The sequence below is a fragment of the Lontra canadensis genome, unplaced genomic scaffold, assembly GCF_010015895.1.
Source record: "Lontra canadensis isolate GAN:19392208 unplaced genomic scaffold, GSC_riverotter_1.0 scaffold31, whole genome shotgun sequence".
Classification (NCBI taxonomy): Eukaryota; Metazoa; Chordata; class Mammalia; order Carnivora; family Mustelidae; genus Lontra; species Lontra canadensis.
Genome location: NW_022631025.1, coordinates 18,818,024 through 19,024,473, shown reverse-complemented (window position 1 = coordinate 19,024,473; position 206,450 = coordinate 18,818,024). Strand labels below are relative to the sequence as shown.

Sequence of the window (206,450 nt, the reverse complement as noted above, 5' to 3'; positions counted from 1 at the left end):
TGTATACACACACACACACACACACACACAATGGAATACTATGCAGCCATCAAAACCCCCAAAATCTTGCCATTTGCAATGATGTGGATGGAACTAGAGGGTATTGTGCTAAGTGAAATAAGTGAATCAGAGAAAGGCAATTACATGATCTTTCTGATGTGTGTGTGTGTGTGTGTGTTTTAAGATTTTATTTATTTATTTGACAGACAGAGATCACAAGTAGGCAGAGAGGCAGGCAGAGAGAGAGGAAGGGAAGCAGGCTCCCTGCCAAGCAGGGAGCCTGATGCGGGGCACGATCCCAGGACCCTGGGATCATGACCTGAGCCCAAGGCAGAGGCTTTAACCCACTGAGCCACCCAGGTGCTCCTGATAGGATGATTCTGAGAGGCAGGGTCATTTGGAAAATTAAACAACATGGGCTTTTTCATTTTCTGAAAAAGTTGGCCGACTGAAGTAAATCATGATGCCATAAAATCATTCACAGCAAAAAATGGGAAAATTCTTAAAAAGACAAAACTTGGTAGAGCAATGTCAGTGAGGTGGCAGGAAAAGAAGTCTCTCACTTGTATTCCACCCTCAAAAACAATGGGTAGGCATCTATCCACAGATGGAAGTGCCTATGTGGGGGGTTTTGGGGTCCAGGCAGGAGTGTGGGAAGTAAGGTAAATCTATATAAGCTCAAACACCAACTTGCCTTATCTTCTCCATCCCTGCGGTCAGGTTACAAGCTCACACGACTTTTGCAAACCTAATAGCAATCAGTATGAAAAGACTCCATAACGCTGTTCTCTGGAACTCATATGAAAACAGATCTTCAGCAAGGAAAGTACATATTCAAGTAAATGCTGTCTGCCAAAAGTCTGAAGCAGTTGAACGCAATTTCATTTGGTACTCCTGGCTCAAAGCCACCCAACATGGCCTGGAGTTGGGGTAATGGGGGGGGGGAGGGTGTCAGCATAGCCAGGTAGGCCCAGACCAACCACCTCAGCCAAGCCCCTTAACATGAAAGTAACCATGCCCTTGAGGGATTCACACCTCGTCCTTCACTTTTAAGCAACTTGAGCCACCACTATGATTCTCATTAGGGGTGCTTTATTTATTATGCTTTATTTTTAAGACCACAGCTCAGGAATAAGTGTCTATAAACCACGGCTTTTGTCCTCAGAGTAACCTTCACAACCAGTTTGTGCCCAGAAGGCTGTTCTTGTTCCACAAAAATGCTGAGGCCTAAAGATGTAGGTGCGGTGGGGTTGACTGATCGTCAGTGTTTTAACTCAACGTTGAATTTCCTGACTCAGCCATAAACCCTGAAATCACATTTCATTAACAGTGATTGTCTACTTGGAGGAAAAACAAAAGGGGCTATTAATATCTGAAGGAGACTTGAGAACGAAGTTTAACTGATGATTTCTTCAATCACTCCAGACACTTGTTTTCATTCCCCTGGAAAAGGCTAACAGGCTTTTGGGGGAACGTGCTTTGTTCTCAGTCACACCAGAGTTCTCTACATTAGAATCACGATGCTGAAAGCGGACTTCATAGATGTTGAGATGGATAGTGTTTAAGCTCTCAACTCTTTAGGCGATGAGGTGTCCGACTGCAGTGCTTCAAATAACAGCAAGTTGTCCTCAGGAAAACTCTTCTGCTTGATGCATGGCGGTCCAGGGGTCTCACTCCATCTCTGATGATGGCTCCTGCTGGTGCCTCTTTCTGTCTTTATAAAGAGGAAGGGGACATGCTCCGCCTTACTCTTCTCTGCTGGAGCCTTCATGAGCCCAAGAGCAGCAGCAGGATCTTTGACTAAGATCTTACCATGACTCATTCTCCTGCTTCCTCCCAGCCTCCTGGTAGAACAAAATGTCCAGCTCAACTCATACTTTCTGCCACATGACACAAGGTATGGCCAGGATACTACCTCTGGTTGTATTTTTTTGGAAACAGCTATGGAGATACCTACTAGGTTTGGAAATGGCCAACTAGCCCCTCTTATGAGGTCTCTGTAGGAAAATGCTAGGCCCCTAAAAACCCCTTGGGTATTAGTTTGAACACCTAGAGTCCAAACACTTACTGCCTAAATTCTCAAAATCCTAATAGCTCACAAATACCTTCTGGTGTGTGTTAGTTTTGTTGGGCTCAAGTCAATTAAAGTATGACATTTAAGTGAATTTAAGTCTTCTTCCAAAATAACATAAAGCTTGTTAGTTATGAATGTTCTCATTAAGCCACGATGTCACTTGAATTGGGGAGGCAGTAAGATGCCCAGGGTCCCGCTTGGGTAAGTCTACGTGGCCACAAGTGGGCTTTTGCCTTGTATGTACCACAGTCCACAGTAGACACATTATAGGAACTCAAAAGATGATACGTGATTAACTTCTCAAAAGTTTCTGTGATGCTGAATTCCCAAGTCGGGTAGCTTGTAGGAAACTGAGGAGCAGAGAGCAGCAAGGTGGGTATCCGTAACACTCCCAAATCTGCCACGCTGGGCAGATGGCACAGAATTCCAACCCCCAAGTCTGGAACCTTGGGGTTCAGGTCAGCTTGTCCCCCTTGGGAGATAAGGGATTTGGGTAATTGATTTTCTTCTCTGATCCCACGTGCGCTTTTGTGTAAATTCAGTATTCTGGCACTCAGCCTGTCTATACTGCTGTGAGACCAAACAGGGCGATTTTTTGTGAAAACACTTCTATTTTTTATTTTCTTCCAGACTAAAGGCAGCCCCGCAGGAATTCTCCTTCCCTACAGGCCAAACACCTAAGATCCCAGCAGGGAATTTCCTTCCCTGGGGAGAGGTGAACCAGAGACCAATCCCCCCGCTAATTCCTATCGGAGACCCAAAAGATTCTGTCACTGCTGCCAAAAACCCAAACCAAACTAAAATAAGATGTTGATAGTGGCTTATAATGAACGAGAGTTCCTACCATTATGGTGGCACTGTTGTTAAAAAGTGTGATACATGAGAGGTTTCCTGATGTGCTCAGGTTACCAAAACGGAGCGAAAACATTTCCATTGTCAGCTCTGAGTCAAAGCTGGAATTGACAGGCAAATAAACACAATTAGCTCAGAAAAACAGGCTGGTTGTGAGGCGCTGCTTCTACTGGTGAGGGTCGGCAGGACCCAGAGGTCACTGTTAAACGCCACTCTATAGGTTGCCCAGGAGCTAGATAGCTATGCAAATGAGCCTCCAAGAACATGAAGGCTTATTTATTTTTTTTGGTACCTACATCTTTATAATTTCTTGATGCTGGGCAAGGAATTCCAGTACAAATTTCCTTACAACTGCCAAAAATACCACATGACAAATATTCAAGTTGGACGTTTCCAGGTGATACAGCTCTGCTGAGATCGTCTGGACTGAGGAAGCAAACAGCCCAGTTGGTAGTTGAGGGATGGTCTAGCTGTTTATGTGTGTACTACATCTCTCTCCAGAATGCTGCCTTCTAACTTCTAACAATCTCCCCTGCTTTTGGCTGTAAGGTCACAGAATTTCATGGCTACAAGATGGTTCTGTATCTCATGGCTGCATAATTCCCACCCATGGTAGGTGTTAAAGGGTTACGGTTGTTTTAGCATACACCCGCCAAGACAAGGCTGGACCTCTCTCAGCTAGTAAGACAGGAAACCACCCTGCTATATCCTGGCCCCAGGGAGGTGTGTATCTGTCAACACTTGAAAGGCCTTGGAGTTGGTCACTCTACATTTTATCTGCTTCTCTTAGGAAAGTCTTGATGGCTTCCTCAATCTGAGTTTGTACTTCTTGGTAGTTCTATGTGAGTCATTCTTCCAGTCATATGCCACTGTTCTTTGACTGGAACCAAGTCAACTCTGGCTCCGGTTGATTCCTATCTTTGTTGTTCTTGACTCTGAGAGACCATACTTGGAGCAAAAACTACCGTAAACCGAGTTATAATTACAACATCAAGATTTTTGTGTAGATCAATCTAGGTCTGGGATTTATATCAAAGACATAAAAATCTAATCTGATAAAACCTTGGCAATGAGAGGAAATTGATGCCCATTAATTTTAAAAGGCTAGGTCTATATACGCATTCATCTCAACAGCCAATGTTGGATCTTCCTAAAGAGACCTGACCACCAGACACCAATGGGGAATTCCATCTCCCTAAGGCAGGCACATTCTCCCTCTGGAGATATAAACATGGTGCCAGTGTCATATTCTTTATACCAAACGATTGTTTTAAACTCAAATCCCTATACCTTTAAAGACATTTTAGTAAGGATGCACAGATACTGAGTTAAGAATCCTTTAAAATGTTATCATCTGAAGTAGTAGCGTTCACAGTACTCACACATGAAGTGCAGCTTCCAACCCCACTGGTGCACACCGCTGAAAAGTCAATGCTAAAGAGTTAGTTTGTCTTATAGCTGAGCACTGAGCACACTCCAGACCACAGCCCCCACCCCCAGCCTTCTTTCTACTGGGTGGATCCTTCAAAATGACAGATTTTCAAGTCTTGGGTATTTAGAATTCTTTAAGCACCTTCTTAGACTCAATCTTCACACACCCCACCAGCAGCAGCCCAATGGGCTTCTTGCTTTCAACAACTCCAGGGTATTCCACTTGACATGTTTCCCAAACCCAAATCGCGAGAAACGGTGTGTAGAAGCTAATTCTAAGGCAGCACTGCTCCCATGGAACTTTCTGTGATGCTGGATGTGTTCTATAAATTTGAGTCATCCAATATGGTAGCCATTAGCCATAGGCAGCTACTGAATACTTGAAATGCAGTGAGTGTGACTAATAAACCTATTTTTTTAAAACTAATTTTAGTAGAGTTAAATTTAAATAGCCACAAACAGCTAGTGCAACCACACTGAACAGTGCAGCCCTAAAGCACTTGAGTAACGTGACGACTTTCTGACAGACAGTCGTTTTACAAACCGAAGAGGCACTTGGTCAATGTTTGGTACAACCTGTCCTTGCTAACCTCCATCTGCTCTCCCTTCTAGTTCCTGTCAAATGAAAATAAAAACAAAACTAAAAACACAATAATAACGAAGCCCATGTGACTTTAACACCAGTCTCCCTTGAATGAAGCTAGTAATTTTTAGTATATGGGAGTGGCACAGTCGGACAAAAATGAAAGCCAGCCAAACAAAGAATTAGAAATAAGCATACTAGAAGTTATTTATGTTTAATGCTTAAAAGTCTGAATGCACAAACAATCTACCATTATAGAAGTACTGGTGGTCAATACGATGCATTAGAACTATGTACAATGCACAGTTTAGTATCAAAATCTTTCTACACCGTAGTTTTACGAAACTGTTAATGACATCAAACACTAAGCACTTAAGACACCATTTTTTTTTTTCTGCTACCACATTAGGAACGTCAATGGACAGTCCATTTCAACTTGCAGCATCCATCCGTTTCTAGTATGAAATTAAGTAATTTTCTACTTACACAATAAAGTTTATCTACACAGTTCTCTTGATTTTGATCCATAGCAGCAAAGGCACTGTACATCAGCAGATCCACAGACTTAAAAAGATTTTTAAAGCATTCAAACAAAAAAATAATAAAAAAAAAAAGAGTCACATATCATAGTTGAACAGCAACAACAACAACATAAAAGATAACACAATGTTTCCGGCACAATGGCACAGCCTGTGTCCATTTCGGGGACATCCAACTAAGACAGGGAAAGAACCGGAGGTAAAGAAAGCAAGTCCTCATCCCAGGTGAGAGTCCATTCTTTCTGGTTTACAGAGGGAGGTCCTTGCAAGTCTCCTCTGCTGTCCTCATTTTGTCAAAGACTTGACTTGCACAGCAGGAGGACTCCTCCCCTGAATCCGTGCAGTTCCCAAAGAACATGCCAAAAAATAGCCTGTAATTTCTCGTAATGACAAAACTGCCCAAAGGTATACATCTCCCTTTGCAAAGAAACGTGGCAAAAATATCCAGAAGGGATTAAGTTCTCTCTTTAGGCCAAATTTAATTTGTTCATCTGTCTATAATACATTAAAAAAAGGAATTAAAAACTTAGTACAAAGACACTTGTCAACAAGTCAAAAAAGGAAAAAAAAGTCCAATTACTTTTATCAAATAGAATCTAAAGCTATAGATATATTGGTTAAAGTTGTCCAGATAGACTCAAATGAATACGACGTGGCCTGTCATGTTCTAATTGTTCAAATTTCCAAACATTTAAAATAAGTAGAAAACAAACAAAAAAACCTAACAACACAGCAACATATTGCTTCCATATGTAATTATACATTTCACATCTCTATACAGTCCTTAGTCTACATTTAGTGACATTTTTCAGCAATTATGTTAAACCTTCCTATCCCCTCCTTTGCCAAAAAAAGGGGGGAGAGGGGTATCAAATACAATGCATCTTCATTATCAATGCAGGAGCAGACAGCTTTATTCAGTCAAAGTTAGAAAGCCTTCTTTAAACAAAATAAATATATTACAGATATAATACATAATTAAAGATTCCGTCACTGTTAAGTATGGTAATTCCATGTTCTTCCAAGTAGAGAGCTGAAGATTTGGTATCACAGGTTCTTAATGAGTATTCACAATTCAATAGCAAGGGAGGAAGTGGGGTAAGAGATGGGATTAAACTCCACAACTGCAATGAGTATCTGAAATCCTTGGTTTTAGATGCGGGGGGAAGAGGATGATAGAACAAAGTGCTACAAGGAGAAGGGGTCCAGTTCGCATGAAGATTTGTCCTTAATAAATAACTTCATAAACCGTGGCCTTCTTATCCCCAGAGCCAGTGACAATGTATTTGTCATCCACAGAGATGTCACAGCTAAGCACCGATGAGGATTCTTTGGACTAGGAAAAAAACAAATACAAATGTTACCTACTGAAAGAAAAACCCATGAGGTGGGACTGGAAGACAGAGTAAAAACAAGCGTGAAGGTGTCCCGTTGTCCAAACAGGAGCAGCCCGCCAGGCAAGGCAGTCCCGACCCTCCCTCAAAATGGCGGGGCCCAGGACACTCTAGGGACACCTCACCACGCTAGTCTACAGGCTCCTGCAATGGGGACATCAGGTGGCAGGCAAGCCAGCTGTACAAGCACGTGTTTTGGAGAAGTAAGGCCTGGTTTTGAACCCTCTTCTCCGGACAGGTAAGAGCAGAGTGTTCTCAGTATCCCCCACTTCAGTCAGATGGCTTGGAGGTCGGGCTGCAGAACACCAGACCGGTCACTTAACCCCGGTGAAACTCCTACCTTACAAACAGGTCAGGACCTCTTACCTGCCTGCCACCTCAAGAGAGTTGCCTCAGAGTTCAAGTGGAAAATGTCATGGAAAACACTACATTTTTTGAAATTGGGAATGTAAAAATATTTCTAATAGAAAGCCCAATTCTCCTGTGTGACAAAAGAATGCATAGCTCCAAGTGGGGAGGAGTTCAACAGTTAGAAGGAGAAATGTTCCATACTTAAGAATCCTGGATACCATGCTCAACTCACCAACCACAAGGAGGTCAAGGTCAACTTTGAACTGAACTGTGCTAAATGAATGAATGCTGCAGGATTTTAACCAGAACTCTGAAGATTTAAAAAATTAACACCTGACGTGCAGAAGCTAACCTACTGCCAGTGTTTCTCAAACTTTTATCATTGTAACCTGTATTTTTTAAATGATTTTATTTATTTATTTATTTATTTGTCAGGGAGAGCGGGCGAGCGGGAGAGCGAGCGCACGCACAAGCAGGCGGAGAGGCAGGCAGAGATGGAGAGAGAAGCAGGCTCCCTGCTGAGCAAGGAGCCCGATGCGGGACTCAATCCCAGGACTCTGGGATCATGACCTGAGCCGAAGGCAGCAGCTGAACCAACTGAGCCACCCAGGCGCCCCAATTGATTGTAACCTGTAATTAATCTATTTTACTTCACAATCCAGTATACACAAAAGATACAACACTTATACTTACTATAAAAGATCCACTAAGATTATAGATTTCCTTTTTGTTATTCCCAGTCCTTTTTGGGACCACCAGAAAGGCTGTGACCCATAATATTAACAATATATACTATATTCAGTTATAAATTTCATGATAGCAATAATCAGCTATTTTTGTCCTATCGATTACCTGGAACAGTATTTTCACTCAATATATGTATTTTTGTATTATGTGCTGATCTACTCTATGATGACATAATACTACGCTCAAGAAAACTGCAAATCTGTTGTTATCCCTTAAAAAAAAAAAAAAAGCACACCTAAAAAAATAACATCCCAAGTATAGGTTAAAAAAGAGGTGTTCTTTAATCTGCCTGTGAAATTTCCACTAACAGCCAGTGAGAGCACAGAGACGGTGAGTGTGCCCATGTTGATCATATCTACCATTTGGTCCTCCTACTAATAATTTCACACACTACACATTAAGTACCACTAAGTCAATAAGAATAAACATTTCTGAAATTAATTAAGATTTACTAAACTTTTCCACAATACTTCTTTGGGGAAAAAATAATCAAAGAAATAACAATACTAATAGGAATATTCAGGCAAAATGCTCAAAGTTTTTAAATAGAAGCACTTTAAAGACGCAAGGCACACACACAAATCATAGAGGATGCAAAAACTCTAATGTATACATGGGACTGACGCACGGAAAGCTGGTTAGTGCAATGGGCAGTGTCTCGGCCCTGGGCTCGAAGAGAACTGGAGACCACCCCCCAGCTCCACACCATGGGGCTGTGACACCAGCCTCCCTCAGGCAAGGTAGTCTTCTCTTGCCCTACCTCCGAGGACACTCAGGAGCCATATTAATCTGACAGAATGCACAGAGAGACTCTGGGTAAACCATCGCCATGCAGGGAGCGCGCACTAAGTGGGAGCTGGACAAGTGTTACCTGGAATATACTGGCCCCATAAGGTGTTCTCCAGGCATTCAGAAGGTTGTCCTTTCCAGTGCTTACAAACCATTTGCCTACAGAAAGAGTTTGGAAAAAGGTCTTGTTTGTGTTACTGTGTCAGATACCAGCGATTTGCTTTATGGCGCACAAACTATTCACGGAAAACTCTTCTAATTTGCAACAAAAGTTTCTTTTCACTGGAAACATAAAGCTCAATGTCCTAGATTTAGTGAGTCATTTATCCTTTCAACAATGGTAAGTGGATCGGCACACGGCATTAGAGACGCAGGCACATATGTACTTTGGAAGAGGGACAAGTTACTAAACCAAAGGAGTGGAGTGAGGACACATCCGCGGGAGGGCAGAGGGGGTGGACGGTCATGGACAGGAAATGGACGGGAGGGGGCTGCTTACCACAATGGGCAAACTTGAGTGACAGGACGCAGCTCTCGTGGAGATGCAGCTGGTATTTGTCCGGTTTGGTGACGTGCAGCACTTCTACGTTACTGTTCTCCATCCCCACAGCCAGCCACTCTCCGGTTGGGCAGTAGCCCAGAGAAAAGATCTACGAGTGAAACAGCTCAGAGTGACGGTGCCTACAGAAGACACGCTGCCTCTCGCGGGAGGTACTGCTTCTTCTGGGGATACTATTTAAATCGTGAAGGAAGTCTAGATGATTCCAATTATATAAGAAGAAATCACAGCCAAATGGGTGATGCCCAAGTAATGCAACACATCTGCACAATATCATTTAATGAATCAATTAGGCAAAATTCAAAGAATACAAAGTAATGGTCTTTGGAGGAAAAACCTGCTAAAAGCTTATAAATGAGATTTTTTTCTAATCCTTTAATACATATTACTGTGTTTTGACAGAACTGAGTTATCTAACCCAGAGTCAAAAGGGACTTTGTCACATGGTATAGTCTGTCATGTATATCACAAAACTGTGTCTTCCGGAGTGTCCCGGGCCCACGCCTGTACCTGTGAGGTGAAGTCGTGTTGCTGCAGCTGCCGCCCCTCGCGCAGGTCCCAGGACCTGACCGTGTTGTCCAGGCCGCCCGTCCAGAGCTTGGTGCCGTCGTTAGAAATGTCAATACAGCTGGCCCCGTCTGTGTGGCCCTGGAATTGCCTGAAAATGTCAAAACGGAGGGAAAACCTTTGAAAAGTTAGTTTTTATGTGAACTCAATTCCGAGCTCGTCAGCGCAGCCACTGTGGAAAACAGTGTGGAGTTCTATAAAAAATTAAAAGGTGAATTACCATAAAATCCAGTGACTCCATGACCAGTATCTACCCAAAGAAAAGGAAAACACTAATTTGAAAAGATGTACGCACCCCCTATGTTTAACTGCAGCATTATTTACAATAGCCAAGATACGGAAGCAGCCCAAGTGTCCACTGACAGATGGGTAAAGATGTGATATACATATACCATGGAATATTTTTCAGCCATAAAAAAGAGTAAGTCCTTGTCGTTTGCAATAACATGGATGGATACAGAGTATAACGCTAATTGAAATAAGTCAAAGAAAGATAAATACTATATGACTTCACTCATCTGTAAGAATTGAAGAAATAAAACAAACGAATAAATGAAGAAAAAAAGAGACAGACAGACTCATACAAAGAACAAACTGATGGTTACCAGAGGGGAAGTGGTGGGGGAATGGGTGAATGAGATGAAGGGGATTAAAAGTACATTTGTGGTGATGAGCACTGAGTCATGCACAGAATTACTGAATCATGATTTTGCACACTTGAAACTACAATAACACTCAATGTTAATTATACTTCAGTAAAAAAAAAATTGAGAACTCCTCAGGGATCAGTTTCATTGTAGGTCTTACAGATTGGGTTTACTGTGTTTTCTAATTATTCAACTAACAAAGCATATACATAGATTCAGTTTAACTGAGAGGTTCAATTTCTTACACTTTATTTTTGAACACTTAGGGGGTCTTTGACTGTCATACCAAAAAACAACTGATATAAACAAAAGAAAACACAAAGCTATATGTATATGAACTAATCAAAAATACATCTAAGACTGATTTTATCATTGTAATATGAAGGAAAGGATTTAAGAGGATGTAAGGCATATCATATGTTCCTTTCTACAAAAGCTATGGGGATGCACACAGAAGCCGCAGAGCAAATTTTGCCAGTGCGCAGTTATGCAACTGTAGCAGGCTGTGCAAGACAATGAAAAGGCTATGCTCTCAAGTAAGGCACATGGAAAGAAACTCAGTGTGGCTCAGCTGTTACAGGAGCTGGTAGAATGTACAAAAGACACTGGGAAAAGAAGAGATTAGAAGCAGTTCCTCGTAAGAGCCTTACCCAAGATGAAACAAATGATGACCACTTTATTTTTGGAATCATGCACAGAGCTCAGTCCTGCAAAAATTATCTGACAGATGGCCAGTAAAGGCCTCTTCTCCTTACATACTCCCCTTGACTTGCGGCTAGGCCTGATTACAACCTTCTCACACCCTTCAGCAAATCATACCTCATACTTCCTGCTCTCTCGGGTACTGACATCTGGAGACTCATTTCAGGGCATTATCTACCAACACCAATCCCATATAATTTCACTTCTAAACAGACAACTCAGTGCATCGACCCATCCTTAATGGTGGGATTACAGATAATCTAGACCATTTCAGAGTGAAGCACTATGCTGGGACCCGTAGCAGGGGTTCGGTGATAATCTACTGACAGAAGGCACATGTGGGATACATGTGGAATGGAGGACAGTGCCCTGTGCTGTGAATCTTCTTGGTGAGTGTCTAGCCACAGTGACGGTTGGTTAGCAAGTGCAGATGGCAAATTTACAGACGTCTAATGAACTCATGAGGTCATGGGAACATGATGTACATTAATTATGTAAAAGTGACCTCATTTTTTAAAAACCCAAATCAGTGATGCGTAGGATAATGTCCAAAAAAAAAAAAAAAAAGAAAGAGAACAATCCCTCATTTGGTAAGTTCAAAAGTTCAAAGGCAGAAAATAAGATTTTACATCAGTAAATTGTTTCTAGCCTTTTTTTAAAGATTTTATTTGTTTATTGAAGAGAGTGAGACAGAGATCGTGAGAGAGGGCAGGAACAGGGAGGAGAGGGAGAAACAGGCCACCTGCTGAGCAGGCAGCTGGATACAGGACTCAATCCCAGGACTCTGGGATCATAACCTAAGCCGCAGGCAGTCGCTTAACCAACTGAGCCACCCAGGCGCCCTCTAGCCATCTTTCAAATGAGCCTGTTCCTAACACATTTTAGTAGAATTCTATTTCATTGTTTTAGACACACACAGCTCTTTGGCACAGAGCGGTAAAATCGGCTCCCTCGCGTGCTCTCTCTTGCTGACCCACCTCACCAGCGTCTGGTTGTGCAGGTCCCAGACGGCGATGTTACCGTCACTGCAGCACGAGAAGCAGACTTTGGAGTCGGGGCTGATGGCCAGAGCGTAGCACGCAGGGGCCGAGGACGTCAGCTCTGCCTTGATGCGTGGGGTTGGAGCTGCCAGGTCCCAGATGGACAGAGTACTGGCCTCCCCTCCCACGATGAGGGTGCGACCGTCAGGGAGCAATCGGCAGGAACGGATGTAGTTATCCCTGTTCTGCAGAGACAAAAACCATCAAGAGATCACTCACGAGGAAAGGAAAACAGCATTAACATGAGAGCAGAAATCCATAAAAGTATTGTGTTCCCTCCTGGTTTTAATGAGCCATTTTTACTTATGACAATGATAAAGTGGATTAATGCTAGAAAATTACATGAAATTAGGGAAGTACTTAAACTTGATCTACAAATTTAGTGCTGAGATATTTAATCTTAATTAGCATGAAAATGCAAAGATCTAGACCCAACTCCCACCACCACCAAGCTGCCTGACTCATTTGTGCACATACACACACACAGACACACCCCAACGGAGGAGCACCGGAGTCCTGGACAGCAGTGGTTGATCAAGCAGCATCAACTGGAGGCAAAATTTGATCAAGGAATGTTAAGAGAGGGGGAGTGAGAAAAAAGGTCCTCCCAACTCATGAGGGTCTGGGAATGTTGTGTACAACAAATATGTTAAACCAACCAAACATTGGGGAGCAGCAGAAATTCCACTGCTGGTTTAAGGAAGAATGTCCAGCAGAAGTTTTATAAATGATGGAAGGACAAACGCCCAAGACACAGGCAAGGGAACAGTCTACTGTCTATGCAGAAAGCATGACGTTACTCTGGTAATGTCACCATGTGACAGACCGAGAGGTGCGCTCTCACAGAAGCCCTCCTGGGCTTTTAACTTTTCTTATACTCCTTTATTGGACAGGAAAACGGGTAGTGAGCCTGTGCCCATGAATCGGGCAGGATTCGTGAAAGTTGCACTCTCCACATAAAGGGCCAAAAACCACCGAAGACAACTACCCACTTGGAATCAATTCCCTGTGTTGCCCGTCCAACCAAGTCTCCCCCTATTCCATCCCATTTTCTGAATGAGGGTGTAAGCCCCGTTCCTCCATGTTTGCTCACCAGACAGTCGAGCTGAGAGACGGGGCTCTTGTTGCCGGGGTGGCTGATGTCCCAGACCTTGACGCAGCCCTTGCCGCCCGTGTACACGTGTCTCGTGGGGTTGCTGATGGTCACCGCGCACACCACCTCCCCGTGGTTCAGGGTGTTGATCTGGCGCGCGTGCCGGGGGATTCCGGGTCCGATGAGGGCGTCAGGGGGGAAAGGGACAGGCTGCATCTGGCCGTCTGCGGTGACATGGAAGGAGTACGCTCTACAGTAGTGTAGTGGGGAGAAGAAAAAATAGGAGGGGAAGGTGAAAAACATTAGTTAACTGATCAGCGTGAGGAGATGAAAAAGAAAACATTTTCAGTGTTACTTATAATTTGCAAGTAAGTCAAATTTACCTGGTACAAAAGAGAAAACCTAATTTTCAGAGCTAGATCTACGATCAAACGTCAGGTCGACTCTACACTAACTGGTGTGTGGCATTAAGTAGTCACTGAGCCTCTCCGAACCTTAGTTCTCATCTTTAAAAGGGAGAGAATGCTACCTACACTTCACAGAGAATTAAGTAAGAAAGCCAACATCTAGTATATTCAGGACACTCTGCAAACTTGCTCTGTTTTCTACTTCGGGTGACCCAGAAGCCTGTGATACTATTTCTGCCTGTATATGAATTCACGCCAATCAAGTGATTTGCTAATGGAGATCAATGAGTCAAAATGATCAAGCTCTAAGGAGTTGAGTCTCTAGGCCCACAGTGAAACGATAGCTGTGACCCCAGCACACGCACCAGAATAAGTCCTATCGGACTTGACAATCACTAATGCAAGTAATTCCTGATGAAATCAGGACCTGTGAAGGCGTCCCGTGTGACTACCCCAAAGGCCCACCTATAAGTGCCTATCCTCAGCTCCAACTCCAGTTCGTCTCCAAGGAAAGCTCTACACTTATGAAAACATTTGGTTCTAAATGCAACTTCCGTTCGAACATCTCCCTCAAGAGATCTCTATTCTTAGGGTGCTGAAGTCAGGGTGGACACATCAGTGAGGCTGTGTGATGCACGGGGCGGGGAGAGGGAGCTGGGCCTGTCTTCTATCATGGGCAATAGCCCATTTTGGAAATTATGTCATTCCGCTTTGGCATGAAGCTTTGGAATGTGCTCTGTTTATAGGACAAAGTTTGGGAAAGACATACCAAGGGAAAGCATCTGTGGGTGCACAAAAGGACTGGAGCTTGGACCTATCGGGGAAGTTTTAGAATCAAAACACTTTATGGCTCCTTAATGAAAAAAGCTACAGGCTAGCCACATTCATCAAAACTCGTCCCATTACTAAGGCCCTCATCACCCTCCCGACTGTCCCCAGGAGGGATGACGCAGTATGTGGCCATGGAAGACGTGGTGCCAGATAGTGGAGGGCTTTTTCCTTCTCAGTAACAACAGAGAAGCAGAGGCCCAGCCTGTAGCAGAACATGGTATGCGGGACTGCTGACAGGGAAGGAGGCGGAAGCTCGGGAGACAAGAGACAGAAGACATTTCCTCGGTCAAATCAACAGGACTTGGGAGACACACTGAACCTGAGACCTGGGAGAGAGGTGTGAAGGAGGGCTCTAAGGCTCAGAACCCACGTGATTCAGGAAGACCACATGTTAATGAAGCGACAGGGAAGCATGACCGAAAGCTACACACTCAAAGAGCTAACTGGTTTGGTTTTCTTTAATTTGAGGGCAGCTGGGAATCCAAAGAGTTCAACAGTAAGCAGAGTACTGTGACTCAGGTGAGAGGTTAGTTTAGAATGACAACGTGTGCTTATTGACTAAGAAGTGACAGCGGAAGCTAAGGGAGCAGAACAATAATGCCGTAGCAGATCATACAGTGAGCGGACAAATGCAGATCTAGGGGGCTGCTTACATCTAAGGACCCTCCAGCAAGAGCAGTCAGAGACACAGATGATTGAGAGAGACGATCAAGTCCAGAGATAGGAGAAGGTGGTCAATCACTTGACAACATATTAAGAGATTCAACCATTGAACACATATTTCTTGGGTATCCCCATGTGCCAAGCACCATACTTGCAGGACTGAAGAAAAACAAACAAAACCCCCGCATCCCTCGTTCTCCTGAGTTTACAGCCTGTGGGAGTAGGCGGCAGGTAGGGCGAGGGGCAGATTTATTAGTGAGATAGTCACATAAATAAATATAACAATGTCAGAAGGTCAATGCGATGAACAGTGGACATGCCTGGTACTGTGGGATTTGACAGAGTGAGGCAATGGGGCTTCGATATAAAGACAAGATGGTGTGAAGGGGAGGGGTATGGCAAATATGAAGGCCAGAGTGAGACGGAACGCTTTATCCATTTAGTCAGAAACTATTTATTGAATGCCTACTATGAACCTGGTACTATCAAAGATGCTGGGAAATCAGGGGTGAACAAAGTCTCTATCCTCCAGGGTCAACATCTAGAAGGGAAAGCAAATACCATATATAAGCAGAAAAATAAGTAACCTCAGATCCCCATCAGATGGCAAGACACACACATACACACGCACGCGGCACAGGTCTGGGGTACCATATGAGAGGAGACAAGAAGAAAGGACGCAGGCCCTGTACACATTGGTGGTGGTGGGGGCGGGGGGAGGAATGTGGAATGTGCCAGGTCCCTAAAGCAGAAGCAAGTGAGAACACTAGCGTGCACTCAGTGGCGAGGGGCAGGCTGGAGAGACAGAGGGAGGGCAGCGGGAAAAAGCCCTGGTGGGCCATCATGAGGAATGCACATTATCCTGGGTGGAATGGGAAGTTACTGGGACATCTCGGCAGAGAATGACAGGGTTCAGTTAATGTTTTAAAGTCCCATTCTGGCCGCTGGGTGAAGAATGGATTAGAGGTGACAGAACGGGAGGAGGAACATAGACAGGAGGTCTGTGCCTTGGAGACAGTCCGACAGCTGGGAATGGATGTGCAATTCTAAAGATCATTCTGGCTGGGTGGAAGCAGAGAAGGCTGTGCTGGATGGGTCACCTGGATTCTGGAAGTGACACAGTGAGGGGCGGGGGTGAGATCTTCCTTGTGAGCCCTTTAAATAAGTCACTGAAATCAAGGACAGCTACAGTTGACGTGGTCCAAGCCCCATGACAGGGTTACTGGGCACCGACCTTGTGAACACCAGAGTCCTGTGGAATGAGGGTGGCTCCAAGGAGGAAGACCCTAAGCCAGTGAGTGCCAAGTCTTTAATAAAAAGGAAATCCCCCAACAAGGTGTAAGGGTAGGTAGAATCCAATGACACAAGCCTGAAAGAGCCAGAGTTTTCACAAAAAGATAAAGGAGCTCAGTTCTAGAAAAGACTGGTGGTGGGGGCGGCAGAGGGGTGGGGAGGATGACACAGCCTTTATCACCCCATCACTGGCTCTGAAGATTTAAGGATATGAAACAAATGAAGGGGCACCCCCTCAGAGAGCTGCAGGTGGAGGGGGTCCCTTGGGGAGAAAACCAAGTGCCAATCAGGCAAGGAGGGGAAGGCAGCAATGGTCTCAGAGAAAGGCTGAGATTCTGAAGGATGACGATGGAGAAAAAGGCTAATTGATTATGCAATTAAAGAGGTCATGAGACTAAATCTTAAAGGAAAGGAGAGGAAGGTTATTCCACGTTTAGATGGTGTTACACATTCTTAATGATAATTTACTTGAAAAGCCATCCCTTCTCTTCTCCCTAGTATCACTAAGTGGTTTTTAAAGAGCTTTGAGAATTAAATAGTTAAGAAACCAGACACAAGATTTCTTTCGAGGTTTTTGATTGGACATTCTTCAACTCAACCACAACCACTCTGTGAGCACCTACTATGTTCCTGGAACCCCCTTTAACAAGAACGTCAAGAGCCTACTTGCATTAAGGATGTAATGCAGCTATTTTTAGTTTGCTATTAGTACATGTAAGATACGCAAGACTGGAAAAAATAAAACTCTAGTAAGAATCTTATCAGATTTCAACTAACTCTGACGTGTAGCTGGCAAAGTGTACTGGTACGTGTAACGAAAGCCAGACTTTCTAGAAATCAGAAACCCAGGCTTGAAGAACTACTCTTTTTCTACCCGATTAAATGGATCGATAAGGCCTCTTAGCCACATGGATACAGACATCATGCTAAGAACACAAAACAAGGTAAGGCACTGGCCTTGCCCACTAGTGGCTTCTAATCTAGGAAGTGTGATGAGAAAAGCAAAGAAGTGGCCACAATACCAGATGAAATATGAGAAGTGGGAAGTTCTGTGGTGGTTCAAGACAAAGCTTATGTCTCAATAGTGACATGGTACTAGAGATGGGTTTTGCAGAATGGAGGGATTCTCACAGAGGATGGAGGAAGACGGAAAAACAATTTGGGGGGAAGATGGGCAGAAACAGCAGAGAGCAAGGGCTCTAAAAGGATGGGGAGCAATGATGGAAATTCCTGGGCTGGTTTTAATACAAAGAATTCATTTATTCAATAACAACCCCAGGGTTAAGTGGTTGGAGGAGCTGGCCTGAGCACAGTCTGATCAAATGCATTAGGAATATATACATTTATACTACACACACACACACACACACACACACACACACACACACACATACACACTGCTGTCTATCTGCTAGAAAAGGGAGGTCTGTAAAAAGGGAGGGCCTGCAAGGCCAGCCTAAGAACTCCACAAACAGAATTCACTAAAGGGTTTTTTGGAGGGGGAACTGGGACAACTGACAGAATAAATTTGATCGCAAGGAAGACAGTGGGCTAGGAGGACTAAGAGACAATTATTCCAATCATCTAGATGCAAGGTATTGGGGGACCTGAACTAGGCTAGGTCAAGGAAGACAGTAAAAGTAACACTGAATATAAAATTCTGCAGGACTTAACGAGTAAGATGTGAGGAAGGAGCCAATAATAATTGAGTTTCTGAGCATAGGAAACAAGGATCAGAATACCAATACTCCTGATGGGCAATGCGGGACGAAGATCTAGTCTGGAGAAGAAGCATCATGGTATGCTGACTTTGACGTGCAGGTAACACACACTCAAGATGTCTGAGATGTCCAGCACATAACTACAGATGTGGGGCTAGAGGAATAGGGTGCAGGGAACCGGGAATACAACGGACTCTTCCACCAAAACACACACACCCAGACATACAGACACAGAAGCATGTGTGTGCACAGCAGGTGAAAGCACTAAAAGCTAAGAATGGCTAAGAAAGACGGTAAAGAGAACAGAAGCAGCTTGGACTTTCTGACAGAACTACACCTCGATCAAGGCATCTGCAAATCGCTCTTTTTAAAAACATGTGCATTGAAGATGCTATTTTATCTGAATCATCATCTTTCGATGAAAACCCAGCATATTTAAAGAAGGTCCTTGGCCTTCCCACCCCCAACCTCATTTACCCTCCCTAAAAGGTCCAGTTCTGTAATGCTGCACTCATCTGTCTCATACTTTGCAACACCTTCTCCAAAGTTTTCAATGTCTCACGAGATGGGAGTAGACCTTACATTCACGATAAAAGATCTGGCCATTGTACTTTATAAAGTATGCTAGAAAATCAGGCTCGAAGTGGCATATGAACCCACTAGTACATCAGCCAGCCAACAAATACTGCTAAGGGCTTACTGTGTCTTAAGCATTTTTCCTATTTTGAAAAATCCCGCTTTATAAAAACAAATAGAACACCATGGTAAATTTTCTGAATTATGAGCAGCTGAAAACCAACAAACCTGTGCTCTTCTCTCATGGCTGCATCCATATGCCATGTCCCACGATGTAATTAGTACTATGGTTTTAATTGAATAGTTTTACCCTATTTATAAATGTCTCTTATGTAATAGGTGAGGAGGAAAAGTCCATTTCGGGCTTACGTCAAAATTAAACTATGTTGTCATTCCAATTACAAACTGAGTGCAACTTTTGCTAATTCACCAGAACAGACAAGAGGACCCAATGTGAATTATCAAATAAATGCTACTTTATAAATTAGTTGGTGACATGCATTTAATTATAACTTTTGATAACATCTAACAATTCATTCTGTAAAAATAATTAGGACAGAGATGCACAACTGCTTTGAGTCTTTCTGGAGAAAGGCAGTTTACTTTGTGTGTGCGGTAGGGAAAGCCTTTAGGTGACTCATTACGTTTTATATTATAGCACAAAAATAGTTGTTTCTCTCGAAACACACACAGAAGACAAAGTTTCACAATTCTGTATCTTAAGATCTGAAGAGCCACCTGTTATCATTACCTCCTCTGAGAAATCGGTAATACAAATATATTATCTCTTTATGCATAAATGAATGTGAATTTACATGTCTTGACGTCCTCTTAATAAAGACACACCAATGACAGGAACGTGGAGTCTATTTACTCCAATCTAATTTTCTTGGGTCATTTCTGCCCACTACAGATATGCAGTTCAGTCCAACTGCATAAGCACCTGAAAAGCTGATAATGACCTGGGGCAAAGCTAAACTGGAAATGAGGCTGCAGTTGACTGAGGAGTCCCATATACCAAACACAGTCCCGAACACGTAACATATTATCTTACATTACCCTTACGCCCTGTCTGTCAAGGCGGGTGCCATCCTCGGTTTATAGATGAGCCAACTGAAGCTCCCCAAGTTAAGAAACTGTCCTCTACTTCTCAACTGGCAGAGTAAAAATTCAAATTTTGATCTGTCACATCCCAGAACTCAACTTTGTTGACCCCACCATGCTCTCTTTGGGATTCCTAATGTCATCTGCCAACTGCATGACATGTGGCTCTATCACTCCCAGGAATGAAAATTTGCAACCATCCTCAAAACCATCAACCTTCCCAAAAGGATCTCAACAATCTGATAATTCTGGGGGAAGAAAGGGAGTCCCACTCAAGGCTCAGAGAAATGTCTCCCGAATCAGACCAGCTCTAACTTAACAGTGGTTCAGATGGACCAAAGTGAAATCAAGACCGTCTTTCTTCTTTATAGGCACCTAAGCTCCCTTCCCCTTCTCTTCACCCTTCAGGGGCCTGGGCAGTACTGCACTAGTGGTTATACCACAGCGCTGGTGCCACAGCTAGTCAACCACGTGGTAACTACACAGTACCTGAACATGGAATGATACCCTTCCTCTAAAGAAACCTCTCCTTCCCCACAGGTTCATGTGGAACTCACAGGGATTTGAGTTATTTGATTAATCCTATGACCTTGTTATTTAATCACTGCCTGAAAGAGACCAAACTTTCACCTTCAAATACATCAGAGCTCTTAGTCAACAAGACTTCTAAGTCAGTCAACAACTATTTGCAGAACACACACAAATACACAGAACTTTATGGTAATGGGTATTTATACCTTCGATTCTCAGGGAACTCAAAGTCTAATTTGCCTTGCCTCCCTTATTAATCAGTCAAATATTTACGGAGCAACTTGGCTATTGAGCCAGCACTGTGTTTGATGCAACAGGGAAGTTTAGCACAGAACTGTACAGAAGTAAGTTACACCAAGAAGTCACATACAGGAAATAGTACAGTGACAACTAAGTGCCTGAGTGTACAGCAGCAAATAAATAAGCATTCAGAGATCAGAGAAGAAAGAGACTGGCTGGCTCACCTGTGAGCACTCTCTCCCCCTCTCCCCCTCAGTTAAAAAGTATGTACTGTGAGCACCAGGTACCAGGTACCACTCTAGGCACCGGAGCTACTCCTATAACCGAACAGCAAAGAGTTCTGTTCTGCTCTCACGAACTTACTTCAAGCAGGGAGAAGCAGATCACGGCTACAGGCAGGTACAAAAAAGGCAGGCAGTAGAAAAGAACAACGATGGGGAGAGGAAGGGAGAGAAGGATGCTCTTTTAGATAGGACTGGAAGGGCAGAATGCTCTAATAAGTGACACTTTAGCAGACACTTTTGAAGTAAGACAAGAAGCCACAGAAAAAGACCAAATGCCCCGAGGCAGCCAAGCCACCAAGGAAGCCTCGGGAAGAAGGGACTTATTGGCTACTGAGGGTCAAGTGTGGGTAGCACAGGCTGGGGAGAAAGCACCAGCTCGGGGAAGCAGCACATGGATGGCATGCGTGGTGACAGACAGGATGCCAGCGGAAAGAGCCAGGAGCATACACACACGCGGGGAACTAGTAAGGCAGGGAGGGTCTGTGGGGATGCTTCCCAAAAGAGAGGACAGAGGAAGCAAGCTAGGATTTTAAGGGAAGAGCGGTGTTATTTTATAGTCAAGTCTTTGTATCTGGGAAGATGAAGCCAGAGAGCAGGAGAACCGTGCGTAGGTAGTCATAAAAAGGTGTGCTGGACTGAAATGGAAGGTTGTGGAACGAGGTATGGTGAGAGATTAGAATGTACAAGAAGAGGCTGGAAAAGCTGATGCGTGCGTTTTGCCTTCATAACTCAAGGGGGCTGTGAACACAGATGCTCCAAATATCCAGCTCCTGGGACAAGAAGACAAATAAGCAAAGCCACCTTTTCTACGAACACAACTGAGCATAAGACCACACTTTTTCCTTTTCACAGCCTTTGAAGTTTGGCACGTCTTTTCCCAACACGCTCAAATTTTGAGCATCCAGGTTTGCACATAGGACGTTTTTTCTTCAAGGCAACAAAAGAATTCAGTAACAGACGTAGAGAAGACCTGACTGCTGGAGATGTCTCAGTAATTTGCATTTCCATATTAGAAGCTCAAGATTTTAAATTGAAAATACAAAACCCCACCTCATTACTTCTTTTCTTGTGTGAGAGAAAATGGAAATTCTTTGCAAGGGAAAAAAACCAAACCAGAACAAAAAAAAACCACATCGAGCTCCAGGAGCTCCCCTACACTACCTAGCAGTGATCAGCCGGAAAGGCCGGCAAGAGCCTGGGGTCTGGCGCACGGTGGGGAGCATGAGGCTCAGAGGTACTCACGGTTTTCCTCCTGGAATGCCTGTCAGGTTCGGCGGTATGGCTGGTACGCGCATGTGATGGTGTGGATCAAATCCAACCTAGAATTTTCCCAAGCAAAACAACAAAAACATACATAATTACATTAACTCATTTCCGCCTACTCAATACCTCTCTAGATCTTGGGAGAACACAGACTTTAAATACGATTTTTAGAGATACACATACAGAAGCATCTACTGATGAAAAGATAGGATGTTTATGATTTTAGGGGTAACATACCTGGGGATGGAACATACATGAAAAAAAATTACTTGTATAATTTTTGAAGCTTATGATGGAAACACAGGGTTCACTACAGTCACAATCATTCGCTCTGCTCTTGTAGGTTTAAAATTTAAAGGAAACCTAAAATAACAAGGACATTTCCTCTCCTTAGAAAAGGAAATGGATCTCACAGTACAACTGCGTGTAGTTTAATTTACAGATGTGACGGGTTCCTCTACAAATACCTCAAATTATATAAACTACGTTCAAAAGTAACGTCTGGCGATCCTGTGAGCTGTGGAATGGCTTGATTTTTGTGAAGGCCCAGGAACGTACCACTGGTGATCTCCCGTAGGCGGCGGCAGCGGCGGCAGCAGCAGCGGCTGCGCTCATCTGCGGAGAAATGTTGTGTAGCCCCGCGTAGGCGGCGCCGGGGCTGGTCAGCTCTCCGTTCATCCCGGCGTGGGGCACGATCCCGAACGGGGTTGGGTATGGACAAGGGACTGCCATCGGGGTCCTGAGGCTTGAGGCTACACACCAAAATGAAAGGACAGAAGAGAAAAACCAAGAACACAGGAAACAATAAGGAAGTGGGGCGTTAACATATACCTTAAAAAAATTAGGATCCAGGGCTCAATTTCGCTTAACGTAATATTCTCAAAAATCATTAAGGCGCTTGGTTCAGGTTAAAAAAACAGCTCTATCACTTTTCAATATGGTTATTACTACTCTTAAGGTATTGCACTGTTTAAATTGCTTGACTTTCTTTAAAAACATGAAGCATAAATACACAGAAAGCCCTTCTTATTACTAACCCAAGGGGTCGACTCCTGGTGGTTTTCCAGGCACAGGCCTCAGTCCAGGAGTGGAATTACTGCCTGGGGTGGGTGCATCGGTTCGTGGAGTAGGGGTATTGGACTTTGAAACAGGAGTAGTAGATTTTTCATTCTAACAAGAGATGGAAGAGAATATGGTGGCAGTCAGAACACAGTTTTTTTTTCCCCCCCCCTTAAGATTTTATTTATTTATTTGACAAAGAGATCACAAGTAGGGAGAGACTCAGGCAGAGAGAAGGGAGGCTCCCTGCTGAGCAGAGAGCCCGATGCAGGGCTCGATCCCAGGACCCCGGGATCACCACCTGAGCCGAAGGCAGAGGCTTTAACCCACTGAGCCACCCGGGTGCCCCAGACACAGTTTTAACAATGCTGTTAAAGGTTTAAAAAGACAAGTCAAAAAGAAAAGAGTAAAGAATGGAAAAAGTTCTTCAGGTTGGGCCTTTATTTTCATAATTAAAAAAGAACAAACCAACAAACAGAAAGATCTCCCTGAGACCACAAAACCAACGTTCAAGAAGATATAAACTAAAGCAGAATTTAGGGCAGTCAATGATTTCCAGGAAACTGGGTCTGAGTCAGACAGAGGCTGACAAATCATGACGTCCTGTGACCAAACACTTGTTGGCTGCTTTAAGGATGCTTGAGCTGTGTTTCTGGTGGACTGTTCATGTCACAAGAGGCTTCCTGGTTAATGGGTCCACTTAGAACAGATCCACGCCCTGATGGTCACAGAGACCAGCACAGAGGAGGTGGCAATACAAGAAGGCCAGAAGGCCAAGAGAGAACCACAGAAAAAAACTTAATGTAGCCCCGTGTCAGACACATCCCCTTAACTTGCAGACAAACTGAGGAACTTTCTTTCCTTCAGCTGTGAATTTGTGAATTCAGAAGGTTATATGAGAACTGAGTCTTTTTTCTTTTTTAATGTTATGGTACAAGGAAATAATTGGCAAGGAAAAAGGAAGACACGCACAAAAATGCAATTAACTACAGAGCCAAAGAAGAAGAGGGTATGGGGAGATTATCCTGAGTTGCAAGCAGTTTCATTTTTGCTTTAGTGATTTGTGGTGTGAGTCAAGGTAGACTTTTGTAAATGACAGATTATTTCTTAGATAGGAAGGGAAAATTATTGCAGTCATATATAGCTTGGTAATTCAAACAAAGCTAGCAACAAAATCACATTCCAGCCGAAAACTAAATTTACCATAAACCATAGGTGATAAAACCATCTCTGTAAGCCCAGTGTCTATTTCTTCATCTTTGCTGAGACACGTTTCACTCAATTTCCCCATATCCCACCCCTGTCCTTGTAAAAACACTCATAAAACAAACATCTATCACCGCTAAGTCCGTAAACCCACTCTGTTCCCAAAGTACTTTTGTCAATTAAACTTGAATACTGAACGTACACATATATTTGGAAACAAGAGTCCTCTAGAAAAATGTGAAAAATACCGAATTTACAAAATATTCAAAGCCAATCATCTTGAAACAGGCGAGGCTAAGAAAGATGATGAAGGACCGCTTACAAGGCTAAGTTCTTTGGATTTGGAGGAAGGAGTGCTGCTGGAGGACGCAATAGAGGCTGGACTGATGGGGGCATCTTTCTTGAGCAGGCGCGTCTTGTCCAGGCCATTCTCTCTCGGGGAGTGTGCTGGGCTCCCTCGAGGGGAAGACGGATCCTATGAAGGAACATCAAGGGTACTAACGCAGCACAGCACATTCACAATGCTAGAGTACTTGAGTGTGGATGTTTCTAGCGCAAAGCATGGAGAAGTGCAAAATGTCCCATAATCGATAACAAAAGACGTACCAAGCTGCTAAAGAAAATATTTGGTATTGAGGTCAAAGAAAATACTAAATATTTATAGCACAGTTGACCCTTGAACAATGGGTTGGATCTGCATGGGTCCACTTATATGTAGAGTTTTTGGGTGAATACACTATAGTACTAAAAATTGTATTTTCTCTTCCTAATAACATTTTCTTAGTAACATTGTCTTTCCTCTAGCTGTCTTTATCATAAGAACACAGTATGTAACATGTAACAAGCAAAATACGTGTTCATCGAGTACTGATGCTATCGTAGGCTATTAATAGGTAAGTTGTGGGGGAGTCAAAAGTTGTATGTGGCAGCAACGTGTGCAGATCTGCCCAATCACTCTGTTGCACACCTGAAACCAATGTAACATTGTGTGTCAGCTACACTTATTTTAAAAAGGGAGGGGGAAGTTACATGTGTATTTTCAACTTCATGGGAGGTTGGTGCCCCTAAAAGACCACTCCCCCACCTGCATTATTCAAGGGTCAGCTGTACTTACTCAAAACAAAAATCAGAACCCAACAGATCCATAGGTCATCTGTCAATGAGATCTGCAGGCTGACCCCATGTCTGCTGTGCATTTAAGGTGATAGCAAAACACACTTCTACTTTTATAGAAAAGAATAACAATGAAAAGGATCAATAATACATAAAATCAGTATTACATAAATTTTTCAGGTAAATAAAAAGTGGGTCCCCTTTGGAAACGAAGCACACATTTTGAATACTGACTGCCCAGACTCCAGCTAGTCATTGTTACAGTGGGTAAGAGCAGGAAGCTGAACAAGCCAGAAAACGTACCTCGTTGGAAACGTCAACCACCAAATTGTCGTCACTCTTCTCACCATCGCTGTCCTGCATTGACAATTGACAAGCATTACCTCCTCCCCCAGCACACACACACAGCGCCAAACAATTTACAATGTACTGTGTTCTCTAATCCTCATAATGATGTTACAAGGTAGGTATATGAGGATTCTGCTTCACCATTTAAAAAACTGAAGCTTATGGCTTGCTCAGTACTCCAGAGCACCTCATGGAAGCTGGCCTGTCTGCGCTAAATCCTGCCTATGGCTGGGTGTGATTTGTTCTCTCAGTTTAAAAAACTGGGTTATGTAGTCACCATTTTAAAATTGGGAGGTTTCGCGTGAAAGTCCAAACTTTCTGATTTTTTTGAGGCCTTGCAGTCCCCGCAGGGCCTCACCACAGCAAGGGGGAGCAGGGGCTTGCCTGCAGCCATCCCGGTGCCATCCAGCTTGCTCCCTTCACACTAAGTGACCCGAAGGGTTAGTCACTGAAGGAAAATGGGCTTCAACTCATGTAAGGGACACATCTGGATGCTTCTGCAAGTTATACTCCACAAAACTCGCTTTATTCCTCAGCATGAATTCATTTTAGACATTTTAACGGGGTTTCTATGATTTTACGTTTTTCCTTAACATTTCCAGTTGACCACAGAAAATTCAACCACCTTGAAATACACAGAGGGAAGCAAATACATCTCTAGGAATGGTATTATGGGACACCCATGACATCTTCTATTAGCTGCCAGATAAAGCACTCTGTTCCGACTCACATCGACACGTGCGCAGACCTGCACACACACAGGACTTGAGCTAGCCAACTGAGACGCAGCTATAAAGGCAAGCACTATTTTTTTCCTCCGAGTAGATGTTTTTTCCTCCTATGTTCTCATTTTGGTTGGTAATAGTCAAAGGGTAAAACGGCTGCTGGAGTAAACTGGCTTCCCCCAAAGCAAAGGCAGAGGAACCTACATAGCGAGCTGCAATTTCCTTTTCTTCAGTTTTCTGCTTTTTGCTATCAGAGGAGTAGTCTGTGGAGTTTCTGTGCTTCTCGGCACCTCGGAAACTGGCGGACGGGGATACCGAAGAGCTCTGGAATTAAAAAGAAAGCAGGGTTGAGAAATGACCATTCACTGAAGTGAGTTTTTCAGGCGCACTGTCCTTTTTGTTTGTTAACACGCACCTGCAAAACTGTTAGGAGGAGACAGGAGAGAAGGGAGGAGGTAAAAGGAAGAGGGCAACAGAGGTGGAGACAGAAAACCAAGAAAAAACAGGGAAGAGGGAATGAGGGGGAAAAAGGAACAAACAGGAAAGAAGAAATGGAGACAGGCCCAGAGAGGGAGGCAAGGAGGCAAGAACAGCAAATTCAGAAGACAGAATGGGTCTGGTCCCAAGGAGATAGAGAGGACACTGGTGCAGCAGCTTCAAAGACGTGAGAAAGGAAGCAGATAGAAAAGAAAATGGAAGGAAGAGTCAGGCCCCACGCCGCTCCGGCCCCAAGTTTGCTGGCTGATGGGAAGCCAGTAACTTAAGCCTGTCCAGAGACACAGAGTATTTTATGTATCTCAAGAAAAAGTAGTAATTCTTCAAAGAAAAAAGGAAGACAGGTACTCTTTGGGAATTTAAGCAACCAAAAAATGGTGATCCTGTGACACAAAGGTTCCATTTACGGAATTTTGCTAAATAAGTCCCTTGTTTTAAGGGCATGGAAGATTGAATGGCAAATAATCATAACAAAAACAAAACACCTGCAAAAATTCACTTTATTCCTTTTTGACTCCTATAGTTTTCATGAACCTGCTCCTTTATAGCCCTGGAAACCCTGGAATCCCCAATTAGGACCAGGTAATTGGTAAAGACAGTCCCTCCTTTGTGGGATCACAATCGGGAGCGAGCAGTGTCTGTCATTTCTGCTCTTCCAAAGAGCTCCCAACTGGAGGAGGCCGACACACTGAAAATCAACACCAAAGCACAGACAGTGAGTCTGTCTGCCATTCAGACCACAGTGATTATTACCGGGCACATGGAGACAGTATGAGGCTTAACATCATTTATGAGGAAGTGAGAAAAGCATCAATGAAAACTGGAAGCAACCTTATGAACTAGGTAGTGACTCAGTTCAGAACAGACCACACAGGTGAGGTGTGAGAGACAAGCAGGGTTGACCTGTGCAGGGCAGGCCTAGAAGGCCAGAAAAACCAAGCCCCTCAGCAGGGCACCAGCGCCCAGCTCTGAGTGCTAAATTAACACAGGCTGGGCAGTGGAAAGAACACCTGGAGATGAGAAAACAAGTTCTAGGAAGAACAAAGAATCACCACCAGACTATCTCTGCTTTGCATCTAAACCAATTCAGGAAACTGTTCCATAAAGCTCTTCCTCATTGATAACTTCATTCTTCTCACATAAAACTAACTCCTTGTTCATTTTTTTTCTTTTATCTTAAGTCTGATGGTAATAATTAACATTTATGAAGATACATAACATTTACAAGGGCTTTTAAATTAACTATGGGAGGCAGTGCTATATCCAGAACTTTTGGCTCTATATCCCATTTCACTTCCACTGAACCTTAATGCCCCATTTTCTTTTGTGGCTAAACTCTCGAAGCCCATTAGAGGAAAACCAATGAACCTCCCCGTCTACCCTGCCGGCCAATGCCTGGGTCAGTTTCTCTACCAAGACATCACCCCCTAGTGGTCAGCTGTGGTGACAGCAACTCCACCGCTAGCTCCAAAAGCAGGAAGGAGGTAAGGGTTTGGTGTCAGGGGAAGATGGGAAGAACGAGTAGGTTCCCAATGATAGGGCTGGGTACCTCTAAACCCTTCCTTCCTGTACCATTCTCTATTAGAGTCCTCAATGAATTTTCTATATCGGAGGCACCAAATCCTGAAACCATCCCTACTCATTCACCCTTAAACTTAATAGCAGAAAAGATGGCAGACATCATTAAGTAAGGCCAAAGACCAAAGCAAAACATTAGAAGCCAAATAATTCTTTAAATCAGACAGCTTCTTCTTGTATCTCTGTTGAGTTCCAATCCTCATTCCCAAGCCATAAGACTTGGTTCAATGCATCTGCTTTGTTTTTATGCCATGGTCAGATTTTTGTGACCATTATTCCATCGAAATCATGCTTGCAAACATCATCTGTGAGCCGCGACCTGCAACATTTGATGTCAGAACCCCATTATCTAGTCTGCCCCGACTCCAATCTATCCTCCACATTTCTAGGGTTCATGTTTCCCAAAGAGACATTCGACCACTTCTCATGATTCCTTAAAAACAACAACAACAAAATCGTTTTCCCACTGTCGTTAGGGGAGGAAAAGTCCACACATTTCTGTGTGTGGCCATTTCCAAAGCCCTTCTCTCCACGCCCTAACCAGGGCCCTGGCCTTAGAGCTCAGCACTATGAGCCTGTTGTTTTTCCAGTGCTCCGTGCATTTTCATTGTATCTGTAGCCTTTTTTCCCCTGGCTTATGAGAATGCCCATTTCCCCTCAGTATCTTTTTGCTGAAATCCTTATTCTTAAGGACCAGCTCTAATGTCACCTTTTAAAGCTCGCTCAGATGCTGTCAGGCAGAATTAATCACTCAATTCTTCTTTGTTCCCTTAACACTTTGTTCACCCCATGAGTAGAGCACTGGCAATCAATATGTGACTATTTGTTTACAAGGCCACTTCCCACTACAGGCTGTGTTGTTACTCGGGGTGGGGGTGGGGGGAGGCCGGGCACAGTGAGCAGCAGAGAACTGCCCAGAAATGTTTCTGAACATAAATGAGCAAACATTCCTTTTGCACTCCTCAATCTTAACCTAAAATTCATACAATTCCCTTTCAGAAGACCACTCGGCTGAACAGTTACACAAGAAACCATCCACTACGGTAAGATCGGAGTAGTGCCGCCCCTGGGAATTAGGTGCACAGTCATGTCTCTTCTTCCCCTCCACTCCTCTACCTATTTCCATGTGACTTCATCCTACTCATTTGCTATTTTACAAAAAGAAGAAAAGAACTGAGTGTGTGGTGATGAACAACAACCTGAGCCTTCGATTCTGAGATACTCTACTGAAAGTTATTTCCAATTTGTCCAAAAGGAAAAACTGATTTTTTAAACAATTATAAGATACTTTCTCAAAAATTAACACTAAATGGCAACACTTATTTACTTAGATCTTTATGCCTATTTATTGACACATACGTACAAACAGCTTTACTTTCCTTAACTGGTTGTTTCTGGCTCTGTGGGCAGTATTTTATTTGTGAAATTTTACTGCAGAACAAAGTCATATGTTGGAGTTTCCCGGTAGAAGGATAAAGTAGTTAATTATCACTAGCATTTAAAGGTTAAGCTACACAATGGGTGCTGGGGCAATCAGCAATGTTCTGATAACATAACTGCTCTGGAATCAAATTGGACTTGGCACAGGCTCTCGTCATGAATCTTACAAGTCCACCATTCTGCCACTGGAAGGCCACTTAGATTCTTGCTGAGCATGTGAAGAGGAGAAATTAGGTAAATACTTTTAAAGACAAAGTCTGGTTTTACTAGAAAATACTTTTGTTTCTCTATCATTATGTTAAAAGTTTACCTAGGTTAGGTATTTCCTTAGCTCACTACACAGGAAATGTAGTTGGAGTTGCATCATGACTCTGGATCAATCTACAAACTTAGAAACATTTTCTCATTACAGTTGGATCAGGTGACGATATCAGCGAATGTGTTAAGAATGGAGGGCCATTAACAGTCAGACGCAGCCGCCAATCAAGACAAGGCCAAAGACCTTACATCTGAATGCTTACTACAGAGCTCTGCATTTTTAAAAATGAAACACTTTTATTACTGGGATAGTAAAAAGAAGTTTAATGAAAGAAAAGAAAGGGGGCAAACAAGGACAAATGAGGGGAAAAATACTAAAAATTTGTTAAGTCTTATTATATGGAAATCCCAGTTGCTTTGAAAGCAAAAGATAAGCTTTAACAGAGTTACTCCTAAAATTATAAATCACATTTCATCTCCAAATGAGAAATTCTAGGTCCTAGTTTGAAACCCAACTAAGATTTTACAAAAGGTTACTGACCAAGTCAGACAGAAAATGGACACCACCAGCAGCTGAAATGGATAGCCCCGCCCTTTCACCTTTCCTCTTCTGCCACCCCAAGATCAAAGATGACCATGTATGACAGAGAGTTCTATAAAGTACACACTCCTCCCCCCAAAGAAAACAAGAGGTAGTGTTGTTACAATTAGCTAGTTTTAATAACAGGTAGCACAGATTTTTACTAGCAGGCAACAGCATCTGTCTGGAGTCAGACTGCCTGTCTGGATTCGAGTCTAGAGTTTTCCACTTAATAGCTGTGTAGCCTTGGGGATACTGCTCAGTCTCCGTAGTCTGAGACAAGAATACTCCACCCACTCCCTCCCGGGGCTGCTTTGAGGACCAGTTGAAAGAACCTCCATAGATCAGTACAAGGCGCAGCCCCGGACGGATAACCGAGCCGCTCCGCAACAGCAACTCAGCACTGGGGCTGCGCCGCACGCCACTTACTACAGAGCTAGTGTGGCTCTTCTATTTTAAGCCTCACATAAGGACTATTCTCGGCATCTGCGTAGCCCCTGCCCCTCAGCACAGATACACAGATGGTCCATAATGATAGGGCTTCAATAGGCTGCTATTAACCAAAACACAACTCCTTTCAACACAATAAGGTTTTGGTTCAATACGGCAGGCAGGACTATAAATACCGCCTCCACATCGGACTTTCTAATTCGATTTCAAATGCACATCAAGCTAATTCGACTCGCCATTCGCATAAGTTCATATGCCCCTGCCCACTTGCAAGATTCCAACCAGAAGGAATGGTTGGACAACCATGATCAGAAACTCTAAAACTCACTTGTTATGTTGTGTCTGTTCATCAGCTACAGCCTCCCAACACCCCATCTACTTGGTACCAAAGGGTAAATCCATTTTCAAACAGATAAAGGGAATAATGACAGGGCAAGAGGTACCACGAAAATCTGGCTAGGGTTTTGCCCTCCCCTTACAACTGTTGTCCAGGCCTCCTTTACTCAAAACCAGCCCAGTTTAGAAGATAAATTACACTGCTAGTCAAACTGCAGTTCATTCAGTACAGGAATTAGTTTGGGTCAGGGACAATTCAGAGGGAGCTGGTTAATGGCAGCGGGGGAGAGCAGGACGGAGAAGACAGGCTCAAGAGGCCTGTTGACCCTTCAATGATGCCATAACTAAAGTCCTCAAACATCATTTCCTCTGTAACAACAACAACAACAGCAGCAACAAAACATAGGACTAAAACAGAAATGAATATGGTTGACACTCTCAAATTCCGAAAGGCCAATATAATGCCTGAAATCAGCAGGGACTCAGCCCACTCCCCTTGCCAAGCAGAAGGGCCTTCAGTAGGAGCCCGACAATCATGAGTCACGCTGGGTCAATTTGTTTACTAATCCTCAAAGCATTTCAGAGTTACAAAATACTTTCAACAAGTTCTGAAATAAAAGTAATATCCTCAATAAACCTATATATACCAAACAAACATAGCACAATACCCCAGTGCACTTTTCGTTTTTTTTTTAAGATTTTATTTATTTGACAGAGAGAGATCACAAGTAGGCACAGAGGCAGGCGGGGGGCGGCGGGGAGGCAGGCTCCCTGCTGAGCAGAAAGCCCAATGCAGGGCTTGATCCCAGGACCCTGGGATCATGACCTGAGCCAAGGCAGAGCCTTTAACCCACTGAGCCACCCAGGAGCACCCCCTGCCTCCACCCAGTGCATTTCTGATTGAGGTTTTATTATACAGTGTTACACTGAATGTTTTCATTTCTATTCATTTAGTTCTTTATTAACTAATAAAACATTTTAATATTTACTATCCTACCTATTAAAAAAATAACCAGCAGAGATAGAGAAAATAATCCTCAGTTGGGAAAAATTAAAAAATAAAAATCATTTGGCTAAAATATACACATCTTACATCCTGACTCATAACACATGCAAATTTATGTAAATTAACTTAAAATTTATAGCATGCTCGTGGTGAAAAACCTGAATATGGTAGGGCTCTAAGCTAGTCACTGGTGTCAGTTTACTGCTCACGACAGTAAGACTTTAAAAATAACCTGCTTGATTAAGGAAGTCATTAAAAACACAATCTGTATATAACCCTCACAGAACTTGCTTTTTCCAAATTAACATAAATCAAAATTCACCTTCAAAAATGACCGGGACTTTCTGAAGACCTGCCCTTGTTAAAATATAATCTCCATCTAAAATAATGAATCTGTTCTTAATAAATGTTTCACCTTCTACAACGTATCATGAACAACACACTCCAAAGTGTTCTCATGTTGTCTTTGTCTTTCTGCTTCTCTCCTGGTAAGAGGCACTTGGGGCAAAATAAATTTCTTTGGCAGATAATCAAAACAAGAGGAACTGAGAGAGGAATGATTAAGAAGAGAGGCAGTATCCACAATGGTTATGGTATGGGTACGAGGGTCAGACAGCCCTGGGTTCCAGACTAGGTTGTACCACCAGCTGTGTGACCTTGGACAAGCTAAAGAACTTCTCTTAAGCTTCCAGTTCCCCAATGGGCAAAACGAGTATCTGCTTAGAATGATACCCCCGAGATGGAGCACACATGTTGGGAACACAGTAGCTAGCATCATGGAGAGCTCCAATTCCTATGTTAATGCGAGATCCCTACACGGTCTCAGTCTACTTACGGGCTCTTTCAACAAGTATCTACTGAATACCCACTAAAGTACAGAAATACAAAGATGAATGAAATCTACACCTTGCTGTCCGGAAGGCTCCATGAGTTAAAAATACTTGAGTACAAAAGTCCTACATATTTTGTGCTTCATGCAGTAAAATATACAGCACTTCAATAGTCAGTCATTCATGTTTTGTTTCCATGGCCTCAGCATTATGTATTACTTGGTCAGGATAAAATGCTATAATAATTTATAAGGTATCAATAAAATTGATTTTAAATTAGAACATTATCTTAATGTTCTCCTGGGGTTTCCTGACTGTTATTTCCTCTTCCTGGAATAAAGCTGTTGGCTCCACCCCAGAAATTTCATTAAATACGGTTACTTTAGCTGGCGAGCTGAGCTGCTGGAACATGATGCTTTGACACCAAAAATACAGGTTTGATCCTTGTGCAGGCACCTTAGCTTCCCTCTGTTAACAGCCAACTGTCTGCTCTTGGGCTGAACTGCTTGGTCACACGAGCAAGCAACTGGGAGAATGAGAAGGGACAAGTATATCCCCTTACCACTGATGGAGAAGTGAGCCCACAGATGGTACATAAAAGTCCCATCTTTTAACCCAGCTAATCACCCCCAAAGCCACTGCATGCCCTTGAATCCAATGGACCTCCTTAAAGTTCACAAGACCTAATGTTCCTACATGCATTTGATCTCCACCAAGAATTCCCTTCTGTCATTAATAGAGACTATAAATCTTGTATGTACTTTGTAAAGTACAGACACATGTACCTGTCACTTCTTTCTGGGATTTTTTTTTTTTTTTTTGTATAGCACCCATAAAATTTATCCTAGATCATTCATTCACCTACCACCTTATAATCAATGTTACTATGTCTCACTGACAAGTATGACCTGGTACCTGAGGTTAACTGAAATAAAACAAAAAGGGGGGGACTGGCAAAAATTTCCTTCCTTAATTTTCTGGGAAGGGGAATTGACTTTAGACCTGTAGTTGCACTGTGTTCTGTTCCTGAATTGAAATATCAACATATTTCTAACAGCTGCTTTGAAAGAAACTGGAGTAGAGTAGCTGCTCCGAGAAAATAAGTGACTCAGCTTGAAGACTTGGCAAGCTCTATCTTAATGGACCAGAATCCTCATTTTAGTAACTATTAAAATTTATTGGAAAAGAAAGTCTTTTCATGTTGCTATTTTTTCCAGTAAACTGTTTTAATCTATTTGAAAGGCTAAACATTTTTTTCTTCCAGAGAGTGTTAACTCCAAGAGCCTCATATATACTCTTATGTATTATGTATGCAAATATACTCAGCAACATCGAGGGTAATTCAGCAAGAACACAGATAGGCAACAATAGTATATCAATTTAAAGGGAGGCTGCCTAACAGTTTTCAGATGGCTAATAAGAAACTTTAGGTCTTCTTCATACCATCTCAATATGGCAAAAAACAGTTGGACAATTTGGTCTTGAGATCCTTCATTAAAACACTAAGGTTTGTGCTCTAGAACAGAACTGACAAATATAACAGGAGCCACGGATATATTTAAATTTTTCTAGTAGCCAGATTTTAAAAAACTGAAAAGAAACAGTAAAATTAATTTTAGTCATATATTTATTTATTTAAGCCGCTGTACCTAAAAACACCACATCAACATATAATCAATATCAAAATTATTAGTGACACATTTTACATGATTTTTTTTTAGTACTAGGTCTTTGAAGTCTGGCCTGTATTTCACATTTACTGGACATCTCGATTTGGCCTGGCCACATTTCCAGGGCTTAACAGCCACATGTGGCTTGTGGCTACTATACTGGATGCCACAGGCCTCAAGGATACTAAAGGTACAATAGGAATCATGCCCCTTCACACAAGCATCTGGCACTTTATAGAAGAACAGGCCTGACCTGGCTGCTGCCTACTTTCTCCAATCTGAGTTCAAAGTCTCTTTGTCGGATGCTGGATACCCCATACTGTCTTTCATCCCTCAATGTGGGCTTCCGCCAAGAACTCTTCCCCAACCTCTGAGTGGCTAGCATTTTTCACCTATGTCTCAGCTTAAATGCCACTTTCTCAGAAAGGTGTCATGTCGGTGGCATTACCCAAGGAGCTCTCTCCTAGAAATCTCTATCATAACCTCTTACTTCCTTCCTTTCTAGCATTTGTATCACGCCCATCATTTTGATTATTTTCTTGTCTCCTCTACTTGACTAGAAGTCCCACAAAGGCAGAGACCAGCCACTTGGTTTGGTGTCTCAGTTAATGGCTGCTGAACAAAGGAGTGACTACAAAACTTGATCTGCTCAGGCAACAACACTCATGCATATGTCTTACTTGCTCCCATATTATTTTCATTGTGTTGAGAGTAGAGGTTGTGCATTCCTGAAGGGCATAAGCTACTGTGCCTTATTTCTTTGTATTCTCAGCACTCAGTATTAATGACTGCCATAGTCAGAAGAACAGCTGCATGGGGCGGGGCGGGGGGGGGGGGTCGCAAGTGCAGGTGTGTGCAGGCACACCAAAGAAAGGAGGCACCCTTCAAAAGTCGAAAGTGGTAATTTTGAAAGTGATACAGTGACAAGACAATTTTTAGGGCTATGCTGAAAAGACACTGAGAGGAAGTGGTGCACAAATTAAAACTGAACCAAGGTTGAAGAGATGCCAGGTGGAAGAGAGGGTCAAAGGTGGTACCTTTTCCCTGTTTGTTCCCCATCAGCAAGGGCACAACCACCCCCCTCCAAGGTCAGCACCACGATCTGACCTCTGAGTGGACACACAAGAAATATTTGTTGTTGCATAAACGTATCAAGGCCACCAATTTTTCTTATTCTAAGAGAGATAAATCTTCCACATAAGGGAGACATTTTTCAACTGGCTCTCCTTTGTCTTTCATCATGTACTCATCACCTGTCTGTGACCAGGGAGAAACAAATCTTACTCAGGTCTGACCACCAAAAAGGCAGGATTTAAATGAATCCTGCCTGACAGACCAACCACATGAAGAATGCAGGCATCAGCAGTTTTTCTGTGGCTGCTCATTTAGAGAATAGTGATCCCTGGGGATCTCCTAGAATGTTTATCTCCCAAGGAGGTATGTGGTAAAAGGAAAAAAAATAAATCCCTCACTACTCACTTTTTTTTTTCCTGGATAGTAAGTCACCACACACAGGTAATGAAAGAAAAAGCCAAATATAGAGCAGACAGAGATAATACTTGTTTTTTTTTTTTTTAAAGGAGCTTTAAAATGGCTGATTGTTAAGTCACATAGGACTATCTAGAGTTTTATGTAAATTTTAGTATGTAAAGCATTAATATCAGTTTAACAAGTGACTTCAGTATATTGAGGGATGAAAACAAACCAGACACAGATACCTAGAGACGTGATTTCAAATCCTTCCAAAGAAATGATTCCAAGCAGCAGTTTTCATCTGACAAGTAGGTGTAAAGATGCAGGGTTGACAAAATACTGAAAACACTGGAAGAACAGGTTGATTCACCAAGTGTGTGCCAAGAAAGCTTAGCCTGGTCTAACCAGGAAACAGCCCTAATCAGGGCTGAGATGCTGAAAGTGAAGTCAGTTCATGGTCTAATACCAACCCCCCCCCTACCACCAACCACCATTCGATCATAGGTCAAAGAGCAAAATTATAAGGGAACTACAGGTCACGTCTCAGAGCTGTCTACTTGCCACCCCAAACAACCGTGAGTGCTGGTCTGTTGCTCCAGCTTCTCTGACCTTTCCTTTTTCCTTCCCTCCCACCCCTCACCTGGCCCCTGCCCTGCCGGCGACACCTCTGTCAATACTTAGTCTTGCTGGGGGCACGGTGGGCTAAAGAGGTTGTTGACCCTTATTCTAACACGTCCTTTTAGGTTAATTACTTTTGTATACTCGGTGTCCCCAGTGACATTTAATCACTGCGGCGTTGCTCAGGTAAACAGAAGTGACCGGGGCTGACTGCAATTTGGCACCGAGCTAAATGGGGCGGTAATAGCAGCATGCTGAAAATGGGCTGGAAGAAAATCCTCTCACTCACCACAGTGAGAAAGGAGGGAATGCCACCTGATCAATCACTCTTTTGTTAAAAAGCAAGAGCACTAGCCCGGTGGTATGCTTTTGCTATTTACTACTAATTACGGCTTGAAGGAATCCTGCACTTCATCATGTATGGACAGTCCGGTAAATGCTCGCTGACTGAAGGGATGAAGACGAAAGTAACTCCAAGTGCAGGTATAACCCTCTCTCCCCCCATCTGCACGCACGTGCGTGCGCACACACGCACATATGCATCGTGTCGCGGGATAGCCCTCCGCTAACACAGCCAACGGTCCAACCTCTTGCTAATCTTTTTTGTTTGTAAGCAGCCAAGGCATAGGAATTAGATGCAGAAGGTCCTACAACTTTGTATGTGCACCAAGGCATCCAGTACTGGATTCACCAAATGGCACGTCACAGACCTTGAGCCACTAAAAGTCAGCTAAAGCGCAGAGGCAAGGCCTTCCTCTGGGAACGGAGAGTGGGTCAGAGAGGCCATTAGCAGCCCTGCAAGAGCCAGCCACACTGGAGGGACAGAGGGTGATTTTGTAGAAGTGCTTTCAATACTAGCTGGTGGATGAAAAAATGAGGCTATACTCCTCTTTCGAAAGAACAACAAAAGACTTTGCAAGCACAGTCTCATGCAGTGATGCCAGCAAAACTACAGCCTGAGCGGAGCGCCACTCCGTACTGGCAGGGTGTGAGACGCCGGGGACACAATGTGAGAGAGGCCCCGGGTTTAAGGCACTGTGGCGTCTGGACGGAAGGGGGTAGAAACGATCAGTCACAAGCGCTAGAGTGAGAGTGCTCTGGTTTCAAATCTCCGGCCAGCACTTATCAGCCATGCGATTCTGGCAAGTTAGCCCCTGAAGCCTCAGTGTTCACACCTGTAAAATAAAGATCTCTGTCCTAGGAGATCATCATGAAGATTAAATGAGACAGCTACACGAAGTGGCAGGCACACTGCCCCCTTTCTTTCATGCAGACTTCTGGAATCGACCCGAGAAGTCAAAGTCCAAGGCTTTGCCAGACCCAACCAGGCAAGAAGATGCCCCGAGAGCTGCTACAGTGTCTCCTCCTGGCTTTCCTTTGAAAGAGGGTGATGGGCAGTTCCTCCGGGTTCCGGGCAAAGGCCACTACATAGTGTGTGTAGATTCAAATGTTTCAGACAGCAGATTCCCTAGTTTGGGCATCAACCCGCCTTGTTGGCTTAGCACCCTCTTCCGAAGATCTGCTCTTCCTCCTTCGCAGAATTCCCGTCAAGCACACCTTCTGACACAACACCGAGCTAGGGTAAGAGTGAAGTCTAAACCTGCAACCCCAACTTCACTGGAGCTTGACAAATGACTCTACAGTTAGTGAGGTGTGAGGACTAATGGGGTTGTGGGGACGCAGCATGTGTTTCCCTTGCAGAAAACTGAATACCGTCAGTTGCTGACCTGAGGACCAGGCACTCCGCTGGGCTGTAAGGCACTGACTCAGCACACAGTAAAAAGGGCAGATGGAGACCCTACCCTCAGAGAGCTTGCTGTAGTAAGGGGGCATAAAAATACGCTCTTATTAATGTATTAATAAAAAATTAATAAGCAAAATGGCAATGTGTTACAAAGGACACGAACAGAATGCTAAAATCCAGCCTACTGACAGGGTGGCCAGGGATGGCCTCTTCAAAGAGATGACATTCAGGCTGACAGTGGGAGAGAAAGCTGGAGCCAACTGTGTGACAGCCAGGAGAAGAACGCTGGAGACAGAGGGAACAGCACCTGTGCAGGCCCTGGAGGGGAAGGAAGTCTGCAGTGACACTGTAGGGCCAGGAGGGCTGGGGGCCTGCTGTGGAGGGGGGGTTAGGTGGGGCGAGGGGGTGGTGTTGGGCAGAGGGAGGGGTCAGGCTGTGCAGGGCTCGGCAGGCCATGGTGAAGTCTGCTTTATACGAAATGCCACTGAAGGGATGAGGAGATGACACACGCTCTAAACATCATTAAGATCATCTTTGGAAAGTTCTATGTTAGACAGGGGCCGGAGTCAGAGTTAAGACTTTAAAAAGTACTTAAAAAAAAGTACTTAAGATAGACTACTTTACCTACCCTCCACTCTCAGTAATTAAAAATAAAAACAACACTAAGTGTACAATATAAACCTTGCACTGTGCTAAAATTAAAAATTTTGATTCAGATCGTCGAAGCTGAGCTTTCACCAGTTTTGGTGTTTCTGCTTACGCTCATACAGTTAGCAGGTCTCCGCTGGGCCTGCAGCTAACAGAGCTGTGGAAGGGAAGCAGTGGTCCAGGGAGACAACGGCAGCTCAGACTGGAGGGGGTGCTGGAGAAGGGGAGAACAGCATGGATTTCAGAAAGATGGGGAGACGTAACCTGGTGACTTACTTCATACAATCACGCGTGTGTGGTGTGTGTCAGTATGCGTATATTCCAGGGCGTGTGCATATATCTATATATATGTATTTATATGTATATATTTGTACAAATCTATGTGTGTGGATATATGTATGTTTGTATGCATATAATTAGAATGAAATCAAGTTTGTAAACACTTCATTCATCTTCATTGTGACACAGGTTTCTACGGGAAAAAGAAAGGGTTCCTGTCCTTTCCTAGGTATCCCACAAGAAAGCTCTTAACCTTAAGGTGGTCATGGGCCCACATGGCACATGTGAATAGCATCCTCCCTGCTCATCACAGAAGGCGGGGAGCGGGGGGGCGCACATGACTGATCTCATCAGCCAGAATTACACTTCCATGAAGTGGTTTACTAGGCACTGGAGATAAATGCTAAAGAATAAAGTCGATCCCAACTCAAGAAAACTCAGAAAGCAGGGGGGCAAGACATCTCTCGGTGGTGACCAGAAAACGTGGAGAGAAGAGCAAGGCGAGACGTTTCAAAAGGGGCAGGTGCTGGCCCCTGAGACCGCTGTGGGATCAGGAGGCCGGGCACGGCATGGGAAGGAGGAGCAAGCGCTGTCAGGGTCCAAACTGGACTGAAGGGACGGCAGGCAAGGGGGAAGGCTAGGCTAAGTCTGGCAGGAAGAAGAGAAGAGTAAAACACAGAGCAGCAAGGACCGAAAGGTGTCCATTCTCTGGGAATGGGTCACAGATGAGACAAACTGGTGGGGAGGAATTCAATGGGCAGTGATTCTCCACCCTGACTTCACAACAGACTCACCCCGTGGAGCTTTAAACAACAACTACAACAAAATGCCACCTGTGCCCTGCCCTACAGCAATGGAGTCAGACTGAGGAGGGGGTCGCAGCAATTTTACAAGCCCCCACGTAACTCTAAAGTTAAGAACCTCTGACCTAGGGTGTATTCAGATAACCAGCAGCCGCTGGGACTGCTGTCAGTTAGAATGCCTGATCAACTTGAACCACCTACCTGTTAGAACCAAGTCACCTCCAGCCCTTTCAGAGGGCACAATTAGCTCAGAGGCAGTGATAGCATCCCAGACTTTATCTCCCTGTGGCTGTTCTCACCAGAAGGACCCACATTTAAGTGGTAAGAAATAACGTATTTCCAAATCATAGTTTGGAGTTGAGAGTGAGAAAAAAATCACAACCATGTCATAAGATGAGAATACACGCTCTTTACACATTTCTGAACGCCTGAATGTGGTGTTCCCAAGCAAGACTCCACAATGCTGACAAAGTGATGTATTTTGAGTGCCATAATTAAAACAATAATCTCAATAAAGTGGGTATTATGAGATAATTGGCCATCCTCGGGTATTAAGTAAACTGTGGTAAAAGCCAAGGATACTCATCGCCAAGGTCAATTACAATAATTGCTTATCTGAATTGCATTATGCTATTGCAAACCCCGCTTGATTAAAAAAAAAAAAAACCACACACACAAAAAAACAAAAAACAGTAAAAACTGATCTAACATACACACCACACGGAAATGACCTGAGAAGGAATTCTTGTTCTTGTTGCCGGACTACTAGTCTCACGGAAGAAGTCATACAATCAACTTTGTGGGCCCCCCATCCTTGCAATGTATCCCCTTCTTCAACTTTGCAGTCTTGAGTTCATTAAAGAAATATGCCTATCAGATGTTAGGTGGTTCAAAAGGGTAACATATAGGAAAATGGAGTGGTTCTACATTAATCATAAAATTAGTACATGAGAAAAATACCCATTATTCCTTGAGAGTAATCTCCCCCCGCCATCAGCATGTTACAAGAAATCTTCACCACCTTTTGCAGAAACCGAGTCTCTCAGATATGCTGGTTTATAGCTTGTGGGAAGAGCTTTCACCCTCCACATGCCACTGTCAAGTTGCCTAGAGGATTAACACTCAGGCTCAAGTAACCAATGGTCAACCAGAAGAACAGGAAAAGCTTGGAAGACCAGAAGAGGGAAAACAAAATGTTTGACCTTCCTTTGGCTAATTGGAATGTGTTTGGCAATTGAAGAGTATAAAACTTCTTTTTTAAGCTGTGATTAAACATCAAGACTTTGATGTTTTATACGGTATTCTTCCCCAGTAATTAACTGCACTAATGAAGTTAATTAGTGGGGAAGAATGCCGCATAAAACATCAAAGTCTTGATGTTTAGTGTCACCATCAGTTCAACTAAATAGTAATAAAGAAATAATTTCTTAAGGCGCATTTATGCATGCTCAGCACTTCTGTTTACAAGCTCAAATTGTATGATAGGAACATTTTTCAAAATATCCAAAGACTCTATCCACAATGCAATCCAAGTGCACTGACAGCAACAACATACCATTTAATGTAGTGTAATTAAGTGGCCAAGAACGCCACATAAAGCAAAAGAATTGAGACATTTAATCATAGTTATGAGGACAGTTATAAATCTATCATTACTATAAGATGAAGGAATGGGGAAACCCAAGGCAAACAGCCACACCAAGAACTATGTAACCTGAAGGCTGAGGCTAATTATACATTAGAAAGTGGGTTTAGCTTCAGTCTAAGAAAATGGATCAAGCTATCAAACGTGAAGTGCAGATGGCAGGTCCTTTCAAGCACTACTGGAGGGCACCGAGTGTACCTTGCCCCCTTCCGGTGGGATGCAGCGAGCAGGGCTGGTAAGAACACTGGAATGCCAAGCTCAGAGTGGGCCTTCTCAAGGGGAAGCTCACGGCTATCAGCAGGTTCTACTGAATAAGACTGGATGTGCTCATCTTTATCTGAGAGGGACCGGGGAAATCTAGTCCCCTGCTTACTCCTGAGGACGGCCCACTCACTGTCCAGCAGCATGCAGATCTCCTCCGAGAGCTTGCTGGAAAGGCACTGCTGCAGGCCCCACCCCACACCCTCTGAATCAGAATCTGCAGTTAACCCACGTGTGCCTTTCATGCTCACTAAATGTTTGACAAGCACCTGTGTACTTCAACCTCCTCCCTTTATATAGGAAGAAACCTGAATCCCGAGGATGAAGTAACTCAAACCAACAGGGCAGACACTTGGAAGATTGTCCTCTGATTTTAATAAGAGGCACAGGAAATGATGCCTGTGCGCTGTCAAAAGAAACCAACCTGTATACAGAGCAACGAGGCATCATCAGTAAAAGAGGACACAAAAGGAGTCAAGAGAACAACAAAGAGCTTGCTTCATTAATCTGACAGACCTGAGTTCAAATACACTCTACCTAGGCCGAGAAGCCTGAAACACGTAGGAAATGAAAACTTAAAATTCTGTAAATAGGTAAGATGAAAAGAACATTAAAACATGTATTAAAAAAGAAAACCTCCAGAAAAGGAAAAGTTGTGAAGCTGTGTAGTCTCGACTTTATATTTCTGAAGGAAGATGGCAACACGAGAGAAAATGTGGCCTCGGTGGGGCCACCACACAGGACCACAGAGGATGTGGGCTGAAGACCGTGGGCGCTACAAATCTCTGCGGCCAGCTAACTCCCAAGGGAATGACAAGCACGGGCACCTTGTCCCATCAACTGAGGCCGCATCCAAAGGTCGATTAGGATTCTAGACAATGACAAAAAAAGGAACAAGAATGCAGGCTCCATAAAAGCCACTGAGGCAATTTTATCAGAATTCTTAATTTTATAGTGAATGCTTCTCTTCCCAATGAACTGTGAGCTCCATGAGGACATCTTTTCACCACTGTGTCCCCACAGCCTAAGTACAGTGCCTGTACTTGGCTCCTGACCAAAGAGCAATATTTTAAGAGCATTTAACAAAGAACAGTTTTGTAGCTTATCGTACGGAGATGCTCACTGTATTTACCATCACACAGCAATTGCTACACTGAGTGATGGAACAAAACTGACAGATAAACTTAACTCTTGGGAGCTAGATTAGTTTCCCAGGGCGGCGGTACAAATTCTCACAAACCGGGTGGTTTAAAACAACAGAAATGTGTTCTCTCACAGCCTGGGAGGCTAGAAGTTGTGCCCAAGGTATCAGGAGGACCATGCTTCCGCTCAAGTCTCTACGGAAGAATCCTTCCTTGCATCTCCAGCTTCTGGTAGTTGCTGGCAACCCTTGGCGCGTGCTCCAATCTCTGCCTGTCTTCACGTGGCCCTCTCCTCTCCCACTTCATTATACTTCCCTGTCCCCATCCCCCGCAACAGTGACACGGTCACTGAAGTATCTCGGGAACTATTCTGTCTAGAATATCTAGAACATCTAGAATATCTAGAACATCTGTCTAGAGGACTTTCTCACATATCCAGGTGGTCTCAGTGTCAAGGCAGAGGCACTGGCTTTTAAAATAAATGTTTCCCCACCCCCTTCTTATTTCAGAGTCCTGCCTCATCTCCATCACTGAAAGTACTAAGGAATTCAACCTGCAGCACTTCTCCAAAGGAACAATATTTATGCTACAAAATGATGAACTTGACTCTCCAAAACATTCTCTTACTCAAGATCTTGAATGGGAGAGGGCAGCAGCAGACAAGATGCCACAGACCCACAAAAGTACTCATCGTGCGATGTATGGTCCTTTGAGACAAAGGGCTACTGGGCTGAGTGTGAACCAAGAATATATGAGCTTTTTCCTTTAAAAAAAAAAGTTTTAAAAAGATTAATGATATGCCTAAATACTGTGACTGAGGTGTAAACTTCCTAATGACTTGAAAGCCAATATTTCAAATCAGTAAAGTCTCAATCTCTGAGATAACTTTGGACTTGGAAATACTTTTTGGGTAAAGTAATAAGCAAACTCATTTTTAATTCAAGCCAAAGAAGCTAAAAAACTAGAAATCATGCTCTCTTACATCCTAATACTCTGCCAAGTAGTTACTGTGATAAAACTGACATGTAGACATATGACCTTCTGTTCAATTCAAATGAGTTATCTTTAGGTATTTTGTGACAACAATTCTTGTGATTTAAGTACCTCATAATAAAATCCATCTTTCATTTTGCTTTTGTTTAGGAAAGGCTTGACTAATACCCCTACAACAGTGTTCTGGCAAACACTCTTAAATTATGTAATTCACCAGGTTCAACTCCACTGGTACAATCACTTTCGAAGAAGATGGTTATAATACATTATCATTACAGCTATACAATCCAAGTTGAATTTTCCTTGGCTGAATTCCTAACATTTTAATGCTGAAATTGATCTGTTTTTACAACATCATGTGAAGGGTTTTTAAATACCATACATGCCCAAGCTCTTTATTTTAAATGCTTTAGAAATGAGCTTGCATAAACAGAAAAAAAAAAAAATCTATTCTCTAATCTAGCATTAAGCATATTTTAAAGAACAACAGGCATGTTTCCAAACAAACTCCTGCAGTATACAAATTACCCAGCAGGGATGAGGATAACAATGCTTCTCATGTGGGTTTAGAACCTAGAGAAAGCTGACATTTCATCAAAGTTGTCTTGGAAACAATATTCTTTGCATTATTTAAAACACACGAGGTGCGTGTTTGGGCGTGGGCTATTTCTTGTGAAGCAGTCGGATCGTGAGGCTGCCAAGGTTCTAGTACAGTGATGACGAATGGAAGTGTGTAAGCACTGAAATTATGCAAGATGTTCACAAGAACACAGGACTACTTGACTCACATGTCAGGCTCTCCTCTGGTTCCCACTTGGGAAGATCTTCCTTTACTCCTAAGAGCACTGTGTACACTGACCGCAAAAGCGGCCACAGTTTTAGGGATCTCCCTGTAGCCCCGTTTGGTAGTGCCTTCTCACACTGATACTAGACTTGGTCATGTGAATTGCTTTGGCCAAGAGTACAGCACTGAAGGCTCACCTAAACTCTGCCACTGCAAAACAAAAACAAAAACAAAAAACAAGCCCTTGGCTAGCCTGCTGGGTGGCTACAAGAAATACACGGGGGAGAGCCAGATCATCTCAGCTGAAGACATTCTAGACCACCCAGCTGACTTCAGACAAGATCAGCCCAGCCCAGGTAGAAGGACTTTTCCCACAGCTAACACAGAGACTAAAGACAACATGGACACCTGGGTAGCTCAGTCACTTTAGCGTCTGCCTTCGGCTCAGGTCATGATCCCAGGGCCCTGGGATTGAATCCCACTTCGGGCTCCCTGCTCGGTGGTTGAGTCTGCTTCTCCCTGTGCCCCTCCTCCCTGCTTGTGCTCTTGCTCTCTCTCACGCGCTCTCTCAACTAAATAAATAAAATCTTAAAAAAAAAAAAAAAAAAGATATAACATATAGTTTTCATTTTATACCACCAAGTTTTAGAAGACTATTATACTACTGCTAACTTATTACCATTTAATTAAGTATAAGTACCATAAGAATATATGCCCCTTTCCCTTCTTTAAGCTATAAAGAATAGATGAAAATAATGTAAATTAAGAAGCAAGATCATTCTTTTCTACTTCTCAGCCTTATCAGGTCTAATACCTTAAGAAATGAATCAACATATGTATAAATGGTAAACTATCATAGAGTCATTACTGCTTCACCAATACCAACTGACATTTGAAAAATCGCTCTATAATTTTCCAATCATTTCCACACCTATCATCGCATTTGCCCTCTCCAAAACTTTGTTAGGATATTATTATCACCACCATGTTAGTAATGAGCAAACAGAAGTCTAGTGAGATTCAGGGACTGCTTGAGGTAGCGAGAAGGAAAGCTGGTATTGGAATTCAGGGATTCTGACTCTAGACCTGAACTAATTTTCACTAATACCCTGACATGAAGTCAGGAGAATTCAACAAGGTCAGTGAGATTATTCACACCTGATCAATTCATGGAGTAAAGAAGCAAGATATAAAAACCATATTGATATAACCGAAATAATTTAGAAAAAAACAGAATAGTTCCCAATATAAATCCTAAACTACATTGATATTCCAGGATTACGTAAGTTAGGTATGAATTAAAATATCATTTCTTTAAAAAGCAACAGATTATTTTCCCAAGTTAATATTTTTAAATAGCTCTCGGTATTCAAATTATGCACACAATTTGGGGAATCAAAGGAATGTTGAAGATAAAGGGATCAGAGTAATGATACCTCCATAAAACTAGTCAGGACAGGTGTCGTGGAAGCCCTGTAATTGGTTCTCTCCACATCTGAATATTAAAACAACTCTCAACTTCATGCTTACGCTCCGCTTAGTTCTACATCTCATCTTCACTTAAATTTCCTCCTGAGGACAATTTAAAAAGAGAATAAAAAGCACCTTTTTAACACACACACACACACACACACACACACACAAAATGTATCACCTAAGCCCTCAGAAGAATGACCACGGAGTCGGGGGACGCCTGAACACAAAGCATAGGCACAAAGAAGGAAAGGACTCATCCAAAAGAGAGGGAGTTAGGCTGGGAATTAAATTAATGGTTTGTATCAAAGGTCGGCCAACTTCTTTTGCAACAGGCTTGCTAGTAACCATTTTAGGCTTTGTGGACCACATAAGGTCTCCGTTGCATTCTCTTTATTTGTTCACAACCTTTTAAAAAGACAAAAACCAGTCTTAGGGCCACAAAAAAAGAAAAGGAAAGGAAAAAGAAAAGTAACAAATGCATTTGGCCCCAGTCTGCCCGCCCCTCCTCTCTATAACTTCAAGTGAATGTGCTGTATTCCTTCATTTTTCTTACACGCTGAAGAATATCACCACAGCAATCCTATCAAATCTCCCATATTCTCTCCGCAGGGGGCACTCAGCAAGTCCTGAGAGACGGAAGACGGGGTGACGGGGTCTGCACGGAATGACCTGCCGCGCCACCCGGCTCAGCTCACCACTCTGAGAGGCCTGAGCATTTTGATTCTCATTATTTTAAATGCAAGGGAAAGGTCGTAAGTTGTCATCTTAAGAACTTCAGTTATCTGTCAACCCAGTTTCACGGCTTAACTTACTATGCCTGGGACACTGGACAAGAAATTGTGGACTGACTTGTCTGAAGGACAATGGGCTGAGTCAGCTGAACTCTGTTCCCCTCCCTCCACTGGTTTATTCAAGAGTGTGACAAAGAAAGGGCTGCTGTGACAGGGGCACCCCGACAGCAATACAGGAATGTTCAAAGCCGGAAAGGACGAGGCCTTTGCCCTCAAAGCATCTTGTCCGCGGCAAAGTTAGAGATAAGATAAGCACACAAGCTCTAAGGCTGCACTTAGAGGCTACACGTCAGGAAATCCTTCAGAGGCCAGATGTGCTTTAAACATCCAGTGTTTTGGAGTGAGATACACTTACTGTACATGCTCTGGGATAAGAGCCCAGAGCCAAACATTCACATTTCTAGGGTCAGTTCCGTTTGGTTACCAAATGAGATGCAAACCCTTTGTTTTCAGAGCTCTCTGGAGGACAGGGTAGAGGATACCGACCGCAGGGGTTAAGGTAGTAGATGAAAGTAAGGCTGGGCCTGCTCAGTCTCAGGAGAGACTGTAAACTTATTTTACCTTTCTTTTAAAATGAAGTTATAACTTAAGAAAACCACAGCATATGGCCATTCCGGGTCCAAACTCTAAGGTGCTGTCAACTTTCACTGCACCAGGGTGGCCTTCTTTACGGCACGAGATCTTTACAAAGACAACAGGGTTACCGGAGATGCAAGTGAGGGGATTCAAGCTAGTCAAGATTTTACCCTTGGTAACATTTTCCTGCATGCCCAAAAGTCATTAAAAAAATCAGATTACAAAAACACATAAAATACTCCCTAAGAGACAGTTAAAGAAAGTATATAGCTTTCTCAATAAGTTATCTACCAAATCACTAAATACCTGTGATTATGTGGCTAGAAAAGTAGTATGCTCTTAGAAGCGGGCCACCGCAATGGGGATGTTGTATCTCCAATTCCCAAGAAAATGTGCTCCAACACCTGATAATATGAAAGCTAGAGATTTTATGACATTCTCAGTATGTATGTCCCTGTCATTCTATGAGGAAAGAGGCTGGGCCCAAATGACCTTGACTTCTGCCACAAAACCTTGTAGGAAACAAGACCTTTGTCAAAACCTAACAAATCTATGAAAGTGACTTTTATTGTAATTTGTATACTTGAACACGAAAAACAAACTACAGTGTTCATTGAAATGGCAGATGGAGAGTTCCTTTCACCACAGTAGACAGAGTATAGCCAAGATTCTTTCTAACGCATCAATACATTATATTTCCCAGAATGAATCTGATGGACAAGAAACTTAAAGCTCCTGTCCAAACACTTTGGTTTTAATACTTAAGCAAGTAGTGGGATTTGTCTGAGGTCCTACAAATGTAAGAGGGGAAGCTAGGATAGAATGAGGGCTGCATGTAGTTTCTGATTCACGTAATGGAATTCTGCTGATAAACAAGGAGGTTTACCCCAGACAAAGGATACAGATTAAAGCCTACAGATCAGTTTTAGCTGTGTTACATTAGATTCACAGGGTCAAGATTCCGAAGAAACAAAGTTTCTAATCATCAGAGAGGCAGGTCCATACACAGAAATAGAGGAAGCTCATCCTGCATCCTTGACAAGGCTTGTGCCCAATTTCTTTTCCGCCTCATTCCATGTATTTCAGAATACAGTTAACATTTCCTGCTATTCTCTAACAAACCTGAGCACTTCATACAATATAAAATATTCTCCGAATTCTGCAGCAATTGCATGCCACTCACTACTTGTTCTGCTAACAAGCTTCTGATCTGATGCGCACTTTTATGTACAAACAGGCATTCAAAAAAGTTTTACTAAGAGCACCTGATAAGGCTAATCTTTTGTTAATTTTCCTCCTGAAGTTTCTGAGTTTGGTAAATGTGAAATGTCTTAACGCTGTCCACTTCTGATTCCATAGGCAAGAGAGTACCCACCATTAGGCTACATTAATACAGATGTGAAATTAATGACAAGCTTACAAAATTCAAAAGGAGTTTCACTGTGAGGATGCCAAACCTTAAAAAATGGGGGACAGTACAGGCTCAGTGTTAAGTTTATTTCCAGAAAAGAAAATAAATAAAAAGTTAAACCTGGCACTGGTTATTTATAAATCCAAAATATAGAAGTGTCTTACAAAAAGCTTAAGGAAGAAATCAGTTTATCAGGACCTGTGATTATTAACGTAAAAAAATTTTTGAAGCTCCCACCATGTCATCCTGTCCCTTGTTATTGTGGTCTAGTACTCACATATAATTAAAATTAACATCTTGAAGGAAAAAGAAAGGACACCCTAAAATGAAATAAGGCACAAAAATCACATGGCCCACTAATAAACTGGGGCTTTTGCACAATCAAGTACTGCTATTAAATACTGAATCATCAAAATACTCCCAAATATTAAACGAAATTCACAATACTTCATTATATTTATCACATAATACGCCTTAAGTTCTAGGTTCTGAAGAACGCAAGCAGTCATGCAATCCAGTGGGAAAACTGAGGTTGAGAGAGAACAGAGACCATACGCAAGGTTGGGTAACACAGCCGATTCCCTGACTCCCAGTCCAGTGCTCACTCTACTTTATCACTAGTTGGCTTTTCTTCTTTCTACGTATTTTAAAAAAAAAGATTTTATTTATTTATTTGAGAGAGGGCGCGGACTCGTGCAAGCAGGGGTAGGGGCAAAGGGAGAGGGAGAAGCAGACTCCCCGCTGAGCAAGGAGCCCTGGACTCAATCCCAGGACCCTGTGATCAAGATGTAGCCTGAGCCGAAGGCAGAGGCGTAGCGCAGTGAGCCACCAGGTGCCCCTCTACATATTTTATTTTAGAAAGTACCCTCACTGAGTTAGACTACTGAACCAGAATAGTTTCAGTAGTAACAAAAGCAGTGGTTTTTTACTTCATCTGTTGTGCCCTGCGTTGGAAAGACTTCGGTGAGCCAAAACCAGTGAAGAATTCCATTAATTAGAGTCTTTAAAACAAACATCAGTGGCAATTAACAGGCCATCAGATATGGCAATAGACTAAAATGAGCATAAAATAACATTTCGTTACTGCCACTCTACCACGGTAGCCCCGCTTTAAGCACTTAGGAGATGCCGGTGAATTGATCAGATCAACGTGGTTGGTAGAGGATTCTAAGGCACATCTCCCTCTCCTCACCTCAGCTCTCTAATGTAAAAGCTGAGTGTTGTGTTTAAAGAAGAAACAGAATGACTAATCAGGGTGACATGGACGGTGCTTACAAGGAACAAAAGAGGGATCCGGAAAATGATTAAAGCCCCCAGTCATAAATACCTGTTATTGAGTATCCATTGTGGGTTGACAGGATAGCCCGATATCACACTTTATTTTCACTTCAAATTAATTAATTAATTAATTAAATTCCATTTCTCTTAATTCGTTCCAAACAGATTCAGAAATTGGCACAAAAACGCTCTTAACAAGCCATGGGCCCCAGTTTGATATTCTGAAAGTATAAGTAACAATCGTATGTAGCCCCCAACTTAATTCTTCATGTTATCCTCAACAAATATACAGCACTGCAATCAAGCATTCATTCCTCCATGACTCCTACCCAACTACCCCATCTCTTCTGTTCCAAAGTACCAAGGTCATCCTTTTTTGGAGGGAGGAGGGCTAGCAGCAGAGGGAACGAATGGCCTGGAAAGGAAAACTGAGAACAGTCCAAAGGGGCTTCTGAGTTAGGAAATACAAGTGGTCCTTCCTCAATCTGTGTCATAAATCTTCAAAAGTCAGCTGATAAAAATTACAATCAGAACACTGAAAATATAAGCATCTGGAAGCAAGCATACATAATTTACAAATTACAAATTACTGGATGCCTGGGTGGCCCAGCCATCGGGCATCTGCCTTCAGCTCAGATCATGATCCCAGGGTCCTGGGATTGAATCCCACACTGGGCTCCCTGTTCAGTGGGAAGCCTGCTTCTCCCTCTCCCACTCCCCCGGCTTGTGTTTCCTCTCTTGCTGTCTCTGTCAAATAAATAAAATCTTTTTTAAAAAATGACAAATTATTACAGATACTTAAGTCAGAAAGTACTATTAAATAGTAGTTATATATATTAAAACAAACAAACAAAAAAAAAAGCAAAACTACCCCTGCTTCTTCATGAAAGAAAAAGGACAACGAACTATAAAACCTAAATTAGGGAATTCTATGACTGTAAGAGTATTTTTATTAACTTCCAACAAGCAGATGAGGCTACAAGTGAAATTCTTGTCTGGTTTTTCATCTGCATAAATTTTAATTAATCAGATAACAGATTCTGAGCTGTAAGAGGAGGAGGCTACATCTGCTGGATATGAGAAATCTAACAGAAAAACACACACACAGGACTGTGTTTTAACATTCCAAAATGCTGAGTAACAAAAATGGCCTCAAATCACCATTATTAAAAACACATGCCTTCCCCTAGTGAAGAGTGTACTCTCGTAAGGATGTGTGACACGTAAGCCCCCGCACGAGTGAATGCATCACAATAGCATTATTACAGGTGCACAAAATCAGCATCTATTTGCTTTGGATTTTTGTGCATTTGACAGACATGAAAGGAAGAAACTCAGATACTATCACAGTTGTCCTCCTAAGCGGCAGGCGTTTTGCTGGGTCTCCTCATACACGTCCTCTAATCCTCATGCTTAAGATCCCACACCCAGTTAAGGTCTGCTCAGATGAGATTTAAACGGACCCTCTCGTGGAGGTGGAGAGGAAGCGCTGGAGACTAACCCTGTTCTTCTAATCAGCTCATTGGCTAGATTATATTCCAGATGACCGTGGGCAAGTCTTAGTCTTTGTGTTCCACTTTCCTCAGCCTGTTATGATTAAACCAAAGGATAGCTGCAAGGTAAGGACCTAGCCAGCACAGAATAAACATACCCTCAGTGCTGATTATTATTACTAAGATCACAAAGCTAGCAGGTGACAGAGTTGTTTTTAGAATCAATGACAGTGGCTACAAAGCCTGTGCCTCTTCACTCTACACTGAGCAGCCTTCTGGCAATTTTCATAAACATCGAGGAAAGCAACAGGCCACCTCCCGCAACAGGAAGGGAAGCCTCAGGCATGTGTCATGTGAAGGGACTAGAGGAGGTGCGGGCAATTAAGGGGAAGATTCCAGGGCGATGGGCCCAGGCACAGCCAGAGGCAAGGGCCGCCAACCAGAACCACCTGGTCTACAAAGCCATCCCTCTGAGGAACGCACACACAGCCAGGTTGGAAGCACCTGTCACCAAGGCTCAGAGGCAAAAACTACTCACATGTGACAATGACCACTCACTATAACTGTATTTTGAGCCTATGTTTTGTTTCACATTTACTACCTTTGAGCAAGTTGAGGCCTATGGTTTTGGTGGCTTACAAGGAGTAAACTGGGAATTATACTGCAACTTTAAATTTTTTTTAGGGGAAAGTTACACATGCAAAATTTTCTAGATATAAAAATAAAAATCTAAAATATGCAAAGCAGGGACTCAAACCAAAACATTTCATTTGAGGTGGAACCCTCCGACAAAAGCAAGTGCTTTGATATGGACCTATACACAGAATTATTTGAAAGGAAAACTATACTTAAAAAAAAAAAATCATACAGTATATTCCAAAGGTAAACAAACATTTTTGAAATCACTTACTGCCAATTCACATATGTGGATTCCAGGAGGTACATCATGAAGGAAAAACCTCTGAGACTAACCCACATTATTTATTTTGCCTTAATGGAATTAGGTTACATTCAGTATTGTTTTAAGTAAGTGGACTATTGGTTGGGGTCTAGAAATTGTTTGGTGATAGGGATATTTTTGTTGTAATGATATTTGTTATAATCAGATTTGATTTGTACATCTCCCAAAACAAATGTTGTGACAACCCTAAGAAAAAATTCAGGATCTCAGCCCAAACAAAACTAGCTCTTTAAAAATTTCATTCCTTCTTGGATGCAAAGACTATACAATTCTCTCTGATATTTATTCTGAATATCTCAGTGATGTATCCTGCACATTTTTGAAAGCCAAAGGCACATAATTTATAGCAGGGTTTCTGAAACCGTGCCCTTTTCACTGGTTGCTGGCATTTAAAGCATGTTTTCACACATCTTGCAATGTTCTAAGACTATCCAAATTGATTGGAATTACATTTTTAAAGCATTTTTAATTGAGTCCCTGGGCTGAGAGCATTCTACTCCCCACCTGGCCTCCCTTGTACTTGTTTCTGTAACAGAAGTCTAATTGTGGCTGTAGAAAGTTTCCATTTAATCGAGTCTTTCTTTGTAGGGTTTTCTGAACTAGCATATATTCCTTTTCCTTATCTTTTAAATAAAATAAATCTCTACAAAGAAACGCAGTTGCTGTTCAGTTTCGATAACCAGAGAAATGTGAATCCCTCCTCATCAAATTTCAAACCTGAGCTAATAAGCACTCAAAAGTGCCATTTCGGGTAGGAGAAAGTAAAAAGAAAAACTCAAGAATTCTCAAGTACAGTTGATCTCACAAAGGATTCTTGAGCATTTGTGGAGATTAGACTTTCCTAAAAACAAAGTTTTGGTGAGTGGTAAGAATGGGGTGCCCCCAGATATGGCCTGATGGTTCCCAAGGTGCTCTGTCTCACAGAAAACAGATTAGCCAGGAAGACGGCTCTAACCATCCAGATGAGGTTAATTCTCTTCTCAAAGAGTCATCTGAAAGACTCCTTCTAAAACTTTGTGAGACTGGCTGTGGCCCCTGTGGGGAAGCTGAAATCCTTACCTGCTCAGGTGCCCCTCACTGCCCATCCCCCATGGGAGACCTAGCTAAGCCAAAGCCCTCCCCATAAGGGCAAGCACCACCCAGTGCCCAGGTGTTCTCCTGCTCTCCAGAACTCTGGCCCTTCTGTCATTCCTATTAAGAAAATATGGCATGTTCTTAAATCCTAGTCTGACTCTGAGTAATCTGAATTCACATCCTAGGTGCCCTCTCCCCACAATGGGAGGGGTCCCTCATTTTTGTAAGGTCTGGAAGACAGCAACGTAGCAGAGCAGAGCACGTATCCCTGAAAGGGTACACACCAAAAGATAAGCAAAGGAAGGTAAAATATTGTCTCAACAGCCTGAAAAGCACAGGCTGTATGAAATCTTCCAGACGGACATTCTAGAGAAACTGAGGTCAATCGAATCTCTCTACTTGAAGACAAAGCATCCAGGTGAACCTCGGCCTTCTCGACGTCCACCTTTACGAGAGCTCTTCTTGAATAGGGATGGTGGCAGTCCCACGCCTCCCCTGCTGCAACCCAGGACTGCCGTCACTCCCCAGTACCCCAGATGCCGCAAACACCCTTTTCCCCCTCAGATGCTCCCCTGCCAAAGCCCAGACCCAGACTGACTCTCGTGGCCTTGTGAGATTGCTCTGTTCACTCAGCCTGAAGAAAAGGAGCTGCAAATAAATCAGTATTATAGTGCAGGGATGTGTGTTCTTCCCCATACAGCCGACCTTATTGACAGGGATTAGGTGTATGAGTAGTAAAATAATGAAAAGCAGTAAGTCTCCCCTGCTCGACAAGCCTCTATTGGGTATACTCCCTCTCCCCACACAATTAGAGGAATGCCAGAATTGTTACGGTTTACAGCACTGGAGGGAGAAGTCCATTTTACAGATAATCTGACATGAAAATAAAAGAGGCTCTCCACAGAACGCAAGGTAAACTGTGGGACCTCGGGCCGCGGGCCACTCCTTCAGCCCTGGTGAGGCTAGTGTGAGGCTAGTCGAAGGCTAGTTGGTGCTCCCAGCAGCAGCACACTGCTGCCCCAGCAAGGGAATATCTTTTATTCAGACTGACAGGAACCCACAAGGTTCTCCCGGTTTGGTCTCCAATTTCATCTGTTATGTGTGGCAAGTGGTTTTTGCTGCAAAATACACAAAAGTCACGCTCTCAGCTGAGGTTGAACTATCCTGAAACACGAAATCCCCTTTGGAATTAAATATGTGCTCGGATCAGCTAAAGTTAATTCTCAACCATCTACACGTACAAGATCCATTTTGTAGATTTTCTGCAGCAAAATTTTAATCCCAGAATAATTTCCCCCACAGCCTAACACATTTCTTTCTAGTTTGCTGCTTTCTGCTGTCAGTCTGGTGTTTGCTTGTGGAATGCAAGTTGATTTAAATATTAAATCCCAAAAGAATAAATAAAACCAAGTTATTTTCAAATTATCCATATTGTACACTAAAAATATTAACAGTAAGATTCACGGGGCACCTACTAAGTCTTAGGCACCCCTTAAAATTTACTCTTACCACCTCCCCCCACCAGGGCCCCATTACAGTAACGAGGACACAGAGAAGGAGGTTGCCCAAAGTCACAATGTTGGCAAATGGCAGAGGATAGTGTGTGAACTCAGGCCCTCTAATCCCAGACCCTAAGTTTCTAACCAGTATCCCTAACACTGCTTTTCACCTGCAGGCTGGTTATGGAGGTCACGGCGTGTCACACGCGCAGATGTGGACAGGTCCCAACACACACCAGCTTCCCAATATGAAGAAATGTGGTTCAAACAGTGTACAAAGAGCCACCCTGAGTCACCCTTTATGAGGATGTTATTTCAGCCTTAAGAGCACAGCAGACATGATTGAGAGGTGGGAAAAGAGGAGGAGGGAAAACCAAGGCAGGGCTGTCTGTGAAACGGGTCGTGGGTGCGCCTGTGGCCCCCACCACTGCCTGAGGGGCTCAGCAGGCCCATCTACCTGTCTCGGCTTAAGTCAATTTCTCTTGAACTCACTCCTTTTGCCAGCAAGCCTTTTATTGTGTTTTTGCTCAGGTCTCTTATAATTTCAGAGTCATGCTGAGTCAAGTCTGTGGAGTCTAGGTCTCTCTCTTTTCTTCTTCCAGCTTGTTAATGACAAACTTTTTGCCTTGTTGTCTTTTCTTGTTTTCTAACCTGCATGAAACCCCCCGCCTCCTCCCTCGAGGACTAACCTCTGTCAGAGGCGTCAACAGCTCAGGCCCACGGATGCACCTATTCCCATCCCATACCAGCCCTTTCGGGGATTTCTTCCTCACGAACTTCACATCTACATCCCTGCACTTGATCACCTCCTACTGAAGTTGGCAAAATATCACCTACGAGTTGAAGCCTAGAGAGCATTCATCTTGCAGTTCTTTTTGGCAAACTGGAGAGTACGGTCACGTCTCCTTTTACTCATAAGGTCACCTCCACTGCTCAAATGATTACTAGTCTCTAGGACCACAACTGCTGCAAAGATTAAAACAACTGAACATTCCCACTGTTAGCATAAACTGAGAATCCATCCTTTTCTCCTTTAATTCCTTAAGAGTTGGTCACGAGGCACTAGAACCAAAGAAGAGCGACTACACAAAGGTACCATCCATCGTTTTTGTCACTAGCAGGGGAGGGAATTCCAAAGGGGAATGGAACACAGAAGAGGAAGCACCAGCCTCCTTGACCCAACGGTGGACAAAGCAGTACCAACCAAAGGAGATCTTAACGAAGGTGCCCAAAGAGCTTCGAACCGAAATTAAAGACCAAACACACAAAGGCATGGCTTAACTATTCTGACCACATACATTTTTAGCAAACCTTTCGATTAATCACAGCACTGAAACGCACTGCTCTAGAGGGCATTTAACTTCCTAAATACAGTTTGTCTATTCTTGCTCAAGGTTTGTAAACATTTCTCTGGCCTCACGAGGTATGCCAAATCCTTTACTTGCCATCATCAACTGCATGGTGGTCAGGTTTGTTGGTTAAGGTGCCCTTAGACAACTCCCATAGACTCACTGCAGTCAATTCTTTAGAGGAACCTTTCTCCTGAGCACACGCATCACCTCCACTGACCACCTGGGCACTGAAAACATATCCACAGCTTTCGAGTCGACACTCAAAGGGAACTTCCACATTCGGGTATTTTAAAGGGAGAACTATGCATACAATCCTCATCCCAGAAGACTTTATATTTTGGGTTGTGACAGGGAAAATACATGCACAAATGAAGCCCCAGGAAGACCAAATGCAAAATGAAATCATCGAGCAGAAGGACAGCAGCTTCTCCAACACTCAATCATTTTCAGTCACACTATGTTGTCCAGTAACCTGCATTGATAATTCCTCATGAATAAAATGCCAGCATTATCATCAGCAGCTATGTTGTTGACATGCTTTTGCTATTTCACTCAAAATACCATTAATTTTCTGGCTTCACAACAGCTGAGCTACTCCCATTTGAATATACAAAAGAGTATTTTGTTTAAGCCAAATTAAAAGCGTTCCAGTAAATGACTTCCATTTTGCTAGCTATACTATTTTAGCATATACTGTTTTTCTTAATCCTCCCTACCTAAACGTCATGTGTGCCATCTCCCCAATCCAAAATACTTCCAGTATTAAAAATGCCCTCCCCCACCAAGTTGGGAAGGGGAAATCCAGAAACTGTCTATTTGTGTTACAGCATTCCTGACCAGCAAAACATCCGAAGGGAAGAAGTCTAGCATGGCTTTTTAAAGGTTGTTATGACATGGTGGCCTCCTCAAATCTCTCACCTCTGTGAGCCAAGGTACATAAACAGCAAACTATTTTCCAGTTTAGGATCTGAAAAGAAAACTAGACACACACACACACACACACACACACACACACACACACATACACACACAATACACCTTCCATTTCGCATCTAGATAAGTTCCGACAGCCCCGACAGCCCCCATTTAAGTCGGAATGAAAACCTCTACTCCTGCCAAGCCCTCCTGGCATCTCACCACTTTATTTGTTCCCATTTGTATCTAATGCTTTTGTCAACAGTTCAACAAAAGTCAAAGCAAACAACCCACTGCAAACACTGGGGGTAACAGCAACAAGCATGAATCCTTCACAATTATCCAGCCCAGCTGCTCCAAAGCTCTTCCGGGCTGCTTTCATTTACAACAATGTCAACAAAAGGCTGAAACCCAATAACTAGATGGGTCAATATGGCCACTGTATACCCTCTGGAGGAGGAAACGCTGTGCTCCTCCTTTGCTGCTTCAGCAAACATGTAGAATAATTCAGTTAGATGGACAAGTGCTTGTCTAATCATTTGTTATGTGAATTATTCAATGACTTTCCACGTAAACTACTGAACAGGGCTCTTCAAATATTCTGCGGCCCTTTCCAGCTGTCCGACTGCAGAAGCACATAAAGGAACAAAAGCGGATGAAAACAGAAATCATGACCCGAGTTAGTTCCCGGTGATAATCTCTAGTCTAAGAAAGCCAAGTCTTTACAACTAATCCTTCTGGGTCTAACCTTGCCTGGTATTGTCACTACAGGCCTAAGCTTCACGATGCTCCGGACTGGGGGTGGGGGGAGCAGACAGCCTCTTACTCAGCCATTCAGGGCAACCCATGAGCAACCGTGGCACTCCACTATCTTTCACCTTGTTCAAGTTTAAAAGCTCCCCTTCTGCCTTTCATGACCACTGCCGGCAGGTATAATACGCATTTACGATTTTCAATGGAGCATTTTGAAAGCATAATTAGAAATGTATTAACGAGCTACAAAGCATAGTTTAGAAGTACCTGTTCCTAAATGACTATATTTTAGAACATCAATCCCCTGGCCTACTTCGGATAAAAATGTTGACGTTTATTTAATGAAGAATTACTCTGAGATGTAACCATTCCAAATCCTCACTTTCCTTTCTTTTCTCTTAAATGTAGGGCTTGTGAAGTCATACATAAACCGAACGACCTGCAAGAGGGAACTCTGACTGGGGTCTGGGCCCCCATCCAGCTGAATGCCTCCCTCAGGACCAAAGGGACATGGCCCCACACACTATGCCTCTGGGCCCTGAGCTGGGTGGGCACCAGGACCCTGCATTCCTGACCTTCATGCAGGGTTTACCCAAGTCTTTCTGGAGCCCCCCAAGGGTAGACTAAGCTGAGGATTTGAGCATACCTGGACCTGAGGGCAGCCCCTGGCATGCAGCAAAGCTTTGAACTGAGAGCTGGGCTATCTACAACAAGAGCACAGGTGAGGGCCCACGTGGTTCCAGCAATGAACTCCAAGGGGCCTGAGAATCTTAAATTCAGTCCTCGCCTTTCAGATAATCATGAAGGTGTATTTTTTAACTGGATTTGTAACTCTTAAATAATCAGACATATGGTACGAGGGCCTCCATTGGTATTCTTTCCCAGGCCCCATAAATGTTAGGGGTAGGCCCACGGGGGCTAGCATGTCATTTTGGGAACCCCATCTTTTGAGATCACTTCTATGCCAAACGTTCCACTGCAATGCATCTGAAAACCATGCAGGAATTTTCTCCCTTAAAAATTCTTCGGTATTTTTACAGATCCAGGTATGATCCACAACAGGAACGTAAGTACTCATTTTACTTCTCTAAACACTTCAAAAACATAAAACATTAAAAAGTTAAAAATAGAACTGAAGGGTTATGTTGTTTATTAGGCTAGTCCATACAGTAAGAATGAAATATCTGAATGCTAGTGACAGACCTTTTCCCTTCTACATTACTTGTATTCGCTTTCCTTTTCCAGCCTCCAAACAGCTAGATTATAAAATTACTGCTCATAACACACTTGGTCAAACACAGGTGAAGGAAACAGCAGAGTCAAACTCATGTCTGCTCACCACAGCCAGCGTACTCACTGCCATTTATTACATCGCTGTAGGATTCTCACTTCTCACAAGAAGATCTAAGAATTTTTAGTTCTTGGCAAAAAGAATTGTGCTTTCAAAAAACAAGTACTAGACTAGGACACGAAGAACAACTAGAGAATTCTACTTCCTCCTATAGGTCTTTAATAACCACTGTAACTGGTGTATTTTCTGAGACCTGGCTTCCAGTATCAACTAGAAAGTTGGTAACTTTAAAAAAGATTCTTGAAGAAAAAAATTAAAAGTTTCTTGAAAGAAGACAATTTCTTCTGAGCTGAAATGGGGCTATTTACTGAGTGCAGCAACAGAAATCTTTTTTGAATCAGAGAAACCACCTGAAAAGCAAGTTGAGGGGGTTCAAACACCCACAAGTCCAGTGATAAAACATCTGTCCAGTTGTTTTGCTGATTTGTACAAAACACTACCTGAATACGAGTGAAAAGGCACACCCCACCATCAAGGCTGGGAGTCTGCAGAATGTTGCCACTGGCACTGCCGTGGGTATTTGCTAGAGGTTCCAGGTTCGCACCTATTTAGGCATCAGCCCTGGCAGCTTCCTGGGAAGACTGCCTTCAAAAGGGGTCCTAAACTAGTTTCATATGCACGTTTTAAAAGAACTCAGGACTAACCAGAAGCACAGAGAAATAAAGAGAAACCATCCATTAATATATTGTATTCTACTCCGAAGGCAGCACATCTCAGTTCCATCCTTTAATGGAAAAACAATTTGAGGGAAGGGATTGTATCTACTGTTTACCATGCACCCCCAAAGACCCGGTTCAGGCCTATTTGCCCTCCAGCTGCCAAATCGATACCTACCAACTTGGGAGTATTTTCTTTAGGCTGCATTGCTCAATTTTCAAGTTCATGTATCAACACCGACAGGTTTCGAAGTCAGGAACCATTAAAATAGTAACTTGGGGTTAGTTGTCTAAGGAAAATCTCTCAGCCTCAGGGGGTTTAGTTGTGCCTTTTTAGTATCTAAAGGAAAACACCCACACTGACAGTTAGTTCTTCCTACTTAAATGACCATCAATATTAAAGACAAGCGAATCACATATGGACTAGCATGTTCCATGGACTTTTGTCTTAATACACTTATTAAAGCACTTCTTCTCCCTACAAACTGAACACACAGACTACCTCCAACCTGGGACAATTCCTATGTAACATTCCTCTTTCATTCCTCCCCAGGGATGAAAGAGGGGCAACCCATAACAGAGGGAGACCAAAAAAGGGGAGAGGAAGAAAAAAGGAAGAGGAGAAAGGAATTGAAAATGACAAGGGTGAGCAAACCAGTTCACAAGTGAGCATCTGGCACTGACAGGAGGAACTGAGCACAGAGTCTGCGGCTCAGAGCTACTGTCTGGGGCGGCGGGCGGGGGGCGGGAGGGGGGGTGCCAGTTTGGAAATGGGAGGAACTGAAGACAATCCTGTTAGGAGTGGGGGAGTAACTTACCTAACCAAAGTATTATTCCTGGATGCCTCTCTCTAATTTTCTATTAGTCATCGTTTGCTCCATTTTCCCAAGGGCAAAAATGTCACCAACTTAGTTTAAAATTTCCTAAATAAGGACAGACTAGGCTACTACAAGATTTTATTATGAAAACAGATGCCAGCCTAAGCACCCAATTCAGGAGCCTCCCTCTGACTAGCCCAATATGGTTTGATTATAATCCCCAGGCCAAACCTGGGCCTGGGGCTGGGGCAAGGGTTTTGGACGACTCTTGATCACTGTGGTAGAAACACAAGTGATTATTTCAATTTTCTCCAAAGATTATTTTTTCAGGGCAACCCAAGAAAGCCAATAATGCCCAGATTTACTAGAAAAATTTTTATTCATTTCCCCATGCACCAGAAAGTAAGCTAATAACATCCTACCGAGAGTGCTGTCAGGCCAAATCCCTCCACTGCTGAATGCACTACCCAGGATAAATCTCCCTTCACTTGCCATTCCACCATCCACTTTAGGGCAAGACCCTGGGGACTGCTCCAGATTACCCCTCCACACACAGTGTCACAGGCACAAGCCCGAGCGGCCCAATCAGTGCCAAGAAAAGAACAAACTAAAAAAGATTAATTCACAGATGTTCATGCATTTCACATACACTGTGCCCCATGGTCCGTTGCTAGGGCAACGGGAGACCACCAGTGCGAGCTTTATTGGCTTTATGAAGTGCGTCTCAGGGACTATAGTCCGAGAAATGCTGCATAATAATAGTGTGGCTTTTCTGAAGCCTTGTTTTGTGCTTATCCACATTTAACCTTCCGAGTATTATAAAGAGGCATCGTTATGCACAGCCTTCAAACCCTCCCACCACCACCACCAAACTGCCTCAACTTTCTATCTAGAAACATTAAAAACGCATCTCCTGGGGGTCCATTTTGGGAAGATCCACGTGAAACTGCTCAACCAGTTCCACTAGGGAAAAAAAGAAGACCTACAACCATTTAACGATCACTGTATTAGCGCTGCTGACCACATCAACGATTTCTGAGCAGAACAGAAGCCACTACAAAACCAAAACACGCACATGCCCCTTATTTCCCGTGCATGCGGAGGAACCTTGCCTTTGAACAACCCAGTCGGTTTTAACCAGAAGGAACAGCAGGAACCAGCAAGCCTTACTGAGCCAAAGTCTTTTCTTACCGAACAGAACTTTCTGTGATACCTGCACGGGGACGGCAGCCACATTGGGCCACTGAGCACAGGAAGTATGGCTAGTGCAACCACAAAACTAGTTTTTCTTAAAATCTTATTTCATTTTAACAAATTTAAATTTAAAATCACGAGACCGGGGGCTAACATAGTCATGCAGTTTTAGAGGCTTACCAAGACAACTAGGTATGTTTTTAAAAAAGTTCACAAAATGCTGCCTCTTCATGCTTTTAGTTTCTGCTTAATTAACACAAATATAACCCCAAGTAAATACACACAGAACAGTATTCAGGACTGGCAGTCGCTCACTGTGCTGCCTCCAAACAGCCCACGGCCGTGGCCTAATCAGCCAGGTTCTTTGTCCAACAGGCCCAGGGATGAAGACTGACTTCCCCTCCTCCGCCCCGCACCCCCCCCCCCAACCCAGCCCAGGGTGGGAGGTTAAAATCACAAATGTCACAACTCTCAGAGCAGTAGCACAGATCAAGTGTTAATCTAAAGGGAAGGGGTGGGTGAGGGGGAGAATACAGGCTGGCTGGGCGAGGGAGGATCTGGAATGAAGAGGAGAAAAATAAAGCCAGTGAATAGATCAGTAGAAGCAACAGCTTACATTCAGATTCACAGGAGAGCGAACACACCAAGACAATCATTTCCTGGGAAAAGCTCAAGCCTAATGAGAATTTACTCTGCTCCTTTATGTGACAACCAGCCCCTTTGTGGCATGGGCTTCCTGACTGACAGGAACCCAGGGCCCCTTAATAGGATTTCCATATTATTTCCAACACCTGCCCAGAAGTTATTTGTTTACATTGAAGGAGGCAAGATTCTCAAATCAGACATCTGCTTCTAGTTCAGGCATATCTTAGGAAACCATCTAGAAAGCAGCTTTGTTACCATGGTGACATTTTTATTTTCCGCCTTTAGTTGGCTCAAAACATTAGCATTTCCAATTTTATTTTGTTGTTCAAAAGGCCAAATGTCGCTCAAGAAAACAGAAGTTTAAAGAGAGATAAAGATTATAGTCAAAAATTTCTACAATTAAAATGACCGTAAGTAGTAAATAAAAATGTGTTATTATCTCGCCTAATGGCCTCTCTCGTTGGGTGGCATCACTAACCGGTTTACTTTTCCCCTTCCTTCTCTTCCTCCCCTCATATCTGAATACTCAGCAACTTGAAAAGTACCAATTTTGAAAGACAGATTCAAGAATCCTTAGGATGTGATACAATTAAATAATGAGTCCATTTCCATGAAAAAGAATTCCTCTGGCTCACCCTATCACCATCTTAGAAAGCTCACTTACAACAGTAATACTTAAGGCATTTTAACTTCCACCCCACTGCAATTCAGTACAAGGGTGGCGGGCGGCGAAGGACAGGAAAGCATAAGCTCTTCTTGCACGTTTGGAGGTTGCGGAGGGGATGGACTATTCGACAGCGAGGGAAGGAAGGGAGACGATGCAGGAGTGGGCTCCACACAAGTACATGTGGCTGTTTTCCACGGGGCTCACGCTCAACCACAGGCATTGGGGGGATCCCCTGGGTGGGGGGAGGAGGGTGCTTAATCACCAACTACAACTATCATAGATAAGTAGGAATCTAAGTTACAATACTAGTAAGGGAAGCCCAAAATGTTTTTTATAGCACTATAATTTACTACAGGCGGAAACAACGGGGATTGGTTCTGAATAATGTATCTAATAAACTTAAAGTAACAGTACTTTGGTTCGATTTTTAGATTCAAAGTAAAACAACTAAGTATTCAACTCTAAGATTTAAAGTTTTGATTTGGCATATCTAAGCAGCATTTAGTCTTGAAATATGATTTTATTACTTGCATTTAATGGCAAGCTTATTTCAAAGAATCTAAAATTCTTGCAGAAAGTACTACTCAGCCTTCAGCACACTTCCTTTCTAGTCCTCTTTCATGAGACCCAAATTGTGTTCAATCCTGTCCCAGAGCAGCTGCCATGGTAATAATTAGATATGACTCCTCTTTACCTCTGAAAATATAACCCTTAGTGATGGCCCCCAAGTGTAGGAAGACTTTAACCGAAAAGATACATGAATTCCTCCAAACCAACATAGAACGAAATACGTTAAAAGTTGGATACAAGTAAAAGAAATCATTACCAGCAGAGAAGTGAGACTATGCAGCTACGCCAGGTGATCTTAGAATTTTGCCAGAGTAGTTATGAGTAAATATTACTGAAAGAATACAAAAAAAGATGGTGAACAATTCTTTGGAATAGTTCTTTTGGATGAATCACCTACATTTTGAGAAAAAAATGCTTTTGAAATTAAAGTGCTAGTTAAAACATTTAGTAAGTTTTGGGCCCCTCTAAAAATTCAAAAAATTTAAGATATTAACTTTACCATGCAATAATTTCCATGAAATAGATGGAGTGCATTCTAATTAAGAAATTTATATTTCTTTTTTTAAATTTCTTTTTAAGAAATAAAAGAAATTAGTTATATTTCTTTTCTTTTTATATTTATATACACTAAACACCAGGATGACAATGTTTATCTAATAAGGAAGAGGACTGGTTCATGGAGGAAAAGAAACCACCCTTGCCAAAAATCAGCTGGGGAAGGCGGACCCCACCACCAACCTGCCCCCGTTAATTATTATTTGTTCTGCCTGGGTGATCAGTGGTGGAGGAGGGCACAGCCAACAAGCATGTCTCCCCTAGTCACATCATTAATCCATTCATGCTTGCCACCTGAGGACCAGCTATGCCCTAAAGATATTTATTCATCTGTCTGACAAACAAACAATTACAACATATTTTCTGGAATTAGGGCACCTGTTACGTTTCACACAGCTCACATGCCTAGAGGCAGGTATCAATTAATACTGAACAAATTACTGCATCATAAACCCACAGAACAAAAGTTCCTGGTTGTCCTCTGATACAGTAACTCTAAATTATAAAATACACATTAGAAACAAATACTTCTATAAAGAACAAAAAAGCAACAATGATGCTGAAACATTTAATTTCAAATTACCTTATTTTGTAAAATTGAAGAATTAAACATTGAATGCTTAAGAGACATACTTTAAAATATTAAACTATCCCCTTACCCTCAACCCCCAAAATGAAATACAATTACCACTGTGTTTATGTAGCTAATGGTATGATCAACTTTATTGATGAAACATACCCTATGGCATAAGATTTTTATTGTAAAATTCACTTAAAGTATGGGATTGAACTACGTAAGAAACCATCTAATTCCAAAAGCTTGGAAAAATACCAAGCATTATCTTTGAGATTCAGGAAGTTAAAGTGACTTGCCAGGAAGTTAAAGTTACACAGATTACTAGAGGGAGAGAGGATTCTTAGCAGGGTCTGGATTTTCCTAATTCTATTACAATTCCCATCTTAACTAATCCTTGATTTGTCTTCCTATACAGTTCCAACAAAGAAGATTAAGATTCTTGCCCTCAAGGAGCTAAAAATTTAATGGCAGAGAACTTTATTCTGTTGGGGCACACAGCATCTATAGATCACCACCCACAAGGAAACAGATGTACTTAATATATTTTAAAAATCCTACTTAAAAACCCATTTTTAAAGCCCCGACTTAAGCAATATTTATGTCTGGAAAGTGGAGTTGGATTTCAAATAAACACCACAGTCTGTGTTTGAAGGTTAAAGGATACGAAGAGAATTCTATTTATCACTGATCAGCATCATTTCTAGATATTTTACTCCCTCGTTTATTAGTAAATTTCATTAAACTGTTCATCGCCAACACTTACGTGCAAATCATTCTTCTACCCATTTTCCCAGCATAAGAAGAAGACTTTCCCTGGTATGACTGAGCAGAAAGCATTCCAGCCACCACAAGAAAGCACACAGAGACATCTAGAATATGGGCCATCCTACAGAAAGCTAGACCAGGTTCTTCAACAAGTCAGTGGCACAGGAAAAAATTTTAAAAGTGAAGGAAACACTTAAATTAAAAGAGACCTGAAAGATATTACAACAAAATGAAATGGATCCTTTCTGGACCCCATTTCAAAGCTAACCAATTACTGGAAATCATCAAAGAAGTTTGCTTATAGGCTAGGTTTAGAAGCTATCAAGTAAATACTTTTATTGAGTGATTAGGGGCATTACATCTATTACTGGGTATCTATTTTTAGACCAAAAAATGTCTATTATTTAAAGAGATGTGTTCATTTTACATCCTGAAGTACATACAGGCAAAATACATGCTATCTGGGTTTGCTTTAAAATACTTCAGCAAAGAAAGAAAGGAACAGATTAAAATGTGGCTAAAAACTGAGAGCTCTTACACCTTGATGTTAAGTATATGGAGGATCTTTGCACTATTATTTCTACTTCTAAGTATATTTCAAATTTTTATTAGCAAAGAATCAGACTGAATCATCCAAAAAGCTTTTCTTTGAGGGTGGCACTGGCTATGTGACCTTGGACAGGACCTTAACACCTCTAAGACTTTCCTCATGTCTGAAAAAAGACTAATAAGCATATATGCCCACCCGCCCTCCAGTTGAAATTGGAACTATGAGGTACACACGCAGCAGTGGGACTGAGTAGGAATCCACCTTATTTTTCCTGAGGCCAGAGTGGATAAGATGCAGTGTCTAAGTTACAGTCCTTAATTACACAGCTTCTTTTCTCACATTACTGATGACTGAAGGAAAAAAACAGGACATAACGCAAGCCCCAATACAGTTTAAGTTTGGTGGTGGTGTTTTTTTTTTGTTTGTTTATACTCTCTCCTTAGTATTCCTCTTTTAAATCCAGTCTCCTCTTACTTTATGCCTTTGTCTTTCTATAACACAACCTTCTAAATCCTATAGTAATGAAAATTAATCCCACCAAGCTTTCTCCTGAAAGGTAAAATTACAAACATTCTTATTTTAAACAGTTGCATGTGGGTGGGGGGAGGTTAAAAAACACAACTGCCTGGACCATCTGGTTATCCCCTCTCCCACTGCCCCCCCCAATTTCTTTCTCAAGTGGCTTCCACACAACACATGCCAAAGGGTTAAACATATAAAAGGAACACTCTTTTTGGACTGATACTCCTTGAGCCAGGAAACAAAACAAAACACAACACCAAGTCACATGGGTCACACAAGATCCTGGAACAGAACCTTTACCATTAAGTTTTGATGTACAAAGCGAAGTGGCACACAGAAGTAATCATTCTGTTATTCTGATTCAGGCTAAAAACCCACTTTCACCTCTAACACCCAACTAACGAGGCATAAGTGCTTTCTTGGCCTGAATCACATACTTGAATTTTTATGTAAAAATAGCCTGAGTCTAATTCTCTATTGATAAACCTTTATCGCCATCAGAAAATAATCGGAGACGAGAAGAAAAGCAACACATGATGATGTAAAATTTTAGTCATCCGCATAGAACAAACACCAAAATACAGCTGAGGCAGAATGAACAGGCACTGCCTTGGATGCGACTAATAAACAGATCATTATGAAAATCCTTAAACAAAAACAAAGATTCACATGGGCTGCGGGAAGGCGTGGAAGGAACACACACTATGTACACTCATAGAAAAGCATTTAGTTTGAAAAATAAATGTAAGTTTAGAAAGATAGAGTGCACCATCTATACTTACACTAGCAAAAATTACAAAAAACTATAAATTTCAATACTAGCAGATTGTGTGAGAATAAACACGTCATTTTAAGGTGGTTCACTGTTTTTGGAGATTAATCTGGCAATGTACAAGTCACTAAAAATGGTCATACTCTGATGAGGCACTTAGCATTTTGGGGAAGACAAGCCAATGAAATAATAAAAGCACTACCACTTTGTAGGAAAAAAATGTACTTATGCTCCACTTTACAAATAAAAAAATGGGAAATCCTTCCCATATCTGACTCGAGGTTATGACATTTGGGATAAAAAACAGGATATAAAATATACATTAAAAGGACCAATGAAGTAATAAAGCTTGCACAATAATATCAACTTGGGAGGGGCCGTGGAGCTTATCAATAGTTGGTGACAGTGAATTTTGCTATTTCTATTGAAACTTGTCTTCATTTGTATACCATTATTTGGTATAGTAATGCCCCATAGAGGGCATTAGAGACGTGTAGACATTTGGGGGTAATAAGACTAATTTCTCAACCTCAAATTCCCCAGCAAGTTTTGGGTAACTTAGCTTCCATAGCTCTGAATCATTATCCTCACATCAGCCACTCAGAAGAGAATGGACAGTGATGTGAGGAACGTGATGACTTCTCCTCATGAACTGTTACCACCCGCAACTGGGCAGCCCCTGGCAGCTTGTGGAAATATGTGCTCTGTCACCACTTTGGAGCCAATCAACTTTTACCTCTTTGCCCTCAGGAGGCATGAACACTGGAAGGTTCCACCACCCTAGAAAATGCTTCCTTGGTTTCGCTTATGTTGTTTCAAGGGATGAGAGAAACAGTACTAAACACTCCAGAAGATGGTGAGAAAGTCGCCAGTGAGGAGAGGAAGGCGGGAGACTCATTCTGGGGGGCCTCTTGGGACAGCTAAATTTGGGCATTCCAACCTACCACTAAGGACAAGAGTGGATCACGGTCCATGTTTCTGGGGCTTCGTTTTGGACACATGGAGTTACTAGATAGCCACGTGACAAGCAGGTGCCCTGACCCTTACCTCGACAGCCCTAGCATACACCCCGTTCTGGTTTCTCTTCCTCAAATAAACTTGATTCTTGGGCTCTCATAGTGCTTTCTCCTTTAGGTTCATATTTACATTCTCTACCCTTGTTGAAAAACTTCAGATATAGGTCTGTAAATAAAAGGCTTAGGAATGAACTTGGCTACTGGAGTTATAGAAAACAAGATCAATAAAGCCAATAGCATGTGGTTTAGTGGCCACAGAACTTCCAAGAAGAGAAAAGAAAAGGAAGAAAAAGGCCCAACACTTCAACAAGTGAATTTCTCTCATTTTACTTGACACTGAAAAAGGTAAAGCACCTTAATTACCTGAATCTTTACAGTAAGTTTAAATTACATTTTATGAGCTATTCTGAAATCTGCCCTGTTTAATAATCTGTAACGTCAAGAAAACATTTTAAAGTGTCTCTCACAATTAAACCCATCCACAACCTTGTATAAATCAAAATTTTGCTACCATATCAAAATGTTACACTGGGGCTGTATAACATTGCCCACATCCTCATTACATGCAACACTAATTACTACCAGCAGATTCAGAATTTTCTGCACATTAGAGGCTTTTAGAGGAGCTATAAAAAATTTCAGGCACCATTAATTTAAATTTGTATTGAAATTTCCTTTTGACAGATGGCCAAAAATTACTTATTATTTAGAGTACCAGAGCTGCCTGTTTGCACATTAGAAGAGGAAAGGGAAAAATTAAAAGCAAGAAGGAAATTTATGTCACGTTCATTACCTGTTAAATGTTAAGGAGCATTATCCTGCATGAATAAATTATTTCATACAAGCCTGACTCCAGCTGCAGGCAACTGACACGCTCTGGCAGATAAAAACCATCTCAAGTCACACAGCAGACAATCATAAAAAGCCCCTCTTAACCAGGAGCCACTTAAGGGAGGATGAGGACGATCAATGGAACAAGCAACTAACTGCTTCTCTGAGCATCACAGAACACATTTACGAAAATTAGCAAACTTGTTTCACCTTGCAAAGCCAGAGCACAGCCCCAAAACTGACACAACTTCAAATCTTGAGAACCATACCCAACAAAAACATCTATTTATAGCTACTGTTCCATAATAAATCAAGGCCAAATCATCCACCTCTATTTCCTCTTTGTTTTCCCCCTGGCTTCTAGCTATATAGACACTCACTCCCAGACTCATCCAGAATGATTATAGATGATTTCAAAATACGCCCTACTCTGGCATAAGGGAATATAAAATGTAATTGACACAAAAGTGTGCACTGGAGTATAAATATTTTCACAGTCTTCTCAGAGTGGGGCAGGAGAGGAGGCTTTTGTTTAATTCACTGGCCTGCCTTAAGGTATGTATTTATCATAAGGAGGCAGGGAATGTTTATATTATTGGCCCCAGAAAAACTAGACAGGCTTTCCAACAGCTGCTATCAGCTAATCCTGGTCAAGGCATTTACCTACCACATCCTAAGTACACATGTGTGGAACACTCAGATCAAAATTGCTTTTTTAAAAATCTAGGTCCTGATATGCATATTACACAACAAAATACACAACTGTAAAAGCATAATTAAATAATTCAGTGTGTGCAGTTCCAACTGTAAATGTTGACATTTCTATGGGTGTAGAGACGCCCTTTCAAATTCCAAGGACTCTTGAAGGGTAAAATAGATACTTAATTTTTATTTTCCATTATGTAAGGCTTTTGGGAAAAAAAGACAAGGAGTAAAGAGGCGTTCAAAGTGACAGCACAGGTGGTTTCAGGGGAAGATTTTAGTCTTCATACGCATAACTTCATTAAAAACTACAAGCAGCTGACTATGTTCTAAAACAGCTGTTGCAAAATACAAGGAAAGGACTTGACAGCATCTGTGCACTGGCCAGTGCTTGAGAACTGCCTTATCCTTTTAATCTCTACAGAACACATACATACAGGCAATTACGCATAACACAGTGGCATATTTACATTGTGCTTGGCTCAAAAGTGATCAAGCAATTTTCATATTTTCTTCATTTCCTGCCGTGGTAGCCAGTTTTTCTTGTTTGCTTACTCTATAAATTCAGGCATCCTTAGCACATCCCATTCTGGTGTTACACAAGCACATCCAAATCATTAGTTCCTACATACTTTTCCTCTTTCCCTACAACTTGTCTGTACAGAGATAGAGAGGCAGATAAGAGAGATGCAAACCCTAAGGAGAATAACTTGCTATACTGGAACACAAAATGTTGTTAAATAAATAAATATCTTTCTGGCAGAGAAGAATGCTTTCATACATTTTGTTAGGGAGTTTTGTAGGATGGAACGGTTTTCTAAAATGAGACTAATGTATTTTTCTTATAAATCAATTTATTTACTTTTCATTTTTATCTTATAGTCAAACCATAACTGGAGAAAAAGTTATTCTTCCTCACAAAGCAAGACATATGAAAGAAGCAATGTGAGGCAGATTTTCCATAGTTCCATCCTGGACTACAAATCCAACTGTGATAGAAAAATGAGACCAATATTGTCAAAAATCTCAACCACACACAACTGATAGTAGTCAAAAATACAGTTAACCACATTTTGGTAAAGCCCACCAAATCATTCTGTAAATCTCAGAGAATTCATCATTGCTAGATTTATTCAAATCATTTAGAGACCTTCTAAGCCATCCCTTCATCTGTGAAGTTGAGTCCTACCTTGATGGAGTCTCTATCTACAGGCCAAAGAGCAGCAACACAGGTGGTGGGAAGAAGAAAAAAGAAAAGTACCAGTTAGTTTACATAAAATCATACATTTATCAAACTTGATCTCTGCTAAATAATAAATGGCACAGATGTCATCTTTGCAGTAAAGTTAATTATTAATACTGCTCCACGAGATCCACAAAGCGCCAATCTACCTCTGACACAATTTCAGAAACTAAAGCTGTATATTCAGATTATTTATACTCCTTATCAACTTGTCCACTTAAAAAAGTGTTCACAGTCAAGCTTCAGCTCTGCATCATAGCATTAATGTAACTGGATGGGAAATATTACAGTGCTTCCAACATCAGATATGGGAAATTTATATTTATGTGATAAAAATCATTTACCCAAGATTGTAATTCACAGTAATGACACTGAAACAGGAGTAGATATGAGGCTTTAATTATAACCACACCCTTCTTAACCAATCAACCACCCATGGGCTAACTAAATTCCCACAAAGGAATGCTGGGAGAGACTTCTTCATTTGCTTTTCTGCAGCTAATAAAAATTTTTAGTAAGCACCATATAAACATGGTCACATCAAGTATCTCTGAACCACTCAGATACTTTAATGGAGGGAGAAAACCAATCTAGAAGGAGCACAACTGTCCTTTAAATCAGTTATGAGCATAAATAGTTGTGTTGTTCTTATAGGAAGAAATGAGTTAATTTCAAGCTTCTAGACAGCCTGTGTAAGAGAGGTAGTTAAACCAACAGATTTCATTAATTTGGGCTGCACTTTCTCAATTACTAAGACTACTAAAGTTGTTTTCTTACCTGAGAGATTTTTACTGCACCATATAGGCTGATCTGATTTATAAATAATAATTGACTGTCAAATTATCAAGTGAGTCTTTGTCAGTAAGCCTTCCCCAAAGTAGATTCCCCAAATAGAATAGGTCGAAATCAGCTATTAATGCCACTCACTATTTCAAACACAGAACACTGTGGGATTTCACGACTGATTTAGACTTGGGGAACATAGGAGGGAGCACGGGATCAAAGGCAATAACCAGGAAATAGGACCCCTTGCCTTTAGGGACTGCATTCACTGTTGCCAACCACCAGGGGATCCTCTGGAAAAAGACTGCTTCCAATCATTCATTTACCTTCCAGCAGAAATCCTTTGTGTAGTCACTGGGAAAATTAAATCCAGAGACAGAATAAACAACCGTATCCAGGACCCACCCTGGGTGGCAGGCAGGTAACAGCAGACTGACATCTGGAGAAAATCACTTACCTCTTTGGTGATCGTTGTCATGGTGCTTCTTCTCGTCTTTAATTGGCAGGTGGGACTGGCCTCCCAGGGCACTGGAGAGGGCCAGAAGGCCAGCACTGCTCCCGATGGGAGGAATGGCAGGGGGCTGAAGCCCCGAAGGGTGTGGGGTCAGAGGCACCGGCAGACCATGTCCATGTGATAAATGCTGGGCCTGGAGTTGTTGCTGCTGTGAGGAATGAGACAAAGATATTGAACTTGTTCCCTATAACCGCATCCCCCCCCCACCCTGAAAAGAAACGAGGTGCAAAAAGATCACGGAATACCCAGCACCCACGAAGGATTTGTCCTTCATATACAGATTTTTTAGAAAAGGGAGGGAGGGAGACATAGAGTGGAGAAATGCTCTTTTTAACTTAGATTTGGGGGGTTTGCACCCTACTGTAAGGAACTTAATTTTTAAATAGTGAAATTAGCTAAGTACCTTTTAATAGCTGAAACTCAGATTTCTTCAACAAAATGTCTGTATTTTGTTCTCCCAAACATATGGCCTTGCTAGCGTACATTTCTAATCAAAACATATACGTGACTAACTGTTAAAGCAGTTATGTTGAACAAAAAAAGCTGAAAATTGAGAAAATTAGTGTTAAACAGTTCTCCCAGAGCCGCTGCACAGCATGCAGCGAGAGTTAATTTGAAAGAGAAAACCTGAATTAACAACCCAGAAAAGGAAACTGGTTGCAGCCACCGTTTTAAGCCCTTTAAGTGTCCTCAGCGGTACTTGAGCAAATTACTAAAGAAAATCTAATGTAGCAAGGCTGGGGTCCTCCTGTAGGCTTGCTCAATAATGCTGAAATAATTGGGCACTCTGTGCACGTTTAGTGATGCTCGAACGGAAAGCTAGAGGCCTGCCCTCGCACTCTTCTCCAGCGGCCGCCTCTGTGTTGTGACAGGTTTATCTGAGTGGGACTGTGATGCATGCACCGGTAACCGTGCTGACAAGAGTTTCAAGTCATTTTCCCCAGCACACTGGCGACACATGGAGAAAGCCCTTGAGAGCTGGAACGGAGTGCTTGACCTCAGCAGAGGCCACATCACGCTGGGCTACAGGAACTGCTCTGGGCAGGCCTGGCTGCCTCCTCCGAGCGGGGAGGAGGAGAGGGAGGTGAGGGGAGATCTCCCAAGTTAAGTATGTCCTTCCACAGGAACCCACTTCCACTGGAGACCTGCTTAATGGTGTTCCAGGAGAAGAAGTGCTGAGGAATTCTCAGACTAACTTTTGCAGCGATTGCATTTTAATTAATGCCTTCAAGTAAATCACTTGTCAGATCAATCCTATGATAGCCCAACAGTCTTCTAGAATCTTTCAAGCAGGACCGCGTATGCTGCCCCCCTTCACCGATAAGAAGGATCTTGAAATGCCTTTTTTTTAATATTTAAAGAAAATACTTCAAAGAAAAAAGTGAATGGTTTTTTCCTCCTCCCCAAATCACTTTTATTTCCTTCCTCTTCCCCTCTACCTGTCGTCTTCTTGTGTCTGACTATAAAAGTCAAAGTACAACACTAATTAGCTCTTTCCTCCAAGTGACCTGCAACTGTTTTCTGGCTACATGCACTTAAAATACAGTCAATAAAATAAAGTACTAACACTTTTTTTTAAAGATACTAATACTTTTAAAGCAAGTTTACATATATAACATCGAAAAATCAGAGCCGTGATCTAGATATTCCGCCAACTGACAGCCACCCCACAGTCCCGCAAAGCACCACCCAACTGGATAGTTCAACGCCGTGTATTTCTCCTTTTGAGTAGCCAAAGTCATGTTCGTAATTTTTTATACACTATTACTTAGCTGTGACCAAAAAGCATGAGCACATGATCGTATTTTCTCAACGTCCAGAAAATAACGTCTATGAAGAAAACAAGGCAAATATTTGGCAAATTTATTTCAAAACCTTATTCAACAGCAATCACCAGAAACTGCTCCAATTCCCTTCCTGCTCTAAATCTCGTAAGTCTTCATGTGTGTAGGTCGGGCACGCAGCCACTTTGTACCTCAGATCAGAGTTCAATTGGTGAGCATTTATTAAGAGCCTGCAAATGTGTCTATCTTATCACCCTTCCCAGACACTAAGCTCTGCGAGTCTGTATCTGACGCAAACCCTGGCTCCCTGCACGCACTGAGACTCAGAATATCTGGGCAATTTCAAAGTATGTACATCGATTTCATTAGACATTAAAAAAAAAAAAAAAGCCTCAGTCGGAAACAATACCTTCAATAATCCAGGTGTTTCACTTCTATTTTTCTATCGCAGGGCAAAAAATGAGCACTATCACCCTCATTTTTCCAACCAACCTGGAACATTTCAAAGGCAGAAAAGACACCCCAGGTCTGTTGCATAAGCCATTCACTGGAGAGACTTCCTGAGAGCCTCACCATCCCACCTCAAAGCCTGACACCAGCTTCTCCTCTTCTCCCCATCTGTCCATCTTTGAGGAAGGAGGGGCCCTTTACCTTTCTGAGGCCAAGACCGTTCCCCGCCTATACAGGCCATGTCCGCTGTCCATCCCTCCTCTTTCAATGCTGTTGACTGTCTAGGGCTCGCCCCCACCTCCAGTTGTGCGGTCACTGATTCTGGCCTTTGGCTAGCCAGCTGGATACCAGCAGCCCTAGAATTTTGAGATGAACTGCCAAGCGAACGCCAAAAGAACTTGGGGTAGCACTTTTTCAAAAGGGAAAAAACACTGTATTTTAATCACTTTTTGTGTCTTCCACTGCCCTTAATGTGTGCCCTGTACATAACTGGCACTTTGATAAATGTTTGTTAAATTTAATTAAAATAACCTTTTTTGCCCTCTTCAGTTACTGTGTGTGCACACGCACACCCTTGACTTTGCAGAGCCAAACTTCACTAAAAACTAGTGTAAATTTGCTCTTTCCACTTCTCAGGAACCCCTTCCTGCGTGCACATGCGCGCGCGCGCACGCACACACACACACTTACACTTCCTCTTTAACTCCCTATAATCTGGATTCCAGACCCAACCTTCACAGGAAACTGATAAGCACCCAGACCGCAACTGGTTGAAGATTTTATAGTTTTCTCTCGTGACATACACACAGCCATAGATCGTACATCTTTGTTGAAACTTTCCTCTACCTGCTGCGGGAATACCGCAGTGACCCCAAGGCCCCTCTTACCTGTCTGAAATGTTCTGCCATTAGCTTTCCTTGTTTTTTTTCTTCTCCTCACTGAAGAGTTAACAGTCCTTAATCTTTTGTTCTTCTCCCACTCTCTGGTAGCCCAGGTCTAACTTCTTGCCACATAACTCTGCTTGGCAGTCCAGCATTACGTTAAAACAGAAATGTTTAACACAAACATCCTAGGTAACATCCACTGGCTCAGGATAACCAGTCACCATTGATTTGTTTTTCTTCTGTGCTCCTACATCCTTAATCACCAAATCCTATCAATTCTCAATTCCTTGTATTTCTACCACCACCATACCCATCAGACCCTCATCATACTCTGATTAGAACAAGCCTCCTGTTAGCTCACTTGAATTCCAATGAATTCATCCTGTATCACCACTGGTATGTCTTCCCCCTCAATTCAGGTCATCTCCCATCTCTTAAAACCACCTCACCTTCACCTAACAAAGCTATAGTCATCCATCCCGGCTCATGTCCCACCCACTCTACAATGGCCTCTCAAACATCCCAAATGTCTACTATCGCAACGGACTCCCTGTATCATTCACTGGCAAAGGCTGCCTTGGAAAGGTACTGTTATCCATCTTTTTATGCCTAAGAAGACCTCTGACTTGTTCTGGAGAGAAGAGACCAGCCTCCAGCCTCTGTATCACTGGCACCTAACTTACCACTTTTTATTCATATGTTACTTCGTCATACATTTAAAGCTTTTGATAAATTAAATTTGAAAAGAGTTCCTATATACCCCTTACCTGGCTTCCATTAAAGTTAGTATCTTACATAACCACAGAAATTATCAGAACTAAAATATTAACATAATACATTACTATTAATCAAACTACAGACTTTATTCAGATTTCTCTGATTTTCCCACTAATGCCATTTTTCTGTTCTAGGATGCCATACTGCACTGACGAGTTTTAACGTTTCACATGTTACTGTACCAAAATTGTAAAGCCCTTTCATAGATCTTAAGAATGGCAACATCCAAATTATAATCACGTTGGTGAACAGAATATGCCTTGAACTTAGGAGAGAAAAAAAGAATGAGAAGGGGCTAAGCATGAACCCATTTCATAAGTCATCCACTATACATACAAAATATCAACCAAAAATTATATTCAGTAAGGCATCTGGTAGAAAGGAGTAATCTTTATCAAGTGTTTAAAATATAAATTATAAAATAAGAATGCAATTAAATAAGTCACCAAAAGATATATGATAAAAATGTAAAACAGATATACAGAAATAATTTAGTATGTTTTAAAATGTTTACATCAATGAAATGGACTGCTTTCTGTATTAGGTGGTCATTTTTAAGCTTCTTTGTAAGTTCACACTTAGAAACTATCCTAGAAGTAGAGTGCCAGATGCACACTGATAATGACTCCTGATTAGCCAATTACACAAACATATAAGACACCATCTTCTTTAAATAAAAGCAGTGAGTCATCAACAAATCAACTGAACCCCACCCTTTCCTAGGTTGAAAAATAAAATGGCTTCTATCTATCAAACTTCAAATAACATTCAAGAATTCAATACAAAAAAGAATCTCTGTCAAGTCTTCTCATTGACAGAGGAACACTCAAAGCAGATTACCAGGGAGCAAACTCAGTTTCACTGAATATTATTCCAGAAGCTGAGAGCAGCATAACCTAACGGGTCGCCCTACAACACAAGGAGAGCTTGCTGAAGTTGCCCCATGGTGTCCTCTGGTCTCCGCCCCATCCATGTTAATTACAGAGCAATTAACCTGCAAGGTTTACTACTTTATGCTACTACAGTCCTGCTAAGAAACATAAAACTTCTTGCTCTTTAAAGATGGAAGGAAAGGCAATGTATATTAAGAGTACATAGTTCAACACTGACTTGTTACTAAAATAATTTGAGACAAATCACCATATAATTCTAAACAAGTTAAAAAATGACTTTATAAGAAACAAAAAGCCAAAAATCAAAAAGAACGACATAGAATGTAGTACCAAGTAAGCATTAAAATAAAATACACTCTATGTAACCATAACTGAGAAAAACCTACCAAGAAAGATAACGTATCTTGGAAAAATTCTCACTAAGCTTCCCAAGGCTGTTACTACCTTTCAGTTACTTAATTAAAAGGGGGGGGCGGTAAAAAGGTAAAAAAAACCCAAAACACTCTCTTATCTCAAACCACAATACAAAATAAAAATCCCTTTTTTTCCCGAGTTCCCTTGATGGGCCATTCAAGAGAATAAACATTAAAATGGAGTGAACTTTAAACTTAGACAAGTAAGCATTCCATTAAGATAATTAATTTAATTTTGAAAAACAGCCAGTAATTACTTCTGAAAATATACAGCAATGAGTGGTAGACATAGCCTCAATTCTGTTAATAGCTTTTTACTGGAGTTTCTATAACAAAGAATTATTACCCTGCAGTTTTAAGTCTGGAACGAAGGGTAGAAAAGGACCCATGAGCGAATCAAGTTCACAGGAAATGTTTTTTGAAATGTTTTCTTTCTACAAAAAGAGGAATTGTTTTTTTAAGATTTTACTTGAGGGAGAGAGCATGAGTTGGGGCGCAGAGGGAGGGAGAGCAGCAGACCCCCCGCTGAGCAGGAGACCCTACACAGGGCTCAATCCCAGGACCCTGAGAGCACAACCTGAGCCGAAGGCAGACACTTAACCAACTGAGCCACCCAGGTGTCCCAAGGAGGAATTATTTTTAATTGAATGTCCCCAACTGCTTGACTGCCAGGGCCTGAGAGGCCAATGACCAAGTAGGAGCACAATAAATGCGGAGCTTCAGGAAATACATATCCCTAGCAATTCTGGACAACAGCTGGAAACCAGGCAGAGATTTTCTTGCCCACTACTTTCATCTCTACTATGCTATCAACCACAGAAAAAATTCTAAAAAGAGGGGGAAAAAAAAAAAAAGGCAGCATCTTTCTCAGAACAATGACACCCCAGTGAGCACACTTAGTGACATATCTTGGTTTCTTTAAAAAAAAAAGTGCATGGTGAGCCTCAGAGCTCTTGTGCCAGGAAGTAAGGAAGCTATCTAAATCTATCTAATGGGGAGTGACAACTAGGACACCAGGCCAACCAGAAGGGGTCCTGACTGGCAAAACTTGAGACAATTTAAAAGCATCATGAGGAATAATAACTCTAACAGATTCTAACACATTTAACACACTTTAAGAAACAGTTTCCAGGAGTGGGGTCCACAGAACCCTAAGAAAATAGGTGAGGCTGTGGGGCATTCTGGGGCCAAGGACGAGGGAATGGTTCATAAGTTCACAACATTCTTACACCAGCTGGCCAACGTGGTACAGAGCATGTGTGCCTTGAGCTAACCAGGAGACACTATGCTGAGAGAAGTAATGGGGGACCCAGTGACCTTGACTGAGAAAAGCTAGGAAAGAGGAGGCAACAGACTCTGAAATGGAGTAACAAGCCCATGGAAGGGCCCAGGACTGGGGTGGTATCTACACTCTTTGAACTGTGAAGATGCCCTTTGGTAAGGACATGGTCTGTGGGGGCTGGGCTGAATCTGAGAAAAGAGATCCTAAAAGGCAGTCAGTGATGCAGGATAAGGAAGAGGCCATCAGAGCCACCAAGCTGGGATCATCACCATCTATGTAAGGAAGAGCCACTCACTTAACATTTCTGGGCCTCAGTGTCTTCATGTACAAAGCGGGAACAGTTTTAAAATCTATCCCGAGGGTGTTGGGAGAATTCTGTGAGATTGTTCATGTAAAACCCTTAGCATAAAGTTTGGCAAATAATAAACAATAAATGGTGACTGCCATCACTGGAAAAAGGTATCCAGAAGTCTGTACACACACACACACACACACACACACACACACACACACACACAGGAGGATGAGGGGGCAGAGAGCGTTCTTCTTTACAGAAAATTAATTTAAAAGGGAAAAGAATTTAAAATCTACCACTTCACCACCCCAACTGTATTAACAGCATCAACTGAAGCTAAAACCAATGGGTAAGAAGTTGTTGGGGGTCAAATAATTCACTGTCAAACATCAACCCACAGATTACCAAGCTTCACCAATAAGGTGATACAACTATAAATACACCAGCACCCAGATAGTATTTTTACCAAAAATACTTAAACTGAATCTAAACATGAGGAAACAATCAGACAAATCAACGTTCTGAGACATGCCACAAGACTGGTCTCGAGTCTTCTAAAATGTCCAAGTCATAAAGTAAATGGTTTGGGAACTATTCTACCTTAGAGAAGACTGCAGAGACCAAGGAACAAATACATTTGTGAGTATGAGTCACAGATTGGGGGTGGGGTGGGGGTTGGACTGCTGGGAAGAGAAAGTGCTACCACAGACATTTTGCGGACTGGAGAACTGGGAACACAAAAAATACACTGTGTATATGGATGTGTTAACTGTATCACCCTTATAGAGGAAAACACCCTTGTTTATAGAAGATGCATGGCGATGTAACACAAGGTGAACCATCATCACGATGGCCTCTTCCGTTCAAACAGTTCAGTATATACACAAAAGACAAAATGTTAACTGGTTTAGCCTAGGTAATGAGTACACAGTCTTGATTTTACTATTCTTTCTACTTCTCTGTAGTTGTTGGGATGGGAAAAATAGATGTGCCCTTCTGGACAAAAGATTGGGAGGTCTTGCTTTTTCTTTTTTTTCCTTTTTTATTTGAGAGGGAGAGAGAATGAACACATAAGTGGGAAGAGGCACAGAAGGAGAAAGGGACTAGACTCCCCACTGAGCAGAGAGCCTGAGCCCACCGGAGCCAAATACAGAAGCTTAAAACCGACTGAGCCACCCACATGCCCCAAGAGTTCTTGCTTTTAACAAATACATCTAGCAAAAGCCAGTAAGTGAATATATGGAAAGAAGCAAGAATAAAAAGAACAAAACAAGGAATTTTTCAACCGAAATTTATCTGTAACTCACTCTAATGACTTAAAACATGAACGAGTTTTACTGCAGGGGCAGGACCTACATTTAGAACAACCCAAAGAAGATTATCACTGCAAGGATGTTTCTCATACTAACACCACAGATCTCTGTGCTCTTCAAACTCCCTGCGCTGGTCTTTACGAGGAAAACACTAAACAAGCAAAGTAAGCAATTCCGTGACTCCTCTGCCAAGAATTCTATTGTCTTAATTTGCAGTTTAACTCACAAACTGATAATGGCAAGAAAAGGAGGGGGGAAAAAAATCCCCCAAATCTGAATTATTGTGTTAACTTTCCCATCGGAGATCCTGCTAGAATTTCTTTTCTGAAGTGGTCCAAAGTTTACTAGAAAAGGTAGTTCTAAGCAAATTAACAACAGAAATAAAATTTCCTGAAAACTTGTTTAAGCTTTAAAAACAATTTTTAAGAGCTTTTTAACATATATCTTGCTGAAACCAATGCTTCTATTTTGGGTTTTAGTTGTTAAAGTCACCAAGTGAGAGGATCTTGCTCAGGAAAGTGTTCTTTAGTTATTTCAGAGCGCTTTAAAAAAGTCAAGCTGTGTTTAAAAAGCCTATCTACTTTAGGTTCTTCAGTAATCCTGCAATTAACCTTCAAAAGTAGAATGAATTTCAGATGACACCTAGATGAGCTGCTTTCCAACATTTTGACCAAAACTCATGTGTGTGCTGTACATGTGTGGACATGCACTTATCTGCAGAGAATACACATGTAAACAAAACAAAATATTCGCAATACCAAATAGTATGTGTAGCTTCCTGTAATATTTTCTATTCTCTTCTACTCCTTAATATAAAAATTCTGACCATGGCTCACTAAATTGATTTCATTGCACACTCATGAGTCTGACTCACAATTTGAAAAACACTGAACCAGATTGTGATGTTGTGATTTATAATAAGAATTATACATTTATTCTTTGTCCACTATTTCTGACACAAAGAACCCTTGAGATTTCCCCAGCAAGGAGAGCAGCAAAGGTGTTTTTTGTTATGTTAATAAGGTGACTTTGGGGGGCTGGTTGCTAAAAGAACCATGTGATTAGAGGGTTAGAACTTCAGCCCCACTCTCTGACCTCCGGGCAGAGGAGTGTGCTAGAGACTGAGTCCCATCACCACTGACGGATGATTTAATCAATCATGCCAAACCTCCATGAAAAACTCAAAAGAACAGGGCTAGGAAAGCTTCCCGGCTGACCAACACCAGGGGAGAGCTAGAGAAAATGTGCACTAGGAGAGGGCAGGAAACTGTACACCCTTTCCCCATATTTTGTTTAAATCATCTTATTCTGGTTCCTGAGTTACATCCTTTTACAATACATGGCTAATCTTGTAACTAAAAGGTTCCCCTGAGTTCTGTGAGCTGCTGTAGCAAATTAATGGAACCCAAGAAGGGAACTGGAAGCACAGGTGACAACTTGGACTTGCAACTGGGTTCTGAAGAAGAGGGGATGCTGCTGGTGGTGGTGGTGGGAAGTTGTCTCGCAGGGCTAAGGCAGGATGCTATCTTCAGACAGATAGTATCAGAATTTCGCTAAATTATGGGACACCCAACTGGTGTTAGAGAATTGCCTGGTGGAGTGGGAATCCTCCCACCCCGCAGGAACAGGCTTTAGAATCTTATAGTCCAACACCCACACACATGGGAGTCAGTAGATTTTATCAGTATCAAGAACGAGGCACAAGCCTCCACCATCCAGTCCAGTGATGGCATCACTGCCCCATGGGGGCCTTTCTTAACTAGGGAGGTCTGACCCCAAGAGGTAAGCAATCCTTCACAAGAATCAAAAGAGACTGCCCCTCTAGGGAAATGATTTCTAAATGAAGACATGAAAGTTAAGAAGAAGAGCACCTTGCAGAGTGCTGGGAGAAAGGAATCAGGCAAGAGAGAAACAGGTACACAAAGGCCCAGAACCAGAAAGGCCCTGAGATGACCAACAGAGCAAAAGAACATCTGGTGGGAGCCCAGAGAGCAAGGGAAAGTATGGGAGAAGAGAAATATGGATCAGATTAGGGACAGAAAGGAATTTAGACTTTCTCCTAAGGAGAGCTTTAGGCCGTGGTGAGTTTTTCTAGTTTTGTTTTTTCTTTCAAATTAAACTTTTAGTTTGTCCTTAATGGACAGAAGCTGGATTGCAATCATTTGCTGGCTGTATGTGTTGCCAGTATTTTCTCCGTTTCTGAGGCCTGTCTTTCCACTTTCTTTACTTCACCTTTAGGTGAACGGGTGTTTGCAATTTTAACTAGGTGACATCATCAGTCTTTTTTCTTATGGTTTCAGCTTCCTGTGACCCATTAAAAAATACTTCTCTACCCCAAGACAAAGATTCTTTTTTTTTTTCCTGAAAGTTTTAAGGTTCTTTCATGTGCTTTTTGGATTGACTTCTGCAAACGAGGAGATAGGTGGACCCAATTTCCTTTCTTCCGCAAGAATAACCAACTATCCCCTCAGTAGTACTTATTAGTGGCCATCTTTCCCCCCCATTGAACACATGCCCCTCTGATGTATATGAATGGATCTATTTTTGAGTATTTATTCCACTGGTTTAAATAAAGACTAGTCACTACTGCAAGCTAGAGTATTAAATAATTTTAAAATGTTTAAAATACAGAATGCTTTATGTGAGACTGGCAGAGTGACCCAGATGAAAGGAGAGAGACCGAGAGCAGCTGGGAGGTAATACGGGCTCAAACCAAAAACGCACGATGACTTGGATTAGGGCTGGGGCAGTACAAGTCATAAAGAGTAGAAGGACTGAAGGTAAGTTGAGGCAGCGTGAAAAGACATGGCTATGGAAGGAGAAGGACATGAGAATAACTGCAGGAATTCAGGATACTTCGTTAACACCAGCCCCCCAGTCACTGGGTAGATGATTGCACTATTTACTCAGATGGGGCAGACGTGAGGAGGAATGGGCCTATAAATACAAATTTTGCTTTGTAATTTTTCTAAATCCCTTATTGTTATAGAGCACTTTTAGTTCACAGAAGTTATAACTTCTTTAGATCAGAAATCATGTGTGTAAGGAACAAGCAGTATATAAAGAAATTAAGTCATGCAAAATCCTACCAGCCAAAAAAAACAACTAATGTAATGATCAAGTCCATCTTGTATTTTTTCAATCATACATAAGCATTTTAAAACACAAGTAACATGATGCTGTCTTTCAGTTTAAAGTTCTTCTTTTCTTCTTTAGCACGTATCGAACTTTCTCCCATATCCCTGAGTAATGCTTTGACTGCATCACTCCTAACGGCCGAACAGTGTATGCCACTGTATAGGTATCTGAGAGTCCACTTAAGTGAATTGTTTGGTTCGGGTTTAGATTGTTTCCAACTTTGATGTATATATGGAGTCACCACAGCATTACAAAATACCCACTGGAAGACAGTTCCTCCATAAGTTAATAGAATACCCAAATCAAAGTGGCCTAAGTAACAGAGATTTTTAATTCTCACTTAACAAGTCCAAGATTAGTTGGATGACCTGGCCATATCAGGGTTTTGTGTCAACATCTCTCTGGCTCTCATGGCCTCTCTCATGTCCCATTTCCATACCAAGATGGCTCCAAGCATTAACTCATCCTCACACAACCAGGTTCATATGCAGAAAGAGGGCAATTTTCTTTTTCTGGGTTTCCTTATATCTCATGGGACCTGGACGGGGTCAGTGGCACACAGCCCGGCTGCAAGGAAGCCTGGACAGAGCGCCTGGATGGGTTAGCCTCCTCAGCAGGAGGGACAGGCTCAGCTTGCAAGAAACCACCAACAAAACTTGCCTCGACATCTATCTCTGCTCACAGGCCAGTCTGAAGCTCTTAGCTAAAAGAGACCCCAAACCATCTCTGAGCTTTTAACCCAAGTAGGCACAGCTTAAACTTCCCCTTATAACGGTTCCTTCTCCCAGATACTCGTTCGTGCAGAGATCGTTCTACAAATTGCTTGTAGTCAACCCAGAACTACCCAGGGGGGAAAATACATGACTGCCAGTCCGCCTCAGAGCCACAGTGGCACTGGCCCCGTGGAGAAGATAATCTGGGTGCCTGGATAAACTCTCCCCCTTTTTATAAATCTACCAAAGGAAAATAATGTATGAAAATCACAAGGGACAGAACGGCTGTGGAGCTGCCTTAAAGAGCGTGTGTGAATGTACCCCTCTGAGTCTTCCTTGCAGGGTTTATGTGTAGGGCTTAGAGTTCACTATCGCTTATTGGGTCCGCGCCACTACTGCAGTGTGCTTATTATGGCACCCCACCAAGCAGCTGCTATTCACAAGCAGAATGGACAAGACTTTCTCCAGATGGAGAAATGGAAAGCAGGAAAAAAGTAAACAGTTTATCATAAGACCATGAAATAATTTCAAATAGGACTCCCCCAAATATACTGGCAATCCCCACAGATTCTTATTTATGTGCCTTTGGCTGGCCAATGGCCCTCTAGGGTCCTCCTCTACCAAAGTTCCCTTCTTCAGCCACTGCTGCCTATAATTCACTCACCCTCACACATCTGCTTTCACTGGGCAACCGCTACCCCGGTGCTTGATTCATGATTTAATATTAACATGATTTATCCATCTTTGGATCTACCTCTCCCCATGAGATCATGAACACCAAAGAGGCAGGGACCAGTTTTTAGTTGCCATTGTGCCCCAGAACTTTAAAGCATGCTGGTATAAACAGGAAACTAATAAAGTTTCTGAAGGAATACTGACTTGTCTGTATTGTTTTTAATACAACTATAGGAAGGCAGCTCCTGGCTCCAGTTAATTCCTCTTAATATAAACAACATCCTGACCAGCCATTATCATGAACTGTCAGTTAAGCTTAAATGTTTAAATGGCTGACTTATGTTCCATAGTACCTATGATGATATGAACCAAGTATAGCTTTGGGTTGTTTTGTTTGTTCGTTTTTTTTATTTTTAAACCATCAACAGCTCAAGGAACTCCCCCCATCCCCTGGGCAATATTTAGAAACAAATTCAGTATAAACTCCTGATCTCCAGATTTCTGAACAACTATCTAGCAATGTCTCCTTTTAATGCTGCAGACAACTGCTTTCTAGCTGCACACATCCCCCAGGAAGTTTACTATTTCCCATCAAGACCCAGCACAGTTCTATGGCCATAAAACGCAGGCTCAAACTTTTTTGTGTCATGGGACCTTTTGTGAAACTAAGTCTAAAATTTCTTCTCTCGAAAATGTACGTATTTCTTTCACCCACCCATAATTTTTTCAACATTTTAGGGAGCTAACAGACAGCCTAATACCCAAGCATGAAATCCAAGAAGATCCAAGGGCCTAGACTTCAAAATACCAAGGACCTCCGTTTAAAAGTGGTGTTCATAAAAACTTGTGATTCTTACATATGAGAGAAAGTCAGAACAGACAGGGAGAAACACAGTATGAGCCAGAAGTAGCCAGATGATCTATGCAACTAATCGCTTCAGACAACTCAGGCTAACCAATTAGTATGTGCATCAGGCACACCCAATTTCCATTTCCCTCACTCAGCCCTGCGCACTACACACTGGACAATCCTACAGTGGGTCTTGGGATAAAGAGACTATTGATCCTAGTATAAAAGAAAGAAGAACACAGCGTCAAGGGAACAAATAAGGGACGAGTGTAACAGAATGGTTAAATGTGTGAGCTCTGGAGTTGGTCTAAGTGTGAACCCCCATTCTGCCACTTCCTCCCTGCGTGGCCTTTAGGAAACTACTTACCCCTTCAGAGCCTTGGTTTCAATTTTTGTAAAGTTGGGAGAGTAATACTGTCTTCCACCATGGGGTTGATGTGAAGATTAAAAGCAGTACTGACACAAAACAAATCATAAACATTTGCTCTTTTTACTTACCTGTTGAGGGAAAAGCATCTAAGCCTACGGATGTAAATCAAGAGAAATAACTGTGACACAAAAGGCCCTCTAGTTTTAAAATAAAAAACCCTACAGTTACCAAAATAAAGAGGCTTAGAAACCATACAACGCATACAATGTTAGAAAAGTGAGAATACTTTAGTGGCTATCTGCTCCAGCCATGCAGCCTACAGGTGAGAAAACTGTTAAATGAAATTCCTAAGATCATACTGTGACACTCAGGATTGGGGATTTTCTACCAGTCCAAACTTCCTCTCAAAACTGTATGCACATGGCGGGGGGTGGTGCAAAAATAGCTCAAAATAGAGTATTTATTCATTTAACAAATATTTATTAAACATAATAAATTACTGTATTTTTTTTAATTTTTAAGATTTTATTTGACACACACACAGAGAGAGAGAGAGATCACAAGTAGGCACAGAGGCAGGCAGAGAGAGAGGAGGAAGCACGCTCCCTGCCAAGCAGAGAGCCCAATGCGGGGCTCGATCCCAGGACCCTAGGATCATGACCTGAGCTGAAGGCAGAGGCTTTAACCCACTGAGCCACCCAGGCACCCCTTAAATTTTTTTTTTTAAGATTTTATTTATTTATCTGACAGAGAGAGACACAGTGAGAGAGGGAACACAAGCTGGGGAAGTGGTAGAGGGAGAAGCAGGCTTCCTGCGGAGCAAGGAACCTAATGTGGGGCTCAATCCCAGGACCCCAGGATCATGACCCAGGCGCCCCTTACTGCATGTTTATTGAACAAATAGTTACTGAATCTTTACTGTACAAGTATTAATTGAACGTGATGAGCTACACATTGTTCTAGGCAACACAGCAGGAAAAGTGAACAAGATCTCACTTGCTAGTGAGGGCGGTGTGATGCATTCATGAACAAATAAATGGTAAATGCTATGAGACAAACAGAATAGGCTAATATGGCAGAGAAGGAACTGGGTAAACGAGCTACTAAAGCCTGCTGATCAAGAAAGTCCTTTCTCCGGAGAGACATGAGCTGGGACTTAAAGGAGCACTAGGAAGACAGCATCAGGACATGGAAGGTGGGCCTTCAAAAGCACCAATGCACAAACTCTCAGTCAAGAAGCAGCCTGGGGTGACCCAGGGAGAGAAGACAGAGGCCAGTGTGGGAATGTGGGTGAAATACAATCAAATGAAGAGAATGAGTGGTATATAATGTCAGAGAGGTGGGCAAAGATTCAGCTCATGAAGAAATCTGTAGGCCACAGTATAAGATATTTAGGTCTCATTCTAAGTAAAACTGGCAGCCCTCAGAGACAAGTTTTAAGCAGGGGACCAATAGGACCCAAGTTGTATTTCAGAAGATCAGGTAGGATAAAGGAGAGAGAGACAAATGTGTAAAACAAGAAGCCCTATGAGGAGAGGCTGGAGACCAGAGGAGGGAGACAGGAAGTGGAGTCATCTTTGACATAACAGTCTGGAGGCAGAATAGAGACCATTTTTAGAAAGTTTTTTATTGAGCTTGTATTTCCTTCCCTTCTTCCATCAGCTAGTCTTTAGGACACGGACAATGAAGACCCAAGTTCTGAGAGGTACTGGAAAGAGAGAAAGCAAGAACAGCAAAAAATACGCACAAAATGGAATGGGGAATATTGATAATGAAAGCTACAGGTATCAAGACAGTGTGTCATTGGCAAAAGAACAGATACCCAGTTTAATAGAGCAGAAGAGGGTCTGGAAGAGAACCCACATACATACAGCCATTAGATCTTCAACAATGGTGCAAAGGCAATTCAAAGGAGAAAAGAGTTACTTTAACAAATGTGCTGGAACCATCGAATCAAAGGTCCACCTAAAGAAAGAAAGAGAGAAAGAAAGAAACTAGATCTACATCTCATACCACAAACAAAGTAAACTCAAACTGGATCACAGGCCTCAACCTACTTCTTCTAGAAGAAAAGCTAGGAGAACATCTTTGTGGTCTTGGGTGAGACAAAGATTACTGAGAGACACCACCAAAAGTTAAGGCTCATGAAGAAAAAATTCATACATCTGACTTCCTCAGTGTTAAAAATTTCTGCTCTTCAAAAGATACTATTAAAAAAAAGATTAAAGAATGATTACTGATTGGGAGAAAATATTTGCAAAACATACAAAAGACTTACATCCAGTATATATTTTTTTTAAACTCTCAGAACTTCACAATAAATAAATGACTCAAGGAAAAAGGGAGGCAAAGATATGAGCAGAAACTTCCCAAAGAAGACAGACACTCAACAAGTCATTAGCTGTTACAGAAATGCATAAACGCACGGGTACTACCATCCACCTATCGAAAATGGCTAATGACTTGAAAAGCCTACAACTCCTCTTGCTGCTGAAGACGTGGAGTAAAGGTTGTCTCACAGAGTGTATTAGTGAGAGTACAAAACTATATGGTTACTCTGGAAAATAGTAGGTCAGTTACTTTCAAAATATACTAACCATGTAACTCAGCAATCCCACTTCCAGGTAATCACCCAGAAGAAAGGAAATCTTATATTCACTTACAAAAACTTATACAAATCTGTATATTAATATTTACTAGGACTTTGTTCACAATCACAAAAAGCGACAGCTAACCCAACTGTCCTTCAAGGAGTAAACACACTAGTCTACCCTCCAACAGAATATCGTTCAGCCATACAAAGGAACCAGGAATACAGGTAAGCACAGACAAACCTCAAATGCATTACTCTAAATGAAGATGAAAACTCAAAAGGCTGCATTAGCGTTTAATTCCATTTATAGGACATTTCAAAAGGCTCACTTTGGGAGAAAAAACATCATGGGCAGGTGCCAGAGGCTGGGGTAGGGATTAAAAACTGATGATACAGAACAAAGGAATTTGGGGAGGAGGACAAGAGAGAAATATTCTCTCTCTCCATAGTGGTGGTAGTTTACGGGACTGTATTCAGCTGTCAAAACTCAGAGTACTCTATGCTGGAAAGGGTCAACTTCCCTTTATATAAATTACACCTCGATAAATCTTTTTGAAGTATACAGAATATCAATAACGAATGTCTTGCTAACCCCTACTACCAAGTATAAAAAATATAAATTCATAAAGGTATGCCTCATTTTTATTATGTTTTCTGTCTCTCTTTGTTCTGTTATCCTTGGAAACTAAAGTTTTACTGAAATTAAAATGTGTAAATTGAAAGTTGGTTCTGTGTAGTAAAATGCAAAACCAGAAAGCTTACAACTACCAAAACCTTAAAGATGATTCAAATGTAATTTGAAGATCATTTCAAGAGGTTTAAAAATATCATTCAAAGAGAACATAAAATGTGCCCCTTTGATATGATTTGGTGAAGGTATTCAAATATTTGCTGCATGAATGAAGGGGTAGATATAATCATCATTTTTAACCATTCGATAAAAGGTTCTAACCTTTTCACAAAGGACCTTAGGAAAACACCTAAGATCATAAATGCATTTTTTAGATCAAAGATTCCCAAACTAATTTCCTAGGGAGCTTTGAGGAGAACACACACCAACAGTCCTTTTAGCCGAAGTCCTTAAACCCCTGAGCTGTTGTTCTGGGGAGCCTGCCCATTCCCTCCCTCCCAGCTTCGAAGGGCACAAAGCAGAGGGTCTAGCTACACGGGCACTGCTGCTGCTTGCAGTGTAGGGACACTAAGGGCAAGAGGTCAATAAGAGAATCAGAAAAAGGGGTGCACAAAAGAAAAAACAAACCACTACCCAATCAAAGGGATAACAAAGTGCAAGTTTGCAAGCTGCCCTGAGTGAAACCGGTTTTTCTGTGTTAACTCTTACACCCAGACCCCTGGACCCCTACACAGGCTCGGCCTGCTGTGCTCTGGCGTGAACGAAGGGCAGATCACAGATCTGGGAAACTCCACATCTCCTTAGTAGTGGAAACGCAAAGCCCACAGGCCTTTTACTAAGTCAGATGCACCCACCAAGACACGTTCTGAAATTCTTGTCACACTTTGTGCTGAGTTCTACCTTGAGCTGTGGAAATACACCTTATTAGCCGGAAGGAGAGAGAGAAGGGTTCCTTCCTCAACAGAAAGAAAAAGAGTAGCACTTCAGGTTGGCAACATGAAGGGAAGAAGAGAGGGAGGGAGGAAGAGAAAAAGGGGAAAAGAGAAGAGAGAGGAAGAAAGGAAGGAAGGGAGGGAGGGAGGGAGGGATTGAGGGAGGAAGCAAGGAAGGAAAACGGACTAGCTTCTAGAAATTTCTTCTAAGAAAGCTATGTAACAGAATTTGACAGAGTATATACCATAAATACAAATTAGAAATCCTGTTCCTTACCCAGGTTTCTTAGGGAGTCCTAAAGTGGAGACAGAGATAAAAAAAAAAATTACTTAAATATATGAGAATCTTCGCTATGAGAGAAGGGAAATTACTGCTTCTTAGCGCCTCATCAAACTGTAGCACAAAGATTAGATTATGACTGCATCAAACAATAATGTAGCCCCCTGATCCACAATAAATGAATCTGTTAAAAACAAAACAAAAAGAGTGAGGGGCAGGCATCCAACATATAGAGGAATGTGTAGACTTATGACGAAGACAGCACTGGCTCCCATGCACGCACGAGTTGATCATCCTTATGAGAGCCGGTGAGCAAAGGCCTGAAACTGCAGAACAGCAGCCCCTCTCCCCCAGCCTTTATCCCTGCAAGCTGCGTGCAGCCAGGGGCCAGCATGTCTCATAAAGCCTTTCAACTCCAGGCACACTGTCTGGTAAGGACAGTCACAAAGGTGGAGTTAACGATCTCTGATGAAACCCAAATCTATTTCACAGCTTGTTTTTAAGTTTATTCCATATTATATATCAGCTGGGAGAAGAAAAAGAAAGGGAAGCTCGTCTACAAATTTATGGAAAACTATTTATTTAAAAAAGAATCTGAAAGCTAAGCTGTTAAAGAAATGTTTCATGTGCAGAACTCATGTCCGAAAACACACCATGATCCCAGCACCTGAGTACAGCTGCCTACCCATATCAGAAAGCCCCCGAAGGGCTTAGGGCTGATGAAGTAAAATACTGAGTTTCCTAGTTCGTCCAAAAGGAGAGAGACAGGGCTTTGGCTGTATGTAATTTTTAAAAAGTGATCCCAGGACAGGAGTGAGACCTAGGGACAGTGAATCAGGGAAGAATGGAAATTGAGAACAAGGTATGTAACCCTGAGTCAATGACTACCATGGGCCACTAGCTGGAACTCCGTCCTGTTGGGACCCTTTGTGGAGCAATGAAGAAAGCATCTCAAAATTGCCCACCCACCAATGGGGCAGAAGCGGGGTGGGGGTGGGGGTCACTTCCCCGGATGTTTGCCTGTGTGTCCAGATTACCCCATGGGGGTCGGTGTATATCTCTGACCTTTTCATACTGCTCAGGGGTAAGTGAAGGGTGGATTCCCCACCAAGAGCACCTGGAAATGCAAGAGCTTCACCATGTGGCTGAGGACAGGTGTTGCTGGGCCTGGGGAAACACTGCAGTTGTACTGGCCAGGGCCAGAGAGAAAGGCCGACAAGGGGAGTAAGGGAACTGAGGGAATGCGGTAGCCCAGGAGGGACACCACTCCCTCAGCATGGGGAGGATACCTGTGCCCAAAAGAGGACAAGAGCACAACTATGGCAAAATTAACAATACCTCTGACAAGCCCTTTATTAGCAAATACAGAGGTGGGATGAAAATGTGGCTCTTGGATACTTAGTATCTTTCTGCTTTTGTTGAGAAAAATGAAGTATTTTTAATTGTATGTCAAATTTTGTGTTACTGGAAGCTGTGATAGGACAGGCAGGAACACACACACATTTTTATAAATAACTACATATTTGTATCTTCCAGATTTTGCCTAATGACCGATTAGTTTACAAAGACAACAAGAAACACTACCACAATGGTGTATCTACATGCCTCTGGAACTTAAAATGGCAGTTTTGAAATCTATCATGGAAAAAGAGGGACGTACATTTTCAAACTGTCATACCGCAAGACCCTCAGCCAAAATGCCACTCTGGGATTGTGTGTGTGTGTGTGTGTGTGTGTGTGTGTGTGTGTGTTTCTGTGTGTGTATATAATTTAAGGCCCAATCATATGACAAGGACAATAAAACAAAATACTAAGAGGAAGAAAAAAACCCCCCAAGGTATTGTCTTCCTTTTTTTAAACTAACTCAAACACATAGGATAGTAAAGGCAAAGTCATTTAAATCATTTCCTTAGTAATACAAGTAATATTTAAATAGATTTAATAGTGCTGCTCCAAACCAATGAATTATGGGTTTAAAACCTATTAAAATGTAATGTTTTTTTCCTGAGCTGAGAGGAGAGAGATTTAAATCCACTGAATTTTAATATTTCAGCTTGAGCTGCAGGAGGTAGAGAAAGTCCAAATGAACTATTCCATCAGCACCATTCAAGCATGAACATTTTAATCAGTTTTACTTCCTTGGAGTTCTCTAACACAGTTTACGCTGTCATTCTGAAAGCACTTAACACAGAGAGTGTGAAAAACCACCAAGGCTTGTTATTGCCTTCACAATTGATGGCAAATAATTTTGCAGACTTCCTATCATTAAAATGTCACTGCTAAAATTGAGGTTCAGCATTTCTTGTGCTAAACTGCATTTTCCTACAAACACCATGGCATACCTGTTCTTAAGGAATTTTTTTTTAAGGGTTTTTCTTTTTTTGTTGTTGTTTTAATGCATATTTCTACCATTTTCCCCCATCAAAGAGTTAGGTTAAAAAAGAGCATGGAGGGAAATCCAAAGGAACCCCACTTTCTATTTTTAAAAGCCGAACATTTTCTTTTCCAATGTTCATACTAACAAAACTTTTTTTTCCCCCTAATGGTGCCTTCTTTAGTGAAATTCTTATGAGGTTCCAAGCCAGTCTCCTTTATTAAGCATAACCACATTCACACAGCATGTGCTGATTATATAGTGTAATGGATTTAAAAAGCATTTTAAGATAGTCAGATGACTCAATTTAATAATACAGGAAATGAAAACATCATTTCTAATTAGATCATATTACTGATTTAAAACTACAATTTGTGTGCTGTTCCAACAGTGTGATCTTGCAGAGATTCTAATTTAAAAACACAGTGGCTAGTAGGACACATGACAAGATCAAACTAGATACATAACATTCCCTCAGCCCATTTGGGGGAACTCCGGGAAAGCTTCAAGGAAATGTGAGATATGACCAACTCAAGACACCACACAAAATATTGACTGTAGAATACAACACAGGAATTTTCCTAGGTTTTCTCCTTATAAATAAAAGATAAATGATATTTAACTTATTTCAATCTATCAACAGTTTTAAACTGAACATGACCTGTGAAAGAAATCATTATAACTGTGCTTCATTCCATTAAACACAACTAGCTTATTGTCAAAAGAACAAGCCGCCTCTCCAGGTTTCGGGCTCACTTCAGCATTTTGCATTTAAACTGCATGGATCACTGGTTTGGCTCATTTACCAATGAAGGTAGAATAATATTGCAGAGTTAAAAAGGTGCTTCATCAGATTTCATTAAATCTGGGAACATTTGCGCTTGTTTGCATGGTGTGCATACATATAAAACAGATACATATGTAAGCGATAAACAAATGAAGGCCTGTTTGAAGGGGCTTTAGATGGGTCTTTGCCTCTTGGGAGGAAAATTTTCATTCCCACAGTGGAAAAAATCATGGCCACCTCCAATACCAAAACCAAGTACAAAAAAAAAAATCTAAAACTGGTCCCTCATCACTTTCGGTAGCAAGTCAAAATGGCACCACCCCACAACACAGCCATGCTCAAGGGACACAGAAGAGCGGGCATGCGCTGAAAATTCCACCATGTGATAACTAAAAACTACTGGACAGAAGGCATCACCGGGGCTGAAAGAGACAAAGACCACACACCACAGAGAAAAGCAGGAGTAGGGATGTATCACGTGAGTTGGGGTTTTTTCATTTGGTTTGTGACTCCCTAAAACTGCTGGGTTTGTTTTTCTATCTCTGCAATCTGTTTTTCAGAATAGTAAGAGTGTGTGACGGTGACTCCATTTCCTGCTCAGACCCCAATAACCTGGAACCTCCACCAGATCCCCAACAGCACCGCTTTGATAGTATGTGGCTCTACCGAGTGAGTTCTTCAACTAAGTTGTTTAGGTCACAAAATTAAACTTGCTAGATTTAATAATTAAATCCATATATACACAATACGTCAGTAACCTGACAACAGTCTCATACATCACCCTTTCTCTGAGAAAAGGCAATCTGCCATCCCATCCAAAACAAGGTATGTAGAATCAAATAGATATATGAAACAGCATTGAAAAGATACTTGATGTGTGAAGGGAAGGGATCCTGTTCTGAGTTTTAGATCTTCCCTCCTATTTTGAAGAAATAGTCAACAAAGAACAATGGGGTTTTGATTCAGATTAATCTCTCCACTGTGCAGACAGTAACTAATAAGACTGGGAAAAGAAACAAAACAGCCTCTGTTTCCCGGAGAACCGGCTGCCAACCAGTCCTAAGGTAGGATGGATACTTGTGTTTTCACAGTTCACACAAACAGTGAACACTAATAAACCAGAAATGACCCAGCACACTCCCCTATCAGCCCTCCTGCACACATTCTCTCCTTCAACAGCAGACAGTGGTGTGGTGGGTGAGAAATGATGGTTCTATCCCTGGTGACCTTGGGAGGTCTGGTAACCAAAACACATCCCAACGCGAACACAAGTGCTTCAAGCAAACACGGCTGGAATAGACACATAGACTAACTCCAAAATTACAGCTTTTTCAACTTTAAAAAAAATATAACCTGCTGCTATTTTCTGGAGTTTTATGAAATAAAAACTGCTTGTGAAATGTATTCATCTCTCATCTCTCCCTCATCCCTAGAGCGTAGAAGTGTACGACAGATGAGTCTACACGGCTGGTTCTGCTTCCGCCTTCTTTCCAAGGGGGCACTTCTGAGGAAATAAAGGTTGCCCCTTCCTATTTCTGATGTCTTCCAATTTACTACCAGTATTTTCTTATGGTCAGAGGGCCACAAAACAGAGCTCAAAATAGCCCATTAAAAAACAAGCCACAATCAGACTACGGCTCCACCACCACTGCCAGTCATCCCAGAGTTGTGATTTCCTTGTTAAAAGACAGAGGCATAATTGAAGCAATATCTTCACTTCAGATTGATTATCAGGCGACCCTTATCCGCATCTTCACTCAGCAATTTGAATTTTAATGAAAGTAAATGGAATAATTAGCATTTCAAAGTGTGTTTGATACACTGAGGGAAGGAAAAAAAAGAGAAAAGACTTTTGTGTATAATCTATACACAAAAGAAAGTATTTGGGAGGGGGCAGAGAGAGAAAAGTATAGTTGTATTGTCTTCATTACAATAATCTAAGGAACTGCGTGTACCAGCTGCATAGAGATGTAATATTGTGCTCTTTTCAGCTAAGATTTTTCACCTTTATTATCCCTTAAGTTTTAGCACCATATTTTATTGCTTGTTACCTTCGTCTGAGAGAACAAAAATCTAAGGGGAGTTGGAATGATTGCCCAAACCTATGAGTTCCAGCAGGATTTCCATGCAACATTAATACTACCATCACCAGGAAGAATATCCTAACTGGGCCACCGATTTTGCCAAAAGGTACACCTCTCATCTAGTATACTTCTACTACAAATGGACACGAGCCATGAAGAACCACTCATCACAGAGGAGGAAGAGTAGCTGGGAGATACAAAAATGTACATTTTATTTCCCCAAAAACGGTATGAAGGTACTCTGTATTTGTGGAAAGACCAAAGAAATCAGGTCATTTTACCATCAGGGCAATCTCCATCTCCCCCCCCGCCCCGCCCCAGGCCTAGGCCAGCAACAGGAGCTGATTGCAAAGGAAAGAAATATGAAAAATAACTATCTGGTTTCCTGAGGGGAGAATTTCTGGGAACTTGTCAACTGGAATTGGTGAGCTTGGGATCCAAAGCTTTGGAGGTAGCCATCCAATTTCACATGAGACCATGAGACAGAAGGCGAAGCGCTGAATTTGACTTTGTGGTCCCCTATTGCCTTTTGCCCTTTTGATGGAACAAAATTTAAAGAGAGAGAGCAAGCAAGCGGATGACACACACTAAGATCAGAGCTAAAATGGAAAGGCCACGTACCCCAATGATGGCGTTCAGTTCGGCCATGGTCACCTGCTTGGCCCGTTCCACAGCCTGCACCACTTGTTGCTGGTGCTATAAATGAAGATCAGAAACAGAATACAATTATTTGCTTTCTAGTCAGTCAAGAACAGCTTTTCCTATCATGTCCTCTAACTTCAATTACATGCAAAACAGGATTTAGGGGTCTCCATATTTCAAACAAAAGCCCAGGTAGTTGCTGACTAAATGTCTAGGGTACATCTGGGTCTCTACCGCACAGAAGTAATGGGCATCCAACTGCACCCCTACAACTGGTAGAAGCAGCTTAAATTTTACTTGGATATCAGTGGTGCACTGTGGCTCAGCATCTTCCACTAATACTAACAAACACAACAACACAACCCAACCCCCACCTGCTTTCTTTGTACCCCCTTTTCTCTGCCAACTACATAAAAATTCTGAAAATATTTCCTGGAAGTACTTATTTTTAAAATTTCTCCTGATTGTTGTTACAGTAAGCACTAGAAGGCTTTAATTCCTGTCATGAAGGGCTGTATATTTAAAAGAGATTAAAGATGTACAACTTTCACTAGCAGTAAAGTCTAAGGACTTCAGGTGTTTCTTTTACGTGCAATAGAAAACTAAAACCTACAAGTTTCATTTATTTATCCTCCGGAAAAACTAGGGTGGATAGTATAGGAAAATCCCGCCCTCTATCCAGGATTCAGTACTAAAGAGAATAAGCAAGAACGGAGTATCGATAATTTATGTAATATTTTAAAAAGGAAGTAGCACAGAAGTGTCTGCAAGGAGGCACTCACTTCTGGACACACACCACTGCGTGCACAAGCACCCCCCAAGTATAAATATTATTCTGAACTAAATACACTTGAACACTCTAGTATCTACATTCTCAGATTTAGTGTAAAAAAGGCCTCCTTTGGACTTTTTTCAACTAGGTTTAGTGAATGAAGAGCCAAAAAGACCGTGCTGTAAGACAAGCACTCCTCTGTGTGGCTAGGAAGAAACTTGTTTTGACTGATCCTAGTTGAGAAATGCAGCTAACTTTCTCCACTGATTTGAGGTGAATATGAAGCTGTACTAGCACATTGCTTAATACACACAAAATACTAAGCCATCACTTATACATGAGATTCCCCTTGAGCTACCTGGCATTACACTCCCAAACCCTCAAATATACACAGTAACTGCGATTAACTAGGGTGACCAACATTGCTAACCTCCCAGCTGTGTAGGGTCAGAGGGGGTCTGGACTGTGGAAAAGAAAACTGCTTTAGTTATCCATATGTGGTGTTTTCACCCTTGATTTCCTAATAGAAATGTACATTTTGTGCCTATAATACAATGGAAAGAAAAATGTCAAATGGATCACTGCATTTTGAGCTTTTAATAAACTCTGAACTTTAAAATAGATAGCTTTGATTTTTTTTCTTAATTTTAAGAATTTTAAAACAAGGGCTTAAGAAACAATCCCAAAGTCATCTTTTCTTAAGATTTTATTTATTTGAGAGAAAGAAGAGAGAGAGAGAGAAAGAACGCACAAGAGCAGGGGACAGGCAGAGGGAGAAGCAGACTCCCTGCTGAGCAGTGAGCAGGGAGCCCAGATATCAGGACCATGAGATCCTGACCTGAAAGCAGAAGCTTAGCGGGCTGAACCACCCAAGTGCCCCGAAAGTCTTTCTAGATATCACCATCCATTCTCTAACTCTTTAAAATATTTCCCAAAGTGAAATAACTCATTTCCTTCTCTATTTGAAGAAAGTAAAAATCCTCAAGATTTATAAAGACATTAGAAGGAACAGAGAGGCACACTCTATACAGTGACCGGTAACAGCAGTTCTTCCTTAAAGCTACCCTAACCAGTATGTTAACCTACAAATACAGAGTTCATGTTTAGGTTTAAAGTAATCTAGTTGTCAGAGTAGTGTAAAATGGCAGTACTTGGACAACAGAGAAAAAGACAACATGTAAGATGACTGGGATTTTTTGAATACTCAAAGTGAGTATATGGACAGAAACTGGTAATGGATTTTCCACCTTCTACTTTCCAACATTCAATAATGGCTGCTCAAAACTTTAAGAAACTGAAAGCCAAAAGGACCACATGAGCACACATCCAACACACATATCATTCATTGCACTCATGCATCCAATCATTCAACAAAAGCCTTTTTAAGTTCTTACTATGTCCAATTTCGGTATATTACTGAAATATTTCCATATTAGTAAATATCCTCTACTTTATATTACGTATTCAAAGAACAGTTCTGTAAGACGGACATGCAGAAAATACAGCTAGTTAAGGCCTTTCTACCATGAAGATTGCTCAACTCTTGCTTCATAACCTGGACTCCCAACTGCCAAGACAGGCAAAGATGCCTGAGGGCAGAAAGGGTATCTTTCTGGCTCAGCATTAAAATCAAGAGCATTTCCTGAGAAAACCAGAAACACGGCAGTGAACCAGAACAGTGACATCTGATGTCCCTATAGAAACTCTTGCTAAAAAGCTAAAATGACAATGGAAGTCATGATTCAGCTCCTTTGTTTCCTTTCATGGTAGTGGCCATGGGCTAACACCACAGCTGAACTCTACCTGTAGTTCAGGATTTTACTTCCCTATTTCTGCTTACAACTGTGAATCATCTGCTGTTTGAAATTCCCTAGGGCAAAGAATGCCTCCTCCCAGTGTGCTCTGAAAGCACCAGAAACACCCTGACCCTGCTCACTCAGCCGTGTTAGTAACACGAGAAGAAGCACACCCCAGGAAAGAAGAGGCAAACGTTCAAACAAAGAAAAAAATGAACACTGGACGAAGAAGCCCCAAATCCTCAAAAACTGACCCAAAGGTGGCATTTTTTTTTCCATTTCCAATTTTAACAAATAAGCTCTCTGACTCAGAAAACAGCAAGTTTTCACATCTCCTTAGAACCCTGATGGTTTTCCCATTACGTCTGCCATCTCTTCCCCTTTTCTTCCCCTTCCCATCTGTTCCTCTCCTCCCACTCCACCCTGCAGCTCATTTCCTCTCCCACTTCCTGCTTCTCCCCTCTGCCACCTCACCACAAGTGGTGACAGCCACTCCAGCCCCAGTCAATCTGCAGAGAGCAACAGTCCTGTGGCAGTTTACTGCTCAAGCTGCTCCCTCACATGGGGGCCCCAACTGAACTTTTTCTCCCAGCCATCACCAAATAAAGTGCTACTGAGAATATATCAATAAGCCTAAGATGAGAGAGGGAGGCCTCTAACTGGGACTTGGAGGGTAGGGGGAAAGCCCAATAATTTATTCTTTAAAATACTGAGATTTATAATTTTAAAAAAGAAACCTTTAAAAAAAAGCCAAAAAAAAAACCCCAAAACAAAAACAACAACAACAACAACAACAACAACAAAAACCCTGTAATGTGATTATGGCTGCACAACTCTGTATATTTACTGAAAATCACTGGATTATATATACATTTTAAACAAATGAATTTTGTGATGTGTAAGTTATATCTCAATTAAACACTGTGATTTAAGGAATACAAGCATGGATGGGGGCATTAAAATGAAATTCTATACATTAAGTCACTTTCCTACTTAACTTTCATCATCAGATTATTTTTTGCATTTTTCAGGAAAAGTCTTGAGATTAATATTTTCAACAAAAAAGAGACTGAAACGATAGAAGTCGTAAGTCCAACAAAGCCTGCTGAGAAAACAGACCTTAACAAACCACTAATACATGTATAGCAGGTGTTTAATGTATGTTTTGAGGAAGGGATGACAATGACCATACCTGCCAGCCAATACTTTAGGGCATGGCAACAGATGTAGTACTTCTAATAAAAACAGGGGAAAAAAACCTCTACATTACAACTTGGAATTTTTTTTTCATACCCACTCCCCCTCCCTTACCTCCTACCTACTTTATTGATAGGGGTAAGTAAAGAGGTAGTGGGTAAAGGCAGAGGTGTAAAGTGAAGCAGGATTTATTATAATGAACAACATTAATATTCCTGACACGTGACATGAAAAAGTCAGCACTTGGGATAATGGCCCCCACTCCTCAAAAGGAACTCGCAGACATAGAGCATCTTATATTATATAGCAAAGCCAAGACATAAAATAATACTAGGGGAGGTTATAGGAAGGCATGCCCAGCATACTTCCTAGAGCATCAGGAAAGGCTTTGTTTGCTTATTCATTCAGTCAATTATTTGTTAGGAACCTACTGTGTGCCAGGCGACTGTGGCAGGAACCAAGACTAGAGTCATGAACAAGACAGTGAATGAGTAACACCCACAAGGCTCAGTAATATCACAACGGGAGCATAATTTCCATGAGGAAAATTATAGGATGCTATGCAATCACTTACTGGGGAAATAGCTAATGGAATCTGAGGGCTGAGGGCAGACTCCCTGTGAAAGCTGACCCAACAACCGAGACCAGAAGCATGTGCAGGAGTTCTGTGGATAAAGCAAGGAGAAAAGAATCTCAGGCAGAGAGAAGAGCTTGGGCCAGGTCCCTGGAGGAGAAAGGCACGGGTCTGTCAAGGAAGAGAACCAACGTGGATGGCTGCAAGAGAACAGGCTAAGGGGCAGAGTTGGGAGAGAAAAAGCGAGGTGGGAATGAAAGCCTTCTCAGGCAGGGCAAAACACACAGGCAAAACTTTAAGCGGAAAAGTATTCACAAAAATAACAACGAAGGCAAGAGCCCGAAGTCACGTGGGTAGGGCCCAGGCATACTCTCTAGAACCATGTACTAGTGGAAGTGAAATGTGTAAGGCAGGAGGAGGCCAAACACTGACAGGCTCTGCATGACATATAGAAAACTTGGACTTTATCCTGGTAAGGCATTCTTTTTCTTTTTTTTTTTTTTTTAAAGATTGATTGATTTGAAAGAGAGAGAGCGAGAGCGTGCATGAATGGGAGAAGCAGAGGGAGAGAGAATCTCAAGCAGACTCTGAGCTAAGTGAGGAGCCTGAGTGGGGCTCAATCTCACGACCCTGAAATCATGACCTAGGCAGAAACCAAGAGTCAGATGTTTAATCGACCGCACTGCCCAGATGTCCCCAAGTGGGCAAAATTTTTGTTAGAAATTTTAAAGCAGTTGAGCGTTATCAGTTCTGCATCTCAGTAAGATAGACCTGGGATAGTAAAGAATAGGAAAGAAACTGGATGACAGGGAGATGAGCCAGACAGGAGGGAGAACAGGCAGAAGGCTAACACAATACTCTAGAGGGAAAGATAAACTTGAACTTGGACCAAATGCCCTTCCTGCTCAACAGGACTCATTAGCCACATGTACATAAAAAGCCACTTGCTCAGAACTAGTAAAGGCCTTAGAACATGAGACCCAGATGGCAGTAGTGCCCCAAGCACTGTAACTATAAACTGACCAACAAAAGCCTCTCCACCTTCCCAAAAGCCTACAGATTTCTAAATGGTGCCCTGGCTGCGGGGACTGGGAGGGTGGCCTTGTAGTATCAGCCACAGGCCAAAAGCCATTACTATATCCAACAGATGCGTTTCCTCAGCCATACCCTCCCCAAGCAGTACGTCAGTCTCTCTTGATAATATCCTCTGGAAGGGAACTCTCCACCTCATGCACAAGCTTTTTCTATGTGGGGATAATGGGCTCTAATAATATTAGAAAGCTACCTCTCCCAACTTCTTCCCACTGGACCCAGTTTTGCCTCTACATTCTCCTTCAATGGACTGCACTTCAAGCACACGAAAATGGCCTAATGATTGTTTTCACTTTCTATATCCCCAGTTAAATATCCCTAGGCCACTGGCTTTAGGCCACTCATTCTCTGGCCGCTCCTCTGTCGCTCCTCTGTGGTGCTCTAGGTGGTAAGACAGAATACTGCCGGCATGGCTAAGCAGGTCAAATCTGAGTGAAAGTGTCACTCCATGCCCAGTAAGTAAGGCTAAAATCCCACTCAGCCTGTTTCAGCAACTCTACTGGCCCAAATAAGCTTTAAGTTCAAACTGGCCATTCTTAATGGTATTCCAAGAAATGTTAGTCCCACAAGAAATTAGGTATTACTTAAAACAAAACAAAACAAAAAACCCACCGGGTTTAATTCTGCCAATACCTGGTAAATGGCAGGTCTTCTCTGAGCTTCAAATCTCAGAGACTGAATATGTATGCAAGGTTTTCCAAACAATTTTAGCTGTGAAACTTGGGACTAAGGCTTGGGAAGTGCTGTACAAGGTTTTTTTCCTATTGACCACCTAGCCTCACCTTCACTGCTCCGACCCACATGAGGACAGAGCATTCTTGCCTGACCTATCCAATAAATTCTCAAGTCCCTGCTTTCCAAGAGAACTTTCTACGATGTCAGAAACTCTAAATCTGTGCTGATAATCTGGCGGCCACTAGCCACCTACCAGTGGATACTGAGCACTTGAAAGGGGGCTAATGTGACTGGGAAACTTAATTTGTAACCTTGTTTAACTTTGATTAATTTTATTTTCATTTTTTTCAAGATTTTATTTTTTTATTTGACAGACAGAGATGACAAGTAGGCAGAGAGGCAGGCAGAGAGAGAGAGGAAGAAGCAGGCTCCCTGCTGAGCAGAGAGCCTGATGCAGGGCTCGATCCCAGGACCCTGGGATCATGACCTGAGCCGAAGGCAGAGGCTTTAACCCACTGAGCCACTCAGGCGCCCCAGATTAGTTTTAAATCTAAATAGCCACACATGGCTATGGCTACCTTAATAGATATTATAAGAGCTACTTAAAGCATTGTAAAGTAATAATCCAGTAATAATCCAATCACCACCTAACTGAAAGTCAAAGAAATGAGAGGTTTCTGGAAAGCAGGTTAATTTTTTCAACACATATAGGTAAGGGTTGGCATTGCTGCTTCTGAAAGGAGGTCAACATTGAAACCTGCAGAGACGTTCTCCTTCCTGAGGACCATTTACTTACTGAGGGCAAGCAAGCCATAATGTCACCATAAGGATCTCGCCAAATACGCAACTGTCACTAAAGTACTCGGTCACATAGAAGAAGTCAGCTGGCCAAACCACGGAACAAGGGACAGGATTATGCTCCCTGATACGTCAGTCAGTTTTGTAAGGAAAAAAAAAAAACAGATTTTAAATGAAAGGTTGTCCAATGTAAGAATCCAAAAACGAGACAAAATTCATGAAAGCTTCAACCTAGGTGTATTAGTCATTTCAGGACATCCTTTAGATATATAGCACTGTCATAATGTATTACCAGCACTGACAAAATGGCCCTAACTGGAATGCAGACTGGAACGCAGCCTTCCTATGAAGGCTACTGGCATTTAATGAACGATCTCTGAAGATGGTCTTGCGGGTGTCACCGCATACTTATCAGGGGATCTCTGGTGAGTTCAGCCAAGCTCACCTACATCAAACCATGTTATCACAAGCCATTGGTTCCTTACAAAGTTAACAAGCAATAAGACGAGTTAACCTGGTGCCATTATGAGGCGAGAACACTGCCACCAGTGCATGTAACCACTGTATTTTGTTCATTTCCTCCCTGAGGCACAATATGAAAGTGACTGATCACATTTTTCAACGTCCATTTTACAATTATTCTATACATGCAAAATGTGGTTCAGAGCAATTCAGCACCATATTAACCCAGGTACTAAAAAAGCAGCATTTGAGATACACTCATATCTCATATCATAGAAGGGATTTGTTTGCCATCAAATTAAAAGGACCAAATTTATGGCATGTACAAAACAGAAAGTCAGGTATCGTAGCTATTCTTGCTATTGGAATTGGAATTTAAACAAGCACGTATTATACCATTATGTACTTATGTATTATTTTCTACTATTTAAATGCAATGGAAAGCACCCAAATAAATCTGCATAATTCCAGAGGAAGACACTAGTTGGTTCTACTCACTAGATAGGCTATCAAGGTAATAAAAACCAAGTTTTGAATCACAATTAAATGTGCACCAGAAACTCTTCAAGTTGGAATACTCTCTTTTCCTTAGGTAAATACAGAATAAAAATAAAAGGCTTAAAAATTTCACTCTTGATTTCCCTTTTACAGCCTAAAATTTCTAATGACCAGAGGACTATTATTAAATGTGGTCAAAAGAATGATTTAAATTATTCATTTCATTTCCCACAAAATCATTATTTTCACAAACAAGGAAGAAACAGATGCTGACTAGGAAGCCCAGGCCTCAAAGCTGGGGGTTCTGCCATCACTCTGCCTCAGGTCTGGGAGAACAAGTCGACAGGGTTACTCCACCAGCAATAAAGCAGTTCTGCCTCCACTTAAGTAACTCAAGAAACAAGAAACAGGGGTTGGGGGGTGAGGGGTCCTGCAGGCAAGTCATTACTTACGAGCATCCTTCAATTTTGCTGAAGCCTCATAAGGTCTAAAGGTCTACAAGAGATAATCTGAAATCACTGATCAAAAAGGAGAGTCCATCCATAAACTACATGTAAAAACAAAACTAACTTCAGCTAAGCAACCAGATATTTGGAAAAGAGCCAGTCCCCAAGTGGACTGAGAAGTTTGTTTTTCTAGATAGCTTCGTGGGCAAAACACAGACCACATCCCAAACCACTGCTCCTCCAGAGGTCAGCTCTACAGGCCGAACCCCTTGACGGGCTGTCCCTGTCCGGATATTTGCTTGTTCGTTGGGGAGAGACAGGTGTTTGCTACACTAGAAAATTAATTTTTGGAGCTAGAAGAGAAATCACCCTTAGGGCTACCAAATACGCCTCACTGAGATTTTTAGCTAGTACACAGCCCTAACTTCAGTTTTAATTTATACTTTTTTTCCTCTATAAGGATGACAGAGGAGAGGAAGATAACCAATTCATTCTCCGAAAGGTAATGAGTAAAGAGGGGCAGGAGGGCTGGTTCCACGTCTTCTCAAACAGGAAACTCAGAGCGCTTTGCTGCTCCTGCTGCAGCAGGCAGTGCGGCGACCCAGCATCAGGAGGGGCTTACTGGGCACCACGCTGCATGCGTGTGATCCCAAGTACGCGTGGCACACTAACCTCAGGTACAGGTGAGGAGACTGAGGCTTCCAGAGGCAAACCTTTTGCTAAAAAGGTCACCCAGCTTTACTTGGCTACAGTAAGCCATGTAATTTTTAACAGGGAGGCCAGGACTCGACCCAGATCCAACTGTCATCATTTTGGCATCTCTTGCTTCTGGACCTGCCAACGGGGAGATGATTATTTATAGCTCCCCTCCTGCAAAGGAGACCCAAAGCAGGAGAGACAAGAACTCCCCACTTACTACATCGAGATCTGCCTTTTAAAGAAGAAACCTGACGGTAACAGTCTTACCCTTTCCTAAAATCCAAAAGAAAGTGGGAGAAAAAAAACAGCTTCAGACAGGTGAGGACTCACTCATGAGGCTTCTTTAAACTCTGGTATTAGGGATCCTATAAAATTTTTAGAACTGTATGTGAGGGGTGCCTGGGCGGCAAAGGTTAAGCCTCTGACTCTTGATTCCAGCTCAGGTCATGATCTCAGGGTTGCAAGATCAAGCCCTGTGTCAGGCATGACACAGAACATGGAGCCTGCTTAAGGTTCTCTCTCTCTTCTTCTGCCCCTCCCCCTCCTGCTTGCGTGCCTCACCCTGCCTTAAAAAAAAAGAAAAAGAAGAAGAAAAAGAACTAGAGGCACCTGGGTAGCTCAGTGGGTTAAGCCTCTGCCTTCTGCTCAGGACATGGTCTCTGGGCCCTGCGATTGAACCCTGCATTGGGCTCTCTGCTCAGCAGGGAGCCGGCTTCCCCTTCTCTCTGCCTGCATCTCTGCCTACTTGTGATCTCTCGCTGTCAAAATAAATAAATAAAATCTTAAAAAAAAAAAAAAAGGAAAGAAAGAAAAAAAATTTTATGTGATACTTGCTTTAATGACAAAAGTTGGCAATTATTTTTGTCTAACGCCTGGGACTTCTGAAGTAGTCACATGTAAGTGCAACAGACACATCATTAAAATATACATTGGCTATAATTCTAAAAAATGTTTTTGTGAAATCTACCAGGAAAATATCTTTTCTTATGATTGCTTCCTGCAATACACAGACATACTTTAAGTATTTATGAACCATAATTACACAACTTATTTCCAAAAAAAGTCTGGCACTTAAAACTAAATTTATTTAATAGTTGTCATTCAGCATTATATGTGTAATTTTTAAATTTTAGGAAATGTGGTATACTAACCACAAGCAGTATTAAGCAGGTACGTTAACGAGCACACGGAGGCTAAATTTAAAACGGGCTTCTAAAGGTATGTGGATTTACCTCTTGTTGCCATCAAAGTCCCAAAAAAACCCCCTCCAACCACTGTCCTGTACCTTGTATGTACTAGTCTTCAGGGAATGCTCTTCTTTTTTCTACATACAATCATTTCATTTTTAAATAAAAACGTTCTAAAATAAATTCTAATGCCACAGCTGCCGTTTTGGCAGTGAGACTGTCACACAGAGAGCCGGTGTTAAAAGATCAGATTAAGAGCCTTCAGTCCTGGCACCGAGTGACGCTCGCAGCCATGCAAGAGTGATTTTCCATGCCTCTGAAGAGACAGGAAATAGAATTCATCTTCCTCTAATAACCTGCCTTCTTCCCTCCCTCCAGATTACGGTCCATCTGGCCTCAGGACAGAAGCGACAAGTCTGATGCTCACAGAATGCCCAGAAGATGAAACGAGGTGGGCAATGTTCAGACACAAAACATCAGAGAGGCCTGGGTTGGACAGGAACAAACATGTTTGTGTCCCACACATTAAAAGAGAGACGCACACCTTAAGAAACTGAAAAAAGAAGAGCCAATTAAATCCAAAGTAAGCAGAAGAAAAGACATACACATATTTAGGATTTAGAAAACTATGACACAGGTCATTCGTTACACACAAATCAAGGATTTTAACCAAGAAATGTCAAAAGTATTGGGGAAATAAACCGTTAAGTGGTGAGATCATGATGCTGTCTTCCCAGCCTCAAGCAGAGAGAAGGAGTTGCGAGTATCTCCCTGTGGCTTTCCTCTGTGGGGTACAACTACTTCCTTAGCCAATTCATTCCAGTCCGGTCTTGCTCGGCACCACTACTGGGCCTCCTAGCACAAACAACACAACTCAGGTGGGAAAACAACCCATTTGCAGATCAGCTTCACCACCACCCCCAAGACCTCCTTCCCCTTTGGCATATAACCCCACAGATTCTGCAAAAATGCCATAGGCGTAAGATCTACCAGTGATTACAGATGGGGGGGGGGTCTATGCTTGCACAGGCCTCAAGTGTCATACCACCCCAGGGATATTTCAAACTCTTCCCTCCACCTGGGGTATAACACCTCACACGGTTACAGCTCTGTGGGTTGCACACACATTCTCCCCACCCTCCAGCTCCATAAAGCAGAGCCGCTTCAACTAAGAAACACACTGGTCTGCACTGGGCAAGCACGGCCAGGCTTCCTAAAGAAATGCAAACAGGCCTCTTAACTCCACCCAATCTAGTCACAAGCAAATCCTGAGCAGAAATAGGCAAATGTGGATATAGTGGGTAGTGGTTTTGTGGTCACAGCTAAAGGACAAGAAAGACAATTCCTCCATTGTTGTTTGTGGTCCAGAAGAACATTTGAATTAAGGATGTTAACTCAGATCCATGGTTCGTGAATATGAGTTCTCTGTGGGATATTTACCTGATGAAAGGTACCCATGGTTACTGAGATCCAACCGAGTTCAAACCAAGTAAGAATTTACATAGGAATTCCCATTATCTATAATATACACCCATGCTCAAACACCCATTGCGGGCTCACATCAGTACATGCCCACTGGCAGGCAGGCAGATGGGCAGCTCTCCTGGAAAGCAAGGCCACAACATACCTACAGAAGTGAAGGGTAGGAGGAAAATGCCTCAGTGCCTTCTAGCCCACAACACAAAGCTCGGTGGCGGAGACACACTGCTATTCCATTAGCTAGCTTCTTGCCTTTTCACAGGTGCAAATGACAGATTCAGTAATCCAGAAGCATTTTCACCTGAACTTTGCCTACCAAAAGCAAGCAAGCAAACAAAAAGAGGCCAGAAAAGTCACAAGGACGCCACCATCCCGGAGAAATGCACCTTCTCATTCCAACGTGAGCGTGTCTGCAGACAGCGTATGCTTCCACGCTGGTGAGCGCTAGAGAGGCACGAAGTCTGTGGTACTCAGAGCGCCGAACCCACAGAGTCCATCCTGCCTATCTTTTTCCAAGTGCAGGCACAGTGTTCAGATTTCCTCAGGTAGTAAGTAACTTTTTTAAAGCAGCTAGCCAAAAGTTACCTTAGTCTGTTTACTATGTAAAGCACTTTCTATGGATGTGTCTTTCTGGCAACTCTTAATGCCCAGTGACCAAAGTGTGTAACAAACCCTTCTGGGCAACATTTCAATCCACCCTATGAGAGGCCATTATGGAAAACAGTCATAATTCTGAGCAACAACACTACATCGTCCAATAACAGCAAGATATTTTAACAATTGAATTTTGCTTCACACGTTAGAAAATGTTCCATTATATGAACACAATTATACTCCACTGAATGTTAATAAGGTGTAGAAGTTGGAATGTGAACACTGTATCTTAGAAATGTGCCATACAAATACCAAGAGACTGACATGGCCCAAGAGTCAGTTCCACAATCCCTCTTCTGCAAAACCACTAAAATGGCACCTTCTAGCCCAGTGTCTCAAACCAACTGCCTTACCTCTTGGGACAGGAAGGGAATGACTTGCGCACAGATAGCATTCAGCCTCTTGACAATCTCTGCCTGCATTTAAAAAAAAAAAAAAAAAAAATGAAAGGAAAGCAATAAAGAGAACAGTAAGCTGGTTACAAATTCCCAAAATATTAACAGGATGATATTAAAACACACTTTATATTCTGGCTGGCGTACTTCCTAAGGAGGAGGAGAACTCTCATCAGCAAGCCCATTAAAAGGAGGCAGTGACAACAGTGCCACATTAACAGCACAATTTATTGACCCGCATTCATCTTAAAAAGTCAACCTTCAAGCACCAGGACAACATAAAAAGGAATTTAATTTTCATGACTGGAAGTCAGTTTTCAAAAGCCTTCAACAGGACCCTTGTTCATTCTAATATGGTTTTTCATAAAACCTTGAGTTTTCCAGAGTTTTAACAGTAAAGATACATTCATCCTACCATCCCAGTTTCTCTCAGCAACTCACTGGATTTCTTCATTTGTGGCCTTTGCTTAAAGTCCCCACCTTCCCAAAAGAAGAACACCCAACCAACACAGGTAAGATGATTAACTCAGATCCTGAAGTTATAAATTGATAGGGAACAGCATGTTTTCTTCAATCATGAAAATTTCCAAACGTGTCCCACCAGGGTTTTCACTGTGCAGAGGTAGACCATGGTAAAATTTCCCTATACTTAGCAGAAAGGGATTTGTATATATACAGAAACTAACCTTGGGAACATTACTTATTCTTGAACTATAGACCTGCAAAGTCCCAGCAACATCAGATAATACAGAATTTATTCCCTAATAATTTCTGTTAAGTACAGAAATTTTCTATCAATAGGATGCTACAGTGAGTGAAAGAAAGAAAGTTAGGAAGAAAAAAATTTAGAAAGAAAGAGAGAGAGAGAGAGAAAGAAAAAGAGAAAAAGAAAAACAAAGAAGTGCTACTACTAACTTTTCTTTAAAAACCTACCCAGAGCTTCACTGGTGTTCATCTTAATTTGTATTATCGGATGGCTCCTTATATACTTCAGGATGGGGACATGTAAGCACATGGTTTTTTGATACACATACATGCAAAATAGCTTATATTTTAAATGATGGGGTGGGTTGAAGGACAGGCAAGAAGTGTTGAGAGGCAGAAAATGTAAAGCAATTACTTTTCCTGAGACATTCTTAAAATAAATTCCATCCAGGGTCAGTTTCTCATTTTATAAGAGGACAAAAATGCTCTTTTTCTTGCTAAGTCATTACCAGAATGACAGCGACACTCTCCTCATGCAATCTAGGTTTCCTTCTTTCATCAGCCACCCTTTTGACTTTGCGGCTATGCAATCTTTTAAATGCCAGAACCTTAAAAACTTCGCCAGCCAAGAGAAAACACAAATGCACCGTGAAGGAAGTTTCAAACCCAGGCTTTCCCTCCCAGCCTGTCCTAACAGGATGGACAAAAACCCAGCACCCGTAACACAGCAGTGAATAAGGACCCAACTATGCTGACCTGATTTAATTTACTGCACTGGCCCCATGGAGCATTTAGCTATCCTTTAAGAATGCTTAAACCACCATGAAAAGCTGCAATGGGAATCATCGAACCACTCTCCACCTGGACGGACATACCACAGTGGTTATGGGTGAAATTCCAGTGTGAGCCGAGAAAAGAGAGTAGCATTCACCAGACCGAAAGCACTGCATCTCAAAGGCATTTGGTTGTTAAGCTTTTTGTAGGGAGAGATGGAGGGGGAGAGAATAAAAGATAATGAGACACTTTGGGGCAGACCAAACTGATGATTCTAATGCTTGGAACCATCTGCCAAGCATATTTTCCTCATTATGTTGTTTACATAAATAAAATAGTCCCTTGCTAGGAGGGTTTAAAAATGTGTGGGCACATAAGAAAACTGAGTTCTTTAGTTTGCCTACATAATCTAGGCAATAAAAACTACTCTAAGGAAACTTACTCATCAGGCAAAATAAAGACCAAGAGGTATTTATTTGGCCTCTTCAATTTTGGACCTAGGCTATTTTAAGTCTGAGCAACTGTGAAAAAAAAAAAAAATAATAATAAATCTGCATTTTCTTAAAAATAAATGTAGAAAAGTAGAAAAGTTGATATATTTATTCATGTATATTAACACACATAACAGAAAAAAGGGGAGGGTCTTGCAAACTTTTTCTTTATAGGTCTCTTTTTGTTTAAAAGACTTCTTAATTTCTTTAAGTTGTCATGCCAATGGATTTTTCATGGTCAGGCTAATTGGCGGCAGGGGGGTGGGATGTGTGTGTGATTTCATAAAATTAAGCAGGTCATTCCTCACTTTGAAAGCTAAAGTTGCCTCGGAAACACTGCTGCTTCCATGGTCAACTAATTTTGCCTCTTTTGTCCCACAGGACCCAGCTTTAGGGAGGCATCATTTATTTACAGGCCTTTCCACTGGGCTTCAGTGATCAGCCAATAATACTGTGGACACACACTTCTAATGGCCTATGTTTTGAAACTGAGTCTAATCTAATGGCGTGGGGCCCAAACTCCTTTTCCAGCACAGCCATTAAAGGATGTAGGTTATTGCTGTTGTCACCATTGATATTTGTCATTGTAATGTAATTAGGGACCTAAAATGATGCATTACAGCCCTTGGCACAGCTTCTATTAAAATCTTTTCTTCTGCTCACTGAACTGCGACCTGCTTTCTGATGAATAACAGACAGACAGCTTTAGGGTAAGGAGCAAATTCATCAAAGAAGTATTTTTCAGCTTTGGGGAAAGAGGGGGAAAAAAAAGGCAACCTAGGAGGAAAAGCACTAGGGGAAGAAAAGCCACAATACACATTTGAATTCCATCTGACCACTTGAAATTCTGATTGCGTCTGATGAATCTTGCTTAGACAATATATTCCCAGTCTTCGAATCACATGGTTAATCAGGGCTCTAATCTGCTATCCATCAGCCTATGCCAGCGCTGTAGCTTCCAATCAAATTTATAGGTGATGTGGCTCATGCATCCCTGAGCAAGTACGTTCACAGAGAGCCCATTTAAACAGGCCAAGATTCTGAAATACTGCCGTTAGGGCTGCTGGATGTTATTGTGGTATTCGAGGCTTTACAGACGCTGCTAGACTATTGTCTTTAGATGCCCACGATATTCCAAAATAGCATTAACGGCCCCAATAAAAGGACAATTGTTCATGCCAAATCATAACAAAGTAATTTGTTTTTATAGCTGCCGTTTGTCGAATCCATTAACAATTTTTGATATTTCGATTGTCTTCCTCTACCCATGAAGACAGTCATTTAAAAATAAGTTTCACACATAGTATTTTCCTACCCTCATTTCACCAATACTCTATTTCCTCCTCCTGTAATTTCCCACCTTTATGCCACCCTCCGATGAAAAGAACCAATAAATGACCATCCCTACACACACACACACACACACACACACACACACCCAAACTGTGCAAAATATTCTAGAAAAAGGCAGTCTACGAAAACACCTTGGCTATGCACTCAACCCTTGGCACAGGAATGCTGACAGGCTAACACCTCCAAAATGGAGATGTCCAGTGGCCTAACCAATTGGTAATGGAACACAAAAACACAAGGAAGAAGTTTTCACCACTTTTTTCTTCATACTCCAACTCAAGAACTATTGGAAAATGTTTTAACTCCCTTGCATCATGGGAAAGCAACATCATGCACTGAAAAGAATGCTGCAATTCAACCATTAGATCAAAAAAGTAACAAATACTGAAGAACACAATATCAAATACATATTTTCTTTATCACTTATAACAAATTACATTAGTCATTTGAGTAAGACAAAAACCTGGTTAAGCCTACACTTGAATTAAATTACATCCCCTCAAGTAGTTGTAATATAATAAAAACCTAATTTTTATTTAGATTACTTCCGCCTATGATTTCCTTAAAAAAATTAAACAAGTTTTATTTTTATGACATAATAAACTTGAGAGAAAGCACAAATAACTTTATTTTAGTAATCAAAGAGATGTATCAAAAGCAATTATTGGTTTAAAAAATATTTCTTGGAGTTTTAGTCTCTCATCAAAACAGGAGCAACCTACTATACAATATTGTTGAAATAAAACAGAAAAACAAATTAGGACACCATTTTAGCAGCCAACCAGAAAACAACAACAACAAAACACAAATAATTACAGTTTCAGAAAAACATTCTGGAATAACATTTCACAATTAATTTGCTTTCTACAGCAGTTTCTTTGCCAAAAACGGTTTTAAGAGAGACTCTGTCTTATTAAGCGTTTATCAAAAGCATACATTCACCAATTATATAAAACACTTCAAAAAGGTGAAGAGAAATTTCTCCTTATTCTACCTGAAATCCTTTTTGGAATAAGTACAAATAAATTTTGCAACTCTCTCCCTCACCCTTCTTTTACCTCTATACAACCAAAGACTGTAATTTTTTATTTCAATCAAAAATAAATTATCTTCATTTGTTCACTGATCCATTCCAAATTTTCTAAGAAATGGCCTAGCTTCTGGAACTGATCCTGCTTGCTCCTAGATTAAAAAGTCAGAGGACTAATGAGAAATTCTTTCCGACTTCTTAAAAATCCAGGCTCAACCTAAGGAAGAATATTCAAGTAATAATATTCCTTGAAACTGACAACTCAGTTTTTATCTTGTCATCAAAATTCAACTTTACTACAATTCCCACTATAATGGATAAAACTAATTTTTGTATTAAAAAAATTTAAAAAGAGCCAAACTGGAATAAGGCATAGAGATTTAGATGAAAGGTACAGTCAGCACTGCTGGCAAGCTGGTAAACCAGATGCCTATGTTTTATTTTAGTTCAGGTACTTATGTTGCACAAAATATTTTATATTGCTTAATAAAGCAATAAATGAAGTGATAACATTGTGAGAATCAATTTGATAAAACATCTATCAGTTTCCATAAGGGACTTAATTCAAACAACTAAGACTTTTTTGTGGGGGGCGGGGGGCAAGTGTTAAGACTTTTAAAAGCTCTCATCATCCCACTTCCCTCTAATAAGAAAGAGGTACCACCTAGGAATACTCAGTCTTACCTTGAACGATATGAACCAATTTTTAGTCAGCACCCCAATCCCACCTCCTTTAGGGAGTTGAACTAAAGCAATGATTCTATCAACAGTAACACCTCAAAGCAATGTCAATCTGTTTTGTGTTTTGAACTCCTATCTATGCTAATTTACTGAGTGCAAAGTATGCCATTAAGTACCCAGTCCGTAGTTCAGTTCACTGCAGACCCTGAAGTACACCATTTGTTTGTCCTAAAGAAATATACAGGTGCTACTATTTGTGATGCTAGCTCAAGAGTACGTACACAGGGCAATGCCCTTCCTGAAGAGTATCACGATATATCTACATTTCATGAAACTATTCCAATCCATCCCCACGGTAAAGCTGCATTTTACTGAAGCATTTTTGCCACAATGAGAAAAAAGTGCCCTTTCCTCTCATCTCTTGAGCTCTCTAAGGTCTTTAAGAGAAATCCCCGACAGATGCCTATTATCCTTACCATATCTTCCAGGCTCTGGTTATTGTGTTTAAAAACAGCTCTAAATGTTGAGAGTGATATATTATCAAGGTTAAGAATGACGATCATTGTGCCAGACATCCAATTACTCCCACAAGGTCGAATCATTTCAGTTTTCAAGTCTGAGAAACACTGTAACCAATGTTATCATGATTACACTCAGCTCGACCAGAGGGGAGTGGCAGGGAAAATGGGGGGAACAGATGGGAAGGAAAAGTGGGATGTCAGGAGTAGGGAAAGAAAATGACTTTCTCTGGTGAGCGTGAGGTCAGCTTCCCCCCAACAAGGTTGAGCCGGTCAGAGAACCTGATCACTCTGAGTCCTAAGACACCCATGCAAATGCTCATTTCCTCAGGCCAGTGTGTCACACAGCAAGGCCTGCTAGCTACTATCTGATTTCTCTTCTCTCTCCCTGTCTCTGAATCCATCAATCAATCTCTCCAGCTGTTTTCACCTTACTCTTTCCTACTGACGTAAGTGTAAAGGTGCCTTGGGATGCTGATTTACAATTAAGCATTTTCATCCTTAGCAATAGTAGAGGGAGCAAATATTCATCACCCACAGCAGGTGATGATCATCTACCTTAATTTTTCCCAACATGATCTATGTGATTAAACTATATGTAAGAAATACCTAAAGACAGAGGAACTCTGGAAATTGGGAAAAAAACAGTAAGACAAATAAAAACACAAATGGTCCTTATAAGCTCATCAAGGAAACCTATCTCCAAGAAAAGCAATAAACCGCCTTCTATACACTGACAGCCATGCTCTATTTTTCAGTCTATCCTCTTACTTTAGGCTAAAGACTTCCTTGTCTGTTTTTCTCTTCTATTTTCTGGAAAACCTATGTCTCTATCCACATTCCTCAGCATTTCCTTTTCTCTTGTCCTTTCAATTCTAGCAAGGCCTCCCCTTGGCCTCTACCAAGGTTTCCCCTTCCCCGTCACAATAGTATAAAATTTCAAGTCTTCAAAGTCATCACTGTCAAGATATCCTTCATCCCCTCAAACTGTTTTCTCACTCTTATAAGTAGCCAGCTCCTATCAAAACCAAAGTCATGCTCCTCTTCTGCTTGAACTCATGCTGCTCTGCCAAAAGCTCCCACTACCAACTGGGTCCAGGCAGAGCAGGAAAGTGACTCCGTGGGTCCCCACCTGGCCTCGAGCAGAAAGGGGAAAAGCATCCAAAAAATGGGGGTGAATAAAGAATGAAAGGATGAGGGAGAGACCCTGTGCCTGATCTTCCCAAGGCTCGCTGCCTACTCACTCCACACTCCATCCTGTGACTCCTTCTCCCAGTCATTCTCTGGCCCCATACAGTCCTTTGTCCACAGCGTCTGTAATGTCTGAAAGCATCTCACATGCTTCTGTTTACATGAATGAGAATAGTGCTTCTCAAACTTGAAAGTGCGAACTAATCACCCAGGAATCTTGTTAAAATCTCTACCTAAAGTGGGGCCCAAAGACCTTAGCTTCTAACAAGCTCCAAAGTGACACAGATGCCATGGGTCTACAGACAGCACCCTGGGTAGCAAGGTTCTATAGAATGCAGGCTCAGTGAAGACAGAGATCTCTGTCTACAGACCACCCCCCCCACCCCGTATGGTAAGTAGAAGATGCTCAAAAACATTTGTTGAATGAACAGAAGTAACTGCAGTTCACTTAGGTGGTAGGAATCTCCTAAAATCTTTTGCAAGCACGCTAAAATTGTTTGGGAAGAGTTAGAGCACTTCAACCGTAAAGGAATATTCATCTGGAAGACCTGCTTATACTCTGACTTGGTTTGTTTACCTTCCCAAGGCACATCTTTTCTGGCATTTAGGATGCCATGCTGCTCAAAAAGAATAATAAGTAATCACAGGGGGAACAAAAGGAAATGCAAATTCACTCTGGACAATTCCTGACTGCTAAGTAAATGACTACAACTTCCATTCTGAAACCTTGGCAGGACACGTGTTTTAAAAGAGAGTTTAGAAATAGGATAAAAGGAGATGCCACTCCACCTCCCTCCTTAGGTTAATCGCACCAGATGGCTGATCCCCTCCCCCACCAGAACTGGGGTATTCGAGAGCACAACGGGGGAGCGCCTCATATGCTGCATCAAGGTAAATCTCCACGAGGGTATCTCCAGAGTAAAGGGGGTGATGCACCTCACAGCCCAAGGAAGGGCCCGGCCCGAGCCATGCGCTGGCATCCACGCTCTCACCAGAAGTACAAAGAGCAGTTCCTGGTAATTCGAGGTATAGTGGGTCACACACGAACCACCACACATGCAGGGCAGTTCCCCGTGCCAATCCCACTCAGAACTTGGGACAGTCAGGAGGCAGGCTTCAGGAGCCAGGGACACAGAGGCGGCAAGAGGACTCCTACAGAGAACACGCCATTCCATTCCCTGCCAAACAAAGGCCAGAAACTGCTGGGATCCATGCGTAGATTCAAATTTGCAAATCCCCTCCCTACCATCCTGAACAAACTTGTTTGAATACTCTCACTGTACGGGGATGTTTTTCCAGGAACGTACTAATTCCTGACGGGTTTTGTGTGTTTTTGTCCTTCGTGCAGCATATCCCACACAAACGTCCACCATCACTCAAGGATGCCTCACCCAAACTCATCATGATTCACAGAGGTGGGACTCCCTCAGGCTGGGAGAAGCCACCTGTAACAGGCTGGTTAAAAAATTAAAAAAGAAAAAAGAAGTCCCACACCACAGTCCCACACCTCTCTATAATCAGAAAAATAGCATTATCTCTACAGTCAGGCTCATATCTACTTTTTCTTTTTCTTTTTTTAATATTCTATGAGATAGGTTGAGAAAATTAAATGTTTAAGAAACTACTATCATCCCCTTTTGTTCCTGTACTTCTAGATATCGTTCAAATGTATTTCAAGCTGCTTTTAATTAAATTGTGCAGGCAGTTTAAATATTTAAATGTGGACTTAGAAAAAGCCCAAACCACAAGGGTATGGCTGCCTTTCTGTCCACTCAACAAATATTTATTAAGCACCTACTATTTGCCAGGCCTACTTTAGGTGCTGAGACACAGGGGTGAACAAGACAGAGAAGTCCCCACTGTCGTGGAGTGCACACCGCAGGGGTGGGAGCCAGAAGCGAACAGACAGGTCGATGCAGAGGAATTTCAGATGTGGGAAGTGCTTCAGAAGGTAAAATGGGGGTTCTGAGAGAGAAGGCTGAGGCAGGGCATGGGTCTGATCTGGAAGAGGTAATTAAAGAAGAGTACATCAAGAACGGACTTAAAAGCTGAGATAAGGCTGGAAGCAGCATCGGCCAGAGCAGCTTCTACACAGCGTTTATTTTGCAGATGTTGTTAACAAGTATTTATACACGTAAAGGGCTTCCTGACCAGATCACCTCCCCGGGCTTAAATAGAGTTAAGCAGGTTCCTTTGCTGTTGGACACCTCAGACGTTTCACTTGATAGCGCTAGTTACAAATATGTGGAAAGGTGCACAGAGAAGGCGGTACCAATCCAACTTGACTGCGGAACCCTTTCTTCTCAAAGCTCTTAGAGCAGATCACACTTTGTGGCCAACGCCGAGCTGGTCAACGGTTTCCAGGCCTGGCTTTACACCAGGACCACCGGTGGATCTTTTCACAAACACCAACGCCCAGGCCTCACCACAGACCAATGGACTCACTCCTGGAGAGCAGAACCCATGCCTCAATGGATTATTTTAAAGCTCCCCAGGTGATTCTAATGGCAGAATTGAAAACCATTAAGCTAGAGTACAGGGGACGTGTGCAATAAAAAAGGGAGTGGAAAATAGGACAGAAAGGGCTCCCAGGGTCAGCCTGTGCTAGGTCCTGAATGCCACACTGAAGTTTATTTGCAAGGCAGCAAGAACCTATCGAGGACGATTCCTAAGAAAGCTATGATAAATACCAGACAGGAGGTCAAGACAATCTAGCACATTTTGGCCCCCCACCCCCTTCTTTTTTTTTTTTTTTTTTTTTTAACGTTTTTTTTTTTCTTTTTTTTTTTTTAAGATTTTTATTTATTTATTTGACAGAGAGAGATCTCACAAGTAGGCAGAGAGGCAGGCAGAGAGAGAGGAAGGGAAGCAGGCTCCCTGCTGAGCAGAGAGCCCGATGCGGGGCTCGATCCCAGGACCCCGGGATCACAACCTGAGCCGAAGGCAGAGGCTTAACCCACTGAGCCACCCAGGCGCCCCTCACCCCCTTCTTGATAATATTTGAATGGTGGTGAAAAGATTTATAACCACGAAACATACCACAAAAGGAAAGATGGAGGATGGAAAGTAACTGTAGAATAGGAACAGTACGAAATCCCATAGCGCTACAAACTTGGGGAATTCAACAAGACGTTTTCAGATACCAGGTCATTCACTCACTCCTACTCTAAGCCAGCAGCTATGGTGGGAACGGCAGTGAATGCAGGATTGATCTGGACTCTGAAGTGCTTATAATCTAGTACAAAGACCGAATGCAAAAAAACACAGTAACAGACAGCATATGGGGCCTAGGTGGTACACAGAAAAGCCCTAGAAATGGGGGTGAGGGTGGATGAAACCCCTTCTGGCTGAAGTCTTCACGGAGGCTTTGGGGAGGTACATGTGAGCCATATTAATTCCACCGTTTCCAATAATGGTCTCCTATCCCACCAGGCACTGTGTCATAGTCTGAGAAACGGAGTAGCAGAACAAGACAGGATTTATAGAGCCCATAATCTAGCAAAGGAAACAGACACGGAAAAAAAAAATACAAAATGCATGGTATTTAAAATGCTTAACAGAGAACTCTGGTTCCCTGAGTAACTGAGGGTGAAGTGAGTCTTACAGACAAAGGAGAGGAGCAGGGAAAAGGGCAAGAACATTCCAAAACGGATCAGACTGCTGCATCAACGTGGGACATTCATATTCAACAAACAGGACAGGTGAAAGAAAGGTAATGGTATTATCTCCACTCGGGCTGGACCACTGTGAAAGTCATCTTAAATATGTAAGGCGGCTAAATGTGCCAATCGTAGTCACGAGCACTGTCGTCATCCTAATGTTCATGGAATTTCCCCCGTACCAGATATTTCATTTCAGTGCAGAACAATTCTATGAGAATTACTCTGCCCTCATTTTACAGATAAAGCCAAAGAAGAACCTGGGTTAAGTGATTCACCATGCTCAGATAGCTGGAGAAATAAATAGATGCAGGAGTAACTGGGAGTAGATTCCAAGAGACCCATGACTGACTGGGTGTGGCTAATGAGCAAGAAGGAAAGGCAATCATCACCTGCCTCCAGGTCTCCGGCCTGGGAAACTGGGTGGATGGTTCTGGCATTTCCTGAGATAAAGATCACTGGACCACAAGCAGGCTTGCGCGGGATGATGTCATCTGGGGACACTGAGAGTTTAAGTACTTTTGAGGCACTGAATGGAAATGAGGACTCAGTTTCACAGGACAGTCTCAGAGGAGAGATCCAGGCTCTAGAAAAAATTTGGGATCCATCTATCAAACGGAGCAGACAAGGTCACCATCAAGGTAAAGGGTAAAATGAGCAGAGAAGCGGAGAGAGCCATAATGGGAATTCTGGCTGGACTTTCAGGAGGGAAGAAGGACCCCTAACGAATGACCCAGTATGGACAGATACCAAAGTGTTTCCTGTGCTCCCCAAGCCCACGTAAGGCTTGGTGACGGAGGGGGCAAGCAAAGGAGATACTCTGTTCGGGGAAAACCAGCAACACGTTGTGACCTCCCTAAAATATGGAAATGAGAAGTAAGGAACCCATGATCCCAACATGTAAAACCTGGGTATGGTGCTACCATTCATTAGTATAGGGAAGTCACAAGGTTAGTTTCAAGGTGTGTTGTGGGGGGCAGTTATGTAAGGCAAAGGGAAAAAGCTGAACTCAGATGATGAAACATTCCAGAAAGCACACCAGATACTGAGAATGATACAACTGCGGAGTGCCAAATCCCAGGATGACTCTATTTACTAGTTCAGCGGAACCATGGCTTTAAGCAAACCCTTAAGTGATTTGGGACTCCATTTCTACACCCATGAAATGGGAAGAATACTAGCTGCCCCATATCTGCTTGGCAGAAATATTGATGAGGATACACTTATGAATGAAATCCCTCAAGGTAAGTAGTTATGTTCTAAGACAGAACTGAGATTAGATAGTGCTACAAATTGAGTAGCTGTATTGTTAGGTATCGATTCAAGCTTAGGCTCTTCCTGTCTCTCAATTAAGAAGGCATCCCTCACTAATTTATAGTACACCAGGGAAGGGCTGCACATCTAAAGGGGATGGGGTGGGGGGAAGGTGGGCAGACTCGCTGGCACAGTGATAACAGAGGACAGTGCTTCCCAATTGGGAAGAGGAACGAGTCACAAGCCCAGCCCCAGAAAATGTGCAGTTTCTCCACTTTCTTGCACTATGACCCAGAAAAGACATTCTAGTATTTACGTTTTGCCACTGGCAAAGGATCTCTCTTCCTCTTTTCTTGGTAAACAGATACTTGCCCTGGATGCAGTAAATGTTATATACAGTATTAGAGAGTAAAGAATAGCGGGCTGTGGGGAGAAGAGGAGAGGTGGAGGGGAAGTCATGCTTAATTTCAAAGCTTCTTGTAATTTAAGACTACAGAGAACAGTTATATGAGCCTTACAAAAATGCGTTCTTTCCATTGGAGATAGATGATGAAAAGGAAAAACACAAATTCTAAGACAAGAATTCAGAAGTACTCCAGAAGAATTTAAATGAGTTTTGCACTAACCAGTGCATAAACCGCAGTGACTCTGAAGAGCTTCCCACTTGTGAATCTGTGTCAAGTGCCTTGACTTAACTTACTGTTTTGCACATGTCCCTACCACCGTGAACTGGATTTTACCTTTAACCTAACTTGCCTCTAAGTTTACTTTTTTATCTTTCAGGTTATACCTTCATTTTATGAACCTCTATTTGTCTATTCCTAACTAATAAAACAACCCTGATAAACCACCTGATTACATATTCTGCAGCAGTGCTACTGAAGGGCGGCCAATCCTCAAATTGTTGGCCAGCAGCGGAAAGACAATGGTCGTGTGCCAGAGTTAAATCAACTACTGTTCAGTTCAGCTAGGTGGGGTATTTTTGTTCTTTGGTTTTGTTTTTTAACAATGAAGACATCTGCAATGAAGAAACAGGTGTGATTTACAGTCTGGTGGAAGCTCCTTAATGTTAACGCCCACCTACGCCAAAGTGCTCGCAGACCTGCTCCAGTCCGCAGACCACACTGAGTAACACTACTCTAAACCAACACTCCCACATCGCAAACTGTAATTTCTTATTGCCTGGGACTTTAGAAAAGGTGGTAAGTATATTCCTTCAAGGCAACAGAATTCTCTAACGCAGCCCTGATAAACGAAGCATTCTCTGATCCCTGCCTGCTTTACATGGAGAAGCTAAGTGGCCACAGTTAGACTTAACCGCTTAAGGACAGCTGAAGGCCTAAAACTCAGGTCTACAGACACCTCAGACCTCAGCGGGGCCCTCCCACCAGATCCCGCTGCCTGCCAGTCTGATGCCATGCTACAGCAAACAAAAGGAAAGGACTACAATTATGAACAGTACTTTTTTATTTCTAAATGATAGGGTTAGAGAAGAGCATGGCCAATGTAACCGCTCAAGGACGTTTGTGTTTCTTCCACAACAAAATACACCTCAAAATTGGGAGTTCTGCGTGCTTAAAACAGGTTTAATAAATTTTCTGCATCGAAAGTGCTCACATGAGAAAGCAAGTTAGAACAAAACGTACTACTTCATGATTTTTTTTTTTTTTCATTTACCTAAAATACTGCTCAGAAACTAAGAGGTCCATCTGGGCAGGGTAGCCACTGGAGGATGGGAAGAAGAAAGGAGACAGAATTTGAAAGCGTAAGCACCTGTTACAGTGGGTTCTCAGTGAGCAGAGGAGGGACAACTGGAAAGTGCCCCCTTTCTCCGTAACAATGTACCAAGCTCACCAGCCCCCAGCTGGCATGGAGTCAGGCTGCCTGAAGCAAGATGCTATTAAAACTACTTTGCTTGGCTGAACTGTTCCAGAGATGCAGGTCTGGAATCTAAGCAAGGGAAGGTTATACAGATACCACACTACCGATCAATCCTGACATCCTAACCCGGGGGTGTGATTCACGCAGCACACAGACTCCCCCATGTACTATACAGACTCCTATATCACGGCAGTAAGTAATGACAAAGAAACGGAAGAAACTGTAAAGATTTTATGACTCCCTGCCACTGCACATGCGGTCAGTGGACCAGCACCGTCAGCATCACCTGGACATCATCTTGCAGGCACCACTCCAACCCTGCTGAAAGAGCACTGGATTCTAACAGGATCCCCAGTGATTTGTATGCACACGGAAGTTTAAGAAGCACTGCTTTAATTCACCAGTTCCTGACCCTGCTGCACATCAGAATCACCCTGGAGCATTTAGGAAAATGCCCATACTCAAGTCCCAGGTTCTGGGGCTCGGGCACCAGCATTTTATGAAACATACTGATCTGGTCCTATCCCCTCGTTTTCTAGTTACGCATGAGAACTGAGACTCGGGGACGTTAAATAATTTACCAAGATCACAGGGAATTAGTGGCTAAATTAAAAGCACATCCTGAAGACAAATTTACAATTGTGTTGCCCACAAAAGAGATAAACCAGAAAGTTACCAATAAATCCAAAATTAATTTTAAAGATCTAAGGTTTCATTTTACTATACAAATACTTTTTGTACTTTTGTACTTTTAAAAGAAATAAAACATATACGTGTCTATTTTTGTATTACCCTTTGAACCTTGACCAGTACTTTCGATGAGGGGTAGGCAGACATAATTTTAAATCAGCCACAGTGCAAACAGTGGAGACAGTAAGGCCTGAGCCTTGGCCTTCTGCCTACGTCAGCAGTTAGCTCAGAGTGGAAGGATCATGGATGATTCTTCTTCCTAATATTACCTTTTTAGCCAAACAAACAAACAAGCAAACGAAAACCCCAAGCATTTCAAAACCACCTTTTAAAGATCACAATTTAAAAGTCCAGGGCACCTGGGTGGCTCCGTCCTTAAGCGTCTGCCTTCGACTCAGGTTATGATCCCAGGGTCTTCGGATGAAGTCCTGCATGGGGCTCCCTGCTCAGTGGGGAGTCTGCTTCTCCCTCTCTCTCTGCCTGCCTCTCTGCCTACTGGTGATCTCTCTCTGTCAAATAAATAAATAAAAATCTTTGGGGGAAAAAAAAAAAAGTCCAAAAGCAAGGACAATCATTGTGTTCTGATTATAGACTTTTCCAAAAGCACAGAACTGGCACCCAGCACATCTGAGACAAGAAACTTTTGCCACAACTGCTGACCTTTCTGCTGGTCGATGATTATGTCAGTACATTTAAATCACCCATAAATTAGCACTAGATACATGGAGTTGTGGTGGGAGGTGTGGGTGGAGTGAAGGAAATTAAAAGCTGTGGTCAGACTTGAAAAAAAAAAAAAAAAACCCAGAAAGCAACATTATGTTTCTGACAGTTGAAAACACACTGCATGACAGACAGCAAAACCACACTTCCACATGTGTTTTTTTTTTTTTTCTTTTTGGAATGGATCTGTGGTTTTATGCCACCAAGCAATATTTTGGTTTACCAAAATGTACTCTATGACCTTTTTAATTTCATGTTTACTTAACTTTCCTTACTATCATTGCTGTTCTCATTCCACTACGGCAGTTTAAGACAAGTGTCTAAAGGGGGGAAAGATTAAAATATAGAATATGCCACATTAGGAAAAAAAGAAGAAAATTAACTGCATATATAATTTGCATTGACTGAAGCATTCATTGTAATTTCAGTATTTAGATCATACATAATGAACAATGGGAAAAATTATTTGTTTTGAAATACAGTAGTTTCTCAAAACAATTACAGACTCAGACTCATGTTTACACAAAATTTCTCAACACAAAAAGGATATGGAATCACTGACCTAACGCAGTCATTGGCCAAATGATATAAAAGTTAAAAAAAAAAAAAAAAAAAAAAACAGGAAAAAAAAAGAATGGAGCAAAGTTTCCACAGCTGATGAATAATTTAGAGAATCTGTACCTATTTTTAATGTTAAAAAACTTTAAAAAGGAAAAAGTCAAAAATCAGATAATTTGCAAACTCCCACTATTCTATCTATATAAAGGTAATGGCAGTAATCAAGCAAAAATGATGAAGAAAAACACTCTCTCCATACACTAACACAAAGGTCACACGCCTTCTTTAAAATGGGAAGTTCCTAAATCCACTGTCTGCAAAGAGTTGCCTGGCAAAGTCCATCCTCGCCTGGGTAGAGAATAAAGGCACAAATACAGGTCTTATGTAAAAGAATCCTTGAGGCTCTTGGCAGGAGTATGGATTTGGCAGGAGATGAAGGGAAGATATGGATATGAGGGCAAGAAAGATGGAGAAGCAACAAATTTACTTTTCTTTCCTCCTCTTCCTTCTATCACTCCCTCCTCCCTAGGTAGCTCATGGCCAGCATAATCAAGAGCAAGTTCCCCCTTCCAAGGTTTCCTTTTCTATCAGCGGTACCAGGATTCTGCCAGGCGACAGGGGTCAATGTCTTAGGAACTCTTTCCTATTCATTTACACAGCCCTCATCCAATGAACTGCGGGATCATTTGGGTTCCTCCTTGCGAGTCCCACATGCCTCCTCAACCCTGTCCCTCTCCAGTCCTCTCTCTCTTCACCCAAGATCATTTCAGCCAATATTCACTGAACATCTGCTGTCATGGCCCATGCTAGCTGCTGAGAATAAGGCAACCGCAAAGCAGACGTGTCCTTGCCCTACCGTCTGATTAATCTTCTTGCTTTCCTTCAATAGCCCACATACTATACTAGCACTCAAGGCCTTCTATAAATGAAGCCCAAACCGACCTTCCCCACCCACCATCCTTTCCCCTATCCCGATCAAGCTGTAAATGCTAACAAGAGCCTGAATCTACACAGCTCTTACCCATCTATGTGGCTCTCACTTGGAATTATCCCCTTCCTTTCTTCCCAAGTGACCCCCTCCTCTTTATGTCCCACTAAAATGCCCCTGCATCTATCTCGGGAATAGCATCTTTAATCCCCTCCTGACTCCCTCTCTTCTATGTCACAGAGCCATCCACACACAATGCCTTGTTTTGTTTACATTGGTCCAAATCCCATAAAAAGACTGGAATTTCCACAGAGGCAAGCCTATCACCCCTTCTAACTTCCTAGACCTCAAAGTGTGCCCCACAGGTAGTGTGAGAGCAATTAGCATTTGCTTGAAGAAGAATTCAAAGCCATCTCTGCCTCTGCCTTACATCAGAGGTCTCCAGCACTACCTTCTCTTCACCAAGGAACTCTCTCAATGTAGGAAGACTAAAACAACCTCAGGTTTAGGTATTATAATCTTCTTGATCACTGTAGGTCCCGTATAGATACTTCATTTGGAGAAGCTAAGTATTTCCATCTTAGATAGTTTTGGGGCGAGCCTCAAACAAACGTGGCAAAAGCATGCCCCAAACTGGACAATCAAATACAGGCCTCCCTCGTTTTATTACACTTCACTTTACTGTGCTTTGCAGATACTGCATTTGAGAGTTTGTGGCAAGTTGAGAGCTTGTGACAATCCAACATCAAGAAAATTTATCAGTGCCATTTTCCAAGAGCATTTGCTCGTTTTACGTCTCTGCGTCACATTTTGGTAATTCTCCCAATATTTCACACCTTTTCATTATTATCCTATTATGGTGATCTATGATCAGTGATTACAACTTGCTGAAAGCTCAGATGATGGCTAGCATTTTTTTAGCAAGAGTGCTTTTTAATGTGCATTGTTTTTTTTAAGCATTTTTTAAGTGCTACCGCACACTTTTAGTAGACTACAGTATAGTGAAAACATAATTTTTATAGGCACTGGGAAACCAAAAAATTCATCTGACTTGGCTTATTGCAATACTTGCTTTATTGTGATGGTCTGGAACCAAACCTGCCGGTACCTCCAAGATATTCCTGAATCAAGGAAAAAGATGTGGGATGATGTATCAGCCTAAGCATGGACGCTGGCATGAATACCATCTCACAACCCGAATGCAACAAAGATCTTACCAGAATTTTCTCTACACACATGCAAAATTGATGCAAAATATCCTGAATTCTTGCTTAGATTATAAGAAAATCCTATCAGTTTTGCTTAGAATCTGGTTAAAATAGGTCCAAACTTCGAGCCATCTTCCTCGGCCAACCACATCAAGCATTTGGAAACAACTAGCCATATTAAAAAGTCAGGTTTTTGTACATAAATGTACTATGCCTGACCCAGCCTCTCCTAAATCTGCCACCTCATAAATGTAAGGAAAGACTCACAAGGAGGCCGAGCTGCCAAACTGTCACCTCCACATTCCTGGAACCTACATAAAGGTGAAAGCCTAAGAAGAGCATTCTGGAATTTTGCAGGACATAATTTCTCCAGTAAGAAGCCCAAATGAGCATTCTGTCCAAGTTAGCCAAAAAAATATTCAAGCAAGTAACTGTGGAATTGCCACCATGTTTTTTATTGGCCACTTTAGGTTAACTGTAATATTTTTTGAGGTTAACCAACATGGATGTACTCTGAGGTAAAAAGCCACACTCCAAAACAATTCTATATCCCAAAAAATCAAAAGCTTTTAAAACAGTCACCCACATTCATAGTACAGCTCAATGGAATATACAGGGGGGGGAAAGTAAGTCCAAGTAAAACTCAGGTTCACGGATCAGTGCCCATGCATTCAAAAATAAAATAAATCCATGTTCTAGACCCATAGGCTACTGAAAAAACTCAGAGTCAGGGTTCCATTTTGTTTATTACAATGTGACCAGGACTAGACAAAGACAGCAAAATGCACTTTGACCTCAGTAAGAGACCAAGTGAAAAGACAGAACTGCCCTGATCCCTCAACTCGGGCAGATCAGGCCAAGGTATGATGTTCAGATCTCAAGTGGTCCTGTCTATCATATACGTCTTGGTACTAACCAAGTGAGTGTCCTTGACAACGGCTGAAATGACCAGCTATGTTCAGCATGGATAAATGAAGGCTGATGAAGGACCGACTGTTCCCTACAAGAGAACTGAAACTAATCTGGAGCCCTCAGTGAGTAGCCAGAACAAATAGGCCCCACTTAAGGCCAAGAAAACTTCCACTAGTCCAATAGTTTCAATGAAAAAAAATCTCCCTTCAGAAATGAAGAAAGGAAGAAAGGAAGGAAGGAAAGGAGGAAGGGAGGAAGGAAGGAAGGAGAAAGGAAAGGAAAGGAAAGGAAAGGAAGAAGGGAAGGAGGGAAGAAAGGGAGAAATGACTGCAGGAGAACATGTTAAGATCCCCATTTAGAGCTTTAAATAACCCACTACCACCAACCTTACTCTTCCCAGCATTACCAGAAAACCTAAAAAGACAACCATGACTTGACATGTCCTCTCAAATTGACAGAATTAACTAGAGAAGCCAGGTAAGGTTGACTCTTGGCCTCTACAAATTCCACATCAGTAGCATCTCCAAGTTGTGACAACCCGAAGTATCTGCAGACACTGCCAAAACTGTCCTTGGGAGAAAGCAACTGCCCCAGTTTGAGAGCCCTGCTCTAGAAGTAGTTCTCAAACTCTTTCATCTGGGTCCTGGTTTCCTCACTGGATCAGTGAGTGCTTCCGGACTCCTTTTCCATAGAAAAAGGCATACAATTTTGCAAAGAAGTCAAGGACCATGTTCAAGGATCCTTTAAAACCCAGCCAATGACCCTCATCCCATTTTTACCCCTAAGCAGGCACTTTTTTAGTTCTCTGGACACTCTCATGTGGTTAAAAAAGGTACTATCCTGTTCTAGAGATTTCCTAGTCAGAAGTACAAAAATACCCATTGGCTGTGATCATCAGACCAGGAGCCAGCAATGAATATCTTCAATAAAGATGAACCTATTGGTTCATTAACTCAGTGCACTTGTTCATTTAAAAAAAAAAATATATATATATAGTATTTTTTCTTCAACCTGAGTAACTAAACCAAATGAAGGTCTTGTGCAGGGCCCTGTAGCCTCGGCTGAAAAACTACCCCCAATCCACGTTTCTACTCAACAGTTACAGTAGTAGAAAGTCCTGAAGCAAACAAAAACAAAAACAAAAAGGAATTGTTTTGTATATTAGAAACTCAATCTGGAGACCACAGGTATTATTACTCATTAAAAGTGTTCCTTCCACTGCATATCGCTGAAGAAGTGTAGAGCCAGAACTGGACTGCCCATGGAAGGAAAGCAGGGCCGGAGCCACACTGCCCATGGAGGGGATGGCAGCTGGCAGAAAACGTGGCTTTGGTTAATAAGGAGCCTGCTTCGCCCCAACACCACACTTTCCAACAAGGACTAAGGGGCAAAGAACTTACTGATCTGAGAATTCAAAAGGCACTTTTCTGATACAAATACATACCCAAAAGGATTCACTATTATTTTTAACACTTAAGCTCCCTATGCACAGAACGTAGCAGCAGACTAGTACCAACGTACATTTTAAAAATAAAAACAAAACAAAAAAAGCTTACCATATTAAAATGGTCACTTGGGAGGCAGGTATCACCACTGGTTCAAGAACAGAGACTCCAAAGCCAGACTGCCCAGGCTTGAATTCCCACTCTGCAACATACTAACTATAAAACCCTGGAAAATTTCTTAGCTGCTCTTGAAGTTAGTTTCTCCTAACATGGTAAGAACAACCAGATCCCTTCTCCTCAAGGATTATCCATTAAACAAATTAACACATCTGATGGACTTACTGCATCACCTGGTACACAGGAGGTGCTTAATAAATATTAACTTATTATTATCATCAAAACTTGCCATACACACATAGGGAAAATCTGTAACTCCATCTAGTCACTGATGAGCTCTTAGCCTAGAGAAGGACTTGCAAGATACAGCCATAGCTATGGAAGAAACAATAGAGAACATGGTTCTAGGTTGTAAAATACTGGCAACATTGGGATTTTTCTATTAGCTGACTCCAATAGTCTAATACTGCTCACAGTCAGGTATGTGTGCATATATATGCAATATATACATAATTTCCTCTTACATAAAATTGATTCTAAACCCCAACTTAAATGGCATGTCTCTAATGTGAAACAATGAAATGAAAAATGAACCTTTTGCTAATGCTGGTGGTTTTTAAATCATATGATGTTAGAGCTAAAAGATACCTTAGAAATAAATCATCGTCTGGTAATTAATCCAAATCCTACATTTTAAAATAGCACATCACCAACTCAAGGACCTATGGCAAAACTGCAAAGAGAACACCTAACCCCTTATTGCCTATTTAGGCCTTTTTCTGCTCAGCACAAAGCAGAGAGAGTCCTAAAAGCTCAGAAACAAAACTTATACATAGGTGGCTGACATAGGTAGAAAGGCAATGAAATGGAAAAATGATACCCTTCCTTTAGTTATTCCAGCATGCACACATTCATTTCTTCTACTATGTTCCAGGAACTGTTTTAGGTGCTAGGGGTACAGAAGTAACAAAACACATTCTTCCTTTTCAGAGCTTATGCCTTAGTACAGGACACTTTACTATGTTTTTGATTCATCAACTCAAAAAGGCCAAGATTAACCATTGTCCCCTTTTATTTGCTTATGATTAACTTACCATAAACCAAGCTGAGAAGTGCAAACCCTCCCCCAAATAAAGGATCCCGGATGGGACAATGCAAGACACCCAAGGACTTCAAGATCTCAAGTTCATTGTAAGCCAGTTTACAGACTTGTTTTACACCCTGAGTGCCCCGAGGTAAACCTCAGCTAAAGAAGCTGACATCTACTATGGATTCTGGAGGGGTAACAAATCCCAGGAGCTAATTACATAACAGTTAACAAACTACTATATACCCCCTAACACACTGGTAGAAAATTATTGGATCCCAATATAAATTATACATTTCACAAGTTGTATGGTTAAGTTTTCTAATATATATGCCAAAATAAAGGCATAAAAACAGATGACTTTAGGGGCACCTGGGTGGCTCAGTGGTTTAAAGCCTCTGCCTTGGGCTCGGGTCATGATCCCAAGGACGTGGGATCGAGCCCCGCATCAGGCTCTCTGCCTGGCGGGGAGCCTGCTTCCTCCTCTCTCTCTGCCTGCCTCTCTGCCTACTTGTGATCTCTGTCAAATAAGTAAATAAAAAAAAAAAAATCTTTAAAAACAGATGACCTTAAAGAAATACTGGTATAACATATTTTTATATCACCTGTCATAGTGATATTACATAAATCAGTGAATTCTTAACCATCTACTAATTAACTATGGGATTTAATCATTTAACATCTATATCTTATTTTATTCCTCCCCAAGATAGGGAAAATGATTTAGCAACATTATTGTGACTTAAATAATGGATGAGAAAGCACCTTGTAAAATATAAAGTACTATATAAACTTAAACATCCATTTCTACTCCTAGCTTCATTAGGTTAATTTTGGACTGAAAGCAAGCAAGCAAGCAAGCAACCTCTGAGAAGAGTTGTTTAAAGAGACTTCCTAAGACTAAAAAAAATGATAGTAAGTCTCAATTTCTAGTCAGCTGGTCACAGAAAATAACAAACCAAAACCAAAGGGCCATTTTAGACCAACGCAGCTAACAGGGATCTCGATGTTCATTTATACTCTAATTGAAGCTGAGAAAAGCATAGTCCTGAGAAGTTCAAGTACTCAGCAATATCACAAAGCTGGTCACTAGCAAGGCCAGAACTAGAATGGGAATCCCTGGACTCTGTCAAGTGTTTGAGGGGAGACAGTAGGGTATATGGAGGTAGTAGAGTATCCCAAACACAGCATTTGGAACATGGCAGAAATATCTACTATACCAATAATCTAAACAGAGTCAAACCAAGGACCTATTTCATGATGTTACTTAATTTCTGTATCTCGGCCTCCTCTTCATAGAGAAAATGGAAATAATTATATACTATAATCTCGTAAGGTTATTGTGAGATTAAGTGAACTCTCACCCTCATGATAAGCTCTCTAAAAATCACTTACTGTTATGATTATTACTTTTTCGGTAACACTATACCATCTCCACTAATAAAAAACTAAGAGGTCTTTAAAGTTCCTTGTCCCTTGAAAAGCACTAGACATTTGCACTTCTACTGATCTGGAAGGTAGTCAGCTAACACATGACAGTGTGTCAAGATCAGGCTCTCCCCACACTCCCTCAAACCACATGTGCGCAGACTTATTAGCAGTGAAAGAATTCTTCAGATAAACAGTGGCTAGTGAGACAGTGATGTTCAAACTGAATTTTAAATTCAGTTAGGACGCGTTCATGTTTTCATCTTTTAAAAAGGCAGATTCCACATGCTCAAACACATGTGTTCTACTCTATCCTAACTCGCTCCCGAGAGGCACACCGAGCTCAGTCACTTTTACTTCCCTTTCCATCTGTCACTTTTCCCACAAACTTAACAAGTAGGCAACACAGGCCTAACTGGGCTTGGGAACTCCATTTTTGTTATCTTACAACCTAAGTAGTAGCCCTTGAAAATATTAAGTCACACATATTCTTGGCTAGCTCGATCTGTGAGTCTTCCCCCCTCACCAGGTATTTCCAGAGCACCTTTTGTGTGACAGGCACAGCTCTCAGTACCAGGGACCGCATGGAAAAGAGACACGCCTTTCCCGTTAAGCTTACCTTCTAGGGGGGTAGGGGAGACTGGCAAGGAACAAGGCTGTACCTAGTATAGTGTTCGCATGGCATACTCTAGGAACACAGGAAAAGCCAGTTGTATTAGGCCCTTTGCTAAAAGTGGATCTAGGCTTTGGGTTTTCGTTTGCGGATCCTAAGCCTCCCTTTGGGCAGGGCCCAAGCACTGGAAGGATAGAGAGGAAAAGAGGAAGGCTCTGTACTCACACACAAACACCCAGATCAGATCTCTAGCTCACGAGGACACTGTAACACCCACTGGACTGCCAAAGGCATCGCCATGCTCCTCACGTCGCATACAGCCAAGAACATGGCAGGAACAGACACTCTACTCGCTGTCTGGAAACAGCATGGTCAGTGAAGGGAGCCCTGGAAGGGAAGTCAAGAAGGCTACTTCCTTTTCTGCCAGCGACTCTCGCTATGCGACCTCGGGCGTGTTCACCGACCTGTGTGAACCCTAGGCTCCCCGCCCGCGTGCTGATCCTCCCGTACTGTGACACTGGGCTAGTCTCTTAAGCCCTTAAGCCTCGGTGTCATCTGTTCAAGGAGGCCAGTGGAATGACACCGCTTGGCAAACTGTGGAGTACTCCGCTGACAGAAGCTATTTAAATAAATACATGGATCCAAAGCTTGCTACTTGCTTTACAGGAACAGCAGGAAGATTAAGGAGAACATATAAAATCCTTAAGCTCCGTGTAAAGAGAGGGTGTTACCGGGTACTCGTGCTCATAATTTCTACAATTACTATTCTTTCCGGTTTTATTTCCTTGTATTTTCAAACTCCTTAACCGAAATAATCCACAAGCCTAGAGAAGCAGAAAACGCGGTCAGAAAGTAACAGTATCCTAATGAGAGTAACAGTCAGTGGAATGAGCTTGCTAAGAAATCAGGAAGCAGGTACCCCTCTTCGTTTCCTCCACGGCTCGCTGCCCTCGCTGCGGCGAGCGCCAGGCCCCGGCTGGGATCTGGGGTGTCCCCCCACGGCCAGGCTCCGCACAGAGCCCCAGGCCCGCACCAGGACAGCAGCCACCCCGGTTTGCCTCGAAACGCAGAAGCTCCCTTCACAGCACAAATCCTGAAGCACCTGTGCGCAGAATCCTCGAAAATAATGACAAAGTAACACAACTGACCGGAAGACCGAGGACCTGAGGGGCGCCCAGGAACGTTTCTCTTCTGCTTCTCCAACAGTTCAGCTAAGAAAAGCCGCACCTTGCCCTCCCTCCGCACCATGGCGAGAGCACGGGTTACACAATGAAGCTCTGAGCAAAGTTTTGGCCCCGCTGGTAGAGAAAGAGCATGAGCCTGGCGTAAACACTGGGTCACTTCCAATGAAAGCAGAGAAGGTGTATAGATCTGTGCTGATGAATGCTGGCTAAATCCCTCTTTCCAGACGTACAGCAACAACCACTGACAGCTGTTACTAAGGCTAAGTCAAAACAACCCTGACTTCCGATCTTCGCTAAAACTTCTGAAGCCCGGGGCGCCTGGGTGGCTCAGTGGGTTAAAGCCTCTGCCTTCGGCTCAGGTCCTGATCCCAAGGTCCTGGGATGGAGCCCCGCATTGGGCTCTCTGCTCAGCAGGGAGCCTGCTCTCCCCCCCTGCAACACACACACACTCTGCCTGCCTCTCTGCCTACTTGTGATCTCTGTCTGTCAAATAAATAAATAAAATCTTAAAAATAAATAAATAAATAAAACTTCTGAAGCCCTTTCCGCTTAAAGTAGAGTAGTATTAATTTCATGCATTCTGTTTGCAGTATACTTAGAAGGGAACGAGTCAGGTCCTGAGCCTCACACACTGCCACTGTCGGTGCAAACACTCAGCTGCCCCTCCCCCAAATACTCTGTCTCAGGGGCTTTTCTCCAACAGTGCAGCTCCAGCAAGTGGTAACTGAGCCACAAGACCACTGCTGTGCCACCCTCCCTGAAGTGCTAGAGTTTTTTAAGAGGAGGTGCGAAAGGGGATCAAGGGAAAGCACCTTCTAAAAAAAATCACATCCCCTCTACTCGCTCCATCAGCATCAAACCTATTACTGCTGTCCTGGAGCAATAAATCATACTATCCAGTCCTATCAAAGGTAGTAAAAATGTCCTCATTAAACACACACACACAGACATACACACACATATAACTCCTAAGTGCACATTTTAAACATTTTATTCCCAATGGACTTTACCTATCCTATTGTACAAAAAGAAAAAGTAAAATTCTAGGAGAGAAAAGGGGAAATGAAGAATGTGAGAACATCACTCTTTGCCAGCACGATCTCCGGATTTCACTATGGCTGCAGCAGCGCCTAAAGACACAAGATAGTCCAACCCAGCTCAAAGGTATTATTATTTAAGATACAAAGAACTTTGCCCAGAAGATAAATAAAAACAATATCCAGTACGGATTAAGGGGCACTGAGAAGGAAATATCCTTTTGTTTGAAAGCTACAAAGAAAATCTTTTATCAGTAAAAGCAAAATATTTGCCTTCATTTAAGTTTGAGTTGTGTGTGATTTCCTGCATCTAAGAACCTCTTTCTGAACTACAAAGAGGCCACAAAACATCACATTTTCCCCTCCCTGTTTTCCCCTTCAAAAACCCACAAGATGGTGATTAACAAACAGCCCCTTGTCTTCAGGCATAGTTTTAGAAGCCACAAGGAAAAGATAAAAGTTAAATGGAAGAACAAGTTTATAAACAAATGAAAAATAGGTTGCCCAGGGAGGAAGCAAACTCAGTCTTCATAAGCAGGCAGCTCTCCTCGCCCCACCTGTGGGAGACTCCCCGTGAAAGCGACCCTCATCTTGTCACCCACTGAAAGCAATCTGAAGGACACTCCAGGGATTCTGGGTATGAGCCCGAAGTTCACGGACTTCATGACAAACGCCAGGCCTATCCCAGCCTCCCAAGGGCGCTCCATTCCTGGAAAAACTGGGGCCTGAATCTCGAACCCAGGACAGACCTGTCTCCCAAGAGACATCCTCCCAGGTGAATTCATCTGAATCCTGAATCCACTACCTAATAACTCTATCACCTGGTGCAGATCTGATCCTGTTTAATCACCCTTTGATTGGACATAATCCCTTTCTTAGGATCATTGTGAGAATTAAAGAATTTGGGCAGTGTGCCCAGATAAGCGGTAAGCACATGCCAGATATATAATAACATTCACTTTCACTGAAAGGAATTTCCAATTCCACTCAACGATCACTGCTTTAGGTGAACAATCTTCAGATACTCTATGAGAACTCAAAAAAAGAAAATTCAGAACTCGACATGTGAGAAGAGAAAAAGGGGAAACCCACGCCATCCAGAAAACACTAATTATGCACATACCCTGACAGGTTAAATTTCCTCCTCACAGATCTGCTTCTCATGAAAGCCTTGTGACAAGTAAAATGACAGCTCACTGGGTCCTGCTCAAGGCACTGCCAACTTGGTATCAACTGTCCTAATACTAGATCCTCTCAAGAGTTTTGGGAAAAACATAAAATCTACATATTATCTAGATTTACTAAATAGGACTGAGGCTGGGTCCCTACCCCAAAATGTCCAGACCAGACATGCCAGGGGTAAAAAACCACCACCAATAACCTGTTTGGTTAATATTAATTGTGAAGTACTACTGAAGGCTAAGTAGTCCTAAAATAGAAGAGGTGGCTTTAAGCCTCAATGAAAAACACACACAAAAGCCCAGGAAGCCCCTCCCCCACCCTCTTCTAATTGTACCTGGAGGGTTTTTGCACAGTCATCAAAATTTTACTTGCAATCCCTTTGAGATTTTCCAGTGCAGCAGTGTGCACCCTCTGTTCCCCACCCCCTAGACTAGTCCCTCAATGTTTATAAAGCAAACGAAAATCCTGTCAAGTAAAATTTTCATTGGTTTATTCCTTTCGGCTATAACATCCCACCTTCGGTAATCGCTCACTTTCATTGCCATACAAGAATTCAATCATCCATTGCTGAAAAAAATAATCAGTCACTGTATAAGAATACAACACACAGTCCCGAACACCTACTCTCTGCACCTAATCCTCCAAATCCAAGTGCCTACAGTCGAAGACAGGAGATGTGCAAGAAACTAGTAATGTATTTTTTTAATTAGTTTTCTTAGAGGAAATCTGACCAAAATGGAACTTTAAACAAATGGACTTCCACTGCAAGCTCTGTCCCCCAAAAAATTTACTGCACCTTTAGTGCACCCAAGTCCACTCAAGGCTGGAACGTCATGCCAGTCAGATATCACTTCAACCTCAATAAATCTCTTTTTACTCTTCAAATCCTAGGCTACTTTCTAAAATAGTTTGCTAAAAAAGCACCAACCTAATTAACAACAGCTTCCTCTGCAACAGTGGCCTTCATTTCACTTATTTACACATTAACTGCAGCCTCCTTTTGGCCAATCCAGTCTACTCTCTGTACCATGCCGAGCCTTTTATCTGCCCTGGACAGCATTTTCTCCAGCAGATGAAGTAGATGCCGATTGATTTGCTGTCGAGCATGGTAAATTAATAGCAACAAATTGCTGAGGGCCCGTCTCGCTGCTCCACCATGCTTCGGCAGTTTTGCTTTATTTGCTCCATGATGGGCAGCAGTCCGCCTCTTCAAGTCAATTTCTTCTTAACAACCTGCAATACTTTTCAATGGTGAAAATAGAGCTGTTCCTTGTAAGTCAGAAATCAATATCCTATTGCCCTTAGAAAATGCTAAACAAGCAGTATTGGCAATCCACTTGGTACTAGAGGGTATCAGATATAATGCAAATCCATACTGCTTCCCTCCTTGTAGTTATTACAGTTTGCTAAAAGGTTCCTAATGTCATTTATCATCATTTACCATCGACCAGAGAGGCTATGATTATGATATCCTATCAGTTGGCAAGGCCCCTTCATTTCTATTCAATTAATATTTTAGGAGCACTCAAATGGTTGTGGCCCAAGTCTTGTAATAAAATTTACATGGCTTGCAGTGAAACAGGAGTTTTCCTGCTCTGATTAAAAAATAACAATTATGTGTCCATACACACATACATTTACACACATGCATACATACACATATATATATATACACATGCGTGGCCCCAAACATGTGTATACAAATGTGCAGTGTTCACTTCTTTTAGGTTCTAAATGTTGTAGGTTTCCAAAAGTTCCAAATTCTAAAATTCAAATACTAAGCTCAATTTTTTTTTAGAAGCAAAAACAACCTTCAGACTACAGAATATTGACTATGAGAAAGTCCCGAGACATTCTCAAAATGCGGTACATTTATCTCCATTTAGACTTCCTATAGATGGAACTCACATACCTACTGTTCCTAATCTATATCCAATATTCGCTTTCTAAAGTGGTAACTGCTGCTGTCAGATTAGATCAGGGAGGTCTTCTTTAATTACAGTGTTACAGGTGAAGGATGGGAACGGGCAGTATTTAGCAATGTTATCAAGTGCACACATCACCCTGTTCTGCCCATGGCCACTGACCCATTTAGAAGCCACACTGTATTTATAAAGAGGAACAATCAGCAAAAAAAGTAACAACTAAACCATGGGCCAACTGGTCCATCCAGAACAACAGCAACAACAAAAAGAATACAAAAAACCCCACACTTAGGGAAATCTTTAGGGAATAAAGGCCAACGTTCTTCCATTTAAAAAAATTCCAATATGAAGACATCACAATAAAACATGTGTCATTTCTAACCATGTCCCATTTGTCAACTTCATGTTCATGTTGGAACTAAAGACAGTGGTGAAACATAAATTCACATTAGGGCCTAGAATAGTCCATTCTAACTTTTCTGTTTCTTTTTTTTTTTTTTTTCCAGCTTCCTCTGCTCAGTTCTATCGATCCCACTAAAGAGTACCAGAAATTAGATTCATATTTTATGCTCTAATTCCATGGCATGTCACCGAGTTCCCCTTTAAAAAAAAAAAAAAAATCAACTAATTCTACCAGACTAATGCTATTTACTCAGTTACCAAAATTTAAATTAATTATGTTCTCAAACATAATTGTTAAAAATTGGCAACATTATGCAGGCTTAATTAAGATTAAATCCAATTTACTAAATGTACTTTAATTGGTACTAATTACATTAGCTTTCATTTCAGAATGACAAATTCCCCATAGATTTCACTCTATAGTTCTCGATCAGAATCAACACAGGGTGACTGACGATGAACATCATACAGAAAGGGGAGGGCCTATAATACCAGACCCCCAACCCTGTTTTGTCCCTGCTCTGTGCTTTTAGCCTTTTATCAGTCTGCTAAGTCACAGAGTCATGACTCCATCACAGCCATCATTTTCTGTTCCAATGAAAAATTTCTCTAAAAAATACCCTGTGGTTGGCAGCAGCCAAGAAGAACAGGAGCGTTAACCAAAAAATACACAAAGGTTTCGAATATCAGGGCCACCAATTACTAGGGTACTTCCAAGGACTCTGGGGACTCCTACTCTTGAACCCTTCAGAGACACAAATCTAATAAGTGAATAAGCCTAACCCGATCTTGAGAACTAGGCCCAATTATGCCGCAGGGCAAATTCCCTGCATTATTGCTGCTTTCCATTACGAGGGTATCCAGCGAGTGCATCTGGAAGAGAGGCCAAGAGGAACCAAGGCTGTCTGCCTAGGAAAACAAATAAAGACAGATATGCCTCTGTGCTTAAGGGGGGAAAGAAAGAAAATATAATAAGTAGGTGGTTTGCAGGGCTGTCTGTATTTCATAATGTGATAAACTGCCCTCAGGATTCTTGATATGATTGAATTTAAAAGCAAGAAAAAAAAAGGGGGGAAATGTACTCTATTCTCAATTTTAAATGGATGGCATTTGAGGCCACCTGGACAAGTGGATGACAGAATTACAGAGGTACAAAATGTGTAAAATTAAGGGATCGCACATATCACCCTCCCCCAAGAAATGCATACAATCAAATACAAGTTCTGTGTCTCTCAAAACTGCAAATTGTATAAAGAGATCTGGAAAGTGTGTGTTATGGTAAGTAAGATACAGGAGGAAAAATAAAAGAACATTAATCATCTGGCACAATCTTGAAAAAGACACTAATTAATCTTGGATGGTGGGGTGAGGACAAAAAAAAAAAAAAAGAAAGAAAGAAACACATGTACAAGTTCCAGACCTAAAATGCCACGTAAGGAGCATAATTAACAAACTATATCTCTTATGTAATTTATTCCTGTAAGGTAGAGCTAAGGGGAGTCCATGCATAAGCTTGATGGGTTTCTGTTACGCAGGAGATATACACTACGAATCTAAACAGAAATGGCAAAGATGTTAAAATAAGCACTTAATTTTAATGTGCAGCAAAGTATACTATAATGTTAATATTGACATAATTAAATAGCTTATGAAGTAAAAAGAGTATCTGAAATAAAAGATCCTCCGCGTAAGTGACGACGCATCTTTTTTTTCCAACTTTCTGTTTTCAAATACTGTTTCTCCAATGCCTTTTCCTGTCCACCAGTCATCTCTGACAGCTACTACCTGTAAGTATGTGGTAATTAAGTATATCAGAAAGGAATCCATAAGTACTAAAGGCCTAATAATATGTGATTATTTTGTATGTTTTAAACTTAGAGAGTAATCGTATCTACCATGAGTATAAATAAGAAATGAAAAGCATTAAGTTTTCCCTCATCTTTTCCCAGCAGGTAAATACATACACACCTACTGTGAAATAGTTGATGAGACAGACCTGAAACAGTTTCACCAGGAGGTCATTAAAAATAGAATAATATTGCCAAGCAATATTTTTTATATACCTGTTCCTTTTCTACATAGAAAATTTAAACCAAACCCCATTTTACTCAGTTTCTTAAGGGAAAAAAAAAAAAAAAGGCTGTTTGAGTCATACCTCTCAACACTTTCTGACTAATCATTATCTTTTTGTTTTGTTTTGTCTTTTTCTTTTGGCTGAACTAGTTACTAGATGTGAAGGCCCAGTGCTAAGCACTATCACACCCTCCTATCAAGCTCAATTTACCCTATACAAATTTTGGAAGTACAGTTACAGTTCCTGGTTAAGACCCAAATAAGGAGCCTCGGGGGACTGGTACCAGGATTTTATTTTACATCAATTTCTTTTGTAGCGACACAGATTTCATTGTGATTCTCCCAGCTCACCCTCTATCCATTCTTTCACACCAAGCCAAGGAAGGTTCCACACAATTTACAGTTCCTCTTCTTAATATTTTCTAAGAAAAGCCCTCTCCTATGACAGGTTTGCAATGCCCAAAATACATAAATTAACTCCTTCAAAAGAAAAACAAGACATTTTTTAAAATTTAGCATCCTGCTTTTGAAAGTGGACGAAATTTAATATGCATTCAGACATTTTACGTCACGTTTTTAAATGATTAAACTCAGGACAAAATGCAAAAAGGATGGAGAACCACACCTGAAGATAGTATTCCCTTGAGTAGTCTTTCAAAATACAGAAGTCACAAAAACATGCAGAATAAAATTGCAAAACATACGATTTTCTTTCTAAAGTGCACAGTATTATTATCATTTCAAATGGTTATAATGGTTATAAAGAAGCAACTTACCTGCTTGTGCATTTCTATATTCAACCCATAGGACATCTCATAATACTGTCAAAGAAGGGAAAGCAATTAATTTCGTGCCTTTCATCAGTCTCCCTAGTTTGTTTCAAATGCCCCAAGTATGTTTAAAACAAACATAAAAGCCTCACCTAAAGCAAAATATCCACAATACCTATGCTAAGGAGGAACTGAATAAACTAGCAGCCACCCTAAGACACAGACTAAGAGAGTAACTCACAAAACTAAGAAAATCAACCTCACACGTAGCGTTCTTAAAATCTCCAGTTGTCTTTATACATCACAAGCAGATGAATCAGTAAGACCTGTTGAAAATTTAGTACCATATGGACTCAAATTCCTAGGCACAGCGGGCAAGTTAATGGCGAGTGTCTCATACAAATGCTGATGCTTTGAAAGAACTGTTCAGAAAGGTGATGCTATTTCAGAGTTCCATCTCTCATTTTTAGCGTATTGCTCATGTTCATACATTCAAAGGAAAAAGGCTTGATAGGAAATGAATGAGTTACTCTGGAGCCTTTACGAACAAGCATAAAAACATGCTTGGTAAGAATTCTGAAAAAGCAGATCTGTTTTTTTTTTTGTTTTTTTTTTTTTGGATGTGTCGCGTAACTGTCATTACAGAAATTCTGGCAGAACAAATCGGTTATACAGGAGACGACAACACACTTCAAACCAATGTAACACCGCAGAAATTGAAAACACACAAAACACATGCAAATACACACACACGTAACATAAAAAGCGGGAAAAATGTGAAAAGGTATCTGGTGTCTTTTGATATCCATTATTATTATCTAAAAGAAATGAAACCTTAAAAGTCAAACTGTATACAGAAAAACTGGTAAGACTGTTTGGAACAACAGCAATAAAACAATAAGGAAAACCACTAACGCAAAAACATTTTGCTTGTGACTATCGACAAAACATAAATGAAGGTCTTTTTTTCCCCTCCAGTCTATAAAAACAAAGCACAGAGGATTATACCCTACGCAGCTGAACTTTTTGAAAATTCAAATCAAAGCTGGTTGTCAGAGACAAGTTATAACATCCTGGAATTACAGGCTGCTAATGATCACATTCCCACAACCCCAACTGCACTGGCACGCTGTGACGGGGATCTATCCTGCAGCCTCCAGCAATCTGAACAGATCCTTGCTTTTGGTATCCTAAACTAATAGGCACTTTGAATCTGTGACACAGTTTTCTTACCATGACATAATGCCGCTGCATCTCGGTCTTCTCACTGGCGAGTTTCTCACATTCCAGCTTCAGGCTGTTCAAGACATAATGAAATCTAAGTACAATGCAGACCTTGACTTACATTCTTCAAATGTAAATAGACATTCCCTCCTCTAAATCATCACCTACAAAATGCCAAATCAACGATCTTAAATAGCACCCTCATTACTGAAGAAGTGGTGGGAGAGAAAGGGGTAACTGGAACCAGCCTGGACTTGCCCTTTCAATGAGGATCAAATGTGGGGTTTTTGTTTAAGAAAAAAATCCTCTAGGCAATTTAATTCCGGAGCCGCATCCAGAAATGAACATTCACTAAATTCATTTAATGAAAGAAGAAAACAAAAATAAACATCAATGTGTACATACCCAAGCGCAAATTTAAGTCCCCCAAAATGTCACAAGGGAGTTTTTTTTTCTTTAATGTTCCACAAAGAGATTAATGAAAATATGAATCAATCATGTCTTATGAATGATGTCTTATTTGTTGCCTCCAAAACAGAGACAAGTTGAATACCACCACCCAGGGGCAAAGTGTGGATCGGGTTCGGTGGCTCGTTTTGGTTCTTGCATTTAAGAAATAAGAATTACACGTCATTAGAAAGCCAGCGAAAAGAAAAATATGTCAAAGGCACTCTAACAATTGCCTCTAAGAAGAAAACATTTTTTCAGCATAAAAGTAATGAAATCGCTCACTTGTGACTTCCCAGAGCTCTCAGCTCACGGTATTTCAGTGGAATGGCAGAAAAAAGTGAGACGGAATCAAGCCCGGAGTAATAAAGAACCAAGGAAGTCAAAAGGCCCCAGAATCTTCCCAACCTTCCATTCTCCTGGCCCCAATAAATCAATATCGAAAGTTTGGCCTCAGCATTTTCCAAGTCTCCCCAGTTTCGATTGTTCTGCCTCCTTTTTATTTATTTACTGGAGAAGGAAAGAATGCTTAATTTCTTTACACCTGCCTGAGTAAAAGAGGCCTTGACTTGCCCTTTCTGCCCACAAGTAAAAATGATAATATCACCTTTGTGGAGGCCAAAAAAAAAGGGGAGGGGGTGTCTGTGTATGGGGGGGGAGACAAGAGCTAAGCAAACAGGAGGATCAGCTAAAGTCAATATCGTTACCTGTGGTATTGAGCCTGTAAAAACTGAAACTCTTCCTTAATCCGATCACAGGACTCGGAAATTGTAAATTTAAAGGGTTGAGCAGGCTGATGCGGTGCCTAAAGAACAACAATAAAATATTTAATTAGCCCACATCACAGGCGAGGCAGGGAGATGGAGAAAACATACCACGCGGCGCTAGCGGGGGAGGGGGGGTCACCGTGCAGGCAGGCAAAGAGCGATTAAAACTCTCATCTAGCGCCCCCCCTCCACCCCCCGGCCTCGCCACACAGCCGACAGGGACTGGTTTCTGGCTGGCCCCGGGCCCCCGAGTGCTCTGGCCCGCCCCGGACCCTGCGGGTTCGAGACCCCACTCCGCTCCCTCGCCAACCGCGGGCGCCCGGGACCCGCGGGCGACCGGGGACCCGCGCGCCGCGCCCACTCCCACCCCACCCGGAATCGAAACTGGCCCGTCGGGGGGACTCGCGCCATGGCGTCTGGCCGCGGTCAGGTCGGGGGAGGAGGGGGACGCGGCCGCCACCCTCCGCGGCCGGCCGGCGGGCTCGCTCGCGCGTCCCCGGGGCCCTCGGCTCGAGGGGCCGGCGCCCCGACTCCCGAGCCGCAGCCGGACTAGCCGCGCCGCCGCCGAGGGCGCCCTCCCCGCCCTGGCGCGGAGTCGCGCCTCCTCCATCGCTCGCCGACCCCCCCGCCCCGAGGAGTCGCTGCGCGGGGACGGCGAACGGCTCCGCGCGGCTTCCAGGGGCTTCAAAGACAACAATAAGAAAATGGCTACAACTCAATTGCCTCTCCGCACCCCCTCCGAGAGTGCCACCGCGCCGGGGGGTGGGGGGTGACGGCAGGCAGCTCCCCGAGCGGGCCGCGGGGCGCGAGCCGCCCTCCCCGCCCCTTCGGCCCCAGACACAACTCGGCGCGCAGGGGGCGACGCGGGGAATCCCCCCGCGCTCGGCGAGCTCGCACCCCGCCGCCCGCACTCACCGGGTGTCTGGTCTGCGGGTACATCTTGCTCAGGTCGCGAATCATCCAAACCGATTTAGTTGGCTGCGCTGGGTAGAGGCGCGCGGCTCATTGGCTTTAATGGCCCCGAGGAGGAGGTGGAGGAGGCGGCGGCGGAGGCGGCCGGCCGGGTCCGAGGGGCGGCTCGGGCGGTCCCGGCCCCCGCCGGGTCTCGCGTGACGCGGGCGGCAGGAACGCGCGGCGGCGGCGGCGGCGGCGGCGGCTGGGTGCGGGCGGCCGGGCCGCTCGGCATTCCTCGCGGGCGTCACTGGCCCGCCGCGGGCATTGTCCGGCGCGCGTCTCCCGCGGCAACGCTCCGACGTTCGCTCCGCCGAGGCGCGCCCGCGGAGCCCAGCGCCGCTACCGCGCCGTTCCCCCGGGCCGGGAAAAGTGCGAGCTCCGCGCACCAGCGCCCGCCGGCAGCGCCGCCCGCCCGCTCGCTCGCTCGTCCCACTCCAAACTTTTTTTTATTTGTCTTTTAATTGGTTGTTATTCCTCCGAATGAATGATCTCTCTCTTCTTTCCTAAAAGCAAACACAAACTCCTTTGGTTCGGAAGAGGTCTCGGCGGTGCTTTTTGGTTTCTCTGGAGATTTTTTCACTTCACAGCCACGATCTTTTAAAAAGGCACCTTTTAGCTTCTTTTACCACATCTCATTTCCTTATTTTTCTTCCTTCCTGTTTTCTTGTCTTTTTTTTTTTTAACCCCAAATTGAAGGGGATTATAAAAATAAAAGTGAAACGCTTGCGGCTTTTTTTTTTTTAATTCTCTCTCCTTTCAAACTCTGCGAACACCACCTCAAAATAATATACAAGTGTGTGAGAGAGGGGGAAGCAAGCAGCCAACAGCCCAAACACCCGCTCAGAACAGCTCTAACAACACGCTCTGTGTAGGTGACTTCTTTGACCAAATTTAGCAGCAGCTAATCATTAACATTCTGATACATATTCACAACCGTCCGCGGAGGGACCGCGGAGCATCCCGGGAGATGTAGTCCACCCCCAGCGAACATGGTCGAGGATTCGGCCAGATTGACTACAATCACCGGCCCGCCACGCGACCGCTCTGGGGCGCTCTTCTAACGCCCCGCCCACTCTTGGCGCGGTAGGTGTCTCCAGCAACCAATCAGAGATGGCTGAACATTAATCGCCGTTCTGTGTTACTGCCCATCATTTCACTGCTGACAAATAGCGAGCCGAGGGGAGGAGCTGGCCGGGCTGAAGCCCACGTGGGGGCCGGGCGTCGTCCGCGGTTCAGACCAATGAACGGAACGTGATGGGGTTAGCGGAGGCGGAGCGGAGATGGCCCGCCCAAGGCGGAGCTTGGTCTTGGCTGACGTTCCTTAGCGCGAGCGTTCGAACCGGGGAAACATTTGTTCAGCTGTCAATCAAAGTAACGTGGGCCTGGGAGAAGCGGTGGCGGCGGCTGCTGCTGCTGCTGCTGTTGCTGCTGCCCTGGCTGCATGTTTAGAACTGGGTGTTGGTGGCGGTGGTGGCGGCAAAATGTAGAGGGTGGTGGGGGCGGTAAGACTCGAGGTTGGTCAGAAGATCTCCTTCCGAGTCTCGTCTTCCCACCCGCCCCCCTCCAACCCAAACAGCCTCGGCCCCTCGGTCCTCGGCCGCGCTAGGAATGCGGACTAATTAGGGTCCAATGTCTCCTTAAAGAGACAAGCTCGGCCTTGTGTAACGCGCCGAAACCCCTGTTGAGACAAGAGAGGGAGGATCACGCCGATCCCACTCCGTTCGGTTCACATCAATTTTACGCGCCGCTGGAGCCGGCATAATTTTCCGTGTGAACGCGGACTCGAGCCCCTGTTCTTGTTTAGAGCAGGAGACTGAGCTGCGAGACGCTTACCGGGGCAGGGGGCCAGGGGCGCGGGTGGGGAGGGCGCCCCTCCGAGCTCCGAGAGGTCTGTGATTGCCATTTAACCCCAAAGTGGGGCAGGTTTCCCCAAGGAGCTATTAGAGGAAGCACTCCAAGTCGCTCCCCTCGGGGGCCGCGGGGGCGTAACCGTGGAGTCTCGGGGTGGGGCTGGAGACCGGGGGACAGGGGTCACCCGATTCCCAAAGAAATTTTGTCGAAGGGGACCACCCGCATTCCGCAGTCCTGCACTAGGACAGTGTCAAAGAGGCACCTGACGCAGGCACAGGGTAGAAAACGCCCCTGCGCCCCTGAGATGCTCCTTTCCCCCGGATCAGAAACAAGACTGTCCCTCTTTCTCCTGCTCTTTGGAGGAGCAAGTCAAGTTTGACGAGGCTGAAACGGGCCGGGCCACGCGGGCCACGAGATAGGGCGGGTCGGCCACCAAAGGGACAAATTTCGGGAAATGGCGCGGGGAGGGGGGGGCGTTTTTAGGGAAGGGGCTAAGGAGGTGGGAACAGACTCCGTGGGCAGAAAGGGTGGTCCCGGGCAGAGAGTGCCTTCACCTTTATGCTTCATCCAGCTAGGGGTAACTCCCTGGTTTAAGGGGAGTCGCTGTGGCTGGTAGCCTTTCCTAGTGAGCCTCTAGCCTTCGGGGGGCGTGGAGGAATTCAGAAAAAGCCAAGTTGACGACGAATTTAAGGGTCTGCTTTGGACGTTTACTTCTCAGTATGACTTGCCTACTCTCTAACTCGGACATTGGCAGAGATGTTTCACCGTTAGTGGAAAACCAATCTTCTTAGTGATATTCCAAGCCTCAGTGGAGAAATCAATGACTTAATGTCCAACCTAACACATTCTATGGGTTTCTTCCTGTGCTTGGGCACTGTGGGAGGGCCAGTGCAAAGGAAGGCTGTGATGGTCTTCACAATGTGAACTCCATCCCCAGATACTTTCAGCAATTTGATTCAGCAAATACTATCTCCATCCCCAGATATAAGGATGGAGAACTCTGGACAGTTTTCTGAAACTCCTCTGTCCCATGTCCCAGTCCAAAATGAGATGTGCTGTAAGAACACATACACGCTGATTTTGAAGAGTTAATACAACAACAAAAAAGGAACATGAAATAGCGCAATCATTTATCATGATTACATGGTGAAATTCTAATATTTTGAACATAATTGTTTAAACAAAATGTGTTACTAAACTTATTTTTTTCTGTTTGTTTTTTAATTTTTTAAACCCAGATATTAGGAAGGTTTAAATTCCTTGATGTTGCTCACATATTTCCATTGGGCAGCACTGTTTTTGTTGTTGTTGTTTTTTAAAGATTTAATTTATTTATTTGACAGAGAAGGGGGGGCACACAAGGGGAGAGTGGGAGGGGGAGAAGCAGGCTTCCCCTGAGCAGGGAGCCTGATACGGGACTCAATCCTAGAACCCTGAGATCATGACCTGAGCCGAAGGCAGACGCTTAACAACTGATCCACCCAGGCGTCCTGGACAGCACTGTTTTTGAAACATCCCTAAGAACAGAAAATTAAAAGACTTGAGTGATACAATTTCTACACTAGGAACGTGAATTTTCTAAGAACAACAGCAACAATCACATTTTATTCTAGGGTTGGTTATTTGCTCCCAGTGGAGCTTTTCAATAGTTCGTTAAATCACCCACGGTGCCTCTGTAGGAAGTTCCATGTTATCTGTTCTTGCCAGAATGTTAACAAAAGTTCCATAAGAACTGGAACTTGATTATGTTCACGGCCACATTCCAGAGGCTGAGAATGATGTCTGGCACATAGTTGGTGCTCAGTAAATACCTGCTGATGGTATTCATGAGCAAACACCATCTTGTGTCAGAATAAAAAGTTCTGTATCATTTGGGCCATATTTATTGAGATTCTATACAGTTATATCCCAGGGCAGGGAATGAGAATCCTAGTAATAGAACCTGAAGAGCTATTTCAAAGGGTTAGTGGATCAAGGGGAATCTGCTCTATTAGGAAATCTTGAATAACTAATGACAGTAACCACTCTCCTAAACTCTTTCAATAGTTTGTGTCAATAGAAGAGTAACACGAAATCAGGATGTTTCTTTACTTTTTATTAAGTCCAGTTTTGAAATACTGCCCTTGAATGTGTTTTACACTTTGCTCATTTGGCAGATCTACAGAAAGATGCCAAATGAAGCCACCAGTGTCCCAGAAGAACACAGAGAGTAGATGGGGCAAATAGCTGCTTTTGTCTCTTCTACTCTCTGCTCCAGCTTTTCTGTCTTTTCAAGTTTGTTTGTTTGACTGTTTGTTTGTAGTAATCCCTACACCCAACATGGGGCTCGAACTCACCACCTGAAGATCAAGAGTCGCATGCTCTTTCAACTGAGCCAGCCAGACACCCCTGTGGTTCCCTTTTTACACTTTTTTTTTTAAGATTTTATTTATTTATTTGACAGACAGAGATCACAAGTAGGCAGAGAGGCAGGCAGAGAGAGAGGAAGGGAAGCAGACCCCCCGCTGAACAGAGAGCCTGATGCGGGGCTCGATCCCAGGACCCTGGGATCATGACCCGAGCAGAAGACGTAGGCTTTAACCCGCTGAGCCACCCAGGAGCCCCTCTTTTTACACTTTTCACAGACTATTGAGCCAAGCTGTGAAGTCAGCTGGGGGCTTATCTTATCACACACAGTGGGGAGCTCCAGAATGTTTATGTGGGCAGGCTCAGCAGCAGCATTCCTATTGGAAGCTAGACCTGGGGTTCCAATCTTTATGTGATGTATGCAAAGCAACCACATTATTCATTATTTCCTCTTCTTTGTTCCTCCACTGAGTATTTATTGGAAAAAAAAAATTTTGTGGCCTAATATGTGCCAGGATAAGGGAATTTAACAATAAATTGGCTATTTTTCATTTGTTGTCTCTCAGCTTCAAATTCATCCTCTTTGCCTGCTCTGTGAAAACAGATCTGGGCCCTTTAAATAGTTTCCTTTGTCAAGGGGTACCAAAGCTTTGTCCACAGAGGTTGCTGGGGAGGCATTGCAAGAGGAAAGAGTTTTGCTTCCTGATTTTGCCTGCAGGCCAGGCAGACAGCAGTCAGTAACTTCCTCCATGACCGCCCCCCCCATCCCCACCCCTCCTCACCCCCTCCACCCCTGCCTTGTGTAATTTCAGAGCAAACTGCCTCTGCTGAGACATTCCCTGAATGGCTTTCTTGCATCCCCCCTCCCCACCCCAAGATCAAGTTCCAGTAAGTTCTGGAGTGTGGGTTTCCGGCAAGTTCCAGAACACAGATGTCCATCAGGGTCTTCTTGCTCCAGCTGTGCCCTCCAGAACAAGGTCTGGATTTCAGCCATAGGATGTGTGTGTGTGTTCGAGGGGGGGTCTTGGGGAGCCTCTTTCTTGAGTCCTCTATGTCAGCCCTAAAGGTTGGCTCTTCCTTTATATCTGCTATTTCTACATTCTTCAGGGTTCTCTTTACCTCTTATTTCCCAGCCCCTCTCTACTCCCATTTCCCGTCATAATTAATAAATCTTTATATTGAACTTCTCTTGTTCAAATTACTGTGTACTTGGACTCAGACTGATGCAGTAAACAACATATGCACCGTCTCTTCCCTTTGGGGACTTACATTCTGATTGAAAGGCAGACAAACAGCTGAATGAGTAACCATGTAATATGAAAGTGGTGGTACATACTATAAAGAGAAGTAAAGCAAGGTGGGCGGATAGGAGTAGTTCAGATGGCAGTGGGCTGCCCAGAGGGGCTGCCAAGAAGAGGCCAGCCATGGCAGAGACCGCTGAACAGCAAGCTTCAGGTGGATACAAAGGCCCCATCTGGGGAAGTGTTGATGAATGTGAGAGCTTCGAAAAAAGTAAAAATAGTATAGGACCAGGTCACCGCCACATCGATGGGTCGAGATCACATGGAATGTTTGACATCAGATAAAGGCATTTGTTTTCTATTCTGAGTGTAATGGAAAACCATGTGGAAGGGGGAAGGATTGTAAGCAGGAAGCAACAGGATCATTACAAATATGAAACTGGTCTGTAAGTGCCCTTTCTCGTACTTGGCCCTAAGACTAAGAAAACAACCTTTTCCATATTAAAGAGTATCTATTACTTTTATTTGGGGCAGCTAATGCAGACTATGAAGGGAGACATCCCCTTAGCACTGGCACTGCCTAACCCCACTATTAAGTGATGGGTACATTTTAATTTGAATAGAGGCCATTTACGTAATTCAGAAATGTCAAGTTCTGCCTTCAATGTACCACTAGCACAGCAATAATCATAGAGAATCCAGGACATGTGGATTCATTTCTAGAGCAGCAATTGATTTACCCCATAACTGATGACACACCGCTCTCCCATCTATGATACGATGGGCATAACTCTATAGTATTCTCCTTAGTTGAAAAGATTGAGTGTATCAACGTCAAAGAGAATGCCAAATCTCTGAACTTGCCTGGTGAGGCAGAGGCTCATCTCTGCCAGCTGCCTCTGTGTTTAGTGGTAGAGGTTGCCAAGCTATCTTTGTGTTGTGATGTCTTTTCTTAATTTGGTGGATAAAAGGCAAGTGGGCACACATTACTTTCTTGGGGAAGGGTGGCCCTTGGCCTGGGAGTAGGGTGGACAAATGTGTATAGAGACTAAGGAGGTTTTCTGGGAAAGAAGTCTTCTTGAAATGCTACATTGTTTGAACCCCCTCACATGGTCTCTAATTAAGTCTACTGGCAAGAAGGAACACTGAAACCTGTCTCTTCCCTTCTGGGGGAGCACAGACATGGTGGGGTGTGGGGGGTTGTCTAGAATGCGTCTTGAAGTCAACAGGAGAATGGACCAGTGACCTAGTCTCAGCATCAGTGGCGGGGGGGGGCTATGGATCTTTCTTATTCTGAAAGAAGTCTGGGTTAAAGATAGGAAACTCCTTTGGCTTACTCATGCTAGCACTAATGGAGTGCTTTGGGATAAATGGCTATATGAGGATGATAAGGTCTGTGGAAGACCCTGTCTTCTACAGTTACACGATATGTCAGCAATAGTTCCAAGTGTCTGAGAGAGACCCTGAACTTCTAGCTAGTCTGAGCAATTAACAGTTGACAATTTGTCTGCACATTTAAAAGGATCTGTGAATTTATTTATACTCTAAGCTGGTAAAGCAAACTATATTTTAAAAATATACTTATTAAAAAGGACCTTCTTGGGGTGCTGGAGTGGCTCAATCAATTAAGCATTTGACTTTGGCTCTGGTCATGATCTCAGGGTCCTAAGAGTGAGCCCCATGTTGTGTTGGGCTCCTGCCTCAGTGGGGAGTCAGCTGGTCCCTCTGCCCCCCTTCCCATTCATGAGCTCTCTGTCTCTCTCAAATAAATAAATAAAATCTTGAAAAATAATTCCCTCTTGCTCAAGAAAAATTCACATTATATTTACTTTCCTTGAATCTAGAAATGACCCTTAAGAGATACTTCTGTTCCACACCCCACCCCGCCTTAAAGCAAACAAGGTATTACTATCCCCACTTTAAAGATTAATCAACTGAGGCTTAAAGAGAAGTTACTTGCCCAAAGCTGTACAGTTTAGAAGTACAGAAGCAGAGGTCAAACTTCTGTCCTCTTTCTTTCATACCTTTCAACTCCTGCCTCCTTCTTTCATACCTGTCTAAAACCCGCTTTCCACAAGTGGGTATTCAATTAAAATATGTGATTTCACCATTCCCCAACTCACCTGCATGGTTTACTCCTTTTCAAGCAGAGATTTTATTGCTAAAATGCGAGTGGAGGGTAAATCAGGGAGATGACTGTGCTGTAGCTGCCAGTGGGAAAAACTTGAACCTGAGGCTTCCCATGGATGCATGAAGCAAACCTCACTCCCTCCTTTCCTCCAGGCCCCAACCTCAATCTCTCTGCAGGCTTGATAAGCACAATTCAAGAGAGAAGAACGATGCTCAGGCACCAGTCCTACTTTCCACAACAGCAGGGCTCACATGCACTCCGCTTCTCCCACCATGCCTTCCCACAGGCACCCACTCATGCTATCAAACAGCCTGCAAGGCAGATATTCCAAGAGAAAAATTGGATTCACTTTCTGAAGTGAGTGGCATGGGAATGGGGTAGGTGTAGGACAGTATAACTAGATACCATACTGCTTTGTATGAGAAAATCAGTCATGAAAGTCCAGTATTCTTCTCATAGGGGCTCAGTTCACAATCTACCATGACCTGGTCAACTTTGGTTAGTCCCTTTAGCCTTTCTGACTTCATCCATTGGGTGTTTCCTCCATAGAGAAGACAAGCCTCTCCCCACTAAAGGCAAACCCTTGCCATCCCCAAAATGTTTTATTGTATAATTAGGGAGTTGCAGGGATCATATAGAATGGATTTTGCTTCAGGATCACCTGCTGAGCGTGATCATTTTTTCTTTCCCTTTCTTTAATACTTTCAAAGAAATAAACATCCGGAGTAAATATTACTTGGGGGAAGTGGAAGCAGACACGTTTTGTTGAGAATGGATTAGTTGTCTTATAAAGTGATCAAAATTGTAAGGGTCTATAATCTCAAGGCGGCATGTTGGCTCCCACTGCTAATAATTTAATTCAGGACTTGTCTTAACTATTATGGAACCCGGAACAATTCTGGTAAGTCACATGACTTCCTTTAAGAGAAATCCTTGTAAAACAGTGTGAAGGAGCCATCATTCATAGTGTAATATCTAACGTAGTGCATTACGACTTTTAGAAAAGCCTGTAATTCTGGGAAATTTTCATTCACGGAGACACCCTACACATACACCTCCACTGCTTGGCTTAAGTGGAACAAGATTTAAATGCTTTTGTTACGGTTTTTTATTAAATGTATCCACAAGAGAGACCAGCAGGCACTTCATTCCTGTATGGACCATGAGTGTTTACATAGTGTGTCACATGTCATTGTATCGGAAATATGTGAAGACCCTGAGAGATGGGAAGAATGGGTATGAAAACCCCCATTTTATAGACTAGGAAACTGACATTCAGAGAAACCATTGGCCTCCTGAAGATTGTACAACTAGTAAGCAAAGGGGAATCAAACTTGACCTTTCAATTGCACTTCTTCCCACTCCACTAGAGCTGCCTTTTAATACCATGGTTTAATTATAAGGCATCGTGCTTAACAAAGTGTTTCCTCACGCCTCTTCCTTCCCTATAAAACCCTGTTAGGTGAGGAGAACAGGTATCGTGACCACCTTAAAAATGTGAAAACTGTAACTCAGAGAAAGGTGGCTGGCCTAACTCAGCTGTGTAGAACTTGGGTACATCCCTACTCTACTATCCAAATTGATACATATAGCCATATATACCATATATAATAATAGTTAACGTCCTACAATATATAAACTTGGAAAATATATAGAAAGGTGTTATCTCTGTAACCCATGTGTCGGTTAACTGGATGTTCTCATCTTCCAGCCCACTGGATTCCTTGCTCTTATGGCTTACGACAGGAATGATTCACCACCAACCCACGTACAGTAGGAAATCCATCCTCCAGGGATTCTGGAGGGTCTCTGTTTCTCTTTACCATCCCTGGCTATAATCTCTTATTTCTGGTGAGATTCTTGATCTCTACTTGATGCCTTCTGCTCCTCTGTCCCTTTTCCACACCAGGCTATCCTTTCAGACTTCCTCTGCTCTTCTGATGTACCCTTAACCCAAGCTGTCTGCGATGAACACTTTTACTGAAGGTTTACAGAGGGAATTAAAAACTCAGTAGGGCAAACAAATGAAAGTAGAGTATTAACCATCCCTGTCCCTTGGTTATCTCTACCCCCTTGATGTGCTCAATTGCCGATACCACCCAACCATCATTCAGTCTAGCAACCCTCCTTCACTCATCCCACCTCATTTCACAGGACAGGCGCGACAACAGCACGGGCATGACTATATTTCCCCAGTATAGCTGCCACTGTGTAGCATTTTCATCCCGGAGGGTTGAGTTCTGAGTCTAATTTTTGTAACATCTACGTAAGAAAGGGAGACATGCAGAGATAACTCAATCCTTCTCCATTCTCAGTTTGTAACCCAAACTGAGGCACTTTTTAGAATTCATCCAGCGAGAATTTAAAGAGAAATTAAGGCCTGTGAAAGGGAAGCCATGCTGGAAATAATCTTATAATCTCTAGGAATGACGTCTGTCAAGGATTTAAACAGCAGCATAGACTACTTTTCCTTTACAGGCTTACGAAATTTAGTACTTATGCTTTCTTGAAAGGAAACAGTTTGTTTTTTAATTCCCTGGAGGATGTTATATTCTTTGAAAATTTTAAGATATGTAATCATGTGGAAAATGATTTACTGTGATGGTAATTATCATGTATAAGTATAGTTTAATAAGACATTGAAAATGTAAAATAAAGAATTGTCAAATATTTATTACCAATTGTAGTTAGACACATTTTTACAACATTTAGATTGCTATGCAGCAATGTTCTCTAACGGCTTGCTCCAAAAACAGTAAACATGCGAATCACATTGTAAAAATTAGTCAGCTTCAGGAATCAAATCTAAGCTATGAAAATGCTGGATAGTAACAACTATACCGGCAAAAGGTACACAAACTGTATATTTTCTATCAGTTCTAGAGCAAAATGTTTATGATAGCCGAACACAAACAACCATACTGAGCATGGAGTTTTTGAAAAGTCACTTTCTGTTGAATGACGTATGTTAGTCACATACATTTTTGAATTATTTATGCAATGCTTAGGAAAATTTGTAATCGAAGTTGCATCAAAGTAAGTTTAATTAAATTTTTATTATCTGTAGAGCTGCTGCATGCACAACTAGAACTTGACTAATTATTAAAACCAAATAGATACAAAATCATAGCTTCAGGAGGAAGAATTGCCAAATAAAATACTAAAACTAGTCAACTCAACTGAAAATTTAAATAGCGACAAAAGAGGGATGCGTAATTTTGTTTTTGATATTTTGAGTATCAAGACTTCTGGTGCTAGAAAGTAACTGATTACTTGTGTGAACCTTGCCTCGTGGACTTCTGTTACATCTTAGGAAGGACCTGTGTTTATTCCACAGTTGGGAAACCAGTCATCAACCACCGGTTACCACACTGTCTGACAAGGCCCACCGAGCGTGCCAGACACTGGCAAATAAATGATCTAATACAAAACCTTAAACTCCATCTCATTTTCATTTTAAAGGTGAGTCCATGGGCTCTGGAACAAATGCCCTTACTTGCACGAATTCACCCAGCCTGTGTATTCACACAGCCTGAGATTCACACTCAGGACTATTTCTTTGGAAGGTTTTCTGGTTTTTCAGGTTTTTCGGCTTTTGTTTTTTGCTGCTTCCGAGCCACCTTTTTCTAGGTCAGAAAGGAATAAGACATTCAGATATGGAATTTTGATATAAAATATCTCTCATTTCCTTCATTTTGTTTTCAGGAAATCGGTTGTGGCTAATAATCCATTTTATACACATCTCTCTATGCTGTGTGATCTTCTTTAGAAGAATTCTGATATGAACCAATGAGTCAACAAATGTTTGCTAAATTTAGATTTCCTCCATTGAACAAGATTAAATCCAAATTCATTCAAATTGTTTCGATGTTCTGATGAATAATCAAATGACCATTCTTAAGCCCATCTTTTTTTTAATTTATTTTTTCATTCTCTGCAGAAGAATGATCACTAAAATTAGTTTTTATCATTTTTAAAAAAATCTTATTTATTTATTTGGCAGACAGAGATCACAAGTAGGCAGAGAGGCAGGCAGAGAGAGAGGGAAGCAGGCTCCCTGCTGAGCAGAGAGCCCGATGTGGGGCTTGATGCGGGGCTCGATCCCAGGACCCTGGGATCATGACCTGAGCAGAAGGCAGAGGCTTTAACCCACTGAGCCACCCAGGCATCCCTAAAATTAGTTTTTTAAAATATAGAATTAGGAACCATATTTAACTAACTATCCAAAGCCTGTTGTCAACATGCTACTCTGGTAATTTGGAAATATTTTAAGTCTCAGGCATGATAACATGCAAAAAAATCCAGTCATAAAGGAAGTTATTATGAATAGCAGATACTCTCACACACACATACACACGTCTGTATGAGTATCAACAGTTGATTTCGTACATAATTTCCTGCCTGCTAATGACTGTATCCAAATCTTTGTTTAATTATGGATGAAAACTGGTAACACTTAATAATATAGTTTAATTAGCTATATTTCTTATATTTAGACTAATAATCAGTGTCCTAATGTACTTGTTTTGATTAGATAAAAAATAAGCAAAGCAAGAACAAGGCATAGGACTGAGAAGATCCTTGACACATTTTAGTTTAACTGTTTCATAAAGATCCTTTTTTCTCAGCAAGGTTCATTTGAGTCTACTGAAAAAGAAAAGAAGAAGAATGAGAAGGGAAAAAGATGTCAGATTCATAACTTTTTTTTTCTGATACACCTAAATTTGTGAGAGAAATAAATGTCAGAAAAATCAAAATTTCATATCAAAGTCAAGGACAGGAATCGCTAAATTCAAGTATTTGTTTTCTGAAGTGCTGCTGAATCCCTTGTCCAGATTGTACCACTGGAAGGTTGAAAGCAAAACACGGGCGGGTCTATCAAACAATCCCTGACTCTGTTTATAACATCTGAAACTGTGCCTTTCCTATCAGTGTCCCATCAGAAAGGGGAGGGGGCAGGAAGAGATAAGCCCCCCGAGTGAAATAGTAGCCTTTAACAACAACCAGTCACTTCCTGCAATCAAACCCATGCTAGCATGTGGCTTGTTCAAATAAAAATTACTGGACTGGGGCCAAACAAGGAAAAAGTAATTGATAATGTGGGGTGGGTTTTTTTGTTGTTGTTGTTTTGTTGTTGTTTTTTTTCTTTTTTTCCAGAAACCATCCATCCATCAAATGTGTCAGTCCTTCATAATACTTTATTTCCCTTCTGAACAAAGATCTTTAAAATTCATTGTGTGCACTTAAAAACAAAGTGTCCTTGTGCTGGTTTATAAAGATTCTCTTTTAGTTTGGGTTTGTTTTGTTATTTGATTACATTCCCTCCCATCCTGCATTTTTTTTTCCAGATAGTTGCTGGAAATTTCTGCCATTCTTAAACAAAGCATCTTTGTGCTGTATCAGCTTGCATTTTCCTTGGATTGTATTTGGATGATGCCTTTTCCCTGACTTCAGCACTGGAGTGTTGTAGCCATAGCTTTAGTAAGTAGACTGTAACAAACAGATTCTTGGGCCCTTTTTGTGTGTTGCATCCCATTAACCTGCTGGTGGGAAATGTTACACAGACTTAGGCACAGGAGCTGTTACAAAGAGCATAAAAACCTGATGAGGAAATACTGAGTCATGCTTGCAGCTAGGGAAAGCCATTAACAATTAGTGACCATTAAAACAATATTTTTATCCTGCTTGAGAAATCCCTCCAATATATGGGAAGATCTTTTAACTAACAGGCTTCATTTATTTTTAGGATCTGTTTGCAAAATATGTAACCAGTATCCTAAAGAAATGTCTGTAATGTGAACTTCAGTGACATTCACTCCTGTTCTTGATACTTCCATATTAAAGTGAAGTGTAGAGGGATTAAGTGCCACACACACACACACACACACACACACACACACACACAATTTTGCCTCAATGATAAAGAGCCCACTTTGAAATGCACATTTTAAAAAATATGATAGTTCCCCTTAAATTATATTTTTAAATGACAGTTGTGTGGTCAAAACATTACAAATGAAAATAGGAGAAAAAATTAATGAGATTTTGGGGAAGAAAAATACAAAGGAAGAAGTCTGTGTGATTCTGTAAGTTTTTACTTCATTGAGCTACCTATTCATAAGTCAGTGCTATCATTGCATGATCTCTTTTGTACTTCTGGTACTGTCAACTGTTGATCTGCCAATTACTTTAGGTTTGGTTTTTTTTTAAGATTTTTTTTTTCATTTATTTGACAGAAATCACAAGTAGGCAGAGAGGCGGGCAGAGAGAGGGGGAAGCAGGCTTCCCGCTGAGCAAGGAAGGAGCCTGATGAGGGGCTCGATTCTAGTACCCCGAGATCATGATCTGAGCCAAGGGCAGAGGTTTAACCCACTGAACCACTCAGGTGCCCCTACTTTAGGTTTATATTTAGATTTTGTCCCCAGGGTCTTGGGACAGGCTAGCCAGGAGAAAGGCCCTCCGAGATCATTGTTCCTTGTGTAGCCAGCTAAATCCTGGTGGAAGAAACGACACCTATTACCTCACCAGGCTTCTCTGTAAAGTTCTTTTTTAAAGAACGACAGGAAGAAAAAGCTTCAGTAGCGGCACAAAAGCCCTACATTGCAAGGAATCCTGCCCCTGGAATTTCTCTTTCTGCCTTCACCAACATAATAGTGAAAAAAAAAAAGTCATATTTATACAATATGATAACAATTTTCTTTTTTTTAAGAGTTGCATATGATTTGTACCTTTTTTCTTTTTAAGATTTTTTTTTTTTTTTTTTTTTTTTTTGAGAGAGAGAGAGAGAACCAGCAGAGGGAGGGGCTGAGGGAGAATAATCCTGAAGCCAGGTCCCCTCAACGCACAGACACCGGTGCAGAGCTCGCAGGCCTTGATCCCTCGACCCTGAGATCACGACCTGAGCTGAAATCGAGTTGGCCACTTAACCAACAGAGCCACCTGGGTGCCCCCCAAATTTCCATCTGTAAACTCTATTCTGCCTGTGGGATACCAATCCTAGAATAGCAAAAAGAAGCAAATATTCACTCCTCATCCAAAGATTGCAATACAAAGAAATACAAAAGTATATAGGCCTTCAGGGTTAGTTTTGGTGGGAGAGATATTATCAATTTGGAAATGGTGAGGAGGTTAACTACTAAGTCAACATCCACTGTGGGGGACCCTAGAAACTAAGTTTTCTGTGGGAAATTGCCAAGAAAGTCAATGATACAAATTTCTGCCTTCAGAGGTACTCATAAAAAGGAGCTTTGGGAATGAGGGCAAATATTTTCATTCCTTGTTTTTCTGCTAGAATTTACTGCATGTCAGTTTTGCCCATTGCTCCATACTAAGCCTAGCGGGGCGATAAAAATAAAATAGCATAATTTTTTGGTAATATTTTGACGTGCTTTGATTTTCCCCCCCCTTGATTGTTTTGTTTTCCTTAACTGAACTCTTCCCCATTCCGCCACAAGCATTCGAAAAGCTCACTTTCTAGAAGTTTAGGATTGTTACAGAAATCATTCACAATGAAAAGAAAAAAAAGAGCTAACATTCAATTTCTGATGTCCAAAAGGGGATTTTGTCACAAGTCAATATAGGCTTGAAAGCCAGGCTTTGTTGAACCACAAAGGACTTTCCAAATTCATCGTACCATCATCTCAAGAGCTAGGCCTGGCTGAATTGGTCTCTTCCACGAGAGGGGAATGGAAGCTAGACAGTGAGCTTACTGACCTGAGGTAGCAGGAGAATGCAATGACGAGAAGCAAAAAGCCCCAACTTATTCCCTGGGCCTGAGGGATTGTGGAGAGAAGGAAGTGAGAGAGGAAGGTTAGTAGTGGTCGGGCCCATGATGCCATCTTGGTTCTTGGGCCAATGTTCTGTGGATAGGAACGTATGTTATAGACAAAAATCATTCACTGATCATTCATATATTTTCACCCTTTTATATCTCTGAAACCAGAATGCATCAGAATGTGTCACATCTTCCAAAGCACTGTTATTTTCTCTGTCAGTGGTAGATAGAATGTTGGTATATCTTAAACTCAAGAGCATTATATATCCAAAGAAATGTTCTAAGTTGAAGTAAAAGGTGAAAAGAGGCGCTTCTGCCCTCCTTTCCACTTGTGGCTCTGTGAGGACAGAGTTTTGTAACCTACCCTCAGCAGCCAAGAATGGCCATAGTAAAGTAAACCCACAGATACCCCAGAGGGCAGAGGGCAGACCTCTTGAACTTCTGTCTGCTTCTCCATGACATAGAATGAGACCCAAAGGAACCAAGGAGAGAAAGACTGACAAGTTCAGGAAGAGTTGGACAGGAACTCTCTAGAAGGAGGGCAGTCACTGTGTTACAGGCAGCAAATGAGGACTGCCAGGCTGACTGGGCTGGGCCAGGATTTTTGGGGAGTCCTTAGCACTGGCAAAGCAAATGTGGGACTAAGTCACCAGGCAAATGACCAGCTCCAGATCAAGAAAGAGAAAACTACCAGTTACTCTAGCTCCCTGCTCTGGGATGGTTCCACATTGCCTGGAAAATTCTTTGTCAGTGCCTCTGTAGCAGGTCACGAGGACCCAGGGTAGACTCTGCTGATCTGAGGATCTTGTCAGCCCCCGTCCCCCCACCTCCACAAAGCCACAGAAACCCCAGGACCTCTCCCCATGTACCCAGAGTTTATCTTGGGGAAAACAGGAAGAGGAAGCAGAAATCTGAAAGGTGGAACACTTCTTCCAAAAGAGACTGAGTGGTTAAGTGGAGAAAGAGTAAAAATTAATGAAGAGGTTGAAATTTTCTGGCTTGTTAAAATAAATTTGTTGTTTTTTTTTTTTTTCCTTTTTCCTCACTGACCAGTTAGGCATTTATAAAAGGAGAACAGTTAGTGGAAAAATGAAAGAAACTGTCCCATCCATCAACTTCTGACTTGTACTGTGACTGAACACGTGACTCTACAACCCCAGAGTAATGAGATCGCTGCCCTCAAGAAGTCTAAAACCTAAAGAATGATGATATGGGAACCTACATAAACATAACATGAGGAACCCAGTATCAAAGACCATCTATCTTTCAATTACACCTAAATTAGCATATTGTGATTCTATGACCTGTACTGTAGTATGAACGGAATTTTAGTTGAATCAAAGGATACTTCATTATTAACATTGTTTATACATCTTCATATTCTTTTTTTTAATATTTTATTTATTTATTTAACAGAGATCACAAGTAGGCAGAGGGCAGACAGAGAGAGAGGAAGGGAAGCAGGCTCCCTGCTGAGCAGAGAGCCTGATGCGGGGCTCAATCCCAGGACCCCAGGATCATGACCTGAGCCAAAGGCAGAGGCCTTAACCCACTGACCCAGGCGCCCCTATACATTTTCATATTCTTGATCCTGATTAAGAAAGAAGCAGATCCAATGGATGGATTATAAACCTTTAATAATAACAGTCAAATAGACATGGAAACAGAAGTATCAGCACTGGAGCAGATTACTGTCTGCTTGTTGCTGGGCATTTTCCAGAAACAATACAAACTAATGCAAGGAAAACCTAAGCAGATGTCAGAGACACACGGACACGTGGTTCTGAGACCCTGACAAGAGCACAGAACGACTTTAAGGGAGGAGGTGAACAGGACCGGGAGATGGTTCCTTCCTGGACCCGTCAGCTCAGTGACCCACTCCAGGCACCCAAAGTCCCCACCTGCGTCCCCACTCACAGCTGTGCTTCAGGGAGAGACAGGCAGGGGTGGCATGGGCTCCCACTCTGGATCTGGAGTTGGGTTTCCGGGCCTCTCCGTCCTCAGCGGGGTCTCCCTGGCTACTGGGAAACACTTCCTTGGGCACCGAACATCGCCTGCTTTGTTCTTCCCTCAGCCCAGGACCTAGGCATTCCATAGCTCTTCTGTCACCCCAAAAGGTGAGGCTGCGGGGTGAAGAGAGTAGCTACCCAGTGGATGGACCATTCTGTCACCATGAGACAGGCACCGGGAACATCCTTTTTAATGCAAATGAAGCCCTTCTTCAGAAAGCTGGGCCCATTGACTGAAGACCATTGTGCCGGTGAGAACAAACCAGAGGAAGCAGTTAAGCATGCTCTTTCCCCCCTTTTGTGTTTATAGCTGCCCAGAAAGGAACATCAATATTTAAATGTCTGAATTATCTCAAGCTTGTAAAAAACCAATTAGCTACTCCCTGGGCCCAGCGTCTGGGTCCTCCGCGGGGCGTAGGAGGGGCTGTTTAGTTCTTGCGGTCACAGGCAGGGAGCTCCAGGAGAGGTCAGAGTGGCAAGGGTCACTGCTGGGTTAGTGGGGTCCCCTGGGACCATCTGTCCTAAAGGGGCAGGTCAGGGTGGGGTCAGGAGTCTACAGCCACCCTTGTAAGGCTGTCGGGAAAGGTCCAGCAGGACTGCTGACAGCACGTGGAACTAACTGGACGGGAATGGCTGTATCCCCAGAAACACGTCACAGGTGGGTGCTTTCATTCTAGGTATTTAAGGGCCGTCTCTGCCTCCAGGTAGAAACCCTTAGGCTTCGAAGACCTCGGTCGGCTATACTGATTGTGGGTCCCCTGCAGAAGTGAGTCCTCCTCTGGCACCAGAGCTTCCACGTTTGTGTCTGAAAGTAAGGCCCCACCTTCAGACTTAGCACAGCCTCCGCATGGACAACTTGCTTGGCGAGGGGCAGATGGAATGGACCGTGGGGACCGAGGCTTGTGTGCATTAGACTTTCTTTCTTTCTTTTTTTTTTTTCTTTGCAGACATCACGGGTTGCCTACCCAACATCTATTCACCCATTTCTTCCTTAATCACAGAACGTTTATCCGTTCGTGGCAACGAAAGGTCCAGACTCACGTGGCATACATGATTTCCCAACCTCCATGACCACAGGGGATGGTGGTGAAAGAGGAGGAAGCAGGAGATTTCGGGACAATGGCTTCTGGGAAAGATGACTCCCCTCATCAAAGGGGACAGATGCGGGCGGCATGGCTCTTCCAGCTTTGAACTCAGACACACTGTCTGGAGCCACATGGGGATCAGCCCTGGGCCGATGACAGCACAGAGGTCAGAGGTCACTTGGATTCCATACTTGCATTTCCTCAATGATTATTTATTGGAGCACCTGCTACATTTCAGGCTCGATGCACAAGACACTGAGACGTGTCTGTGCTCCACATTCATTACTCTATCCAGTGTTCCAACACTCACGGCTTGTTTGCAATAGATTTACTGCAATGAATGCATAAGGCTGTAAGACAAAATGGGGGAGGGCATTCACAGAAGATACGCGGCAATGACAGTTTCACTGGGAGACTGGAAAATGTGATTTGGACAATGGACAGAAGACGAGGAGGGACGTCGGGCAGCAGGAGGCATAGCCATTGCCATCCCTGGGAATGGTCAAGTCAAAATCAATCCTGGGCCACCTTCTCAGCCTCCCCTGAAAAAGTGACCCCATCTGCCCAGGACTGCTGACTTCCACCTATAATCTGAGCCAGTTTCTCAGGAGCAAGCATCAGATTCCGCTGAGCTTTCTCACCTGCCTGAACATCGGCAAATTCAGAAATGAGTGGAAGCAGGATTCCATGCCCCAACTCTCGCCCTGTTGTTTGCAGATCATTAGTACTGGAATCAGCCTCCCGCAGATGCCCCACTCAACAGTGCCTGAGGGCAATCCCCAAAAGAGACCAGGACACTCTGGGAGGAAGGATCCACGTTAGGTAGCCAAAATTTTAAAAAAAAAGCACACAGCGGTAAAAATAATTGACTCCGAGTATTACTGTTTCCAAAGTGGAAAACAGGGAAAAGAGCTTTCATACACCATTTTAAAGTTTTCAAAGTTCATCCGATCTTCACAAGACTGAGATGCGGGCGGAGCAGGGATTCTGTTTGAGCTTCAGAAAGATGAGATTCCTTTAGAGCATATGGGGTATTCAGTTATTACCTGACTTTTATGTTAAAAGAAAGAGATGTGTAACCTTGAGTACGGGACAGTTTCAGCGGGGGAATGACTCGAGCATACATTGAGCACAAACAAGATCTTCTGTCGACAATGTTGATTTATATATACAAATGAAGTAGTTTTCTGAAAAGTGAAGGTTATTCTATTTGGAAGTTAAGGTGATTACTTTTCCTAGGAGGCTCTTCTCAAATTTTATCTCCAATGCTTATCAAATTCTCAAATTCTTATCTTATAGAGACAAAGCCACACGGCAGACCTAATCTTACACTTAATTGGTGTAGAACAAGGATGACAAAACATGACATATGTCTTGTTACTCTCCTATCACTTGACCTTGGCAGACAGAGCTAATTAATCATGGCATTCTTCCTCATAGACTCAGGGCATGGTCTCAGAAATCTTTCGATGTAGCACTGACAGCAGCCCCTACCAATAATCAGAGCTGGCAACCTCAGAGGAGCAGGGTTCAAAGTGGTGTTGGAGTAGTCAGAGATTTCCTTTGTTTGCCCAGAATATTGATGCTCTGGGAAGAGCACACTTCTTCCTCTAGAAAAGTCTTCCAAGCGTATGGTTCAAATCCCGGGCTTTTACGCAGATTTGAAGCTTTTGGCTAAACGGCAGATTGTGGTCTCTTGGAATTCAAAGCCCATCTCCACCAAGACTGATGTTGTAGAGGATGTGGTAGAAAAATGTCATGATAGCGGAGCATGGGGCCACCTCTTAGGGTTCTCCGTGTGGTGCCACAAGAGAAAGACATGCTCTGCCAATATTAAAGACAGAGCAGCAGGAGAACAAAATGGTTTTGCTAAGCGAATCCCTTTCTGTCCTCAGCAGTGGTCCTATAACTGAAGGTCTGGGATTCATGCACTGGCAATTTGCAAAAGTCTATTTCTCAGCCTAAGCTAACGTGGGAGACTGGTGAAAACCCAGGGGATTTGGGAAGTCTGATCTCCCAGGTCACTCCCGGGCATTAGCTAAAGTTAGGGGAGAAAATGGTTTTACCTCCCTTCTCTACCCATCCTTTCCAAGCACAAAGCAGAGGCAGGGATCTAATTCTTTAAACTTAGATCTAGGCAGATGAAGGCTAGGAGGAAAAAATGATGGTGATGTTTAGTTCAAATTTCAGGCTGGACCACAGTTCTGGCGCTGGTGACTGAGCAAATAGAATGTTGCCAGACAAATCTCAAATCTGGACACGGAAGCTGGTGATCGCTTAAGCACTGAGGAAATCCTTACACCCCTAGGCGTGTACCAATTGTAAGCGAGCTGGACACTTGAGGTGTTCAAACATCCCCAAACCTCTCTCCCTTCTCTTGGGGTTTCTGCTGATGAAAATGGAGGAGGGAAATCACCCAGCTGGCAGAACCTGTGCTACCAGATTGGCCAGTTAAAGAACTCGATATACTGCCAGGGAAATGATTCAACACATAGATGCCAATGAGGCCTACTAACGTCATCATGTATCTTATTATGCTTGACCAGCAGGGTATTTTTTTTGGGGGGGGGGGTGGATGGAGGATGCTAGAAACACTCTCCTGCCAAAAGCCACACACATGCAATGCCCAGGGGGCAATTCCCAAAGGAAATTGGAGCACCCTGGGCAAGGATCAATAGCATGCTTCAATGCCAGGTAGCATTTGCCCCTGAACGTGGCTTTTCTATCTCCTATTTCTGCATGGAAAGTTTTGATTAGCATTATCTTCATTTTCTGCCTCCATCAGATATTAATATCAGAAAAGTCACATTTATACTTACTAAATAGGAACAGACATCACCTTGTGATACTGGACATTCAGCTATTTGCCCTGAGGTGGGCTGAATACATCTGTGTTTATATGGGAGATTACTGCATTTGTAAACTACTGGCTTTGTTGATGATCTAGCTCCACAAAAAAAAAAAAAAAAAATCTGTTAACGTGCAACCACAAAATTCAGTGGCTTAAAACAACAATCATCTTACTTAGCTCATGGGTTTGTGGGTTGGTTGGGCAGTTTTTCAGTCTTGGCGAGGCTCAATTGATCTTGGCTGAGTGTACTCATGTGTCTGCGACTCAAGCTGGTAGGCTGGCTAGGGGATGTCCGGTCTAAAATGTCCTCACCTACAGTGATCTGGCTCTGCCTCCAAAGTCCATCATCTTCCATCAGACCAGCCTGGGCTGGCTCTAATGTTGGTGGCAAGAACAGAAGCACACAGGGCCTTTTCAAGCCTAGGGTGAGAACTAACCTACTGTCACTTCTGTCCCACTTTATTGGCCACAGCAAGCCACAGGCCAGCCTAGGCTGAAAGGATGGGGGGAATCCACCTGTTGATGAAAGTTGCTGCAAAGTTACATTGCAAAGAGTGTGGGTAGAGGGCAAAGTGGGGAATTGGAGCCATTTCTGCAATCAGTCAACCACAGAGGCTGTGCGGGGAATTATTTAAATACAAAGAAGAAGGTATATGAGAGAGCTAGGTGCCCAAGAGATGGACAGTGGTAGTGATTTATCTTTAAGATCTGCCCAGCTAGCACTCTTATTCTTTTCCAAGTAGCACTCACTTCCTGTCTTCTAAGAAATGCTTCTTTTAACTACAAGACTTAATTCAGAGAATGCTGACATCTTCCTATTGACTCTGCTTCCTTGGCCATGGTGATTAGGCAGAGGTGGGCACCTGATCCAACCTAGGTTAATCAGAATACTCCCTATCTCGCCTTTGTGCTTGGCTTGGTTGCAGACAAGGCTTAATTCAGGCTATTCAAAATGCTTCCAAGGGTGGGAGAGCTGAGCACCTGTGAATCTAGGAATCTGTGACATCATCCATGGCAACATGGACAAAGCAAGCCTATGGTAAAGCAACCGACATTCAGGGAGAAGCACAGAAGAAAGGAGGAGAATAAAGTGTTGGGGGCATTCCAGTTTCTGATACAGTTATCCCTGAATGCTATCATACTCATCCTATGAGTTGGTTTTGGAAGGCAAGTCTTCCTTTTTTAAAAAAATAAATCAAGTTGGAAGCTGGTCTATTAAAACCAAAGTAGTCTACTATAGGTATAATTTGGGAAATAGTTCTCCTGTCCCAAAACATCCTCTCACCCCCTCATGACTAAGACCTAGACAGACAGAGTTGCCATTTTCTTTGGTAGCAGTTCATTCTTTGGGTGATGAAAGTGTATGAACTGGAATGAGCCATGTACTCTGACACCTCCATAGGTGGCCTGGGAGGTTTACCTCAAAAACCTGTTTTCACATTTCAATACTCAGCTCAATGTCATCCATATTTTTGAAAAGATTTTATTGATTGATTGATTGATTGATTGGGGGAGCGGTGGGGAGAGTGTGAGCATGGGGGGAGGAGCAGAAAGAGAGAGGGAGAGAGAGAGAATCCCAAGCAGGCTCCATGCTCAGTGTGGTGCCTGATGTGGGGCTCAATCCCACAACCCCAAGAACATGACCTGAGCCAAAACCAGGAGTCAGATGCCTAACCGACTGAGCACCCAGGTCCCCCCAGTGTCACCCACATTTTAAAGCCACTTTTCTTCTTTTTCTGCCACTCCAAATTAGAAATGTTTTCCATTTGTGCTCCCGAAATATTTCAGATATATTTCTAGGATACCATTCATATATCATATTCTATGCTTATAGTTCTATATGCATCTCCCTGGTTAATTATGGTTACTTTCTTTAGGATAAATGTTATTTAAAAATTGTATTTACCTTTGCATTTTTATATTGCTTTTAATAAAAATGCAAGTCTTCTAAAGGTTAGTCTATTAAAACTTTAAGCCATTAATATCTTAGCTTGAATTCATTGATAAACATTATTTAAGGACATACTCATTCAACCGTCAGTTCTAAATCTTGGCTACACATTAGAATCACCTAGGGAGCTTTTTAAACATATTGATGCTTGAGCCTCACCCCAGACCAATTAAATCAGAATTTCTGGGATAGGGGCCCAGGCATCAATATTTTTAATAGATTTCCAAGTGGTTTTAATATGCAGCCAGGATTAAGAACTACTGCCCTATATGTGGTTTCTATCTGTTACAAAAAGCTAAAGCCAAAGGAAAGATTCCATCTAGTTGGAAAGAAGCCTTCCTGAAAGTGATGACTTTTGAATTAAATCTTAATAGCTGGGTAGAATTTCAGTAGGGAAACATAAAGGGAGAAAATGGAATGTGTGAAGATGGAGAGTACCAGCTATGTCCAGGTAATGGTACATGGTACATCCGGCTTATCAGCTGTATAGGGATATAATGAGAGACAGCGTTCATTGAATATTTACTCTTGTGCTAAACATTTTATACACCATTTTCAATTAATCCTCATCACTATCTTCTGAGGAAGAATTATTTTGTGGATGAGAAGACAGAGGCATTGACAATTTAAATCCTTGCTTAAGGCCTTACCAGTAGCTGGTGGTGGATCTGGGACTCAAGCCTAGGTCTGCATTGGTTTCCAAGCCAATGCTTGCAAACCCACTCCAGCTTTGGGATCTGTTGGTTGCACCTGCCGGCAGCCACCATTGCTCCCTGCCTCTGTTTTCTGTAGCTGAACATAGTAAAGCAACTCACCCACAGGTTCCAAATCATCAGATTTCTTGAGCGAATATTAACAGGGTTAGTGCATTTGGTAGTGATCAGTGTGTCCCCTGCCAGGTGAGGCTTAACATGGCTGCTCTCCAGAGTAAGCCCTGGTGGCCCAACCGAATGGCTAATTGTCTGCCTGCAGCCAGGCAGAACCAATGGTCTGGGGGAAACTAGCCTTGCCCTTGAGCTACAGCGTCACTGTGTCTCCTTTTGATGACTCAGATTTCCCAGAATGATGTCTCTGAAATATTTGTTTTACGTCTCCAATTGTCCATATTTATTTCACTTGGGATTTTAAAACTGGCCACAGGACACTGCTCCCAGATGGCACACTGTCCTCTCCCAAGCAGGCTACGGTCCCCTGACCGCTTCCCATTGAGTCCTATTTGTTCTTTCCCACAACTGCCCTCATGCTGGTAAGCCACATGGGTGAGCCAGAGAAAGGTAAGGCAGAGACTGGACTGTGCCTGTTCGGCTAAGCACTGAAGAGTCATTGTTAAATGTCCTTTAATGGGAGAGCACTAGATCAAAAGGGAGATCAATAGCGAGATTCTTCTAGAACAAGAAGATGAGAATAAATGTAGATAAGAGATACATTATTTAGAAATCTCTTGTTGCATGTGACAGGAAACCTGATTTAAACTCATTTAAGCAAAAAATAAGGATAAATTAACTAATATCACTGGAAGTTCAACACTCATATTTTTAGGCACAGTTTGATCCAGGGGCTCAAACAACATTAGCAAGGATTAGTTTCTTGGCTTTTTCTGCATTACATTCATGGAATCCATAAAGATGCCCTATAACTCTAGCATTATATCATTGTTAGTGCTAGTCATCCAAACAGAGAAGATTTTTCTTTTCTTTCTTTTTTTTTTTTTTTTTTTTTTTGGTGTACCTTCTCAAGACTCTGGATCAGCTTGGGTTTATGCCTATCTCTAAACCAATCCATGCACCCAGAAGGATGGAATTCTGATGCTAGGGCAGGCCTGGTTCATGAGCCCATGTCTAAGCAAATCAATATAGCTCAGAAAATTGAGTGCTGGGTCACACGATCCATCTCAAACCACATGACCAAACCACATGGGGATGGAATAGTTTCTCAAAGGAAATCTCAAGTATTGTAATCTGAAGAAAAAGGGAACGGATACCAGAGAGGCAGAAACAACAAATGGCCATGACAGGAAACTATTTCAGAAATCCAGGTCTGGCCCAGATAAGGTCTTCTTTAGCTGTGGCAGAGACATGAGCTACTACAGGAGCATCTTCAGAAGCCCACAATGCCAACATCCACACTAGCACTCACCGGCACACAGCCACCAGGCAGATCAGATCAGTTTGGAGCCATTGACTTCCTTCTCATCTCTTCTGCTATATATGGTTGAAGCTTTAGGAAATATCCAGCAACTTCTTATCCTTCCATGCTAATGGATATCATGGATAATTGAATTAACCTCAATATGTCATCTTCCATAACTATTTTAATTTCATCACCAATCTTTTTGTCAAAGCTGTTAAAAGTCATTAAATTAACTTACTGAAGGGTTCCATTTTTACATATTTTTCAGGACTACCACCCGATAAATAGAAAAATGAGCCAAGCAGTACAGAAATGGAGAAGTATCAAGTCTCAACAATCTATAATTATCTGTTTATCCCTTGACATTCCAAGGCAAAGTGAGAATTGTTGTTTATTTCTTTATAATATTTTCATGTTTTGAGCATTGAAGCTGCGGAGTAAAATGGATAACCCTTGGATAACCCTCAGCTATCCATATGTGGTTATCTGTATTTGGTTTGGTCGATCAGAATGTTTTACAAAAGCAGCTTAACATGTTAGTAAAGCTGTTCACATGACAGATGCAATGTGGCTGTGTGCACATTTCACAATTTCATCACATTTCTCAGCATTTCATTGAACAAAGCTGCTACAGGATAAGTTGAAGGCCTATGGCAAACCCCTCCTATTACAACTCGGTACCTAGGACTTTCATACAGATTCAACAAAATGATCGAACTGGGCTTCCAAGTGTTCACAGGGATCATTTAGGTACAGGAAGGATAGAACATCCCAGTTTATATGGAAAGGGACAGAAGAGAACATTCGCAAATGGCAGGAACCGGCACAGAGACGGACATCAGTGTACAACCTTCCTCAGCTGACATTTCCCTCTCTCCCTGCCCCCACACCCGCCCTGCTCACCCTACCTCTGATGTCTATTCTTTTTGTTCTTTCTCCATCTTTAGCAGTCTTGTATTTTACATGATTAGCTTTCAAGCAAAAGTTTTAAAGAACACCAATCATCTTTTCCAGTATTTAAAAAAAAAAAGTGTATAATGCAATGTTTCCAAAGAGAGAGATAACAGGATGTTTAAGATTTGGGGTTCTGTAATCTGGCTGTCTTTAAAAGCCCAGTCACTTATTTCTGCTGATGTGGCCAGAAGAAGTTAATGATCTTCCTTTAGCCTCAATTCTTCACCCATATAGTGTTAAAATAGAGACGATAATAGCACCTACCTCATAGGTGCTTGGGCACATAGTAAGCATTCAATAACTGATAGCTATCATCATCATCATCATCATCATCACCATCACCATCATCACCATCACCACTCATTTACACTTCTAGCAAAAAAAAAAAAAAGTTATTGTTCTAGGGGGAAATTTGGAAGTCAAGAGAGGCTCAATGAGGGAATAATGGTGATTTATTACTTTTATATCATACATATGTTCTCTGTATAATACATATAAAAGCTGAGTAGGAGAGATTTTTTAAACAAAGGTCTGACTGAGATTTTTCTTGTTTTAAGATCCATTAGCTCTTGCTATTAATGCAAAGGAGAGCACAGGATGTCTGGGAACATTTTATTTTCGCCAAGCAAACACAGCATGGGCACTCTTGCACATAAGGAGAAATAAACATGTTTATGCAATGCTCCAGGTTTTCAGAAACGCCTTTGGCCATATTTTTCTTCATTAGCATTCGCCCGAAGCACTTAGCATGAGCCCTCATGTGCCCCCTTGTGTAAATGCACAGATCCTGTTTCTGAACTGTTGTCTGAACCCCCTGTTCTGTTTCTCCTCCCCTGGTCCCACCATATGCTCCCTTCGTATCCCTGTCCCACACTTCTCTCGCCCCACTCCGGGCCTGAGAGGCTGATGTACACCAACTAGGTCCCTTGGCCTTTGGCTTTAGTTGGGGTGGCACCCCCAGGAGCGAAAAGGGCAGGAGGGATGTGAGGTCGGGATGTCCATTTCTGGGGCTTCCCTTGACAGAATGCTGTGGGTCCACATTAGGTGTCTCTCTCCTGCAGTAGCCACTTCCAACTGGCTGCCCAACCTGGGTCCCTGGGACTACTTTATCCTTGTTTCCTCTGGCCAATGGTGACAACAGCTCGCTCTCTGCTATGCCCCCAGGGACTGCCATAAACCCTGCCTTCACCTTTGTAAATAGTCGATTAAACTCTCCTCGACTGTTCACTTTGGGCGTGCCATCTGTTTTCTGCCAAGTTTCTAAGGGAAAGGTAGTTTCCCTCCGTATAACAGATTATACACTACATTGACAGAAAGTTCCAAAAAAGTCCCTAAAAAAAATTAACAAAACAAATATGGTATTTTTCTAACTCCCATTGACATAACTACTACTACTGTTTCCACAGACCCATCAGCATGAACCATCTTAATATATTTATTTTAAATCACATAATGTCTACCGAGAGTGGAAGTACAATATTAACAGGAGCCAAAAGAAAGAAAAATGCACTCATGATTTTATCATCCCACCCGCTGAATTGGTTTCATTTTCTTATTGTCTACTTATAGTAGAGACAGACTTTCTTTTATTCTTATTTCACATAAAATTATATCATGAATTTCTCTCAAATTCTTACAAAGTCAAATTTTTAAAAAAATGATTTTCCCATTGAGAGCATGTGGTGTGCCTTCTTTGACATTTTTCCTCTCACTAGCGTGAAGGTTGCAAATTATTTTTATTTAGGGATTGCTATGAGATTTTATTATAGAACCAAATATGTTACTTTGGAAACAGGTTCAAAGAATTCATTATTGGACTCAGATCTCATAATTGGAAACAAATTCACACATATCAAATTCCTTAATTAGCACATGCCAAACTTTCTCTCGTTTTCATTGTTTGAAGTAACTTCAGTAATATTAAGTTTTTATGCTCCTGTAAGCTCATCTCCTTATAACTTTTCTACCTGATCTCATATGCCTTTACATTTTGTTGAAAAAATTCCGTTGTAGAACCGTTAGAGTGGGAGAAATGATTTCTTGAAAAATAGGTCAGGGAAATTCAAATTTGATTTAGGAGGAAACAAAGGAAAGAAAAACATTCTTTTCTGGAGAGAAAAAAGTTTCTCCATCTTTAATCTAGAGCAGATAGGGAACGATCTGGTCAGATTAATCCCTTCTGCTGGGTTGAATCACAAACTATCTGGCAGTGTCTTTATTGAAGATCCCAATTCTGTGTTCAAAATTCTAAACAGGGAAGAGGCTGCACGATGATACAGAGTCCCCAGACTGACACCCATTCATTTTTCCAGTTAGTCAACATGTCCCTAAATTCATCAGGTAATACCGAAAAATTCTGAAATCACACCTAAGTTGTCGAACAGGAACTCTGGAGCACTTTTCCCCCATTATGTAATAAAAAAACTCATTTGCAGTAACATAGCCTTCACTACGGATTTGCTACGTGTTAACACAATCATCGTAAGTGTCACTCTTCACTTTTTAGATTCTGTGTTGGCTAGATCCTTGTTACTCAAACATTGGTCTGATTATCACCTGGCAACTCAAAGACATGTGGGGTATCAGGTCCTACACTGACATTCAGAATCAAAAGCTACACTCTACCAAGATTCCCAGGTGTACATTAAAGTTTAAGAAGCACCGACTGGGGGCGCCTGGGTGGCTCAGTGGGTTAGGCCGATGCCTTCGGCTCAGGTCATGATCTCAGGGTCCTGGGATCGAGTCCCACATTGGGCTCTCTGCTCAGCAGGGAGCCTGCTTCCCTCTCTCTCTCTCTCTCTCTGCCTGCCTCTCTGTCTGCTTGTGATCTCTCTCTGTCAAATCAATAAATAAAAAATCTTAAAAAAAAAAAGAAGCACCAACTGTACTCACATTAGTCTAGTAAATGAATAAATATGTTTCTTACATATTTTCAGATGTTTGACTCATAGATGCACAAAGGGATGTTAGAAGTGATCTAGCCCTGCATTTCCCCCTGTGTATTCCGTGGAACACTCATTTCCTAGAATGTCAATAGGCGTTACGCTGAAAAAATTTAGGAAAATACTGCTAGTTAAATAATGCAAATAATTTTCTTTACCACAGGATTTCTCAGAGTCTTTAATAAACTTATGTGTATGTGACTCTCCAGGGAAGGAGGGGGAATAAGATTTAAACAGTGAGTGTATTGCAAACATACTTGAATACAGAACATTATTTTCAACAGATACAGCACTAGTGAACCCTGTTACATTTTGAAAATATTTGTCTAATTCAATCCCCTCATTTAACAGACTCATATCCTTTATTTTCATCACCTTATTTGGCAAAGATAAGGTAGCTGACTCTAATTTCTTATTGATTTTTCAATGGAGATGTGACTTCTGCTATGTCAGTTAAGGATGTATGTGTATGTGTGTGTGTGTATATATATATATATATATATATCTTAGATATATATATATATATATATCTAAGGTAGTGACTCACTCACCTAAGAGTCCAGGATTTTTGTAGGGTGCAAAGGGTGGGCAGCTATCAAGAACTGTGGCTATGTGAGATCTGACCCGACTCGCGAGCTTATGAGTTAGGCAGCCTACCACAGGTTCATGGAAGCTGACAGAAGACACCGTTTCTGGGTCGAGTACATATGACTTGATTACTCATGTCACCGAAAGCAGCATGAGCTTCATGCTTGTGTCATTTCTCCACATCCTCCAAGTCCCACAGGAGGACAGAGCTTGTCCAGTGTGAACTCTGCACGTAGAGTGAGTGTGAGTCGTCTGTAAGGATCCCTGAACTTAGGGAACCTGGACCTTGTAGAGTGAGCTGTAAGCAAAACTGCCCTTTGTTACCCTGAGGAAGATTTTACCTTTATCACACTGAACGACAAAGAAACCTGCCCTTTGCTTCTCAGGAAGACACTATCTCTGTCTTCCAAAGCTATGTTCACTGTATATATGTTCACTGTAGACAAGAGTCTGAAAGAAAGAGAGCCAGTGCCTCTGTTTACGGGACATTCAGAAACAGGAGAGACCCAAGGAGAAGTGCCCAACATTTCTGGGGTGAGGGAGGGAGTAGGCATTGTAGTGCACAAAGGTATTCAGAGATCCAGACTGGCGATGACTCAGCTATGTTCAGTATGTGGCCTCTAAGGTTACTGGAGGGGATGGGTGTGTCACCATCCCAGACAGCTGGAAGGAGAAGGGTTTGGAGGAGAGCGCATGGAAGGTCTCACACGGCAAGCTTGAAGGTGGTTCACACCACTTCCTAATGTTTCATCCTTAGGACTTGGACACATGGTCACACCTCACTGCAGCAGAAGCCGAGATAATGTAGCCTAACTCTGTGCCCAGGCAGAAGGGGAAAGCAGGTATTGGAGGACACCCAGAAGTCTCTTCCACATTGTCAATTTTGACAGTGATTTAGCTACAAATTTCTCTGTTTTTATCTCAAGTAAAAATGAGCAGCATACCCATACATGCCTGGAGGTGGGCCTTTGTATTTCCAGCATAATAGAATTTTAGAATTGGAAGGACTTTTAGAATCACTGGTTCCAGCTACCCCTCCCTCTTCGTTTTAGGGGTGAAGAAACTAAAATTCAGAAGCTAAATGGCTCAGCTATGTGACTTACTAAATATAGTTAGTTAGCTGAGCTAAGATGTTCAGAACTCTGTTCCACTGTCCCTTTGACTCATACCAATCTTGCAAGCTCATGTCACTGTTTTGTATTTTAAATTATCATTCTCCAATTACCTATTTTTTGTATTGAGAGTTTTGTTCATTGGTATTTCTAAAATCGCTGAATTTCTACATGAACTGTTCATTCATTTATTCATTCAAGAAATATTTATTGAGCTCTACTCTGGACAGACATCATTTTAGATACTAGGAATACAGTTGTGATGGCCCAGGCAGGGTCTCATTCTCACAGAGCTATTACTGAGGTGATACTCCATGATTTAGAATATGAGTGACTTTTCAGTATGAGAGATTATGGCTAGTTTATGATATAAGCTCTTAATGTGTGGATTCCAAACAACATACACTTTTTATTGCCAGTTTAAATCAGAAAGAACAGATTTTACAGCTTTTAAGTTTCTTTACAATTAGTTTATAGCAAGATTTTCTTTTGCATTTTATATAACAACTACACTTTTAAAATAAGCTTATGCATTACTCCTGTAACAAGTTATTATTACTTTGTTGTTGGCTTTGGGTTAACGGTTTCTATTACGTTAAAGACAGAGCTTTATTTCAAGTCTCAAAACAGATCGGAACCTTTTTAACAGAAATTTCATTCACATGTTTTGATTTATCAAAGCATTTTATGTTTACTTAAAAAAAATTTATTTCTGTTCCCTAGAGAAGTCCATAATGTACTCAGTGCAAATTGAACATCAGAAATATAATGTAGTCAAATGACAGAATAACATTCAAGAGAAAGTGCTGAAGCTTTGCTCTTTAAAAGAAAAATCTATGTTTCTATGTTACATCATGTGTATGCATTATGGAAATATCTGAAAGATAAACAGCACCCCAGCACACAACTATTGTTTATGAACAAGTGTATATAATGCAGTTTACTGCAAAAGGGTTCAACTTAAAGTAATAGTGCATGAAATAAGCATAATGTAGCATGTTGCAAAGATGTCTAGATTGTGAGCCTCAAGAATCAGGATCTGATCATGATGGTGCTTCAAAAAAAACCGAAATGATATAAATTCATGGTCGATAAAGCTTTTTTTTTTTTTTCCATTTACCAATAGCTAACATTTGTTGAGCGCTTACCACGTGCCAGATGTGGTGATTTCATTTAATTCTCATAACACCTCTATGAGGTAAGTGTTTTCTTCCTTCTCAACACCCTACTTCGCAGCCTCACTGGGGGATTGTAAGGTCAGACTGACCTGACCAACTGATTGGCTGGATGCCTTTCATCCCAGGCTGGGGCTCTAGGGTAAGCGTCTGCTCCTTCCCCCACATGGTTCCCTTGTTCTGGGAGTCGATCCAGTATTGATTACTTACTGGGACGGGTCACACCACCTAGATACACAACCATATTATTTTTTCAATTTCCAGGGCCAATGGGACAATTGGCCCATTACCAGGGCCAATGGGACAATTAAATAGGGCCACCATTCCTCCATAGTTCTCAGGCATTCATGCTTAGAGTTATATATTTTACAGAACTCACAAGATCCCTTTCTTACTTTGTTGCTCCTTTTGATTTCACTCAGATGCTGGCCCAGAGGCAGTACATACCCCCACCCACCCTGGAGCTCCCCAGGGCTGCTTACCTCCATGCTTGAGCCAGAACCACATATCTGCCACCTCCTCCTAAAATCTCATTTTAAAACAGAGGATGGGTTTTGGTTCTTGGCCAAATTACTTGACACCAGATCCTGTCTTCCTGGGAATGGACTCCAGTTCCATTTTATTTTATTTTTTTGTGTTGTGTTTACTTCTAAGTATGTACCGATCGTCTGTTTTCTGGATCAAAACTGTATAAAGATTATGGGATTTACTTCCCATTATATCTTTACTTTGTTTCTTGTTTTCTCCTGTCCTCATAATGTTTTTAAATGCCAGCTTGATTTCCTTCACTTGTATCCATTTATTTCTCAGTTACCACTGGACCACCTCTTATACTATAAATCTGTTCCCTTGGTAAATACGATCATATTACATTGATTCTAAGATGCATTTCTTTTTTCACATTTTAACATTTTGAATTCAGCATGCATCTCATGATGGTTACCATCTTACAATTAATTGCGGCACTTTAAAAATTTCTTAGTGTAACATACAATAATGGTGCATTTTAAATAATCTAAGGCTTCTTATATTTGATAAACTAAAACTTATGTAATCATAACAAACAACAATTCTGCAGTTTAAAGGGACCAGTTGACTCGCCCAAGTTCATGCACTGTGACACGTAAAGCTGAGCAGGACTTGTCCCTCAGTGAGCTGACCTTGAGCCCTTGCTTTATACTCTGTACTACGGGGGTATATGAGGTTCAGAGAGGTGAGTGACTTGCCCAAGGGCACCATGCTGCCATGGCATAGAATCACAACTCCACTCAGAGCTCTTTTTTCCAATGTAACACACTACTTCGTCCTCTGACCTTGAAGTTCACTTAAAGTTTCTAGTCTTCTTTTACAACATCTTAAATTCACAAATGTGGCCTTGAAAAATCTCTAAGCTCCCTGCTACCTCTAATACTCTGATTTGAAATACAGCCAATTCTATTTTTCAAATGTTTAAAAAAAAAATTGTCTAGTGCAGGTCACACGAGCACGTGACACAAAATGTAAAAAGTAGCAAAGGAAATATAAGAAGTAATTTTTCCCTTCCATGCCCCAGCCACTCAGTTCTATTCCTTAGGGGTAAACACCATTACTACTCTCTCACTCATCTTCCAGAGATGAGTGACAGAGACAGTCCATGCATGTAAAGCAAATGTATATACCATTTGCTCATTATCAGCCATGAGTTCACACCAATGTCTCTAATCCTAACCCCACAAAACAGGGTTCATTCTATTTTTTTCTTTTTCCAAATTTTGACTATTTGGAATACATATTATATAATATATTTGCATATCTTATATATATAAAATATGTTTCCCTATTTGACCAATTACTTTATGAATAAACAGTCTCTTGTGTTGTCACCCCTCTACTTTAGTGATGTCCTTGTCATCTTGCTTAGCTTTGACACCCTACGTTAACACATCTTGCTTAGCTTTGACACCCTACGTTAACCTGCTGCTCCTTCCCCATATGGAAGCCCTTCTCATCGAGACTGAGTTCTGACATCCCACACTGAGAGTATTGGTAGATAAAATAAATATAGGCCATCCAGTTAAATTTGAATTTCAAATAAATATACTTTTTTTTTAGTATAAAATATTGCATGGGATATACTTACACTAAAAGAAAACCATTCAGTGTTTCACTGAAATTCAAACCTAACTAGGCTTCCCGTATTTTTATTTGCTAAATTTGGCAACCTCCCATGCTGGAACACCCAGCAGGACCATCCGCCAGTGCAGAGACCTCTTCACTTCACTGGAGTTGTGACACCCCTCCCTGAGCTGTCCCCTCCTTCACGACCTGATAGCTCTGAGGCTGAACTGTTAGGAAAGGAAGGGAAGAGAAAGAAAGGCAAGAGGAAGGGGGAAAAAAAGAAAGAGGGAAGAGAAAAAGAGACAAAAGAGAAGAAAAGGAAGAATATATTAGACTCCGGAAATTCACATTTATGAAAATAATTTTTTTACTTTCTTACACTATGCACAGTCTAATGATTTAAAAAGCAAAACCAACATTGACAAAAATGCTACCCAGAGTCAAGTAATACTAAGCTGGATTAATCCTAAATCAACTAAGTTAATGAGGTGAACAAGAACTATACCAATGAGGTAAATTTGGAAGTTCAGGAGGATTAACATGTTCTACTTTGTGCAAACTCAGGTGGGAAAAATTTATTGTTGGTGCTTACTACCTCTCTATTCGGGTGGGGGGGACCTTATGTAAAAAAAAATCTCAGGGCAATTAGCCTCCTTTTGATTATTGTAGTAAGGGAACATATTCATTGTAAATAACACAGAAAGAAAGAATTTATAAAATTCCTCAAGCCAACCTTGCTGCTTTATCGGTTGAATATTACCTTTGAAAACAGCAACAAAGAAATATGAGGTTAAAATGTTTCCTTTGGTCAAAAAACAGGCCCCAAAGAGGTAATTACATATTACCTGTAGATAAAATAATTAATTCCAAAGCACAGGTATATGGAACATGAATGGTTTCCTTGGGCGCTTCTTTTTTCTTTCTTTCTAGCTCCAAGTGGACAACCAGCAAGTAAAGACAAAGATCCAACGTCAGAAACAGGATTTGGTAGGACATCCACAGCATGTGGAAATATTTTAAAAAAGAAGAAATGGGGAAGACTTGCCTGCAGAGAGCACAGCAGGCAATTCCATCTAAAACCACCTGGTTGTGGTTGTGCTAAGGGTTAACAATGCAAGCACAAGGGGAGGCTCAAACTTACTGGAAAAGGCATCAAAGGCAAGATGTATGTGGGCAGATTGCAGACTTCCAGGCACCATGTTGTGTGTAGAGCAGTTGGATGTTCATTTCGTACCTCTCTGAAAGAAAATGTTCCAGGAGCAACTGCACAGGCAATAGTTTGATATCACCTCTTGGGACAGAGTGAGGAACCACAGCCGAAGGAGTTAAAACAGCTTTTGGAGAAAAGGAAGCGCTCAGATGTACAATATGTTCATTTACACACCACCCTCACACTTAAGAGCTGTGGGCCATTGGGACCCTGATGCGAAGGAAAAAGCTGGGAGCTCCATCTGTCCTAGCTAAGGTCTCAAGACAGTTGTCGGGGAAAGGGAGGTGAGGTGGGGAACACATGGGCTTTTGAGACAAACACAACCTGGCCCCAAGGTTTTGTTTTTGCTTGCTAGTTGACTTAGGGTGGGGGACAGGTTACAAAGTCCTCTAGGAGTGGTTTCTTCTTCTGTTGCAACAGTACCAAGAGTGCCTTGCCAGGTTATTGAGAGGAACAGAAGAAACAAAACAGGACAAGTGGTTCTTCAAGTATGGCCCCTGAACCAGCAGCATCAGCCTCACATGCGGTCTTGGTAGAATCGCAAATTATTGGCCCCACGCCCACCCTGTAGAATCAGAATCGCTGATTCTATGGTTTAATGAGTCCTTTCCGTGATTATAATGGCCTGAGAACCACTGAGTAGAAAAAGCTTCTAGCACAGTATCTTCGGGCAAAAGAGGTAACAACCTTTATAAGCATGCTCCTTCTTCCTCTGCTGTCTACACCTACTTCTCCAACTCCCTCTCTGTGTTCATTATTAGAAGAAATTCATGTTGCCGTCTGTCTTCTCTGTTATTAGGAAAGGAGAGCTGAGAGCAGAACATGGGGAGATGTTGGGCTTCTACAATCGGACTCACCCCTGGGGGACCCTGATATTCACCTCCCGATGCTTGGTAAGTCTCCAGTCAAATGCCAACCCATCTGGGTCCACACACCAACCAACCAGCTCTTGTGAAACTCCAGAGGAGGGGAGAAAGCAGTTTGCTGGGAGACTTGTTCTCATCATTCAGAGAGACCCCATCTGGATTTGTGATACTTCCCCCATTTCCAATCTAACCTGTGGCTAGGTCATCTTTCTAAATAAAATATATCTGGATCGTGTCACTCCTCTAGTAAAATGCTCTGTAGCCTTTGTAAGATTTTGCCCTTAAGATGAGGCCAAACTCTTCCGTGTACATGTAAGGCCCTTCCCAATCTGGCCCTAAAGGACCTCCTCAGCCTCTCAAATCTCTCGCTTCCAGTCCTCTCTCCTCTCTCTGCCCCTCCATCCCGTTTCCTCCTCAACAAGAACAGGCACATGCGCCCATGCTGGACATGGCCCAGTGGGAAACCCAGTGGGTGAGCCGAGGCTTCCTGATGGATATCACCCTCCTGCTGATCACGAGGAGCAGAAAATATTCCAGGCTAGAGGAACAGATGTGAAGCTGCATAGGGAACTGCATGACATCCTGGGGATTATTTCCGAAGTGTAGTTTAGGAGGGGAGGTGTGGAGACAGGTGAGGCTGGAAAAGCAGGCTCAGGGCAGGTCTTTAACGATGCACTAACTAAGATGCCCCACAGAAATCTACAGGCACACTCATATGCAAATTTCAACTCAAGGCCAACCTGCTACTAGTTAGATTAGATTATTTTTATTTAGGTCTTGGGTAAAAGATGGCATTGTTATTTCCTTAAAGGGCTGAAGAAACCAAGGCTCGGAGATGGTAAAATTATTAACCCACTGAACACTCACAGTACAAAATACTGAGAATATGCATCCCAAGACGCCAGGCTCCCAACCAGGCACAGTTCTGCACCCTGGGCTTTGCCTGGCCCTTGCAAAACCAGAGACTGACTTCACATTGGGATAAATCTCTAGCTCTAACTCCAAAGCTTTTCATGGAGGTCCTCAATTTAGAGGAATGACTTTTTTTTTTTTTTAAGATTTTATTTATTTATTTGAGAGAGAGAGAGACAGTGACAGAGATAGTGAGGGAGAGCACAAGAAAGGAGGAGAGGGAGAAGAAGGCTTCCCACTGAGTAAGGAGCCCCATGTGGGGCTAGATCCCAGGTCCCTGGGATCATGACCCCAGCCAAAGACAGATGCCTAACCAACTGAGCCACCCAAGTGCCCCTAGAGAATGACTTTTTGACCTTAAGAGATTTATTTCCTTGTAATTGGAGTCTTAATTGTTATTATTTATTCCTTAACAAAGCTGGCTAGGAATATCCTGGGTTTTGCACTATTATTTATTTTTGGGGAATCTCCTTGATAAATTCTTGATAGAGACCCTCTTCTGTCTGCATAGCTAGTATTAACACCCATAAAAGGACATTTATGCAATTTGTCACTTCTGTAAGTATAAATTTTCTAGAGTAGGAGTCTTTAGTGGCTTCCACTTATAATTGAAAAATCTTTATGAATGTATTTACTTTTGAGTTCTTTCTGGGAAATATATGGAAAAAACAACCTTGAAAATAATATTTCATTCTTGTAGAGATGGGCCATTGTTCTACATCTTTCAGGAGATGGTTGACCTCCAAGGAAGTGCAACGAAACCTTAAGCTGGGTGAAAAGACAGAGAAATCAGTGTGTCAAACTGCCAACTGGGCTTAACCGAAATCACCATAACATAGACAGTATTAATAGATATGATATTAATAGCAACACTTAAAATCACTGATAAGTGATTTTAGTAAAATATCTAAACCTTTTAAACGGTTTCCTTTCCATGTTGAAAACATTTTTACACACACCTTAAGAGAAAAAACATTTTAATTTTTTTCTGCTTCCATTTAAGATTTGTCAATATTAAGAAATAGTTTACATGGGGAAAAACTTTAAATTAATTAACCCCAGCTTGCTAAATCTCTCAAATGTTTATATCCTTTGAAGGCAAAGATTATTGTTGTTTTCTAGGACTAATACAGAGCTTACTCTGTAGGAACAAACTGAAAAATATTTGTCCAACCAATAAATGAAAATATTACTAAACCAGATCAGGGGCACCTGGGTGTCTCAGTTGGTAAAGGGACCTACCCTTGATTTTGGCTCAGGTCATGATCTCAGGGTCATGAGATTAACCCCACGTTGCAGAGCCTTTTTAAGATTCTCCCTCTCCTCTCTCTCTCTGCCCCTCCCAGCCCCTCACATGCCCACGCTTCCTCACTCTCTAAAAACCAAACCAAACCAAATCCAGATCAATCAGCCTCAAATAGTTTTAGTAAATATGTTCATTGAGCGCTGCATATGATGTATCTTGGAACATGTATCTTGCACTGATTTAAAATCAGTGAAAATAATTTCTACTTCTAGATATTTATTTTACAGAAAAAGCGGCACACAAAAAAATACTAAGTATAGAAATACTGCAGAATAGGGTGTAACAGCATAGGGTGCAAAGCAATCTAAATTTTAGTCCGTTAATAGAAAACTAGTTACTTCCCTGTACTGGAATACCATGTAGCCAAGAATTGCCATCATTAAGTGAGAACAGCAGAACAATATTTTTATTTTGAAACACAATCAAAGTTCTGGAAAGCTTGCATAGATAATACAAACATTTTTGTTCCCTGAATCTGTTATAAGTTGCTGACATAATGCTCCATCCCTTCTAAATATTTTTAGTGGATATTTTCTACAGAAAGGGACATTATGCTGCAATACGACTCATGCAAACATCAAAATCAGCACTTAACATCAGTATGTTCCCAACATCTCATCCTCAGGGTCCTTTCTGTTTTTGTTAATTGTCCTAATAGCATCCTTTATTGCAAAAGGATCCAGTCCACAATCGTGTGTGCATTTAGCGGTCATGAAGTTTCTCATTCTGGAAATGTTGCTCTCGTTCGGGAATAGTTGCTCTCTGTCTTTTCTTAATTTTTTGACTTTGACATTCTGATGATCGGAGACCAGTCCATTTGCACACTATCCCTGATTTGGGCTTGCCTGATACTTCCTCATGATTAGATATAGGTTATACTGATTTGGCAAGTTATTCATTGCATCGTATCACGTGGCACATGGTTTCAATTTATCTCGCTACTGGCCATGTTAACTTTGATTCCTTGATTAAGGTGATACCTGCCAGATTTCTCCACTGTAAAGTTATTTTTCTGTTTGTAATTAGCAAACATTAATAAGGACAGAGCTAGGATTTGTTAATATTTATTTATATCTATGTTTATCATGTAGCTTGGAACAGCCTTATCAGAGCACGGGTTTTTAAATTCTTTTTTTTTTTTTTTTTTTTTAAGATTTTATTTATTTATTTATTTATTTGACAGAGAGAGCGAGCGCAAGCAGGCAGAGAGGCAGGCAGAGAAAGAGGGGGAAGCAGGCTCCCCGCTGAGCGGAGAGCCTGATGCAAGGCTCCATCCCAGGATGCTGAGATCATGACCTGAGCTGAAGGCAGAGGCTTAACCCACTGAGCCACCCAGGTTTTTAAATTCTAAGATAACCTCTATCCACCCAGGTACAGAGGCCCTGTTCTCCTTTCCTTCCCCTTCTATGTGCTTATCTCAGAAATTAGTCCCCTCTCCCCCATTCTTTCATTTTCTTGTTCTCATGTGATTTTTCCTTTTATTATTATTCTTAAAATATGTGCCCTTGAACGAATGTACTAAAGCAAGGCCACACAATGGACAAGGAGGGGATGCGAGAAGGTGTACTACAGTCTCAACAGTTACGCGAACCCTCACGCTTCTCAGAATCCCTAACTTCCTGACGCGAGGCTCCACTCCTACCTCAGCCCCTGGGGCTGATTGGTTTATACGCGCCAGGTACCCTTATTCCTCTTGGTCTGTGATTGGCTTGGGAATGGACATGTGACTCAGTTTTGGCCAATGGGCTGTAACGGGAGGCCTGGCAGGAAGATTTTCCTTCTGGAATAATAATACAAAGTAACCCGAGAGACAGGCTTCGGATAATGCCTCGAGGCGCAATAGCCTTTCACAATGGGAAGGCTACAGTACGTGGATAAAAGCCAGCTTTCAAGAATGGAAGCATGAAAAAACAAGATCCAGCTCCCTGATTCATTGTTGAACGCTGACTCAATGCCAGCAAACACCTACCTGGGGGGTTCTTGTTACAAGAAGAGAATAAAATGCCTGTTTGTTTGAGTCTCTGTAAATCAGGTTTCTGTTATCTGCAAACTGTAGCCTTTCTAACTGAAAGCCTGATTAAAGAACTCTGTTCTATAGTCCCAATCTCTGCTAAGAAAAGATCGCTGCTAGTATTATATCCCTTGGTGCAAGATAGGAATGGGAGAATTTAGGGGGATGGGGAAAGGATCTCTTTTAAAAAGCAACGAAGTCAACAAAAGTACAGAGCAGTGTCTGTTACTTTTGTGTCTAAAACAGGGTACACGATGTAATCATATTTTTTTGTACTTACATAAAGAAGCACCTAAAGGATACACAGGAACACAACCACAAAACTAACCGGCAAAGCAGGGAGGAACGCGGTGGATTGGAAATGATGTGGGAATTAGACAACTAAACAGGAAATATCAGAATAAACGTACATGATGGGACATTTGAAAATCGTGTTTACAAAAAAGATTTTTAGATGAAACTATATGTTGGTTCTCTTTATACCATTTACTGGCTGAGCGATGGTGCAGCAAATCATTTAAACTCTTAGGGTCTAGTATTTTTATCTGTGGGATGAGAAGTCGACAGTTTTCTAATTAGACCTTTTTTATTTCTAAAACTAAATAATGCCATAACATAACAATTATATCATCGCACACAAAGTTAAATTATTATACTCAAGAATTTAAATTATTCTAGTTAAATTATTCTAACTGGACATTTTCATCTGGACAACTACCGGCAGCACATTTGGAGGCAGCCTGGGGATGGGCCAAATTAAACAATTCTGACTTTTTCTCATTGCTAAACATTAGACTTATTCCTTCTACTTAATACCGCAACCTCCCTTCCCTTCCCATGTCTGCCGTCTCTGATTTCTTTATTTTAATTTACTCTACTTTCCTTCTCCATAGCGCTTGTGTTTTCTAACATTCCCAATAATTAACTTATTAATTGCACACTGTGTTAATGATCTCTCTCCCCACACTATAAACCTCACTTGCTGGATCTATTAACTACTTGGTACCGAGTAAACACTCAACAGGTGTTTGCAGAATAAGCAAATGAATGAAGTCATGGCAGTGCAGCAGATCCGTCTAAGTCTCTGAACAAGCTTTTAACTATATTGGGAAGAGCAATGAAAAACAGCAAATCATCAGTTTCTGCATTTGGGTGTCTGGACAGTTTGTTAGGAAAATATACAGAATCTTAATTTGTTCCTAGCTCCTCTTTCATAACAGAAATTCACAAAGTAAAAGTAGGGATATGAAGAACTCAGTAATAGAAAGCAAATCTAGGGGAGGCTGCGTGGCTCAATGGGTCATGATCTCAGGGTCCTGGGTTCAAGCTCTGGGTCGGGCTCTCTGCTCAGTGGGGAGCCTGCTTCCCCCTCTCCCTCTGCTTGTTCTCTCTTGTTCTCTCGTGTTCACTCTCTCTCTCTCCCAAATAAAAAAAAATAAAATCTTAAAAAAAAAAAAAGCAGATCTAATCAAGTGGTCTCTTCAGCATTAGTGTTAACTAAAACGTCCCCAACTGTCACAAGTGTGCAGCTCTGATGATGAATCACTTTAAGACTTCACTCCTAAGTTGCAGAACTCAAGAGCTCCTGCCCCTCGAAGACAGGAACTCAGTCCTTCTGTGTTCTTGGGCCTCAGTTCAGGCTTCCAGGAAAGATTGCCTCATGTGAAGTTCACATCATCACCTTCCTCTTTCTCTGCTTTGCTTGGTTGTACTTCTTGCTCAGCCTGTCCCTCTTGGTGGCTGAGTGCTGGGCTTTGATGCCACTTGGCTGCTGATGTCACCTTAGAGTGCCCAGCAGCGGTGCTGACCCACCCATTAACTTGAGCGTAATTAGGATCACTGCTCTTCCCACCAGCCTCAGGTTGTGCCTGTCTCCTCTAGTGTCCCCCTCTTCAGCTGCAATGAACATGGGAGAGAGAGTTCATGCAATGAACTCTGCCACCCAGCAGACTTGCATCAACCTTCAATGGCATTTCTTTTAGTTTTGCATTTTAGTCCCATATTTCCGGGGCAGAGAAACATCCATCTCCCTGATTCTACATCAGCGTGGATTCCATAACAATGTCTCCCGTACATTTTGAACCACTGCTCCCTTTATTTCAGGCAGTGACTGAGGCTGCCCTTCCTTATGAATCTCAATCAATCTCTCTCTCTCAGACACACATACACACATTACAAATGGATGTGTGTATGTTATCTGTATAAACAAAGGGATTAGCAAATGCAAACACCTTGAGTTTAATATATGCTTAATGTGTCCATGGAACATCAAGGAGGCCAGTGTGATAGGAGCAGAGTAAGCAATGAAGAAATTGTCAGGAAATGGTGTCAGAAAGGTAATAGTTCATTTAGACCTCAATGGCTATGGTAGTGATTTGTGAGGCTTCTTTGTTGGTATCTGTAATCTAGCTACCATAGTTCTCTTGCCCAACAAGTTGGTCAGAGGTGTCTATATATCTGAACTACAACAGTGGACAGAACTAAAATTCTTTCCCATTCAACTTCTGGGTTCCAAGAAATTTAGAGAATATAGAAGTATGTGCTGGTAGAGGAGGCCTGGAAGTGGAGCACAACTCTTAAATCAACACGTTAGGTTGAATGAGATGTACTGACCTGGAATTGGAGAATGGATACACTTTTTACTGATTCTGTGACTTCTGGTATTATATCCCTTGGAATATAAGGGATTTCTGGAATTTAGCTTCTGTGTTTCTGGAATTTCGCTTCTTCATTTATAAATGGGCATAGTTTTTAATAGGATTATTTTAAAGATTAAACATGTCAAGGACATGTGTGACCCTTAAAGGAAGGTCCAAATAAGTTCTACACTTGATCTTAGTCAAAAGGCTGAGAAGCGATGGGTCCAAATAAGTTCTTATTGTTAGCACTTACAATCATCATCATCATCATCATTTTATCTCCCTCCTTCTCCTTCACCAGCATCATGGCTATCACTACCACTACCACCACCACCACCATCATCTCATCACTACCACCATTATCACCACCACTATCACTATCATCATCATCATCACCATTGTCATTACCACCACTATCCCCCACATCGGCATCACTATCATCATCATTACTATCGATACCATCACCACCATCATCATCATCTCATCGTCACTACCATCACCATCATAATCATCATTACCACTGTTATCACCATCATAATCATCATCACCATCATCATTGTCACCACCTTTATCACCAACATCATCACCATCATCATCACAACCACTATCACAATCATTAACATCACCACTACCACCATCACCATCATCAACATCATCACCATTTTGGATCTAGCTGGACCTCTGTAACCCTAGATTTCTACCCGAACTCAATTACTTTATCTTCCCAACACAGCAAGCAAATTATTTAGTTTATTTTGGGAGAGAAGTTTTTAACTTTAAACACAATTACTAATCAATCAAGAATTCGAAAGCTTTGAAGAATGTGACAGTGAAAAAGTGTTGCTTATGGTAGTTTATAACTCAAATAAATATTGAGACTGAACAAGATTCCCTCTTTAAAAAACATCATACCTGTAAGGTAGTTTTAAGCTTTAATCATGAAACTCAATATCTAGAATTAGAAAAAACCATAGAAAAACATGAAACTGGCTATATTGCAAAACTCCAGAGCTGAAAAGAGACACCTCTGATAATATTCCTCTCTTCTGCCTACCACCTAAAGGTTCCTTGTTTAAGTCCAAACTCTAGGGGAGAAAAGATAACTTTTTAGGTGCAGTGCCTCAAATTAAAATACTAGATATTGCCTAGGAATTAAAAAATCTCTGTTTTCCTAGAGGGGAGAGATATGATATGTGGTCATGTTGGGAACATTTATAAAAATTTAGATAGATATTTGGAAAGTAGCCTCACTGAGAAATACTGGAAAGAGATGCAGTCTGCCAAAATGACTCTCTGAGAAGCTAGAAATCAATAAATTGAAATATAGAAAAGTGGACATAAATTTGGAACCCAAATTTTGACATCCATCTCCTAGGAGACAGAAGTGGGTAAAATACACAACTGTTTTTCCTTGTTAAATTTTAATAGTTTAATACAACCCTGAATTATTTTTTGTAGATATTCTGGATCACATTTTTTATTTTAAGTAGGCTCCATGCCTAGGATGGAGTCCAAGCTCAACCCAGGGCTTGAACTCACAACCTTGAGATCAAGACCTGAGCTGAAATCAAGAGCTGGATGCTTAACCATCCCCAGCCATTCAGGTGTCCCCAGACCATTGCTTCTTGTATTTATGAGTGTGAGTGTTTTGTTTTGCTTTTTAAAATTATGGTTTCATGCCCTTTTATTGGGAAGAGAGGAGAATTGAGTTTTTTTTCGTAACTTTTCATTTTGAAGTGATTTTAAAATTACAGAAAAGGTGCATTATTGTACAAAGATCTCTGGTATGCCTTGTAATCAAGTTCTCAGATATTGACATTTTAGTATATTTATTTTATTGCTCTCATACTCTCACACACACACACACACACACACACACACTATATATCTACGTGTACATTACAACACATTTTTCTGAAACATTTAAGTTTCAGACATGTTACCCCACTAACATTTAATACTTTCTAATGCATACTTTCTGAAAATGAGGACACTCTCCTACATTAGCACTGCCAAACTTTTAAAAATCAAAGAACTGACATTGATAAGATATTCCCACCTAATCCATAAACCCATTCAAATTTTGCCAGTTTTCCTAACAACTCTCTTTATAAAGTGTAAGATCTAATCTAAAATCACATGTTGTATTTAGTTATATTTCTTCCGTTTTCTTCAAACTGGAACAGTTTCTGTCTTTCCTTATCTTTCATGACCTTGAAAAGTTTGGAGAGTACCAGCCAATTTTTGAGGAATGTCCCACAATCATGATTTATCTGATGTTTTCTTGTAATTTACACATTTTTTTGGCAGAAGCATCATAGCAGTGAAGAGTGTTCTCAGTGCATCGTTTCTGGAGGCGCATGATTTCCATACACCCCAAGATTAACTCTTACCATTTGCTTTAGATCGTATTCTCCAGGTTTCTCCATTGTAAGATTACTTTCTATGTGTTTTGTACCTATTAACTGATAAGTAATTAAGTAATTTGTGGAGAAAATGTTGAGGCTTTGTAACTATGCTGCTCCTCATCAGATCTTTACCCACCAGTTTTATTATTTCTATGATGGCTGGCAAATGGTAATCTTATAAATTGGATCTTTTTTTAATATGTGTATGTCATTCTACCATATGATAGAGTTTTCCTTTCACCATAAAAGCTAGACCAACCAATTTATCTCTATCTATCTATCCTCTATCTACCTCCCTACCTTCTGCACCAGGTTTGACCCAGATTCCCATTTCATTCAATGTCTTACAACCCATTATTATTATTATATGTCTTGATGACCAAATTGTCCCAGGGTTAGCCAATGAAAGCTGCTTCAAGATGGCTCTTATGTCCTTTTGACACAATATTCTGGGACAATTTTTAATTTCTGGCACAAGATAGTCCAGGTTCATCTTGTTGTTTCCCTGTCCCAGCCTTATTACATTCAGCCATTTCTCCAGAACCCTTGGTTTCTTGAGCTGGTTTCCCTTGAAACCAGCGGAAGCTACTTAGGAGTCAAGATCTGTGTCCTTGGATGTTGTTACCAGTGTGTCATTCCATCTAGGTTCTTCCTGCAGACAGAACTAAGGAATATGTGCCTATTATACACACACCCACACATGCCCAGAGGCAGCTATACCTGTTTCTATTGATGTATCTTGAAAAACATGATTCCATATCAACACTTTCAATTCCAGTTTAGTAGTACAACGTTACTTCTAGCATTCCCTCTTTCTCTATTTATACTGTCTTCAACAGTGAGAAATCTGCTTCCCATTGTCCTCCGTTCATTTATTTTATATATTTGTTCAATACCCCTAAATAGCCAATATTCTCATCTCATAGGCTCTCCCTCAGCCCTAACCCCGATAAACAACTCTGCCCCACTGAATGCACCAACTGATTGCCCAGGCCCAACAAAAGGGAACAGGAGGGGGTTGACTACTTTATACTTTCTGTATTATTCATTAACAACATTACCTAGAAAGAAGATAGAGGAAGAATAGCCTGAAATGGCAATTAAAAAAATGTCCAGATGCATAAATAACAAATCAAATATTTTGCCTGCTTTATGCTAAGCATGATATTTTCTTTGTTATATAGGCTTTGGTGCTATTCCATACTTATATAATCTCCATGAATATATAAATGGCAATTTAAACACATTTAAATCCTTTCTAATGATTTTATAATCCAATTTTTCATGTTATGATTGACAGATGGACTTATTTGGGGCAAAATCTATGATTTCAGTGGTGTAATGCTGGGCAATGTAGGGCATCTCACTGCCTTCTAGAAATACGTAAGGACTGTCAAAGTTGCCTGCTTCTTCCTTACACCATGAAGTTGAAACTGGAAATTGTACTCTTATATCCCCTCCCCCCTTATAAAGGCGTCTTTCTTTCTAAATTTGTGATGCACTTAAGAATATGAGGCATTGTTCAACAGACAAATGGATGAAGAAGATATGGTCCATGTATACAATGGAATATTACTCAGCCACCAGAAAGGATGAATACCCAACATTTGCATCAACATGGACGGGACTGGAGGAGATTATGCTGAGTGAAATAAGTCAAGCAGAGAGAGTCAATTATCATATGGTTTCACTCACTTGTGGAGCATAAGGAATAACATGGAGGGCATTGGGAGAAGGAGAGGAGAAGTGAGTTGGGGAAAATCGGAGGGGGACACGAAGCATGAGAGACTGTGGACTCTGAGAAACAAACTGATGGTTTTGGAGGGGAGAAGGGTGGAGGGTTGGGTGAACCTGGTGGTGGGTATTAAGGAGGGCACGTATTGCATGGAGCACTGGGTGTGGTACATAAACAATGAATCCTGGAACACTGAAAAAAAATTAAAAAGTAAAAAAAAAATAAATAAATAAATAAATAAAAATAAGAGGCATCTCCTTAGGACTTTCCAAAATACCTTCCATGCATCTCTTTTGTAACTGGCATTGAAGTTCTCATTTATTAACAGTGTTTGCTGAGTATGGTAGAAGATTTAAGAAGAAAAAGCATTTTCACATCTTTCCCTTCCCTTTCTTCATTTTAGAGTGACACTAACAGGGAAACAAAGATGGGATATAGAGACTTCAATGAATAAAGGATTACATCACACACAAGCTAATCTGAGAAGTAAATATTTTCTGGAGATCCACCTCAACCAAATCATTGTCCTGGTATGCCAAAAAGCTAAAGAACATTAAAGCAATAGGATGACTGAGGGCCTCTAAGTAAACGATCACTTTATGGCAGATTTTATAAAATTCTATTGACAAAGTTTGCATTCATGCGCTCATAGTTCTTAACAGCAGAATAATTATGGAAGTAGTTTCATCTTACAGTGTCATGATGTCTTTCTAACTATTATTAATGATTTCAAGGAAATACAATAATGATCCCACATCCTCACATTCATTGAATATTATTTTTCTAGTCAAGTCTGCTCAAATAACATGTCCTCACAACAGGAATGACAGTTTTTATGAGTTTGCTATTCTAAATGTTTGACTTTTCATGTTATTTTCCCTCCCTAATATTATGAGAACCTCTTGATTTTCTGAATTGGAAAATCTAGCCCTGGAGAATGTATCAATGTGCTCAAAGATATCTGTGAAAGTAACTATAAAGATAATGGTATAGTTTTGTCATTGTCTATTATAACATCTACAAATCATTATTTTGTTTCAGTATTCAGGTACATAGAGGAATGTATATTGTCGAGCTTTGCTAATAAAGAATCTCTCCAGAAAAGATTAATTAGTATCCAAGAAAGACTTGGAGATCTTAAAACATAGAGGGCTCCAAATTACAGATGGATTACATGATGGCATATACACTTCAAAGGGTCAGTATAGAAATGTTTCATTAGCCAAGAAATAAGACACTTTGGATTCACAAAGACACTCTTAGGAATCAATGGAGGGGATTATATAGAAGTAGTGTCAATAAATTTTTTTTTTTTGCTTTCTTTACTTGCAATAATAATACTAGACATGAGTATACATATCTTTGTAGGGTTACGCACTTTTCACATACATTATATAAGCCTGCAAGGACATATTTACAACAGGAAAAGTCAGAACCTTAGAAAGGTTAAATTCAAACAGAAGGATTCTCAGAGTAATATGAAAATTTCTGCTTGTAAGTCTGTGCAAATATAAATGTTTCCTGGGGTATAGTATGTTAAACAAGGCTATAAGAACAGCCTCCCCCTCCAAAAAACCACGAAACAAAACAAAATAAAAAACCTCTTACTAATTTAATATATTCTGTTAGTTTTTTTTCTCTCTCTTTCTTTCTTTCCTTCCTTCCTCCCTCCCTTCCTTCCTTCTTTCCTTCTCTCAGCGAGGTGCTTTCTTTTGTTGACTTCTAGTTTAGTTTCAGATACAGTATAAAGTACGTTAGACTTTTACAAAGAGAAATCATTTTTCTTAGTAATGACAGAAGACTGAAGTTAGTTTTGGGGGGGGGCATTGTTTGCTGTTTGCTTGCTTGTTTGTTTTCTAATTAAAAAAATGTGTCCTCCATAACTGATCTCTTATGATCAGCAGTTTCATTACTTTTCCTTTGCCAATGAAAGTGAAAATCAGACCCAAGCACAATGGAGATACCGCGCCACGGTGCACAGGGAGCAGGTGGAGACAGAGTGACTGAGTATTTTATGGAGTCAGGCTTTGACCACCTAGGACAGTGGCTGAGCAGTCGTAGTCCAGTTAATTGGGTGGGAGAGACCTGGAGGCCACATTTCAAGAAAAGATTCCAGAAGTTTAAAATGAGGAGTTGGTTCTATTTTTATTTCACTTAAGGATGGCTGGTGTCCTTGTGTTATAAACAAGAGATGATGAAATTTTCCAATTAAATAGAAAATGTTCAGGCTGGGTTTAAGAGGTGCCAAATAATTGAGGGAGAACCCTCCTCACCATGGAACCCTGCCCACTCAAATATCCAGAATGTTTTGTCCATAACCGCTAACCACTGGGCTTTGAGGAACACTGCAGGTGTCTGAGTGCTTCAGCTGCTAGGCAGATGCTGTCATTTTGTGTCCAAAGTTGAGAGTTAGCAGGGACTATTTTATAAATATCCTCTTGGGCTTCATTTCGTCTATGAATCTTATTTCTTTTACAGAAGTTAATTCTTCCAACTAAACCAGTGTTTTCCAAACATTTTGGTCTCAGGATCCCCTTTATACTCCTAAAAACGTTTGTAAACTTGAAAGAGCTCTTGTTTATGTGGGTTTTAGCTATCACTATTAGAAATTAAAACCTGCAAGTGTTAAAAGCACTTTTTAAATTATCACAAGGCAGCAATTATAAGCCCATTACAGGTTAACATGAATAACACATATTTTTATCAACATACCAATATTGTCTAAATAAAAGGTTTAGTGAGGAAAGTGGCGTTGTTGTAGGTTTTTTGTTGTTGTTTTGCAAATCTCCACAATGTCTGGTTTAATAAAAGACAGCTTCTTCATTCAGCCTATTGTGACATCACGTGTCAGACAGCCTCTGGAAATCTCCAAGTAACCTCATGAAATACTAACAGTGACAGAGGCAAGATAATTTAAGTATTATGATCTTAGTATCACGGTTTTGACCTTATGGTGCCTCTGAAAGGGAGGAGCCTATCATTGGTCTCGGGATAGCCCTGTGAGAACTCCTGAGGCAAATAAACCTGAATAAAATTATGATCAAGTACAGTACCCTGGTTCAGAACTGAGGAAGTATAGACACTGGTTCCTTATTCTCCAGAAGTTAGCTGAATTGTCACCACCTGAGAAGCTTTCCCTGACATTCTCTCTGAAGTGAGCTTTCCCTACTCTCAATGTTCTGGAGCTTAGTGCCCTGTTTTGTCTTGTTTGTTTGTTTTTCTTTTAGAAACATATCCCAATTTGTGATTTTAAAACTTACTTTTTTCTCCCTTTCTATGAACCTATCTCCCTCCCTACATTATATACTTCTTGAGTTTTCCTGTCTTACCTACTGTTGTATCCTTCATGTCCAGCATTGTGCCCAGCTCAGAGCCAGTATTCAGTAATTCAGTAATTATTTGCTGACTTAATTGATGAGTAAATTGGTTACAGATTCGTTTTACTCACTTTCCTTTTGGCCCTTAGTTCTTACACTGAGATGATCAGTGGACATAGGAGAACTGAAGTAAATATGTTCTCGTTCATTCAAACAATGTTTCTAAAGGACCTCTTCTGTGCTGGTCAAGTTTATAGGATAAAAAGACGAGCAAAACATAGTACCTATCCCTGGTCATATCCTTATATAATGGGGCACATAGAGAAAGGAAACTTCAGTTGAATCCTAAATAGAAAATGCAGTTTCTGTCAGGAGAGAAGCAAATCACAGTCTCTGAGATGAATGGAGGCCTGGCCTATTGAAGAAGCTGCAAAGAAGTCAATATGGCAGAGTTGTTCAAATGGCCGGAGGATGGCAGAGGGGAACCAGGGAGAAGAGATGGCAGAGGGGAACCAGGGAGAAGAGAAGAGTGAAAAGAGGCCACAGAGATATATAGAACCCAGGAACTCATAGGCCAAAGTCCTGTGGGTTCTATATACTTCTGTGGCCTCCCATCTCACCCTTCTCCCTGGTTCTCCTCTGCTATCCTCCGGCCATTGGAACAACTACCATACTGACTTCCTTTGCAATTTCTTCAATACCCCAGATATTTTTTTGTGGAAATTGACAGCCTGATTTTAAAATTTATATGAAGTGTAAATGGCCAAAATTAGCAAAGATCCTTTTGAAGGAGAAAGAGGTCTTATATAGGTATTTACTAAGACTACATTAACTAAAATAGTATTGACACAAAGATGGACAAAGAAGTTTCTAGAAAGGATAGAATCCAAACACAAATTCACATAAATAGAATTTACAGCAAATGTGCCACATCAATGCAGAGGAAATACTATTTTCCAAAAATAATATTAAATCATTTTGATATCCCTATTAAAAGAATAAATAAATCTTGACCCTTAACTCACACCATATACAAAAAATCAATTCTATAAGCATCACAGAAACTGAAGGAACAGGAACAAGTTAAAACCATATAGATTCTTAGAAGATACAGAAGAGTTTTTTTTAATGCCTTGAGTTAGGCAGTTTTCTTGAACAGAATGCAAAGAATACTAGGCATAAAGGAAAGATTAATTAAACTGCATTATAAGTCATAATCTTAATTCACTAAATGACATCATCCAGACAGTGAAAAGACTAGGAAGAGGGTGGACGAATTAATTGCTATTAATGTATTTTCAAAAAAGAATTCTTCCCCCTCCTCTGTCCCTATATGACCACATATATATGTATATGTGCATATATATGCATATCTATAAAACACGTTATTACTGAACATATACATTATACATATACATTATATATGTATATGTTTATATATGCATATATGTGTTTACATATGTAAAACTGTGTACCTCAATAAGAAAAAAATAGATAACACAGTATAAATGGGCAATAACTTAAAAAAACACTTTATCAGAAAGGGTCTCTATATGATCAATGAACATATGAAAAGAAGGTCAACATTGTTAGGTATTTGGGAAATGCAAAAAGAGACACATTGAGGTAACACTACACATTTGCAAGGATAACCAAGATAAACCCAAACCAAAACCACTCCAAAATATATCAAGTGTCTTATGTGTGCAGAGTATGGGAACTCTCATACCCTTTGTGAAACTGTAGGGAAATACCTTCTAAAAATTAAAAGTGTGTTTATCCTCTAACCCGATTATTTCCCTCCTAGTTGTATACCCCAAAGAAATGTTACATGTGCACCAAAACACGTACAATAATGTCCATAACAGCCCAAAACTGGGAAAAAAATATAAACATCCATTAAAAAAGAATGGATAAATAAACTGCTATACTAGCACAATGGAATACTCTATAGCAATGAAAATGAATGCATCACAACTACCTGCAACAATGTGGATAAATCCCACAGACACAAGACTGAGTGAAAGAAGATCGACACACATGGGTCTACGCAATATAACACATCTATAAGAAGTTAAACATAGGCAAACAGATCTTTGGTAAGAGATCCTAGAGTTCCTTTTCTGTGGGTTGGGAATGGAGTAAGTAATGAGTAGGAGAAAGGTATGAGGGAGACTTCTGGTTTGCTAGTAATGATTTTATCTGGGTTTTGGGCCAGTTGTGTTTCTTTGGTAAAACTTGTTACAATGCATATTGCAGATTTGCACCCTTTATGTTATGTATGCTACACAGCAATAAAGGAGTAAAACAAAACAAAACAAATAGATTGTTTTCTAACTAGAATGGAGGCATACATTTGGGATTCCCTCCCATACTACTGACTCAATATTTTACTCTTTTTTTTTAAGATTTTATTTATTTATTTGACAGAGAGAGAGAGAGAGAGAGCGAGCACAGCAGGCAGAGCAACAGGCAGAGGGAGGGGGAGAAGCAGGCTCGCTGAGCAGGGACCCCGATGTGGGACTCGATCCCAGGACCCTGGGATCATGACCTGAGCTGAAGACAGACGCTTAACAACTGAACTACCCAGGCACCCTGTCGATATTTTATTCTTTGTCTCAGAAAATACTTTTACCAAATATGTAGATAGTGTATAATGTAATTAATAGCTACTTTTTTTTTTTTTTTTTTAAATGACAGGGTAGCTGGTACAGAAGAGAGCACTGGGATGCCAGGTTCTTTCAAAGACCGGCAGCCGGCCATGAGATACTTGGGTCAGTTTGAATCGTGTTCGTCAGGCAATTTGTTGATTCTGTTGAGTATCTAATTCTGCTGTTGCTTTGTGTTTAGCTGAGCAACTCTGACTCATAATAGCTAATAAGAAATGTATTTGTAAACACACCAGAGGAGGGAAACAGTGCAAGCAAGTCTTTTAGGAGGGTTTTTAATATTCGAGGTTGATAATGGCTTGAGGCACTTTCAAAGGACGGGGTTTCCATGTGGGGAAACAGAGGGTAAGATCAGCCCCCAACCAGGATGGACAGAAGCACTCAGACAGACAAACATCCCCCCAGACAGGGAGACAGACTGTGGTGGGGTGGCTAGTACCCAGAAGAAACAATGTTGAAAGGTATGTGATGACTTCAGGGAAGCCGAAGTGAATGGATAATCCATTCATTCATTCATTCATTCAACAAATATTTATTGAGTGTCTGCTCTAGAACGAGGACTATTTTAGTCAGTGTTATGGTTAAACAATCACCACATAGGGACCACATCCTCACAAGGGCTATGACCTAATAAACATGGAAGGTACAGATTCACTTAGCATTCCTATTTCCAGGAAGGCAGTTCCTGTGCTAATGAGAAAATGCCTATATTTACTTTTTAATAAAAAGTATAGTCTTTTATTTGTACACTTCATCTATTGCTGACTTGTACAGAACACATGGTGAGGGAGTCTTGATGGAGTCATCCACATTCTTATCTTGTTTCCCTATAGGCAACATCACACACCTTTGTAAGACATTTGGATAATAAATAGTGGGCACACGTTATAGTAAAATGCCTCAGTTTATACGTGACCTGTACCAATGCCAGCTGAGTGCAGGACTTGCCTATATAGCACAGCATGAATTATTCAACTATTTTGTGTTAAATAGCCATTTTTGGAATCAAGTCGTATATTTGGGCTTTTTGTATTTTACATGCCCTTATCATGAAATTATAAGGGTCATTCTGACATGCTGCCTTTGGCAAGATTGTACAGTTATGTATGGAAAATGTATTTTTAGAATAAAAGAATGACTCTTTTAAACACACCCATGTACACACACACGCATCATGGTTGGCTGTTACTAGATAAGCATATTGTGGCAGTCCTGGGCACACTACATATTCTGAAATATTTTTATCATGTCCAAGGTTCCAGAGGTTTTAGAAGTCAAGCATAGGCTGTGGATTTTTTTTTTTTCCATTACAATGTAAAAAAAAGTACGTATGCAATAGATGTGCAGAAGCAATTCCCAACCAAAAGAATAAAAAACTAGTAACATAAAGAGGTGACTGCAGGCTGGGCGTGCAATCCGACAGCTGAGTGTAAAGTTAGACTCTGCTGTTCACTAGCGATAGAATCTTGACCAAGTGACTGGACCATGTTCACTTAGGGCCAGAAAGAAGAAAATGGGGTTTGGCAGCACTGTATTCAAAGGGTTATTGGGAATTTTTAAATGAGATAAAGTAGACAGAATTTCTGTCTCATAATACGCATTTAAAAAAAACTTAATTTTTAGGAGAAACTTCTATGCCAACCCAATTTATTTTAATCCTGTCTGCTGGCTTTATGTGTTTCTTCTTATTTAAGGTCCAGTTATGATAACATATTTCTACAATGCTATAGGCCATTTTCACTTTTCTCCCAGGAGACGAACGTCCTTGTTGTCACTTGGGCACTCCTGGCCTGGATCATCTTGGGTGTCTCTATGAGGTGTAAATGAAAAGAGAGGCTATTTTGTGCCATGATATGATTTAGTTTATCATCAGGTGAACTGATAAAATAGATTGAAGGAGGTGGAGGCATTGTGAACTATAGTTAATCCAAACAGACATCTCATCAATGTCTTTGGGAGTCAAGCCTGGAACTTCTTAGGAGCCAGTCTCCTATTTTGGAAAAAAATTAACCATTGTTTCTGATTCAGGGTTCATAGTTCATATAATTTACATATATGTAAAATTTAATCAGATCCTTTTTTCTGGGGCTAGATTGTGTAGCCCTAGTATTCCATCCCATCCCATGTTCTTTATCCATTTTGCATATATCATATGAATTATTGTATTTAAGATGAATATTTGGGTCCTAAATGAATGGGGGAGTAGAAGTCTATTTTTAAAATGAATTCTCCTGGGGCACCTGGGTGTTGCAGTCGGTTGAGTGTCTGGCTCTTGGTTTTGGCTCTGGGCTTTGATCTCAGGGTAATGATCTCAGGGTCATGATCTCACGGTCATAAGATCGAGTCCCACACTGGGCTTCACACTCAGTGCGGCGTCTGCTCCAGATTCTCTATCCTTCTGCCCCTCCTGCTCCTGATCTCTCTCTTTGTAAAATCAGTGAATACATCTTTAAAAAAATGGATATCCTGAATTTGTGCAAATATTTCTATCTATCTACTTTCTGTTCAATATTCTCAATTTAATTCCTCTGTTTTCCTTGTTTATTGGCTGACATCTGGAAACATTATAGAATCTCTTATCCAGTCAAAAAAATAAGGTAGGGGGAGGTAGGCAAGTCAGTAACTTACTCCTGGCTTCTCTGAGAGTATCTCTATGCCAATAAAAATACTATTATTAGGCACTGTCTTAGTCAATTCAGGCGGCTAAAACAAAAATACCGTAGGCTGGGTGGTTTCAAGAACAAATATTTATCTCTCACAGTTCTGGAGGCTGGGAATTCCAAGATCAAGGTAAGGCAGTTCTGATGTCTCCCAAGGACCACTTCCTGGCTTGTAGAGGGCTGCCTTCTTGCTGTGTCCTCACAAGGGAGAGGAAGCAGGGGAGAGGGCATGGAGGAGGGGGAGGAAGAGGGCGAGGGGAGGGAGAGAGTATCTTCTCATAAGGGCACTAATGTCATCATGAGGGCTCCATCCTTCTGACTTAATTATCTCCCCAAGGCCCATCTCCAAATACATCATATTAGGTACTTTAAGCTTCACCATATGAATTTTGGCAGGACACAAGCCTCAGTCTGAAATAGTAATATTACTACCCAATTGCTTTCCTCAAGTTCCCACTTTTCTATGGCAAAATAACCAAGATTTGGAGTCACCCCACCACTAATACCACCCAAAGCAGGACAAAAAGTGATAACCCCACTCTTGGCAACATTGACATGCTCTCTAACTGTTCTGTCGGTTGGCCAGTGGGGAAAACAGGAGACACAGATAAGTAAATTATGTTTGAAAGAAAACTGACTTCCATCCAGCTAAGGTTTGTCAGATTTGGTGTATATTCTTGCTGTTGCTCTTATTCACCCAGAGTTTTCTTCACAGTTTGAAGATTACCATTTGAAATGCTCTTTGAGTGACGCAAAGTCAACCCTGGGATCCAAAGCAGATTTGATGTTCGGCAGGGAAATGCTGGTGTGCTGAAATCCTAGTCCACCATGTTTTTTGCCACAGAATGTGGACAACTCCAGTTACCCGTCACCTTAGCAGAAGCTCAGAGAGGAATTAAATACAAAGCAGACACCTTTGATAAAACAAAAAGCGTTAGTATCTTTCTGAAAGGCTCCCCTGGAAGATTTTTTGACCCTTCTTCCTTAAGAAGTATGTGGCATTAAATTCAGTTCTTGTTTCAAACGAAACACTTATATGTCAATTGCAAGAAATATGTAGAGGGGTGAGGTTGACTTTAATATCTTATTGAACAGTGTGACAAGAATTTTTAAATGTACAAACTAACCACGGGATGACCTTTCAAAACTGAAATGCATAGGTGTGGATGACATTTTCTCACTCAGTTACTTATTTTGAAATCTAAATTAAAGCGCACACACAGCACCAAATTAAGTATCTCCTCCCCAGAGTGAATATCCCAATTATTTATAACTAAGCAACTTAAACATCCAGTAATCAACAAACATTAACATGTAAATACTTTGTTTTAATAAGCCATAAACATTAATAAGCACATGGCTGAAATTAGTTCTGCTGAAATTATTCATCTGCAACCCGAAATACCACAGAAGGGCTGGAGAGAAATAAAACTGTTAAATTTGATTCTGAAAACATTCATGTGAGTTTGCAAAAATCCTCTTTATTTTCTGGTGGATTTTTTTCAAGATTTTTTTTTTTTTTTCTCCCTCCCCCTGCTAGGAGACTTATAAAACTGAAATGTCAAGTGAGGGTTGCTTTATATCATGTTCTGTCAATCAAAGGAAGGGAGGCTTTATGCATCTGTTGCTAGTATATTGGCACTTTTTGAAGAGTGTTTCGGTGGGAGCGAGAATAAATAAAGATCCTTCAGGCACTTTCTCATTTATGGATGAGGAATCAAAGCAGTCTGAAACTTCATTTTCAGCCTGATACCCTGAAGATTGTTGGCTGATAATTCTGGATGGAACAGCTTATCTTGGCGGATTAGGGAGAACATGGCCTTCCTATTACTTCTGGCTTTGGCCTATTCAGCTGGGTAGACTTTGTCACACAGTATCTGGGCCTTTACATATGTCACTAATCTTATCTATATCTTTTCAGCTCCTTCTGTTGGAGCTGTGGTTCCCCTGCCTAAACCTCCCATTTCTTCATTACACCATCTGTATAGGCATTAGCCTTCACTAACCGCTTTCCTACACCAGTGCATTCAGTAATGGCAACTTTTGCAGACATGCTGTTTTTGCGAGCCGTTTGGGGCAGGATTTTAGCCCAAATCTTGAGACTCTCACATTGGTTATATTCAAAAGCTCCCTGTAGTCTCTAAACAAACTCATTTTCCCCCTTTACCAAATCCGCTTAACTAAATGAAATAATCCCTACACTGTATTCTCTTGGACATCATTAAAGAGAATGTGGACATTTTCCTCCTGTGCTTGTCTGTGTGAAGCTGTCACTCCTTTCCCACAGGTGTGAGACAGCCGTTCTCCCATGAAACTGACAGGTGAACTCCTTGTGTGTGCGACACATCAAGAGGCCCCTGAGATTTCCTAACTGACGCTGTCCTCAAGATGTCTACAATCTACTGGGGAAACGGGAATTCTGAAGGTGAGGTGAAAGGTGAAAACCACGCATATACATTAAATGCTTGGATGGTTCATAAAGGGATAAGTGAAAGGAAGAACCTAAGAAGGCTGAGCAAAGGAGGTGGCATTTATAAACAAGCTGTGAACTGTTGCGATGGGGACCCGGAACTCTTCTAGTGTCTGTTTTCCATTTCTTTTGGAACAAGGGATAGAAGTCAAACGTGGTAATGGAACTTGTGTCTCAGGCCAGACAAGATCTGTATCAAAGACTGCTCTTTGCTCATCAAAGATCCATACTTCACTTTGCTCTGAAATTAACCTCACATTTAGCTGGGCACACTTCTCCCCTGAACACAGACCATATTTGTCAATCTCCCTTGTATCTGCGTGGTGACCGTAAGCTTGAGTTCTGGTCAATGCGAAGCAAGTAAAGGAAACTGTCTTTAAAGGCAGAGGGTGAGCCGTTCTTCTTCCCTCCTGCCCTTCTGGTTCTTGAATGTGGATACGAGGGCGGGATCTCCAGCAGCTCTTTGGAAGGTGAGGGCAAAGGCCACACCCTAAGGAGAGCCTAGTGAAAAATTCAAAGAAGCCTGGGTCTCTGACAGTGGAAATACCTCACCAGCCTTGCCTTCCTCATCTCCGGCCTATTTTTATGCAGGAGAGAAGTACACTTGTGTCTTGTTTTAGGGGTGATTTTTTATTTGTTTGTTTTGGTGAATCCTAACAGCCAAGTGAATCCTAGCCAACATAGTCTATCCTCTCTGCTAAAATCCTAGTCTTATGAGTATGTATCATGTAATGATACCTAATAAAGTTTCCAGCTTCCCGGCATAGCATGAAAATGTCATGATGCATCAGCCGCAAAATATTTATTGGGTTCCTGCAATATTCAGGGCACTTTTCTAGACAACAAGAACAAAGTGATGGGGCCTGATTCCAGCCTTATGAAACTTAGATTCTACTTAGGGGGGTTAAAACAGGCTTGCTAAAGAAGAATTACTCAAATAAAGTTATAAAACACAAGTATCAAAGGAGTATAACCCATAGCATCATATGAGTTGAGAGGAGACAGAAAACACTTAAAGCTGGGGTAGGTAGGGCTGCTGGATAAAATATAGGATACCCAGTTCAAGTGAAATTTCAGATTAAAAAAATAAATGTTGCTCAGTATGAACATATCCCAAATATCACATGGGACACGTTTCTATTTTTTTTTTAATTTCTTCTTTATCTGAAATTCAAATCCCAAATTGAAACTAAAATTCTAAATTTCAATTGCCCAAACTATTTTCATGAACTATGCTGACACTACAAGATTATTTTTCTGAAATTCAGATTTAACCAGGCATCCCATATTTTTACTTCCTTAATCTGACAGCCCTTTGCCAAAAGCTGCTGTGATGTCTTCACAGAAGAAGTGGACAGTAAGCTGAAGGATACATACAATCAATGGAGAAGAAGGTATGGGGCCATGCTTTTTTAAAGTGTGGTGTCCAAGGCCCAGAGCCCAGGCCAGAGCATCAGAATGACATGACCCCATTTTCTTTCAATTTTACTCAGAAACCAAAAACAAAAACAAAAAAACAAAAAAGAAAACACATACACATAAAATGTTAAGTAATATTATTCTCAAAATTGAGTAGAATTTAAAATTTGCATGAATTTTAATATAAAGCAGGGCTTCTGACGGGGAACATGGGTGGCTCAGTCATTAAGCGTCTGCTTTTGAATTAGGTCATGATCCCAGGATCCTGGGATCGAGCCCTGCATTGGGTTCCCTGCTCAGTGGGAAGCCTTCTTCTCTCTCTCCCATTCCCCCTGCTGTGTTCCCTCTCAATCTGTGTCTCTGTCAAATAAATAAATAATATATATATATATATATATATATATATATATATATATATATATAT

The 206,450-nt window shown here is 41.8% G+C and overlaps 1 protein-coding gene across 11 annotated transcripts; it reads right to left on the bottom strand.

Moving 5' to 3' along the window:
- Positions 1 to 5,135: 5,135 nt before the first annotated feature.
- Positions 5,136 to 146,329, bottom strand: TLE4 (TLE family member 4, transcriptional corepressor). Of its 11 annotated transcripts, none has more exons than XM_032866689.1 (20): positions 146,129 to 146,329; positions 145,154 to 145,251; positions 144,009 to 144,072; positions 142,782 to 142,826; positions 110,918 to 110,980; positions 98,215 to 98,289; positions 74,019 to 74,223; positions 72,725 to 72,741; positions 26,937 to 27,056; positions 25,963 to 26,016; positions 24,869 to 25,021; positions 23,319 to 23,451; positions 22,840 to 23,033; positions 22,261 to 22,337; positions 13,369 to 13,618; positions 12,213 to 12,460; positions 9,830 to 9,977; positions 9,260 to 9,410; positions 8,843 to 8,919; positions 5,136 to 6,815 (listed from the first exon to the last, which is right to left on the bottom strand). In XM_032866689.1, exons 1-20 carry the CDS (start codon positions 146,171 to 146,173, stop codon positions 6,708 to 6,710), a joined length of 2,325 nt encoding a protein of 774 aa, XP_032722580.1. In that variant the 5' UTR covers positions 146,174 to 146,329; the 3' UTR covers positions 5,136 to 6,707. The 11 variants fall into 11 exon arrangements, with proteins under 11 accessions (XP_032722580.1, XP_032722581.1, XP_032722582.1 ...); XM_032866690.1 differs by having other exon boundaries at positions 74,019 to 74,220; XM_032866691.1 differs by lacking the exon at positions 146,129 to 146,329 and adding an exon at positions 145,586 to 145,700.
- Between the last annotated feature and the right edge of the window lie 60,121 nt (positions 146,330 to 206,450).

Bases quoted from the DNA above. Each gene is read 5' to 3' on its own strand.
- TLE4 (XM_032866689.1), bottom strand. From the start codon at position 146,173: ATGATTCGCGACCTGAGCAAGATGTACCCGCAGACCAGACACCCG. The intron at 145,252-146,128 runs GTGAGTGCGGGC...GTTGTTCTTTAG, and splicing joins ACCCGCAGACCAGACACCCG to GCACCGCATCAGCCTGCTCA. The intron at 6,816-8,842 runs GTAACACTTGTC...TTTTTTTCCTAG, and splicing joins ATGGGGCCAGTATATTCCAG to TCCAAAGAATCCTCATCGGT.